A 288,358-nucleotide genomic window follows, 5' to 3' on the forward strand; every position below is an offset into this window, starting at 1 on the left:
ATATATACACGTGTATATATACACGTATATATATATATCAGGAGGTGAGATGATGGTTTTGGTGGGAATATCTAGCACAGAAATACTCTCAACTCAGTTTGTCTGATTTTTCAGTGAGAAAAAAAATCTACAAGAGAATTTATGTCAATATTTGGGATGAATTAAGATTTTTGGAATCACCAAGTGGCCATGATTCCTAGTGTGAATTAATGTACAAATACACACAAGCATATCTGTTAGATTGAATGTTAGAAGGATATTGGTATGTATTTTCATATGATATATGAAATTTACTCTTGTCATTGTGTCTAACTATATCAGTCAGCATTTTTATTTAGTGCAAGATTTGGAAAAAAAAAATAGTTCTTTCTTACATTTTCTTTGTTCCCTGGTTACTTATTATTCAGGTAGGGAAAGGTAAGAATGGTTCTTACAAAAATGTAATATTTTGTCCTGGTGAGACCGAAGTAAATTAAATCTGTTGTATGTCAGCAGATCTAGGTAATTAGTGATAAGAATCAATTTTTGTTGTTGTTGTTGTTTATTTCATCCTCTGTTAAGATAAAGCAGAGGCATTTGTCAGAAAAATAAATTTTACCTGTGAATGTATTAATGCCCCAAGAAGTAGCAGGGCCTCAAACTTTAAGTGAAACAGGAGTTGTGCTAATTAATTCCAAAAGAAGCACTTAATCATGTTGCTTTTGGTGGATTCATGGTACTGATAATGATTAGTTCTGAACATTAAGAATCATTATATATGATATAGAAATTCTTTCTTAAATATATACCTTGATAATCTACAGGTGAGTAAAAACTCATGCATACCTACTTTAACATAAAGTATCATGAATACTTGGAAAGTATGTGCTTCCAGTATAATAAAATGACAGTCAAATAAAGTGTATGGGTTTAGATGAATTTGAATGAAGTTTTTTAGGAATAGACCATGATTATCTGTAGTGTGAATGATCCATTCCATGGCATAATTTCAGAAATGATGGGAGATTTGTAATTTTTTCCCTGCATAATGGGCCTGAGTATGATGATCAGAGGTAGAAAGTTTAGCTGGAGGCCAGTGACTAGTAGTGTACCTCAGGAGTCAGTACTGGGTGTGATCTTCTTTAATATCCCCATTAACAGTCTAGATGATGAGCCAGAGTGCACCTGCAACAATTTTGCTGGTGACACACAGAGAAACCTTGATAGGTGGGAGAAATGGGGTGACAGGAACCTCATGAAGTTCAACAAGGGGAAGTGCAAGGTCCTATACCTGGAGAGGAACAAACCCAGTCACCAATGCATGCTGAAAGCCACCCAGATGGAAACTAGTTTGGCAGAAAAAAATCCTGGGGGTCCTGCTGGACACCATCCTGAAAAGAAGTCATCGATGGACCATTGATACAAAGAAAGCTAATGGTGCTTCAGTAAGAGTATTGTTGCCAGCAGGTCGTGGGAGGTGTTCCTTCCCTCTACTCACGACTTTTGAGGCCACATCTAGAGTGTTCATTCCAGTTCTGGACTCCTCAGTACAAGAGAGACATAGAGATAGTGGACATGAGGATGACTAAGGTACTGGAGCATGTCTTCTATAGAGAAAGGCTGAAAGAGCTGGGACTGTTCAGCCTGGAGAAGGGAATGGTCAGGGGCTATATTCTCAATGTACAGAAATTCCTCAAAAGAAGGTGCAAGGAGGACTGAGCAAGACTCCTTCTGGTGGTTTCCAGTGACAGGACCAAAGATAATTAAGGTTTCCCATAGTCTCTGTAAAAATTGTATCTGCCCTCCTACTGTCTACAAAGATCTTTCACCTGGACAATCAGAGAATCATACCTGAAGAGAAATTAAAGTAAACATTAATACTGGAGGACATCATTGTTCTCAAGCATAGGTTCTATCTTATTTATCTCAAAGTGAAATTTCCATTGTAGAACACAAATTAACTGGATTGAACCTTGTAAAATTAGGGCAAATTTACAGCAGTCTTCCATGAAAAATTTAGATCAGTCAGCATGCATTGTTGAATCAAAAACTTGAGGTGAAAAACTACTAAAACCTCCTGGGTAAACAAGTGGATGTGAGGGAAAAATAGAACAACACTTGACCAATTTAGTATCAGGAAATGAACAGCTATAACTTTTCTCTTCAGGCAGAACAGAAGCCCCTTAAAAATACTTGTATGCCTTCTTTTAGATTTTCCTTTCAGTATCTATGAGCTACTCTAGGGAGGAAAAAACCACTTAAATTTCCCTTTTAATTAATCAATAACATCTCCACTTCTTTTCTTTTTTTAGGTTGTTCTGACACTTAGGGAAAAATAACCTTTTAGTAGCAATTGTAAAGACCTGTCGTTCTGATGTGCAAGCTGCAGCTCATATAGCAGTGAAACACTGTCGAAATGGACCCTTTCTACAATGTAGCTGATCTTGATCTTACATGAGAAACAGTTTAAAAATATTTTCATAAATGCCTGGAAGTTATACTTCTTCAATGGTGTAGAAATCCAGGCACTGATTTCAAGGTCAGTTATAAAATAAGGGACTGACAGGGTCCAAAGGATAGTGGAGCCTCATGTGAAAAAAGTGCACACTGCTCTTTTTTTTTTTTTTTTCTTCTTTTTAAAGGTGACAAATTCACAGGATTGTAACACTTCACAGGGGTCTTGCTACAAAAGTTCCCATAAGCTATCCTTTTGTCATTGACAAATCTGTTCCTACCTACTCTGTGAATTCCATAGTTAATAGCTACTGAATTTGTATTTGTTTTCCTCAGCTTGTTTTGTTTCATCCTGGTCTTAATTAAGCAATGCTTCTTTAAGGGAGTGTCAGTGGGAAAGAACTTTTCTGCTTTTAAACTGCAACAAGTTTAGTATCTACTCTGTATAGTAATGACAAACTGGTTTCACTAAAGAACAAAAATGCAACAGCAGGGTGTGTGTTGTACAGATAAAAATGTAAAAGTTAAATGAAGATCTGGATTTCTGAAAGTTTAAAAGGTGTCCATGACATCAATTTAGTTTTCAGACTGAATGTATTTCTAAAGTCTTTTTAGCCAAAAGATAGACTTTTTTAATTTTATTTTATTTTATTTTTTACAGAATTCCTGTGGGATGAAAGTGAAGGCAGACAAGCTGTTTATGAGAAGAGAATGAAATCTTTATAGAAAAAGTAAAAGAAATTTTGCTATGAGTATAGAAACTGCTGGAGTTGAATTTTATGGAATGCCCTTTTTTTTTTTTTTTTCTTTTTCTTTTAAATGTGTTTCAGCTTCTAAATAACTATGCTGTGGCAGCATGGCATTTGACTGTCTTTTGGTTGCATGTGGCTGGAGGATATTAGTGATTCTGTGGAGAACAGAAAGGATTTCGGGTTTGGTTGGGGGCATTGTGCTCGTTGTATCTTTTCCATTTAAATTATATTTGTTTTGATGTAGTGTGATTTCCATGTGTTTTCTATAATCTACTGTTTTGCTTCATCCAGGTAGTCTTCCTCTTCAGACCTTACAGATTTTCATAAGAGATCTGAAATAACAAGAAATACTGGGAAGATATAAGGGAGCATGAACTTAAACACATTCTGAATACTTTAAAAATGAGGTTAAAAGACAGGGATCATATTCCTCATAAAGAAAATATAAACATATCCTTCCTATATTCTCAAGCAGTGACACATTTTTGAGCTGTTACTTATGGTATCTTTGCCTCAATATTAATGTATAATATTACTAAGGTTGAAAAAACCAGCAGTAATGCTCAAAATCTTGTGGATGAGAAAAGAGGGAACACATTTTGTGTATAAAGGTAGTTTAGTGTTAGTATAATAGGAATGTTAACCTAGATATAAATGGAGTCTACACTAAGAAACATTTCAATTATTGCACAAAAGGGATACTCCTATATTAAAAATTATCACTCATAATGAAGTTAAAATTGTTATTGTTTCTACCTTATTTCCTGATGGTATACACATCTTTCCCCTGGTCCTTAGGATTCTAAGATCTGTAGTTTTACTCTGGTTGTGGTGGGATGGGAATTTATGTTGGGCTGCCCATATGTGGATTTTTTATTTCCAGGGATGAATATGATAGTCACATTGATGGTTTCTTCTTCCCCACTTCAAGATTCACCTGGGACTATTTGTTATCTGTTTTCTAAAATGCTCTTATATCTTGGTTTGTTGTTTTGGTTTTTGTGGGGTTTTTTTCATTGGTCTGCAGCTTTATGTTACATTCGTGTTTCATATGCATGGTACCTGTTAATGCATGTTACCTACTACTTTGCTAACTTGGTTCCCGTAAGACCGGTTTTATCCAGCTGCAGGTCTGTATTTTGTTAACAGAAAGTGACAGCAGAGGTGAGTTGTTGTCTTATTACTCCACACTTGACCTCTTCTTGGCCTCAACCTGTGTCCCTGTCATGGTTTAATTCTTTAATTTATGTATACACATGGAAAGACAGGAGAGGTGTTGCATCTTGAGGAGTTACTGGACACCAAATATCGCTCAAGTTACGTCACTGTCACACTTGCATTGCTTATTGTAAGGCTTGTCCGACATTGTTTTAGGTGGTTCCTGCTGTGGTAATTTCTCTAATATGCAACTCAAATAATGGATCACAACAATTTAAAGGTATTTCCATTACAAGCCCCACCCCTGGTCTCTTTGAAGCAGACCATACGGTTTAACATTGCAATGAACTCCTCTCATCGTCCCTGCTCCATCTTGGACTTATCCACAGGCAGCAGTCCCTTAGGGGTGTACCTGCTTCAGTTGGAACCTTATCTATAAGCCACTATCTCTCCAGGGGTACACCTGCTGTGACACAGGCTTATCCACAGTCACAGTCGCTTAGAAGTGCACCTGTTCCAGCACGACCTTCTCCATGGACTATAATGCCTTCAGAGATATATCTGCTCCAGCATGGCCTTATCCACAGCCTTAGTCCCTACAGAAAAAAATGTCCTCATCCATGGCCACATACTTTAAAGTGCTCCAGCATGACCTCATACACAGCCACAGATGCTTTGTGGTGTACCTTCTCTGGTGTGGACTTATCTTTGGGCCACAATCTCTTCAGAGGTATACCTGCTGTAGCACAGAGCACGGCCAGAGACACTTAAGGATATACCTGCTCTGGTGTGGACTTATTCATGACCCTAGACACTTCAGGAGGTTCTGCTCCCGCATGGACTCCTGCACAACCCCTTTGACAGGAGAGTTCACACTGGAGTTCCATCTTGTCCATTACATCAGCACAGAAACAGCAGCAATACCCTGGACATCTGCCAGCCCAAGCACATTACCATCACTGTTATGAAAATGTTCCCAGGCACAGCAGAGTAATAATGTGATGATAAGCAGAACATGAGTACAGCAAGCAGGGAAAGCAAAAAACCAGCCACTGATGAGAACTAGGCTCCATCATACAGTAAGGAGAGCAAACCTTATGGTAAACACAAGATCCTGTCAATTAATAGTTAAGCAGCAATAGCAGCTATAAATTCGATCTGGCACTTTCTAATCAAGTCTGCCATTATCTCAAGCCCTTGGAGCATCACACTGGGTGCCAAAAATGATTGTTCTGGTTTGATTCCAGTTGGAAACTAAGCACTAGGCAGCCACTCGTTCCCTCCCTTCTCCAGTGGGATGGAGGAAGAGAATCAGAAAAGTAAAAGTGAGAAAAATCCTGAGTTGAGATAAAGTTAAATAGGTAGAACTATTGTTTGCAGATCAGGTGGGCAAAGCACAAGGAATTCATTCACCACTTCCCGTCGGCAGTCAGGTGTTCTGCCTTCTCCAAGAAAGCCGGGCTCCCTCACATGTAATGGTTACTTGGGAAGACAAATGCCAGCACTCTGAACATCCCCACTTCCTTCATCTTCTTCCAGCTTCCTATTGCTGAGCATGACATCATATGCCATAGGATATCCCTTTGGTCAGTTGGGGTCAGCTGTTCCGGCTGCATTCTTGACGCAGTTATTCACTGAATAACTTCTTTGATAGATTGAAATGAATAACCCTATCACTGTTTTCATACTCATGTCATAATTAAAGATTTCTGCAATTAAAAGATTTTGTAATGAAAAAGTTTTTATTAAGTACTTAGAAAGATTCAACTGCAAATGTTCTTTAAATTATATTTTATTACTTTTTCCATAAAACTGCCCAATAAAATTAACTCTGCTTCATAAAAGTTATTTAGATTTGTATTTAACCCGCTTCTTATCCTTCCCTGTATTTACTGATATTAAAAAAAAAAAAAAACAAAAGCCAAAAAAAAAATAATTTCCAAACTCAGAAAACAAGAAAAAAAAAAATTTGTTTGTTTGCTTTGGTATTTTTTCCTAGGAATAAATAGGATTCAAAGTGAAATTAATTTCTGATATTACATTTTAAATAAGATTTAGATTATTACAACATTTTATTTGAAAAGACAGATGCCAAATTATTTTTCCTGTGGAAAAAAAATCAAGGGCAAAATATGCTGTTTTCATATATACATATATCATCAGATATTGATACATATTTTGGTTCCTGGAGGGACATATACTTCTTAGCACAAGTATATTGAAGTCCCAGTTTTGCAGCAAGTTAATAGCAAACTTGTTTTGATAACTCATAAAGAGCTGACTGAAAAAACATGGCTCAAAGAGAGGTAATTACTAACATTTCTAGCATTATTAAGACTGTGAAGTCTGAAGAATAAATAATTTTGAATAGTTTTCTAATATTTAGACCAAAAAAAAGATATTTTTATTTCATCATCCTTCAGAATTATGTTTGCTTAGATGATTTTATGTCAATGTGAAACTCTAGCTAAAGATAAAATCTACTTTTAACTAAAAGTATTATTTTTTTCTACATCCTTTTAATCTTAAAGTATTATCAACTTGTTGAATGAATACCCTATCTTATTTATGTTTATTGATTTCCCCTTTTATAATATGCTGTGTGAAATCTTGTTATTTTCTACATTTTTAGTTCATGTGCACTTTAAAGTTTTCACTAGGTCAAAAAAACCCAAACCCAAAACCAAAACAACAACAAACCTAAAAAAGCACCAAAACCCCTAAGCAGCTATAAAACACTGACTTCAGAAAACATAAAAATGTCACGGTGCATTCAACCAATTATCAATCCGAATTGATCTTCTATAAAGTGTGGATTGTACGTTATGGTAAGTAGCATTGGCTATTTATTTCTAGTGGATCCCATGTTGCTCAGAAATTATGTTTGGCTTCATGAAATATTTCCAGAGTTTGTTTCCCACAGATGATTAGGCTACATTTAATTACATTAAATAATAATAATAATAATAATAATAATAATAATAATAATAATAATAATAGCACCCTGACATCTAGTGTTGACTTTAGTCGATGTAATACATACTGCATACATACAGATCAGGTGTCATCAAACCATTAAATCAGGCAGCCTTAGAGGTGCACAAATGGCATGAAGAAGAATGAGGTGTCTGTGCATGCATTAGTAATTTGCACCATTTCTTCTATTTATTTATTTGCTTTCTGTAAGAATTCCTAAATCACTAAAAAAAATTACTTTCACAACAAAACATGAAAGTGACAATGTTTCCTTCTGTTAAATATATGTTACTGTCTGTTTATTTCAGAATTAAAATGCCACTGTTGCAAGTGATAAGGCTCTGGTTTAAAAACCAAAATAATGTAAAATAATGTTAGAGTGCTACAGTTCATGAGCTACAAAACTGACTGGACATAAATAGAGGCACAAGGATTATTTTACTAGTTTTGTAACAGCATTATACTGTTTTCTGAGATTATAATATGTTTTCTGTAAGAAATTATACCCACACATAGGAGCATACAATTGAGTTAAGCTACTAAAGGCAAAACCTAAGAACAAAGAGGAAGAAAAAAAAGTATCTTTGACAGTTGATAAATCATGTATTAACTCTGTATTCCTCGTTCTTAACTCTAAACATTTTTTACTGAGCAAAAAGAAGGGGTAAACATGAAGCTGATCACTCCATCTTTTAAGCAGCAGTTACAGCTTGCAGCCCAGTGATCTACTGACCCACAGACATGCTGGCTGAAGCAGAAGCTGAAAGGGTTAAACACTAAGAGTGGCTCTTGGGCAGCAGCTGTTAGCAGTGGAGAGGAGTAGATGAATTTGTTCAGCAGTCAGTCTCAAATGCTTCTGTATTAATTGGACACACTATCTGCTAGCTCAGGAATGGCAATGAAGGACATGAAACATGAAAACATGATTACCCAATTCCTTGCAAGTATGATACTATAGCCTCCTTCCTCCTTCTGATGACTGCTAGTACTTAGAGAGAGGTGGGAAGAGGTGGCTCTTGATGATCCTGCTCTGGGAAGGATTTCCAAGGTAATGGATCTCTGCAACTTTCTTTTGGATCCCAGAAGTCATATACTTTTCCCCATGCTCAGCTCAGATTTAACAGAAATCGTATTCTCTGCTCGTGCTGCCCAAACAAGAGCTTTTAAGAGCCCCTTTTTACTAACACATATAGATCTGACAAGACTCCATAAAAAACACTGAATTATTTTTTTTTTATATGTATTTTTTTCCCCATTCCTGGGGTACCTTGTTAGAGGAATCTCTGGGTTTACTCATCCTATCTGGTGAAAGGGAGAGGTGCTAAATAATCAAAGGGCTGATTAAAGCTATGATTAATTTTTTTATAGAACTAATCCTTTTTTTTACCAGCAACTATTTTGAAACAACCCTATAAGAAAAGTATGTATGCGTGTATATACATGTTCCTGTATTTTCTGTCAAATTAGACTCTGAATTTATGAGTATCATTATGTATGTGTGTTTTTGGATCTTAGCCTGTACGCTTGCCATCCTCAACCTTAGACATCTTGAATATGTAGACATCATTTGAACTCATCCCATTGGCTCTTAGTTGCAGAAGTCATCACACATAATTCAAACATTTAGTAACAGTATGCATCAGATTAATTCCAATTTTCCAACACTCTTAACAGAAAAGTTCCATGGAAACCTTAGACAAAAATAAAGCTTTGCCTCTCTATTTTCTGGAGAGCCATTTAAAAGTATCTTTCTTTTAACTGATAGCATGAAAGATGGGTGCTGACTAAGGTGTACATGAAGTGTCTACATAAAGTGTCTACATGAAGTGTAGCAATACATGATGACAAACATTCTTTGCAGTGTTCTTGCTTCTAGTTGAATATATGCACCAGCTAAAGGCAGACTGGTGAAAGGCCAGTCACCTTCCAAAGGAATTCTGTAATTATTTTTAAATGTTCATATTTGCAAATTCTAAAGGCATATCAATAACTGTTTTTTTTTTCTTTCTTTTTTTAAAGAAAAAAACAACCAAAGATGAGCTTTTAAGGAAATATCCATAAAAGAGTGTTCAGATAATTGTTACAAGGTCCTTTGTCAGCCAAAATGTTTAGATGCTTATGGCTTTGTGCAATTAAGTGCATGTCTAGCCAGCACATGGCCCTTCTGAAAGTGAGTTATTCCCACCTGTCTCTGTACTGCTGTCTGCTCAACTGCTCTGGGCAGCTCAGTCCCACCCCATCTTTTGCTTATGGAGACTTCCAAAAAAACATTCAGTCTGACTAAAATAGTTTTTATAGCTTTATCTTTTTTTATACATAGAAGCATTATTCCACCTGTGTAACACCTTGCTCAAAAACCCTGAAGCAAAGGAAGATAATTTTGACAATTACTTTAATACGTGCGCTCAACAAAGTTACCTTCACTCTACAGTAGGATGCATCTCTTTCTTTTTTAATTTTCCAATTAATCTGAAGCAAGAGGTACTCATCATAGACACATAAACAATTTTGCAATAACATTTCAAAGCCCCCCAAACTTACAATTTTGTAAAATCTTACAATTGGGTATCTTCAGCTACTTTCTTTGTAGAATGCTCTACACTCTTAATACTGCTAAAGTACTAAGCGTGAGTGAAGTTAGGGACCAGAAACTTTAACAAAATCCATACTGAGATAATTTTATCTACAAATCTCTTTTCACCACAGCCTTTCTAAATTTCTCTCATTTTATTTTTCTCCTGTTCATCATAAGAGTGAATATAAATAGTAGTAGTGGTTTGCAACAGGAAGAAAAAACACAAAGCACTGAAAACAGAAGAAAGCAATTCAGCATAAAAGTTCAGTGTCACTGGCTCCATCATTAAAGTTGCAAAGTAATTTTCTACAATCTGCTGACCATGCCCTATCTTGTGAGGCATCAAATATTACCTTGGATATAATGTCCATCCCTTCTGGCAATTTCTGACTGCTTCCATTTTTAATTGCTACAGTCAGCTGTACAGAGGTATTATGTCATTTACCAAAACCTACTTGCTTGCCCCCTATACTGTGTGACTTTAATGAAGTGGATAAACTAATGGGTCTTGATTGCACTGACCATCCTCACCTGGGAGCCCATGTGTGGGTCCAGGATTTACATTAAACTTCTCAGACTTCCTAAATTTGACCTCAGTTAAGATTTAGGTGAGTGTGCTCAGACCTGTTGTATGGAAAAAGATTATCTTAAATTGTTTTCTGTATGTGTGTGTGAGTATATGTGTATGGAGAGCTAATTAAGAAGTAAACATTGTTTCTTTCAAGCAACATATTGCTTTATGTCAGACGCTTCCTTTCCTAACACAAAGTAATCCAGCAATGATAAAATGCATGCAAATATTAACTTTGGAATCCTTTAAATTGTTGCTTGTTGTTTTTACATACACAAAAAAGTTTTTGTTGTACTGTAAGTTTGTCTTGCAACAACAAACAAAATGTAGTATATCTTTTAATAAAACAAAAAGTCAGTCTGTAAGATACTGTGGGTTGTTTTTTTTTTGTTTTTTTTTCCAGAAGATAATCCAGGTATTGAATCAATAGCTCGTCAGGTTTGTAAAAACAACATGAAAAGTCCTTAAGACTAGAGTAGAACAAAATTGTTAGATTTTATAGGAATAATAAAGAAGGAAAAAATGCAAGCAATATGAGAGGTAAAAGAGATGTTGACCTATTTGTCCATGATGGTACATGACATACTTGACAGAAATGTGCCATGTAACTCCTTGAGAAAACATATATTGAAAAGTTAGGTGATCAAGATAAAAAATGCCTAGACAGTCTTTATTACCTGTTATTTCTAAAAGTTTTCATTACTTATGAGTAATAATCAGAGATGCATATTTCTTTATATTGCTTTGAATATCAGTGCTCAGTTGCTTTGAATAACATCTTAAGTATTAATTAATTTTAAAAATTATTTTATTGAAGTATAGCAACTTTTCCCAGTCACTACACAATCACAGATTTTTTTGGGTTGAAATGAACCTTTAGAGATAATTTACTGCAGTTCTTCTGCCATAGGCAGGGATATTTTCCACTAGGAGGAGTGCCCAAACCCACAGCCAAACAGACTTTAACTACTTCCAATAATGAGGCATCCACAACTTTTCTGGGAAACCTGTTCCAGTGTCTTATCATCCTCATTGTAAAAAAAAAAAAAGTAAAAAAAAAAAAATTCCTTCCTTGTGTGGAGTCTAAACCTATTCTATTTCAGTTTAAAACCATTGTCCTTTGTCCTGTCACTACAGGCTTTGGTAAAAAGTCTCTCTCCATCTCTCTGGTAAGCCTATGTACTGTGTATTGAAATAACTCCCCAAAGTCTTATATTTAGAGGACGAACATCCCAACTTTCCTTGTAGAAGAGGTCTTCTGTTACTATGATCATTTTTGTGGCCCTCCTTTAGACATGTTGTAAAAGGTCTGTCTTGCACTGGGTACTTCAGGGCTGGATGCAATGCTCCCAGTGGGGTCTCATGAGAGCAGAGGAGGGGGGCAGAATCACCTCCCTTAACCTGTTGATCGTGCTGGTTTTGATGCAGCTCAGGATATGGTTGGCTTTCCAGGCTGCAAATGCATATTGTTGGCTCATGCTTAATTTTTCATCGTCCAATATTCCCAAGTCATTCTCCATAAGGCTGCTCTCAATGCATTCTCCCATGGTCTATACTGATACTGGGGTTTACCACTACTCAGGATCAGGACCTTGCACTTTGCCTTGTTGCACTTCATGAGGTTCACATGTGACCCTTCCTGAAGCCTATGAAGGTCACGCTCTATTTTATATTTTCCCTGAAATATATCAACAGCATCAATCAACTTGATATCATTTGCTTAGGAAAGATCATATTTAACTATACAGTATACGAAAAATATAGTGGCAATTTCCCTTGACTGCACTTACCTAAATTTAATTTGAAAAACCATGCCTTGAGAGAACTTTCATATTCTTATATATATGTACTACAAATAACTCATACAAATCGGTAACTTCTATCTACATTTTAGATACTGGAACTGAAGAACCTTTCTGTCTTGTCTTGCAAAGAAAAAGGGGAGACAAAAAGGGGAAGGCACTGCTCATATATAAAGATGGGAGGGGATATCTGAGCTAACATATCTTGTTTCCTATCACCTAACTTAATATTAATTAAATAAAATGATGTTTCCGCTCATACATGCATATATATATATGTCAATGCTACACCATCTTTGATTTCAATATTAATCAAAGCAATGAAAAATTAGTGATGTGTTGATTTTTTTTTGTGGGGAAACCAAACCTATATTAAATGCTAGGGCTTGATTTGATTATTTTTCTCCATACTTATTCAAAATATTTAAACAATTGTGGTGTGGGGTGGTTTGAGTATCATATTTATTGGGGGTTAAAAATACTTTAATAATTAAAAATAATTTAAATAACTTTATAATATGCAAGATCTTATGAAGTTGGCACAATGACAAACATCCAGAACATTTAAAGTTTATAAATCAAAAGCAAAAATCTCAAAATATATTTTGATTCTAATTGGATCACAACTTAACTTAGAATTTTCTGAACACATTTTTGTAGCTGGATTTCCTTGTTTCATGAGTGTGAAGGCAATAATTCATGGGTCTATTGCAAAATGGAATTTAAAATAATAAATAATGAATACAGTGATTTTTATAGTAAGAATATTTGGCCAAGTAGCTGATGTGTTGCAAGAATACATACTGTCTGAAAAACAAAATCATTAGCAGATTTTTTTCATTTCTATTTATGCTGACTGAAGCAGCTGATCTCAGTAGAGATTTTTTCAAAGTTTAACAAAAGTTGTTAGCTCCCTTACATGCATAATGTTTTATCTAATAATAAGACAGATATATAAAGTTATCTAAAATGACTTCAATTCTCTGTCATAATAGATGTTGACAACTCATTTTACCCCAATCTCTTTGTTCAGATTCAACAAAATATGTTGATTAAACTGTGCATTCAATATTATCTGAAGCCAGTGATGCAAAAAACCAAACAGATAAACTTATCAATAACCTTTCAAAATATTGAGATTTATTAAAACAAACAAAAAACGCCACAAAAAACAGTGGAACTTTTAATTGTAGAATGGACTGAAACTTATGCATGATACATTGGAAGGCCTAAATGAACTATATTACAAAGGGATGCAGACTTAGAAAAAAATATTAGAAACAAATATAGATTACCAAAAATAAGGAATGTAAGTGCTGAAAAAAATCCTTTCTACTGACACTGTATTCCACCACCAAAAACTTAAAATATTAAAATTGCTTGCAATGTTGTAAACCCCCTGATTTATCTCCACATTCCACACACACACACCCCCGTGGATATAAATATTGATTATCTATGTCATACAGTGTTTTGTTATTATTTCTTGCAGACTGACAGTGGGCTCAGCACTCAGTTGCATGGAACCAGTGCCAGTGGTACTGAAAACCAGGGTAGTATACACACTCGTAAATGCAGCACAGTGATTGCAACACAAAAGCCTTGTTTTCCTCTAGAAAAATTTCTATGAAAATTCAAGTAGGTGTTAAAAACAGTTGGAGCTACTAGTTGGGTTTTTTTTAACAACTAGTAATTGCATTCTTTCGTGGATTGGGAAAATGTCAAACATGAATCAATAGAAAGCAAGTTAATTTTTCCTGACTTTTTGTAGAGCTTCCTGGAAGCTCTTGCAAGCCAGAATTCTAAAAATCCATACCAGGAGGGGCAGATAACAGCATTTAATTTAGAGACTCATTTAATGCTCAATATAACTATATCTAGCCTACTGTAACTAGAACGATTCTGAGTTCAAGCATGCTGTGTTGGGACCTATCTGGGTTCAAGCCCTCATCTTCTGCTTACTTTGATTTCAAGAAAATGGGAATTTGGATGATTGTTTTTTGAAGTTGGATGTGGATTTCTGCACAGTCAAACAAGCTCAGCAGTCAGCTCTGCAGGATCCCATGTAACTAAGAATCATCCCAGAAGATAAATGAAGAAGCAGCCTATAGAAAGACTGCAACAGTAAAAACTCAACATGGCAATATCTTCATTAATGTGCGATTTCCTTATCTACTATTTACTTTGAAAGAAATTGGACTTTCAGGTTACGATAAAATGTTTCTTATTGAAAACAATGAAGAATGCACGAATTCTGGCTTTGTTCCTCTATAGAGAATAACCTTTTAATACGTATTCAATAAGGTTCCATTGCTGTAGGTGATACTGTAAGAGTGAAATCAATAGGTCCTCACAGAAATTTAACTCTTTATTTACCTATCCAATTGTCTTCCACAAAGAATGTAGCATAAATAAAACTTCAGCAAGGCCTTTCCATATGACCATCAAGGAAATTTATTCTCTATTAGAAAAGTAGCTGAAAATAAGGAAAACTTCTATAGTGTAGCAAGCTATAAATTTTTCAAATATTTGTTAGATGTGAATTTTTATCAGTGTTATTTTATATTCAACACTCAATACAAGTAGGGTAGATGTATTTGTTTAAACAATTATAGTTTATAGTTACAAATTTAATTAAGCAGGATTATTTGCACAGCAGTTCATTTACATAATGTAATCTATTTTATACCAGTCCAAATTCCCTTGGTATAAAACAGAACAGAAAATTCATATTTTTATTATGATATTTTTGATCAGTTAATCAAGACAATGTTCCACTTACAAGAAAGCAAACAAATGCCCGTGCAAAACTAATTTTCTAGTGTAACATATATTTTTCTTTAAAGTTGAAAAGTTGCATTGGGATTAGCCTTGTCTCCAAAAATAAAAGTAATAATTAAAGACTTATGCCACTATACACACATTTATGCCACTCTGCCCCTACCTTCTGTGACATTGCTAACCTTCATTGCAAGTCTCCTCTGTAATAAATGCCCCCCATTGATAGCATCAGTGACTTCTTTTGACATCGCTCCTTGTTTTGCAAAACACATAAAGTAGATGCCGCACCTCAGCTAGAACGGTTGATGCTGGAATATCTGGAGATTATTTTGTCCAACACCACAGCTCAGATAAGGTCACCAAGAACTGGTTTCCCAGAACCATGGCTTTTGAATATCTCCAAGGATGGAGACTCCACAGTGTTCCCAGACAACCTATACCAGTACTTAGTCACTTTCACAGGTAAAATGTATTTCTTGATTTTCAGACAGAGCCTCCTGTGTTTCATTTTGTGTCCATTGTCTCTCGTTCTGTCACTGGGGACCACTAAGGAGAGCCTGGCTCCGTGCTCTTCATACCCTCCCATCCAATTAACCCTTTTCTTATCTATGCTGAACTATAAGTCCCAGCTCAATCAGCCTTTCCTCATATGAGAGATGATCCATTTCTTTAGCACAATAGCTCTTTGCTGGACTCTGTTCAGTAGCATCATGTCTCTCCTGTACTAGGGAACTCAGCGCAAGAAACAAATCTGAGAGTTTCTAACTTTTTGAATCCACATACCATGTTTCTACTACTGTCACTATTTTATGGTGTGATACATGTAATTACAGCATGGTTTACTGCCATAGAAATGTTTTCAGGTATACCCTGTCTTCAGACACTTTCTTACTCAATATAAGCTTATCGTAAGCATTCTTTATGAATTTAAAAACTTATGCTTCTGACTGAAGAGGTCACATGCCCCATAGGGGTTTACTTTGAAGGAAAATTTCACAGTTTGGCATTTCATGTAACAAATACCTTAATAATTTTGTGAAATGTAGTAAACAGACTTCTAACCTTATTGTTCTTTGCTATATGATATGTCTTCTCTTTGATTAGAATGTCAGAGAGATGGGGTTTTCAGCAGTAGAGTTCAGTTTTGTTATGTATATCTGATAGCAAACTTCCAAATTCCCAAAGTAAACATATTTGGGAGTTTTGTTTGTTCATTTTCCAGACTGCTACAAGCATGGCTAAGTCTTGCTACTGGTTGATGGCCTTGAGGAAACTTAGCATCCTAAGGACGGAAGAAATGCAAATATAGTGAGGGTATTATTTAGCCACACTTCTTAACTTTTAAACTCTCAACATTAAAAAATTTTGTATGGACATTAAAATGGGAATTTGAGTATCTTTCTTCCCTTTGCTTTCATAAGATGGCTTTTATCAACATGGTTGAATCAAGCTAATATTCTCTGCTACTGCAAATGAAGAAGCTCCATGCCTCTGTTTCTTCTTACAGTACTGCATTCACAGATATCTTGTCCCCCTCCTTTTTTGCTGGAACTGACATTTGCTTGACAATATAGGATTGTGAATCAGCTCACAAGCCTGTCAGAAAACTGCCTTCTGTTTCACTTGTTGGATTAACTTTCTGCCAAACTAGTAAACTGAAATTATGTAGTGTGTGATCAGGCGAGGAGGACAGAGGAGACACAAGTAAGAGCCCTGGGGAAGAGCAGGGTATAGCTCTTTCAGCTCAGCCCAACTCATGTAAATCCATCCTGGGTCCCATCATCTGCTTTTTTGCTTACAAAAAGAGATCATCTTTCAAATCTACTTTCCTGTCACTGTGGTCTGAGAACCCACTTCTTTCCTTAACTTCTCCTTTGCACAGGTAATTCATTGTTCTTTTTTTTGAGTTTGCTGTTCTGTAAATTATTTTCAATGGACTCTGACTGGTCTGTCTTTACTAGCACGTCTAGTAAAGATGCCATATACCCTGGCATAAACTCATCTTGTTGACAGCAGACTATATTTAGCTAGGATTTGACTACTTTTTTCCAGGATAATTTGTCAGTTTACGGCCAACAAGGATCTCAGAATAAAATGCAAAGCTCATCTAGATAGTTATAATTAAAAGTATTAATGAAATATGAGGAACTCAGTTTAGACTAAATTGCTACCTAACATTGTATAAAGATTCTGTCAGCTAACCTTTATGAGAAGGAATATAGACATTTTCTACTTTTGATACTACTAGAACTATTCTCTGACTATATGGTAATATTATACATTTCCCATTTATGCCTCACATTTACCTCTGAGTCTTAAACTTTCCAACCTTCCATCTATGTTAGACAAATGCAATAAATAACTACAAATTACAGCTTAAAACTACACTTCTTGGACCTCCAGAATGGTGTACATAAGGTAAATATGATCCTTTTTACTATGTTTATTACATTAAGAAGAGTGTTCCTGAAACACATAAGTATCCTGAAAATGATATTACAATTACAGAGGAGAACTGACTAATGTACACTTGTGAAAACTTTAAAAACAATTAAGAATAGAGGGGGCAATACAGTCAGGTTCAAATTTCAATCTTGTGCTCCATAGGCTGCAGAATCATACCTCATCCTACTCCAGGTATGTCAGCAAGTAGAAGGAAAAGTTGATAATGCATTTTCTGTCATTCAGTGTCTCAAAAGTTATCTAGTTGTTCCCTCAACATGTTAGAGCTACTCTTCACATTGCCACTTATATAATAAATCATTATGAAGAAAGTGCCAGACAAGCTACCATCTTGCTAAAATTCCTGGGTTTTAACACCTAAAAACATATCACTCTTCCATATTTGCCCACAGTATTTTTTTGCAGTGATATTAATTTTTCTCTTTGCACCAGGAGGACATTTAAATACATATTTTTGCAGAATAATTGTTTTCAGAAGTACCATGGATTAAGAGTGCTCAATCGTCTTTAGTTTCTGTATCTTAAAGCTTTTTTTATTCTTTTTTCAGGAACTGATTATAAGAAAAATAATATATACATATTGTACTGGTACAATTATTTATTGTACAGAAAACTCTGAAAGGAACAAAAGCAGAAAGATTGTCTTGATTGGAGTTTGAGCAAAATATGTTTTTAAAGGAAAGCCACTGGTCTTACCTTACAAAGCAAATGTTAAACTATGGAAGAAGAGTATGCACTTTGAATAATGAATAAGTCCGTAAATCTGTTCTCTGCCTAATAATTGCTTTCACGCCTTTTGGGATCTGAAGATAAATTAAGTTGTGATTTATGGCTGATACTTTGCATCTGCTGATATCCAAAACATTGGATCTGGTTTACATGCATAATAAAAAAATCTCAGAATAACTTAAATGGGATATTTTCATATGTATATTAGTTGGTATAATGAGTTTGAGAAAGCAAGGAAATCAGTCATGCAATTCTCTTTATTCTCATTTCCATTTTGTTAACAAGAAACAAAGCACATTGGTGGATACAATCTATTACTGCAATTTGAAAAGCATCATTTAGTACTTATGCTACAAAAATGTAATATTTATATAAATTGTGATGTATGAAGTTAGCCTCTAAAGCAGTGAGGAAGAATGAACTACAAGGGAATCGAGTTAAATAATCATTTTATAGCAACACATAAAACAACAGCCCCTTTAAAAAAATGGCAAATATTTTCAATTGAATGTGCTTGTATGAACATATGATTAGGCATTAAAACTTTTGGTCTCCCAGCTATAGATGTAGAAAGCAAGGATATTTTTGCCATACCAAATGGCATGAGTGTGCCAGTCTCGATTATATCAAGTGGAGTGATACAAGAATATTTAAGTTAGGAATTGCCCCAGTGCTCTAGAATTTACCTGACCTGGTTATGCACATTAGGAAAATAGTACTTGTTTAAGAGAAATTCACTTTAAAGGATGTAGGACTGGGCATGAAAAGCTTAATTATTTAAAAATGGAGCACTATATCATATCATTCTAGGCAATTATTGTAGAATTTTAACAAGAAAAAAGAGAAAAAAAGGAGAACATTCAATATTTCTGACATTGATGGGATGTAGTAAGGCAGGCAATAGGAAGTCCACTGCTGTTACAAAATAAATGTTACCATTTTCCAGCAAAGAAAGAAAACAGCAACTATGACAGTCAGGTAGCAAATATTCCATCTTTAGATTATTTGATTTTTTAATAAACTCCCATGTCTACAATGAACCAGATTATTAGTATATGGGTAGGCATAGCTGACTCGAAAGTGGGTATTTGCTATTTGGAACTACTTTTTATCTTCTCTTTGTCATTTGTTTAAATCTGATGAATCCAGGTCATTCTCAGATGCATTTCACTAGTCTTGGAATTCATCTTTAACTTCTTGTTCACTTGGTTTTCATTCTGGATATTGCCAAAAAGTCATCATGAATAGATGTACTTGCTGTCATATATACTTTTAAAAAGTGCACCAAGTATTTTTAGTAAAATGAGTGAAGCTCGCCAAAGAAAGAGATGAAAGATAAACACTAATCAAGTCATTGACCAACAGTGACCTAGTAGTGATAAGTACTCGCTCTTTGAAACTTTGTTTTCCTATTGTCATCTTTTTAAAAGCTAATTCAAGTCAGGTAGCTAGATGTAAAGAGAGTGTTTTTTACAACTAATATATCTGACAAAGTGCATTTTTTCTCAAAGTGACAATTTCGTTCAGTCAATAAGTAAGTTGGTGGTACCATTCATTTAAAATAATACATCGTACACAGGAAGACTTTGAGGATTTTTTCTTCAAGGTGTGTCTGAAAGAAAAATAGTTTAATATGAACAGAAAGCAAATGGTGAAATCCTTAGTTTAGAATTCAACCCAGGTCTCTAACCTCTGCCTGGAATGATGTATTTTCAGAAACTTCTCAAAGCATTCCACTTTACAGGTCTTCTCTGAACAAGAAATGGATGGCAAAGGGGAATCGTGCATTGCAGCTGCTATGGATGGTAGAACATTAAAAACAGTAGCAGAAGCTCGATCTATATTAGCCTGCAGAGAGATACAAAAGGAGTGGGCAAGTAAAGTGAAAATAGTGATGTTTTAGGCCTGAAACCTGTATAACGTATGTTTTAGGGATTTATTTTAGACAAGCTCATCTATTTAGTGTTATCTAATTTGATGAAAACCCATCTTCTCCACCAGGTAATCTTATAAAGTAAAGTTGCAAGTTATGGGAAATGTACTGTTCTGACATTATTTTAAAACATATCAGATCACCTTAAACTCTGCTTGCCTCAGGACCATCCCAGAGTACTCAGTAACTTACAGAGTATACAGAGATATCCCTCAGTTTAAGTAGCTGGGTGAAAGTAGTAGGCAACATTAAGAATTCATCATTAAACTGTATATTTCCTGCATAGATATCAGCCTTAAATGAACACGTGAGATATTTGTAATGGATTTTCTTCCTAAAATAACATATTTTTTTTTTACTTTTTAAAAATATTTTACATAAGAATATGTATACATTCAAAATATTTATAAAGGCAGACATATAAATCTAAACAGCATAACACGTGAATACAAATTATAATATCAGGATAAACTTGAGACATTTCAAATTATATTTCAAGCATTTGTGTTTTGGTTTTGGGGTGGTTTTTTAGTTCCATATTTTTCTGAATTATTTCAAGTTAATTACTTTGCCTGCTTTCAAATCTATCACCCCTCTTATCGTCTCTCCAAATAGTTGTTTCCTTCCACAAGTTTTTGATTATATATCTGTGCACAAATACTTCACTCTGCTGCTGCCAAAGGTACAGGTCCCCCATAACATGATTATGTTCCCTATGTACTCTGCATTCTTATTGTCTCTTAAGATGCTCAGATACTATCATCTTCTCCGGTAACTGAACGTAGTGCCAGGCATGAGAAATATTTATCCTTTGATGGTTACTAGAGCTATGGCTCTAGGAGTCTTTCTCCTGATGAAGAAGGAGTGGCAGGGACAATATGTGATGAACTGACTGCAACCACCAATACCCATCCTCCTGTGCACCTAGGGGGTGACATCATGAGTAAAGTTGAGCCTGGGAGAAAAGATTTGTTTTTTATTTCTCATTATGCTATTCTGTTTTGCTTGCTAAGAAATTGTTTTTCCCATCGTGGCAATTGGTGAACAATTTTCCACCATCTATTTCAAGCCACAAGCCTTTCATTATATTTTATCTCTCCTGCCCAGCTGAAGAGGGGGAGTGATAGAGGAGCTTTGGTGGGCATGTGACCTCCAGCCAGGGTAACTTAGCACAAATTATGACACCACAGAAATAGTCATCAACAGAGTAAAGTTCCAGTCTGTTTTAGGTAGAGATGAATGACATCCAAAATACATCTATTTTTGTCCTATGGTATATGTATGATCACAACATTTTAACACACGAATGCTCCAAAAATGCCACTGGACTATCTTTGGGAGTTACTCAACTATTTCCTGCATGTATCTTGAGTAATAGTTCACTCCAGTGACAGCACTCGTTAAACAGCATAATCAAACTAATAAGTTTTGCCTCTTCCATATTACTCAGTGCTCAAGCAATATTGAAACATACTCAGCATTCAAATATGACAAAGTATTTTCCAATTTCCTGTAGTATTGTAAGCATCACGAAGTTTCTGATGACATTCCCTAATTCTGAACACCTGGAATTAAAGCATCCCATAAATGAAAAAGTATTGTTTTAATGTAAGCAGCGATAATATATGGAGTAGCGTGCAGTCACTCTGATCTAAAGGGTCTGTAAACAGTGTAGACATACACCATTTGGTTACAATGCAAATGTACCCTCAGAAATACAGCTATAGATTCTTCTTATACAACATGAATAGCTTAAGAATTAATAGCAGTTTTTATATTAGCACAACTTATAATCTGAATAAAGTCCTTGAGGTACCTGTTTATGAAACTCCATATCTTAACTTTTTTTTTCTTTTTGTAAATGCAAAAGCTTTGAGCTTGAAACATAAATCAATATTTGCTTTGTTTTGTTTTCTACTATAGCAGATTGTGCTACCATTGGGAATTGCCCTTCACCTTTCCAAAGATTTTATTACAATATTTAATAAAGCTCTATGATGTATCTTCTTTATTATATTAATTCCTACAAGGAGTACTTTTGTACCCTGCAGTTCTTGTTTAGCGGTTTTGATCTGTGCCAGACTGGTTTCAGTAGATCAAAAGATTATAAATTGCTAACTCCTGAGTTGATTGAAACATAGAAGCACTATAAATCCTTGTGATAGATTTTCCTGCATCAAAATTAGGTCAGCTTTATTACTTACTTTAAGGTTGTTTCTTTTTGTATGAAATGGTATTGACAAAAGAGCAAGTTAGTTTACACAGCCTAGTAAAAAATCCTTATTTACTTCATCAAGCCCTAGTACTGGGCATGTTCATGATGTTTTATCAGTGTATTATGTCTATGTGATATCTTTTTTTCAGAAACTATCCTCTAGGCAAAGGCATTAATGCTAATTTAAATCATAGCGCAGTGATTATACATGTTAACATTAAACAGAGGTTTATAGGTATTTCTTTGAGGGGAAAGGTGGGGTAAAGTTCTGAAAGATTTTTCTGGCTGGAAAAAAAAAAAAAATATTTGTTAAATGTCTCTGTGGCCAGAATTATAGAATTGAACTTAGAGCATTTCCAGATAAATTTTTTTCAGTTCAATATTTACATTCATTTTAATACTGCTTATGAACCACTTTATCTCACAATAGGAAATGTGATATTACTAGTTTCTACCCATCTTTTCCCTCCAGCTGACCATTTGTCCCTGACCCTGCATTGCTCATGCAAATTTATCTGTATTCATGTTTAGAACTGAATAGAAAAATCATTCCCATTATAAATAAGCTGAAAATCCCTAGCTATATTTATAACAGAGCTTATGGATTTCAGCTAGGGCAAAAATAAATGTGTGGTGTGGAATCGGACACTGGTTGGCCCTACTTTATCACCGGAAAAAATGCCTACTGAATGATGACAAATGTAACATATCCAATTTGAGAGTTTAAAAGGAATATAATAAGTGGTTTCCATCATTTTTAATCATTATTATTGCTTCTATTTCTGCTCTGCTCTCAGTTTCCATTCTTCCCTTCCACATAGGACAGTTGGATTCCTCAGTTTTACCTTAACACGACTATTTCTTTTCTAGATCTTGTTGTAAGTAGCTGCAAAGCATCCATAGGCCTGGAAACAATTAATCCCCTTCTTAATTTATCATGCCATTGGTAGAGATCACAAAAAATTCAAATAATTTCTATAAATTAGAAGATTTTTATGATAAAGTTGTCTAAAAGAGTGAAAGTCTGGCTTTGAATTTATTAGAGACAATTCACGGTGCTACCATGTTTATCTTTAAAATAAACAGCTCATACTTCAAGATAAATCAGTGTTTACATTGTTACAACATGTAAACGTATTTTTATTTTTAAAGGAATCAATCTGAAATATAGAAATAGGTAGGGATAGAAATATATATGACATTTATTGAAGAAAACAAAATTGGTTAGTGTTAGAAGCCTTGTATTTCAGCATCAGTTCCTCCTCACAGCTTCATTCTGTGTATTAATCTGGTTTTGTAACTTTAATTTTCATTCCAGTTATAAAACTTGAGATTTCTATTAATAATTTCCTAATAAGAGTAAGATAACTTCTAATTATTTTTTCTTGTATAGTTTTCTCTTTTTTTTTTGCTTATCAGACATTTTATGTTCCTTTATTTCTTCTCCCCATACTGGCAGTGTTCCCCAGGGCTCAGTGTTGGTTCCAGTCCTGTTTAATATCTTCATTGATGACCTTGATGAGGGAATAGCATCCACCCTCAGCAAGTACACCGACAATACAAAGCTGGGAGGAGTGGCTGACACGCAGGAACACTGCGCTGCCATCCAGAGAGACCATTCATATCAGCACAGACTGGGGGATGACCTGCTGGAGAAGAGCTCTGTGGAGAAGGACCTGGGGGTCCTGGTAGATGACAGGTTGGCCATGAGCCAACAGTGTGCTCTGGTGGCTAAGAGAGCCAATGGGATCCTGGGGTGCATCCGGAGGAGTGTGGCCAGCAGGTCAAAGGAGGTGATCCTTCCCCGCTACTCTGCCTTGGTCAGGCCCCGCCTGGAGTATTGTGTCCAGTTCTGGGCTCCTTGGTTTAAAAAGGACCAGGATCTCTTGGAGAGAGTCCAGAGAAGGGCTACAAAGATGGTTAATTCCTGTCTGGACACCTGTCTGTGCAATATGAGCTAGGGAGCCTGCTTTGGCAGGGGGGTTGGACCCAATGATCTCCTGAGGTCCCTTCCAACCCCTACGATTCTATGATTCTGTGATTCTAAGGTGTCCATGGAGCTTTCCCTTCTTGCCACTAAACAATCCCAACTGCTGAAGACTGTCCTCCTATGTTCCAATCCCTTCAGCATCTTTGTTAGTTCCTTGCTACAATCTCTGCAATATGTCCATGTCTCTCTTGCACCAAGGAGCCAGAAATTAGCAGTAATTATAGGCACATAGTTCCAATCAAGCATTCTACTTAACTATTAATTCATCCCATGGCTCTTTTTCGAAGAACTCCAGCTAGATCTCTTTAAAGCTATCCAACACAGAAAGAGCTAGCTCTCAACATCCAGAGTCCCTTGGAACTGAGACCAGAAATCACTCCCTGTTTTTTTTCTGTTTAACAGTATTGACAAAACCATAAAGATTAGTTCATGAGATCACAGTGGGTGTAATTTACGGAGTGATTCTGGTATCCAGATTCAAGTCTTCGATGCTTTGGTTAAACACTCTGCATGCAGTAAGTTAAGACTGGAACTATCCATTCTATTACCAAAGAGTATAATATCATAATAATCAAATTTATACCATTTTTTTAATAAATGTTGTGTTCTCTTCTCCCTTCTCTTTGATTCTTGTTTTCTTAAATAGAAGACTACCCTAAGATGGGATCCTAACTTGGTCAATTTTGTGAGGTACATCTGTCTATACCTCCTTTCTCATACTATAAGGAGAAACATGCATGTATAAGGAGAAAGAATTTATTTTGATGACCTAATGTGTGCATTAAACACTTTTTTTTTTAATAGAGGAGCCCTAGTTGGATGCCAATGACTAACTAGCCATTAGCAATACAGCATGTTAAGAGCAGTCCAAGAGAGCACCTTTTGCTTAGGTTTCATCCAAAAGAAATTCTCTATGTTCTCTAAGACTGGTTTATGATATTTTACATATATAATAAGCAAAAATATTTGAGAATTTGCTTCAAAGGGTAATCTATGACCTGATCTAAAAAGCTAATAAACATTCACTACAAAAGCATCAGAAAGAACTTTAACCTCCTAATGCCAGGTTTTATTTGAACACAAACTAGGGTAATGAGAAAATTCAGTCCCATGTAATAAGACAATATGAAGATGAAACAGTTTATTAACAAATCTCTGTTCCGCCTACTGTGTCTGTCCTGCCATGCTGAATGTTTTATTCCAGTCTTTCTCTAAAACAACTTTTATTGGCTTTGTGGTTTTAATATAGTTTGCACAGTACAATCAAGTTTTTTTCAGGAAGAAACTTTTCTGTTTATATTCCTCACTGATCTTCTCAGTGTTGAAACTGCTATAAGTTCCTGCTGTACTGCTCTGTACCACCCTGCTGCTCTGCACCACCCTGAAGATACTTTACTTTCAGTGAAGGCATACCTTTCTGTTTGTTTTGCCAGCACTTCCACCTGACTCAGAAACAGGAAGACAAAGACGAAACCTTCCTCTCCCATGTCCATTCCCATCCTTTAAATAGAATAGAACATACATTTATAGTGAACAAAATAGAAAAAATTACTTCTATTACACCCCAAAAAGAAAAATAAAGATTTTTAGAAACCCATACCTCCACAGAGTAGGGTAAATACTTTTACTTTGTCCAAAAGAATCAACATTCCATTACAAGCATGTGTTGAAGTTCCTTATTCACTTGTATTGCAATAGGATTTCTCCATGCTTACTTTGCTCAGCTGGTGTTCAAGAACATAAATTGCCTTTAGGACACATCAGTAAGTTAGTTTACTAATTGTTATCGTTTGAAGCTTTTGTACAAAGCAAAATAAAACCAGAAGCAATAATAAAAAATAAACATACAATATGTATGAGGTATTCAAGTCACATCTAAGAGGTTTAATAATATAAATACTTTTACATGGGAGTTGTGCTGCTAACATGTCACGGATTCAGTGAAAACGTACCACATAATTTAGAGGCTAGAATGTTAAATTAAAGTCTATTCATGTAATATTTTTGACAGAGCAATATTTATCAGACAGGGCTTTTAAGAAAAAGCCCTATTGGAAAAAATATTGCATTGAATACTCTTCAAAAATAAGTATTTGTCTTTTTTTATTTTGTTTGTTCTTTTCATGGTCCATCCAATTTAACTTTTTTTTTTTGTTTTGCCTTCCCCACCTTTTTTTCCTCTCCCACCATTTTTTCATGCATGGTCATAATGGGTTCTCTAGACTACTGGTTTTGTCAGGATATCAGTCATGTGCCATGGTGAGGATTCAGCTGTGCTCAGAAATCCATTTTCAGTGGCTACTGGGATAGGTGTCTTCAGAGTAATGGTAGGAGGCATCCAAAACAAGAAATGTCATGAAGCTAAAAGAAATGGGATCCATTTATTGTGTCTTAAGCTTCAGTATGTGAAACCAAGACTCTATTTTGTGTTGTCTTGCCTTGCCTTCCTTTCCCTTCCCTTCCCCTTTTCCTATTTTTCCTGCCATTCCCAAAACACAGCAGAGAGCAAATCACTTTTTCTTTTAAAGAAGATTCAAAAAATATATATGAAAACAGTTTGAAATAACTGTCATTACATATATATTATAGAATATCTATAGACTTCACAGTTCTTTGAAAAACGTTTTAGTATAATCATAAATACCTGTGTGGAATATTCTGTTTTACCTTATGCCAGGGATCTAAGCTTCAAGCAGACATCCTAATGAGAGTGCGTGCTGTGACAATCTGCTGGGTAAGCTACTATATGCAGAGCAATTTCATTATTTTTAATATATGTGGTCTTCCTATAAATATTTGTTGTTTCCTTTTACTACTATTTCATCAAATTCAAGTAAAGATCCATGAAAAGGAAACTATGAAAATAAACACCTGAGTGATATAAACTCTTTGCATCTATAAGCCTTTTTTTTTTTAGCAAATTGAATTTTTGGTAAGCACCTGGGATATTTTTTTTTGTCCTTAGATTAGTAATGCCTTCTGCTAACCTAATGTGCAACAGCAAATTTTTTCTGTTCACTATTACTTAACTAAAAAAGTAAATATTTAAATTATTTTCTACATAAGGTATCTTTCCTGTGGAGTTCTTGAAGCCAAGGTGCTTCAAAACAACAAGAATCAAGACCTGAAAGGAAACAAAAATACCTATTCATACACACAGTTCCATTCTGCACATGATATACTTCAATGCTGGTACTTCCCACAAACAAGAGCAAATTATAATTCAGTAGCTGTAAAAGATCATAATTTTAATAAATAATGACTTGAATGCCTGCTTTAAACTAACAAATTAAGTTTCTCATGGCTTCATTGGCATATCTAGAAGAGATAGGGAAGAAAAAATATTGAAAGCCGGAATATCCCTACAGCATCAGAATTGAAGATTTTTTTTCTGTAGCCATAGAAGTTAGTGTTCCTCATACTTTCAGATTATTGCAGATTATTCCAGACAAGTATATTCTGCATTCAACACAGATAAAAATGAAGCCTACCTTCTCTACTACTGAAAAGGTAATACCTCTTCTTAATAACTCTGTAATCACAAATATTTTGCTGTAAATATTCTTATGACCACAAGAACAATTTCAGACACCTCAAGAACAGAAACGCATTTACTGATTGTTACAATTATTCACCTAAAGGGCTATTTGACCAATATTGTGTCATTGAGATGACTTTGCACATCTCCAAAACTAAAAATATTTATCTAATTGATTATATGTCTGACCGGAAGGTGAAGACTAGGACAATAATTACAAATATAGCATTAAATTAAGGGGAAAAAAAAAAAAAGGAAAAAAAAAAAAGAAAACCACACACACACACACAAACCAAACCCAAAACACCACACAAACCCCCCACCAAAACCATACAGCATTTTTTGGTAAGAGCCATCCAATTATGAATTTTAGAAACCAGCTTCATTGAGAATGACCCTGTAGTTGTGGTGGACAATAAACTGACCATGAGGGAGCAACGTACCCTTGTCACAAAGAAGGCCAATGGTATCCTAGGTGCATGAAAAATAGTGTGACCAGCAGGTCAAGGGAGATTCTCCTGCCCCTCTACTTTGCCCTGGTGAGGCCTCATCTACACTATTGTGTCCAGTTCCGGACTCCACAATTCAGGAGAGACAGGGAAATACTGGAGACACTCCAAAGAAAGGCTACAAGCATGATTAAGGGATCTTATGATGAAAGGCTGAGGGAGCTGGATCTGTTTAGCCAGGAGAAGAGAAAGCTGAGAGGAGATGAGATCTGACCGATGTGTAAAAATATGTGAAGGGTGGGTGTCAAGAATCATAGAATCATAGAATCATAGAATGAGGTCAGTCTCTTTCCACTGGTGCCAAGTGATAGGACAAGTGTGTTTGCTGTCCTTGAACTGTATAAGAATAAAATTCGTATAAGAATGAAAACCAAATTCAATGTACGGAGTTGTCAGGAGGTGATGATCATCATTACCATTCCCAAGCAACAGAGAGAGCAAAACCCAGGCACACACAAATATGTGCTAACACTCCAGTCTGTTATCTCAGTCTGCACCCAACTCATCCCCAGCTGGTGGGCAGTCCAGGAAAAGGACAGACATCACAAAGTACCAAGCGGCTCAAGGAAGAGTGGGAGATTCACACCACCACACAGGATGACATTGGAACGTTCTCCTGTGTGCTTAGACCCAACTGAAGTACACAGTTGCTACACACCAGGTTGTGTATCAAGGCCTAGGGGCACAGAAGCATGCTGCCTTACCAAAAATTCTAAGTATAAATTTACCACCTGATAATTTCTGTACAAAGCATTCCCTGTGTAATAAGTTAGATAAAACAGAGGAAATTCAAGTCTGTGGTTTAGATAAATCCAGACTAGTACAATTTAATTTGTATATAATAAACCCATAACTTCTTGTAACATCTGCACCACAACAGGATTTTATTTCATTGCCTACAATTAAAGCACCACAATTACAGGGAAAGTCAATATAAAAATGTATTGCACCTCATTATGATTTCCAAACTAAATTATGTCCCATATATTTAGTGTGGATACATGCATGCATGAATATATTTGTATTTACATATAAGTATAAACACAAACTACTTAACTGGAAGTGTTCAGCATTTTGCAAAACAGAAGAATATAAAAAAATATTTCATTGCAATTCACGTTAGAAATAAGGATGAGTATGCCTAGCAAATAAGCGTAAACACATTTAACAATTCTTCTGCCGTTTGAACCACAGAAATTACCTAGAAATGCTGAATGCATTTAATAAAAACGTTGCAAGTAAAGTGAAAAACATTTATTTATTTGTTTGTATTTTTTATTTCCCCAAGACAATTATGAATTTGTATCCAGAGAGGAACAGAAGTATTTAGATATATATGTACATAATTTGTTTTTGCAGAAACTTATTGCCTACCACAAACATTTTAGCTGTTTCTATGGTTAAAATGTCACAACAGAAGGAAGGTTGCACATTTAAATATGGAAAAAAAAAATATATTATTGTGCATTTGTGCATCTATGTGTTTTCCCTTTTTTTTCTGAAGAAATAATTTAATTTGCCAAAGAAGCTAAAAGTAAAACAAATGTAATTTACATTTAATGTTAAAATAAAAATAGGCATGGAAATAAAATACTAATGATCACTAAATCAAGTGAGGTACCATAGGGCTCTATCCTGATACCCGTTCTGTTTAATATTATTATCAAAGATCTGCAGGAACCAATAGAGTGTTTCTACTGAGACCACACTGGTAGATGACACCAAGCTGCTTCTGGAAGGATAAATGCAAAATCCAGCACCTGGAAGTGTACTATGATACAACGAGGGAAAAAAAAATAAATTCAATGATTTGATGAATTAACACTTTTCCTGCTGGAAAAGGCTAAATATTTCTAATTCAACACCACATGATGGCATGAGATCATAAATGCTGATTGTGGCTGTTTTAATAGGAAAAGTATCTTAATAGTAAAATAGTTAATATACAAATAAACTGATCTAAACATAGGTCACTAGCTGCTAGAAATAGATACGAACTTTTGTGATACAAAATGGCAAAGTTTAGCTCACATCAGTATTACAGAACACCTTAATGAGTTAGTAAATTATTTTTATTTTCCTTTGAATGCAGAAAAAATGTATAGAGAATGAAACTAAATACTCTATGTGTGTGTGTGTATTTTTTAATTATTTTTAAAAATCCGATTCAGAAGCAGGTTTTTTTTTAATCACAGACAATCTCAAATAACAAGTCTGTAATAAAGCAGGCCTTAAAATGATGTTTCTGAGGTCTGATAGTAGTACTCTAAGTACCAGTATATCCCATCTTCATTTACTCTCCCAATATTCTTTGTCAGGACAAAAGTTTGAATTCCAGAGAATTACCTACCAAAACTGGTGATAAAGCACAAATTTCAAGTTTCCTCTATGAAATGCATGGGTTTTATTTTCCTACCTGAAACAAGTAACAGGTTGTGGTGTTCCTGAAAACAACTTGAACAGAACAGCCTGATCTATGACAATATAACATTTCTGCAATACCACAAACCTCCTTTTTTGTTTTATGAGGAGGGAGAGGGAGAGGGAGAGGGAGAGGGAGAGGGAGAGGGAGAGGGAGAGGGAGAGGGAGAGGGAGAGGGAGAGGGAGAGGGAGAGGGAGAGGGAGAGGGAGAGGGAGAGGGAGAGGGAGAGGGAGAGGGAGAGGGAGAGGGAGAGGGAGAGGGAGAGGGAGAGGGAGAGGAGAGGAGAGGAGAGGAGAGGAGAGGAGAGGAGAGGAGAGGAGAGGTAGTTCTAAAGCTGAAGGTCTTTCATGTTCTGGAAGATCAGTCTCCTGAATTGAGAATATAACTTTCCTCAGACTTGAAAGATGAAGTGACACAGATACTACCAGAGATGAGCAACCCAAACATTACTAAAATGTGTAACTTTGTAGACCCCTAAGTACATCAGATTTAAATGATTGGAAAACCTAGTTTGGTTTCAAGTGTGCAGGTGGAATGTATCTACTTGTACCTTTCCTTTCAAATGAAATTGGGCAGATTGCATTTATCTAGGCTCCAAAAAACCTGGATGCCATTGCTTTTCTGGTTTAGTTTTCTTTAGTAGTTCTCAGTATACATGTTCATGTTTATGGATAGCTTGCCTTAAAGGACTTTTACTGCAGAAATACCTATCTACCAAGCTGATATAAAATGGTAATAGTCACTGATAGTAGTCACATTAAACATCACTGAATAATTAAACACTAATTGAATATCCTGTGTGTGTGACTAGGATTATGACTTTGTTTGCTGTTTTTCTGCCTGGCAAATAATATATTCAATTAAAAGTGCAGTTTTGAAGCAAAGTACTCAAAACCAACTAAACTGCAGTTAGTTATGTGATTAGATAGAACAAAGAAAATAATTCCTATGGTGCTGTTTTAAAACAAAACAAAACAAAACAAAACAAAAAACAGAACATAAAAGTATAGTTCAGATTTTAAGCTTTTGATATGCTACAGGCAGTCAGTGTGTTAAAAAACCCTAATGATTAGTGCTTCAAATTTTAATTCCATAAACCAAGAGTTATGGTGGTTTTTTTCTATGAGGCAGGCCCAATTTCCACTCTGGCTACAGATATTTAAGGTTTTTTGTTTGGTTGGTTGTTTTTTTGTGTATTAGAGTAGAATGCCGTAATTATTTGTGGGATAATGCTTTCTTCCTACTTTATTTGAATAAAAATAATTTTACTCCTAAACATGAGATTGATGCACTTAAAATTGAAAAAAAAAAACAAACCTCCATTACTCTGAATCATATCTAAAATATCACTATATTCTTTTTCCTCTCAGTTTAAAGAGGAGAACAAAAGCAGAAATAATTTTAGAGAAAGTAAAAGCTACTTTTTTCATTTCAGCTGTCTGAATAATTTTTGTCCTTAGCTTTAATTTATGGGATGACATTAGAAGCATTGATGTGTTAGAAGAAAAGATTGAAAACACTTTTCTTGAGACTAACATACATTTTCAACTGACATTTTGAAATATTCTGGTGAAGTAAACGTAAATGCAGTATGATATGAAAAAAGGTGTTCAATTTGCTTTTTACCTAAGGTACTTAAGTAATTCTTAGCTTCACTGTCTAATATGCTAGTCATTCTCTAGGATTTAAACTTTATGAGCTCAGTTAGTCAACCAAAGTTAAAATGAAACAAACAAACCAAAAAGGATAAATGACATTCGGGATTTTTAAAATTCTTTTCATATAACAACTGGCACTGTGACCTGATACCCATCATATTTGTATTGCCTCCAGACCCAAAGACTTTTCAGAATCTGACAGACTTACACAGTTTATTTATGTTTTCCCTCAGTGTAATTGGGCTCAACAATACATCTTCATCTTCAGACCTAGTTTGTTGTGTATTGGTTCCTCAGGAAAAAAAGAAAATCTTTTCTCCTTAGAGTGGTTTTTGTTTGTTATGCAGACTTTTATCGACTGTATATGAAAGATCATGTTTCTAATGCCTCATGTTGTAAGTCCCTAGTATTGAAAATCTATTTTATTTTCTTTTGATAGCATTATTTGTTATTTGCATTTAAAGGTTTGGGAAAATTCTAAGATATTTATTATCACTTTTTAAGTGATTTTAAAAACAGAATAATCTTTAGATTTCCTTTCTTTTATGAGGTTTAAAAAAAAACCCAAAACACACAACACCCCCCAAAAAACCAACCACCCAAACCCAGTTTCAAGTTAAATTAATCTCCAGGGTTTTTTAAAAAAATGTGTATATATATTCTCCCAAGCTTAGGAAGTTTAGACTTTTTTACATGTAAAATTTATGTTACTGCCAAACTGGGATGTGTGTTATATTTTTTCCATTAGATTTCTCTGTCTCATGTATGCCATTACTGAAAAGTAGGGTTTAAGATATATTGTCACTTCACTGAGTAATAACTCATCTTAGTGACTTTCAGTATGTCGAGACAAGAATAAAGCTTGCTAGAGCAAGAAGAGAGGCTGGAAATGGGCAATCCAAATGCGGAATAGTTCAGCTTCATTTATGTAAATGCACAGCCGAAAACATGTACAGGAAATCACTGATTCTTCAAACTTCATTTTTATAAACTTTTTATGTTTGTAATCATGAATATGTCTAAATATTTGCATGAAAATTATCTTCTGAATTTACAGTAGTAATTATGGTATGGTACTCTGGTATCTAAATGGCCATGTTTTACATAGCTGTATTTTACACTGTCACACAAAGATTTATTTTTTTTTTAAAATTAGAAATTATATCTGTTCATAACAAATATCAAAGACCGAATTTCAGTGACTTCTACTGGCTGTATGAACAATGTTACTATCTCAACTTTTCAGAAAAAAATAATTCATTGTTGTACTAGTTTCAGCTGAGAGAAAGTTAATTTTCTTCACAGTAGCTTGTATGGGGTTATGTTTTGCATTTGTGCTGAGAACAGTGCAAGTAAAACAAAGAATTTTTAGGTATTGTTTACAAAAATTTGTAGAGCCCCAAAGCCTTTTATGCTTCCCATTTTGCTGCATCATCAAGTACCTTGGGGGTGCACAAGAAGCTGGAAGGGGACACAGTCAGGACAGCTGACCCCAACTAACAAAAAGAATATCTCCTACCATATGACATTATGCTCGGCATTAAGGGGCTGGGAAAAAAAGGAGGTGGGGGACATGTTCAGAGTGATGCCATTTGTTTTCCCAAGTAACCATTACACATGATAGAGCAATAGAGCCCTGATGTTCTGGAGATGGCTGAATACCTTCCCATGGGAAGATTTAATTTCTTTTGTTGTTTTGCTAATACATGCAGCTTTTGCTTACCTATTAAATTGTCTTTATCTCAACCCATGGGTTTTTCTCACTTGCACTCTTCTGATTCTCTCCCTCATCGACTGCTGGGCTGTGAGCAAGCAGCTGCGTGGAGCCTAGCTAGCTGTTGGCCAATGTTAAACCATCACAACCATCAAGACAAAGCCGACATTTCTGATGAAAAGTTCAAAGGATTTCCGGAACAAAAAATATGCAAAATGCGAAAGATGGTTAGATACAGGACACCCTCTTAAAGCTGATGTAATTTAAAAGCACAGTGATAGCAAAACAAGAGGTTGAAAAGAGCTTTGTTCTCCACTATATAGAAAAATCACCTTGAGAATGAGTAGATGAGCTCTGCCCATTGTCTCTAGAGTGCCTCAGGGTTAAGGAAGCATTATCATGTCCATTTGTGGTTCCACTCTAATCTCCTCCAAAGAGTTTTGCTTATACCATGTTGATTAACCTTCAGAAAACCAGCAATGTTAATTACAAAAAATATAAACATATAAATGCTGAGAATTTGAACTACCATCACTCATGTTTTAAAAGCTACCAGTGTAAAAACACAGGATTCCTAAGACATATAGAATTGAGCCTAGTTTCAGATCAGGAAAAATCCCTTTTTAACCATTAAATTTGAGAGGAAAAAAAAAAAAAAAAAAGACTTCAAGCTCATACCTCCTTTATTGTCTTCCACTTTTCGTGTTTTAGCTTTATTGATCCCATTCTTTGGCACATAACTCACCCTATACATCCTGCCTAGAAACTACTTCCTCCTATCTTACTCTGTAAGAGGGTTCCTAGAGTTAGATCTAGCAATAAACACTAACAATCTACCTGATTCCTTCTGGCCACATCTGTCAGGTTTTTAGTTCAAAGTGATACTTTGGTTTCTAATGAAACCCTGACCTCCCCTACTTCCTGCATGTTGGCCCAGTTTGCAGTTTTGTTTTGGGTTGGGTTTTGTGGTTGCTGTTGTTAGTTTGGTTTGGGTTTTGTTGGTTTATTTGTTTGTCTGGGGTTTGAAGGGGGTGTGTTTGCTTATTTTGAGAGTGGTGGTGGGGGGTGGGATCGAGTGTTGTGCATTTCAGAAGAAAGTAAACTGGAATTTCTACTGCAGGTACGTACAGAAGGAAAAGCAACCAAGCTAAACCATGACACAAAGAAATCACATTGCCATGGAAAATTTTAGTGTTGAAAATTCAATAAAATTTCATCAGAAATAAAATCCAAGTATTTTACAAAGTATCGATGCTGAGACACCAGCTGCTTTATCTACTGATCCCCATTCAATGCTCCAGATAACTTGCTATTATAGAAACATTTTGCTTAGTTTTTTCCTCAGCTATTAGTAAAAAATAGTCACTGGAAAAGCAGAACTAATTAAGAGAAACCATAAAAGACTGAGAGATATTTTAATTACTGGAAATGCATGCAAAGACATAATGTAGGACTACTTTGTCTCATCTTGGGCACTTCTGGGGCTCAGGTTAAAGATACAAAAACAAAGGTTCCTATCCTGGTATGGCCATCAGATTAATGTCCATTACTGACTTTTCAGGTACGTGACAATGAAGTTGTAATAAAACGTCTGAGGGCAATCAAGAGAGAATTCATGAAAAACTACATGCGGAAGCAAAGTTGTATTGGATGCTGTCCTGTACAGCCTGTGGTAGATGTTCCTGATCTTGCAGGGGAGTAGGACTAGATGATCTCTAGAGGCCCCTTGCAACCCCTACCATTCTGTGATGTATTGAGTCTGGCTGAGATGGAGTTAATTTTCCCCACAGCAGCCCTCTCAGTGCTGTACTGTGTATAGGTAACTGGAAAAGTGTTGGTAACACACCAAGGTTTTGGCTACTGCTGAGCAGTGCTGGCACAGCACCAAGGCTATCTCTATAACATTTAGCTTAAAGAAGGAAGGTTAAAGAAGGGTTAAAGAAATAGTACCTCCCCTGATGAGTCACAGTGGTCAGCTGGAGACAAAAGATAAGGAAAAGGCTGAGGTTCTCAAGTTTTTTTGCCTCAGTCTTCATTGGCAACCTCTCTCTTCTCCACTATCAAGTTGATGGGCCACAAGAAAGAAAACAGGGAGACTCAAATCCTTATCAGCTTTTGTAATTCTACTATGATGACTTTCTATTCACTGATAATAGCCAGAAATTTAATGTAGATATATGTCCATATTTAAATGCCTGCAATTCAACTCTTGAAATGGGTTTTTCCTCTCATAACTTGTAATGTATACATCAAAATGAAATTAATTATGCCATGGGCAATCCAGACAGTTTGCTTAGATTCCTCTCCTCCTGTCATTCATGTTATGATTATGCTAGTAATAAGTCTACTGAGATAGAGACAGTCTTTCCTTTTATGTTTTTACAACAGTAAGCATATATGACTCCTGAGGGTGCAGACATAATCACAGAATAAATGACATGAGGAATTTTTTTCTAGGAATTATTTTCAATATATAATTTTGAAGCAATTCATTTTCTTATAAACATCTCTAAAGTTGTGTGGGAAGGAGGGTGGTATAGAAGGAGGTTTGAGGACCTTTTTACCAGTCATATTATCTTCCAGTTCAAAACTAAAAAACCCTCCAAGTTAATTATTGTCAAGTATTTTATTAAAAGATGAGAACATAAATATTTATATATGAAAAGGTTTAGTCTTAGATTAAAAAACATAAATTGTATCACTAATTATATTAGTGGACACATTTGGAAGTTAGCTGAAAACATATTCATGCAGGTCTAAGTAGTAACTAATTATTTATATTCATCACTTCAAATAAAATGTTAAGATTTTGGAGCTGGCATGTCAGGCATTCTTTCAAGCTTGCTATTAACACCTCAGAAGCAAATTATAGTATTTTCTACACTAAGTATGACAAATTAGGAAATTTTAAAATTAAGTTTAATAATAAAAGTGCTTTGTAATATTTCATATTTAATAAAAAATCCTATAATGTTAATCAGTGCTTTAGCTATCTAATGTCTATGTACTGAGTTTTATCGAGACCACTAGGACCCATTTTGTAGTGAATTGGAGAGCTGTAGACACCTTGAGGTGTTTAATTTTACTTGTTTTAGGAAGCACTGAATTGCCCTCTGTCACAGATGAAAAAAAAGCATAAATTGTGAAAATTAATAAGCTAAAAATAAATGGGGGTGGGAGGTTGGGGAGTGTGTAGAAGGCTGAATGTCCAGAACTGAATCTTCCAAACTCTTGAACAGAAGTCTCCTACTTGCTATTGACAGTGGGTAATTGTAAATTTTGCAACAACTGGATTACAAAATGCTGGCATGTCCTGAATCCTCCATAAAGAGATATGGGACAGAAACAGAAGCTGATAACCTGGTTATGTATTGTGCTTCTCCATATGCACTATTTAGATTGGGCAAGCCAGGTGTCACAACAAAAATTTTTTTGGGTTGTGCCAAAAAATAGGGTTTCTGTAAAGAAGAAATGATTTTGCAGAAAAGAAGGGGGTCTGGAAATAAGATTACAACCCTGGCTGGAGAAAAGTTCTGGGAAGTGAAGAAAGAGCCCAGAAATTAGACACAGAAAAGTGGCAACTGTGAGCAGCATCATAGCAAGAACTGATACTATTTTCTGTCCAACCTTCCCAGTCCAGCAGATACCCTCACGCTGGGAAACATAATGCTGTGGGCTAGTGAGTGAGCAAGCATATGAGCAAGTTTATGAGGTAATCAAGCAGTCTTAACTACTCCATTTTGATTGGGTTGCTATCCAGATCCACTACCTGCATCCACCATCCACATACCCGTTATCCAAATCCAATACTATTTATTATTGTTCCTCATATTAACAGCACTTTTAGGGTTCATTTCTGTGATTAGCATCTACAGGAGGATAGCATGCAAGAGCTATGAATAACGTCTCCAGGAACTTTGACTTCCACTTCCAATTTTAACTCCTCTGTTACAAGCACAGCAAGGACTCCGCTGATTAGACAGACCACAGCCAGTCATTTTTTGTGTCTTGCTTTTGACATCCTCTTGAAGTGACTACATTATCTATTTGTTTCATGAAACTATCTACAATAAAGACCTTATTAGTAACAGCTAATTTAGATCAAATCATTGGTCAGATTCACCTAAAAGTTATTTTTCTTGTTGTAAAAATTTAGTAACATCCAGTTTTATCTGTGAATCGATTAACTTCTTTTGCATAGTCCTTAAGTCCTTCAGTCAGTTTTAGCTTTCATTGCCAAAATAGTCATGTATCATCAACAAAATTTTTTCACCACATTTTCCAGTTCATTGATTAGCATAAATCACAACATTGAATAGGAATGTCAGTAATCTCCTGTTACCCTTCCTTCACTGTGAAAACTGATAATCTGTTCCTGTCTATCTCATGTATTTAATAAACGTGGTTATCATTAACTGAAGATTTATTTTTTATTTTTTCTTATGACAGATTAATGTTGATAAGGGACTCTTAGAAAGGCTGTTTACAAAGCAAATTACTCTTGTTTATATACTTGTACATTCCTTCAAAGAACTCCAATACTTTCTAAAACATTTCTTTCTAGAAGCCTGGGTTGACTCTTCCCATAATATTTTCTACTATGTCCACTAATACTATCTTCTGTTATAACATTTACAAAGTCAAGAAACCAAAATTGTTTGTTCATAATCCTCCATATTTCCTAGAGCCCTTTTTAAGTTATCATTGGCTCTTTCCTTTTGTAATGTTCCATTCCTACTGAAAAGCCTCCTAGTTAAGTTCCTTCAGAATTCTCCTAAACTGTTAGTAAATGTTAATAAGCATGCTAAACAAGATAGTTTGAGTACTATTAATCTACTTAACTATATGAAATATCCTCTGCTGGTATTCTCCTGCTAGTCAGTTTCTCTGCTTCTTCCTTCTTCCATAGTAACAGTGATGCAAAACAAAAGTTTAATGAATTTTTATTGAATCATAAAATAGGCATTCAGACTCTTTATGAAATCCTTGCTGTTTGTGTGATTAAAGCATTTTTATTTAGCATTATTTTAGTCTCATAGAACTTTTCTCTCACAGTCTTTTTTCTGTCATGTCTCATATCATGGAACTGGTTTGTTTATTCAGTTCTAGGCTCCTTTTACAATTTTGTGGGATTCTGAGGACAGAAAATTAATCTACAAAGCAATTTTTAAAATATCAGAAAGAAGACTGCAATCAGTCATCAACACATTTCTAGATACTTTATATTTCTTTTATACTTTTTATGTATTCAACGTCAAGACTCAATTTTATTATGTTTAAGATTTGATGCTATTAAAGAGGCATAGAGAAAAGTATTAGCAAAGTGAATGTTTGATATGTAAAGAAAGAGAAGATAATAAAAATACTTGAAGGAAAAAAATCTAAAAAGGAGACCTGGATGCTTTATGATTAAATTTTATGCTTTGACACTTTTCAATTCTTTGAAAGCTAGTGATAATTACTTCTTAGTCTGAGTAGCAGCTTAAATGAAACCAATCAAACCTAAATAGTCCAACTTTTGTATGTTAGTTAAATGTACTTTTATCTCTTAGAGCTAAAGTGGATAATGAAACTTGTTACTTAAGGGACTTATCAGTGAAAGTGGAAATTTTGATAGTTTTATGTTGCATGTCCAGGGTGTCACAATTACATATGATTAAAAATGTTGCTGCCATGGCCAAGAGGGAGCTATGAATTAATACTGCCTAAGGGAACAAAAATTGAGTTAATAAATATTCCTTTTTCACTTCTTTTCAATTAGAGATAAAAGTGAATTTCTTTTTCTGTTCCTAAGCATCTCAAAACACATTTTGAATTATCTAAGAAGAAATACAGATAATTTCTTAACTTTGTAGTCTGCTTAGATAAGAAAAATAGTTACTGTTAGATAATAATGAAAGATCCTGAGGGAGGCCGTAGGGTTAAACACCAATGATTGTGCAGAGCTTCTTTTTCAAGGCATGTAAGGTTCAAAGGATGTTTTAAGGAGATATATACGAAAACTTGATTGACAGGAACAGAATAACTTTTGGTGTAATTTGGCTGAAAAGAGGTGGTGGATTATGAAGTCGGAATAGCAGGCATCGATTAATGTGAACTGAATTAAGAAAAGTTGAACATTCTACAAGGTACAGCATGGACTTCAGACCACACCTGCAACTTTCTAAGCATATATACAAAGGTCCCTTTCCTAAAGACCTCTGGATGTAATAGACTGAGTTTAAAATGTGCAGATAAGAGAAAAAAAGTAAAAAGTAACTTCTGCTATATTACACTCAGAATACAGTGACAGGAAAAAGAAGAAAAAAAAAGGTAATCCTCAAGCTTAATTCAGGAAGATAATTACCACATTGTACTGCCTATAATACTGTTGGTCCTGAAATTAGACTCCTAAATCTTTATTTGTCATTCTAGGTAAAAATTTCTGCAGCCCTAAAGTATTATTTTAGAATGGCTCTGGATAATGAATATTAGACATTTAAATGTGTTATCTTTAATAAAAAAAACTTTAACATTTTTTAGATTCATTTTGTGTCTTGGTAGACTTCAGTGTCTTCACCATGCTGATAAGAATATATTAATGTTTTTGAAACATCTAACTTAGGCACTTGAAAGCCATCTGAAGTGATTAAAAGAGGAGCACAAAGTGGAAAACTTTAAGAAAATCTACCATTTTGATGACATGAGATATAGAAATCAAAAAAATCTATATTTCTCAGTAATTTTCATGTATGAAGGGAAACCAACCAACAAAACAAAAAAATGATGCTACTGAAACCAAGATAAAAGGGAAAGAATACACATTCTATATTAGTCGTAATGATAAAAGTTGGTACATATTAAAAAAACCCCAAACTCAATATTACGAATAATAGTGATATGCAGAGTTGGTGAAAAACTTCAATTTCAGGCTTGAAAAGATTTGTCATTTACCACGAATTGCTGAATGCACCAATGATAAACTGCTACTTTAGGGTGATTTTCAGTTCATTTTACCCAAGTTCCTTGTTAGGGAGCATAATATCAATATACAGTTTGATGTAGGTTTCAGCATTTGGCACATACTAAAGACAACATGGCACTGACCTGGTTTGGGCTGAGATAGAGTTAATTTTTGTTCCTAGTTGTTGGTATAATGCTGTGCTTTGCATTTAGTATGAGAATAACATTGATAATACACTAAGGTTTTTTTGGCGTTGCTAGGTGGTTTTAGTGTCTACACTAGGACAAGGATTTTTCAGCTTCTTAGGCCCTGCCAGGTGCACAAGGAGCTGGGAGAACACAGCCAGGACAGATGGCCCAGACTGGCTAAAGGGATATTCCCTACCATGTAATGTCATGCTCTGTATATAACTAGGGAAACTAGCTAGAAGGAGGATATGCTGTTCAAAACCAGACTGCATCGGGTTGTCTTTTGTTTCTTTTGCATGTCATGAGGAATTCTATTTGTGCATCACTTTATTATTATTTATTGTTATTATTATTTTCCTTTGCTATCCTACTAAACTCCATCTCAATCCATGAGGTTTTTTTTTCTCCTCTGCATCCTACTAAGTCTAGGAAGGTCTGAGTGAGTGGCTGTGTGGTGCTTAGTTACTGACTGTGGTTAAACTATGACAGACAGCTTAAACTAATATTAAAAAAAAAAGCAGGAATGGAAACTGGAATCAACATATTACCTCATATCTCTACTCATAGTAAATGCAACAGGAATCTGAGCTCTGTATGCTATTGCATCTCTGAAGTAAACCACATAACTTTATGTTGACTGCTAGAACAGTGTTACAAAAGCTGCCTGCAGGGATGGGTGAACTGGTGATTGTAGCAGTTATATAAGCTTTTCTTTTGTGCTACACGTGAAAGAGATAACTGAAGATTCAATCTTCTCTTTCCCATCTCATTATGAGGAGGGGAAGAGGTGATGTGTGTGTTTCTGGCCTTTGGACTCTCTTTCTCTTTCTCAGAAACACTTGAGAACAGGTATCTGCCTCCAGCCATAAAAGCTATTAAAAAATTACAAAAGCTCAGATCAGCAATAGCGTTTTTCAGTTCCGCCAGGGTTTGCAGCTTGAGAATTGCAAATATCTTGTGTCTGCCAGTGAGAAGCAGTGCCTTTGGGAAGACATTCTAAAAATCATACAGGGGCTATAGTCTGACATGCAGGTGAGGAAATAGAGACTTACAGTAAGAATTCTAAGGCACATTTTAGTATTTTTCAGAAGTGACCTAAGCATTTGGATGCCTGAACTCTATCTGTCAAAACTACTTTTCAAAGCACACAAATTTGTAACCCACTTAGAATGCCTCTGCATCAGCATTTTAGTTCAAATCAGGAGCACACTTTGAAGTAAACCTCACAGTTGCCTGAGGAGACTCACCATGTCCCCTGCCCCTTACTGTCCTTCATGTTGCAGACCACAAACTCACACACTCAAGACCCTACAGACCTACCCAGGCCTGCCTTGGCTTGAACCAGCTATGTCTTGCTACAACAGTCCTAGAGCTCAAGTGAGTGATGCCTCCCTGCTATAGCTGAAGGTCTGGGAATACTGTATGTGGTAAAACTCTTCCACTCCTCAGCTATCAGAGTAATAGACAATTACTCTCTACATTACGCTCTGTGTGATTTTCCAGCTTAATATGGGACCCAATGAGAAGAAAGCATAAAGTACAGTACCATGATGTACACAATGAAACTCATTCACTGTAAGCCTCCCCTCTGATTCTTAAAGGAAACTCTAACCATCAAGCTAAGGAGACAGAACACTGAAAGAGTGAGCATTGCACCATGGAAAAGAGACATATGACAGGGAGGATAGTAATATGTAACAGTTTTAACTGCATTATTGGGGGGTTGTTTTTGGTTTTTTATTAACTAGACACTATGGACTGTTAGTTAAAACATTAACTAGATGAGCAATACATTTCTGTTAAATAAAGAATATGGTCCCTTTTGACCATAGCAATGCCTGTGGAGAAACGTATTTTAGGGCCTCGACACTGTTTTGTGCCTTAAAATCCTTGTTACTCCTTATTTTAGACTTAGTGTTAGAATCTGATTCTTGGTATCACTTTGACACCAAATTAGGACCAAAGACAGCTGTATCTTTCTTTATACAAAAGTAATATCCAAAATATATCCCATCAACAGTTGTGAGACTTCATGGTAGCAAGCTCATTCTGTACTTCTTCTCAAAGGGGATTTATCTGAAAGGGAAGATTCCTATTAAAATACAGTCCTTGGCTGACCATTGACTAGCAAAGTTCTTCAAATCATCTATTATATACCAGGTCATGTTTTAGTTTCCCATCTATCCAGAATACCTGTCCATAAAACTTTCCCTACAGTTTTTTTCTGCAACTCAGATAGGTATGGCTTTTGCTTTTTGTTTGTTTTGGTAGGGATTTTTTTCCTTAGAACTTTATGTAACAAAATATTCAAATAAAAGCTTAGAAAGTAAAGAAGTAATTAAAAGTACCATATTTTATGACATCTAAGTCCTTTTCCTTTTCTTGGTTAGTCTAATTTATCTCAAATTTCTTTAAAGGTTATTAATTCACGTAGCCTGTAGTGGATGGCAGCAGGAGATACAAGTCTGTTAGAATGTCAATCACAATTTGAAAGAGGGACACATCCAGTAAGTGCCTATTTACCTAAGGTTAACTTGGTTTGTGTTTGGTTTGGGGTGAGTTTTATGAGTTTGGTTTTTTTGTTGTTGTTGTTGTTTCTTTATTTTTGTTTATTTAGGGGTTTTTTTTAAGGCTTGTTGACAGACATTAATTATTCCAGCAAGCTAGTTTAGGTAAGATTTTATTTAAACAGGTTGGAACATATTTCATAGTCTAAAACATATACACATGCAAAGCTACCACAGGGACACATTATGCATTTGCAAATAGAAAAGCAATCATCAGATTCACAGAATATCAGCACAAACTTGGCAGATTTTCTTCTTATTCCTGGCAGTGTTGAATATATTCCTTTTTTTTTTTTTTCCCTGTGTATACAAGGCACAAAGCCAATAAATACACCCACATATGGGGAATACTTGGTACAACCAGATGTTAAGAGATGAATTCTTCTAGTGTTGGCATCTGGGCCTGGGTCTGCTCCCTTGGCACATTCCCCTCTCTGACTCCTTGATTGGTTCTGCTGCTGGCTGATGTGACATCTGTTCAGCTGTCTGCAGACTTGGTAGAATGTTGCTGTGCTTCTTACTGGATGTCAGATTTCTTTGATACTTTCAGAAGGATGTAAAATTTGAATTTTATTACATTGTGTTGGTTAATAGGGCAAAGTATACATTTCCTAAATGATCCATATCAAGACACAAGGCCCTCATATACAAAAAAAAAAAACTTGATACCCATGTCTCTAGTACTTGTGAAATTGTAGAAACATGTTTATACACTGATATTTTCTTATTTAATTTGCATGTTTTCATGGTTTTGGTTGGGGTTTTTTTGGTTTTTAAATAAAAAGTTACCCATACCACATCTACTTTAAAGAAATGCACTCACTGCTCAGGCTGCATCTATACAATTCATCCCTTTAAAAGAGCACCACTTATGATCACTAATTCATTACTGAAATAATTACTTTATAAGCAAAATGGAATTATACTTAATGCTCTACTATTTGCTGGCATAGTTTAATAGTTGAATAATTCTAACAGTTAAAAAGAAGAAAGGAAAAAAGATCTGGGGTGGGAGAAGGATGTGATAATGCATTCAACAATTACAAGTATTTTGCTGATAAACTTATCTGTGATTAACAGCCTGTGATCCCTTCCTGTGAACATCAAAAGGTTTAGAATATGTGTGACATTTTTATAGGCTTGAAGTGCATGAGCAAATCAATATATATTGCTTCACATGTAGTAATATTAAATATTGTTTTTCTGTGAAAACTGAGCTGGATCATGACTTCTTTTGGCTCCTTCTTTCAAATGGCATGAGTTTGTATTTTTCTCAGACTGAAATCCTTTCATTATTTGAATGGGATTAACATCCCTTGCTCTTCACTTCACTCTACACCAGAGCCGCAAGACTACTTTTAGGAACCTTCCTCCCTTTGGAATTTGTGATCACTTGAAAGACGCAGTGACTCAGACCAGCTTCTTCAAAGCAAATATTGTTTAACTACACACAAGAGCAGAGCAATCAGAAAGAGAAAGGTTAAAAAAACATTTCTTACTAGAGCTCAGTAATTCCTTTAAGAGTTAGGTAGGTTTAATTTATGTCAAGTACTTGAAGTCCTGTGAGAATAGGTAATGTTTTCTTCTCATTGCTCTTTCTCAGTTGCAGAAATGAAATGTTTTGTTTCATTTTGTTTAATAAAGGAACTTCTTTTGCAGTTTCTTACCATTTATTTATGGGTTTTGGGGGGCTTTTTTAGTAAATCCGTGTCCTTGCAAAATCATTTTAATGCATTGTCTCTGTACTCTACTTCTTGTGTTATATTTTGAGACAGACAGTTATAAGCCAGACTGGTTCTTCTTCATTTTAAGGAGCACGTTCACAGCATGACTGTACTATCCACTTTCAGTTTTGTGCATAAATTCATTGAGCAGAAATAATGATCGTGTTTAACCTAGACCCAGAAACCTGTAGTGGCATGGAAAAAAACCCACCTGAACTATTGATGTGTACATTTTAAAAATTAGATAATTTTAGTAGCTGGACTGGAGAACAGATATCCCTTTTGAAAAGAGAAAAATGAAGATCAAAGTGGAAGTTAACTCAGAATAGAATACTAAAATTCTCAGAGGTTAACACTGTAGGCAGTCTGCTATAAACTCCTAGGATTATATTTATATTTATTTCCTGATGTCTTTCCAGAGTAATAAATATACAATAAGGGATAATTCTGTGAGTCTTTGGAAGAAGAGAGATATTGAAATAAATAGGGATATTGATACAAATATCTGAAGTACTGGTGTTAAAAGAATGGGCCCAGGCACTTTAGTTGTGCACAGAGAGAGGACATAGGGTCAATGGGCACAAACTGTAACATAGGAAGTTCTTAAAAATATCTTTACTCAGAGGATGACTGAGCACTGAAACAGGCTGCTCAGAGAGGTCATGGAGTTTCCTTCTCTGGAGATACTCAAAGCCTACCTGAACACCATTTGGTGCAACGTGTTTAGTTGTCCAGAGGTCCCTTCTAACCCCTACCATTCTATGATTCTGTGACTGTTAGTAATATTTTAGACTAGGTATCCCTGGACGTAACAACTGACAGATTTACCCACCTGAAACTAAAGAGACCAAATGAAACTAAAAAGCTGCATTATACTTGTCATTGATAAGCAATGAATGAACTAGTCATAGTAAATAGTTTTGTGTCAATTGATGATGATATGATCCTCTTGAATTTATAAATATTTCAAGCGTGGGACACAAGGGGAATTGGCCAGCCTCTTTTCGATGGTCTGTAGAGACAGGACAAGGGGCAATGGCTTCAAGATGGAGCATAGGAAGTTGCGCACCAACATGCGGAAGAATTTTTTCACAGTGAGGGTGACAGAGCACTGGAACAGGCTGCACAGGGGGGTTGTGGAGTCTCCTTCTCTGGAGATATTCAAGACCTGTCTAGACTCCTACCTGTGTGTTATGTCCTAGGGAACCTGCTTTGGCAGGGGTGTTGGACCCAATAATCTCTTGAGGTCCCTTGCAACCCCTATGATTCTATGATTCTATGACTCTGTGATTCTGTGAATTATATGTCAGGATTCTGATTTTCAAAGGAAGACTTTTGATGAATAGTGCCGTGTAGTCAACTTTCCTATGTTCCATGCAGTCTAATAGAGTCAAATCACAGGATAAATCCAGCTTAAATACTCATAACAACCAGATTTTAAATGTTACAGATTGAAAAAGGAATCACTGAGATGCTGTCACCCACTTGTCCATGTACACCCCCACCTTAGTGGGGTAGCTGCTTTAATCTGTGTAAACATGTAGCAAAATTTGTCCAAACAACTCAGTTTCCTAGCTGAATCATACCCTGGTGCAGAAAGCTAATATAAGGTCTAGTTCATCCTACATAAGCCATATTATGAGGGTTTAACTGATAATTGTTATAAAGACGGCATCTGCTGCATTTCACATTCAACATGCAGAGAACGTGGTAGCAAAGCTATTTATTTTTATTCTACTTACTCTATCATTACTTTACATTACATTAACTGCACACCATCCACCTTGCACACTTAATCAGGTATGGGTCCTCTAAACTCCTGCATCATTAACTACATACCAAAAAGTCATTATTATCTGATTGCTGTTCAGCAGACTTTGTGTGAAATGGATTGGTGGTCTCAGGCAAATGTCCACAACTCAAATAGTTAGTGCTGCAGTTGGTATTACTTTACTCCGTTATTGAAAGAGTAAGCGTATAGTGCATAGCGTGGTACATCACCCACTGAATTATACTGTGACTAAAGGTGGTCTCTGCAGCTAAACTTTATAAACACACATGAAAACTTTATAAAGCTAAATGAGGCAATATAGTTTGTTTGCAGCAATCTGTGTTTAAAAATGGGGATTTTCAGTGTGCATAGCTATCAATCCATTACCATAGGCTATAGACACTTCTACATAAGAGAATTAAATTAGGTGGAGACATAGATAAAATGTGTATGTTTTATTCTAAGGCTGAAAAATGCCAAAACTCAAAACAAGTCTTGCAATTTTATTAGTGGAATGCCACATCGCTTTGGGGACATGTAAGTAATAATAAAAACTGAGCAGAAAACGGAAAACCTAATCTCATCTGCAGTGAGCATCCTTCCATCTCCAGCTCCTTAAGTGCAGTAGTTGAATGAGTTACTGCTTGAATAATTCACTCACAGATCCAATTTCCATGGTCCTAGTTCAAATTTCTATAAAGAAAGTAAATGTGTATAATGCGTAAGTGAATTCGTACGGATTACTGGGACTATATCATGTATTTGCTAGAGCGCTACACAATTTGTTATCTGCAATAGAAAGAAAAGATTTTGTTCCTACAAAAACACAGAGTATGATCCTAAGGGTAGGAATTATGAAGTTTACTTGAGGTGTGCATTTCAGTAAAGGAAATCTTTCACTGTTAAATTTGGGTTAGAACTGGAAGCCTTTGCACATGTTGGTGAACCCAAATTCAGACTAGCACTTCAAGTATCAGTAGGACTATTCACATTGAAAGGTCATTACTCATTAAAATCTGGGTAAAAATAAAATCTGCAAGTCATACATTTAAGAACAAAATTAAAACAAAACCATCTAGATCATTCTCAACATTTTATGCTTAGGTTTGCAATCCATAGAAATTCAGCATGAAACAGAAAAAAAAATCCATATGAGTACACAGAAATCTTCAAAAACAGGGTCAAAATTCCTAAGAACAGTTGGTATTTAACAAATGATGTTATGTGGCATTCATACGATAGTATCATCAGAGGTAATGCTATGTTAGATATTAATGTCACATCAGCGCATAATCATAGTTCAATACGACATGATGATAACAGAAAAGAATTAGACATCTTTTTAAACATAATATATGCACAGTCCCCTCCTGTGCCTACAGATCTCATCTACCTGTACAATTGGCAATGTCAGATGTAGTGGCAAAGCTGTGAAGGAATCAGTCAGGAGTAAGATGATACCTTTTTTAAAATTTATCTACCTACCTATCAATTTATTTAATTATTTACTGCCTGATTCTTTATTCTGTAACTAAAAGAGGAAATAAAATATCTCTAAACAGAACAGTGTGACAGACTTATCTCCTTGGCAGAGAAATGTGCCCGAGAGAGTGCTGTAAACAAAGTTCACATATTTTAGAAAAATGTATTTTAATATAAGAACTATTAACAAAGGTTGGTTTTGTTCCTGAATATCTGGTACTTGTTATTTAAAATTCATAGAATTATAGTACATTCTCTCAGACTCCCCATTGTTCTCTGATAGACCAGGACACAGGCAACCATAGTGGTGTGGATGAGGACGGAAATATCATGATTTATTTTGTAGAGAGAATGCACCTTTTGTTCTTTCTATTATGCTTCTGTACAGTGTCATGCTAGACTTTTCACTGCATCATTGCAGCTAATTGCAGCTTCAATTTCTAGTTCGCATTATTGTGAAGCAGATTCAAGGCAGCACCTCTTGTAAAACTTCAAAATTGTGATAGAGATGTGACCTCTTATGTAAAGATAAGATGAAAATCTCAGCATGTGAAGGAAGTGCTAAATTTTTTTTTTGGAGCTGCTTGTATACTTCTCTGCTGTGTTCAGATATCTCATGATACAAAAAGAAATAAACCAGAAAGAACTACAAAGAAGATATTAAATGCAACATCAGAGAATGAAATTGTTTCTACTTGAAAAGAAGTACCTATGATGAATGTGGCAATTACTGTGAACAGACAAGGCAACAAATGAAGGACTTGGAGAATGGTGCAGATAGAAATTCATGACAGATGTTATGAGGATGCCAACAGACAGATTGCCAGACAAGTAAGTCAGAGAAGACACTGACAAATTTACTGCAAGGGATAACTTTTCAAAGAAGGTCAGGAAAGAAAAATGAGCTTATATAATGTAAATCTATAGCAACACTATACTTAGCATCTTTAACAATTATAAAGCAGTATAGAGAATGATAGAGGAAAGTTATCTCACAACACAAAACCCCCTGCATTTTGAAGGTGTTTCTTTATCCCAAATAATTGCCCCTTCTACTAAACTGTACCCTAACAAATTACTTCATTTTTACAGAACTACTAGAGGAGTCAGTACCTCAGACATGCATGAGAGGACATGGGAAGGACTCTCAGTATGGAGTTCAAAAAGTCCAGTGTGAAGCAACCTGAAACAAGCAGCAAATACATATAGAAAAGATGGTTTGGCATAAAGAACAACATAGGAAAAAAGTGTTTATGCATACTGTGGTTTGGCCCTTCTTGGCAGCTAAGCGCCATGCAGCTGCTTGCCTAGTATCCTCCAATGGAATGGGGGAGAGAATCAGAAGAGTTCAAGTGACAAAACCCCATGTGTTGAGATAAAGACAGTTTAATAGGCAAAAGCCACACACACAAGCAAAGTAAAAAAAGGAATTCATTCAGCACTTCCCATAGGCTGGCATGTATTCAGCCATGTCCAGGACAGCAGGGCTCCATCATGTGTAATGGTTACTTGGGATGACAAATAGCATCACTCCAAATGTGTACCTCACCTCCTTCTTCTCCTTCTTTATATGCTGAGCATGATGTCATATGGTATCAGATATCCCTTTGGGTCAGCTGAGGCCAGATGTCCTGTCTGTGTCCCCTTCCAGCTTCTTGTGGACACCTTGGTAGGGGTAGGGTGGTGTGAGAAGCAGAGAAGGCCTTGACTCTCTGTAAGCAACAACAAAGGCACCTCTCTATTATCAACACTGTTTTCAGCTCAAATGCAAAACACAGCCCCATAGTAGCTACTATGAAGGAAATTAACTATCCCAGCCAAAACATCACTTTTCACCTAAATGAGAAGAAAATACAGGTATGTTTTCTAAGCTTCTTGGAGTCAAAGATTACATTCTTGGATTAATTAATGCAAGTTTTATCTCTTAATTTTTCTGTCTCGCTCCACCTCTACATACATTCTACATACATTCTTATAATCTGTTATGTCATACATATGTCACCTGGTTAAAAGCAGTCCTGTGCTCAGAACTTCAGTTTGACTTGAATATATTCACATGAATATATAAATATATTAATTTCCTTCATGAGACTGGTCAACAAAACACTTCACCTCATGAAGATAGTCTCATTAATATTTGTGATTTATTTAGACATTATACAATTAAAGACTGAAATGTACTGCATCTAGATTAAGATCAAGAAGGAAATTATATAACTGATACTTATTAGCCAGTCATTGCTTTACTTTGCAATATTCATGTTTTACCATTTAACTTTTCAGTTCAGTTCTCATTTTGTATGAGTCATGTGTATTAATATCTTTATATAATTACATTTGCATTCATGTTCCATACATCTAAAGCATGAGAAGAATCCCAAGAAATCACTAAGTAAACAGAATACAGAAAGAGGAAAGAAGAAACGTAAAGCTAGAATATAATTTTTTGTTATTTGGTGCTTATTTACAAGCTTCAGCGAATTAAAAAACACCATTCCTACAAAAGCAGACTAAATAATATATTATTTTTCTTTCTGTCTAACAGTGCAGTGATGTCTAGGGATTTAATTAGTAATGTTCATATAGTCCTCAAAAAATAGGGAAACGTAATTTTGCATATAAGCAGTAAACCAGCATCTATATTTCCCTACACAAGGAGTAATCTGCTATTCTCTTGCAGCAAACAACTTCATTTGATTCCTAAAGGTATTACATGAAACGTGATTTTCCTGTAAATGTTTTATTAGGCCAGAGATAGTAATCCTTCTTGTAATATCTCAGACTGGAAGAGAATCAAAAGGATTGAGTCCAACTCCCTGGTCTTCGCAGGACTACCTAAAGCTAAACCATATGACTAAGAGCAGTGTCCTTGGTGTTTTTGTATTAACTCAATCTATCCAAGGATAATATTTTTTATATATATACTATTTTATGTTTGGAAAAGCATAATCTTTGCTGAAATAAAATTGAGAAATCTGACGAATTTATATTTCTGTTCTATTAACTGGTTTTGCAGAAAAGTTCTGCATTAATAAGTAGACCAAAAGCAGCATTGACTACCTGCTGGTTAAAATATTTAACACCTGCAACAAAATATGTTCAAAAATATGTCTAAACCCAGAACATTATTTTTAAGCAACTGTACTCAGGTCAAGCATTTTCATTATGTATTTACCGCAAGCACAGAACTTGCAATGATTTTTTCTTTTTTTTTTTTTTTAAGGTGTAGTAAAAATCAGCCAAAGACATTCAGATAATATTGCTAAATAAGGGAGAGCAAAAGAAAGTTCTGTTTTGAGCAGAAGTGATCTTGCAGGTATTAAAAACAAATATTTAGTTAGTAGATAAAATGTCAGTCTGGACAGAGAAGACAGGGAAAACACATTTCCCAGCTAAAACAAGCATAAAAGAAACAATTAGAAAATGTCATCATTGTCCTGTGCCTTTACAAAGCAAACGTGGGAAGATTTTTAATTATAGTCTTGATAAGTCAGTGCAATGAATGTGATTAAAATGAAACTATACCTGCCAGTGTAATATTTAGCAATTTTCAGTGAGAATCTCAAAGCAAATATCAAAGCAGGTCAAGAAATCAAGGAACAGTGTCTTCATTCTTGAAAAAGAAATGCTAACATACCGCCATTTCTTTGACTACTATCAATCTTCTATAATACAGATCCCTTTTTTTTAGCCGAAAGCTGCAGCTCAACAGTCTGTTTCTATATATTTTGATTTAGAATATTCCCCAGCAGCAGTCATACAGGCGCCAGATGATTCTTTTAAATGAACTGCCTCATTTCTCCTTCTGTATCTTGATGACAACATCCCTAAAACTGTGATATATATATATATATTTCTAAAGGTTTGAAATTATATTTAACTGTAGTCAGTTTGATCTTTGGTAGACATCATGATTTTTTGTTCAAGCCTGGAAACCATTCTCTTCTGACCAATCTATAGTGCTTATTCTTTTAATTACTATTCACAATATAATTTTTGAAATGAAAGACGGCAATCCACTTGAGAGCAATTTAAAGTAATACATTACAATATATACTTCCAGGATGACTTTTACTGATACCATGATACCACAGGATTTTTTTAAGGCTGGAACGCTTTTGCTATTAACTCACTAATGATGGTATAGAATAATAAAGCTCATGTGTTTAGACTGATCATCCTAATATTTCTCCAGAGCACTCTCTATTTCTTGTTTGGTTTATTTGTTTGTTGTTTTTTGATTTATTTTCAAAATATGAAAGCTCTCAAAAGCTTTACTTTGAATGTTCATTTGTATATGCTAACAGTGCTAATCCTGTTAAAAATAAACTTTTCAACTGCCCCTTAGAAATGTTAATGAAATTTTCTTCATCTAAAATCCTGAAATTGTCCAAAGATGTCCTTTTTTTTTTTCATCCTGCTGTGCCTCATTACAGTCTACAACTAGCGAGAATGCTTGAAATTAAATATTCACAATGACACACAAAGGTAACAACCTTTATCCAGATAATTACATCTATATAGTATCTGTTACAGTTTCTTGGTGTCTGAAAAGATCAGTGTCCATTAAGAAATGAGTTTGTAATGAGAATGAGAAATATTTATGTAACCAATTTTTTTAGCTAGTGGTTTCAAATTATTAGAGTAGCTGATCTAAAAGCTTAATTAACATTTTACAAAGAGCATTCTTTTCTCCTCCTATCTTTGTTACATCGATGCACAGGCATCTTCACACATGACTCATTATAGAGCTAAAATGTTATTTTGGATTTGTTTGAGACTTGATTCAGGAACACCAGTTCAGAACATATTTTAGGCATATACTTTATTGAAAAGTTTAGTAGTTATAAATTTCAAATCAGTTTAATCTGGTCTGCGTCTATCTCAACTCTAGGCACCACAAGTTGCATAGAATCACAGAATGGTTTGGGCCAGTCTATTGAAGGACTCTCAAAGGCCATCTAGTTCCAACACCCCTGCCATGGGCAGGGACACCCAACACTAGACCAGGCTGCCCAAAACCCCATCCAACCTGGCCTTCAACAAATTGAATGAGGAGGCAATTTCACTGGGCAACCTGTGCCAGTGCCTCACAACCCTCAGAGTCAAGAATTTTCTTCCTAATGTATAATCTAAATCTACTCTCTTTTATTTAAAATTCATTATCCCTTGTCCTATCACTAAAATCCCTAATAGAGAGTCCCTCTCCATCTTTCTTCTAGGTGCCCTTCTGGTAATAGAATGCTGCAATAAGGTCACACTGGCCTTCCTCAGGCTGAACAAGTTGAACTCTCTCAGCCCATCTTCAAAGGAGAGGTGCTCCAGCCCTCAGATCATCTTTGCAGCCCTTCTCTGGACTTGATCCAACAGCTCAATATCTTTCTTGTAAGGGGGATACCAGAGCTGGACACATTTCTCCATTTGGGGTCTCACCAGAGCAGGTTAGAGGGGTAGAATCACATCCTTTGACCTGCTGGTTATGCTGTTCTTGATGAAGCCCAGGGTATGGTTCACTTTCTCATCCACCAACACCCCAAGTCCTTCTCCTCAGGACTGCTCTCAATCCATTCTCTACCCAGCCTGTAGTTTTGCTGGGATTGCCCTGATCCATATGCAGAATCTTGAACTTGGCGTTGTTGAACTTTCTGGAGTTCTCTTGGGCCCACCTCTCCAGCCTGTCCAGGTCCCTCTGGATGGCATCCCTTTGCTTCAGTGTGCCTACTGCACCTCACATTTTGGTGTCATTGGCAAACTTACTGAAGATGCACTCAGTTTCCATCAAAGTACATGGTATAAGCAAACTAGCCACCTACTTGAATAGCTAGTAAAATTAAGAGAGGTGAAGCTATGGGGTATGTTCTATCCCCTGACATCGGAAAATGCATTCTGAAATGAGTGATGTCCTCTGGCACTGGGAGCCAGGGCAGTGTTAGAAGCTAGGGTAGCAGAACAGAAATGGATCTGCTGAGTAAAACAGTTGATACCGAGTTCCACCTGTCCAGAGGACATGTATTTCAGGGATCTTGTCAGTGAACAGCCTGAGCGGGAGTCAGGGACTGAATGTCTATCATCAGACGGAGCATCTTAGCTGTGTCTTAAATATGCAGCTTCCACCTTAATTTTACCCAGTAGGATTTTTAACTGCTCTAAAACCATACAGTGAAATTCGTCAGAGCTCGTTACATGGAGTTGATTGGGAGATTTTCTTCAGAAGTGCATCCTAATCTGAACTAGAACTTTAATGTGGATTTACTCAGGAAGCTAAACCCAGAAAGTGGGTTAACAGCATGGGCAAGCATTCCACAGCAGGACAGCACTGAAGAGCACATTTACTCAGGTTCACTTTTAAGCTGGATGAAAGTAATCAGCTGTAGAACATTATCACCTCTTGCCTTGGTCTGATCAGAATAACAATAAAACAATAATAATAATAAAAAAAAGTTATTGTTGGTATTTTCATAGGTATGAGTCTCCTTGAAGTGACAGCAGGTGCCTAAAAATTCAGCGGCAAATCATCTTGCTTTTCTAGTTTTTCTTTGCAGAGATGGAAAGTCAGAAATGATGGCAAAGCTTAAAAATTATCACATTTGAGAGGACGCTCTGAAAACTATAGACTACTACCAATATCCACTAACTTCTAGTACAGACAGTGCAGTGCAGTGTAGTGCCCAAACAGGCACTAGTTAAAAGTTTACAACTTCCAGTTTTATCTCCAGATTTAATAGTCATAGTTGTTAATCAAAAAGAATGGAGATCATTTTCCTTTACCATGTCATCACTTCTATAAGTCAAAAAAAGTATAAAAGCTCAGTAGATCTACACACACACTCTTCTATTCTCCAAAGATGACAATTTTGTCACATGAAATCAAGGAGACCTGACTTTCATAACCAATGTAAAAAAATCATATAGACTAACAAAATCAGAACAATATCCTTTATAGTATAAATTAAGTATAAGTAAATGACTGTGTTTTGAAATGTGTGTGTACTTCTATGCAATCTTCTCCATGTTAAATACTTGTTTGTATTTAATGCGGTAAGATGACTGCAAGGAAAAAAATCAAAATATTCTGTGGAATCTGGCTTTACAACATAGCTCAGAAAAACAGAACAGATTCTTTTGCAGCTATAACATGGAAGACAGCGTAAGGGTAGTCTGCACACGCTGGTACTGGCATAACAAGGCCTCTGAGGATGCAGATCTTTGCAATCACTATTTTATTAAATGTCAGAAAGTGTAAAGTTGAAGGCACACACTGAAGGCTCATGTAATGTAGCTTACCTTATACACATAACCTTCACAAAAACATCTTCGAAATCGGCTTGCTAAAAGATTTATGGTATCATGCAAGTTTTACGCCAGTGAGTGCACTAATGAGTTTCCCTGATGAATCCCACAGGACTCATCCAGCCTGGAAAATGCCAAAGTATAGAGCAGCACTTAAGCATCACAACTATAGGCTGGTTGATAGAAAAAGTTCTAGGGCATAGAAGATAAAATATTAAAATATATGAAAGTCTTAAGTTTAAAAGTTTAAAAACCTTTTACATTTTGCGGTATTTAACAAGCATTAAATTTCACAAAGTAGGGTCTTGGCAGTGGTATATATCTTACTTGTAATTCAGTTCTGTAAATTTCCACAATTATAAAAATGTTATATTTTTCTTGGTAAAGTAAATCATATTTCTAAAAGAACACAACTGAATTGCTATAAATATAATTCGATTTTTTTTTTAAGAAACTAAAGGAATTAGGGTCTTGCATTTTCACTGATGTTCAGTAGCAGTAGGGTGTCTACTAGAGGCTTATAAAATTCCCATCTATAATTATCAGGTTCATTGCTAAGAGACTGACAAAAAGAAGTTGTTTCAATTTAATTTGGATAAAAAAAAACTATAGTAGAAGAGACACAGATTAAACACAGTAATAATGAGATTTGATGAAGATGCAAAAGGTTTTATAATTGTTAAAAAGAAGTTCTTTTGTGACACTGAAATCAAGAAATACCATACCTAAATGGGGTCAAACAAAAAATGAAAAAGGAATTTCTACACACATAATATTGCTATAAGGATAAATATCATCCACAATACTTTCTGAAAGAAAGTATAAAAAAATAAAGATTCAGATGTTCTTTGAAAAAAGAAATTTTAAAAAATGTTTTTTAGATAAAACTTGGTATTACAATTTGGACACAGGCACTAACATTAACATCTTTTACTATAAAATACAGTTCTATGAACGGTTTCTCTAATTTTTCAATTAGTTGTTTATTGGGTTTTTTATACAATCATAGAATGGTTTGGGTTGCAGCGATCTCAAAGATCATCTGTCATGACCAAGGCCACACTCCACTGGACCAGGTTGCACTGCCAGGAAAGGGGCTTCCACAGCCTCTCTTTGCAACCTGTTCCAGTGCCTCACCATCCTCATCATAAAGAATTCTTCCTAATGTCTAATCTAAACCTAACTCCTTTCAGTTTGAACCCATTACCCCTTGTCCTATCATACTCTGTGATAAACAGTCCCTCTCCCACTTTCCTTTAGACCCACTTCAGATACTGGAAGACTGCTTTAAAGGTCTCTGTGAAGCTTTATTTCTCCAGGCTAACAAGCCCAACTCTCTGCCTGTCTTCGTAGGAAAGGTGCTCTAGCCCCCTGATCAACTTTGTGGCCTCCTCTGGACTTGCTCAAACAGTTCTGTGTCTTTTCTCTACTAGGAGCCCAGAGCTGGATGCAGTAATTCAGATGGAGCCTCACAAGAGCAGAGTAGAGGGGCAGAAAAACCTCCCTTGACCTGTTGGCCACGCTGCCCTTGATGCAGTCCAGGACACGGTTGGCCTTCTGAGCTGCTAGTGCACACTGCTGGCTCATGTTGAGCTTCTCATCGATCAGCACCCTGAAGTACTTCTCCTCAGGGCTTCTCTCAATCCATTCTCCACTCAGTCTGTGGTTGTGCTTGGGATTGCACTGACCCACATACAGGACCTTGCACTTGGCCTTGTTGAACTTCATGCAGTCTGCATGGGCCCAGCTTTCCAATCTGTCAAGGTCCCTCTGGATGGCATCCCTTCCCTGCAGCATATCAACCTCACCACACAGCTTGGTGTTATCAACAAACCTGCTGAGGTTGAACTCGATCCCACTGTCTACATTGCCAAAAAAATTGTTGAATTGTGCCAGTCCCAGTAAGGACACCAGAGGAGTTTTTTTGTGGGGTTGGTTATTTTTTTTTTTAAAAAAAAGCTATTTTCTTTTAAGAAAATTCTGATTTTTCTTCCTTTTGGAAAAAAAAATCCAAAACATATGCACAACCTATATAACTACTTATCAAACTACATCCCTGAGGTCTGTGTTAACAGAATTACAATGACGTGTGAGATCTACAAAAGACTACTGGGGGCCTATATAGTTAGTTTGTTTGAAAAATGCAAGTGAACCCTGCTCTTGAGACCACAAAATAAAAATAGATCTAGACTTTATTTGTAGGTGTTTCATCTTAAGACTTCTGCACATGCACGTTTAAATAATTCAGTCACTGTCAGGAAGTTTGTCAGGAACTTTGTGTCTGTCTGCTGACCATATGAGATCAGAGAAATGTACGTATCCTGGTGCCCATCCTATGGTCCAGGTGAGTGGCCTGAGTAGGAGACCTTTTACATCTATACTTATGAGTGGTAAATACTTCCAGCATATTGATCTTTTTTTAAGACTGAAAATTTAAGAGTGTTTCAAGACTGTTACAAAAACAAAATAAGGAATGAAACAAGAGTAATAATCAAGGGATGGCACAATTATATAGAACAGCTTGATTACACAGACAATTGCTTTCAATTTCATTAGTGCTAGACAAAAGTTAATTTTCATTAATTTATTTTTCATTTTGAATAAAGCATAGTTTGTTTTACACTTTCAAAGACACAGGTCTTTCTTGGACTGGCCTTAAATTCAGAGATTTTAAAAGACAAATATACCAAGTAAAGAAGGTGAATTCTCTTAACAAAATAGCTTGCATCTCAATGTAACTACAGTGATTTTTTTGATCTGTCAGTACTTTAAACAGGTAGTTCCTATACTAATAGACTAAAGCTGTGACTTAGTTTACTCTAAATTGCAGTGATATATTGCTAAGGTTATGATGATAACATAAATTGGTCTTGAAAAATCCCACTAGCCCTCTTCAGGGTTAATGAAAGGATTATTGAGTTTTATACTTGCATGGCTAGCTAAATACTCATGGCTATGCCATTCAAGAATAACTTCTGGTACTACCTTTGTGTGAACCTGGAGAGGGAGTACTATTATTCAGTTGAACTTGGGAAAGGGGTAGGGAAAGGCATTGTTTTAATGTTTACCTTTTCATCTCTTGCTAATCAAATTTATTAAATTGAAAGCAAATTAAATTAATTTTCCCCAAAAAGGTAAGTCTGTTTTACTGACAAAAGTGATTGGTGATTTATCTGTCTTTATCTCAACCCATAAGCTTTCTAATCCTATTTTCTCCTCTTGTTCTGTTGAAGAGTGGTAGTGATTGAGCACATGGATGTGTATTTGGGTGTTTACCAACTTTGACTCACCACACTGAAAAAATGGTGAGTTTCTGTTAAAAGGTCAGGAAAAGGAAGGTGGAAAACCTTTGTTTTAGCAGAGTTGGCATTGTAGAAAATCGAATGGCAATGCCATGTATGTAGCACGGGCTGACAAGGCGAGTGTCATCTCGGGTTTCAACGCAGTAGGCTTATCTAATCATCATAAATTCTTAAACAATATCAGCAATAGACAAAATTTGATAGGCAATAGAATTGCCAGGTTTTTCAGTTGGTTGGGGTTTTTGGGTTTTGGTTTGTTTTTTTTTTCCCCCCAGCTAATCAATAAGGTGCTAATTCTTTCTGAGTTTGCATAATCACAGGAAGGCTTGGCTTCAGCTACTTGCTGAATGGCTTTAACTTTCTGTTAGGAACATTTTCTCAATTTTTTCCTTTTCTTTCTTCTTCTCTGAAGAAGCATACAACTGATTACTTATGAAATGAAACTCTCTTTCTGGAGATCTCAAGAAGTTTATTTGCCCATGGGTAGACGGGGTGAAACAAGAATACAAAGACAATTCAAGAGAAAGTAACAGTATTTGGAACAGACAATCCTCAAGCTAGTCCATTGTATTGTGTTTGCATGGCAAGGGGACACAGGGGTGGCCTCTCTCAGAAGCTTCTAGAAACTTCCCCTATGTCCAATAGAGCCAATGTTAGCCACTTCCAAGATGGACCTGCTTCTGGCTCTGTATGTGCATGCGGCAAGGAAACAAAACTTGATGTGTAAAAATGCTCACAATACACTGTGGGGTATAGACACTTACATAAGTAAATTCTTTGCTAATTCAGGAACAGCTCAGGCAACATGATGCTGTTCTTGCTTCACTGATGTAGAAGCAGTAAGGAAGATATTTAATACTGGCTTGAATGTTGTTTTCATGCTGCTAAAAATAGGAAAGTTACATAAGCTTATTGCTTGCTTCACCATTTCTTTGCATCCAATCAAAAACACAACAGACATTTAAGTATTTAAATTCCTTACATAGCCATGGAAGACAGGCATGAGCCTTGAGGCTTTCAAGAGGAGATCCTATCTACCTAATTGAGTGAGATTCTCTGTGAGACTTCAGAATCACTTACTGATCCCAGCTGACCATATAATGAATAAGCACTTCACCTGAGACATCTAATAAAAAACCTAGATGAAGGAATATGGTTGAGCAGGAAATATGGTAAGTAATTAATGCTGGTTACCAAAATACAAAATTCCATTGTAAAACAAGTTAGTTGTGCTGCCCACAGTGCATGCTTTTTATCAAATGGCCTAATGTTCAGAGGACTTGCATGGAAAGCAGAACATCTAGATTTTACACCTTTTTCAACATGGGAGGAGACAGAGAAGAGTGCCCACACCTCAAGAAAATGACTCCTGGCTTTAGATTCCTTTCTGGGATTAAATTCCTTAAAATGTAATGTCTTGAGTTTCTTTACAGCTCATAAGAACATAATGACATATTAAAATGACATAGTTAAGTATAATCATCTACAATTTATGTCCCAATTTATCACGTCTAATGTGGTGGTTTGACCCTGGCTGGAGACCAGATGCCACCAAAGTAATTCTATCACTCCCCTTTTCAGCTGGAGAGGGGAGAAAATACATATTGAGAGGCTTAGGAGCTGAGATAAGGAAAGGGAGAAGTCATTCCACAATTAGCATCACAGGCAAAACAGACTCAACACAGAATAAAGGAAAGAAAACTCTCTAATTTCTTACACTACACTGCACACTCAGTGAAACCAGAGTCGGATAATGAGAAGTGCGGCCACATCTGAAAACACCTCAGTCACCCCTCCCTTCTTAGCTGACTTAGTTTTATTCGTGATTTCTCTCCCTTCTTCCCCCACATTGTGGCATGGGGAGGAGCACAGAATGGGGGAATGGGGGTTTTGGTCAGTTCCTCATGAGCTGTTTTCCTTCTTGGTCAGGGGGCATTCCTCACACCTTTCCCCTTCTCCCGTATGAGGTCCCACCCATGGAAGACATTCCTACACAAACTTCTCCAAAATGAGTCCTTTCCCACAGGGCTTCAGCTCTTCACCAGTTGCCTCACTGTGGGTCACTTCTATGGGGTGCAGTCATAAATCACAGAATGTCTCTCAGGCCCAGACTGCTCCAGTGTGGTCCTCCGTGGAGTCACCAGCACTCCCAGCCAACATGCTCTGGCACGGATATCTCTCTCTCGCTAATCTCTGTGTCTCTGTCTCTCTCCATGGGCTGCAAGTGCTGGCAGGGGCTTGCTCCAATGCAGCTCACAGTATCTTCTGTTTGTCTCCACCTGCTCCAGTGTGGGGCCTCTCCATAGGCTGCAGGTAGGGTCTTGTCCTTGTCCATGGGCTGTGGGGGACACCTGGTCCACCATGGTCTTCTCCACAAGAGACAGGGGAATATTTCTCTCCAGCATCTGAGGCACTTCCTCCCACCTCCGTCTTCACTGACATTAGTACCTGCAGAGTTTCTTACATCTCACTCCCTTCTCTGGTAGCAAGAAGCAACTGCTTGATTATTTTTTTTTTCTCTTAAATGCAAAGCTCGGAGGAGTGGCTGACACGCAGGAACACTGCGCTGCCATCCAGAGAGACCTGGACCGGCTGGAGAGCTGGGCAGTTAGAAACCAGATGAAGTTCAACAAAAGCAAGTGTAAAGTCTTGCACCTGGGAAGGAACAACCATTTGTACCTGTACAGGCTGGGGGATGACCTGCTGGAGAAGAGCTCAGTGGAGAAGGACCTGGGGGTCCTGGTAGATGACAAGGATGGCCATGAGCCAGCAGTGTGTCCTGGTGGCTAAGAGAGCCAATGGGATCCTGGGGTGCATCTGGAGGAGTATAGCCAGCAGGTCAAAGGAAGTGATCCTCCCCCTCTACTCTGCCCTGGTCAGGCCCCACCTGGAGTATTGTCACCAGTTCTGGGCTCCTTGGTTTAAAAAGGACAGGGATCTCCTTGAGAGAGTCCAAAGAAGGGCCACGAAGATGATTAGGTGCCTGGAACATCTCCCCTACGAGGATAGGCTGAGTAAGCTGGGACTCTTCAGCCTTGAGAAGAGAAGACTAAGGGGGGACCTAATTAAAGTTTATAATTATCTGAAGCAGGGGATGCAGGGGGAATCAGCCAGCCCCTTTTCAGTGGTCTGTGGGGATAGGACAAGGGGCAATGGCTGCAAGTTGGAGCACAGGAAGTTCCGCACCAACATGCGGAAGAACTTTTTCACAGTGAGGGTGACAGAGCCCTGGAATAGGCTGCCCAGGGAGGTGGTGGTGTCTCCATCTCTGGAGATATTCAAGACCCGTCTGGACGCCTATCTGAGTGATATGTCCTAGGGAGCTGCTTTGGCAGGGGGGTTGGACCCGATGATCTCTTGAGGTCCCTTCCAACCCCTACGATTCTATGATTCTATGAATTCACGGAGACACTATGATTGTTGCTGATTGGTTCAATCTTGGTCAACAATGAGTCTGGCCTTGAGTCAGCTGCTGTTTACTCTTTCAATTCTAGGAGAAGCTTCTAGATGCTTCTTGCAGAAGCCACTCCTTCAGCCTCCCCCCCATCCAACAGAAACCCTGCCACGTAAAACTACAACACCCCTCCATTTCCTCAGTCCATTACATGCTTAGTCCAGTAACTTCTGATTCAGGCACATAAACATTCCACAAAAATATGTATAACTTATTTGCTAGAAACCAAGGAAGTGTACAAGGATAGGAGCATTTCATTCTTCCTATTTTCCCCACTTTTCACTTAAGGAAAGTGAATGTTAATGGTCACTCACAGAAATAAGAAAAAAAATTCAGAGTAAATCTGGTTTCAATCACTGTGAGTTTTTGTATGCTTTCAACTGGACAATAAATTTTCAGGAAATATATTGAAGTCCTGAGAGAAAAGGACATGTGTTATATACTAGAATCATAGAATCTTAGAATGTGTTAGGTTGGAAGGGACCTTTAAAGGTCATCTAGTCCAACCATCCTGTAGTAAGCAGGGACACCATCACTACATCAGCTTGCTTAGAGCCCCATCAAGCCTTACCTTGAATATCTCCAGGGGTGGGGTCTCCACTACCTCTCTGGTAAATCTGTTCCAGTCATCTACCACCCTCATGTTGGGGAAGAATTTTCTTATATCCAACCTAAATCTACCCTTTTCAAATTTAATACCATTACCCCTCATCCTACTGTCTTCCCCAGCTGTCTTAAAGGCACCTTTCAGGTATTGGAAGGCTGTTATAAGGTCCCCCTGGAGCCTTCTCTTCTCCAGGCTTGAATAAGACCAACTGTTTCAGTCTATCTTCATAGGAGAGGTGCTCCAGCCCTTTGACAATTCTTGTTGCCCTCGTCTGGAAGTGCTCCAACAGGTCCATGTCATTCTTGTGTGGAGGAATCCAAAGTGGGACACAGGACTCAAGGTGAGGTCTCATCAGAGCAAAGTACAGGGGCAGAATCACCTCTCTCAATCTGCTGGCCACACTTCTTTGGATGCAGCCGAGGATGCATTTGACCTTCGGGGCCGCAGATGCACATTGGTGGCTCATGTCCAACTTCTCATCCACAAGTATTCCCAAGGGCCACATCATCCCTCAAAAAGACATAAGTACTACAAAGTTCCAAGTACTTGTAAAATATGTCTCAATAACATAAAGAATTTTATATCATTTTTATTAATAGGTGCATGACATCTTGTTATTGTGATAACGATATTTTTCCATCTTTTTCTTTTTTCCTTCTTTCTCTCATGGTACCGGACACGTTTGAGAAACCGATGGAGTTAAAACCTACAAGTGATAATAGACTCTAGAAATTCTCTATTTCTCAGCTTTCATTATTTCATCAACCTTGACAGAAAGAGTTCTTATTACAAATGTTTTTAAATTCAGTTGACACTGAAAAGCACTCATATGAAAAACAAAAAGAAATAAATAATGTTCTTTTCCAACATCACTATTCATAATATTTATTAAAATAAACTAACTATCAATGTGTTTTGAGGGAAAAAAATAATCTTTTTTTCATGTGAGTCCTTCAGCATAATACAGAACACACAAGTGAGATAGCATCAATATTTAAGGTCCACTGTATCAGTGAGTTGCATCCTCTGGAGATGCACATTCAAATACAGCTTCAGGTCACATAGATAATGAATTTGGTGGTTTCATTTTGATTCACAGTAAATACTGGACTTAAGTTAGAGACAACCCACACAGTTTTCCAGAAATAACAAAAGATTATCAGACAAGATTGAAGTAGATTGTTTAAACTGTAAAATAAACTTCACAGTATTACTTCAGGCATCTCATACCGTAGCATAACTTTTTTTCAGGAGTTACAGTGAAAGTGATAAATGTGTATATATACATATGTATTATAAATATTGTTCATCACACTTGTATGAACTGTAATATTTAATTTAGATATAGAAAAAATTCTGCAAAAGGCAGGCTTTTCTAAATATTCTATTGCTAAACATTTTCTCTCTGTAGCTGTCCTTAGCTGTCTATAATTACTGTCTCTCCTGATCTATAATTTCAGGTTGTGTTTTGTTTTTTGTTTTGGTGTTTGTTTTATATTACTTTTTAATAAGAAGAATTGGTGTTGTTGAAGAAAATCTTCTAACTTCTGTAATGCAGTGGGTCAACATGTAAACTTCATCATACTTTTCAATTATTATTATTGCTGCTAGAACACTTCATTCATTTCATGTATTTCCCACATTTGTCAAATACTACATTTGCATTTTCAGGTAATCAAGAACCAATTATTGAGAGTTTGTAAGTTGACAGGATTCTTTTTTTTTTTCATTTTCACTCCTGATCTCAAGCAGTTGCAATGATTTTGAATATAGTCAACAAATCCATAGCCTATGGCTCACAGTGAAAATATAGTGAAGAGCTTGCTACAGAGGCACTTAAAAATTAAAATAAGGTAAAAAAGAGTCTTGCATAAGATGAAGACAACAACAATACTCCTTATTCTTTTCCCCTCTTCAATATTGATGTAAGAAATCCCTCTGTCTCATGCTGAAAAGTGGCTAGTTGGTTATGGTTGATTATTGGGTTTGCTTTGTCTTTTTACTTACCTTGCTGCTGCTACTGCATCTAGCTAGTGTGATTCTTCAGACTTGCAAAAGGAGTATTTTATTAATGTGAAAAATACCTGTCATGGAAACTTACAGGCTTTAGCATCAGATGGTCAGTGTTATCATAAATATTTTTCAACTCCTAAGCCAAAATTGACTATAAGAATAAAGGTAGGAAAGAATTTTTTAAGACTGTCTTTACAATTTAATCTCTATATTTCTAATAAGCACAATCTATCTTAATTTTTCACTTGATCAATAGCATCAAGACAGCTATGCTGCAATATCATGCAGAAGACGGAGAGACAGACAGAGACTGCAGGAATTTAATAATTATCATTCAATTCCCTTCATTTGAACATCTGTTTTACAAAGAAGGGTGACCTTGGAGATTGTGCTTTATAAATTATCCAAACAATAAATTATTGTTATAATTATAATTGTATATTTTTTACATTTTATTAATATATTTATACAAAATTACATACAGCTGAATACTGTCTGGTCAATGCTGAACCTTTTAAACAGTTTATTTCCAAATTTTGTTCCCTGTTAGACTAAAATGGCATGAAATATCTGCTTAACAAAGTCTATGAGCAATCCAGATCTTAGAACGGTAGACTCATAGGATCGCAGAATCATACAATGTTTTGAGTTGGAAGGGACCTCAAAGATCATCTAGTTCCAACCCCTCTGCCATGGGCAGGGACATCCTTACTGGACCAGGTTGAACAAAGCATCATCCAGCCTGTCCTTAAACACTGCCAGGGATGAGGCTTCCACAACCTTTCTGGGCAACCTGTTCCAGTGCCTCACCACCCTCATCATAAAGAATTCTTCCTAATATCTAACCCAAACCTACCTTTTTTCAGTTTGAACCCATTATCCCTTGTCCTGTCACTGAACTCCCTGATGAACTGTCCCTCTACCACTTTGCTGTAGGACCCCTTTAAGCATTGGTAGCCTGCAATTTGGTCTTTCCAGATCCTTCTCTTCTCCAGGCTGAACAAGCCCAACTCTCTCAGCCTGTCCTCTTAAGAGAGATGCTCCAGACCCCTGATCACCTTTGTGGCCCTCTTTTGAACTCACTCAAACAGCTCTACATTTTTCCTTTACTGGGGACCCCATATCTGGACAAACACACCACAAAATATTGTTAGGATTACAAACTCCAAGCATGAAGATTGAGCAGATATCTATGCAGGTGATTTTCTTGTGCATGAGCTTGGTGGTAACCTAATTCAGATCATTCCATGAGATAATTCTTCACATCAGGAGTTAGCTTCCACAGCTAATATAACGGGCGTGGTTGAACAATTCCACGCCAAGCAAACATAAGATAATATTTGCCATTATTTTTATGAATTCAAGATATACTGTGAATGGAAATACACCTATGAAGCTAATAAATGTAACTTGGTCAGTAACATGATCTTCCCTTTTTAAAATCTTGAATCACCTATGGAAGGAAGATCTTGCCTTGTTGATGGGTTTTTTGGCAGGTTTGAAACATCTAGTTCTTCTCTCTGAGCCAATCTATCAAATTCAGAATTCTAAAATCCTTGTTAGTTCTCAACCATTTGATCTTTCTCGCACAAAATTCAGGTAAACCTTGGGACTAAAAAAAAAAAGAAAGAAAGAAAGAAATAGGGCAATTTATTTCTCTCTGTAGAACTTGTGCTGCCGTCTTAGACACTGTAATACTTCCAGTACAAGCTCTCTTTGTGGTTCTGTGCAATTTTTGGCTGAAATAATATAATGCGGTTACTTCTGAAGGTTTTGCAAAAGCTATAGAATTAAATGAATTTGGATATCTGTGAATGACATAAATAAGAATGAGAATTTGCCATTATTGAGCAATCAAGGGGAAAATATTAAAGTAGGGTGAGTATTGCTCTTGTAGCTGTCCTGGTTTTGGTCAGGATGGAGTTAACTTCAATTGTAACAGCGGATGGAATGCTGTGTATGAGAGTTAAAATGAAAGCAGTGCTGGTAACACCCTGATGTTTTTAGTTGCTGTCAGACAGTCAAGGACTTTCTCAGCTCTTCATGAGAAAGGAGGGGCGAAGCCAGGACAGGTAACCCAACTGACCAAAGAGAGTATTCCACGCCAATTGCGTCCTGCCCAGGATATTCATAAATATATGGGTATTTTAGGATGATCTGATAAAAATGACTGAACTATATATACTGATAGAATAGAAAACTACTACCTAAGAATATGTAGAACTGGTGCAAACCCTGTTCAGTGATCACTCTGTGTCCATATTTTCAAAGTGCAAGAATAAATTCTATCCCTGAAAAATTAATATTACAATAATATCATAAAAAAAAAAATAGAAGAAAATTATTCCATTTAATCCACAATTGCTATCTGGGTATAATCTTTCTAGCAAAATGGTGTTTCTTTTTCAGGCATCTTTCCTATAAAACTCAAAAAGAAACTATTAGGAGTTGGGTTTGTGCTTAATGTTGAACTCTAGCAGAGAACATCAGAGGAGTAAAATAAATGAATATACTAAAAGAAACATCAGACAGAACGATTCCTTCTATCTTCCAGCTATTTCATGTCAATAATAATATTAAATAAATAAATAAATGATAAGCAAATGCTGTTCAAGAGAGTTATTTACTGTACTGAATCTTGGAAAGGTGTGTAATACTCTGAGGGCAAGTACCTTTAACTGTTTGGAAATTTTACCTGAAAATGATTGAGTCTTGCCCTAGCTCACCTGCAAATTAGTTGTACCTCAAGGATGTTATACAAGGCAAATGAATTGGTTACTTCTTACATGCTCTGCAGTCTCAGTGACCTCTTTTCTTCCTGCACTTGAAACATTTTTAGTTTATGTCAGAGTCTCTAAAAGTTCCTATCTTTTTTTCACATATTCTTTTTGTTGTTTTCGTTGTTGTATCTTATTTTTATGCTATTCTATTCTATTTTATGATTCTGTTCTTTTTTGCACTATGCTGTACAGTCATTCTAACTCTCCTTTTTCTTGACATTTAATGCATTGCAACTAGCTCTTTCTTTCTCTTTATTACTTCTGGCATTTCGTTCCATATTCACATAGTATGCTGTTTGTTAGTTTGCTCATTTATTTCTTGCTCACAAAATAGTTCTAGAAAGAGGACACATATAACCTTCAGCATAATATTAATTTTCTTTTGAACACTTTACATTTCCCTTGTGTCTTCTCTCTCTCTTTCTGTTTTTTTCTTTAATTCTCTTCAATTTCCATCAATACTGTTCCCTGCTTCTTTTTTCTCCAACATATCTTCTGCTGTCTTCATAGACTTTTCTTACTGGTCTTTTCTTGCAGTTTTCATAACCAGACCACAAAATACTCCTGGAAAGGGATGCAAATGAATACAGGTAAATGAACATAAAATACATTTTTAATGCATAGGTAGATAATTGTAAGTAAAAATAATCAACAGTCTGTGCATGTAAGAGCCTAATAGATGTTGAAAGATGTATTTCATTCATCCTCTTTATTTTTCCTTTTCCTACACACATACCTTCTTTGGCCAGTTTAAATTGCTCAGTTCTGAAAATTAAATACCACATGCCTAACATTTTCAACAGGAAGTCTAGCTAATATTTCATAGAAAACAAACTACTAACAACCATTTTTCATCAGAGAAGCTGCAATTTTCTGATGCTGAAATGCTTTGTTACTGTGTCATTATACAGATTTAAATATTTCCCTAGGTCTGAATCTCAACTTTCAGACAGTTTCTTGAGTTGAACAGAGGCTCAGAGGATGAAGAATTTCATGTCATCTAACCACAGACACTCTGCATTTAATCGTATTAACCTGTACACTGTCTATATTAGCTCCTCACTCCCCACCTCTCTCTTGCATGCAGCGTTTTGGTCTTTCTTAAACTTGTTTTACCCAAGGGGGCATCACCTTGGATGCAGGCTCAACAGTATCCTGCTGGCAAAGCCTGGGCACCTGCACCCAGTACAACAGTTTGCTGTCTTTCAAGTTTTGAAAAAACTCTTAGGTACTTAGGTTACATTTAGATCTAGAGCAGACCAGGTTAATTCTTCCTTAAGTTTTTAATAAAAATTCTTCTGTGACCAAAGGACACAGGGTATTATTTACAATATGAAGTACCAAGGCATCTGAGAGTACATAATTTCTAGGAGGGAAACTGCTCAGTATTTTTGTTTTCCATGTTAATGGCTGATAACCCAGGAAATAACAGTTTAAATGAGGTTAAAAGGATTATGTCAGGTATTAGAAAAACAACAGGAAAACCACACTGGAATCCCACCACTTTTAGAAATAAAGAATATTGGAAAGCTTGAATAGATTGCCTGGAGAACCTGTGGAGTTTCTGTCACTCAAAGTCCTCAAGAACCAGTTTGACACATACCTGTCAGGCATGACATAGGCATAAATAATCCTGCCTTAGGCCAGAAGGATGGACTAGATGACCTCTTGAGATCCCTTTCAGCCTTCTCAATCTGTAATTAAATTCCCAGAGGTGTGCTCACACTGTCCTAACACACAGATTTTACTGAGTCCAGTTAATTAACTGTTGATGGGGCACAAGTTCTAAGACAGACTATACAAATGCACATTGCATGTCTTTTGCAGAAGCTGAGGCATCTTACAATCAAAAGCTATTTGACCAGAAGAAAAACAAACGTGAAAGCATTTCTTTCACATAATGAATATGGCATTCAACTGTGAGACAAAAAATACTGAAGCTATGCTACCTGATTTCTTACTGAGCCCCATCCCTTGGTCCCTGGTGACTGGCAAATGCAAAAATGTGGAGGCTACATCCAAAATTGTCAATTGGAGGGTTTGAAGGTGCATTCCAAGTATATACTTGTCTATGCAGTTAAATTGTTTAAGGTGGCCCTAGGGCAGTATCTGTCTGTGCAAGATAGCACTCTCCCAAACAACTCCTGAGTAAGGTTGTAGCTTGGGATCAGTCCCAAAACCAAATTTGAACATTATCCAGTCTGTAAGATCAAATCATTCATCCATTGTCTCAGCACTGAAAATTCTTGTTTCCTGCATAAATTATATAGCATCTGTTTTAAAATTAAATCAAAGCTCAGCCCAAAATAGGACTTGAAAAGAAACCACAGCACAAGAAAGAGTGTGTGGTATTATCTTCAAACATGCCTAATGATTAAAAAATTGTTCATTATTAAAATATAAAATTCTTTGGTATCTACATTTAAGCTTGGCTTTTGCTAAAACTGACCTATATAAGCAGTGGGGTCTCCAAGTCCTTTTTAAACTGAAATCGAAACTAGAAATTAAAAAACCAAATATGACAGTATCCACAAAGGAGCTGGTGTAGATGTGTTCTGAAGTTTCACTCCAACTCTTCTTATGGACAAAGGGGAACCTACCAGACACATGGAAACAATAATTCCTTGCCTGTGAAATTAATATTTTAACGGTTTAATAGTCATCATTATCTAACTAATATGGAAAAGCTTCGCTAATAATATGGCTACAGCTGCTATGCGAACAACATCCTAATATGTCCCCCTTTGCTACAGTGGCATGCTCACCGAGACAACAATCTTCTGAATCTCATAGTTAACACACCTGTATTTTTCCTTGAGCATGATAGATGGTGCAAGGTTGCAACAAGTCAGCAGCATCCTGAGGTTTTCCTAAGAGTATAATGTTCATAGTGGTGGTTTCTTCTGGTTATGCCAGCATTTATCATGCACTGTTCAGTTTTCAAACGCACATCATTTTATTTTCTTTTACCCATCTGCTTCCTTCATTTTGGTTCCCTGCTAAACTCTGAAAGCTGCACAACAGCCTCCCCAGTTTCAGCTGGCAGAAAGGACTACTATTTGTTATGAAGCGACTGCCTAGGGGGATCAGACATTTGCCATGTGTAGTTTTACCAGGCTTTCATTTACAACAGTCAAGCAGTAGACAATTGGTCACTAGGGAGCTTTTACAAGCTCAAACCAGCTCAGTCCAAGGGAAGACCAAAAAAGTAAAGTGAGACCCAACACTGTTAAGTAGGTGAAAGGTCTGGGGAATTATACCAGAAGTGCCTTTATATTCCATTTCAGATTTATGGCGCAGTTTCAGCTATTATTATTTTAAGATAGAGCATTAATTATTATTGAGGTAATTATTTTTGTTAGAGAATCGAGAACTCAATGACAATTTGATCTGTGAAGGAAAGTAGTATTCAAGAGGGTTATCATAAGGCTTTTCTGATTAAAAAGCATATCTCTGATGTGCCTTCATTCCTCTTGTTAAATCTCTTCCAATGTAGTGGACAGAAAACTGTGCAAGCTTCACTGGGCTTTGACCTGAAAAGAAAAAAAAGAAAAAAAAGAAAAAAAAAAAGAAATAAATAAAAACCAAGGTTCTAGGAATTTACTGAACTCAGATAGGAGTGGGGAGTTCTGACTTCTGTCCCCCAGTTTGGAATTCCATTCTTTTATTATTCTGCTGATTATTTAGTAGAAAATGCATAAGTACAGAACACAAACTGCTGTATAAAGGATGTAAAAACTACTGAACATTAGAAAACAGGTTGGATACTTTTCATTTTCTAAATCACTTCATCCTGATCTCCTGTGTCAGGTGTGTTCTGTATGCTTATCAGAGATAAAGGAAGTTAAAACTCTACAGAAAAGTCAGATACTAGTTTTTGTTCTTGAGACCAAGGTCTGTAAATTGACTTCTCTCTACTTTCCTTGCAACAGTCAAGGTTGTGACTTTCCCAGCTCATCTGGAGATTAGTTGCGCATCAGGAACATTACACAAGGCAGGTTTTTTGAGAAAGCTATCATCTGAGCTGGTTATGACTGTGATAGAGGTTTTGGTTTTTTTATAATAGCTAGTATGAGGCTATGTTTTGCACTTGTGCTGAAAACAGAGTCGATAATTTAGAGATGCTTTTATTACTGCTGAGTAGTACTTACACAGACAGAAGGACAGTTTGGAGGTGCACAAGAAGCTGGGAGGGGATACATCTGGGACAGCTGACCCAAACCGACCAAAGGGATATTCTATACCATATGACATCAAGTTTAGCATGTAAATCTGTGGGAAGAAGGATGAAGAGGGGAACATTTGGAGCGATTTGTTTTACCTAGAAACTGTTACGTGTGATGGAGCCCTGATTTCTAGGAGATGGCCAAATGTCTGCCGGCTGATGTTAATTAGTGAATGTTTGGCTTTAATTATGTGCATGGCTCTGGCTTTACCTGTTAAACTGTCTTTATCTAAATCCATGAGCTTCCTTACTTTTGCCTCTCTGATTCTCTCCTCCATCCCACTGGAGGTGGAGTGAATGAGCAGCTGTGTGGTGCTTAGTTGATGTGTGGGGTTAAACCACCACACTATTGGATGAAGTCCAGGCAAGAGCTAGGGAGTATTATAACATCTAAATAGTGACAAAGGTGAAGGCGCAAGTGCTTGAATTAATTTCCTGGATTTTATTTCCCTACCTGCACCAAACCTGCATCTCTTCCAGTGACTCATCTTAGTTTACCAGAGTGGGAATCAAATATTTTAGGTTATGTCAAAAGTGTATTTGTAGATACATGGAAAATATTTAGAAAGATTTTGGTCCTATTGTGTATGCCTAAATAGTTCCAATTTATTCTTTGGTGTTGGTTTTTTTTTTTTTTTTTTTTTTGGGGGGGGGGGGGGCATGTATTATTTTTATTTAGTAGCTATCTTTGAAAAAAATCACATAGTATTAAAGCCTGTATTTATTAGTAGAAGCTCCCCACTGTGATTGTCATAATATTTCATTAGACAACTGGTCTAAATATCTCAAAATTTTACATATCCTCTCTTCTAACATCCTTTGACCCAAGAGAAAACTTTAGATTTCAAGAGCAAGTCTGGTCTCTAAAATAGACATGTACATGTTTCTAAAATGCAAAATATGTAAACAATAAAACTAAAGAAATATTTAAAAAATTAATCAGAGTCAAACTTTTAATTAATGAGCTAAAGAAAGATCTTTTCAGCTTAAGGTTTCCTTTGGGGTGACATTTTATCTGTATATGTTCTCATTATGGAAGAAGTCTTACAGAATGTTTAAGTTCTTCAGTCTAATGCAAGATGTAAAACAAAGAATCATTTCACAATAATAACAAAAATAATTAAAGATAGGTAATATTTAATTCAAAACTATCCTGTATTTGTTACAGCTCTTAAGATCAGAAAATGCTGCCTCATACAGGCAGGATTTTGTGAGGCCCCATCTGGAGTAATGTGTCCAGATTCACAAGAAAGATGTGGAACTGTTGGAGAGGGTTCAGAGGAGGGCCACACAGATGATTAGAGGGCAGGAGCACCTCTCCTACAGAGAGAGCTGTGCTTGTTCAGCCTGGAGAAGAGAAGGCTGCGGGGGAACCTCATTGCAGCCTTTCAGTACCTGAAGGAGGATACAAACAGGAGGGGAATCAACTTTTTAAAAGGATAGGTAATGGCAGGACAAGGGGGGGATGGATTAAAGCTAAAGGAAGGAAGATTTAAATTATAAACTAGGGGGAAATTTTTTACAGAGAGAGTGGTTAGGTGCTGGAACAGGCTGCCCAGAGAGGTGGTGGATGCCCCGTCCCTGGAGGTGTTCAAGGTCAGTTTGGATGGGTCCCTGGTCAACCTTGTGTAGATCCAGGCCTGAGGTTGGTGGCCCTGGGGCAAGGGGGTTGGAACTGTGTGGTCCTTGGGGTCCCTTCCAACCCAGACCATTCTGTCATTCTATGATATACATTACATGCTGTATTGTGCAGATCAGACAGTATTTATTGAATAGTTTTTTGACTGCCAACATTAATTTATATAAGTGGTGAAGTATAGTATTGTTATAATACAAAATTTGCTTTTTTTTCACTTTACATAAAAATTAGGGTACTGCTTGATCTTTTTTTTAATAGAAATTAATCAAACAGAAATTTGATATAAATTAAACAAATAGTGAACAGAATACTACAGCTGAATATACTTTCTTTTTTTAAAAAAAAACAATGAAAAACTATGGACTGGATTTGTTTTTCTAAACAGAAGCATCCAAAGTCAGCTAAGTTGTGTTAGCATATCTTCACAGCACATAAACTTGATGCCCAATCTTCATAAAATCTACACATTCCTTAAAAAATAATTGGAAGACAGGTGTGATAATCTAAACTCATATACCATCATCCACACATGTTTAGTATCTAGGTTGAGCCTAGGAGATGCATGAGGCTGTTAATCTTCTCCAACTGCAGACATCTACATTTCATCAACTGAAAAACTAATTGACAACAGTTTAATCACCTGTTCTCCATTTAGAAGCATATATTTTAGACCCCTGCATCTAAATATATCCATCAAGAGTGTAATCTCACCCAAAGTGATTCCATTTTACTCAACTGAAGGATGCCTATAAGAAAAAAGGACAACAAAGTTAAACTAATAAACCAAATTGATCCAACGCTATTGACTTTTTAATGACACATTAGCATCTGTCCTCAACCTATTTCTTATCTTAGAGTCAACTAAACTAATATAGTCAATATAGATAATATCCATAGGTTGTGGTATTTTGCATTTTTGGTTTTGACATTCCATTTAAATACTATCGGAAACTGAAATATTCCAGACCAGAAATATACATATGTACGTTTTCTTCAATAACTGAGGGCTGTTCTGCAACTGCTGCACATGAGTAAATGTCAAACCATCTGAGGAAGCACTGCTGTAAGAAAGGCATTTCTTTTCTTCTTTTTTTTTAATTTTTTTTTTCTACCTTTTTTTTTTTCTTATGAAATTTTCTATTGGTAAAAAATACATTCCTGGTAATGAAACATGGAGCACTGCAGTGTATTCACGAGATGGAAGAGCTGAGCTCAGTCTTTGCTTCAGTGAATGTCTATTCAAGCAGAGCAGATCTTCATCAAAAACGGAGCTGGGAAATTTCCTCTGCTAGCAAATCCCCATGAAATGAAAGGTATGGTTACAAATATCTTCAGATAATGAAAGAAGATGACTCCAGGAATTTCATCTCCTGGTGAGTGTGCATCTCTTTTCCAAAGGTACTTAGAAAACTCTAATAATGTTACCTCAGCCTACACATTTTTCTCTCCCATTTTGTGCCTTCATCGTTTCCCTCCCTTCTCCTTTTCCATAACCCACCCCTGAATCTAAATGTGAATCTAAATACTTGAAAATATTTATGAGAATTATATAATTAAATTCACTGAAATTAATAAAGCATGAATTTCTTCTTCAATTTGAGTTCTTATTACATACATTTATTCCAGACATATCTTCATATTTGCATAAAATATTTTAACTGACTCTGCCTTACATGCTTTAACTCTTACATATTGACAAATACTTTCCAACACAGCAGTAAATTTTTTCTCTGAAAATCCAATGAGGAATTATGAATAAATATTGATATATTCACACTTGGCTGATAGCTAAAAACACTCTTTGGAAAATGGCACCAGAGGAAACATATCACTACTGACATCTTTATCACTGAATGGTGGTTCTTTGAATTCTATCTTTTTGCATCTCTGAACCTATTTTGTTGTTGGTGGCGGTGGTTTTAATTTGTTTTAACTTTAGATTACACAGTTTCTGGGGGAAAAAAATGATACTATTTTCCCATGTTATACTGCAATATGTGTGTCATTTTTCAGTAACAGACAGAACTTCTGTAAAAATAATACTTTAAAATGAGAAGGCATATAAAGTAGGAGCAGGAAAATGTTACCTTTATTCTCTAAATATTTTTAATTAAATTTATATAATTAGCAGAACATTCATAAAATATTGTATTCAGATCTGGCGGTTACTCAAAAAAAATGTTTAAAACCTAGGCACAATTTGTAAAAGAGGTACAAGAGTCTTACAAAGTCTGGATAATTATTTTAATTATCAAAACTTAAATGAGAATATGGTAGCTATTAATTTGGAAACAAGACTAAATATTTATAAAAGTGTTCTAAATGAAGTAGAATTATTTATTTCAGAGATTATATTTACTGTTTGGCCATTTTATAAAACAAATTAGATTAGCAGATCCTAATGATCCCATCTAGCTGTAATCCTATGTCACTTTTACATCTCCTTCAAACAATATAACAGTATATGTATTATTCAACTAGAAGTTACCTGTTACACACAATATCCTACAGCAAACAAGGATCTTCCATTAGCTAAAGCTATAAGGATAATTCACTTGGCACTGAAATTTACAGCACTTCCTGACTCAATGGTCAGATTCATTCCAGTCATGGACACTTGACTTCAGGTTTCATAAACACATTCAGTTGATTCACCTTAAACCTGGCATCAAAAGGATTCTGTTTCCATTTCATGAACTCAGATCAATTGAATAACTGCCTAGAGATGCCTCACTCTTCGCTGAGAGTACAGAAAATATACAGTATTTACAATTGGTTTAGCATAGGATGGGAATGGTTGGACTAGATGGTCTTCAAAGGTCTCTTCCAACCTTGTGATTCTGTGATTCTGTGATTCTGTGATTTGACTCATTAGACAAGAAATATAGGAAAAGAGGAGGAAACTCTACACTTAAATACTATTGCAAATTATTTTCTACAATGCTGTGATATAACAAATAGAAACAGCACGAAATGTGTATTTCGTAATATCTTCTAATATTATTTCAGCCATAGTGTTAAAACAGTTCCATGCTCATTAGTATCTAATAAATTACACACTACTAGCAGAAATCTACTGTCATTTAATCTTTGTTTTAGAACCCATATTGAAGTATGCAGGGAGGGTTAAAAATATTCTTTAATTAAGACTCAAACTTTCAGACTTATTTGTTATCAATAACAGAATGAGGAAGATTGAGTAGACTTGTAGAATTAATTAAACAATAGTGACCTTTTCTAAGACTTCTACTACTCATGAGGTAATACTGAATTCATAGGAATTGTCTGTAGAGTCCTATTGTTACTGAATTTTAAGCAATATTATAAACTTCCACTTCCAAGATTAGGATTTTACAATTTATTTTTTTTTTCATAAACCACCATTACATCTGCTTTTTCTAAATATACTCAAAATGTAAAGGCCTTATAGTTAATTGAAAGGGAACAGAGACCTGCACCTAGAATAGAAATTGAACTTTACAAAAGAGGCAGGTAATGTGTAGCATCACAACCCTCTTTGATGGACTGACTTCCTCCATATGAATCACAGAATCACAGAATTGCAAGCTTGGAAAAGACCTTCAAGATCATCAAGTCCAACTGTTCCTGTCCGATGCTAAATGATATCCCTAAGTACCTCATCGACCCTTTTTATTGAAAACACATCCAGGGATGGTAACTCAGCCACCTCCCTGGGCAGCCTGTTCCAGGCCCTGACAACTCTTTCAGTTATTTTTTTTCCTAATATCTAATCTGAACCTGCCCTGGCACAGCTTTGTGCCATTTCCCCTTGTTCTATCACCTGTCACTTAGCTGAAGAGACCATCTACAACCGCCCTTCAGGTAGTTGTAGGTGGTGATAAGGTCTCCCCTCAGCCTCTTCTTCTCCAGGCTAAACACCCCCAGCTCCCTCAGCCACTCCTCATATGATTTGCCCTCCAGCACATTCACCAGCCTGGTTGCCCTTCTCTGCACTTTCTTGAGGACCTCAATGTCCTTCTTATGGTGAGGAGCCCAGAACTGCACACAGTACTCGAGGTGTGGCCTCACCAGTGCCGAGTACAGGGGCACAATCACCTCCCTAGACCTACTGGTCACACTATTTTTGATACAAGTCAGGATACCATTGGCCTTCCTGGCCACCTGGGCACACTGCTGGATCATATTCAGCCTGCAGTCAAGCCACACCCCCAGGTCCTTCTCTTCCTGACAGCTCTCCAGCCAGTCTCCCCCAAGCCTGTAGTGCTGCATGGGTTTGTTATGTCCCATGTGCAGCAGTCTACACTTGGCCATGTTAAACTTCATCCCGTTGGTCTCACCCCATCGATCCAGTCTGTTCAGATCTCTAAATATCCAAAATTTTCAAAATACTTCAGACCTTTTCCTTTGGATTTTTTTTAAGTAATACAAGTTAAACCAAGAAAACAAATCTCCTAGGCAGGAGAGATACAATGAAAAGGTCTGAATACAAACCCACTGCCACTTAATGTTTTCTGCATTAAAATAAACATTTCAAGATTGTTTTTTAATCCAGAACTAAATTCTGTTAAAATCTGGTGTTATTTTTTTAAGAATAGCTATTTCTTTTTTTTGTAATCCCATTTGTCTCTATATTGTTACGTTATAAATTAAATAAATTAAATTACATGCAACAAGTAAGGGAAAATCCATAGAACAATGTGTTCTCAGATATACAATTTGCATGTTCTTACACCACCTGGCTTTGATAGAAGTAGGCATAGGATTAGGATTTTAAAAGTCTTAATTCTAGGATGTTTCTCGTTTTGTTGGGATGTTTTTTCCTCTTCTTTTACATCTCTCAAAGCTAATTTCAAGGAAATTTATTAAAATCTCTGAACTGTTTTAAATTTGGCCCATCGGGGTCATTTAGTTGGGGGCTGGGGGGTTGGAGTGGTTTGAGCTGAATACACCTGCCAACACAGCTGCATTTAGCAGATTCCCAGAAAAAAGTATCCTACCGGTTTGATCTATTTTGCTAATTCAAAAATCTTCTCATTTTTTACATGAAATGATTGTGATTTATCACAAATTATAATATTTTAATAAGTGAAAGGTGATGCACATGTCTGAACTAATTCGACAATGTATTTCATTATGATGAACTGCATACTTAGGGGTAATATATAAGGAGTGAAAATAGTTAGGTTGACAAATGGAAAACTTTTGGGAATGAAACTCTAAACCAAAATGAAATCTGAAAACAGGACAATTTGAACTTCTTACTGCTGAATCTAGTTAATTAAAATACAAGAGCACATAAAATCACAATCATTTTAGAATACTGAAGTGCATGATTAAAACCTAGTAAGCTGCTTGGGTTTTATGGATGAATTAATATAAATGACAAATCCAATGCATTTCTTTGCATGTAGGAAACAGAGTCACACTCAAAATAGTAGCAGAAAATAATGTCCAGTAGACAAAATTAATTCTCTAGTACAATTTAGGACTGTCAATTACGTATTCATTGTATACTATCAAAGTGAAGTAGTTGATAATAATGAAGGCATTTTGTCAGTAATCACTGTAATTTGTTTGCCCATCATTTGTTCAGTTTATCATACAAAATGACTTGTTTTGATTAGGTCTAATTAAAAATGCAACAGAGGAAGCAGCTTGCTTAACTTTCATTATTTATATAGTACACTCTGCTATTTCATTTCATTTAAGAAAACAGTACAAAAACTGTTGGATAATAGAATTTCTATGATTTTCTGATAAGTATAACAGCGATTGGAGACTGAACAGCAGTGGACAACAGTAAAATTGAACTATTTTTTCCATAACACACCAAATTGACAGCCTTGGGAAAGGCATATTAAAATTCTATTGAAGTTACATTTAATGTGCTGCAAAAAGATGATGGAATAAATAAAAAGAAGAATTTTGCTTGACTGGTTCATGATTAAATTTCTCCTTCATCATGAAAGATGTTAACAATTTCAACTAATTCATCAACAACAAAAGACAAGAAGGATCATAGAATCATAGAATGAGATAGATGGAAGGGACTCTGGAGGTCATCTTCTCCAACTCCCAGTTGAAACAAGAGCAAGTTGGATGAGGTTGCTCAGACTCACACAGGTTGAATATCTCAGAATGTCTCTGAACAGCTACTTCCAGTATTTGATCACTGTCACTGTAAAGAAATGTTTTCTTGGACCTAAACAGAATTTTCCATCTTCCAACTTGGTCCTATCATTATGTGTCTTCTAGAAAAGGTTGATCCATCTTCTCTGCATCTTTTGTGAGATAACTGTTGACAGCAATAAGGTCTCCCCTAGGCTTCTAATCTCAAAACTGAACAAACCCACACCTTTCTGCCTTTCCTCATATGCCATGTGATCCAGTCAACAACTCCAGTCCAGCTTAATAGCTTGTGCTGGATGACTGCATTTCAATAGTCTTCATGCTAGGGAGCCCAGAACTAGATGCAGTAGTCTAGATGTGGACTCATCAGTGGTAAACAAAGAGGAATGTTCAATACCTGCTGGCAACGTTCTTCTTAATACAATCCAAGATGCAGATGGTCTTCATCATTACCAGAGAATGCTGCTGACCTGTTCAACCTGTTGTCCAATAGGACCTCCAGCCAGTTTATGCAAAGACACCTCCTAGACAGTCAGCCTTTGGTCTGCATTTGTGCTTGGACAAATCTGTCCCCTGGTACAAGATTTCATTTGCCTTTGTTGGTCTTTGAGAAAGTCCTATTAGCTCATTTTCCTGGGGTGTTGAGGTTCTTCTGAAGAGTATCTGTTTTCTCTGATATTGACTATTCCTTCAAAAGTGGTGTCATCTGTAAACTAGCTGAAAGTGCACTCTCTCCTATAGAATCATAGAATGGTTAGAGTTGGAAGTGACCTTAAAGATCATAAAGTTCCAACTACCCTGCCATGGGCAGGGACATCTCTGGAGTGAGAATCACCATCATTATGGTCATTAAATGCACTGCAAAATACTGGTCCTAGCATCGATCTCCAATGAATATCATTTGTTACTAACTACCAGCTGATCTTTCCTCAAAAGTTTGCAAATGCTGAGTTGGGCAGTCCAACCAATTTTCCATGTACTTTATCACTTACATACAGAATTCACAGAATTGTAGAGGTTGGAAGAGACCTCCAGAGACCATTAAGTCCAGCCCCCCTGACAAAGCAGATTCCATAGGACAGGTGGCACAGGTAGGCATCCAGACAGGTCTTGAATGTCTCCAGAGAAAGAGACTCCACTACTCCCCTGGGCAGCCTGTTCCAGTGCTCTGTCACCCTCTGTGAAAAAGTTCTTCCCCATATTGGTGCATAACTTCCTATGCTCCAACTTGAGATCATTGCCCCTTGTCCTGTCTCCACAGACCACTGAAAGGAGGCTGGCTACTTCCCTCTGTCTCCTACACTTCAGATCTTTATAAATATTAATCAGATCCTCTCTCAGTCTTCTTTTTTCTAGGCTGAACAGTCCCAGTTCATTCAGCCTTTCCTCATAGGGATATGCTCCAGGCCCCTAATCATCTGATTAGAGGCCTGACCATATCTCACAAATCTGATGAAAGTAAACCTATGGGACTATCAAAGGCCATGCCGAAACCTAGGCCCAAAGCATCTATTGTATTTTGCTTTTCCACAGTATCCATGAAGGATGGGTGAAGTAGATGGATAGACCATAATTATAGGTGGATAGTAAGGTTCCAAAGATCATTTTGATGTAGACTATTCAGAGGGGAAAAAAAAAAAAAAAAAAGATACTTTTTTCCCCAGTGACTGACAATTTTTTCTTTCAGAAATAAAAGAAAAAAACAAGCAAAGAGCCAAAAAGTAAAACTAAATAAAAAACAAATGTCAGTAATGGTTGCCTTCCAACCTTAAGGCAAGCATAACATTTTTACAGAGAAGGCAAAATAAGGTTCACAGTTTTCTTGACATTGCTATAAATGCTGACACACAAAACAATGTTTATAAATAAGGCTTAAGCATTTGCAGAAGAAATTAAGGGAAAAAAATGAATTAAGTTGGAACTGTTGTGTGCTAGGTCAAAACTAATGTCAGTATATGCTATAGAGTGATTCATCAGGAAAATATTTGATCTTAAAGAGTAATAAAAAACCAGGCTATGTAAACAGAAAATAGAAGTAGGGTTTTTTCATATTTGAGTCAGAGCTCTTCACTGAACAATGAAATAATTCATTTACATTGTCAAAGTTAACAAGAGAGTTTTTAATTAAGATCTTCCAGATGCTTTTACAAATACTTTGTTTAAGACCTTAGTGTCTTGCTACACTGAATTTTCTTTTCAAAAAAGCAAATAAAGAAAAAACCCTACCTTAGTTCTGGAAAACAAATAACATACAATTCCCTTAGACTTAGATTCAGAACATAAACTTTAAAGGAGCGTTATGGATAATACACCTAGCACAACAAATTTAATGATCAAATAGAGCAACACCATCTCTAATTAGCTGTAGAAGTTTGAGATTAGTATATTTATCAACAAATCTTTTAAAATATATATAGCCATGTTAAATCATCAGATGCAAGATTAATAGCTCAGGTAAATAATATTCTGATGCTGGAAAAGGAGAAGATTTTTACCATAAACATTAGAAAATGTCATTGAAAATGACACAAAGTCATCATTGAAGAACACTTAGCAACAGCTTCCAGTATATCAGTGGTAGAAATGTTAAGTAGTAATAAAATCTTTCAAGTCTTGCTTTATACTCCAGGAGATTTAAATGCCTTCCTGGGCCAAATCAAATCCTCCATGCATCCCTTTGCTGGTATTTCAGCAACTCAGCTTTGAGTCAGCACCCCGTTTCAGGCAAATGCTCTTTTCCTCTCAACTTTCCATTGTTCATTTCTTTTGATAGCTCTCTGCTTGGTGGTGTTCTCATTCCCTTCCTACCCCTCAGTTGTTACTTCACACTTTTCCCAGATGGCAATGTTCCACTGGTTTTGTGAAAGGAGCCAGTTTCCTTTTTCCCAGAAGATCTCAAAAAGTCTCAGCAGACTCAGAAGCTGAAGCAAGGCAGATAAGCATTCCCTGTTCTCTACTGCCTCATCATAATCCTTTTCAAGAAAAACTGCAGTGAACAAATAAGTCATTTTACAATGCATCAAAATTAGTCTGAGTTATATCTGTAATTTAATTGCCTTTAGGCAGTGAATATAAGTGGCAGAATGATTCCTGTATTTTAGCTGAATGCTCTGATCATTGAGCTATTTGATAAAGGGAGGACACTATGATTTCATTAAAAATTACTCCTTTCAGTCTCCCCCTGCTGTAAAGATCAGAACTTCAAAGTGAAGCACTTCCTGTAACTAAAATGCTAGATTTTCATAGTCAATGTAACTTCTCTGTCATCTACAGTTTGACTAGCTGATACAGTGAGTTTAGGAAAAAAAGAGTTAGAAACTAGAAATTAATCACTAATTTTAACTCCATTACCATACCCACTATGTATTTTAGTCTCAGATTACAACAAACCATATATGCTTGTTTGAATGTCCAGATCTCGGGCCTGCAATACAAGAAAGATGTAGAACTGTTGGAGAGGGTTCAGAAGAGGGCCACAAAGATGATTAGAGGACTGGAGCACCTCTCCTATGAGGAGAGGCTGAGGGAGCTGGGCTTGTTCAGCCTGGAGAAGAGAAGGCTGCAGGGGGACCTCGTTGCAGCCTTCCAGTACCTGAAGGGAACATACAAACAGGATGGGAATCAACTTTTTCAAAGGGTAGACAATGGCAAGACAAGGGGGATTGGATTAAAGCTAAAGGAAGAAAGGTTTAAATTGGATATTAGGGGGAAGTTTTTTACAGAGATAGTGGTGAGATGCTGGAACAGGCTGCCCAGAGAGATGGTGGATGCCCCATCTCTGGAGATGTTCAAGGCCAGGTTGGATGGGGCCCCGGGCAACCTTGTGTAGATCCAGGCCTGGAGGTTGATGGCCCTGCCTGTGACAGGGGGGTTGGAACTGTGTGGTCCTTGCGGTCCCTTCCAACCCAGACCATTCTATGATTCTACGATTCTATGATTACTGTTCAGATTTAGGTGGACTAGCTCAGAAGATGAATCATATAGAAGAAAAACAGGCACATTAAGACTTTGTATAGACAAGATAGGATGACCTTATATAACAAATTTTAAAAGATTTTTAAAATTTTAATAGGTGATACTGGGCATAAGAATTCGTATTTGTAGTTGTCTGCTGTTTATTGTTAGTGCCCTAGTATTGATGAGATATAAACAATGCTACATTGTGTATTAAATCACTTTCTATTGTTCTTTTACATTCAAATCTCAACTGTTCACGAGTTTAACTGGTTGAATTTTATGACTATGTAGATTAAATATATGGTTTGGTGTGGGAAACTATGTAGATAAAAACTTTGTTTTAAAAAGGAAAAAATAGCAGGAAAGAAAGAAAGTTAATATAAAGCTGGTTTTTTTTTTTTTTCAGTAACACAGCTATTGCCAAGATGGTTTCATCTTTATCCTTTGATAGTGCAATTTTTAGTTAGTCAGTCCAGTACAAGAGGTAATACCCTGTCACAAAATAGGACGTTTGTTTACGTCTTATGTAATATTGAAGAGATAACCAAACTGTACAGAGCAAACAAGGAGAGGAAAAATAATAAGTTTGAAGGAACAAACCAAACACCAAAACTCTTGTCAAATACTCCAGAAGATTTCACAGGAAAGACTGAATGAAAGTTATAGACCCAAAAGAGTTTACTTCAATATCCTTTGTAGAGACAACACTTAAGGCAGTATCCTTTCAGAGGTGACTTACCAAGGAAATATAGCAAATGAGATGAATGAGGAACAGATTAAAAGAAAGCACTTTTATTTAACCTTAGTATAGGGTATTTATGGATTTTTTTTGTATCCTTCAGCTATTTCTTTTCTAAATATGTGCAGTAGTGTTGCCAATTCCAGATGATGTGAATAATCTAATTTGTATTTTCTCTTGACATGGATGGATAGTAGATGGCTTTAAGGTTAACTATAGCCAAGACAGTAGTTGCCTAAGCATATATGACTATAAACCACAGGCCTGAAAAACATGCCTCAATTCCCAATGTGTTCTACAGAGTTTTGAGTAGGTAAATATGGAAATCCGATATAAAGTTCTGTCAACCTGATGAAGAGGTGGTTTCTGCACCAGAGACATCATGGTAAGTAAGATGATGTCTTAGAGAATCTTGCTGATAAGGAAGGCATTTGACAGGCAGAAGATACTGGAGAGCTTGCATAATTCCCAAGGCAATGTCTTATATTAATTTAAGCAGAAGGTTCTACAAACATGTAGGCTAAGAACATGATTATGAGAAACAGATCTACCCTTGGTCAGGCGTTAGCACCCCTGTAACATCTCTTTTGTATGAACATGATAAGCTGTACAGCTACATGGAAGCATGGGAGTACTAAATTCCCCACTTAGAGTGAAAAGGAAGCTTCCCTACTCTTATTCCTGAAGAGACAGACAGGTCAAATTGTTAGTTTTCCCTTGGATAGAATCACTGTTCTATCTCACCCATGTGTTTCTGATAGAACTAAGGAGAAAGTTAAACTGTAAAAGAGCAGGGTTTTGGATTTCTTGGGCAACTGAGAAACTGCATCCTGTTTATTGTATTCCTGATTTCTTAAGACAGTTATCTCACCTCTTGAATTAGAAGTTAGGCTTGAAATTATAAACTGTTCTTTCAAGCTGTATCCACACCAAAGAGTTAATTTAAAATGACAATGCTTCTACAAACTGATGTGATAGGGTAAAGCCACAAAAGCCTTGCAAATATAAAAAAGGTAAATTTCAATTATTTAAATTTTGTTTTGTATATTTCATAGAGATGGATATTTGTTTTTTCCCTTCATTTTCAGTGCAACATAATCAGAATCCTGATGCATTAAATGATACATTCTAAACTAAATGCTCTATTAATTCTCCTATAGAAACAAATCGGTGTTCATTCCAAACATCACCTGCAGGAAGATTTAATATCCATTCTAATAACTTAACACAAAAGCAGCTATGCATATTCCCATTGACTTTCTGATGGTGATAGATTCATAAACACACACACACACATCAATGTTCTTGCTTAATATAATCTCAAATTATTGGTTTTGGAGGGGATGATTGAGGGGTGAACAATTGGCTTCTCCCCATCTCCTGAGAGTAGAATGTTTGAGGTCTCCAAATGTAAAACTACCACTTCATCCATACAGGAAATGAGAGGAAAAAAAAAGCTGTTTCTAATCCCATTGATACCTACATTCCTTCATTCCATGATGGTGTTGGATGACAATAGTTCAGTGCCTTTCACAGATTTTTAAAATATTTTTTTTAATATATACAGACATGAAGTCACATGGAAAAAAACAGCAATTATATAAAGGGTTATCAAACATGTAAATTCTGGAAAGTCCTATATTTTCTTGTGTAATAGCTAAACCCTACAGTAACCCAGACTGGATTTTGTATTGATAATCCTTCCTTCTTAATTAGCTGACTTTTAATGTCACACAGAGGCCACAGCAAGGTCCATCATTACTTTAGGCATTGTTTAAATATGTAATAAGAAAGAGGATATAAACAGAAAAAAAAAATCAATGAATGATAGGGCAGTAATGAATCATGGAAGTTAATTGTTTCTTCTGAGTTCTAGGCAGACTGGTTGGAATATGAGGTTTTTGTGATTGCAGGTATGAAGGTTAGGGGTTCACCTGCTGGGAAGCAGCTCTGCAGAAAAGGGTCTGGGAGTCCTGGAGGACAAAAAGTTATTCATGTTCCAGCAGTGTGTCTTTGTGGCCAAGATGGCCAATGGTATCCCAGGGTTCATTAAGAAGAGTGTAGACAATAGGTCAAAGGAGGTTATCCTTCTGCCCTAGTGAGGCCCCACCTGGATTACCATACTCAGTTTGGGCTCACCAGTTCAATAAAAGCAGGGAACTACTGGAGACAGTCCAGCAGAGGGCTGCAAAGATGATTAGGGGAAAGGAACATCTCTTTTATGAGGAAAGGCTGAGAGAGCTGGGTCTCTTTGACTTGGAGAAGACTGAGAGAGGATCTAATTAATACTTATAAACATCTAAAAGGAGGATGTCAAGATGATGGAGCCAGACCATTCTCAATGGTTCCCAGTGACAGGACAAGGAGCAACAGGCACAGACTGGAACACAGTGAGTTCCAACTGAACGTGAGAAAAAAAACTTCTTTACTCTATGACAGACCACTAGACCACTGGAACAGGCTTCCCAGAGATGCTGTGGAGTGTCCTTCTCTGGAGATATTCGAAAGTCACCTGGACACGATCCTGTGCAACCTGCTGTAAGTGATAATGCTTTAGCAGGTGGGTTGGGATAGGAGATCTCCAGAGGTCCCTTCCGACCCCTATGATTCTGTGACTTTAATTCAGCCTTACTTAGAAATACTAATTTTTCTTTTTTAAAAAAGAGTGAACTAATATAGCAGAATTTTAAATTATTTCTAGAAAGTGACAAAATACTTTATTTACCAAAGTTCTGCAAACCCTTAAATCTAGTTTAAAGCCTAGAACCCTTCTTCTTTTTGCATTTTCCTTTGTTATCCTGTCTTTCTCTTTTTATGTCTATTTTTGGAATAAGTGTGAATCATAATATTTATTCTGTTCTTCAAGAAGAGACCAGAAAGAAAGGTGCAACTCTACCTCTTTAAATAATTCACACTGACAAACTATTTTCAGCACATAGTCTCCTGGATACATCTTTGTGTCTTGGCTGTTTTCCCAAAGTACTTGGAACAGATGTTCCTGTTTGAAGTCTTTGTTATATGTATTTATTCAGGGCCATTTGTGACTTCAGTTGAATGGAGTCTGTGCTGTAAGAGATGCCCTTTACTACTTCTGAGCCTGTAGACAGTGCAAACAAATTCCTGCAGTAGTGAATAAGTAGTATTACCTGTGTTCAGGACAAGGTATCTTCCTCTGGTTCTACAACTTCTTTGCAAAAGATGTTTGAAGCCCAACTGTCATAACTTGATTTGAAGAGGGAAGAAAAAGTGCTGCAATAACTCATTACTAAACATTTTAAAAGGATCTTTGACCTGTCATGAATTGGGTAACATTATAGCTGGCTTGGTTACTTATTAGGTTATCTGCCATGCTCTGATTACAGCTGACCAAAGCTCAAAGGGTTCCTACAGGAAAATGGGAGAGAGACTGTTCATCAGGGAGTCTGTTGATATGACAAGGGGTAATGGCTTCAAGCTGAAAGATGGCAGGTTTAGATTAGATGTTAGGAAGAAAATCTTGAGCCTAAAAGTACATTTTTATTTATTAAATGACAAGAAAAGCAGGACTTATTTTCCTATATAATCATATATCTTAAATTCACAGTTTCAACACTTAAATTTTAATGTCTGTGCTGATAATTCAAATTTAAACAGATAAATAACACACCTAGTTTTATGAAGATCTGATAATTGCATATTAAGACTTACCAAAAAATGAAGCTCATTTATAATAATTATAACTCTGGGGATTGGTTATGTGGCATCCCTCTTGGATTCTTCACAATTGCTTAGTTCCATGGTCTCATTTGGAAATATGTACATTGATAGCTTTTTCTCTGAAGTACCTAACAAAAAAATTTATTTGCTTCAAGCATGTAAAAAAATGACTCCTTTTCTGTTAATAAGGCAGTAATACAAATTACTTCTTATCCTTGTTATCTACTTAATAAATCTATCTTTTTGGGTTTGTGGGGGTTTTTTTGTTTGTTTATTTGAGCATTTTCTCTAATTGCTTCAATATTTTATGTAGGTTTGCCTTAGTTCATCTGTTACCATTTCCCATATGAAATGCTAATTAACCTTCCCCTAATAATCCCTTTAGAAAATTCCCATTGTGGGTGCTCATGGATGGTAAAGGCTGGTTTATCATTCAACTCAATATAACTTTTTAATTTCATCCTTAATTTCATCTACCACCAAGGGAGACTTCAAATTAAAATTATTAAACTGCCTGTCAATTAACAGGAATGTTTGAATAATTTGTCTTGTACCCAAACTGATAGGTACATGCTCTGATTAGATGATTGTTCTTTATGCTAGACCGGTACATAATGTTGAAACAGTTTATTTGTATGTCAACACACTTTGAAATCTTGTCCATGACGGGTACATGTCCCAGTAAACATAGTGGTATTCAGCTTCCAATTTAGCTTCAGGGATGCAGGCTTCACTGCTACTTGGACTGAATGATCATATCCATGCTGGGAACTGGCAAGTACAGCCAGTAAAAAGTATAACTGATGAGAAATTATTTGTGTCAGGTAATAAATACAACTTATCTCATGCCTGTCCCCACTTATTATTTCCTGAAAGCATCTGGGTGACAAATTTATGGTAAGTGCTTATTGATAATATAATGTTTGGAAGGGAATAGTAAAGGTTCTGTACTTTCTCTATATAAAACATCTAGATGCAAGCCAATAGACTTTGAAATGCTCTTAAAAAATCAGAAAATAGAAGGCCAGTCACAGATGTTCCATACAGAAGAATTTTTCCTTTCTACCAAGCGTTTGGGACAGGGAAAGTTTTCAAAAATCATTATCTATTTTTGATGTCAGTCTTGCAAAGTTGATAATGTAGTTTCACTATAGCAATGTTTAACAATGTATTAAACATACACCTACTTCTAAGGGCAATTCACCAATTGCCATCATGGGCAAAACAGACTCAATTTAGGAAAAAAAAAATCCAATTTATTATCAAGCAAAACATACATACTGTGCAGGCTACAGTTCTTCATGACCTGCTCCGTCATGGATTCCCCATGGGGTTACAAGACTACACAGCAAACCTGCTCCAGCATGGGTTCCTCTTTCCACAGTGTCACAGGACCTGCCAAGATGTTGCTCCAGCACAGGTTTGTCAGGTGGTTACAACCTCCTTCAGGTGTCTCTTCCTGCTCCAGCATGGGGTCCTCCACAGGCTGCAGTGGAATCTCTGCTTCTCCATCATAGTCCATGGGTTGCAGGGGGTCAGCTTGCTTCAACATGGTCATCACCATGGGCTACAGAGGATTATCTTCTCCAGTGTCTAAAGCATGTCCTTCCCCTCCTTTTTCACTGGCTTTGATGTCTACAAAACTTCTCACACTTTCTTGCTACTATCTTTGACTGCAAAAGCCACTGGTCTTTATTTTGTGGTTTTGTTTTTTTTTTTTTTTTGCTTCTAGCAACTTCTCACAGAAAGCACCCCTGTAGCTCACCCACTACCAAAACCTTTTCATGCAAAGCGAAAACAGATTTTAAAAAAATTAGTTTTCAGATGCAGGTTACCACGTCTTAGGTGTAAGTTAGTGCTTGGCAAATAATACCTGGTTTCAATGCAATTAAACTCTGCATAAAAAACCACTGTAATGAGATGTTAACTTTTTTTTTCTTTTTTTTTTTTTCTGATATCATATTCAAAGTTATAGCTCTTCATTATTTGTACAATACATCTAGAGATTTTAATTGTGAAAGCAGATAAAAACCTCAGTCTTCCAGTGTCTCACAGTAGAAAAACATCCAAAAAGCAACCAAACTATTACCTTTATGCATGTCAGCATTCAGATTCATATATTAAAGATAGGGAAGACTTACTCTGCATTGGTCTTGTCAGAGAGAGAGACAAAGTGAAATGTCAGCTTATTGCAACATATGTGGGTAAAAAAGCTGGGAATTTGTTGACAGGTTTTGCTTAAAAGTATTTTTTAGCAGCATAACCACCCTTACTAATAACCTTTGAGCAGAGAAACATTTATTTGTCCATATGCTGATTCAGTTTCCTCTGTGTCACAGAGGAATTTAGGTTGAGGTAGCCATAAGAACAGAACCCACAACAAAAAATTTAAAATGCATCTCTCAATCATGATAAAGATAAGAAGGAGAAATAAATCTTTGGGTTTAAGCTTCTATTTTAGGACACATTTGCACATTCTGTACACGATACTCTCACATCTATGGAGGTTTCTGAAAAAGTCCAGTCTGGCTAGTTCCCCCACCACAGCTAGGGTACTACTCCAACTCTCTGGTGACCAGGTACTGGTTGATGCTGTGGAACACAGGAAATTGTTCCACAACAGTCTTGACTTCTTCATAGTTTCAGGCCTCTGTGTTCACCTGTTCTACCCAAAAGTCTTGTTTTTTTCACTATTTACTGTTTTCTAACTTAGATGATTTCCCTGTGACAGCAGTGGCCTTGTTTCTCACATCACACAGGCTGGTTGCTTTGACTTTGATGCACACAGCAGCAGGTCTTGTCCCTTGAGACTTTCAGTCCCCACACTGTCTCCAGCAGCTGGTAAGGACTCCCTCTTCTTTCCAACAACCAGTTCTTCCTGTGGCCTCACACTCAGCGACAGTGTCCCCCCCTCTGGCTCCCAGCCACTTCACATACTTGCTGGCTAGTCTGGTTTGCCCTCCACTAGCACTGACACGCTCACTTGAACACCTGCTTTTTCTCCAGTCACTGACACTTGGCTCTGACCCCTGCTCTGACTCCCTATGCTGGAACTTAGACCCCTGTACACGCATACATGCACACCACAGTCCATTACCCAGGAAAATAGCTAGAAATGGAGTCTAGTAAGAAGATAGGATGGCCTGCACTGATCAGGTGCAGAGCATATCCAGGTAAGTGTACACACTAGCCAATAGTTTACATGTAACCAGCTCTTTTTATACCCTTATCACTTCATTTCCCCATGCTTGTTCCTCACTAAATCACCTAGATCCATTCCCTTCCCATCCTTTGATTCCTCATATTCCCTACATGTCTCAAAGTAGGGAATCCCACTATATCCCCCACAAAGTAGGGAATCTGCAATCCCACTATATGTCCCATGTGCCTAGGTAGCAAACTCCCCTGCAGTCCAAAAGGTGCTCTTGTATTTACTCATCTTGATGGGTGTCACATCTGGACCATAGGTCTCAGGACATCCCATGACTGCTGCAGGAGGGGCCCAGACAGGACTTCCCTTCCTCTGAGTCCTTAACTTTTGTTCTTGACTGCATTTGTGCCCCCAAGATTCATTGGGCTTGTGTAGACAGGTCTCTGAAGGCTTAGGGAGCCTGTGCTGGGCTTGGGAGTAGCTCAAAATAATATTATTTGGGTTTCCCTTCCTGCTGTTCCTTCTCTATACTCCTTTGTGGTGTGCAGACGAGCTTTAATGACATAACATATCTGTTTGGGACTGACGCTGCCCACCCAAACTGAATGTAAAATTAGCCTAATAAAATTATATGTGGAATACAAGTTTCTTTTATAAACATCTTGTGAATAAACAGAAAGTTATATGTCAGACACCTGTTAACAATATGTAATCTCACTGACTATTCCTGTTGGCTCTAGATTTTATGTTTCTAAATATCACTATTTGTTTTGTGGGTTGGTTTTTTTGTTTTGTTTTTTTTTTTTTTTTTTGTTAGTTGGTTTTGATTTTGGTTTTGTTTGTCTGGGTTTGTTTTTTTAAAAAACAATTTCTACCTAGAGTTATTTCTCAGAAATCTTCAATTATGTTGTAATGAATTGTTCTTTAAATTTTAGGTTATGTCCCTTCTACGCAATATTTAAGTTACAAAGGTCAGGTAATTTGTCCAGGATCTGGAGGAACTCATAGGAGTAATTTAGAATGACAACAGCCACTTAGAATGCACCAAAATTGCAAGTATTGAGAAAGACAGGACTCCTAATAGAAGATAAATTATTCTGCATGGAAAACAGATATAAATAAAAGCTTTTTTTTTTTTTTTTTTTTTAAGAGAGATGAAGAGAGGCAGATCCCTTCTAAAGGTACTGACATGAAACCCTCTACAACTAACAGTATTTACATGAAACCCTACACAGTTCTTTTTTCTTCATTCCATCAACAGAATACATTTTATATTGGCTAAGTAGGTCTTGTCCATCCTGTTGTGAAACTGAGTGCCTATTTTCTGAGGACTCCTCTCCTTAGTTGCTTAAAGCCAAACCTGTCACTCCGATTCTTTTTTTCCCTTTTCCTTGTGAAGGAATTAATGGAACAGGAGATTATTAAAAGAGTGTATTGCACCTCCTTAAGGAGGAACTGCATGAAGATGTTATACCACTGTTGGATTTTTCTGTAGCTTACATTCTTGGATGACAGGAAGACCTGCCTTAGGCATCCTTCACAAAAAATGTAAAGTATATGTCCCATGTGCTACACCAGTTCAGAGCTAAGGAATAATAAAAATCCTAGAATTAAAAAAAACAGTTCTTGATACATTCACTCATTTAAACACCATCAGCTGTGAAACTATGTTGTTGAACCTCTTTTTGAAAGCAATCCTTTCCTTGCCTTGTTTTGCCTCAGAGTTGACAGTTTCCTAAGGAAAGCCAAGTGAGGGAATGAAGGCTTATGATGAACTGGCAGTATCTCACAGTCTTCACTAAGACTGAAAAAAAATTCATGCCAGGGTATTTTCCTTCTCAGTTTTAAATCCACCTAGGGTGTATTTTGTCTGTTTCCTCCTCATTGGCTGACATTTAAATTTTAGAATTGCAACATTTGTCACCTTCAGTTGGGAAAAAAAAAAAAATAAAAAGGGCTATTTCTTGCTAGGGGTCTTGTCTGAGGGCAGACAAGGAATGTCACACCTTTAGTCCGTATGATATTCTCAGGGCTTTGGCTACAACAGATTGGCAGTGTGACTTGATCTCTGAGGGACTGTTACAAGCTGAAAGCAGCTTAGGCCAAAGCAAGAACAGACAAATGCCAGTGACCCTGCCCTAACAGTTCAGCAAAGACTGGAGTCCTTTACTAGTAATGTCAAAAATCAGATACACTTAGCTGTATCTTTATTTTAAACTTGAATTGGTTAACTGTTCTGTAACAGTCTGAAAAGCGTTCCAGAAGGTGCTTTGCATTGCTCTGTGCTTGGTTTTTTTTTTCCTCCTCCAAGCTATGCTATGTGGTTTTCTGATATCAGAGTGCCCCCTCGGGCCATTAAGTATCAGTCTGGTGTCGGGCATTTTGATACAGAGATGCAAAGCATCCTTGCATTAGTAAACTTGCTAGAATAGAGAATTTGAGTACATGGGGAGATTTACTGAGAAATCTTTGGAGAAACACAGCTGAGTGAATTTTTGGCAAGCTTGACTCAGTTGCTCTGTACTGCTCACCTCCAAGCCAATTTTTTCAGTTGGAGAAACAGACCGTATGTGCCAGGATCAGTCAGGGAGCAAACCAATACATGGGCCATATGGATAATTGAGGGCTAAACTTGAATATGTGCTTAAACTGGAGTATGGTTTAGCTCTGGCTTGGTGAACTCTTGAGACTACCGTAGTCTCTGAGGTCTCGGATCCTTTGGGACCAAAAAGGTTTGTAGGGTACAAATTTGTTTTGATTTGGAATATTTTATGGTTCTGTTTGCTTGCAAGTATTCTAGATAATGTGTGACTACCTTATTAAGGACACCATAAACTTTTCAGCCTAAGCTGCTGGTTTTTTTCCCTGTACAGGTCTTTTAGACTAGCTTTCAGCAGCAGGGTGATCTTCAGGCTGTATGCCCAATATGCAGCACATTAATTATATGAACTGAAAAAGACCAACACATTTGGAGACCAAAAATATATTCAGAAGGAGTTATCGCTGTGAGTAAAAAATATCAATAAATTAAGGGCCATGAATATTCTAGAACTGCAGCAGTAGTTTGCAAAGCAAGATTTCTGGAAGCTGGGAAATACAGAGTAAAAGCAACAGAGAAAGCAATAGCAATCGGGAAAAGGAAAACAAATGGAGAATTAATACTGTGTAACACAAAATACTTTTCAGCAATAACAGCTGGTGACCAAATGAAGATGGCTGGGACTGGGAATTGCCTAACTCTGCCAAAAATAATTATTCCTGATTTTCCCTTTCTTTCTATCCAGTACACGCAGAAAATCAGACCTCCCAGATGAAATCAGTCAACCAGCTAAACAAGCCTGGTCTCTTTCTCAGTACAAATCCCCCAAATGAACAGTCAGCCTCTAACCTTCTGCTCTCCAATTACTGACCTCTTCCCCATTTTCCCTTTTCACCCCTTTTAACAATATCCCAAGCCTCACATACAGTTCAATTCTTGCTGTTGCTTTTGAAAACTGCTAGAAAACTTCTTTGTCTTTTTCCTCTGGGGCTTCTGGAGCTACTGCTGAAGTGTTACATTGCATTCAGCAGACCTAGAGGTAAATCTGCTTTTAGCTGCAAAGAGCACCAAAAAAGCTACTTGTTAACCTGCTCAGAATATTCCCTTTTTTGAGTGCAAGAGTCTACCAGATTTTCTCTTCTTTCTCTGACTGAATTCTGATACTGAAGGAATGGACATTTTTATGTGCATTTTCTTTTTCTTAGCTGTTTTTTAGTCTAGAGTTTTCCAATAATAAAATTCTGCCAATAATATAGCTCTGGTGGTAACCTTACTTGTCAATTTTACAGAGTTTATTGGCAGAGCAATCGGAAAAGCCTTTCAAAGCTCTGCTTTTACAACAAAGAGGTGAATCACAATACAGATTGAACACCCTCTAGGTTAACCTTTTTTTAGCTGTTACAGAGACAGTAGAAGCTCCTGTGATATGGCAAAAGTGCAATCATATTCTTCCTCTCAGTTTTTTTCATGGAAATTGACAGATTAAGCCCATATTCATTGCTTTTTTCTTTCTGTTGTGAGATTGATATTAAGAAAAATTGGCACCTCTTTATGTGTTTACAAAAATGCAGAGGTGGTTCCAGAGGAAGTAAGAAAAGGAGCTTTCTGCAGGCATCCGGTGAAGAGAAGGGTAGTTGCATTAAACGAAACAATAAGCACATACATTTTACATAATTTTATTTTTTGTGTTTGAAAAAGGTGCCACGTATAAAATGGAAAAAAAAAAAAGTCCAAATTACAATTAAGTATAGAAAAAAGAAAAGTATAAAGAGTGCCTAAACATGAGTGTGAGTAACCTTATTTAAGTCAGTAGGTTCCAGTCCTGGAAAAGGCAAAAGTTGTGTTCTTGTAAAAAAGAAAGAGGGAGGATGAGGAGGTCGACAAAGACTGAGTTACTCCTCTTTCATGAAAGAAAAGGTTTGGAAGTCTGATGTGAACTGAGAATCTGCTCTGGGTCTCCTCTGTGCTGGATGTGTGCTAATGCTAACACAGTGGCAAAAACCTGGGTCAGCGCAAACTTTTGGCTAAATTAGAAGTGTTTTGGTAAGCGTAGCTAGCAAAGAGCAGCTGAGCAGTATGAAGCTAGGATGAAGGAGAGCAGTGGCTGCCTGGGTCACACCCTGCAAGATTAGCTGTGTTCCAAATAAGGTCTGGTTACCCAGAAAGATTTAATAATACTGAACTATTAGCTAGATGCTCCTGCATGAGGAGGAAAACAATCTGCTTATCCAGTAATCACATTATTAAACTGAATACTGACAGTTATGCTATGGAAATAAAGTATTCTATGTTATGTGGTTTGTTTACCTTAATTTTCTCATTTCAGTGGAAGCAGTCTGTTTCTATGTTTAGAATAGTGTTTTTAAATTTTTATTATAATTAATTTATTTTATTTATAGTACAGTAGGAAAAGTGAAAGTAGTGCTTCCCTCTGACTAGACACCGTCATCAGGGGTTTTATTTCTCCTGCTGTATGCAACTGAACTTTTAATTTTGTTCGATATTTAAATCACATTAGTATGCCTAACAGGCTGAGTAAACAGGCAATGGATTCAATTTTCAAAATCTGATTGGATAGTGTTCATCTGGATGGATGTTTGCTCAAATTAAGTCCCCTGTAAATTAAATACTACATCCCATATTAAAAGCAAGTATCCCTAAAGCAGATGCCTTCTTTTCAGAAGTAGCTATGGGCTAAGTGAGGAACATTACAATTGTGACCTTCTGTACATGAACAAAAAAAAAAAAATCTAAATTTTACTTGCATTTCTCATTGCACAAAGAAATGAGCACTAGAATAGTTATTTATTTCTGCAATTTTGATCTGCAAAACTAAGAAATCGTTACGATTAGGTTACTTGCACAACGTCTCTCTGCTCTAAGCATATGCACAATATATATATTGAGAAGAACTTCCAGAAATCTCTTATGATATCCCTGTAAATGCCACAACCAGCAGTCAGCATAGTGTGCAATATTTCTAAGTTGTAAATGCCATTGAATTCCAAAGGTGATAACTTATTAAACATCACAGCACTCTGTGAAATAAAGAAATAAACTTTTAAACTTCACTTTTCAATGTTGAAAATTATATCTAAGTCAGATTGAATGAATGAAGTAATTAATTAATTAATTTTAAAATACTGTCAAACAGGCAGAATTAGAACTGTGCCCTGCCTCCTTTGCATTCTCTAATTTATATAAGACATATTGCACTTTCAGACTCCCTGTATTTTCAATCATTTTGAATTTTCTCTCATAAAAATTTTCATTTATCTGTTTTGCAATTCAATGTCTCCTGGGAGTGCCGAAAACATGAAAATACACATTTTAATATGAATCTATTAGTCTTACATTTTCTCATGTATGATTTTTCTCCAGGGTTACATTTCTCCACAATTAAAATGCATGCTTCATTGCATTCCTCAGTTTTTAGTAATTATAAATTCTGCTGAGTATTAACTGTTGCTAAGATATGCTCATATAGCAAATGCAGCCATGCCTAAACATAGAAAGGTGTAAGATATTGCTCAGATCCTCCCCAATATCCCATCTGAAGATAATAATGTTTTTCTGTGTATTGCTAAAGAATGTCATTGCCAGTTGTGGTTTCATAAATTTTACAGTCTGAGTGCATACATTCCTGCAAGCCTAAATAAAGACATTGTGTATATAAAACTTATACGTTTCTTCATTGTTTAATAAATGTACAGCTTAAGTTATTATCATTTCACTGGAGAGTTATGCCTAGACCTAAGTGCCTAGGTAGATTTTGTGAGATACTGCCTATCTATTAGGCCAGCAGCTTCCTTGCCTGTTTGCTTTGCTCTTTTGTACTAGGCTGACCTTTTCAGAAGGCAGATTGGTCCTCCATACATCTTGCATCTGTGAATCTGTTGTATTTGAATGTCATAGAAATGCAATTTTAATTCAATAGGATCAATTTTTTTTTTATTTCACTAAACAGATTGGCTCATGGTATTGTTATTGAAATAATATGTATATTTATTTTGACAATGGTATGCACACCATAAGTTTGTCAGGCTTACTTGCATTTTTCATGTCATTATTGAGTTTTTGTCTGCCAGTGTGAATAAAACAAGTGCAAGTATTACCATGTACAAAGTATTACATTGATGGATTTGAAAATAACAATGAATTTAGGTAAGAGATTTTGTTCATTTGGTTTTTGGTTTTTACTGTTAGATGGTGCAGTTGATCAGATTTTATTTTCTGTGAAAAACATTATGTCCATAATCATCCAATATTCTAACATTCTGCCATATGTCATATGATGGTTGTATTAATACATTGCCATAATAATTGTATAAATTAATTTCATGCTTCCACAAAGATAAGTAATATTTGTATAACAGGAGAGTCTGTTCCAAGAAGGGCTCAATGCCAGAATTACAGTGGGATTTAAAAGCCTAATCATGCACTGCAAACTGCATAGTTTCTGTCAAAATGTGTGTGGTTTTTCAGCACAAGGCAAGTGCCCACATAAGGTTTCTGAAGTTCCAAGATCAGCCTGCTACTACAGGTCCACTAATGAATACGAAGTAGAAGATTAGCTGTGATAAAAAGGAAGGTGTTACAACAAGTAAGGAAGAAAGGCAAATGAGTTACTTTTTAACTATGTCAGTGATGCTGAAAGAAATGACGATGATGTATTATAAGTATATATAATGCTGAACAAAAACACCCACAATCACTGGAACACTGCCCTTTAAAGTTAAAAGTTGGAAGACAGAAAACAAGAAATTTACTTCTGTAATACTCATGGGTAAAAGACAAAAGGAAATCGGTCCATTTTTCTTATTAATCTAGATGACGATTTTTTACCTCAGTCTAATCATGAAGTAGTTGAATTGTGAGAATTTCAATAGTCATAATTCTCATTAGAAGAATTACAGATTTGTCACTTGAAAGTTAAAACCAAACCATTTAGACCAGGACAATTTTTAATAGAAATTATGATTAGATGCAGTAAAACTCAGATGATCAAATTGGTGTCTTCTAATTTTCTTTAAGAAGAAAATTCTTTCAAAGTTAAGGACAATGAAGCTGGTGATGGGTCTGGAACAAAGTCTTATGAGGAACTGCTGAGGGAACTGGGACTGTTTAGCCTGGAGAAGGGAAGGCTCAGGGGAGACCTTACTGTTCTCTAGTGCTACCTGAAAGGAAGTTGTGGTGAGCTGGGAGTCAGCCTCTTCTTCATATAACTAGTGATAGGACAAGAGGGAATGGCTGCAAATTGCACAGGGGAAGGTTCAGGTTATAAATTAGGAGAAATGTCTTCTCAGAAAGTGGTTAGGCATTGGAATGGGTTGCCCAGGTAGGTGGTGGAGTCACCGTCTCTGAGGGTGTTTAAGGAAAGGTTGGATGAGGTATTTAGGGACATGGTTTAGTAAGTAATATAAGTGGTAGTGGGCGGTTAGACTAGGTTATCTTGGAGGTCTCTTGCAACCTTAATGATTCTACAATTCTATGATCCTATATTCAGCATCACATTCATGTATCACCAATACTACCAGTAAGTGGGACTGTGTCTGTTTACACAAGTGGAATCTGAGCAACTCAGTCAGAATTCTCTTTGGTTTTAAAAATTAATTCTGTGTGCTGGTATATTCTGTTTCTATTACTGCAAAAAAGATTCTACTATGACAGAAAAATATCATGCTCAATTTACATGAGTAAAGCCAATAATATAGTAGGCTAAGCTGATCTCTTTGATGTTTGTCTGTTTTAATGGCTAAAGCACACATACTATGCAAAGAAATGTGAGACTGTAACAACAAGTTGGGGATTAAGAGACCTAAAATAACAACATGCATTTTGCTGAATACTGTGTTATTAAGCCTTAAACATTCCCCAAAGGTAATATATTGTTTTAAAAGAGTTTTTAAAGGCATTTATAATATTCCCAGGGATAGAAATTAACTGTGAAACTGTGAAACTGTGTTTGTGTGCCACTCATTTGAACAGAAAATTGTAATGATTTCAAAATTATTTGTCATTTTAAAATCTGTGTACATATCAAAGCTGGATAAACAGTCCCATATATATGCATAAATTATTTTTTTATTTAAATTTGAATGATGTACACAATCTATGTATTTGATCACATTCATCTTTCCAGTTATATGCAATAAATTGCACATTTACTGTAAATACATAATGGAAAGATGCTTGGCTTCTGTGCCAGTTACAATTTTGAGTTTCCAATTCCAAGCTCTTATTGAACTGTGCATTGGTGGAATAGAGCATTCTTGACTTCATAATACAATTTATAAAATACAAAGTGACTTTGGGCAAAGTTGTTGTGTTTGGAAATTGTATTATTTTTGCTCACCTTGTAGCCTTATTTTTCTGTCGATGAACCTTAGATTGTAGGTGGTCTATCACTATAGATATCATGTTTGCAACCCACATGCCACTAACAGCCAGAACTAAGTCCATGACCTTTTTGATCTTCAGAACAGCTGAGCTCTCCCAAGACAATTGCATGCATTTCAAGTAGTTCATCTAATATAAACCCCAGTATTTTTTTTTCTTTTCCTGAGTGGATTTTACAAATGTGTATGATTTTTAACACCTGGAGAAATTTATTCAAATCCACAGAGTTCCTACTAGCTGTTTTATGAAACTCATTACATATCTTTAAGGTTTTCACTGATATCCTTAAAATATTATGATTTCAGCACTGATATTTCTTTCTGTTTCAGTAGTTAGCTTCCATTAAGTACTGAAATTATTTTGTAGGTCTTGCCTACTGTTTCTACTCATGTCTATTATCCTTAGAAATAAAAACCATCACAGATTAGTAGAAAGTGAACAAAACAGATGAATGAACAGGGCAAGTGCTGCATCAAGCATGTGGAAAGTGATAGTTCTATCTTTCAGAAAGAAACACTTTTTTTTTTTTTATTGAAGCACAATAGGTTGGAAAGATAAATTCTCAGGAAAATGTTACATATGATCAGTTTGCAGAAAGTTCAAGTAAACTATCTGACTTCAACAATGTTTCATTTCAAATACCAATGCAAAGTAATTTGCAAACTGTGTAATTATTGCACTTGGGACCAGGATTTAAAGTATTCAAGAGCACAGCTCAAATTGATCTTACTATTGTCATCAAACCCTTCCATAATTTCAGAAGAAAATGATAGAAATATAGATTAGTTTTGGAAATCTACTTTAAGCAAAAAATTAAACATGATTAATTTCTTTAATTATATCTCTGTTCATTTATGTATGGAAATACCTTTTATTCTGGAACAGAACTCATCCTCTATGAGATTTATCAGAGGAATACATAAAGTCTTGAAAAATATCCTTACTTCAAATGACTTTGAAGATGAATGTTGAAAATTACTACTTTTCCAGTAGTTACTTATCTTTGATACTAACCTTAAAGGGTTGTTGGGGTGGATTTCTTTACTTTGGAAGGGGGAAGGGGAGAGTGTGTTGGCTTTTACATACCTCATGGCTTTCTTTAAGACAAGGAAGGCTGTTAAATATATTACTTGCAAGGTGAGCTTTCATTTTGTCTCTCTCCTTTGCAGTTGTTCAGGTATATGCTCTGCTACCTCTTTAATATTCTGTTTGACTTTTCTTGGCAAGGACAAAGTTCCAGTTGTGTTGCAGGAAACCCTCCAGGGAAAACATAATCAACAAATCTGATGTAATCATTTAAGTGTTCTGCAGTGCAACAAACAACAAACCAAGATCCTGTTTCTCATTCACATTAGCACCACCTTTTATCTTACAAAATACAAACACATAATTTACTACCTAAAGCCATTTTTTACTGCCAGAATGGGCAAGAATGAGATACAATGATCTCAGTGTGCTTCAGTGCTAGTCTTCAGATTTCCTGTCTGGTAGTGAACAGCAAGAGCTTTATAAACATTAATAATGTTTAAATAGTCTCTGAGGCTGGTGACTTACTTTAAGAAAAAGAAAAATCTTCATTATGATGTAGGAATTTAGTAATACAAATGATTTATATCATTCTGGAAATTTTATACTATTTTTCTGTCCTTCCTATAAGACTAAAGCAAGCCAAGCACTTTATTCTTCTGCACACACAAAACTGAAAACTTCTGGTTGATTTATGATTATTAAAGCTTTTTCACTACTATAAAGCAGTCTATATCTAGAATTGGTTGCATTTTATCCAAAGGATAAATATTTTGATACTTTTCTGTGAGAAAAACACACAATTAAATAAAAACTATTGAAAATATTTAGAAGGTTTGCAACAAAATCTTCCCTCCACCTTACTCACCTACTTGTTTCAATGTATCTATTTCTGTGATCTAAATGTAGCATTATGAATAGTTATGGAAATCTTTCGAAGTTGTAGAACTTCCTAGTCACCTAGAAAAAAGTGTGGATATGCCAAGGGGAAAAGAAATGCTGATTTAAAATAAAAAGAATACATGAGTGACTGAAAAAAGCAAAATACTGTAATAAAGTTTCATGAGACTGACTCAAAGCTTGCTCAAGCCAATATAAAGAAGTTAGACATGCAGAAAGCTAGGCCAAAATTTGCTGATGCTTCTACTTTCCATTTCCAATTATGGGAAATCTAATTATTATCTAAAAATACCCATATTTGTTTCTAAGCAAGGACAAGTATATTACCACATTTCTGCTTTTCATGCAAGGAATTAAACACCCTCATAAGCCTATGATAACCATCATGTAAAGGATGAAAAAATAATAAAAAGTGTAATCATATTTGAAACATTATTCTAAGTGTTATTTATACAATATCTTATGCTTATATCGGAGAACAAATGTATGCAGATTAAAATATGCTGGTAAAATCATGCCCGTTATTTTTATTTAATCAATAGAATCAGTATTTGGTTTAGTGTCAGTTCATTTGCAATTCTTTCTCACACAGCTGCTCTTGTCACAAGCAAGAATCAACTGACTATACCACACACTTGTGTTAATTGTGACCATGAGTAAAACCATTCATAGTGAGAAAGAATGACAGCAAATGTCAGAGCCACAAAATTTTATAGAGGTTCATCAAACTTTGACACTTCTGCTTTATGCTTGTTGTTGAGTTAGGACAAAGGGAAAAGATCATGCTACAGACCTGAGCTGATCATAAGAAAACTGTTCACCTTTTCTGTAAGAATTATTTGAGAGAAGAAGATACAATATATTGAAACAAGATGGTTTAGCATTGACCCAAATTGATCTTCAAGGGCCCTACCTAAACAGTGGAGATATTTTATTTTAAGTGTGATTCTTCACAATTTTTCTTAATTAATAATGTTCATGTCATTAAGCTCATTAATTGCACTGGTATTTTGTTGTCCTATTTATATTTCTGAAGGTCAGAAATGTCATAAACCATCATAGATGCTGTGTGGTTTGGTGTATACGTATATAAATATATATAAGTGAACTTAATCTATCTGCATAGATACATGTATAAATGTATTATGCAAACGTGTACCACCTATCTATCTATCATTAAATAATAGCACAGTAAATTCACCAAAGAATATATTTTTGTAATGTAAACCTTTAACAAAGGGAAACATTCTTCAAGGAATAAATGAAACCTTTCAGAAAGTTTGAAACGTTGCTGTAAATCACCTTTCCCAAAGCAAGGTTGGTAGTTTATTCCTCAAAAACCATCAGGTTTTCCTCAACTGAATTTCAAGCATTGGAGGGGGATTTTGAAGGTATTTAGTATTTATAAGCAGAAATCTTAAAAATAAGGCCAATTCTAATAATAGTGACAATATTCTAATTGTATCCAATTTCATCATTCTTTCAGCTCTTCAAAATACTTCTTCCTGGAAAATTCAAAATGTAAGGAAATACATGATAGAAAGCATTGCTTGGTCTGATATAGCACCACACGTTCTTGTAATTAATCTCATGTTTTCAGGATAAAAAAAAAATTAAAAATCATGACATCTTATCAGTAAATGCATGTCTTTTTTGAGAGAACATTCAATATGCTACTGGAAGAAAAAAAAAAAAAGGAAGAAAGAAAAAAATAAGAAAGCATAACACCATTATCTGTATGTATGAGTAGAAGTCTTATCATGGTTTAACCCCAGCCAGAAACTACGCACCATGCAGCTCCTTGTTCATTTCCTTCCCCCAGAGGGATAGGGTAGAGAATGGAAAAACCAGAAGGTAAAACCACTAGTTGAGATAAAGACAGTTTAATAGGATGAAAAATGTTGATGCTCCCCCCAACTGGGCTGATGGAGCAATGACCCTGTTCAGTGGCCTCATACCAGATTTTAGCAAGAAGGCCCTCTGCCTTCACAGGGCTCCACTTGGCTGTCACTGTTCCTTATCAGATAAGGGCAGGATCCTGGTTATCAAGGTGGTTACTGAATGAGGGGCAGCCCCTTCAGTGACAGTGTCCAGATTATTTGTCAGATGAGGAAGTGTAATACTGAGGAAGTGTCATGTCCAGTTTGTCAGAAAGGCTGCTTTGAGATCAAGACTCTGCATGCCCTGCCAACTTTGAGAGGATGAAGGCCCTAGTCCAATGCCCCACAGATGCTTCTGGGATCAAACCCTTTGCGAGGCGCAACCCAGTCTACAAAACATTATCCTGCCTCTGCAGGTTCTGTTATCTTGCAGACAGATTGTTTGAAACAAACCACTCATCCCAGTTCCCATGAAATGTTATTTGGAACAGTACAGTATGTTATCAACATAACATACCATACTAAATCCAAATACAGCACTATACAGGCTGCTAGAAAGAAAATTAACTCTATCCTACCCAAAAGCAGGAAAATTCTATATTACAATGGTTGTATTATATCATTAACTACTAAAGTTAGTCTCCTTTTAATATCAATATATGACTGGATTTTATCATTTCAGTAACAGCTGGAAAACAGCTTCAAATATGTGATTAAAAAAGTTACAGCATTCCATCCTTCCCTACTACCCTTTAAAGGCAACCTTTCTTAAAAAAAAACCCCTATCAACATCAATAGTAAAAATTACTCTTTTGTACATCCACTTTCTAATAAAAACCCCTGATATTAGAAGGAAAGAAAAATTTTATTCATTTTCCCCCAAAATTTGAATTTATTTAATATTTGATTTGTTTTTATTGATTTTGAGTATATGGAGAGATGGGCATGTTGAGAATTTAATTTCCATATTCCTTATATGCTTTAACAAACTAGATTATGTTTATTCAAGTGCTACCTATTTCAAGAAGGCTATGGAAGTCTTCTAAAACTAATTCTAGAAGTCTTTGAAAACCTTTTATTTTTAACAAAGACAAGGGTTTTAAAGATTCATGCACTGTGGTCATTAACCTGTATTATTGACATTACAAGGGAGAGCTGGACAAACTTCAATTGAAAGCTGCAAACTCCCAATGGTTTGTTTTAATTATTCTTATTCGTTAGCTACTAGCTGAAAATTGTATTTAGTCTGATTCAAGCCTGCACATGATTCTTAAAACTTACCCTCTCTGGGACTTCAATAGGTACTCTAGTGACAGCAATAAAGCATAAATTACACTCAAGCTTTATTTTCAGCCTTTCTTTTTTTTGTTTTCCATAGTGATTTCTTCAGTGATCTGGCGTCTTTTTTTTGCAATTCCTTCTACTTCAAAGAATCTATCCAGTCCATTGAGTCCTGCAAGTAACAAGATCTGCTTGTTTACATAAATATATTTAAAAAGCCAAACAAACCACAATACAACATTTCTCATCATATAATCTGATACTAATTCAAGAAACCCTCATATATCCAGAAAGTGAGACAAATTGGTAGGTTGTTGCTCTTTCATTTTTCCCACTTTACCACGGAGTGGTAGAATCCTGCTCACCTAGCTTTTGAAGTGGGATGAAGTTACTGAAATTATAGGTTCTCATTGTCATTTGAGATTCCCTGGGTGGGAATCCAAAATATCTATGAGGCAGTAGAACATATGACCTAGTATCTATGGAAGACGATGTCACTGGTGAGGCAGGTAGAGACCACCTAGAATACTCTTGATCATCTGCGATAACATTAGATATCCATGTGTAAGCATGTCAATACCAAAATAGATTCCTATAAGGTAGCTGTTTATATCATAAGCTATTTTTCTTGTATAAATAAAAGGGGGAAATGGTGCTTTTTCATCAGAATGTTCCCACTTCATATATATAAACTTAAATCAATATGTAATCCCAAAATCCATTGTCAAGTATTGCTCATATTTTGAGGCTTCTAAGACTTGCTAGTTGACTTCCTCCTTAACACAAAAGTCTTCTGTGCAATACAGGCAGAGAACATTCCTCATACCTGAAGCTGGAACCCAGTTCAGTTGTCCTTAAAAATGACCAAGGATACTTCAAAGATGACATTTATAACTGAGGATTTATAGAAGACCCATGTGATTCTGGAGTAACAGCTGGAGGCCAGGTAGAGTATACCTTATAGCATCCCAAAGAGCATTAGACGTGTGCATGTGGGCATCTGAACTGAGGCTTGAGACATGCAAGCAAGTGATCTCAAAGCAGCTTTACAGTCAGCGGAGGTAATACCCACCCCGCTTCTCAGCAAAGTTCATGTGATGTATTTGAGGTGTCTTCTTTAAAGTAAGATAAATCCCTCCTTAAGAGCTGCTTAGTAGCATCAAAATCTTGCTGATCCTTTGAAATGCTAAGAATTAAAGTAAGGAAACATGTAGACAAGTATTTCATTTTTAAGCTCATAATGATTTAAATTAAGTTAAACAACTGCTTGAGGACATTTACTGGCTCATAAATAGACTGAATGGCTTATAGGATTAAGCCTTCAACAGAAAAAAAACCCAAGATTTCATCAAAGATAGGGAAAGAAAACCAACCCAGAAAGAAAACAGGAAAGGACAGAAGGTCAGTGTTTAGCTTCTTTGTCAACAAAACCCAAAAAAACCCAACAACACCCCCCCCCCCCCAAAAAAAAAAAAAGTGATCCATTTAGTGCTTTGCTAGGATTGACATTTGGCTTCATCTGACTTGACATTCAGTCCAGCCTTTTTGACATACTAATGCTTACGGAACCTGATCTAAACATTAAGTAAGGTTACTCTACAGCTGTTAGCCAGGAGAATGTCATTTTGGGGTAGAAACATTTCTTTTCACACTGAGATTTTTTGAAAGGTAGAGGTCAAGGGAATGCAATATGTTCTCATTTTATGTGCAAAAAGGTTTATAGTCATGTGTGATATTTTTTCTTATTGTTCCACTGGAAATTTATAGAACTTAATTAGTGAAAAATATGTGTCCAGACAGAGCAATGTAAAAATAACAGGAGTTCTACCTGGTCTCTTCAGTAACACAGCTGAATTTACTGGGAGGGTTTTTTGGTAGGTTAATTGGCAAAACTGAGAGACATGTTCCCTAATACATAGCACAGAAGCTATTAAAGAGTAATTTATACAGTAATTATATCTCCAGCTGTGACATAATCCTACTTTTTCCTACTTACCATACTTACTGGTATGATTGGCTAACCAAAGTAGTGTCATATACATTCCTATTACAGCTTCCTAATTTAGAGCTTCCATATTGGCATCAGCCCATGGGAAGGAAAAACAGAAAGAACAACAGAAGCAAGCTGCAACCATCCAAAATCAGTTCCACATCTGGTCTGGCAGTATTTTGAAACTCTGTCAAAATTAAAATGATGAAGTAGCATTAAAAATCTCTCTCGAGATATATGTCTATACTCTTCCACTGTAATTCACTTCAGTCTGCTACAAAGTACTTCTGTCATTCTTTATCATCACTATGAGCAAAACTATGTTGCCATGTGCACAGACTTTAGAAGGTTCTTTAAGGATTTGATCAAAGGAAGTTAGTAATCTTTACCTGTAACTGTCATTTACTGAAAGAATTCAAAAGGCTTTTAAATTTATGAAGATGATCACAGGAAGGGCTGGAACACCTCTCCTATGAAGAGACAGTTGGGCTTGTTCTACCTGGAAAAGATAAGGCTCCAGGGACACCTTATAGCGACCTTCCAGTACCTGAAGGGGCCTACAGGAAAGAGGGAGAGGGAACTGTTCATAAGGGCCTGTAATGATAGGACAAAGGGCAATGGCTTTAAAATAAAAGAGGGTTGATTTAGATTAGAAGTTAGGAAAAACATTCTTCACTATGAGTGTGGTGAAGCATTGAAACAGTTTGTCCAGAGAGTTTGTAGATGCCCCTTCCCTGGAAATGTCCAAAGCCAGGCTGGATGGGCCTTTGGGTAACCTGGTCCAGTGGAGGGTGTCCCTACCATGGCAGGGGGGTTGGAATTACATGAATGATCTTTGAGGTCCCTTCCAACACAAACCATTTCATGATTCCATTTATTGATTTATTTACTTATTTATTTATTCATTCATTTATACCTGATAAGCAATCCTGAAAACCTTACAACCTCCTGGAAACGAAATAATTTTATGCAACAATTTTAATTTAAAGTTACTCAGCAATGGAAGGAGAGCAACTTTTCTATTATTCATTTTCTGAAGCTACATAGTTATTGAATTTAGGTTGAATTAGTTAGTACATTTTGAAGTATTGAAAACACACAAAAAAGTAGAAAACTTGAAAAAAAAAAAAGAAACAATACCTGTTCAGAAATTTCATTTCCATAAATCCATAGTATTTCAAAGGGAAATAAGAGTTCTTTACATTAAATAGTATTCCTGTCTCTTATTTTGGCTGTAGAAATTCCTCAATAAAATACAACTTTAAATTGAAGTTTTTCTTCTACTCCTACTTCCTCTTACTCTCTCCTGATCTCTAAAGATCTAAACAAAGAAAAAAACCTATAAAATTTAATGAACAAGATATAAGAGATCTCTTTACAAAAATGATGGAAAATTCATCAGTCAATCATAAGGTTTAATATAAAAAAAATAAAAATGGTTGGTTAGTAGATCCTCCAAGGATGTCATTCTGTGGCATTTATGTATATATGGTACACAAATCCTGTACCTCCAGGATTTAACTCAGAGAATGCATACAAGTTGCAATACTCAGAAAGCTTAATGAATCAAAACCATCAGCATGTTCTTGTCATCAGCAATAGTCTTTTGATCAATCTGATCTTCCTTGCTACACTTTTTCCTGCTCACTTCTAAGCTTTAGTTTTGCTTATGTTGACTGTAAAGAAAAGAACATTCATTTGCTTTCCCTTTTAAAGTTGATTCTCTTTTTTTTTCTCCAAGTATTTTTCATAATAGAGAAAATCACAGCAGCACATTTCAAATTAGGAGTGAACTTAGTTCTGCCTTTGATACATTTCTTCCAGAGAAAAGCTTTCACATTTCAATTCTGCTTGGTAGGTTTTAGCACTGAGACTTAGAGCCCTTTCCTTAGTGTCATTGGCATATCTTCTTTTTTAGATCATATAGGATATAGGAAATCAAATCTGCCCCGAGTGTCCAGTTACACTTGACCTTCTGATGTGGATGTGAGGGGACAGCGATCACCTTCAAAGCATTCTATTTGGATATTGTCATTACATTTCTTATCCCAATCTCCCTTTGAGACTAGCAGTTTGATTACAGCCTTGTCTCAATTAGGCATATCTTTACAGCACTCATTTTAGAACTATTTTGTGAAAAGTAGTAAAAAGCCTTTTCTTCTTTTTTTTTTCTTCTTCCTCCCCCCCCCCCCCCCTTTATTTTCCATTTAGTTAAGGTGAGTTTGGATTAATAGCATTCTTTTGTCTGTAACTTGAGTGTTCAGTGTATTTGGCTTATCATGTTTAACTATTCCACTGGCTTAATTGTGAGAGTTTATGTGAAGTGTTTTAGACTATTGATGCTGTCACTCATGAGTCCCTTTTAGAGCTTGTGAAGAGAGGTGAACTTACTTGGAAATAAGTAAAAAAACCCACAAAAAAGCTGGGTCAAAAACATAAATACTCTTCCAGGCCTTTAAAATAGGATGAGTTGTGTGTGTTCTGCGAGTTAAAAGGCGGCCGGTAGAGATGACGGCATCGTTTTTCACTACGACAACTGCTCACGCAGCGCGGTCTCACGATGACCCCTGCCGGCTACTCCAGCAATGCCTACACAAGTGGCCGGCAACAACACGCTCCAGAGATGCGAACTCTTTTCAGGCTTCGTGCAACGCCCACGTACCTGAAAATGGTACAGAGTTTGGGAAATGGTCCATATTTGTTTGGGTTTTTTTGGTGTTTTAGTTTTTGGTTTGGTTTTTTGGGGGCTTTTTTTGAGTAACAAAAGGTGCAAAGTAGATTGGTCACAAAGGCAAAGCATGTCACTCCAACAAAATTTATAAAATGGTCTATGGATTTTGTCCTTGTCTGGACTTTGGACAAGTGCTTTGGGACAGAATTTTACAGGTTGTAAACTGAGTGGTGAATAATTATCTACATAGCACCTAAATACACATTAAAACTAAACCTAAATACTTGTAAAAACCACAATAGGGAATTGGAGATCTTCAATTATTCATCCTCCTTATTCCTGCTTTTGAGCCAAATTTGTTACAGAAAGTTTATTACTTCAATTATAACAAAAATGCTGTAAGTCAAAAAATGTTACAGTCTTATCCTTAATCGTAAACAGCTTTGAACATTCCCCTGAATCTGTTTCTGCCTGATACTTTAGCTTTAATGCTGAGTGAAACTACAGAAAGAGACAGCTGGAGTTTTAATTAGCTGATCCTGGAGATCTCATTTAAGGCTTTGAGGAATCTAATGCCCCTCTCTTCAGTTAGGGGAAAATCTGAGCAAAGCTCATTGCTGACCTTTTAAAAAAGAAATGAAAGAGAAAATTATACCCTCACCAACTTTTGTTAACTTTCTAGAAACTTTTAAAATTCACCCAAATTGAAGGGTTACATAGCTTTCAGGAGTCAATGTTCCATGGAAGAAAAGAGATTGAAATGGGTCACTGGATCTTAACCTATTACCAACAGAAAGGGTATCAACAGAAATTAATAAGGAAACTGGGAAATATTAGAATAATTCTTATGAAGCCAATGTTGTTAAGATCTTAATGACATTTTCTTTTCAGTTTAGTGAGCTGTTTCTATTTTTTCCATCTTCCCTATAGTTAAAAATACTTCTTTTCTCTTTTCTTTGCTACTCCTTTCATTTTCTACTTTTTTTTTTTTTTTTTTAAGTGGACTTTTTAAAGTGCTGAAATCTAAAACTATTACCTATGGAAAAGAAGGCCAAATGGAAATGGGTATTGATTCACTTTTCCCTAGTTTGACTCATGAAATAAACTCTGTGTGTGTGCATGTTTAAGTGAAATCAAGTCCTTCATGAGTAGCTTGCTATTGCCACAGTAGCTTGAACATATCTGCCAGTACAATGGTTATCATCTCCTGGTAAACAGAATGCTGCTGACTATGGAGAGATAAGGTAGCACCTGAATGAAGAAACATTACGGCAGTTCAGAAATATCAACTGAATAAAACTTGAAGTCCTTTGAAATAAAATAGGAAACAGTGTGTCAGGAGAACAGGAAAAGTTTGATGAATAGTTTCCAAGAAACCTGAGACTAAAAATTTTGTTCCTTCTTTTTTGATATGTGGTTTTCAGAAAACTTTGATTATGAAGTGCTTTGTGCTTTCTTAATACAAAGGAAAATAATTTCAAAACTAAGATCTTTTTGAAAGACCTCTTCTGAGATATAATTAGTAGCTGTGATTTTGTTATTTGTTACTACAAACTCAAGGTATTTTAATTATTTCTTTCATTTTACTTTTGTAGCACTTGCATGGTTCATGTTTGAGATTCAAGCTCTATGTTTTCATATAGAAATATTAAATTGTGTTGTTTAAGGATTTCTATGAAGCAATAAGCCCAACTGTACAGATGAGGCAAATTCAGTTTTGATTTAACCATTATCTGAATAGCTTACATTGCCTGGAATAAAAAAAAAAAAAAAAAAAACCAAACCAAAACAACAACTAAGATTTCTCCTAGTTAAACACTCTCTGTATTTAAACACTCTCCATGTTTTCCACCAAAGTTACAAGAAGATACATCATAAATAGCATAATCAATGGCCTTTAGTTAATGAGAAAGGGCTTATACCACAGGCAATTTCATGTTAATTTTGAAAAATCCAATCCCATTTCTTTAATAGTCAAGAATCTATGCCAATGAATAACTTCTTTCTTTTGAAAAATATAAATTAATTTCTTAGTCTTTTTAGAGAATCTTTATTAATCAGTGTAATTATCAAATTTTTAATCCATTCAAACTCTAAGCTAAATGTTACGATCTATTTTTAATCCATTACAGTAAAGAATTCTGAAATTCTATGTCTAGAAATCAAGAAACATACCCTATTTAGGCTCTTGGCTTAAGCAGTTCATCATACTTGATGTACAATTTCAGGAAGTTTTGTGAAGGTTCAAGCATGATTTCTGTTACCTCACCATTCTTCATAAAACCATTAAGGGCCAGTTCTAAAACTCATTCTGAAAATGAGTACAGATGGTTAGACATTGTTTGGAAAAGTGACAGGGAGCCTATTCAAGGGATGCATTTTTATTGTATTTGGTGTATAACAGCTCTGCTGAGAGTATTTTGGCATGAAAGGCATTTGGGGTGAAGGAAGGACAATCTTTGACTGAGAGGAACAAAGTCAATTGCCCCAAGACAAGTTTGTTATCATCATGCAGAGTATAACAGGATCCCACCAGGACTTCCCAGACTCTTCAATGAACAGATCACGTAATCAGTCTGTGCCTGGGGAATAACTTATGTTCTTCCATGAGTATGTACAGACAAAAGAATGGTAATGCAAGAATGTCTCTTTTGGGCATCTGAAATATGAGTCCAACTTTTTGACACAATCCCTTAGTGAGCTGCAGAGAAGAAAGAAGACTAACAGTTATTGGCTCTTGGCTGAGCTTTTCAAGCAGCTGCTTTGTTCTATTCAACTGTAGCTGACTGTTTGCCAATACATGTGAAAGTATTTGTCAGCAAGAATTAAGCACAAGAGTTTTCACATTCACCTTGTGATAGGGTAAACACAGAAAGGATTTTGAGAGTATATTGATGTTGGCTACAAGCTACCCCAGACTTGCAGACACACAGCTGGTACTGACTAAATGGCTGCTGTGTAAAGAGTTCAGTTTCTTTTCAAATCTTAATGTGTCTACTCTCAAGGTCCAGTTAAGGTGGTCCAATAATAGCATTTAAAATGTTCTAATTGTCCTACAGTGCCTCAAGGTTAATAACAGTATTAGCCTATTATGATGCTTTGCTTAGTACTGGCACATTATATACAAAATTCCTGCTGAGAAAAATAGTTTGAGAAGAGGAAATAATGTTTAGTTGTAACAAAACTGAAAGCACATGAAAACACAATTCATGCATTAATGCCAGGTAAATCAATACAGAAGAAACCTTGATCTATACAGTTCCATTAAATCACAGGAAAACTGGGGAAGAACTGTCTTCTAGATACACCTAAGGAGTGGGACTGCCAGCATGCAATCTTACTTTAGGCAAGTGTTTCATTTTATAATCAATTTACTTAGGTCTCTTTCTGTATAGTGGTTGCAACACTTAGTGGAAAATACTTTATTGCCAGACATTCTTTAGGAAAGATGGAGATATTGTCTAACATCCAGACACGATTCCAACCACACATGGACTGCTTCAGACTTTAATCCTTTGTTTCCTGTTATTCCAGGACTTTGCTTACCTGCAATGCTTCTGTCTCCATACCACTGAGCCTCGTCCCTTTCCTCTAGCACAAGAAGAAAATCTTCTATATCACCTTTCACTTGTGTGAGGCAGTTTTGAAAAGTTGCAATGGTGCAAATTCCAACACAGTCATTCTATACTTATGCATTGCTCAAATGGTTATCCATAATGGGAATCACAGAGAATGGAAACTTTAAATTCTTATGCAACTGATTTAGTATCAGAATCACAGAAACTTACATATGAGTCATTTATTCAACCCTGGAACAGTTGCAAACTGCACTACTGTGGTTATGTCTGTATCAGCAAACAATTCAGCCAAATCAAGATTGTTAAAGTGAAACAGCTAGTGCTAAGGACCTGACATGCACAGTGTATGTATTTCAAGCAAGCTAATTCTGACTCCAGAATGGTCTCCTGAGCTGAGCACCTGTTAGTAGCTGGTACTACTTTTAACTTTAGGAAGAAATCTACAATGCAAGCCATAGAAAAGCAAGCTTAGTGGGAATGACTGTAAGAATTTCCCCAGGAGTACACTGCTGTACACTAGCATACACTCATGCTATATTTATAATTTCCTACACTGCAAAGGTGGGTAACTATTAATTTCTGGAACTAGGTGGACATTATTCAATGACCTGGATTGACTGATGACTTATATGACACCTTTACTCAGTGTGATTACATGAGATGTCTAAATCAAGGCAAAAATCTGAATCACTTAGCCATTAAGGTAAACGTCCATAGTCTCTATGTAAGCAAGGAAAATAAATGTGTTTCTGAAGGATTTTATGGAGTTATCCAGTTGACCTAGATATGTTTTTGACTGATAAGAAACTCTTCTCTCTAATTATGCTTCTTTGATGCACAAGCCAGTCACTGGTTTTTTTCTTCAGACTACACTTTTTGACACCTGTAATATAGTAAATAGCAAATACATATTTTCCATAATTTAAGCTTTTGGGTTATTGAATATTTGTTTAATATTTATTTTTTAATCATCTTTAAACAAACAAACAAAAATAAGAAAGAAGAGTCAAATTAAGATAAAAGAGATGGGGATTTTTCCCTATTTAATCTTTCAATGCTGGTAGCTTTTTAACGTTCTACCTAAGTACAGTTTAGAAAAAAAACACAAAAAATTGTAAGCATAAAATTAAAATTATGCTCTTAAAGTAAAAATCATCTCACTTTTGATAACCAGCTAGCACAGCAAACATTTCTATGCGAAGACCTTTGTGACCATTTTTAAGGTTATACTACACAACTTCATGTGGGTCAGAAAATTAGTTCAGTGTGTTTATAATAAACACAATGCTAAGTTGACAAGAATCTAAAACCACATTATTTAATTATTATAAAATCTAATAATATATAATAAACTTACTTTAAATCAATTAATTCTCATTTAGTTATTACTGGATTGACATAGGGACATTTTGAATAACTGGATTAAGTTCTGAGAAATTAATTTTCTCATAAACTTTTGCGTATTCCTTAGAGATATGTTTGTTGAGCTTTCTCTTTTCTTGACTATGGAAAAGTTAAGTACCTTTAAATTGAGAAGATTTTTTTTAGAATCCTGTTTTATGAATGTAATCATAGTCTTTATCCTTATGAAGATGAGTACTCCTAAAGCATCTGATCTTTTTAAAACAGGATGACATTCATTTTTTTTTCAAAATATAAGTTGGCTTTCCTGTTTTACTGACTTGTATTTGAAGCACACTTGCTGTGCTTCAAGTTATTTCACCTGGCTTATTTTTCCTTTTCTTTATGTCCTTCCATTTTATAAAGGAAATAAAAAAGTCATCATCTACTTGGGGGATGCACATGCTTTGGTTTTCTGATCATTATGCATATTAGACTGATTCAAAATTTGGTACTTTTGAAATAAGCTCACGTCTTTCTTCTTGGCATAGTCCAGTCAGATTACCTTATCTGTAGTTTCTGCAGGCTGTCATTGCCTTGCGGATCTTTGAAAGAATTTTTATTGTGCCACATCAACACTTTTCAACACAGGAAAAATAATATTTCTAAGTTACTGCCAAAACTGTGTGTGTGTGCACATGCATCTGTCTAAAGGCAGAATTAGCAGAAATCTTTCCTAAATTCAAGCGATAAAAGTCACATAACTGCTGAGACTGAATGGATGCTTTTATTCTGTAGTGTAATTCATCCATTGCTGAGAGTACAGCTGCATGAAAACATCATTATTGAATAAATATACAATGAGTGTTCTGTTCTTCAACTTCTTTCTTGTCTCCCTTACTAAGAAGTAGATTTTCATGTTCCAACCTCATACCAGACTTGTTTAGTTTTTTGTGGTTTTGTTCTTAAGTTAATCTTTTGGCTTCCTTTATGATTTGCCTCTGCTTTTGCCTCTAGTGATCATCCCTGCTACGCCTGGACATTGTGTTTGTTCTGTGATGATGTCCCATGGACAACATCCTCTATTAAAACATTCTTCTCTACTCTTACTATCAATCACTAGTGCCTCTGGCTGGCTTCATTATTATGAAAAATTGTATTCCTATATCTTACTTTAACACCCTAGTTTGGTCTTATGATTACACATGAAGATGGGACATTAATATGTACTGTACATTTATTACACTTAAAATCTTGTTTGTGGACAGAGGATAGACATACCTTATATATAAAGCTAAGAATACAGTGTTAGAATATTTGGAACTGTAGCAGCTGTCTTCACCAGTTGTACTTGACTAATCTTGTGACTTTCTACAATAAGAAGCAAAAAGGTATGGATTTCGTGCACCTGGACTTCTGTAAGGCCTTTACCAGAATCCAACACAAGATTCTGACCACTAAATTAGAGAGATTTGAGGTTTGTAACAAATGGTGTCCTCTCAAGGGTTCTTACGGGTACCGTTACTACTTAGTATCTTCATCAATGTTAATAGAAGGTGGGATTGAGTGCAGCCTCAACAAGTTTGCAGATGACATCAAACTGAGTGGTACAGTTGACAGAATAGATGGAAGGGCTACAATCCAGAGGGATCCGAACAGGCTTGAATAGTGGGCCCATTTGAATCTCATGAAGTTCAACAAAGCCATGTACAGAATCCTATACCTAGGGCACGGTAATCTCCAGTATCAGTGCAGACTGGTGTATGAATGGGTTGAGAGGAGTTCTGTGCAGAAAGAATTGGTAATAATAGTGGATGAAAAATTGGACATGAGCCAGAAATGTGCGCTTGCAGCCCGGAAAACCCATTATAGCCTAAGCCAGCTGGTTAAGGGAAGTAATTTTCTTTCTCTACTCTTGTGAGACCTCTGATGAAGTACTATTACCAGCTCTAGGGTCCCTAGTATGAGAAAGACTTTGATCACTTGGAGAAGATCTAAAGAAGAGCTACAGCAATCATCAGGGGGCTGGAATCTATCTCCTATGAAGACAGGGTGAGAGAGTTGGAGTTTTTCAGCCTGGAGAAGAGAAGATTTGGAGAAAATCTTATTGAAGCCTTTCAATACATTAGAGGAGTTTTTAAGAAAGGAAGAATAAGTCTTTTTAGCAGGACTGTAGTAACAGGACAAAGGACAATAAACGGAGAGAGGGGAGGTTTAGATTGGATGTAAAGATGAAATTAATTCTTATGAAGGTGGTGAAACTTTAGGACATGTTTCCCAGAGAAGTTGTGGATGTCCCATCATTGGAAGTAGTTAAGTTCTAGTTGGATGGGTCTTTGACCAGCTTGATCTGTTGAAAGATCCCCCTGCCCATGGCAGGGGGGGGCTGGATAATATTTATAGGTGCCTTCCAACGTAAACCATTCCCTGATTCTACAACTTTATGAAAGAGAAAAAGAAGTGAGATGAAAAGCTGTTGCTCACCACCTCCCACAAGCAGAGTCAGAAGATCAGATTAGTCATTCGGCCATAATTTTAATTAACCAATAAGTTTTCAGAACTTTTCAGAAAATGGGACAATCTTAATAACAAAAATATTTCTTACTAATCCAATAGATAAACTAATTTTATCTCTGAAAATATTGTTGAAATGTGGTATCTCGAGTTATTGTGGAGAGGCTCTGATTGTAAGATAAAGGCTTTCTTTCCAAGTCTAATGTGTCTTTGAAACAAACTGTTCTCAGCAACTGAAGCAGTGGATCTTAAATCAACATGGATTTTTTTGATATTATAGAATGTGGGGAAAATGAACTGCAAATTGAATGATGCTTGAAGAATACTCTTGTGTTTATCTACCTTTTTTCTGTCAATGAAAGCTTTGAAAGAAAAAGGGATCAGTCTGTCAGTTGGTAAAGATTTTCCGTACATTTTTAACACATAAGACACCTTTGAATTTCAGCCTTCTCGTTCAATTTATGCTGGCACTCTCAGTTACACTTTTGCCTCTGAGAGAATATTTTCCTTGATGAATGACATCTGGTCTGTTCAAAAGAGCAAAACCTCATCTGAGAGTGAATAGTTATGAGACCAATCTACATGATAACTGTTGAGAAATCTAGGAATCTCGGTTTATCTAAAATAGTAGGTTTTAAATGAATTTGGAGGAAAATCACTATTTGATAGCATTGAAAATAATTAACTTTACAAATAAAATTATTGTATATCAAGTACATATTTTTTCCGAGTATTAACCATTTCATAGATTGCTTGTGCTCCTTTTTTTCAGGTTATGTGAGAGAATTTCTTAGTTTCCATTCACATTAAAATAACAACTTCTGTCCACTTGCAACACATTCAGTAATTTACATCTTTGCTCTTCAAGGAACCATCATCCAATTATTATCAACAAGAAGACTCAGATGGGAAAAAGTAAGTACCGAGTGGTTGGATCTGAAACTGATCCCCTTATTCTTCAGTGGTAATTGGGAATGTCTGCTTTCATTCATTTTAATTAGCATTCCCACAAGTGTACATTCCAGAATTCATTTTGTCATATGAAATGACAACAGGTCTTCATTATCTACAAAATTGCCATACATTGTACATAGGCACCTGCACTGTTTAGACATATTTTCAATAAACAGAAGTAATAGTAACCAAACACACACTAATTCATCTGGGGTGGCATATAAATGTCTATACCCGGCTGCATAATATTATTTAACACATCAGAGGTCCAGATGTGACTGTGAATCTGATAGAATCATAGAATATCCTGAGTTGGAAGGGACCCATAAGGATCATCGAGTCCAACTCCTGACTCCACACAGGGCCATCCAAGTCAGAGCAGGGGACTGAGTGCATCGTCCAGATGCTTTGTGAAGTCTGTCAAGCTCAGTGTTGTTGGAGAGACACTTTTATGTTGTAGTAACTGAAGCCCAAGTGGGAACTTCTGCAACTTGAAATGGCACTAGGTAACAGTAATGAGTCATATTTAGCAAATCCAAGGCAATACTTCAGACACTTTAGATCACTCCAAATGGTACTGGAGACTTTAGTGTTAGCAACTGAACTGAGCTTGAGATATCTAAATTACAGTTATAATCAGTGGATGCTTAAAATTCAATTATGTGCTCAAAAATTATGACATCTAAAAGCAATTAAGGTTTCCTCAAATGGATACTGAGATAGTATCAGGGATAGTATCAGTATAGAGATGGTTCAGATATTAAATTTAATATTCAGAGTGTAAAAAATAATTTTTAAAAAAGTCTGTAAATGTCATTCATACCTTATCTGGACAACAATTTACACTGCTTATGGATGTTCACTGATTCACAGAAAGGTGGGGATTGGAAGGGACCCCTGGATAACCTAGACCAACCCTCTGCTAAAGCAGGATCACCTACAGCAGGTTGCACAGGGTTATGTCTAGGCAAGTCTTGAATCTCTCCACAGAAGTAGACTACACAGCCTCCCTGGGCATCCTGTTTCAGCACTCAGTCACCCTCACAGTGAAGAAGTTTTTTTTCTCACATTCAGACAGAACTTTCTGTGTTCCAGTTCATGCCAATTGTCCCTTGTCCTATCACTGGGAACCATTGAAAAGAGTCTGGCGCCATCCTCTTGACATCCACTCTTTAGGTATTGATAAATACTAATCAGATCCCCTCTCACTCTTCTTTTCTCCAGGCTAAATAGACCCAGCATTCTCAGCCTATCCTCATACGAGAGATGCTCCTGCCCCCTAATCATCAAGAGTATGTACTAGAAGACATATGTGCTTAAACATTTGTGCACAACCTGTGTATTTGAAAGTCGAACTTTAGGGACCTCGAGAGATCATCGGGTCCAACCTCCAAGGCAAGTATTAAGTAATCAAAATACATATTTTAAACTTCATTTATTTGAAATCTATAATTTGTTTACTCATTTTTTACATATTTTTCCAATATCTAATAACTCTATAAAGTTCTTCACCTAGATTCTATTTGTTTTAATCATCTTGCATGAGATGTAATGCTTTGTTTGCAATTTTTACTGCATACAAAAGAAAATGAAGATGAATAATATAAAGTATTTTAATTACAGGGTTAGTATCTAGATTCTTCATGCAAAGAAAAATGTTTCTATAAGTTCCATAGGGATATATGGCACTTTTTTTCATGTCCCAGAGTAAAATTGTAGAATCACAGAATAGCTGAAGTTAGAAGAGACCTCTGGAGTACACCTGGTTCAACCCCCTAGCTCAAGCAGAGCCACCAAGACCTGGTTTCCTCAGACCATCTCCAGACAGACTATTTGATCACTCTCACAGTGATAAAAAGGTTCTTTATGTTCAAATGGATCATCCTCTTTTTAAGATTGTGGCCATTAGTTTGTTTCCTGTCACTGGTCACCACTGAAAAAATTCTCTCCTTCTTTACACTCTTCTTTCAAGTATTGATGAGGTCCCTCTGAGCCTTCTCTTCAGGCTAAATGGTGACAGCTCTTTCAGCCTTTACTCATATGTGAGATGTAGGACTTTCCATTACCTTTTGCTGAACAATGATGAGATTCCTACCAGCCTGTAAAGGTCGCGGTAATGTTAGACAGTAGTTTACAGTTATGATACATTTAGTATGGAAAACCTGTTTCATGTAATTCAGACTACAATATCTATGCATTAAGGTGTTATAATGATTAATAAATATTTATTTATTTTTTTAACAAAGTTCTCTAAAATTTTGGATATGGCTTTAATATTGGTGATTTTTTTAAAGAGGACATTGTTGTTTTCCCTTGTAAGTTATCTAGTAAGAGAAAATAATATTAAGAAATGATACAAGTGTTTTGACATAAAACCAATCAATTATAGTTTCGCCACTTCTCAGTATTGTAGCTGTAAGTACCTGTCTATAAAATCTTCATAAATCATTACCTATATTGCCAGTAGGTGAACAGAGGCATAAATAGTGAGTAAATAGCAAATACTCTATTAGATAACTGTGCAATTTAATAACTCAAAAGCAGAAGTTTGGAGACCAATAAAGGAATATTTTAGGCTCATTGAAAATGTTGAGGGATCCAGTCAGAAGACTGAAGAATATTGAGAACTCTTAGTGCACAACATGAAAGACATTAACCGATGGCATCTGTTATTGGCCATGTACTTACTATCTTGGATTACTTCAGGGTCAGCGAGACACAAGTGATAAGTTGGCTGGGGCAACTCAAAGCCAATAAATCACTGAGGCTAGGTAGCACTTATTCAACACTGCAAAATGAGTCTGAGGAAAACCTTCAGAATGGAAAACAACATTCTTGGAAAAGTCATTAAGTTGTGACTTAAATCCCAAAGCCTTGAGTGAAATAAGGCTGGTTTTGAATGTTTAATAGTGAGATGTTTGAACTAAAATTCATATGTTGTATTAGTAAATAATTTAAAGTATTTTGGAATCAAGTGAGAATAACAGAAACTGTACACAGATACAAAGCTTTCAATATTTATTCTTCAGACTATTAAGAAACTTCTAGATACAAGATCTGAGAGGAGTTTCCTACTGTATTAGGCTAAAGATAATTCTGCTTTACAGGGTAATGTGGTGTGGTGGATTAACATTGGCTGCTTGTCAGGTACCACCAAGTCACTCGCTCTTCCACAGCAGGCCAGGGGAAGAAAATGCAATGAAGAAACTACAGACAAGGAAATCCCTTACCAATTACTGTCAAAGGCTAAAGAAACTCAACCTGGGGAAGATTGATTTGCCAATTAAAAATAGAGTAAGGTAGAATCATAAAATCATAGAAAGCATTAGTTTGGAAGGGACCTTTAAAAGTCATCTTGTCCAATCTCCCTGCATTTACCTAGATCAGATTGTTCAGATAGCAAGCAATCAGATAGTAAGAAACAAAACCAGCTCCCCAGGTTCCCCCTTCTTCCCTGGCTTTACTCCTGACTTTTCTACCTCCTTCCACCTGTAGGAGGATGGGAAATGGGAATTGTAGTCACTTTGTGTCTAGTGCTGCTTCTTCATCGTGACTCTATTCATGCTCCAGCATGGAGTCCCTGCTGTGGAAAACCATTCTTCATGAACTTCTCAAATGTGGGTCCTTCCCATGGGCTGCAGTTCTCCAAGAATTGGTCCAGCACGGGTCCTTTCAGAAATGGACTGCTCAAGTGGGGGTGTCCTATGGATCACAGGTCCTGTAAGAAAACATGCTCCGGTGTGGGCTTCTCTCTTCATAGGCTGCAGCTTCTGCCAGGAGCCTGCTCTGTCACAGCTCTCCATGGGCTGCAGCTTCCTTCAGGACACATCCATCTGCTTCAGCATAGGGTCCTTCACAGACTGCAGGATGGATATCTGCTAGACCCATTGGTGGTCAATGGGTCTATGTCCAGGTGGAGGTCGGTGACAAGCGGTGTCCCCAGGGGTCTGTCTTGGGACCGGTGCTCTTTAACATCTTTATCAATGACATCGATGATGGAATTGAGTGCACCCTCAGCAAGTTTGTGGATGACACCAAGCTGAGTGGTGTGGTCGAGACCCTAGAAGGAAAGGAAGCCACCCAGAGGGATCTTGACAGGCTGGAAAGGTGGGTCAGGGTGAACCTAATGAGGTTCGACACTGCAAAGTGTAAGGTGTTGCACTTGGGCCGGAAGAATCCCAGACACAGATACAGACTGGGAGAAGAGCTTCTTGAGAGTAGCCCTGCTGAGAAGGACTTGGGGATTGTGGTGGACGAGAAATTTCACGAGCCAGCAGTGTGCACTTGCAGCTTGCAAGGCCAATGATATCCTGGGCTCCATTAGAAGAGGAGTGGCCAGGAGGGACAGGGAGGTGATTGTCCTTCTCTACTCTGCCCTCGTGAGGCACCATCTGGAGGACTGTGTCCAGATCTGGGGCCCCCAATATAAGAAAGATGTGGAACTGTTGGAGAGGGTTTAGAGGAGGCCACAAGGATGATTAGAGGGCTGGAGCACCTGCCCTACAAAGAGAGGCTGAGGGAGCTGGGCTTATTCAGCCTAGAGAAGAGAAGGCTGCAGGGGGACCTCATTACAGCCTTCCAGTACCTGAAGGGAGCTTATAAGCAGGAGGGGATTCAACTTTTTAGAAGGATAGACAATGGCAGGACAAGGGGGAATGAATTAAAGCTGAAGGAAGGTTTAGATTACATATTAGGGGGAAGTTTTTTACGGAGAGAGTGGTGGATGCCCCATCCCTGGAAGTGCTCAAGGCCAGGTTGGATGGGTCCCTGGGCAACCTTGTGTAGATCCAAGCCTGAAGTCGGTGTCCCTGCCCGTGGCAGGGAGGTTGGAGCTCTATGATCCTCGGGGTCCCTTCTAACCCATGCCATTCTATGATTCTATGATACACCATGGACTTTCATTGCATACAGGGAGATAAGCAGCTTTAGCGCAGTCTTCACCACAGGTTGCAGTGCAGTCTCTGCTCTAATGCCTGGAGCACATTTTTCCTTTCCTTCTTCACTGACCCTAGTTGTTTCTCATGTATTCTCACTCCTCTCTCCCAGCTGCTGATGCACAGTATTTTTTACCCTTTCTTTTATTTGTTATCATAGAGGCACCTTCAATATCTCTGAATGGCTCAGTTTTGGCCAATAGCAAGTCAATCTTACAGCTGGCTCGAACTGTTTCTGTCCAGCATAGTGGGAGGTTCCTGTATGTGCTCACAGAAGCCACTCCTGTGTTTCCTCTGCTACCAAACCCCTGCCAAATAAAGCAAATACAAATAGAAAGAAACTTATGTAAAATACAAGTTGGTCCATACCACTCCTAAGTCATTATATACTGAGCAAGTTCTGATCCCTATTACACACATATGGAAAAAGCCATAAACATTTCAGAGATATCAAAGATGACAAAAATCTTTCAATATAGGGGTTCAAGATTTATTTTTTTGAGAAGGTGCACACATATATATACACGTATACTCTTTATAATTCAAAGGTAAATGTATCTTATTCCATTGATTTTTGAAACAGATCAGTGGAGTAATTCACAGAGTGAAGATTTATCCTAAAAGATACGCTTTCTATCTTTAAGAAAAGAGAAATGTCTGTATCCTAAATTTCCCCAATAAGAGATGATTAAGAGAGATCCTTGAAAATACTTGGGATACATACATTTAATCCAAATACATTTAATACAAATAATGAATCCTAACAAATACATCTACACATATATACATCCACAGATATACTTACGGGTGCAGTGATAAAACCTGGCACTTAGTATGTAAAAAAACTTATTTACATTAACATTTTGACATCACAAAAGATAACATTTTAAAAGCTAATGTAGTTCTTTGGCTTTTTGTAGCAATGTTCTCATGGAGGAGGAGGGGGCTGAATGGGTGTCTTCTGCAAGAAGCAGCTAGAAGCTCTCTGCAGGCCCAACAGAGTAAACACCAGCTAACTCAAGCCCAGAGTCATTGTTGACCGAGCCAATCAGTGATTGTCAAAGTGCCTCTGTGAATCAAATTTAAGAAGAAAAAAACCCAAACACCCGAAACACTAGCAGCTGCTTTTTGCAGAAGGGAGTGAGAAGGTGTAAGAAACTGTGCAGATATCAAAATCAGTGAAGAAAGTGGGGAGAGGATGTGCTCCAGGAGTTGGAGAGAAAGATTCTCCTGCAGCCCATGGAGAAAACCTGGAGCCCATTGACGAGAACAGGGAGCAGAGATCTCACCTACAGCCCGTGGAGAGACCCCACACTGGAGCAGGTGGAGACAAACAGAAGACACTGTGACTTGCATTGGAGCAAGCCTCTGCCAGCACTTCAGCCCATGGAGAGAGACACAGACACATAGATAAGAGAGAGGGAGAGAAACCCACACCAGAGAAGGTTTTTTGGGTCAGTTCTGACTCCATGGAGGACCAGGCTGGAGCAGTCTGGGCCTGAGAGACTGAGAGACATTCTATGATTCTATGACTGCACCCCATAGCAGTGATCCACACTGGGGAAGCTGCTGAAGAGCTGAAGCCCTATGGGAAAGGACTCACACTGGAGAAGTTCATGGAGGACTGTCTCCTGTGGGTGGGATCTCATGGTGCAGCAGGGGAAGGGTGTGAGGAATGCACACCCCCCATTCCCCCATTCTTTCCCCTGTGCCATAATGTGGGGGAAAGAAGGGAGCAAAATCATGACTAAAGTATAAGTCTGCTAAGAAGAAAGTGTGGGGGGAAGTGCTTTAAGATCTTGTCACACTTCTCATTATCCAACTATGGTTTCACTGTGTGTAGTGTAGTGTAAAAAGAGTTTTCTTTCCTTTATTCTGTGTTGAGTCTGTTTTGCCCATAACACTAATTGCGGAATGATCTCTCCATCCTTATCTTGAATCATAAGCCTCTCAATATATATTTTCTCCCCTGTCTAGCTGAAAAGTTACTTTGGTGGCTTCTGGCCTCCAGTCAGGGTCAAACCACCATATGTAGTTAATATACTTAGTTTATATACTTAGATGTATTGTAGAGTAACCTTATCTGGATTGGAAATGTTTACAAAGCTCCTATAAAATCTCGAGATGAAATTATGAGCTTAGTAGAAACCTAAGAACAAGAAATTGAAAATCAAATAGCCTCAATAAAAGAAGAAATGCTTAAGTAACTTCACTGGAATTTTCAACTGGCATTACTGAATTGATGTGGAACAAAACCATCCAGAATTAGAAAGACTTAAACAGCATCCAGATTTCAGTAATCACTTTGCTTAATATTTACTACAAAAATTGTTGGGTGTCAGTTGATTGCTTCGTTGGTCATATGGTTTATTTTGTTGGGTTTTTTTCCATCATAAATGAGACAAATAAATGGTACCATCAAAATATCTTATTAAGTAAGACTTAAGAAAAGTCTTAGACTTAGGAAGGAAGAAACTGAATACTTCTTCATCCCAGGAATACAAATAAGCCTTTATAAATTCACTTAATTTTAAGAATGGTTCTGCCTCAACTTGATCAATAATTCAGCAGCACTTTAGAGATTTTGCTTTATGTTGCTTTGTTGTTTTGTTTGTGGTTTTTTCCCCCCACAGATTTTTGTGGTTTAAGAATTGTCTTAAAACAATTCTAGTTTCTATTTAAATAAGGTAATCAAATTCAGATTCCTTTCTGAGTTATGCACTGGCTGTCAGAGGATTAGTGCTTGACAGCTATGCATCATGGACAATATAGAAATTGATTGTGAGACTAGAAATTATTCTGTTCTGAATTAATTTAATATTTCCTAAAGGGAATTAATATAGCATTCTACAGAAGACTCAATAATATAACATATACAGTAAAAGAAATGAGAGTTTGAAGAAAATTGTACCTTCAGAGCCTTTACTTGTTATCACTGGTAATTCATCACTCTTATCTTTTCTGTTCTGAACATTCAAAGTACCTTAAATCTCCTTTTGCCTGTCAGACTTTAAGGTATTTCTGTTTAAATTATAAACATATCATCACAATAATGTGACAAAACAACATTTAAACTGAATAGTACAAAGATTTTCATTTTCTTTTATAACTTGACCTGGAATGTAATCTTATTGGATACATGAGGATTTTTTTTTTCATTCTAAAGCTTCTTTAGTTAAAAAAGTAAAATAAAACAAATATTTATGATTGTGTGGTGGATCTTTTTACCTGGACACCATTTTCATTGTGTTTGAAAAGCTCAGATATTTAGATGAAAAACTATTAATACCATTTGCATTCGATTTTGAAAAGGAGACAAGTGCTTCAGTTCCAACAATTTTTATCAGAGGAAAAAAATAGAACTGAGTAGAAAATGATTTTACTGTCCGAGAAAGCTTTTTGAGATTTCAATTACTCAATTATTTTTTATTCAAGGTTTTATAAAAAGAAAAATAATAAAAATTGAGAGGAGGGAGAAAGAATGTTTCTTGACAATTTCCTGTTCTCAGGGAAGGTGAAAAGTTTAAATTCAATAACTATTTTTCACCTAATTGATCTTAATCTGATCACAGCTAATAAATATGTCTACTTGTTACCTGTTCTGACAGTTTTCATTCAGCTGTTCCTCCTCACACTATAATGGATGTTCATTGGTTCAAGATATACTAGCTCCACAATCCACTTACCATGACTGTCTACATATCTATAATAAAATATATGTGTGTATATATATATTCTTCCTCAGCATCAAAAAACCTACATTCAAATCCTTATTCCAAACCTTGCAGAAAGGAGCTAAATTTGTGTTCCTCCCTACTGCTCAACCGTGCTATCACACCTTTTACATACAGTTATCTCGCTGAAAAATTATAACTAGAAAATATACAGAGAAAGTAGGAGTCTAACGGAACTGCACACTCATAAGAGGATCAGGGTTCTATAGGTTCTGTCTTGGCTTCTGTCTAGATCTACATCTCAGGCTTTCCAATGGGGAGCTGCCAGAAATCCTGAACCTGGCCCACACTGGAGAGATGTCAGAATAAAGTATTTCATCTACACTTTTTTTCTGTGTAATTACTGATCAACTTCTGATATATTTATTTTCTCTGTGTGCTTGATATTTGTCCATCAGGAGACTGTGATTTTTCCCATTGCATTCTACTCAAAATTGTTCATAGTGGGGGAAAAAGTTGGGTGAGAATTCTTCTTTTGGATGGCTGTGGCATATTTTGTGAAGATTTTTGTATTTTGGCAAGGCTCTAAAGTCATGGTTATTACTAAGATTCAATATAAATTTTCTTACTTATTCTGAGACTTTAAAATTCCCTCTCAAAATGGTTTCAGTATTTTCTTAAGATTCATGGTTCTGGAAAAGCAATGGCATGCATCATGCCTTTATGATTAGTATTGTTTAATGTATTAGATTTGTATTTCCATTTTGAGATGATAAATTAAAAAAAACAACCTCATGATGTAAATATTTAACCAAGACATTTTCAATTAAAGACATCAAAAATTTACAGGCTTTACTTTTTCCTGTTTAGAGTAACTTCAAATTGCCTTATATTTTCACCCATATACTTCGTTTAACATAGTATCGCACAGAGGTCTCTGCAAATTGTAATTTCTGCAGTCATGATCTTCTCTAGCTCTGCAAAACAATGAGAGGTCTGCTTCCTCCCTGTTTTTTTCTTTTTCATTCCTAGACAAGCACTGACCATATATCAGTTTCTCAAAGGGAGAAAAAGTAAAATGGTGAAAGTTTGCCTAGCCCCACACTTCTCAGTAGGCTGCTTACAGGATCAATTGAAACTGGCTTTTGTTCAAACTGCATATTAGAATTTTGTGAGACAGCAGTTCATTCACCTCTAATTTGAGACCTAACTAAAACTGAAGCTAAGATTAGAACTTAAATCGAACAAGCAGAAACTTCAAATGCAAGGTTCTTGCCTGGGAGGGATGCGTAATGTTAAGATATCTATAATCATCTTTGAGGACCGAAATTTAGCTAGAAGAAAGATCTTTCACAGATGACTGCAAAGTAATCATACTTCAGAAGAAAAAATGACCATCTGCTTGCTGGTTTTATGTAGTTTTTATTACTAAACATTGATTCTAAACATCTTCAGAATCTTTAACAATAATGTTGAAAGTTTGCAAGTGTTTAGCAGTTAAGAACGATTGACAACATTGTCAACCTTAGGAAATATTGACAATTGTGCTGTATTTCTGAATATTTAGAAGAAAATACTTTCCATATTTTATCAGTTGGAGGGGTTTTATTTCAAATTTCATTGTCTAATATTCTTGTTTACTATTTTCAGAGGATTTTTTCACATTCGCATAATGTAGATCTATGAATTTACAGTTAAACAGCCTTATACTTGTAAAACCAGGCACCTCTTTGGAAGGAGGAAAAAAGCTCATAAAGTGTGGAATGAACTTTATCTTGGAGGCTTTCTCATTTAATTGATGCAATCTGACCTTGCCATTAGTCTTGCTAGAGGCAAGCTATTTCTGTCTGCATTACTTTTCATTATTACTTTCATGTAGAAACTCAGTACCTGCTGCTCCATATAAATGTGTGACAGAGCTAAAGAATATATCCTGGAAAGTCATTCAACTCCTATCTACTCTTACACTTTCAAAGTTAATTCACACAAGTTTATACCATAGTGCCATATATCAATGTCTGTTGTATCAACAGAAATTTGGAATACCAAACTTGTGATCGTGATCTGAGATATTGCAGGAAATTTATATTCCCTATTTAGTTATCTAGAGTCCAGGTGTCATCACCTTAGATATAAATCAATCTTATCCTGTAACAGTTACTTTGTGGCTCTGCCTGAGCTTATTATTAATTTACTGTGTTCTTTTTTGGTACAGACTGAAGGAGACAATCAAATGATATATCACATAAACAATTAAAAACTATCCTTGTGGTGTTAAGCTACTGAAATGATGAAGAACCTCTACAGAATGTAACTGTCCTTGAATTACTTTCATTGTTAAACATCAGACAATATGAAAAATTTTATTCTGATTCAGTCATTTAAAATAGTATCTGCAGAGCTCTGTCAGATGCTTATTTATCTTTATTATAGTCTGGTTACTTGGTTAGACACAGGGCTCATAACAAATACAATGATGGTACATGGCTTAAATTAACAACATTTATATGGCTCATTTTCCCCAAAGATAAATGCAAGAGACTGAAAAAGTACATAGACAATACCATTAATAAAACTTTTCCGAATATTGAAGCAAATATCTGCCAATCCTAATTTTAATAATTAATTAAAGATGTAATTTGACAAATATTCTCAACTGCTTTTTTGGCAGATTGCTGAAAATAATTTTTAAGTGTTAAAATCTGTTCATGCAGTACAGTTATAGAATCATACCATAGTTTGAATTAGAAGAGACATCAATGACTATCTAGTTCCAAGCCTTCTGCCATGGGCAGGGACACGCTCCACTAGACCAAGTTACCCAAAGCCCCATCCAATTTGACCTTCAACACTGCCAGGGAAGGGAAATCCTTAATTTCTCTGATCAATACATTCCAGTGTCTCACTACCCTCACAGTGAAGAATTTCTTCCTAATATGTAATATAAATTTACCCTCCTTCAGTTGAAAGTAATTGCTGCTTGTCCTATGACTACATGCCCTGATAAAGAGTCCATCTTCAGCTTTTCTGTAGGCCCCCTTCAGGTACTGGAAGGCTGCTATGGGTTTATAAAGTTATTATACAGCCCCGGTCCCAGTGCAAATCCTTGCAGAACACCGCTTGTCACCCTCTTCCATCTGGACATCAAGTCATTGACCACCACCTTCTGGATGCGACCATCCAGCCAATTCCTTATCCACTGAACAGTCCACCCATGAAATCCACATATCGCCAACTTAGAGAGAAGGATGTTGTGGGGGACTGTGTCGAAGGCCTTGAAGAAATCCAGATAGATGACATCCATAGCTCTTCCCTTGTTCATTGATGCAGTTACTCCATTGTAGAAAGCCACTAGATTGGTCAGGCAGGACTTGCCCCTAGTACAGTCATGCTGGCTGTCTTTAATCACCTCCCTGTCCTTTATGTGCCTCAGCATAGCTTCTAGGAGGATCTGTTCCATGATCTTCCTAGGTACAGAGGTGAGATTGACCAGTCTATAGTTCCCTGGGTCTTCCTTTTTACTTTGTCTTTAAAATGGGGGCTGTGTTTCCCCTTTGCCAGCCAGTAGGAACTTCACCAGACTGACACAGCTTCTCAAAGATGGTGGAGAGTGGCTTAGCCACTTCATCAGCCAATTCCCTCAAGACCCACAGATGCATCTTGTCAGGTCCCATGAACACCTTCGTGTTCCTTAGATGTTGTCAAACCTGATCTTCTCCTACAGTGGGCTGTTCTTCATTCTCCCAGTCCCTGTCTTTGCCTTCTGTGACCTGGGCAACATGTGAAGACTGAGGCAAAAAATTCATTGAGTACGTCAGCCATTCTCCATACCCCAGGTAGCTAGGTCACCTGTTTCCTTCTGGAGAGGGTCCACATTTTCCCTAGTCTTCCTTTAATCACTGACACACCTATAGAAGGTTTTCTTGTTGCCCTTGATGTCCCTGGCAAGATTAATACTTTCAGGGTTTTAATTTTCCAAACTTGAACCCTGGTTGCTTGCACAATTTATCTTTTTGTGTTTAGATTGTCCAGGAGCTCCTTGTTCACCCTTGCAGGCCTCTCAGAATTTTTGCCTGACATAGTCTTTGCTGGTGTCCATTGCCCCTTAGCCTAGAGGAGGTGATCTTTGAATACTAGTCACCATTCCTGGACCACTCTTCCCTCCAGGACCCTTATGGTCACTGCATGTCCTGGTTCTGTCCAGGACAGAGTTAACTTCCCCAAGCAACCAGAACAGGTGAGCTGAGTTGGCCCAGGGCTTTTTTCCACACCGTGTAACATGGGGCTTGTCCAAGAGGGGTGTCAGTGTGCAGTCAGGCATCTGGTTAGTGGTGTCATTGGTGTAGTGCTCAGTCTTATGCTCTGGTCGAGTTGGTCAAGTGCTCAATGTTATCACTCTGTGTGTGTGTATGAATTCTGCCCCAGGCTCTGCTACTGTTCCCCTTTTGTGGTGTTATCAGTGAACTGTATTTATCCCAATCCACTGGGGCTCTGTCTGTTTCTCCTCTGGTCAAGGGGTATATAAGCTGTCTGGGGGTGAATCACTACATTGCAGCAAAGGCTGCCCTTGAGTTTCACATTCCCCACCAGCCCCTCCTTGGTAGTGAGAACTAGGTCCAGCATGGCACATCTCATCAGCAATGGGAGCAATGGGAGAAAGAAAATATAAGTGATACATTTCAGGAACTTTCCAGATTGGTTATGCCCTGGTCTGTTTTCCCTCCAACAGGGGGGATTGAAAGTGATTGAAGTCCCCCCATGGTGTTTGAATTCTCCCATGCTGGGACTTGTGAACTTGACGCTGCTCCTATCAGTCTATTGAGGGCCTCATCCACTGAGTCTTCATAGTTAGGTTGCCTGTAGTGGGCACCCACTATAATGTCCTTTGTCCTGTCCTTCCTTTAATCCTTATCCATGAATTCTCAGTCACCTCTTAATCCAACCTCACATGGAGCCCCACGCACTCCTCCTATCTGTATTGTTCCAAATACCATTTTGTGGGAACTGGGATGAGTAGTTTGTCTCAAACAATCTGTCTTGCAAGATAACAAAACCTTCAGAGGCAGGATAACTTTTTGTGGACTGGGTCTTGCCTTGCAAAGGGTTTGATCCTACAAGCATCTGTGGGGCATTGGACTAGGGCCTCCATCCTCCCAAGGTCAGAGTCTTGATCCCAAAGCAGCTTCTCTGACAAACTGGACATTATTCTTCCTCATTTGATAAACCATCTGGACACCGTCCTTGCAAGGGCAGCCTCTCATTCTGTGACCACCCTGATAACCAGGATCCAGTCCTTATCTGATAAGGAACAGTGACAGGCAAGTGGGGGCCTTGTGAAAATCCAGTGTGAGGCCACTAAATGGTGTCATTGCTCCATCAACCCAGTTGGGGGATCAAATGACCACTTGGGACCCCCCTTCCCCACCAACTCATTTCCAGAACACTCTGCAGCTCAGCACTGAGTCTGTGCAAGTTATGTTCAGCTTCCCTGCAGGGTGGGGCCAGGGAGCATAAAAGATGCAGATTTGAGACATCTGGCATGAGCCTGCCATCCAAGGACCACAACTTTATAATGATCTTCATTGAATCCCTGGGTGGTGATATCTTCTTATGTTTTTTCTTTTACTCTTTCTCAACCTCTCTCTCAGTTTCCAACCTCCTTCTTGGCACACAATAGTAACAGCATTTTCAGTTTTGCTAAATTCTACTAGCTGTAATCTGTCACTCCAAATCTACACTGTAGTGCAGGGGTTTTTTTTGCAAGCTTTATAATTCTACTGGCTTTTAAGTAGAGTCGTGCTTTGCTTGAAGCTCCTGGTTAATTGCTGTTACTCCTGAGTCCCAAACAGGTGATTGCAGAAGCTAGTATCACTGGTGTGGTTGTTAAAAGAGACTAGCTAAGAGAGGGTTAACCTGGCCCCTGGGGCAGGTAGCAAAGGTTAACTCTGCATGTACCCATCTGCTCAGATGGGACAGACAGGTCTGAATCTGTCTGATTCGCTCACCTGGTGGGATGTGACACTATCCCAACACTCAAGTCATAGGAGCCATTGAAGTAGTAATGTGAATTATGATGTCTATTCTTTCTAATATGTACCCTGATCACTAACTTAAGGAATCATTTTCACCCTCTGTCTCTCTGGCTTAATAAATAATGCATGAAAAGACAAACAGCTTAAAAGACAGACAGATAGAGAATTTTAAAAAAAATAATAAATCCTCTACCCCAGGCAAGTTCTCCAAGTATTCATTTTTTGTATAAAAATAAGGGAAGGTAATAAAAACGGCGCTTGATGGAACCATTATCACCTTCTTGGACTATATTTGCAGGGAGTTTGTTCATTTTTGTTCTTTTGGCAGCTGGGACTAGAAATGTTCTGTTTGTAAATCTTGCTAGGATTTAACTCTGAATTAATCACCTTAGCTCATGGCATTATCAGAATGCAGGCTGTTCTATATCTCCTAAGCTGCAGACATTTAGAGCTTGCTGTAAAGAACTTCATATAGCTTCACATTTAGGTACAATATGAGAAAAGCTATCATGAGAAGACCTTAAGGTTGTTGGCATTTGGTTCCTGACTTCCTTTGCAGATCTGGTTACCTAGGTTTTCTGCAATTTAAAGCCATAATTTGAAATAAATGAAAAAGGTGGTGAAGATCATAGTAAACTTTAACTTTTTAATTTCTCATTATTTAAAATATACAAATTCATTATATTATAATTAGTTTATTATTCAGCTTTTATCTACGTGGTCTATGTTAAATATTTTCCCCCTAACTTTCATAACTCTTGCCTGCATTTTTTCTAACTATAGATTCTGAAGAAATCAAAGTAAACCTATACATTAAGGAATGTCTAATTCAGTACAAATTATGCAAATTATGCAAATTTTAGAAACTCCCAAAAGAAATGCCTTCAAAATTAACAAAAACTCTTGAACAAAATAATTTCTAGGTTCCTGTTTAAAAGTAGATGACAGCTAATCTTGTTAGTTATACATGGCAGCAGTCAGATCACATCAAGAGTAGTCTTGTGTTCTCTGTGTGCCCAGACAAATTGAATGTTGGAAGTGTGAGGAAAACAGAGACATGGATCATCATATATTCTTCTGGATTTGTGAAGTCTGCTATTTGTAAGCAGCTTTCAAGGTTACTGCCTTTATGATGAGTTATATATGTATACTGCTGTGAATTTAACAGTGTTAAATTTATTTTCTGTGGTTATTTCTTTGCTGCGTTCACTATCTTTTTTAGGCATCTGATTGTATTTATTTGGTATGAATTATATTTCTGTGCACAATATTTCTTGCTTTTTCAGCTTCTTAGCTTGCAACTAGGAATATGTTGCTGCCTTCATATGTTCAATTATTTTATTTATAAACATACATGTTTTTCTCCCACTGATTTCCTATCTGTATATACATAGCCACATGTAAGTGCTACAATACACAGTAGCAATTGAAAATGATTTAGACAGCAATGACTGCCATTAAATATTTATATTTAAAGACATTTCTTGAACAGCTTCAGTTCAGATGTCGGATGGTTTCTTTTAAGTTTAGTATAAAATAATTCTGATACTATAACAAGTTATTATTTAAATAATAATTGTTTAATATAAACCATAGAAATCTTTATTCGGATTCAAAACACCATGTCAGAGAAGTGGTAAAACACAGAAAGGGAGATTAACTGTCTTGAACTTGAGCAGCCAGCCCCAAATGTCATAGAAGCCTTTGGGAATGATTTTAAATTTTGCTTGTGAAAAACGTGTTTTACAATTCCTTTTACTACTTTCAGATTTGGAATTAGTCAGAAAAAGGAAAAAACAATTGCTACACAATTGAAAGTCAGAAGGGCTGAAATGGAACTTAGACTGGCCAGTTTTGTAAAAGATAATAAAAAGTCCTTCTATAGGTATATTAACAGTAAAAGGAGGGTCAAGGAGAATCTCCAGCCCTTATTGGATGCAGGGGGAACATTAGTGACAAGGGATGAGGACAAGGCTGAAGTACTTAATTCCTTCTTTACCTCAGTCTTTAATAGTAAAGTAGGATACTCCCTGAGTATTCATCCTCCTGAGCTGGCTGACAGGGAGGGAAAGCAAAACAAAGCTCCCATTATTCCAGTGAAAATGATTATTGACCTACTTGGCCAGTTAGATACCCACAAGTAAATGGGGCCAGATGGGACCCACCTAAGGGTACTGAGGGAGTTGGCAGATATGCTAAGCAAACTCCTTTCTCTGATCTACCATCAATCCTGGTAGACTGGGGAAATCCCACTAGACTGAAGGCTGGCAGATGTGACTCCCATATACAAGAAGGGTTGGAGTAAGATCTGAGGAACTACAGACCTGTCAGTCTGACCTCAGTCCTGGGGAAGATCATGGAGACAGTCATCTTGGGAGCTATCATGCAGCACATGTGTGATGGCCAGGGGATCAGGCCTAGCCAACATGGCTTTACAAAAGGTAGATCCTGTCAAACTAGCCTTCTATGACAAGGTGACCCCCTTAATGGACAAGGGGAAGGCTGTGGATGTGATCTACCTGGACTTCAGTAAAGCCTTTGACACAGTTTCTCATAGCATTCTGACTGAGAAACTGGCTGCCACTGGCCTTGACAGGTGGACCCTCAGCTGGGTTAAAAACTGGCTGGATGGACGGGCCAAAAGGGTACAGGTTTGGGGGAGACTGGCTGGAGGGCTGTCAGGAAAAGAAGAACCTGGGGGGTGTTGGTTGACTGCCAACTGAATATGAGCCATCAGTGTGCTTGGGCAGCCAAGAAGGCCAATGGCATCTTTGCTTGTATCAAAAACAGTGTGGCCAGTAGGTGTAGGGCCGTGATTGTGTCCCTGTACTCGGCACTGGTGAGGCCACACCTTGAGTACTGTGTGCAGTTCTGGGCTCCCCACCATAAAAAGGACACTGAGGTCCTCGAGCGAGTGCAGAGAAGGGCAACCAGGCTGGTGAAGGGGCTGGAAGGTAAATCCTATAAGGAGTGGCTGAGGGAGCTGGGGCTGTTTAACTTGGAGAATAGGAGGCTGAGGGGAGACCTTATCACCACCTACAACTACCTGAAGGGAGGTTGTAGAGAGATGGGAGGTGGTCTCTTCAGCCAAGTGACAGGTGATAGGACAAGAGGAAATGGAACAAAGCTGCACCAGGGCAGGTTTAGATTAGAATTTAGGAAAAAAAATAATTACTGAAAGAGTTGTCAGGGTCTGGAACAGTCTGCCCAGGGAGGTGGTTGAGTCACCATCCCTGGATGTGTTTAAAAAAATGGTAGATGGGGTACTTAGGGATATGGTTTAGCATAGAACAGGAACAGTTGGACCTGATGATCTTAAAGGTCTTTTCCAACCTTGTGATTCTGTACAGGTAGTGTTTTCTATTGGTCATCAAGGTATATTTGAGACATAGGGTCATTTACCAAAATTAGGGTTTTTTTAGAATTTTTGACACTCCCGCTTTTTTATTGCAGATATTGTAGCAGATTCATCTGCTTTGCATAATGCTGTGGCTACCAAAGAAGTAAAATAATGTAAAATATTAAAAATAGTCCTTAAAAGGAATACTTTCCCTGACTTTTACATATATGGTATTTTCGTCTTCTTCTGATGTTTGCTAAGCATCTGACACTGAATGCCTTCATACCTTTAATGACACCCAGGTATTTTTGGATCTTGTCTAGAAACTAGGTCAAAGTAGTATGTGTAATGTGCATGCCACCACTCAGGCATGTTCATAATTTTCAGAAACATTAGTAGTAACAGCAAATAAATTTCAGAGAGAACACTGCAAAATATTCCTCAAATGTAATTTTGATATTCCATTAGATTACTTCCATGAGTATTGTAGAAGCTTGCTTCACTCCCCACACTTGTGTGCAAAGAGTTGAACCTGCTGTTCAGAGGACATATATGAGGACAGACCATTCTGCTGTGTGGGTGAAGCACAACTGAGTTGAGTGGTAGTCCTACTAGGGAGTTCTTCACAGTGGCCCAGGCTACTCAGAGCTGCTGAGTGTTGTCTGTCTGGTGCCTGTAGGGATGATACAGATACTCCATTGCTGTGAGGTTTGATACTGGGAGCAGAAAGGAAATAAAATTTCACTGTGGGGCCTCTTGCACCTTCAACAGCCTGTGTGGATCAGTTTGGCATGGCTTGTACAGGACTGAAACCATTGTCTGTCTGGGTCAGCTCTTTTCAGGGAGAGGATGAGATGAATTCAGATATCACCTCATCTAGGTGTGTCTCTCTTCATATAGTGGTCTGAGTGCTGTTCTGGGAGGTAAATGTCTGTATCATGATGGTCTGGTAACCACACTCTGAATTTGGTCAGCCAAAACTGGAGGTGAAGATTCACTACCAGAGTTGGTGTACAGACTGCTTTGAGACTGGTTTATCACGGACCTCCACAATGGACTCTAAACCCAGCTCAACTGCCTAAACTGGAGGTTTAGACCTGAGATATCTGCCGAACCAAACAATTCCACCTCAAATGCAGGATTTTTTCATGTTAATGATGTTTTCCATTTTTGTTGCTTCAGCTTCTGCTGCGCTGGCTGGCTACAGGAAAACTGTTTGTCTGAGAACCCCCAGAACATCTGGGGAGCTGGTCTGGTTTTGTTCAGCAAAAGCAAAGAAAGAGATATTGGCAGTATTGCGGAGAGAGTTATCATAGGCTGTTTCTCCTGCATGAACACCCCTATCATGGCTGAAGGTAATGTGAAGGACAGAAGAGTCCTATCATCTTCAGACCATACTGCATAAAAAAAACAGGTTCTGTGTAGTGTATCCTATGTCCCAAAGGAAGGGTAAAATACATGGATTTAAATTGGACTACTTTGCTACTGCCTTTCTGGTGTATTTTTTTGCCAAGGACAGTGGATATATAAAAAAACCCCATCTTTATACTTTGATATTTTGATCTAGGGTCATGTAAGTGCCCCACTTTAACTAACTTTCTGCATTTATGTATTTAGGGTTAGAGCTGGAATTTTCTGTTGAATAAATTTCTTGCAGAGACCTGAAAGAATTTCTTTGATGACTTTCTGACTTTATGCCTTATGCATTCTGACACAGATAACTCACACATGCAAGACCAGCCTAGTGCCTCGTGCATCTTTTTCAGAACAACCTCCATACTCCTCAGGAATGCTCTCTCTAGACCAGGGTAAGATTCACATCATTCTAACCTAACACATTTGTAACCCAATTTCTCCTGTAACTTTAGCAGGAGATTTATTTATTTTTTAAAAGGTCTTTCGTTCTCCATTTCCCTTTCCCCTTCTACTCCCCTTTCATTTTCTTTTTCCCTTCCCTTCTTTCTGATTTTTTGTTTGTTTTGGAGGTTTTTTGTTTTAATTTTCCCCTTTTCTTTCCGCAGTGCTTCCCTAACCAGATATGTGTGTAGCTATCAGAAGCTCCTCAAGAACCTTACACCCCTATGGATAATTTTCAAACAATATTTTAAAGTTTTTTCTAGCACTGTCCACAGAATTAAAAATACCTACTAAAACCCAACACCTAAATGCTAACCCTAATTATCCATTCTTTATCACAAATTTGTGATCCAGCATTTTATTTCAGAAGTCTCTTTCTTTTTTAATTCATCTGTCTCTGTGTTGAAGCAGATAGAAATGCAAGGAAGAATAAACTAAATCAGTCATTTCAGGTATACTGATGAAATTTGTATGTCAGACATTTGGAAAAATCTATACATATCCACTTAACCATGATTTTCTCTGAAAAAGAGTTTGCGTTTATCAGAAGAATAACAAAGTAACTCAGCTTCTTAAACATAGGGGTCTACTGCCATTTATATGTCTTGTGGTATCCAAGATTTCTCCATAATGTTGATAGACATAAGACAGGAACTGTGAGAAACTTGCACATTTTCAGCTGGCAGTTGGGTGGATACCAGCTAAAACAGCACTATATACTTGTGTTAGATAATATAATTGCTAAGCCTACCACAGTGGAGAGGATATTCACACTGCAGCCCATGGAGGACCCCCGATGGAGCAGATAAATACACCCTGAAGGAACTGGAGACATCGTCCCAGAGCAGTTTTATCTTGACAGGAACTGTTGTGCTTTGGAGAGGACCTGTGTTAGAGCAATTCCTAAAGGACTTCAGCCTGTGGAAGGACCTACATTGGAGTGGGGGAAAAGTATGAGGAGTAGCACTGGAATCCAAGAATAAATTCAAAAGACTACCAATAGATATCCTCAACAGAAACAGTTTTCATAGTCCTATATATGTCTGAGCCATCTTTCTGTAGCCATTCTTATTCACAAAACCACTAATGTTTTTGTGGATGCAAAAAGTTATTTTCCCCATTTAGCACTGAAAAATAAGGTATGACAATGTTGCATAAAGATGTCTTTACAAACCTAACACTTTCACTTATCTCTTCCCTCACCCTTCTGAATCCCATGCTCCTTGCTAACAGCTAAAATACACTGGAAAGTTATTGACCTGCCAGACATTCCCATTAATCTTCACCCTTACCTTCTTTGCTCCACTCTACCAGGAACTAATACAGTGTTTTCAGCATCACACTGCAGAATGGAATTACCAAGTCCAGGCTGTGTGAGGTGCCCAGAACATTGCAGCACAGAGCTTCACATAAGTTAAATTAGTTCATATATGACACATAATAAGATAAATTCCTGGTAAAATAAATTAACCAAGCCAGAGCTCCAGACCAGTGGACTGAATGATATCCAGTAACTGATGTAACTCCTTCAAATCTTGTATTTGTTTCACTGTACTCTGCTGTATCTACTTCTCCATATTACTATGGTATAGAGATGTCTATTAAAAATAATAAATCTGATGAACTATCTGGATAAAGGTAAAAAAAGTAATCACAGTTGACTAAAAGATTCTTTTATTTCTAGAAGAACTACAAAGAAGCATAGCTGAGTGAAAATGGGACTATAATAGATATTTTGTTTGAGTTGGAGCAAGTCCAGAGGAGGGTCAACCACAAAGATGATCAGAGGGCTGGATCCCTATGAATCCCCTATGAAGATGGGCTGAGAGAGGTGAGGTTGTTCAGCTCGGAGAAGATTCTAGGTCATCTTTATAGCAGCCTTCCAGTACCTAAAAGGGGACTACAAGAAAGCTGGAAATGAACTTTTTACAAGGGCATGTAGTGAGAGGAGGTAAACTGAAGGAGGGCAAATTTTGATTAGATGTTATGAAAAAATTCTTTACTGTGAGGGTGGTGCAGCACTGGAACAGGTTGCCACAGAAGGTGTGGATACCCCTCATTGTAAGTGTTCAAGGCCAGACTGGATGAGGTTTTGGGTAACCTGGTCTAGTGGAGAATGTCCCTGCCCAATGGCAGAGGGATTGGAACCGGATGATCTTTAAGATTCTTTACAACCCAAACCATTCTATGATTCTATGATTTTGATGTCACCTAAAATGTTCTTTCATAACTAACCTGTATTATAAAAAATTACTCACTGTCTTAATTATAATGATAAAGTTTTGATCAGTGGGGTGTAAATTTTATACAATTAGCCTCTGAAAACAAATAGCATGCTTGCTAATTCCCTGTGATCATGTATTTAAGGAGTATTTCCAAATGTTTACAAGGGCATTTACTCTCACTACCTGTGACAACTTAAGAAAGAAGCTGTATCTAATCACTTCTGCTGCTTCTTTCTTCTCCACAACTTCTAAATCACTTTTATTCTGAAACAATATGGTTTATCAAATTGACTTGATCCTTAGAGGTGATGCATAGTTGATGGTCTGTATCAATACATGCAGCTATGATTGTGCTGTCAAAAAGATATTTTTCATTTTAAGTACTCCTTTAAAATATGTGCTGGGATGTGTCCAGGGAAGAGAATGAAGGATCTAGAGAACAAGTATTATGACAACAGGTTGAGGGAACTGAGGGAAACTGGGGTTCTGGAGAAATGGATGCTGAGGGGAGACCTTATCGCTCTCTATAGTTACCTCAAAGGAGGTGGTAGCTAGGTGGGTGTTGGTCTCTTCTCCCAAGTAACAATCAATAGAACAAGAGGAAATGGTCTCAAGTTGTGCCAAGGGAGATTTGGATTGGATATTAGAAACACTGCCTTCAAAAAATTATCAATCATTGGAACAGGCTGTCCAGTGAAGTGGTGGAGCCACCATACCTGGCAGTATTTAAAAAGTGAGTAGATTTGGCTCTTAGGGACATGGTTTAGTGACATACTTGACAGTGTTAGTTTGATGGTTAGACCTGACGATCTTAAATACCCTTTCCAACCTAGATGTTTCTATGGTTCTATAATAATTTCATTAGCTAGAAGACTGAGACTTTGTATATGGCTATTGATCAAATGACTTCTTAAACAATTAAATTCATTATTTCTATCAAATTAAATATAAGAGTATTTCAGTAAGTTGCTGTAACACCTGCAGCTCTGTCAGAATGGCTGTCATTCATACACTTTTTATCATATCTGGATTTTTAACTTGATTTTTTCCCATGATGAATTCCATAAACATTCATTATATCATTATTATGTTATAAACGGTACAAAAAAATCAATCCATAGACAACTTAATGCTAGCAGTGCACTTACACACTTCTCCCCTGAAATATAACAGTTCCTCAAAAAATATACAAATTAACCTTTAGAGAAACTACTATAGTAAATTCTGAACTTAGACATGTATTTTTTGTTTAACTGTTAAAGATCAGGAATGTATATTTTCAAATCATAGAATCACAACATATTGTTCCATCCATTTCTAAATTCTAGGGATCACTTTAGACTCATCAAAACTGGGCCTTTGTGAACAGATTTTGATAGACAGAAAACATCCATCTCCTCAAGTTAAAGTGATTTATTTATTCATTTTTAAACTATTTAGGCACAGACACAGATTTTGCACTTTTTCACTCAGGGCCTTTGAGGCATAAACAAAGATAAGACTAATCCAAGAGTGCGATGTTTATTTTGTAAATATGTTGAAGTGCTACACATAAGTCTGTTGCTACAAAATTTTAGTTTATTTATTTACTACATTCAGAACCAAGAAAAATTTTGGATAGTTATTTGCCTTTTATCTGTATATTCAGGCTATAAGAAATGAAATATAGTCCAAGCAACCAGTCAACTAGTAATATAATAAAAAAATATTTTCTTGGGTATAATAAAGTAATTGTATTTTCTTCAACATAGCAATTATAAGGGTTTTTTTATAATGATAATAGCTCTTTCATAAATAAATGTCTATGCAGCATGTTGAACTTTGTAAGCCATCCCATTGTGTAGTTTTAATAAAACTTCCTTACTGTTCCTAAGCATCTAGTACTACATTGTACTGCAAAAATGTTAATTGAAAAAATACAGCACACTGAACATGAGAAAATTCCTCATCCACACACATATTTAATACTTGACTAAGTAAGGGTAAGATTTAGTAAATGTCAAAAATGGCTCCAGCCTTTTTACAGTACACCGCAATACAAAGTTTGAGTAGTTTTATAGTTTCTCATTTTCTGATGGCATATCATTAAATTCTTGCAATAAGAGAATATTTTATTTCCATTAGTGAACTCCAACTTTTGAACATCTTTATACATTGCCAAATTTTGAGCTAATATAAATGCTTTTATCTACTAAATGTTAACTTTTGATCACATGTATTTCTTTTTTATGTCAATTCAACTATAGACTCCTGTGCAGTAGCTACCCCTGGTGAGGAACATGTCTTACACTGTGCATACCGAATATTCTGCATTTTGTATAGTCTGGTTATTTTGATTTATTTAACTTTTACAAATAAGCTTTGACATTACAAATATGATATTTTCATTCATGTATGAAAACAATCCTATACCACATCGTTTCACATCTGTTTAGCTGAAATTATGTGTATACATTTTAATTGAGATGGTATTTCTAGTTGTGATGTTTTAAACATTTAAGATGTGATTCATTTACTATACAATACTGCTCAAGCATAAACATTTTTCATCCATGTGCTTTAACCTTTATGACATTCCTTTTTATTTAGTACCAGTCATAAAACCTTTTTATTCAAAGTTCACTTCTCTTAAAGAAAAAGACCAATCTCTATTTGCTTGGGAGATTGCTTATGGTCATATATTTCACTGTAAAAATATGGGGTTTATGGTAGGATTTGCTACACTAGGACCAAGAAAGTATTATTTTCCCTTTGATTTTATTATAGTTTTTATGTAGATTTGAGATGTTACAGAGTGGCAGAACATGGTGAGAAGAAGGGTTGAGGAAATGAAGCATTCAGTATGATTTGCTAATCTGTGAACTGACTGATATTTGTTCCTGGTAAGTGCAGTGTAGTGATAATTATAATTGCACAAGTTCCATTCTACACCAAAAAAAAAAAATAGCACAGGGAAAGTTCTGAATTGTAGAATTGTTTGTAGAGCTGAAATATATTAGTATTTTGATATCTTAAACTACTTCACTGATTGCCTTATGATAATTACTATTATACCCATTAACTATATTCTAAATATAAATAAGGAAAAAATCAGCATATGAATAAAAGGCAAATAAAATCTATGGAAGTAATTATTACATCTATAGAAGTAATTATTGAAAATAAATGTATGTGCAAAAAAATATTTTTCCTTATTGTTTAGTGTGATAAAGTGTTTTATTTTTGAAGAACAGGAAGATTACATGCTGATTATACACAACATTTAAGGGTCAATTAGTTTTAAATCATTTAAGTTACATACAGTACCGTTTAGATTTTCACTTGCTGAAAACCAGTCCTTTTCCTTAACAAAATCTCTCTCTTAGGTAAAACAAATTTAGATGAAATGGGGAAAAAAATTAGGAAGAGTCCAAGACTCTTGAATAATTCACATTTCTCTAACTGGGGCATAATTTAAATGTTCCTCAGCCTGTTTACCACAGCCCAGATTCAGCAATAAAAACAAATCTTGGTGAAGGTTATGGACCAGTACATGGCAGTAGTCTAATCTTGGTATCATTTGCATATCTACTTATAAACTTTATAGGCTTCAAACACCCCTAGTCTGTTTCAAGTTTTTTGACATTTGAATAATCCTTTGCTGGGTCTAACCATTGTTAGGTTAATTCTAATTTCTATTCACTTAAAAGAGTATTTATAACCTACTCATCAAACAATCTGTCCAGCTTTTGGATTTACAAGCAGAAGTATTTTATAATGATTTTAAATTGCAGAAGGTGTGGTAAATTTAATCTTTTAAAGAGGTATTGTGTGTTTACTGAAGTTTGTACTGGAGGCAATTCCCCTGAAAGACTGTTCTGGCACTGCAGAAATAACTTTTTTTTTTTCTTTTTTTTTCTTTTCCACATGGGATGTCATTTGCTACTTAGAGCCATTTTGGTGTACCACACCTAACAAGTCCTCTGCCACTGCAGGACTGCTGAGCATTATGATACACGGATCTCCTTTAACCTGGCGCACAGGGAACAGACTCATAGCTATCAAAATATTTTAGACCTGCTAAAAGTTTCTTCTCTCAAGGCTACTTGAATGAGATATATATGAAGTAAAACTGAATACTTTTTTTCTGTCATTTAACTCTCTAATATTGAACATTCTGGCAAATAAACTAAAAAGCTGTCAAAAAAGGCTATGATCAGTTATATCTGTGTCCTGGAGTACTTCTATTAGGGAAGTGCACAGATACCACAGTGTGCAGATGATTTATTTATGAGTTCTTTTTAATCTAAAATGCACATGATTTGCACTTCATTTATGCCTGGTGCAGTTGGCATATATCTGGAAATTCCAAAATCAGTTAGGGAGATCAGAAAGCATAAAACATTGTGGCTTTACCAAACGCTGAAGCTTTGGATTCTCATTTACATTTTACTAAAAAACAGATTAGCACATGATAGACAGACACACATGTCATGAAAACAAACACTTAGAAAATTAGCTCTAAAAAAATATTTAATGTCATCACTTCACTGTGTAGAGTCATTGCGAGATTTTCTTCACTTGAACTTGGAAGCTCTAGGTAGTTTTAGTAATGACAGTTATCACATTCTGACACCTGAGGATGCCACTGTTTTCCTTAGAAACTTTTTCCCTCTTTAATTTTAGCTTCTAGACAGACTTGCTTTGGCTTTGCAAATACATACCTGTATTTATTTTGCATCTGTTCTTTAATAAATTCCTCTGAATGGGATATGAAACAAGAAACAATGGAAAAATAAAACCAGAAATAAAAATTAAGTAGTTGTTCCCCGGTGAAGAAGAAGTAGGAATTTATTTCCCTGAAATGTCATTTACGTCTAAAATTAAAAGGGTTCAAAAGTAAATTAAATATTCACTGATTCAAGGAAAAGTAAAAGATTCATGTCTGTAGCCTATTAACTACAGAACCACTGAAGCTTGATAGATTATGTAAATATACCAATATTTTGAAATGAAAGCCAGCTACTCCCCAATCCACCATAGTATTTCAAAGGTCTTTTCCAACCTTGTGATTCTGAGAATTTGTGACACAAAAAAATGATATCTTAGTAGGAAGGCATTTTGTCTTAACAATTACAGAGCACAGTTCAGATGAGAGAACCAGTGTGGTTCTACTTCCTTGGTTGGGCGGAAAGAAAAGAGGTAGTGTCAAATTTCCTCTATGTTTTGTTCAGAATTGTTGACTGATGAACGAAAAAGCACAACAAAACCTTACAAAGTTTCTGTTCCCTTTGGAAAGACTTTCACCTCTGTTACTATCTCATAATCCTGAAAGAGTGCAAAGACTTTGATGCATCTGATTCCCAAATTTTTCTCCCATGCACGACAAGATCTAGCTTCAACATGCTGTATCAATAACAAAGTGAGGAACTGACAGAGTTTGCATGACCTAGAGAAGAAAAAGAGAAGGATAAGAAGCAAGAAGACCACACTGGTATTAAAATGTGTTACGCTGTCTAAATACTGCACATCTTTAAGTAGAAAATTAACAGCAAATGCTGAAGGTTTATGGAACTGAAATACTGGTATTTGAAAGACTGGGAAATACATAATTTAGTTCTGGCAGTCAACTGGAAAATTCGTTTTCTTTGGAACAGAAGGTGCATATATCTTTAATGAGAAATGCTTTATAAAGGATATTAATGTATACAAATCTGATTTCTAGGTGATAAACACCCTAGTGAGATAAACTAGAACCTACGAAAATAAGAAAATAAGAATTAATATTGGACAATGATGCTGGTAACAGGTTTCTGTTTCTTTTCATGGATGTGAAAACCATGCAAACACTCTCCTCCCCAAAAAAAACCTACCAACCCCCCCCTAAAAATATTTTATAAAGTTATTTTCCATCTTCAAAACTCCTATGCTTTTGAAAGTTGATAAACCTGTAAAGTTTTCTCATTTTAACATTTTAACACAGAAAATCCAAGCAAATTCAAATTAGTGTTTTAAAACTAAAAAAAAACCCAAAAAACCAAACCAACAATGAAAAGCAAATTTCATGGAGAACTCAAAAGAAATGCTTGAGGGTCATTTTAATAAGAAGTGCAGAGCATACCTCTCAGTATGGTAATTAAAATCAATGAGTGTCCATAACTATGCTTGAAGATGTGAAGAAGGTTAAAACTAATTTCAAATATCACAAAAAGTTCTTTCTTTAATGATTGGAGAGATGCCTTTGTAGATAGTGCTTTGCAAACTGATACCAAGAAACAACAGGTTCAAAGGAAAAAAATTCTGTAAAAAAAGTGTAATTTTTATGCTCAGAGAGAATGGAAACATTTGCCTGTTCAAATATAGCTTTGTGTAGCTGGCATTAAAATATCATCAGCTCTCTAAGCTTCTGAACCCATTTCTGCTAAAATGAATGAGAATGTTTCTATTTGACATAGAAAGCTGGGATCAGGCTCTACTTTGCCTGTTGCAGCAGGTGATGCAATTATAAAAGCCAATTTAGATATTAGCTTTCTGGATTGAAAAGAATTGTGTTTGGGGACACAGAACTATTTGACAAGTCTTATCTGCAACATGGACAGGTTTGCCTGAGAGATTAAGGGCTTTTGGCCTTCTGTGTTTATGCTTCTGACATACAGCAAGTAAGAATGTTATGTACTGCATGCTGTGTTCGTCATCACTATAGAGAATGCCCAGACATGATTACACTTAAGAAATACTGAGAAATTTTAAAATATTCAACCCAGGCTCTCTATTGCTAGATTTAGTTTAAGAATTCTTGTTTGGGTTAAAAAGCAGATAACAATATAAATTATGGATAACAATAAGAAGTTAAATTCGGTTGATTGATAAAATAAAAACTAGTTTTAATCCCACTACTCCTTTCTATAACCATTTAAATCAAGAAACATCTTGAAATCTTACACTAATCATTAGTAGCCTACTCTTTATTTCATGTCTGCACTCCCTACATCTGGAAGAACTGAGTACGTATCTGATACTATATTTGAATTTAAAAGAACTACTCAGTGCATTCAAATTTTGTTTTCTGCAGAAAGTCTAAATCATTTTCCCTTTGTTTGCTATCTATATCAAAAGCATAACAAAATGCATTTCTGCTCCAAGCAATCAGAGTACAGAGGAGCTCCTGAAAAAATTACATCTACCAACTCCAATCATAACAATATGTTTTGCTGTTTTTTATTTTAGTTGACCTTATAGTCAATGCAGGTAGAAGGGATTTCCATGTGGATCTAATTCCACCTTGTGCATCATTTGAGCTGTTTACTATATTCAAGGCAATTACAGCTGTGCAAACCCAGTGACGGCATTAGGGGGCACAGGTGCAAACAGGGGACTAATTTGGCCTGAAAAACCTGTATTATTGGTGATAAGTGATGAGATGGACAGGGGCCAGCTTGATTCTCAAATCACAGGCTGAGTATGCAAAGCTGAGAAGAATATCCAAATGTTTACTTAAAAGGGAGAATATGGGATTAACCCCCCCCCCAAAACCAACAAAAACAACTTCAAAGACGATAAACATGTATTCCCAGTGAATTTCTTCCATTTTCTTCCTTTCACAGAGTCACTTTCTAAATGTACTTTTTTCTTTTCAGTGTAGTTAGCAGCAAATTTTGCTATGAATGAATGACACATTCAAGAATTTTTCCTTTTAATTATTTTTCCTTGTAAATTTAGCATTAAAATGTAAAGCATCTCTACATTAAAAAAGTCTTTGTCTCAAATCCTTACCTATTTCTGTTAATGACATTGTTCAAATATTTTTTTAAGCAGTTTCTAAATCATGGGGCTGGCTGAAATAATATACAAGGCAGTAATTATATTTGAATGAAGACAATTCCTCTGAAATTCAGTTAAAATTTTGCAAATATGATTAGCATAGGCTAAATTAATTTCGAATCCACATTTATCTTATCTCAGGTCACTTAATTGAGATTGCCATAAATTAAAACAATATTATAAAGAGTAAATTTTAGAGATAAGTGATTATCAGCTGTAGCCTCAAAGGAAAATACAACACTTAATTCACCAAAGCAGTTCTGCAAATGTGGTTCTGAAAAGAATTACTAGTCTGTCACATGCTTTCTGGCACAATATAACTCCTATATCATAATATTTTTTCCAGTAACATAAGTGGTGTTAGCAGGTATGTCATCATTAAGCTAATAAAATAAATTCTATGGTACCAGAGTAATGAAAAGTGATGAAGCAATCCTTCCTTACAGTGCAGTAATATGCCCAGATAATTTCATAAGTTGATGCTGTGTATGCTATGCTCCTATCAAAAGTATAATTTATGCATATTGGAGTATGGTATCACCTATATCCAATCACCTATGTCCAACTTACTAATTGTATTAGACTTTCTGTTTGAAGGAGGAACAGAGAAACCATGTTTCTTATGAATCTTTGACAGCTTATTCTTTGAGGTTCTCAAGTATAAACAAATACTTTAAAAAATATAGAGATGAAAGACAAAAACAACCCTCACTTTGGAGCTCCTACCTAGAGTAGTTCCCAGGTGGTTAAAGTAATAATTAAAGTAATAAAATGAACTGAAGAGGTGGGATATTCAGTGGATACATCCTGGATGATTCGGGTTCTGATGTTACTTTGTGCTGAGGGTTACACTGAAACCAAGGTCTAAAAAAGTAATTTCCAGTTCCATTACAGAGGTGAAAGTTCCATTATATCATTAGAAACAAACAAAAATGGTTTCAATTTCTGATCCAGGGTCCAGTGAGGTCAGTTAAATGGTTATCGTTCACTTCAATGTCTACTGTATCAGAATGGTAAGTGATACATATATCTGAAATCTGAATTATATATTTAAAAAAAAAAAATCCAAACATGATAATGAACTAAAATATCAATCAGTTCTGCTACTTAGTATGTTCCTTCACTCTTACCCCCTTGTGATCCAGGAAAGATAATGTCATTAATTTCAAGACTGTATGAATAAACAAAGAATCTACTGGACTCACAATCTGATATTATTTGACAGTTTTAAGCATATAGAACTATTGTTTCTGAGTTGATCTCTCTCTCTGTCTCTTTCCTTATTAGCCACCAATTATTCTAAAGGAACAACCCAAAATAAGGGGGTTTGGCCCCTTTATTCATAATAAATGTACTGATTAGCTTACTGAATTTGGTGATATTTCTAATGTGCCTATTCTTCTTATAAGTGTAATGATCACAATCGATCCATGGTCAATAGCAATTAACAAGGCTGGTAGATTACTCAGATAAAAGAGAACATATAGTAAAGAACCCTCTTTATTGAGAGGTAGTTTGACTTATGTCTTCTTGTGATGTGAAGTTTTTATTTTTTCATCATATTGGATATTTTCTAAATACAAAGCTAATTTTAGAACTCAATTTTTAAGATCTTGCAGCTTATTGGTAGCAGTAAAAATATCTATTTAATTACTTATTTTCAAATACCACAGTTTTGACAAATACAGTTTTCCTTCATTCAAGACTATAAAGAAGTTAAGTTTCTACTTGTATATGAGGGAGAAAAATTTCACTTTGTATTTCAAAGACGAGGAAAGAACTATAATAGAAAAGGAGATAACTGTTGATACTTTAGCTCCAGCTGCAAAGCTTCAAAAAGGGAATATTATGTATGTACTACAGAGCAATGCACATATTTGTTTTATTAAAAACTTCTAAAAGAAAAATACAACTGCTTCTTTCCAATTTCAGAGCAGGAGAAGTTTTTCTTTGTTTTTATACTGTAATCTTTCCTATTGTAATTTTTCTACTTCAAGAATGTACTGTTTTCTCAATTCTGATCTATTTTGCTTAATTAGGAAAGATATGTGCGAACTTCATTATAGTTAGGAGATGTTATTAATCTAACATTTACCCCTCCTCAGTTAAAAAAACCCCAAAAAACCAGAGGTGAAAAACATAGCCAGAATTTTCCAGTATTTATTAGAAGAATATGGACTTGGGAAAAGGACAGAAAAACTAGAAGAAAAAATAAGCAAAGATGTGTGTATTTACAATGTAAGGGAAAAACATAGAAGAGTTGCCAAGAGAGTCAGATGTAGATGAATAATGAAAAAAATTACATAAAACTAACTAAAAATTTATGATGTTTTAGTAAGAAAAAAGGTAAAATAGCTTCAAGATACTCAAATGATAACCTGAGAGTATCCAGCACTTGACATCCTGTACAATACCAGAAATCTTTAGATATATTTCAGTTGCCTTAAATATGAAGAATTATTTTTTGTTAATTTCTTTGCTTTAAATTCAAAGAATAGAGGAAATTGCAATGTTGCGGAAACTATTTTTACATAACATCTCATATTGATGGTTAAAATAGTTGTTTTTTGGGTAAGACAGCTCAAAAGGAGAACAGGAGAAAGTATGTAAACTGACATCTTTAGAACTGTTTAACAACAAAATATTCAGTACTTTCAGCTGATCTCTCTACAGGAAATAAGAAGGTCCAACTCACACTACAGTTCTGGTAATCATCTATGACCTTTTTGACAATCTGTCTAGAAAGTCTATTACTGAAGAATTTCTGTTGATATGACAACACTGACTCACTGATGCCTCTAGGGTATCTTTGATTGAATTTTATTTACTCCTTCGTATTCCTTTTACTACCTTCCCTTTGCTAAGCTGGTAATTTCACACGGCCATTCATGTTAGTATTCCCCTTCAAAGACAGCAGGGTCAATTGTGATTATGGTTACAGGCTTACTAAACTAACATCTTGAAAAACAATTTTATATTCATTTCATCTACCTGAGATATCATTTAGTAGAATATCAGTTTTCCTAACTAAGGAAAAGGTCAGTAATAATCACATACCTGTTCACTGGACAAATAAACTAGATGTCAATTCCTTGGATTTATAACATGTTTAATTTTGTTTAAACTTTGCTGCACTAGACAAAGCCCTCGTAAATCTACTGAACAGTTTACTAACAGAATTTTAAAGATGAAATATGATTTTTTTTGCATTTTCTTTCCTTGCTTCTATAAATGAAATATGATTACTCTGTGAAAGGAATAGTCTGACAGATAAGTTATGCAATTTTTTTTTTCAGCTTGCAAATGCAAAATAATAATGCTGCACTTTTGGTTCTCAGTTTCTCTAAGGACTGGAGTAAAGATTCTAGGTCTACAAGTTCTGAGAACTAAGAGCTTTACTGCTATATAGACAGACACCTAGTCAGATAACAGGGACTAGGTCAAAGGTGTTTCACTGGTTCTCTTTTTAAAGATTAATTCATGAGCAATAAATCAATATTATCTTATAACTTTTTTCTGACTTATAAATAATAAAAAAATCCATATATGAAACCATGGATAGAGGTGCCAGAGGTCGTTGTGAGATGCTTTATTGCACAGGGAAGATCCAAATACATATCTCACTAGCATTTTCATAAGTACAGTCCCACATAATGGAAAGTACCTTAAATTTATCTCCGCCATATAGGACCTATGACTTGGTGAATCAATGGTCATGAAATACTGAATGTATCAAGCAATTCCACTGAATGCATGACAAAGAATTCCCACTGATGTCTGAAATGACAGTCTGCACAAGAAAGTATTTTTTTTTGCCCATTATTTCATTTGATTTAATAGGTGCTTTCAACTGCTATCATACATATTTTAAAAGAAAGCTTAAATGCCAACAAAAATATTTCCTTAGCATACAAGCTGTTTGACTTTAGGATATACGAGTCTGTTATCACATTATGAGTTATGGCCCATTAAAACACTAAAGCTCTTTCTGTGTGCAGTCTAAGACTTTGAAATAGAAGGTTTATGGCAGATTCTTACCTGCATGTGAATCTAGGTGGGGTTTTTTATACAATAGTATAGCAAATACTATTGTAGAAAACAAAATAACTAATATCTTCAATCAACAAGAAGCCTTTTGGAGCTTCCCCCCCCCCCCCTTCTTTTCCTTTCCTATGGTATAAGGTTATAGTCTATATTACTCTGTTCCTTCTAATGATTATAGAGTAGTCCATAAAGAGAAATCTGTCCATTCAGTACCAGCTGAAGTGGAAACATTTGAATCTTATACCAGAAAGGAATACAAATGCTGAATCAAATTAACAGTTCTATGTGCTCAACGACTGTGTCTAATCTTTTATGACAGCTGGTACCTGACAGTGAGTTATTTAACCTAGTCTCTGCTTCACTAGCTGTTCAATAAGCCTTTTCATGGAACTGAGATTTGCTGAGTAATACAGTTCTTCTATCTTGGCTTCTTATTCTACAGTAGAATTGAGTTGAAACTATTTCTGTTTCTATCAGTGCCATACAGATTTGAAAAGAAATAATTGTGTTGTGGTTGAAATACTTGTAGAAGGTCACCTGTAGGGTAAAAATAAGTTTAGGCAGCCAAGCCTCCTACAATGCAATCATACACATCACAAGCAAGGGGAAAAGTGAAGGGAGAAAAAAAAAAAAAGCAGCAAAGAAAAGGGAATAAAAAAGCTTCATCTCTCTAAGTCACAGTGATGGGAATTGCAAAAGAGTAGATACTATAGATACAAGTGCAAAGACAGACTATCCTGAGGGGTTAGAGAAGAAAGGCCTAAATATAAAGTGTCTAAATATGTGCTCTGGTTTTGAAAAAAGTTCAGCTCCTACTGAAGTTAGTAAAAGCTATGAAGTTGCTCAACATTTTAAAAAATCAGCCTTTTTTTTTCCTGTTAATTCTAAATACCAAAGTGTCTATTGCATTTACACCCTGTAGTATAGACAGATCAGAAAAGATACAACAATTTTCCTTATTTTCACATGGCAGAAGTAGTGGTAACAAGAGAAGCAGAAACATACAGTGGCGCTCATGAGTAAATTTTAAAGAATCTCAGAATCTGAAATGTGAGACACCAGGTTGAAAACTAATTTTCAAAGACATCTCTTTGAGGCATGTGTAACTGCCATTGGCTAACCAGCCACAGAGACTTAACAGTGAGACTGAACTACAATGCAATTTTTCCCAATGTTACTGGGAAAGTGTTTAAAATAATTGCTAGGTAAATTTTGATATTTTCAGTTAATCTCATAATTGTTTCACTTTAGAGATTATTCCTTTATTATTGGCTAATGCTACAGCATTATTAAGAAGGTGTAAATATTATGTTCACAAGCTTAATTTGCACACTTATAGTGTTTACAATATTAATTTTGAGTATCTTCAATAATAATTTTAATAATTTATATTTATGTGCATAGCTACATATAGGAGCTAGCACTATAAAGTGGGAGAGGATAGAAAAGGTAATCAACCTTTAAGATGCTGGGAAACCTGAGCTGCACAGCGTCAGATGAGCTTCCAGTCATGGAACACCATACTATCCTGCTCATGGAAGTGTTTGCTCATTTTCATCAGATGAGTCATTATCCGGTTTTCTTAAAATCAATGGTCTTCTTACCTTCCAATGAGGAACAGTAGGAATACATGGAAAATTTCCAGAATTAATGTATTAAGTTTCTTATGATGAAATAAAAGATGGGGTTTATTTAGTGATTGTCTTTCCATTTTATGCAAAGTAAGAAAGAATTTTGCCAGTCACATTTTAGAAGTAGAAATATTCATCTAAAAAGAAGTACAGGTAAAAAAATTCTCCTGATATCAGAAGTGCATTCACAGAGTAGAAGGTTACAAAGCTAAATACTAGGGAAAATAGAGACACTTCTTCACTTTTCAAAAAATAACAAAAATAAAAGAAAAAGTTACTTTAACTGAAAATACTGTTCAGGAGATCAGAGATTTCTGCATCAGTCTGAATTCCAAAGATGAATGGACATTCATCTGAAATGCAATGGTCATTCTAGTTAGATCTAAGTTAGATTCCTATCAACACTTTATACAGGGCAAAACTTCTTCTCTGTCTTCTATTTCAGTTTCTACATTTCAAAGTTATATTTTGACCCAGAAGATATACAACAAGTCTAGCTGTGACAAATGCACGTCTGTTTCTGATTAGAAGAACACTGATGATGAAATGAGGTTAACATCAGAATAATGATATCTTAGGCTGTAAATATTTAATATTGTATGAGATTCATTCTTCATTTTAGCTTGACTTTTGCCTTGATGTGAAACCGTGTCAAATTCCTCTACAACTTTGAACAAAGCATTTTTGTGATTAATTTTCTTTCTGAAGAAAGAAGCAGTACATTTGAAGGCTGTCTCTACAACATTTCTTCAACCCTTGACAGGTAGGCTGGAAGGGGACACAGCCAACACAGCTGACCCAAACTGACCAAGGGAATATTCCTTCCATATGATGTCTGGCAGTAAGAAACTGAGAGAATGGGGGAGGAATTGGGGGCATTCATTATTTACAAGGTTTGTTTTTCAGGACAACTGCTACATGTACTGAAACCATCCTTTCTGGGAAGAGGCCAGATATCACCTGCTGATGAGAAGCAGAAAATGAATCTTTTGTTTCTCTTTTGCTTCCATATGCAGCCTTTTGGTTTTTTTAAACTGCCTTTCTCTTGACCTATAAGGTTTTTGGGAGTTTTCCATCTATTTTTCTCCCCTCCCCATCCTGCTGAAGTGGGAAGTAATAGAGCAGCTTGGTAGACACCTGGCGTCCAGCCAAGTTTAACCCATCACAATAATTAACCACAATCCAGTCTGAAGAAAGTGACCTTTTGGTTTCTCATGGCCTTATGATAATAAAAAACTGTGTTTCACTCATAGATGCTTTGGTTTGTACTTTTTTTCTGAGAATACTCAGCTACCAAACTGACTTTTACCCTCAGTTTCCTGCTAAAATTAAAACAAAACACACACACCCCCCAAAAAAAAAAACCCTCCACACAAAACAAATACCCACACAAACATATGAAAGTATTTCCAATTTCTAGTTTATGGCCTTTTATTCATGACCACTGAAACACAAGTATCTATAAATCACAAAAAAGTCACACACATTTGAAGAAAAGCTAAAATCATAAGAATGGACAAAACTATAAAAAACTTTCAAATATTTTTATTTACCTATCTTTATGCAATATGTCTTTCTGGGAGTAATAAAATAAAAATAATTCTTAAAATGAGAAACTGCAGTATAATGATTAAAATTGCATTTATTAAAGTCATATAATTATTGATTTTTAAAATATTTTTAATAGAACTCTTATCTTACCATAGGTTATATGAAAATGACTTGTAAAACTATACCAATATCTAGTTCAGTCCTTGCATTGCTTATTCTGAGTCACTGAAATTGCTTTATATGCAGTGGATCATGCAAAAAAGATCCTTTATTTCAAAATTCAGCTAAGTACATATTTAAATTTAACCATGGTTATACATGGTTAAGTATGGTTGCACATTTTCAAGAACATTTTTTAAGAATTTTCTTGAACTTTTGTGAACACTTAAAACTGAATTCAGATATATAGCAGATAATAGCAATACAACCTGCAGTGAATTTGATGGACAAAATAACTCAGGTATGCTCTCGTGATTATTTGTATACAAGCTTCAGGCCCATGAAAATGACTTCTGTCATCTTGATAAATTTGGCATCTTGTCTACAGAAAAAATGAAAACCAGTAAGTAGCTCATTGAGTGTTAGATTATATCCAAACATGAGCAAACACCTCGAGGAAGTGAAAATGTTATGATACTAAGGCAGAAACTTTCATGATAAAGATAAATATTTGATAGAAAAAATATCTCTTTGCCTTTTTAATGTTAGAAAAGATATATCAGGAGATAATACAGAGATTTTCAAAAGCTTTTGACTCATTGCATGAAATTACACAAATGATGAGAGGGATTATACTGCAAAGTAGCCCACATTTACTCAATCATGTAATTTACTGAGTATACAATAATTAGCACAAAATCATTAGAAAGGTTTAAAGATCTTTTTTCCATGCTCCTTAATCCAGGATAGAAAAAAGAAAGAAGCTCTATGCATATGCGGATTTAAGTTAGAAACCAACAACCTAAAGTTAAATCTCATTTGGACTGACTGGAATCTTGTAAATGTCAACAGGGACAAATGCAAAGTCCTGCCCTAGAGAAGGAACACATCCTTGCAGCAAAGCAGTCAGGGGATTGCCTGGCTAGGAAGCAGCCTTATGGAAAAGGCCTTGGAGGGACAATGGCTCAATGTGAGCCAGAAGTTTGCTAAGGCAGCAAGAAAGGTCACCATCCTTCCAGGCTCTATGAACAGAAACATGACTAGTCAATCAAGGGAAGTGATCATTCACCTTGCTACTCAGCCTTCATCAGATCCTTTCTAGATGTTATACTGTGTTACGGGTTGCCCAATACAAGATAGACATCTACAAACTGGAGCAAGTTCAGCAGAAGCGAAGATGATTAGAGCTGGAACACTTGTCCTATGAGGGAGGGCAGAAGTATGGGGCAGGTTCCAGCTAGGAGAAGAGGGACCCTCTGAAGGTGACCTTGCAGCAGCCTCCACAGTTCCACAAGGTTGTTCTTAAGAAGACAAGAGTCAGGTTCTTCACAGCAGCGCTAGGCAAGAGGATGAGTGATGACAGCAATAAAGTGAAACAAGAGTGCCAAATATAAAACCAAACCTTTAACTATGCAGGCAGTGAAACAGTGGAGCAGGTTGCCCAGAGGAATTCTGAACTATCCATATTTGGAAGTTCTCAAGGTCTGATTGGAAACAACCCTTAGCCACCTGCCTGATCTCATAACTGACCGTTTTGAGCAGAAGTTTTTACTAAAGACCCCCTGATGGACCCTCATGAACTTGAATAATATTATTCCAAGATTTCAAGCCAAAGAACTAATCTGATTTTTGTCCAGGATTAGAAAATGATAGCATATAAGGCAAACTAATAATCCATTAAATTTGTCTTCTATAACTAAAGAAATATATCAGTGATTCATGCACAAAACTATCTATGTGCAATATAATGAGGTTCACTGAATATGTTTTCTTTAAATAAACATTGAAAAAAATCAAATGTTTGTTCAAAATTTTGAATATCTTCCTTTTTTTCCCTTGGCAGTAAGAGGACTCCCCACTGTTTCTTTGGCAACAATTGACAGTAGAGTTGGGTGTGAATTAGATTTTCTGTTTCATCTAAAAAAACCCAAACCAACCAAACAAAAAACCCCAAACCACTAAATTTGATCAAAACAAAACTCTACAGAGGCACAGTTTCTGCATTCAGAAATGGCACTGAGGTCTTCATTAAGGAAAGGTTTTTAACTCCTATAGTGATATTGAAAAGTGAACAATATGTATTAAAGGGAATACTAAGAATAGTGAAATTCAAATGTCATGTAAGAACACGGTCCAAAACTTTGCCTCAGGAGTATTCCATTCAACACTGGTCCGATATTGAGATAATACAACAGAAGTTTTCCTACTACCATGAAATAAACAAAGAAATAGCTTAAACTGTGAATGCTAACAGATGGCAGATAATTATGTATGTGTGAGAGAAGGAATGCCCAAACTTCTGAATTCTGAAGCAGAAACATCATACTTGCTAGCTGAAATGACTACAGTCTGGCTACAGTGTTGGTACCACTTGTATTAAAAAATAATGGTATGTGCTGAATGACCAACTGGGCAGGTGACGACATATTTTATTTCTGTACATTGACTATTTAGAGAAGAAAAAGCTGAGGTTTGGGGCCAAGTAAGAAGGATTCCCACAAAAAAAAAGAAGTAGTAGACTTTAATGGTTTAGCCCCAGCAGTCAGCTGGGAACCAGGCAGCCATTCACTCACCACTCCCCTGGCAGTATGCGGAGGGAAATGGGAAGATAAAGGAACACCTGGTGGGTTAAGACAGCTTACTGTGACAGCACAGAGGTAAGGAAACAGCAACAACAACATTTAGTATATATGCAACAGCTAATAACATTGACATCACATCATACCCAATACACCTTTCACAGAACCACAGAATTGCTAAGTTGAAAAAGACCTTTAAGATCATTGAGTCCAACCACTGGCATTGGCATTTGGGGAAGGCATGGATTAAAAGCAGGTATAGTTGGTAAAGTGGAAAATATCACTCAGCAGATGCGGAAAATCCCTGTGGAGTAAAAACTGGCAGTGTAGAGGCAAGGACAAAGGCCTCCCTTTTCCACACTAAGTAGTTATCTCCATGTTATTTACAAAAGGTTCAGCTTTTGAGGTTTTGTACGGCTTCAACAGAAAGAGTAGTCCTCACTCCTGCCTTCATTTCCCTCAGGTATGTTTGAAATCCTTTCCACTGAAATAACCATTCAACTCAGGTCCTCTGTCTCCTGGACAGTCACTTAAGCAACTGGAAGATGAAACAATAAGCTTGACGAAAGAAGGAGGGGAGAGTAGTGGTCTTGGAAATCACCAAGGAAGGGTAGAGAAAGTCCTTTTTATTGAGCAGTATCACTTGTTCCTCTGCAGCTGAATTTTACACAAAAAATGTCTCTGTTATAGTCTTCTTTTTGTGATTGAGGTGTACCTTGTTGGGTGAGTGTGTATACTTGATTATGGTCTCAACAGAACATGAACATATTGATACCTTATTTTTAAAATCCTAACCCACTAAAGGATACAACAGGTAACAGCACACTCAGTCCTGCTGAAATGTCAACATCTCTAGGATAACACTGAAAAAAAGATACAGCAGCTCCTTACACTGAAAGCATTTAGGCATTTGGGGGAGGGCAGCTGCTACTCAGTGTTTTGTTTTGTTTTGCTTTCTCTTTTGTTCATTTATTTAATTTGTTTTGTGAACTATTTTGTGAACTGTTTTGTTTGCTCTGCACACGTAAGTGTAAGATAAATGGCACTTTGCATGCTTATGTGGGATTTTTGGACGTCTCCCTAAATGACTTTTCTTTCTAGAAGACACACAATGCAACATACAACTTAATTTCTGTGGAACAAGTCTCCAATTGTACTGCTAGGATTATAAAGCTGCAGCTACATGCTGTGTTGCTCAGCTCCTGGAGATCCTTTACAATACATGGTGAAAAACACCCAGTTCATTGTCTTCTTTATCCAACATAGTTTCAAACTCTCATTTCCCAGGATGGAGGAAGAACAGGAAGACAATGTTTTCCCTTTCTGTACAATCTGTTCAGAGTATAAAAATTAGAAAATAATCAATGCTTACTAGACCTGTGATAATATGATTTAGTAGCTAAAGCCTTTCAAGCATGCACTGGGAAGAAGAGATATTAAGTTTTGATGACTATATCCAGGGCTTTGATATTAAGTAGTCACTGAATAAGATAAATACACAATATTTGGTATCAAATAAAAAAGTCCAGGCTTCTCATTAAAAAGAAAAACTATTATGTTCTAATCATATTAACTTTTTCTTGCTCTATGGATTGGAAAATCTGAAATTATTTTCAGTAAACCTATAATCTGATGGGTAGGACATGTTTTTGCCTTTTTGGAGAGGGAATGGAAAGGAAGATATGCAGCTCCCTTCCCCCATACATAAAAGGGAAATGATTATGGATAAAAATGGTTTAAAATGGGTTTCTCCTATAGTCATATTTCAAAAGAAACCAATAATATTACTGTATTGTTCAAACAAATATTTTATATGCTGGAGTGTATGAATTCAAGAGTTCAATGGGATTGATATATCAAGCAAGTCCAACTTTTTTTTTGTCAGCTGATCATCCTTAGGTATGATGAAAGAATCAGACTGCAGATAAACTATGAATAATTACCTCTATGACTTTTAAGACAGAGTTATCACAAAATAGAAATCCCTTATATTTTCTGTACTGGAATGTTTCTGAAGATAGATGGGATTGACTTGGATTTCAAAACTGTGGTTCTAGACACGTATGTCTATATTCTACATGGGTCATTCCTTAGGTGTTTAAATAACTCATCTGGATCTGACCTGAAGTGGTTTGTCCAAGGCAAAACGGCAAGCTAGTGCCAGAGTTTGGATTACAGTTTAGAAATTGCTGATCACCTGCCTCATGATCAATCCATCAAATGAGGCTGAATAGAAAAACGCATCTCCAGCTGTTACAGAACACATGCTGTTGTAAGAATTAAAAGGAACCAGCTGTCTATAGCCCCTGAGAAATTTGAATAGACCCACATTTTTCCACACAATCATGCTGTAATTACATGTCACCCCAGGTGTTCTCAATATGATTACTCCCTATAAAACTATAAGTGAGGCACGAGACAACCCATACAGCTGCAGGAAAAATAATGAAGCAGCAGGGTTTCTTCATTTCTGCATGTGCTGGTTTGGTGCTGTTTATATAGCCAATCTGTTCCCTGGGACTGCTGAGAGAGCCCTTATGGTCCCAGGCATCCAGGGACCACAGATGCTGACCTATAGTAAGTGGAACATGGAATCAAGCTGCTTTTTTTGACAAAGATATCTATCATATATTTACTTTGAAAGCCGTTCTGAAAGTTACAAAACCTTTAAGAGAAGAACATGCCAAGACGAGACAATTGGAAGACAGAGGGACTAGGATTTTTATTATTTCCAGTAATTTCAAAGACATCACCTTTTTTTAATCTACACAAAGAAGCATGTACACTTTAAAAGCCTATTGTATGCCTCTATATTCAAACTTGTTCACAGGAGGTTTTGAACTGTCATATTCTGCTTCCCAAAAAGGTATCCTAAGGCCTAAATGGCTAGATATTTTACAGTTTCATATTATTTTATTTGTGTTTGGTTTGGTGTTTTTTGGGGGGTTTTGTTTGTTTGTTTTTAGAATTATCATTCTAACAAGAAAGCAAGGGGTTAATTTGAAAAAGAAAAAAAAAAGGGTGGGAGCATATTTGCATGTTTCTAAGGAAAGACTTGTTTTTAAAATGATGCTAAATCCCTTTAAACAACAAGCAGCTATTTCCAAAGTAGTAACAGTGAACCAGAGACTACATATACTCCAACTTGGTACTTACTTTCTGTTGCCAAATTTAAATAGAGACACTGAAGAACTACTGATGATTAGTTGTGGATTATGGTCAAAGTAACCCATGATGACCAAAGACTCAGTAGGCAATGTGCTAATATTGCTCAGGAGTTGTAATTCAGAAAAGGTTCTCATATGTGGTAACTATACAATGCACTGTGCTTTTTGGTAGAAGGAAAAGCATGATTCATTCCCTTTCTAAAACTTTTTAAGGACATGGATGCAGACTTTGTCAGAAAATGCAGCATAGGCAGTCTATGAGAGATGAAGGCAGCAAAGTCAGCATTCAGTGCTTTCCTGCATTTTTTTTTTAATGAGTCAGCCATTTTACTGAAGAAACTTTCAGTGTAAACTGAGGAGAAGCCTTCACAAATTTCCGGCAAAACATGAGCAGTTCCTTGAAATCCTAAGAACGTAGTATATACATAGATCTGCAATCATGTATAATAACCAGGTTTCTGATTCTGGGACAATTTTTCACAACATATGTGACACACCTGAAGGGTTCTAAGTCCAGTCCTACTTCCTAGCCCAAACTTCTTTTCAAAGAATCACAGAATCACAGAATTGTAATGGTTGGAAGGGACCTCAAGAGATCATCAGGTCTAATCCCCCTGCCAAAGCAGGTTCCCTAGGACAGGTCACACAGGTAGGCTTCCAGACAAGTCTTGAATATCTCCAGAGAAGGAGACTCCACAGCCCCCCAGGCAACCTGTTCCAGTGCTCTGTCACCCTCACTGTGAAAAAGTTCTTCCCCATATTGGTGCAGAACTTTCTATGCTCCAACTTGAAACCATTGCCCCTTGTCCTGTCTCCACAAATCATTGAAAAGAGGCTGGCTATTTTCCCGTGTCCCATACTTACGGTATTTATAAACATTAATAAGGTCCCCTCTTAGCCTTCTTTTCTCAAGGCTTAACAGCCCCAGTTATTTCAGCCTTTCCTTTAATAATCTTCATAGCCCTTCATTTGATTCTCTCTAGGAGATCCCTGTCTTTTTTATACTAGGGAGCCCAGAACTGGACACAATACTCCAGGTAGGGCCTGACCAGGGCAGAGTAGAGGGGGAGGATCACGTCCTTTGACCTGCTGGCCACAGTCCTTTTGATGCATCCCAGGACCCAATAGGTCCTCTTAGCCACCGAGGCACACTGCTGGCTTACGGCCAACCTGACATCACCCAGAATAATAGAATCATAGAATGGCATGGATTGGAAGGGACCCCGAGGATCATAAAGCTCCAACCTCCCTACCACAGGCAGGGACACCAACCTCCATGCCTGGATCTACACAAGGTTGACCAGGGCCCCATCCAACCTGGCCTTGAACACCTCCAGGGACGGGGAATCTGCTGCTTCTCTGGGCAGCCTGTTCCAGCACCTCACCATTCTCTCTGCAAAAAACTCCCCCCTAATATCCAATTTAAACTTTCCTTCCTTTAGCTTTAATCCATTCCCCCTTGTCCTGCCATTGTCTATCCTTTTAAAAAGTTGATTCCCCTCTTGTTTGTATGCTCCCTTCAGGTACTGGAAAGCTGCAATGAGGTCCCCCTGCAGCCTTCTCTTCTCTAGGATGAACAAGCCCAGCTCCCTCAGCCTCTCTTTGTAGGGCAGGTGCTCCAGCCCTCTAATCATCTTTGTGGCCCTCCTCTGAACCCTTTCCAATAGTTTTACATCTTTCTTGCATTGCAGGCCCCAGACCTGGACACAGTACTCCAGATGGAGCCTCCTGAGGGCAGAGTAGTGAGGGACAATCACTTCCCTGTCCCTGCTAGCCACCCCTCTCCTGATGGAGCCCAGGATACCATTGGCCTTGCGAGCTACAAGAGCACACTGCTGGCTCATGTTAAGGTTCTCATCTACCAGAATCCCCAAGTCCTTCTCAGCAGGGCTACTCTCAAGAAGCTCTTCTCCCAGTCTGTATCTGTGTCTGGGATTCTTCCGGCCCAAGTGCAACACCTTACACTTGGCAGTGTTGAACCTCATTAGGTTCCCTTGGGCCCATCTTTCCAGCCTGTCAAGATCCCTCTGGATGACTTCCTTTCCTTCTGGGGTGTCTACCACACCACTCAGCTTGGTGTCATCCGCAAACTTGCTGAGGGTGCACTCAATCCCATCATCGATGTCATTGATAAAGATGTTCAAGAGCACCGGTCCCAAGACAGACCCCTGGGGGACCCCACTTGTCACCGGCCTCCACCTGGACATAGACCCATTGACCACCACCCTTTGGCTATGGTCTGTTAACCAGTTTCTTATCCACTGGATGGTCCACCCATCATATCCACATCTCTCCAATTTAGAGATAAGGATGTGGTGGGGCACTGTGTCAAAGGCCTTGCACAAGTCCAAGTAGATGACATCGGTCGCCTTCCCTTTATCTACCAATGCTGTCACTCCACCATAGAAGGTCACCAGATTGGTAAGGCACGACCTTCCCTTGGTGAAGCCATGCTGGCTGTCCCGGATCACATGCTCTTCCCTCATGTGCTCCAACATGTCGTCCAGGAGGATCTGTTCCATCGTCTTCCCAGGCACAGAGGTGAGGCTCACCGGCCTGTAATTCCCTGGGTCTTCCTTGCTCCCTTTCTTATAAATGGGAGTGACATGACCTTTTTTCCAGTCCCCAGGGACCTCTCCTGACAGCCACAACTTTTCAAATATGATTGAGAGCGGCTTGGCAACCACATCAGCAGCTCCTTCAGGACCCTGGGATGCATGCCATCCGGCCCCATAGACTTGTAGATATTCAGTCTCAGGAGGCAGTCTCAGACTTGTTCTGCCCTTATAGTGGAGGGGGATTTACTCCCCCAGTTCCCACCTAGAGGTCCAGGAATGCAAGGTTCTGCGACTTGAGAATTATGAGAATCCTGGCTGCCATAGAAGACTGAGGCAAAGAATTCATTCAGTACATCAGCCTTCTCCACATCAGTTGCAGCCAATTCTCCGTTCTTATTTACCAAGGGGGGTACGTTCTCTTTGGCCTGTCTCTTCTCGCCAAGTTCAGTTCCATCTGCACCTTGGCTTTCCTGATCCTGTCTCTGCAAGTCCGAACAGCATCCCTGTATTCTTTCCAGGCAACACACCCTTGTTTCCAGAGCTTGTATTTGCCTTTCTTTTCCCTCAGTTTGGCCAGCAGATCCTTGCCTAGCCATGCTGGTCTCCTGCCCCTCCGGCCCACCTTCTTATTCGGAGGGACACAGAGCTCTTGAGCTCTCAGAAAGGCATCCTTAATGAGTAGCCAACTTTCCTCAACATTTCTGTCTCTAAGGACCACCTCCCAGGAGATCTTGGCCAACAAGTCCTTAAACAGCCTAAAGTTTTGTCTCCTAAAGTTCAGGGTCCTGATGCCACTCTTTGCCCGGCCCACATTCCTTGAGATCACAAACTCAACCAGGGCATGGTCACTGCAGCCCCAGCTGTCTCCAACCTTAACACCTTTAATGGTCTCCCCCACATTGGTGAGCACCAGGTCCAGCAATGCATCACCTCTGGTCGGTCTGTCCAAAACCTGAACTAGAAAGTTGTCATCGATAGACTCCAGGATGAGTGCCTGTGACCATGATGCCTCCTGCAGCTGAAGGAAGAAAGCCTCATCAGTAGTCTCACTTTGATCAGGTGGCGAGTAGTAGACCCCAGGTCCATTACAACAGAACTCCTCTCCAACAGGTCATCCCCCAGCCTGTACTGATACAAGTGGTTGTTCCTTCCCAGGTGCAGGATTCTACAATTCCTTTTACTAAACCTCATTTTGTTTCTCACTACACAGCTCTCCAGTCTGTCCAGGTCTTGCTGAATGGCAGCGCAGTGTTCCTGCATGTCAGCCACTCCTCCCAGCTTTGTATCATCGGCGTACTTGCTGAGGGTGGATGCTATTCCCTCATCAAGGTCATTGATGAAGATGTTAAACAAGACCAGACCCAGCACCGACACCTGGGGAACACCACTAGTCACAGGTCTCTAGCCAGACTCTGTTCAGTATCTCCACCTCTCAGCATCTCCTGTTACCAGCACACCAGCCTCATTCATCAGGGGACCCACATTATTCCTAGTTGTCCTTTTACTATTCATATACCTAAAAACCCCTTTTTATTATCCCTTATGTCCCTTGCCAGTTTCATTCCCAGGTCGGCTTTAGCCTTCCTAGTCACGTCCCTACAGGCCCTGACAACATTCCTATATTCTTCCCAAGTGCTCCGACCCTCTTTCCACTATTCATAGACCTTCTGCTTCCCTTTGAGTTTACTCAGGAGCTCCCTGCTCATCCACATAGGTCTTCTGCCACCCCTTCCTGATTTCTTACTCAAAGGGATGCACCAATCCTGGGCTTGGAAGAAACACTGTTTAAATGCTACCCTTACCTTCTAACAGCATAGCCCATGAGACAGCTCCTATTAAGTCACGGAAGAGATCAAAGTTTTCTCTTCTAAAGTTCAGGGTCCCGATCCCACTTGTCACCAGGCCCACATTACTCAAGATCACAAACTCAGACAGGGCATGGTCTCCGCAGCCCAGGCTGTCTCCAATCTTGACACCTTTAATGATCTCTCCCACATTGGTGAGCACCAGGTCCAGCAATGCCTCTGATCAGTCTGTCCAATACCTGAACCTGAAAGTTGCCATCTATAGACTCCAAGAGTCTCCTGGATCGCTTGGAGCTCACTGTGTGGTTTCTATGGCAGATATCTGGGTGGTTAAAGTCCCCGATCACAATGAGTGATGAGCTGCTCCTGCAGCTGAAGGAGGAAGGCCTTGTCAGTAGTCTCTCCTTGATCAGGTGGTCTGTAGCAGACCCCTATCACCAGCTGTCCTTTATGAGTCCCATCCTTAATTCTAACCCACAGGCTCTCAACCTGCTCCTGACCCCTTCTCAGAGGGAGCTCCTCACAGTCTATCCATTTTTTAACATAGAAGGCAACTCCACCACCCTTCCTACCTAGCCTATCCCTTCTAAAAAGGCAATACCCTTCTACAGGGGTATTCCAGCTGTGGGAATCATCCCACCATGTTTCCATGATTGCAACAAGATCATAATTTTCCAGTGACATGACGCTTTCCAATTCCTCCTGCTTATTACCCATGCTGTGCGCATTCGTGTAAAGACACTTCAGCTTTTCTACCATTAGATGTCAAAAAAGAATATGAACTGTTAAAAACTTTTATTCCAGGGAGGAAATCCTAAAGTACAGGTGTGAGGATGTAAATAAGTATATGATAAACTGCTGATTTTTGCTATCTTGACATACTCTTAGACCTCTTTGTGATATTGAATTTACTGACATGCATTTTTCTTGGGGCACAGTGAGAACCAGGTGCCAAAGGGCAAATCCCATTGAGTTTGTTGAGACAGCACCTAGCAGCAAGGGCCTAAACACCCCAGGCAAAGGCAGGGCAAAAAGAGGCACCAGGGTAGCACCAAGTGTTGGGCACCTCCATGAGGATGGGGACAGGATGAGATTGGACTGGAACTTGGGCCCATCTCAGTGGGGCCATGGTTATGGGGAGCTGGAGATCAGCCATGCTGCCATGTCACTGGGGTAGTCCTTACAGCCCTGAGGGGTTGAAATGTAGTCATGGAATGTAGGGAGGGCAGGGGTAGTCCTGTGGAAGCTGGGCAGGGCTGTTGGTGTCCTCAGAGCCTACTGTGAAGCTCAATGACCATATTCCTCTTTTTGACTTTATTTTGTTACAATGATCAACGCTAATTAGTATTTTTTATTATTTATTTTGGACCTGGAAGAGTTAATAGAGATAAAATGCAAAAGAAACACTTTGCTTTTAGTTACATAAATGGAATTTCAGTAATAAAAATGGACGAATGCAGTAATGTAAATTATATGAAGAGGATATTTTCCTAAGCTTTTTTGAAAGTTTTCAAGTACAGCTAAGAAATTATTAGAGTTTGCATCAAAACAGTTTAAAAGGTTGACACTTAAGGGTTTTTTGTGTCAGCACAGCTTCTTAAAGAAATTACTCACCACACGGTCATTTTCTATTTGTAGGAAATATCAGTAGGGGATTTATTTTTTTTATCCTTTTAGCTTAGAGCAGTAGGATTATAAAACTCCTGATTCTGAATTTACAGGAAATATTTTTCAACATTTTAGAGACCTGGGTGGCAGTATTTGAAGTATCACTGATATGCACCATATAAATAATTGCAGTAGGTGCCTTAACTTTGAAATTGATGCAAGTAATAAAAATTACTATCCTTTTAAATATAGGTTATTAAACTTTTGAAACCCTTTCCTTTGCAAATCATTTTTATTTTTACATTAACATAAACTATGGAATGGCATCACAGTTTGAAATATTTTAAAGCCTTCTTAATTTAGCACAGAGATTAAAAAGCAAGCTGAATCACTACAATAGATAGCTTCTACTGGAAGAAATACTGTATTCATAATTAGTTTCTGACCATATATACTAGACATTTCTGCTTACATAATGAGTTGCTCACTATATTTTATTATGTGGACTACAAATGGTATGAATTATATTTGATTTTGTAGGGAAAATTCTCCAGGAAAAAAAAAAAAAGTATTTTGCCATTTGAAAAGGTTTTCATAAACTTGGAAATCATGTTGGAACTGATTTATCATACACTGTTCAACCTCTATTCAAATTAACACCTATGGACCTCCTATCAACAAGCACTTCCTTTAATTTCTCTCTATATTTGTACAGTACATGATAATACATCTATTTCCAAATTACTATTTATCCAATCATTTTTAAAAATTAAGAGTAAGAAAGATTTTTTCTCTAATCTTTAGAGTGAATGAGATTAAAAAAATAAGACACTCTGTAAAAATGAGTACATTTAGATTTCTTTTTTAAGCCTTTCCTTAATATAAGAGTTTTAAATCTTAGGTGTTGTGTGCTCTTACTTCTACTGTCAATAATAAGTACATAACTTCTTGAAAAAAAATGCCTTTCTGGTTTGCTAAGTCATTCTATTCCTATTTATTAGAAAATGTTCTGAAAATTAGTGAACATCCAGACCTTTTCTTGGCTGGCTACCTCCTGTTTAGATTTACAAAAGGATAATGAAGGAATCTCTTGTTCATGTGTAGATTATAATGTTGCTTATATAGCAATTTCAGCATACCTGTGTGCCAAACTCCTATGTTACTCAATCCTGATTAACAATACTATTTTGGTATAATACTGCATCAGTATTATATTCAGAATATTGCTGTTATAAACAGAGTATGTTTTACTAGTATCATCCATAGCAACAAAATATTTGATTTCACACTTAACATTTTCCATTCACTATGCTTTTACTTACAAATGTGTGAAACATGCATTGAATTAGACTTTAAAACATCTTTATTTTCAATTAAATTTTTGAAATTTTACCACTTATTGGAATCTATTTTTCATGCATGAAATAGCATCTCCTTGAACTTTATTTCATATCCTTTTCCTGATTTTTTATAACTTTATATCTGTCTAGATCCTGTGGTCCAAGATATCTTTCTTATCTTTTTGTTCTAAATGTTTGTGTTTCAGTACCTTACAGATACATTTCCATTTCATTGAAAACTAAAAAACAAGCATTGAATGTCTTCTCTCTCTGCAGGTACATACTACAGATTTGAAAAAATAAATACACTAACATCCTGGCCAACCATAAGAAGATTGTTCTTATTGAATCTATTCCATTTCTGTGACTGAGAAGTTTTTAAACTCAAGTAATGAAAATATCTGACTTATCTGACTTGCAACTGAAGCTATGCACAATACTTTATATGCAAAGATTTACATTTTGTAGAGGAAAATGCTAAGTGTATTGGACTGAATATTATCCAAGAGTTTTTAGTACTAAAAGGCATTTTGAATATGAAACAGGTGCCATGATTCAAAGTCTGAATGTACAACGTTATGTCAAGAAAACTCAGTTGGTATCCAAAACAGTCCTTTGAGCCTTCGGTGTGATGTCTCATTCATTTCTTGTTACAGAAAAAAGCCAATTTTTTCTTTTGAATTATACTGTTTTCTTTCCTTTCTTTCCTCAAGGTATTGGTCAGGTAAAGTACCAAGTAGTTGGGAAAACTTAACTCCATTGGGCAAATAAATTTAGGGAATTCAGTTGAGTCCTGGGCCTTTTAAAGCCAGCAAAGACGTACAAAGCTCTTTCTTCCATGTTTAGTCTCCACATCTTATTGGATTTGCAATTGTACAGCAGCAGAAGCAGGCAAAACAGCCTGTAGAGCTGCTAGTTATTACTCATTATACGTTAAAGGGATCAAAATAAATGTAGAGAAAAGCAAGATGACATAAAGTGAGGGTTTGTCACTTGTGACAAGAACAGCAGAAGTGCGTTTTGCATATCAGTGCATATTTATGAATGTTTAAGGGCCATAAATAAGATACAGCTTTTTTTTTCTAATAAAATATGTTCCTATAGAAAAATATTCCTAATACAAATAAGGAAGTATTAATTGCATTGTGAAAGGAACTAATGAAATTTGCATATGAAAGCTAACATGGTAACAGATGTAGGGGAAGGCTTTGAAAATAATGCATGGGACATTTTAAGAAAAGTAATGACGAGCATATCAAAAAGGCCTGTACTGACCTAACAAAACAAAACCAAACAACCCCCCTCCAAAAAGATAAAAAGGGAATATTAATTTTCTATATATATTAATGAAGGGGAAAAATTAAATAAGGAAGTGGGGAATAAAGACTTATTTAAAGATAATATTCATCCAGGAGGAATGAGCATAAATTAGCTATGAAGTATTTGAAGCCTGTAATTGGGCTGTTTTCTGACCTACATTAACATGGGTCCTGAAAAACCTTTCAATGTTTTCTTGTCATCACTAGTTTTAACTGGTTAACCTTAAGCTGAATAAATTAGCTAATTATTAAAGAGTTCGGTACTAGTTACTCAACAGTCAAGGGTTTCTCTTCCTATCCCAAATTTCCAAAATAGTTTTAAGATAAACTGAAATATATACTGTGAATTTTTAGAATGCAAATACAACTGCTAGGATAAACGATGTACCAGTGGAACAAGGAGGGAAACCTTACTCTGCAAGTGTTATAATTCTGACTTGGGCATATAGTGTGTGGGTGCAGGAGTGTATTGTGGAGATCAATGTGGAAATATAGATGGAAAGAAAGAAGAAAACCTAATGTTGTGTTAAAGCAGGAGTTGCTTGAGGCAACAGCAGAACCTGTTCTGTTTCCTGGGTGGGGGTGGAGAGGGGGAGAAGAAGGAAAGGGGATAAAAAAAGAGAAGAATTTTGTCTCATGCATCGAATTTAGAATCATAGAATATCCTGAATTGGAAGGGACTCCTAAGTCCAACTCCTGGCTCCACACAGGGCCAGCCAAGTCAGAGCATGTGACTGACTGCATCATCCAGACGCTTCCTGAACTCAGTCAAGCTCAGTGTTGTGACCTCTTCCCTGGGGAGCCTGTTCCAGTGCCCAACCATTCTTTCAGTAAAGAACCTCTTCCTAATATCCAGTCTAAACCTCCCCTGTCTCAGCTTCATACTGTGCCCTTGGGTTCTATCACTGACCACCAAAAAGAGGAGATCAGTGCCTGCTCCTTTGCTCCCCCTCGTCAGGAAGCCATAGACCCCGATGAGGTCTCCCCTCAGCCTCCTCTTCTCCAGGCTGTACAAACCAAGACTTCAGCCTTTCCTCGTAAGACTTCCCCTCCAGACCCTTCACCACCCTTGTTGCCCTCCTTTGAACACTTTGCAGTATTTTTTTGTCCCTCTTGTACTGTGGTGTCCAAAACAGCACAGTACTCAAGGTGAGGCCATATCCATACAGTGTAGAGCAGGAAAATCTACCTGAACCGTCTGGCTATGCCATGCTTGATGCACCCCAGGATATGGTTGTTCCTCCTAGCTGCCTGGGCGCACTGCTGGCTCGTGTTTAACTTCCTGTAGACCAAGACTCCCAAATCCCTGGTGTCATCTGGTGTCTGATCCCCCCAGTCTGTTTGTGTAGCCAAGGTTGTCCCTTCCCAAGTGCAGAATCCAGCACTTGTCCTTGTTAAACTTCATAGTGTTTCGTGATAATTCAATAACAGGTCCAGGTCTCCAGCAATCTCTCTAGGCTTTCCCTCATAAGCTGTTTCTCTTCACTTCTCCTCTCCTTTTCAAGACATCAACAACCGCCTTCCATTCAACATTTTTCTATAATGGTATGAATGTCATTCAATCTAATGTTTATATTGCTTTACTCCAAAGGCACAGGTCTCATCAAGACCTTTAGAAATGAATCAAATTTTGCCTGAAAGCTACAAGGTTACTAGGAAGCTGAATGAAGAGCAACCAGGAAAAAAAGCAACCTACTAAGTGTTAATGTCCAGACAGGCTACTGCAAGTGAGACAACAAAAGTACTGGACTTTTGAAATTACAGAATGAAAATTCTTTCCAGCAAACTCGTTGTTTTGTTATGAACTCCAACAAAACCATATGGGACAATCTAAATACAATGCTCAATAGAAACAATTAAGAGTTCAAGCAAAAAGAAAGATTTTCCAGTAGATTATTTGACTAAGATTATTAAGAAAACAATGAATGTAAACCGCAAAATGTATGTACTATAACTTCTAACATAACAACAAAGATTTTTTTTAAAAAAACAACGGTTTTTTTCATTCACAATTGCAGCTTGCTTTCTTGTTGGTGACACCTGCCTTATAGTGACATTCTGTTGGCTTCCTGTCAGCAAAAGACTGCTTTTCTGACCTATCTGTTGCCTACAGATTGTGTGAACCTCAGTCTACATCTAAATTACATATCGTCACTAAGAATGAACCAAAACCAGATTATGTTATCTAAAAGAGATGAACATGCAGACGATTATGGCAGAAATTACTTATTGTCCATCTCTTTTTTCCATTTGAAAAACAACAAAAGCAAAAGAAGTCCCCAAAGCTCCATGGATTTATGTCTCAAAAGGGAGCCAGAGCATGCTTTCATTAATGTCCCGTAAAGATAATTAGAATAAGCATCAGTTGGTACTAGAAAAATTAGTCTGGGCAGTGAAAAGGAATGTGCAGAGTGAGACCATCTAGTCCCTTAAATTAGCTGTTTAGGGACTATTCAATATAGAAGAAATAACAAACAACAAGGAAAGTGATAAATTAAACACACAGATACACAAACCTGAGGAGCAGGTGATAACAGAGACAATAACAAAGATTGGAACTATTCACCTGCTGATGGATGGGCCATTAACAAAACACTTCGACATAGCCTTGAAGGGAGTTGACCTGAACTTTGTAACTGATAAGAAAGGGTAAAGACGACTAGCATGAATATTATCAAATACTTCAGGGCTCCTTGTGGGACTTTATGACACTTATTATGGGCTACCAGAAGGGGCTTTGTGGAACCCTCCAAAATGTGTTGTGGGGTTTTTAAGGGGAGGAGCAGAGGCCTTAAAGGCAAATCAGGGCAAATCAGGGTGGAACAAAAGATTAGATGAATGCTATTGTCACCAAATAGATCCTGCCCTTGTAGCTCACTGAAGGTTGAATGAGAAAAAAAAAAAAACAAACAACCCCACAACAAAAAAACCACCACATGGTGTGTTTGCTAGCTCAGTGTTATACTACTAATCTGTAAAAACTGCTAAGCCAGCAAACATCTGAGAACTACAGGTATATTTTAAGAACTCTTAAGCAATAGACAATTTTATTTTCTAGAACAAAGCTGCATAACACATATTGACCATGTTACTGTGTGGTGTAAAGTTTTAATAATAGGGCTCTCCTTACTGCTTGAAGTTTTCCTTCATTGAATCTGAGGTTGATATGCAAATGTGTCTGTTCTCACTTTATACACTAGCTAGAACAATGTTCTGTCAGTTACTGACATAATTCCCTGTCTCATTATGTATTCATATGTAGGTCATCCCTACCATGATACGAAATCTAGTTGTATTTTTGACCTATGAGTCAAGACCCGCAGGACAGCAGAACTGCATGTGACCTAATCCTTTTAATAAACTTTACATGGTTAATGAATAGAACTAAATATATTTAAGCCCTTCAAGCTTTCTCAAAGCTGTAATGAGTTGGTTAATGCAGTGATCTGAAACAGCCTTTGCCACAAAAATATATTGTTTTGATTTAAAATGGGAATAACAATTTAAAATAAGTTCCAATACAATGAAATCTTTACTGCATATCTGCCCCACTTGAACATTTATACAGGTCAAACTTAATTGAAGATTTCAGGTGTGGAAGTCTGGTTTCAGCTAAGCTTTGAGTCCAGCACTAGGAATTGTGTCCCTTTATAAAGTTAATGATTTTTTTTTCTGTTTCCACCTGTGACTGGAACTTGATCAAACTAGTTTGACAGCTCAGCAGGAGGGCAGGGGTAGACTTCAAAGCATTTAGTTTTCTGCATTGTCTCAGGTATTTGCTGGAACAGCTGCTGTCAACTCATTGTCTGTATATGCTGCATATGCTGTCAACTTCTGCTTGAGTTAACCCCTTAGATTCATCAATTAAACAAAACCAAATAACTAACAGATGGAATATATAATATGAATGAATTATTATACAGTTCTGCTTCCTTTAGTCTTTCTGTACTGAAAAAAGTATGAAGTTTTAATAATACATAATCTTCTTGCTTATGTCATGTTTTTTGACTTATAATTGCACTTTTTTTCTTTATGTGGTATTCAAGCTAGGAAGAGAAAAGGAATCAGAAAGTAAATAAAAATCTATAGTACATAAATGAACAATCTTTTATTACAGTTACATTTTTTTGTTTGTTTGTTTTATGCTTTGATAGTCAGATCATCCAAGTTCAAGAGGATCGGGTCAGGTCAACACTTGAATGAAAATCCTCCAAGCTGAGGTGAAAACTATGAAATAGATGTGAAAGGTGAATTATAAAACCAGTATCTGTGCTGAAGGGCACATCAGCAGAATAATAAAATGATCTGAAGGGAATGCATCCTCCTCATCACGCACATTATTTATCCAGTGGCTTGCTCTATTACTTTAAGAAATACTGAAGTGATGTGAAAAAAAAAGTCCTGTAGCATAAATTTTCATTGCTGAAATGAAGTCCTGCTGAGGTGGCTAGAGGTCATGCATTGCTGGAGATGTTTTGAAAGAAATTTCCATGAAGAGCAACTAGACACAATGATTCTAATCAGGTATTATATCCCTGAACTATCCTCTCTCAGAAGTTTTTCTTTGCATGGTGAAAACTGTTGTGGAGTAATTTCCTCAAAGTCTTACTATCCCTGCAAGAGCATTTCAGCAGGGGAAATAGGGGATTGAATGAGAAAGTGCTTGCACCATCCCTGCAGGCTTCTGAAGCAAACAGTTTTGTGTAGAAGATTTTGGTAGTCCTCCTGATACTTAGTGGAGTCTCAACTCTTTTATTTGGTTTTACATAATATAAGTATTATGAATATATTAGTAAGAGATTTGTAACATCTAAAGATGATGGTTTTCAGGATTAGACTATTTTCTGTTTCTGAAATTCTTAATCTTTACATTTTTCATAAGTTTACTTCTAGTTTAGCATGCCATAAGCACAGAAATGAGTCTCTCTGTATATATTGTATATATATAATTTTATATATATATATAAAATTCTGAAATTATATTTTAGGAAAAAATGTTTAATATCCTTTCTTACATCCACAAATCTTGTCAAATGCAATCTATTTCGTTTTCCAAATGCAGAAGCATCATCCAATAAATAATAAATCATGTCATATACTCATCATTTTCACTTGTCTGGCTCTTTCCACTCTATCAAAATTCACCAATAAGGAAAAGATAACAGAGACTAAAGTAGAATAGCTTTCAATAAGTAAGCTTAAACTCTTACAAATTAATTTATTTTGTAACTTTGTCAGAAGTATATGTTAAACCTTAGATGGAATTAATTCCATAGGCAAATAATAGATCCAGACAAGGTTTTGGTTTTGTGGGTTTTTTTTCTATGCTTCTATAAAGCTGAGGCACCAAACCTTCAAACCTTCATTTCATTCACTCAGTGGTTTTGCTTCCTTTTTTTTTTTTTCTTTTTTTTTTCCCCTAACTGTTCTTTCATGGATTCAGAGATGGGAAATAAAACCAAAAAGTTTTAGAAAGATTTGGTTTTACATTAGAAGTCATCATGGAGAGAATTGATTGGATTAGAGTTACTTAAGTTAGACTACAGAAAAATAGTTCTAGACCATATTTTTAACATTATAAATATTTATGACAACTATATTTCTATTTTTAATTAATACCTGTGACTACTCTGATTTGTATTTTTTCTACATTCTGAATTTTTATTATAATACTGATATACTAGTTTTTTAATGAAAAGACCAATGACTGACCAGGCACTTCATCCATACAGTAGACTACATGCTCTGTTTTGGCAGTACTAATGTAATTTGTTTATAAAATTCTCTTCTCTTCCACTCCTACAGTTAAGTTGTGTCTAAAGAGCAGTTCAAAATCCAGTGGAAGTGCTCAGAGATACTACTACAGCTGTGACTGTAGTGTCATTAATTTTTTAACCTAGTTTTGGTGACTCCTGTTCAGGGCCTGAGAAGTGAATAAGAACAGGAATGTATTTCAGTGGCATATCTTTCAACTCAGAGTTCCAGCCAATTTTATCATTTTGGATTCTCAAGTTTTGTTCTTTTTTGTTTGCTTTACTCCCTGAAGTTTATAAATAATAAAACTGGAAAAGAGCAATTTATTATTTGTAGAATGTGTCATGGACCACAGCCTGTCAGCAGTGTTCTTGGTTGAGTCTGCTTTGTCTCTGAAGTTTCCTCTCGTTAGTATTGGCACTTCAGTGTTTTTCAGGTTGTTGCTTTTGATTTAAAATTGTGTTGTACAAGATGGAAATTAGTTATCTTAGCCTGTTTTTTTCCGTCATAACCAACTTCATGAGCAAACTACAGTTAAACGTGTCTACATTTGGATGTGTAAGACAAGATCTTATCAACTAACTTCAGATAGTTAAAGTCTATTTAATCTTAGACCACACAGGCCAGTAGACCTCTGTTAGTCATCTACTCTATGTACAACACAGGTAAGAACTTTCTGTACTTCTAACCTACAAACAGATTAACTTCTCTGTTGATTTTACATGTAGTGAGTATACCTTTGAGTTCTGCTCTTTTCTCAATCATTTACTTATCTAAAACAGAGGGTAGTTTTGAATGCAGCCAATATACTAAAAGCTGCTTTAGTGGACTAAAATATTTCCCTTTTAAAGAAAACAATGAAAGAACAAAGTCTTATGGGTGACCTTTCTGTTCGTACTCCAAGATGTGAAGTAGTTCTATGTTGATGGAGAGGTGGTATTACTTACATACTATCCTTAAACTTGAAGGAAGAAAATAATATTTTAATCTTTTAATTCCCAAAATTTCAGGAAATACACTTTAAAAATACAGAGTAATACACTTTAAAAAAGCAAACAAAGAAAATCTCCTTAGGTTAAAAATGACAAGAACAAACTGGATACTTGTTTTTAATCATCAAATACTAAAAAAAATAAAAATAAAAAAAAGCATTACACTGAGTCACTATTTCTGAGAAATCTACTTGGATAAAGAGAAGAGGATGCCAGAGAAGGTATAGCCTTTCATATTAGAAATGTGGATCAGAAGTATTTCTCACATTTCACTTCTTAAATTGAAAAGCTAGGCACTAAGAGATAACGACAAGTTATACAAGCTTAAATCTTCTAAAGTCTTGTCACAGGAGACCACTATTATGTCTGTGATTAAAACCACTTGGCAATTTCAAACAACTTGGAAACAACCCCCAACCAGATGTGGGATGTGATTCATTGTGTTATATCTCTGCTGCCAATGGTGATGGCATTTTTTATGCACATTTAGAAATACTAAAAGTTCCTGTCTCTTCAATAAATTACATGAGTCAGACAATGCATTATTTTGACGTAGTGACATTTACTGTGAGCTGACCATATTCTTATTAAAACAGAGGAGCATTCTAAGACTTCTGAAAAAAGGAATATGTTAGGGAGAAAATCCAGCCCCTTAGACTGCCAGAAAACTAGAATAAATATGCACAGTTAAGTTCTTTAGTAAAGAAAAATTAGAAGTTTTTGGGAAGTTGGCAGAGGGAAAAAAAATATTTCCGGAATACTCTAATCTTAAAGCAATTTAGCATGGGAGATAGGTGAGGGACAAACAGTAGATCCATATATGAATATTTCACCTATATAAGTATACTGGCCTTCAGCAGGAACAGAACTGCACACAGGAAAGAGCTAGCAGGTTCCAAACTACTCTGGTTTTGTTTGCCATTTCATGATCTAAGTTCTTTAATATCAAGGGTGTAGTTTTTTTATAGGCTTTAAGTTAATCTTGTAGTTAATGATTTGTTGATTTCTAGCTAATTATCCAAAATGTTCAAATACATAATTCAAAATAAGTAGTCCTGACTCACCAATATTTAAATATTTAATTAACAGGGAAGTTGTTTCCTATTTATGATTCTTTGCCATCTAAAGATAATTTTGCTATAATTTGTAGGAGTATTGTTCTCTAAAAATAAGAAATTAATAAAATTGACGTAGGGTTTTGTGATATTTACATTTTAAAAACCTGAACATTAAAAATATAGTATATAGAAAGGGAATTTTTCAGAAATAGCAGAATACACAATGCATTCGTTCATGAACCGTATTCATCCATGCAAAAACTGCATAAGCTAGTATTGAAAGCCTGAGGGTAGAAACTCTGAGGTGAATACAGATCAAAGACAGCACAACCCATTTTTTTGCATGCCTGAAGATTATTTGTGATAATAATAAAGCTAAGCAAGCCTGATATGACAAAGTAAAAGTTGTATTTATTTGTAAAAATCTCCCTGAGGAAATGTAAGAGCTGAGATTTTAAATTTGCTAAGGTATCTGCATAGGAACTAGATATCTATTCAGTATATTCAACAGTAGAGTAGAAAGCCATGGATTAAGGCTGGCAGTGTTTGAATGAAAACTTTTTTCTCCCACACAGAAAAAGGAAATGTTTATATTATGTCCTATGACAAAGACAAGTTGCAGAGACCAGTTACTTTTGAAAAAATATCATGCACTGACAAAATAATCATTCATGTCAATCAGCATGAGTAGCAGTTTTGTCTTAACACATGGACCTGCTCTTCCAAAGCCCCAGCTACTGTACTTGAATGTTTGTCTGCCATCAGCAGGTAATAGATACTAAACAGGTTTCATATATTGCACACATGATGTTGAGTTATTCTGTACACATTCGGCGCCACAAAAAATTGACGGACTGATTGAACACATAGGCTCTTTGGGCTACATCTCTATTAATATATCAAACAGACCTGGGGAACTTTACCAGCATCAGAATGCAGAGCTGTAAGGTCAAACATTTCAAGGCTCAATATAATCTAAATACAACAGTTATCACGGTGTTCTCAAAAAATCACATAATAGTTAAGGATTGAAGGTTGCTTATGCATCTTGTTAATAGGGATCCCTTCAATTTAATAGGTATCCATTGAATTTAATCACTTGTCAGTAAGACATCAACTTTTAGCCTCCACTGGTTGTACTTTTGACTTAATTCAGTTACCCTCACACTGATGTTTTGTGCCATCTGAAATGATCCAGGGTGCCTAAGAAAAATTACACAGGGATTAGAGATATAGAATCATAGATTCACCGAATCATAAAATTCTTCGGGTTGGTAGGGACCTCAGAGAACATTTAATTCTACCCCTCTAGATCAGGTTGCCCAAAGCCTCATCCAACCTGGCCTTAAACACTGCCTGGGATGGTGCTTTCACAACTTCTCTGGGAAACCTGTTCCAGTGCCTCATCACCCTCATAATAAAGAACTTCTTCCTACTGTTTAATATAAACCTGCTCTCTTTCAGCTTGAAGCCATTACCCCTTTTCCTATCACTGCACTCCCTAATGAATAGGATCTATTAATTCCCTAATGAATAGATCATATTGTTGCACCATCTCAGCTCACATATGCAACTCCCCTTGGGGCATGAAAGTGTGTATTTTAGCAAAGAAAAAGAAATAGAGAGTAACATCATGAGTCCAATCTACCTCAATAATGTTAAGGTTCTCTTAAATAATTGCATTAGTTGTTGCTTACACCTAAAAACCAATAAATGTTTACAGGTGAAACACATGTCAACATGTTTTATTTTCTGATTACAAGATTTCAAAAGCTTCTGTGTATTATCTTTCACTTGCATTATCACCTTCAAATTTTATGAAAAGAGAAAAAAAATCAACTGCAACAACAGATAGAATTAAAAACATGATTTAATAAATAGTATAGGAATATTTTGTCAGAAATATTTATTTCCATCAATGTTGCCAATGAAACAATTTATCTGTAAGTGACTGACATTTATACAAAAATGTCGTTCAACTGTTTTGAAGCAATGGAAAAGAACATGCTAATGTGTAAGCAAATAAATTGCTTCTATAACAGATTAGACCTCTAATTGTAAATGTTAGAAGCTGCTGATATAGTTAAAGAAAAATCTAGAAAATATTACAGTATATCTAAATACTTTAAATGGTACTATGCTTTGTGGACCACATTATTCCCAGCTGTACAAGCTGGAAAAAATGCCTATACAGTATTGTGTATCCCTTGCTGAAATGAGCTGTCAAGCACACATCAGGGGACAGCAGATGTTAAAGACCACTGTGCTTCAAATGTCAAAGAAATTCAACCTTTGCTACAGTTTGAAACCATCTGTTGACACCCAAGTAGGATACTGCATGCCAACTAAGTTAGATTTCTACTTTTAGATTAAGATTGGTCTCTGTTCTGTCCTCACTTACTTCCTGTAAATCTCAGGTTTAATTTAAGCAAGGTCTACTACAAGTTGCCCTTTGTCATCCTAAAGTCAAGTGAATCTTGTGGAGATTTCTTCAGATGAAAGAAGGAAAATAAACTAAAAACAATGCACAAACAAATGTTTAAACTTCATGTATTAATTCTACTTGAAAAGAAAACCTTAGGGAAAATACACTAACATAAGGTAGGGACAAATGTGGATAATACTAACTGACAATAAATGCTGAAAGAAATTTTATTGAGAGAAAAATATCTAACTTATATTTGACAAATATCTATAATTTTGATTATTGACCACAATAAAAATACTTCTAGTCACTATGCATTAATATGCATAAAATGAAAAAATATAGATGGTTACATAGATTTCAATGTTAAATTCATGTAAGTATCGACTGCTAGGTATTAAAATATGTGCAAAGTATAACAAACTTCAGGCACACAGATGTCAAGGTCATGCTGCAGCAAATGCAAAATCTGATTGCTAAATTATGCATCCAGTGCCCAGAGAGTTGCATTCAAATCTGTATTTGGAAGAGTTTCCAAAATAGCCACTGAACTCAAATGTGTCTGAATAATATTGTGCTGAGAATTCCAAAGCAGTCAAAACATACATAGAAGAAAGAAGGAATAAAATCTAAACCCAAACCAAAACAAAATAAATTATTGAATGAAAAAAATAAAACAAAAAACGAAAACAAAAACCCACAACAAAAAACAACCCCCTCTCAGTTGTCTTATGTTTACAATTAATTAAATGAAAAGAAATTAAATAGTGATTTCACTTCATAAACTATTTTATCTTAAAAACATGCAAATATATATAACCATATATTTCCACTATTCATACTTATTTGAAGGACAAAAATCCACAACATTTCTTTTTAAACTGGCAGATTAGATGAGATTGTGGATTTATATCAGATTCTTAACAAAGTAAAACTAAATCAAACCAACCAACCAAAAAAAAACCCCAAACAAAAAAAACCCGGAAGCTGTTTTCTTATTATGAATTTCCGTGATATGTGATGATACACGCAGTGAAGAATCCTAGGTAATATGACACAGAAAACAGTAGTAACAAGGATGAGTAAAATACATTGTGTTACTAGAAATAAGTGAAATCACGGTCTGTGTGGGACATTACATGGCTTCAGAAGCAGAATTGTTTCTGGAGTCTGCAAGGCTAATAAAATTTAAATCTCTATGTAGCCTGCTGAATATTTAGAAAAAAGTTTGCACATAAAGACTTATACCATAGAATCATAGAATATGGTAGGTTGGAAGGAACCTTTAAGGTCATCTAGTCTAAACTCCCTGCAGTAAGCAGGGACATCTTCACTAGACAGAGGTTCCTCAGAGCTTCATCAAGACTGACCTTGAATATCTCCAAGGATGGGGGATCCACTAAGTCTCTCATCAACCTCTTCCAGCCATTTACCACCCTCATATTGAAGATTTTTTTCCTAATATCCAGCCCAAATATGCCCTTTTTCACTTTAAAATCAGTACACTTTGTCCTATTACTACATGCCCTTGTGAACAGTTCTTCCTCAGCTTTCTTATAGGCACCTTTCAGGTATTGGAAGGCCACTATAAGGTTGCCTCAGAGCCTGCTCTTCTCCAACCTAAACAAGCCCAACTCTTTCAGCCTGTCTTCATAGGAGAGGCACTCCAGCCCTTTGAATATTCTTGTGGCCCTCCTTCAGACACACTCCAACATGTCCATTTGGTTATTATGTTGAGGGCTCCAAAGTTGGACAAAGAACACCAGGTGAGGTCTCACCAGAGCAAAGTAGAGGGGCAGAATCACTTCTGGATCTGCTGACCACACTTCTTTTGATGCAGCCCAGGATGTGATTGGCCTTCTGGGCTGCAGATGCACATTGGTGGCTCATAGCCAGCTTCTCATCCACAAGTACTCCCAAATCCTTTTCCTCAGGGCTGTTTTCTAGCACATCATCTCCTAACCTGTGTGGATAATGGGGATTGTCCTGACCCAGGTTGAACCCTGCTCTTGGCTTTGTTTAACCTCATGAGGTTCACCTGGGCCCACTTCTCCAACCTTTCCAGGTCCTTCTGGATGGCATTCTATCCTTCCAGCACATTAACCTCACCACCTAGCTTGGTGTCATCCGCAAATGTGCTGAGGGTGTACTCAATCCCACTGTCAATATCATTAATAAATATATTAAACAGCACTGGTCCCAGTACAGGTCCTTGAGGAACTCTGCTTGTCACAGTCCTCCATCTGGACTTCAAGGCCACCACTCTCAGGATGCAACCATCCAGCCAATTCCATAACAACTGAACAGTCTTCCCATCAAAAACACATCTGCAACTTAGAGAAAACGATGTTTTGGAGAAATATGTTTGTGTAGGCCTTAGGAAGGTAATTTATTTACACAGTCATGTATTAGACTTGTCCATACTGAAGTTTTAGGTACTTCTTTCTAGCCAAACGGTTAGGCCTGAGAAATACCTTTGTACCTCACAGCTACAAGTAAAGTATGTAAAAGAATGATGCCAAATAAGGTACTATTTTTTATGTACTACATAGATTGGGATTGGTTTGTTCGTAAGAAAGTGAAATACATACTTTGCACAGAATTTCAAAGACAGATAGGTATACTCATTTACCTGAGAATACTTCACAGACCAGAGACTTGTTTTCTAATAGTGGTGTCCAGGCCTAAACACTGAGGAAAGAAGGTCATCAATATGACTCGGTCATTCTGAGCTGGAGAAGAGAAGGCTTCAGGGGCACCTTATAATTTCACAGAATCACAGAATCACAAGGTTGGAAAAGACCTTTGAAGATCAAGTCCAACCATTCCCATCCTAAGCTAAACCATATCCCTAAGTACCTCATCTACACTTTTTTTGAACACATCCAGGAAAGGTGACTGAACCACATCCCTGGGCAGCCTGTACAAGCCCCTGACAACTCTTTCAGATTATTTTTTTTCTAATATCCAATCTAAACCTGCCCTGGTACAGCTTCTTGCCATTTACTCTTGTCCTATCTCCTGTCACCTGGCTGAAGAGACCAATGCTCACCTCTCTACAATCTCCCTTCAGGTAGTTGTAGGTGGTGATAAGGTCTCCCCTCAGCCTCCTCTTCTCCAGGCTAAACATCCCCAGCTCCCTCAGCCACTCCTCATAGGATTTACCCTCCAGCCCCTTCACCAGCCTGGTTGCCCTTCTCTCGAGACCCCAATGTCCTTCTTATGGTGGGGAGCCCAGAACTGCACACAGTACTTGAGGTGTGGCCTCACCAATGCCAAGTACAGGGGCCAGTCTGAGTTCCAGTTCAGCTTTAGCCTTTCTGACTTTCTCCCTACATGATCTCGCTAAATTCCTACAGTCATCCCAAGACACCTGCCCCTTCTTCCAAAGCTCATATTTTTCCCTCTTTTCCCAAAGATCTTCCTGGATACCTGAAAGGTGCCTACAGGAAATCTGGGGAAGAACTGTTCACAATGGCATGGAGAATAGGATGAGGGGTAAAGGTTTTAAACTAGAAAAGGGTAGATTTAAGTTGGACATTGGGAAAAAGTTCTTCAGTATGAGGGCAGTAGATGACTGGAACATCTTGCCCAGAGAGGTAGTGGAGGCCCCATCCCTGGAGATATTCAAGGTCAGTCTTGATGGGGCTCTGAGCGACCCAATCTAGTAAAGATGTCCATTCTCACTGCAGGGGGTCGGATTAGATCACCTTTAAAGGTACAACCTAATGCATTCTATGAATCTATTCTTGACCCACAAACACTAAAAAACCACATTAAAACTGGATATTGTCATTAAAAACATGTATTTATAAAGTTGCACCATTTTCCCTGAAACTTCAAATTAGAGTTACTACAAACCAGAATTGATATTTGCATATTAATTTTTTTCTAGTCAAAATTTGACAGTGGGAAGTTATCAAACTGCATAATATTTATCCACAAAATTTGTGAAGCTAATTATTGTTTCTCTCACAATTGCTCATTATCAACTTATTCTAATACGAGTCTTACAAAAGTCATCAGCAGACAGGCCCTTAGAGCAGCTTTTTCAAATTAGAATACATTCTATATAGCAACTAGTTCACCTCCATAATGAAATATTATCTGTCATATGTTTAGAATTGCAGTGAGGGTGTATTGGTGATACATTGGTATATTCCTGCTAGCATTTGCGAAAGGAAGCCTTGAAAAAAGGCACATTAGCCTTTATTTCTTGAGGACATTTGAGAAGCTGTATAAACTCTTTCCTGTCAATCAGACATTCATTTCATCTTGGCATAGGATCAATTTTCTGGTTAGACATAGTGACTATGCTGGTCTACTTGGGGATTTGAGAAGATTGATTCACTTCTTAAAGTGCTTTAGGCATAGTGATTTCTTACACTTTCCTATCCATGCTGAGTAGGTCAGGAGTTTCTAAGTTGACACAACTTAATGCATTGCATGGATTAATCTTCTGTTGGCTCTAACGTATAAGCACATATGTACAAATCAAAATAACTTTTGGAATTGCTTATCAGTTTTGGGTTTGTTTTTTTTTTTTTTAAATTGTGAATTGAATGCATGCTACATATTCCTGCAATAAGCATTCCATGGAAATAATATATAAAATAGCATTTAAATGAAATCTGATTGAATTTCCAGTCTACTAAGTTTAATCAAATGAAATGACAAAATTTTCACATGAATAAAGTAACAAAATTTTTAAATGAGCTGATTCTACTTTTACTTTGATGTTTCCTAATTTGAGGACAATATTAATATCAATGTTCATACTATTTTTATTATCATAACATCTCACTATGTCCAAATAAACTTGTTCCTTTTCAATTAAAAAGACAACCAACAAACCAACCAAAAAAACCTTGTACCAACACCTGTGTCTGCCCTTTCACATTGAGTCATTCAAGAACAATGAACAGCAGGTTCCTTAGGAGAAATCTTGTAAGTTGTCCCAGCTAGAAAACTGGGAACAAATTGCAAATTGCTAGAACTTAGAAGATCTGCTTCTTCAGATTTGGAGTATATGAGCTCCACCCTCTTGATATTCCAAGGACATCTGGTTAATGGAATGAAGTAGTTTGTCAGTGGGGGTTACATATTGCTGCTTAATTTTACACAGCTGTGTATGTTTTTAAACATTTGTGCATATAAACTTATATATGAACATATTTATAACATAAAGTCGTGAGATTTGCTTTGCAAGATACACAAAATGACTCAGATATTATAAAATCTCATAATTTAAAGTTTCTCTGGAGAATGGAATGTCATAGAACATGGATGTTTAGAGATTATTAACCCTATATACCAAAAACTGGGGATAAGGGGAGAAAAACAACCTCTCCCCTTCTTATTTGCCGGTTGAATTAGAGAATGGATAGATATGAGTCTTAAGGTAGAGACCAGCAGCAGAGCAAAGGGAACTGATGTCATTTTCCCAGGTGGAATTATTTTAGATTAAATAAATGACCTGTATTTTACAAAATCATTTTAGATCTTGCCCAAATGAGTAAATTAATAAAACAATAGCTTGATTAAACTAAGTTCTTTACATCTGATCTTCTTATTTGGTCAGGACATTATTCAAGTGCTGATTTAAAAACAAAAATAAAAAAAACCCCACCCTTTTCTATTTTGAATCTCACTTCCTCTTCATGATGGTCTCATCTAGCTTTGTGTTTTCCTGAATCAGAATCCTTTACTCTGACATTCCCTTAAAGGACCAGTTGAGATCAATGTGCCTTTGGGTAGAATAGTTTATACACAGATGCTTCAGATGTGAATACGCTAGGGAGATTGGGAGATATATAGCTCCAAACATATACCATACAGTCCAATAATGTAGATCTCCCAAAGCAAACACTAGCACTCAAGAAGATGAATTGAATTTTGAAGAAGATACTCTCTGGTGGATTTTATTACTTCCCCCCCCCAAAAAAAATAACAAAACAAAACAACAAAAAAGCAAACAAAGCAAAAAGTTTCTTCCAGAGCAATTTAAATTATTCTGCTTTACACACAACACCACTTTAAAGAAATCTAGCAAGAAAAAAAACAACTATGAGAATATGCTTTTACTGTATGTTTTCAAAACTGAAGTTTTTAGAAAGACGATTTTTGAAATATTCTTTTCTTTGAAAATTTCTTTTTTGAATTTTTCTACTGATGGTTCATTATTTTGTACCTACAAATCATGTACAAAATTGTTCTTCAGCCAACTATGTAAGAACAGTCACACAGGTATTTATGTTGTAGTAAATGAATGCCACCCGTTTACCTGCATAAGTTTTAACCTACATCTAATAGCTGAATGAATAAACCAGAAGTGGAATATGGAAAATGACTTTTCATATCCAAAACAACTGAATGAGAAGGGAAAAAAAAAAAGCAAGGTTTTAGCTGCATTGTGCTTGTAGTCAGATCTCAAATAAGAAATTCTAAATACCAACAATTCAATAAATACATGTAATTCTATTTATTAATATATTAATCTTCAGGGATCTTGTCTTGCTGTAAGACTTTTTTTTTTCCCCAAGTAAATTACATTGGCAGAAAATGGGAAAAAATATAGATACATGCTTTCTTGCTATGTTTTAACTGTCAGAAAGTAATATTTAGGTTGACAGCATTTTATTAGCTCTTCCACAGAAGGTAGCATACCATATTTTGTCAGGTACATTAGCTTTAGTGTTATTTTGCTGTACTTAACATTTTATTTCAATCCATTTCTTGGTTTTCTTAAATAACAGGCTTCCAAGATGACAATATTATTAATAAATATACAATGCAGAGCACTCGCAATAATTTTCTCAAAAATTAATAATAGATTGGATGGAAAACACTGCTTTTTATCACAGAAATGATTCATCCTTTCACAGTTACTCTAAATATTTGTAATTTTAGGACTGTATTATTTTGAAGAAATGGATTGAAAAACAGCTAAAGAAAAGCATGTTTTCTATGTAGTTACGGAAAAATACAGTGCTCTAATTCCTAATATTAAAAGAATAAAAAAAGCTCCCTTTTACATATTATATATTGTGAATATATGACTTTTATTTTTTTATGTGGTGCACCATTTTGTGTGGTTTTGGAGATTTACAAGCATATCAATGTAATAATATAGACTAAGATGGATTTAATGGAAACTGTTCTTTCAAGAGTATTCAACTTAGATCTTCATTCACACTTAGATGACAATATTTTCAGTGTGATTTTGTTGGTTTTTGGTGTTTTTTTTTTCTTTATCATCTACCTGTATTAATTTCTTTTTAAATATTTTAATTATCCATACATACATGTTTGACAGCTGGGTGAATATGAGCCATTAGTATGGAGAGATGGCCAAGGTGGCCAACCGCATCCTAGTTTCTTCAGAAATAGTGTGGGCAGCAGGACAAGGGCCGTGTCATACCAATGTACTCAGCACTGGTGAGGCTGCACCTAGAATACTGTGTGTAGTTTTGAGCCCTTCATACAAGACAAATATTGTGGCACTGGAGGGTGTCCAAAGAAAGGAAACAAAGGCATTGAACACCTTAGAGAGCAAGACAGATGAGGAGTAGTTGAGGGAGCTAGGATTGTTTAGTCTGGAGATGAGGAGTCTGAGGGGAGACCTTATCACTCTCTACAACTACCTAGAAAGACATTGTAGCCAGGTGGGTGTTGGTCTCTTCTCCCAAGTAGCAACCAATATGAGGAAAGGGTCTCAAGCTGTACCTGTGGAGGTTTGGACTGAATATTAGGAAAAAACTTCTTCACTGAAAGGGCAGTCAACCATTGGAACAGGGAAGTGGTTAAGTCACCAACCCTGGATATATTTAAAAGATGTGTAGATGTTGTGCTTAGGGACGTGGTTTAGTGGTTGGAAATGGCAGGGCTAGGTTAATGGCTGGATATGATGATTTAAAGGTCTTTTCCAACTAAAACGATTCTATGATTCTCTGATTTTGTCTTTGTGCTGTTCATTGAAGACCTCTTTCTATTTTTTTTTTTTAATTCAGTGGGAGACAATCTTATTCTTTTGCAGACTAGGCTCTTCTCAGTGATGGCCAGTGATAGGACAATGGGTGCAAGTTGGAGCATACATAAGTCCATGTGAATATAAGGAGAAACCTTTTCACTGTGAGGGTGACAGAGCACTGGGATAGACTGCCCAGATGGGTAGTGGGGTCTCCTCTTTGGAGTCATTCAAAACTTCCCTGGATGCTTTCTTGTGTGATTTAGTCTAGGTGATTCTGGTCTAGCAGGGGGGTTGGACTAGATGATGTTTCAAGGTCCCTTCCAACTGCTAATGTTCTGTGATTCTGTGATTCTGTAACTACATGTGTTACTCAGCATGTATTTGAAAAAACAAAAAAATAAGGGCTCTTGTCTTTAACGAAGTAGAACATTTTAGCTGAGATTCGGTAACTTTTATAAGATTTAAGTAAAAAGTACTGTAAGGAGATCCTATCAATCACATATTTATTATATGATTAATACAGTAAGAAATTTAGGTTTGGTGTACAAGGATTTTTTCATGGTTTAGTTTTACTCTTTTAGAAGATTACAATAATGTATATATGCCACAGGTGATGTTCTACATTTCATTCTGATTTGAACAGATGGTTAAAATTTAAATAATATAATATATGAGGCAGTAAAAATATTTCAGTGACAAATTTGATTTCAAATACAGTGCAGTATATTTGCTCTCCACCTTAGACCAAATAATCAAATATTGAATACCCATTTCAGGTGTGCTATTTCTTGGTATTATGAATTGTGAGAGAGAAAATAACCTGTTTAGAATGAATTCTGAGCCTATTGCCTTAGAACTGCAAAGTAGTGGCTGGTTTTCTGTTAGGGAAGGAAACATATTAAATTGTGGATTCTGGTAGGAATGGAGAAGGGAAACCTGTTCTCATTTTTAAAGCCTTAAATATGAAATAATTGATGGGAAGGGAAGCAATACCATAGAGAATTACTCAATTCTTCTTTCTTGGGTGGGGATTATCCCAAGGAGGTCCCTAGAAAATATTCTTAAATGTGTTTTCTTCTGCAAAGAAATGTCTCTCCTTTGTGAGTATTCAATAGTTTTATTAGTAGCTCACTGAACGTTCTGAATACCATTAATCTGGTATTGATTCATGTCCTCCCCTAGGGAAATTCATGGCAATAAGTGAATTTGATTGAAAATAGAATTTGCAGGAGAGGATTGAGAAGTATGGAGAGAGAATAGGGGGAAAGAAGCAGAAGAAAAAGCGAAATGAGAATGTAGAAAAAGTCAGCTGGAGAAGAAGAGGAGAAAAGAGAGCAGTCTGAGGGAATGGCAAGGAGAAAATATTGCTTACATTTATTTTTAAACTAGCAGTGTTGATCAGGAAGAATTATTTCTTTTACTTTATTTTATAAGAATTTCATACACTTGTACATAAGAAACTGTAATTCCATTTGGGTTTACTTGTGACATTAACAAATCATTTGAGCAGAGTTCTCAAGGTTTATTATTATGTCACCAATCTCCTCAGGGAAATTACTTATACTGTATGTGCAGTTTCGAGTACATAATTCTTTATATTTATCAAATTATATGGCACTCTATAGTACACTTCATAACTTAAAGTCATTCATTAACTATAGGAGGCACATATACTGTTTTAAGAAAATGTGCATATTGCTTTAACAGTGTGTTTCTTATTGTAATCCCTTAAAGGGTCTTAATATGCTTGTAAATAATTTTATGATAAGATAATGTAAGGATATTTTTTCATCTCACAATTATTTTTGTAATAAGTATTTATGACAAAACCGTGACTTAATTTTTCTTTATATTATTCTAATAACTTTAAAAAAATCTTGATGTTTCTATGTATGAGATGATATCCTAGTTGGAACCACCAACAGTCTATTTTTTGTGTGTGCCATTTTTGAACTGCATTGGAGCCATAAGAAAGTTCACTTGACAGCTATTTTTCTTCTCTTCCTTTCCTTTCCTTTCCTTTCCTTTCCTTTCCTTTCCTTTCCTTTCCTTTCCTTTCCTTTCCTTTCCTTTCCTTTCCTTTCCTTTCCTTTCCTTTCCTTTCCTTTCCTTTCCTTTCCTTTCCTTTCCTTTCCTTTCCTTTCCTTTCCTTTCCTTTCCTTTCCTTTCCTTTCCTTTCCTTTCCTTTCCTTTCCTTTCCTTTCCTTTCCTTTCCTTTCCTTTCCTTTCCTTTCCTTTCCTTTCCTTTCCTTTCCTTTCCTCATGATCTCAGCTGTGTCTGAAATCCTGCAGTCCTGGTTGGAAACAGACATCTGAGTATCTTACATGTACTTTATGAGAAAGTTCAGATATTCTGGGTAAGATCGTTTCACACTAAAATAAGTGTAATTACTCATTAACAGATAATTCAAACTTTCTTTATAATCTTTAGATAGAAAGAGAAAATTATTAGGTACAATTAATTTTATAGTGAAACAAATGTCAAAAATAGACCATGCAACCTCAGGTATAGATGTTGCATTATTCTTCATGAAAATTTTGTCATATGAAAATCTCACATTTTAGCCAAATAGAATTTAATAGACAGATGGATGCTTAATCTATATTATATAATACTATATTCTGTTTGAATTATCGCTAAAAGTGAATGCAAAATAGGTTAATTCATGGGAATCACTTGACAGTCTCTCTCTGGTTCCCATTAAATGTGTTTTTAACTGTCAGTTAACATCATAATAACTGACATATTATTTTCACAATCTCACAAAAGTTACAGGGTTTTTTTTTTTTCCCTGGAATATTTCTTATCTGTCAGAAACACTTTGTGATATGTAAATTAACCAGTGCTTGGGAAATAATGCAGTCTTTCAAGATTAAAAAGTATTAATTTTGGACTCTTTCTTGTGTTACTTTCACCAAATACTTATTTCCTTTTCTATATCAAGGACTACAGCAACTAATCATGAGAAAAATAACTCAGATTAAATGATTTAATAACCAGCCCACACTAGTTTATTACATATGCAAGCACCTCTTACTAGTCCAGAGAGTCTTCTTGATGGAAAGTCATGTGTTACCACCCCAGTGAAAAGACTGGTCTTGTCCCAGTCTTCTTACAGGGGTGTATCTTTCATCAGTTAGAAGTTGCAGTATTTCCATTTCACTTCTAAAATGGTTTCTACCAGTTCAATTTAATCCTTATTGCAAAGGAATGAACAGAGTTTGAAGAAAAGTTAAAACATTTCAAAGGATGTTGTTGGTTGGGATTTTTTCAAATTACTGCAAGTGTTCACATCTTTTCTTCTGTACTTAGTCTTCTCATCATCCCATTTACATGTTCAACTAATGCAGTGAGGGGAATACTTCCTGAAAACTGCAACAGAGATTTTACGTATTTGAGAGCACAAGATGCTCCACCGCTTCATCAGCTTTTATGACTGTTCTTATGGAAAGACTGAACAGAATGATCGACCAAAACCAGAGAATGGTTGATATGTGGATGCCCCCTTTTCTTTTTTCTTTCTATTTTTTTTTAATTAGGACTCCATGCTGTTATTGTTTTAATGACATAACTAAAATTACTTTAGTGTAAAAATTATGCAATGACATAAAATGTAAGTAATGTAAAACTGTGTCCCATTCATGTACTAATTATAGCTCAGTAATGCTTTTAAACAATAGCGATCCATAGCTTCTTTTTCATCTCAAATACAACTAATTTATTCAAAAACGACATTAAACATAGCTGTCATTGCATAAAGTCTCAATTTCAATTCTCACAGTTCCATCACTCAAACCTAATGGAAAAAGTCCAAAGTCAGAATTTCTTCACTAATTGTTGTTACTGAAAGAAATTATACGTGTGAATCAACCCAACAAAAGCTTTTTCTGGATGCTTGAATTAAAACAGTTTAAAAAAGAAAGTTATATTCTGTACTGCCATCTATGACACTGGTATTTGCAGTTAGTGATAATCTGCAAATTCCTGCTAATTTGTCAAACGGTTATTAAAGAATATAGGGTCTGATTTTTTTTTACGTTATCCTGCTTTTTTTTATCTTTGTTCTGCTTCATAAACCCATTTATTTTCTTTGGTATTTGCATGATATTGCTGAGATAATGCCATGTATCTAAGATAAAATTTAGTAGTGTATACTGTCAGAATGCAACAGGATTTTTATTATCTAATATAGAATGCAAAAGCCTGTTTCTGTGAATAAATATATATCCCCCTCTGTGATAAGGAACAAGGTCACTGTTAGAATATACTATACTGATAGAATAATTAACTATCACAGTAAAATCCAACAAAAAGTAAAATATCAGAACTGGAAAGCCAATTAACTTAAATATAATAAACCTGGTCTGCAAATGTAGGCATACATTAGCATTTTGAAAATTACAGAGATAATAAAAATATAGCAAATATAATTCCCAACAGCAAAAACAATCCTATTTTTATTTGATAATTATATTTTAACTACTGGGAATAAAATAATATTCTTGGAGGAAAACAGACTTTCAGCAAGTTCTAATGCATTTTAATTTTTTAGATTTTTTTTTCATTTCAATGTGGGATAGCAACAATGTTACTCCTTCACTAAAATAGAATAAAGACATAGACTCAGACTTTTTTGGTAGATCAGCATTTTTGCCTTTTCTAAAGTTGTAAAGAAAGATTTAAATTATAATCTCTATGTCAAATTCCACTGAGAGTAGGAGAACCAGATCTGAATTTGTTAGCTAGTATAAATTAGGATATATGACATCTCCAGTGACAATGCCAAACCTGAGGCTATGTCCAAACCAAATTCCACGGAAAGAAAAAATAGTAATTTTCTCTAATATACTAATTGTGCAGTGAAAATTTTATGGGAATAAATAGAGAAAATTCAGGAATGTCTTTACATAGGTAATTTTTTAGTGTTCTAAAATAATCTCCTACCTCATAGATTAAGTTTTTAGATTGAAAGGCATGGGTCTCAAAATAAATCAAGACAACCACTCATTTTCATACGATTGCATAAACAAAAATAAAAATAATACCCCCCCAAAAAAAAAATCTCCCAGCAACTATAAAACTACTTTCTGTTTTGAGGTTTCTATCTGCCTGCATATAATTGAGTCAAGGAAAACTTTAATTTTCCAAGAACTAGAACGTAATTGAGGTGGCATTCTGTCACCTTTTCTCTAATTCATAAGCATGCTGACGTTTTCATGCAGATGGCAGCATATCTTAAATATATGCAGCTGAATGAAGTGAGAAAAAAACTTAGTATTTTTCAGTATGATTGCTTTTAGCAAAATACAAGTTTCATTTTACTAAAGAAAACATCCTTTCTAGGATCCTTCACAGATTTAATGGTGGATGGAAGACCTAAGGGACTAATTGTCCTTATTCCTGAGCCATAAGAAGCATCATTTTCAAAGTGGCACATGCGGTCTTGGTCACATTATTGTTACATATTCCTCATTCAGAATAAAACAGTGTCCCTGCCTATGACAGACATTTTGTTAAGGAATAAAGTATAGCCTTTTGTCATCCTTGGACTCAGCTGTCTTAATTATCTGATCTAAGGACCATGAAAAGAAAATGCAAACAGATTTGTTCTTTTGTCAGTTGTATTGAGTGACAGCTGACTCATGCCATGTAACAGGCTCATGACCTTGGTGGTGTCCATTGAAAGTCTGAAGGTGAGACATAGTACTTCAGAAGACTGTCTCTCAGTCCCCACATATAAGAGATGGAGATTTGGTTGTTGATGGCCATTTCTATATGTGGATCCATGGGAAGATTTCTGAGTATATGTCTTTAATGTCATAACTGTGATTTCATTTTACCTCTTTACTACTTTGGTTCCAAGGGAAACTATATTGAAAAATAATACTGCCTTAATAAGGAAGTATCACTTAAACCAAAATGTAGTCATTTTACTGCATTTTCTAGGAGATTAATATGATCCAACCTAGTTTTCCCTTTTCCTGAAAAAACGTAACTATTGTTAAATTTTGTATGTGTGAGCTGTGAAGAGTAATAGTTCTAGGCAAATAAACTGTAGTAGAAAATCTTAGACTATAGAATTCTTAGGAAATAGTGGGTGAGTGTTATGGATCATGCCAAGAGGATGCCATAACCTACATCTCCAGTCAGCTTTCTTGTAGAGGCAGAGAGACATACTAGAATCACAGTAATGGGGTATTTGAGTGATGTTTGAGCACAGGTGTAGAATGGGTGGATTAATCTCTGAAAAGAATAAAGTACTTCGAAGAGATAAGTGCTGGGTGGGAGAAGCTAACAAGCCAAAAGCCTTAATCTCAAACTGTGGGCAATCAAACAGCAGTAAGTGATGCAAGTTCCCTGCACCTTACAGAAAGGAATTTCTGTTGCAGTAACAAAGAATTTGTAAAAGCAGCCACTCATATTTTTTAAAAATCATGTGTCCAAGATAATTTTCTTTTATCTTAAGACACAGATAGTTTGTTTTCAAGAGGTGGAACTTTGTTGTTGCCAAGCATCAAATACACTAGGGAACGAAAGCAGGATTGTAACTTTCAAAAAAAGATCCTGTTTGCAATTTGTGTTTCTATAACTACTCCTAAATTTCCATGGTCTTCATTTTAATAACACGAACAATGTTTTGGTTTTGACCTCAAGTATTAAAACATATCTAACATTTATATTGTTCTTGAGCATTTAAACTGGGACAGCCCCTATGAATGTCTGTATATACATGCTGTTATATATGCTCTTATATTCAATAAAGTGACTTTGTTACCATCTTGTACTTCCCTTCCAAATACATTTTTCAGTTTTAGATTCAAGAAACCCCAGTATTATGTCCTTTTAGTATTCCCCCCCCCCCCCTCCAATTATCAGAACGACTTAGTAATCTTCTATGGTATAGCAACTATTTCTATCACCATACAACTGCCTTGCTTGTCTGTAACAAATAAATCAATAGCCATCATTAAATGGTCAGAGCTTTATCTGACCTTTCTTTGACTCACTGGGCACTAAAATTATTTGTCTACTCAGTTTTGCTTATATAAAATGCCAATGCTTAAAGCTTGAACTAAGCATCTCTTTGAAACTAGAAGACCTTTCTCAGCAGAAAATTGCCAATATTATTGAAAGCTGCTCATAAATGAAAAAATCAAGAATTTACAGCGACAACATTCCTTGAAGAAATTGATTTTTAATGCACTATGACAAAAAATTGCACTACGACAAACAATAGAAGTATGAATCTATGGATAATGCTCCATATCTAGAGCACATTGGAGTAAGTTGATTAAAAGTATAAGCATTGATGTTGCTCCACTCTCTGGATAACCTCAGTAGATGACAAGTGATCTCACAAATGTACTATTAGTCTTAATATATTTTCAAGAATATACCGGGGTTTAAGTTGGCAATAAAAAAAAATAAAGCCTACTTTTCTGCTTGTATTTTATTTAGCCTGCTACAAACCAAATTAGAAATTATAAGAAGGATGAGACCTTATGAAAATCAATTGAAGACAGAACTGGAAGGAACCACTTTAATGGTGTTTATATAGCGTACTATGACTATACACAAAGTATACAGAATAGTACACTCTGAGTTTGAGTAGTCTGAGTTTTCCTTCACTTAAAATCCTTGATGTAGGGGAGTACAGGATGGAATTTTTCCCTGCCCACCCAGCACCTCTCTCATTCCCCATCCTCAGGATAGGAGGAGAAAAACTAGATGAAAAGCCAACATGGCTTAACTAAGGGCAAATCGTGCCTGACAAAATTTGGTGGCCTTCTGTGATGGGTTGCAACACTGGTGGATAAGGGAAAAGTGACAGACCTGGACTTGTGCAAAGCATTTGACACTGTCACACATTACATCCTTGTCTCTAAATTGGAGAGACATTGATTTTAAGAATGGACCACTCGATGGATCTTTAAGGTCTTTTCAAACCCAAACTATTCTATGATTCTTTTTTAAAAGACTGCAGTTGGCTGCTAATTCAGTTATCATCCTGAAAATTTCAGTAGAGTGCCTCAGCTAACAAGCTGATGGAGTGCAAGAAGGGTGACCTGCAGGGAACCATGAGTTTGCCAATACCCTTCCTTGGGTGAATGATGCTAAATAGTTTACTCACCATCGCCATCTTTGGATGGTCTGCTGCTGAGCAATACCATGCCCTACCATTTATCTGTGGTGTTTTGTCTGGTCTCATCCATAAGACATCATTGTATTGATCCTGTCAAAGCAATGATGGAAAATAACATTCACCAGGAAACATTGCATGTGATTTTGCAAAAATTACATGCTACTCTAACTTCATGGGAAGCAATAGCAACTGCAAAAGCTGAGTATGGCAATAAATCACTGCTGGGGAAACTGGCAGTAAAGTTGATTTGCTTGTTCTCAGAAACAGTGAAGCAGTTGTGTTTGTCTTTGGAATATTTGTAAAAGCACTTAAAGGGGATTTTTTTGTTATTTTTTCCCTTTAACTGTTCAAGTTGTCCTATTACAACTTTATTGGGAAAAAACTGCAAAAAATTTGTGAGTCTCACAAAATAATAAATCATGGGAGGAGGGTAACAGTTATCACTAAAAAGATCTTCTGCTGAAGGGCTGAAACTACGTAGTAAAAAAAAGGAATTAAAGCTTTCTTTGTGTCTTATCAGCTACAGTGCATCACCCCTGTCACACCAAACTTTTCAACTTTATTTTGTAGCAGAGTTGTATGGGGGGTTCTTTTTTTTTTTTTCCATTCTTCAAGAAGAAAAGTAGACTTTGTTATATCCCCTGAGTTGCTGTCCTGTACAAGAGACTTTCTGGAATAATGTTTATTTCATTTGAAATATTAAGTATGGCCTTAAAGAACATCTTTCCCACATGCTGACCTTTCCTCTCCCATACTCCAAAGATCAAAACCACTACATTTCCAACTTAATGTTTTTCTAGAGACTGATTACAGTTGATCTGATGGTTCTTTCAGTGACGAAAATTATTGTCTACACACATTTATAAATTCTCTCCTCTCCTGCAGCCTAGATGGTGAGACAACTTGAGAGTTCTATAATAGTTTAAAATACTTTTATTTGTTGGGAAAACTACTGAGTACCTGCACTGTCCTGTAAAAGAGCTGAACCATAGGAATAGTTAACACATAACAGAAAATGTGTTGCCACAGGAAAAGAAAAAAAGAAGAAAAGGGGGGAAAAAAATAAAAATGAGAAGCCTTGCCTAGGGGAACAAGGCAATGAGTCTCAGCTCTACAGATGATTTGACAAGTGAACAAAATGAACCAAAACTTTAGAAACTTCTCATATCACTGCACAGCCATCTGATACTTACAGAACAAGATATTTTGTACGGCTGTGTCTACTCTCCATTTTTTTCCCCCTTTGGACTTTCTATTCTTTTTTATTATTATTCTAAAAAATAACCAAATCTGTAAAATAGGACCACAGCTTGAAAGATAAAGAATGTCTTGTGACAAAATTCTTAGGTCTTCCTACTCTGACAGCAGACTTAATTCACTTTCTAATAGTGTTCTCTGTGCCAACTGGGTGCTACTCTTCCATCCATATATTTTGCATTTGACTATCTGATGCCAATTACATATGGTATAATATAACACAACCACACAAAATTTTTCTTCTTTTTTTTCTTTTTTTTTTTTGGGGGGGGGGGGGAGGGGACACCATTTAGGAAAGGAATTAAAATAAACAAGTATTAAGAAGCAGGGAGAACAATGTTTTACAATATATAACTTTTCAGTATACTTTAAACCTGCATATCTATGTCAACTAGAAATACTCATCCTAATATTTCAGATTTTATTTCTGCACCTTTTCAATGCACTATAATGAACTGCAGAATTCGCAGTTTCACACATACAGTAGTTACTCTAACATTCACTCCATTAGTGTCTGCCAGATTCATTTTGGATTTGAAGCCTCCTATCTAAATTGACACCAACTATCCAATTGCAGTACCCTTTGCATTCCTGATGTGTCATACTGCATTACATTTTCTGTGTCACCACCCATCGTGTTATATTGTGTCATGTAGAAAAACCAATGTGAGTTGACATTACACAAGATGATGCGATCTAAGAGATTTAAAACTATGTAATGCACTGAAGCAGAAAGGTGACACACTGCAACCAAGGTGTAAATACCCACTTCCTCCATAGCATCAGCTATTTGATAAAATCAGATATGTTGGATAATATGTAGAACTTGAGACAATGAGTTCTGATCAATTTTACTGTACTACATAAAAACTAAACTCCAGGAATATCGCAGATTTAACTTAGGCATACAAAAGCAAGGACAATTAAATGAAAAGTTTTTACTTTTAATTTGATAAGCGTGTTTTCCACTTATATAATCTGTTATACTAACAATTTGGACACTACAGAAGAGTGAGTTATGCGTCAAAACGTCCAACAAAGAGTAAGTATCACTAGAAAGTGAAAAAACGTAAATGTAATAAAACACTTAGGGAGATGTAGTGGCAATAGCTAATGCATATATATGAAATATATATGAAAATACTAGAACAGGTCCAAGAATAATATTTTTTTCTCAGTGACCGTTAATATGCAATTCCTGTTACTTTAAATATCTTCTCTTATTGTCAGAGGCAATAGATCTGTCTTCAATTTTACATATTTCATCTTGCCATATGAGTTTTAAGCTAACATTCATCAAATACAGTTTTATGTGATAAATGGAGGTCTCTAAGTTAGGAGTAGTTCAAGTTTCCTGTGTTGTATGATTAGAAAGAAAATTGTTAAGGAGTTACAAAATCCAGAAGCACAAGAGAGATGAGGTTGCTACAGCCCCATGCCCCCGAAACGTTCCCTGTAGGCACATGTGATATATGCATATAAATGGCCAGGCACAGAGATCAGCAGAGGCAGACACACTCAACACTTGCATAAACACAAATAGTGCCAATGGTCTTATTCTGCTCTCCTCTCTGGCTGAGCAGGTTGAAGACACATTATCAGGAAATACATATATGCATACACACATATCATATATATCTGTGCACAAGTAAAGTGTAGAACCCCCTAGCAACTGGGCTCAGATCCTCAGGATGCCCAGTAGCAGCCCAGGGCATTGTTGGATTTCTGGGTTGCAAGCACACACTCCTGGCTCATGTCCAAAATTTCATTCACCAGTATCCCCAGATTTCCAGGAATACTCTAATGCATTCATCCTGCAGTCTGTACTGACACTGGAGATTATCCCAATCCAATAGCAGGACATGGCCTTGTTGAATTTCACAAGGTTCACATGGGTCCATTCCTGAAGCCTGTCAAGGTCCCTCTGAATGACATCCTTTTCCTCTTGTGTATCACCTGCCCTACTTACCCTGGTACCTTCTACAAACTTGTTAATGGTATATCACTGATGAAGATATTGAACAATATTGGTACTTGCACAGACACTTGAGGAACACCACTTATGATTGCTTTACACTTGGACATTGAGTCATTGTCTGCAACATTTTGGATGTGTTCATCCAGACAATTCCTTATCCATTTAATAGCCCATCACTAAACGCCACATCTCCAATTTAGTGACAAAAAATCTGTGGGAGAACATATTAAAGGCCTTACAGAAGTCCAAGTAGATAACATCTGTACCTGTTCCTTTGTCCACTGATGCAGTTACTCTGTCATAGAAGGCCACTTGGTGCACCCTGCCTTCAGTTCCTAACCTAATATCCCATAGTAGACCTTAAACAATCCCGAAATGTTCTTTCTTTGCATGTGGTAAAGAGTTTCATAACTCTAGACAGTGACCTTCCTCAGTCCAGAAGGTGCCGTGAGAGCTTCTCCCAGTGACTGATGATATGTGATACCTCGACCACAAGACTGGGAGACAGAGAGAAAAGGCCAGCGTCTTTTCAGTTGTCTGTGGGAACAGGACAAGGGGCAATGGCCTCAAGTTTGAGCACAGGAAGTTCCTCACCAATATGCAGAAGAACTTACTCATAGTAAGGATGACAGAGCACTGGAACAGGCGGCCCAGGGACTTGTGGAGTCTCCTTCTCTGGAGATATTCAAGACCTGTCTGGACGCCTGCCTGTGCAACCTGTCCTGGGGAATCTGCTTTGGCAGGGGGGTTGGACTCGAAGATCTCCAGAGGTCCCTTCCAATCCCTACAATTCTGTGAATGAGTGAGATTCTCCAAGGACTAGGGGGGGGCTTCTTTCTAAATAGTGATGCTGGAGTTTGTCCACTTGCCACTGTGCCTCCATGCTCCTTTTATGTATTGGGAGATGTGCCTTTTATGTGTTGATTGTATGCATGGTCTGTGCTACTCCTGTGTTTGGCCTGGTAACCAGACAATGGATTCTCCATGTTATGCCATCTGCCATTGTTCCTTTGTGCTCTTTTTTTGTTGGAAGATAACTTTACTACCATGTAACCTAACCAAAGTTATGATTCACATTTCATTAATAAATAAGTGCTTAAAATAAAAAACAAAATAAGATCTTTGAGTTTATTGTGGATTAAGCATATATACCGTGGAAGTTTAGATTCTGTCATCCTGTTACTATTCCAGAAAGCCTTTTACATTCATAATCTGGTGGATCTGTTGCCTTTCTGATGGTCCCATTGAAACCCAGAGCTGATATAATGTAGTGTACTCTGATTAGTTACTGTTACCTTTTCTTCAAAGATTCACTTAAGATAATTCTTTACATAATTCTTATTTTTTTTATTAGGGTGAATCTTTGTCCCTTCTTCAAAATTCACCAATTCTTAATGCATTTAAATCTATTGGCTGGTGCAGCAGTTAACTATTCCATCATTGTCGATTACTCTCTAGAATTATTCACTTAATTCTTTGTCATAGTAATTTAAGTATTTGATGAGTGAGGTTGATTGCAAATTCAAAGCAATTTAAACACTTCAGCACTTTGGTATTTTATGTCTTTTTGAATTTTTATGATACCTCAGACACAAAGCTGGATGTAGTCTATTACTTCATAACAAATGCATCATAATATGAATTGATTGAATGCAGTAGGTTGCATTATATCAAGATATCCTTGAAAAGATACATCACAACTTTGTACTTGGTTCTGTGCCACATTTCCATGAGTTACACCTAGACTGAAGTTAATTCATTGCTAGTTACACTAACATACACAGGCTGTGTTATACACAGGAATTGAGGCAGAGAAGGAAAAATTCAAACCTCGCACTAGAAATTGCACTCAGTCTTTAGGGCTTGATGAAGCAACTACCTTTCCAAGCTGAGCTTTTCTTGTTGTCCAACATTGCTGCCAGACCAAATTAAGAAATGAAATTAAGTGTCTGAAATTCAAGATTTAAGTTTCTTTTCAAAAGAAATATTAAAGATATACCAAACCTAAAGCAGCTAGGCTTCTGACTTAGATTTCTTAAGAAGGTGCCTGAAGTTAGGTGTGAATATTCTTTCATACAAGCCCATACATAAATTAAAAAAGCAAGAGCGCTTGTAAGAAAAATGATTTATCATCTTTGACATTACCTTCTTTCTGTTCACTGGTTAGTTTCCATACCCAGTAAAATACTGCAGTCTCTTCCTCCATCATCCCTTTGCACTGTTTGGAAAAATGTGTCCTTGTTTTGTCACTTCCTTACAGTACAGCCTGGAGGCAAGATGGAAAGGTCCAGAAAACATTATATGTCCAAAAAGGTTTTATTATATCCTTACATGGGATACTGTATTAAAGACATAACAGAGCAAATAATTAAACTCATAGTAGTACCTCTTCACAGATTATGGGAAAATGCTTGTGTAGACTAGGATAACAGAACATATATATAAATTTAAATGTTATTTTGAAGAGAATACTCAGTTTCTTAAAAGGAACTGGCAGATAAGGATGAAGAAAATTCACTATTTTTAGCACAAAATTCATTATACTACAAACAGTGAGGAAGAAATTAAAATACATCCACTATGAAGTTACATTATATTTTGAGATAAGCAACTGTTCATAGAATGGCCAATGGCACTATCAGTAGTATAAAGAGATTAATCTTAAATGAAAATAAATGTCTTACCCTACAAACCCTACAAAGCCCACATTTTACCTCCCAACACCATGTTCCGTTCCAAGACTCCCAAGGGGAAAATTTTAAATCAACAGGATCATAGCTACTGTCTACTATTTTTTTATTTCTAATTATTTCTTAAATATAGGAGTTGAACTTCATATTTATAATATTACTTAAACTGTTAGTTAGCCACAAGTTTCATTACTTGAAATTAAAATTTCAATGAACACTGCCTAGTAAATATTGACCTGTCCATAGATCATTACCAAGTGGTCAGATACTTTGTAAAGATCAGCAGCATTTTAGAATGTTCAAGAAGAAGGAGGGAAGGGGTGGGGGGGAAGTTTAATATAATATTTGTCAGTAAGTGAAAGGTTTTTTTCTGGAACATAAATGTAAATGGCAATAAATTTAGGATCACCATCATCATTCTAATGATCATTCTGGTACAGTAACTTTAAGAAATTAATGGATGTTTGCTTCAGTATGTATTTTGTGAGCTACTTATTTTATATGCACAGGTGCGAAGATTGCTGAAACAGTTTCTTGGAAATATTACTGGGCTAAGCCTGAAAATTCTGTATTTGTATTTACATGATTAATGCATCAGATGGATGGTATTGTTTGTTCTGAATTGACTATGTTATATTTTTGCAAAAAAGGTATGGATGGGCAGCAAACCAGAAAGCAGCAACTTACGATTTCTTACCTACTGGTCAGATAAAGCTCTTTGAAAGGAACGTGGAAAGCTATCCCTGATACCAGCTGAGCATGCCCCGGTGTAACAAGCTTCTGTATTTCAATGTGAGAAGAGACTGACAAAAGAGAACCAGACAATAGGTCCTCCGCTATGAGTGGCAAAATAAGGAGATAAGGACAAGAAACAAATACGTAGGCAAAATTCTAAATTAATGCACAGAAAGAGATATGAAAATTATTTTTTTTTCCCTAGAGACAAAGTTAGAAATTTTCCTACCGTTTTGCAAGCTGCTGAGTTTGAAGTCTGATAGTAGCCCTTGAGAAAGAGATCCACCTTACTGAAATACAGGAGGTTTACTTACAGAAAATCTGCATAATTTCTGTGATTGGGTTTGTTGGGCTCTTCTGTATTTAATCGTTGTTTTGGGTTTTTTTAAAAAAATTATTATAGTCTGTAACTTTTAAGAAAAGACGGAGTTCTAGATTTACTTATCTTAAAGAAGTAGGAGACTGAGGGGTGACCTCATTACTGTCTACAACTTCCACATGAGTATGAATGAAGAGAAGGGGCTGATACCTTATTTCTAATATCCAGCAATAGGGTGAGAGAGAATGTCTTAAAGTTGTTTCGGGATAATTTCAGATGTGCTATTAGGAAACAATTCTTCACCAAGTGAGTAGTCAAGCATTGAAACAAGGTTCCTAGGGAAATGGTTATGGTCCCAAGCTTGTCAGTGTTCAAGATGTGTTTGGGCAGTGCTCTTAGCTACATGGGTTAAGTTTTATGCTGCCTCATGTTAAATCAAGAGTTGTATTCCCTTCCAACTCAAGATATTCTTACTTTATTGAGAAGTTTACCTCAGGTATACTATAATGATGTAACGAACTTAAGGTCCTCTCATAGTTTTTCCTTAACATATATACATGTATAAAATAATGATTTATTATCTTCATGCAGCAATAAAAGTGGCTAAATAAAACTTTCTGAGTGATAAATGTTGTCATATTATTGTTATATGCCTATATCCAGGATGGTATCAAGGCTCCAGAAGAGGCAGAAAAAAATTCATTCTGATAAACAAATACCAGGTGAATTTGCTCACTTTTCGGAGTACTTCTGATTCTCTCTATGAATTTCAACAGTATCTTTCCTGGAGCAATTCTGGGCAATTGATTCTTCAAGGAATTCTACAGAAAAATAATCACTGCAATGAATCTGAATTTCTACATGTTCTGACAGAGAATTTCTTGTCTGAAGCAAAGGAGGAAGCAACTTCCTCCTTTAACACTTTCCCACTTTTCTGGTTTAAACTCTGCAATCATTGCAAGAAAAAGCTGTGCAAAAAGACTTAAAAAGCAAAATAAAATGTCCTCCAACCCCTGACACATAACCTAGAGAAATGCTGGTCAAAGTATAGGTGTTTTCCATTTCATGGCAAGTAGTGGCATTACAAAATGTGTTTTAATTTGACAGTGGAATACTAATTTCTGTTGAATCCTGTATGAAATGGAAGTTTCATTTTAGTAATGCTTTGGTTTTTTTAAATTTTTTAATCTCATGTTATATTAGTAATAGAAATACATAAGCAAAATATCTTTGAACAGATTTATTTTATGTTCCCATTTTCAAATGCATATTAATGCATAAAACATTACTCCTAATGCCATGGTAGTTAAAACTGCTTTACTATTGCCACATTCATGAAAAGAAATTACTATTTAATACTGGGAATATGTATAAAATAGTAAATTAGTTTTGCTAGTTAAATTATAATTAATCTCAAAAAAATAAAAACCACCCCACATTTGAGCAAGTGTTGATCAATATAGAGAACTGTATAGGTGACCAACTTGAATCAAAGTCTGAAGCCCAAGATTCACTGGTGTATATTCAGGGCCAACAGTCTATTATTTATGTAGCTAAAATTCCTTGCCATTCAGGTTACTTCTACTGTGGGGAATACACAAAATAATTTGAATTTTAATAATGCAGAGGGGTTCATAATTATACCTCTCTTCAAGATACAACAAGATTTGATATTAGGAAGATTCTCTATTCCAAATGAAATGGCATAACCAGTAAACTAGATATAGGCTTCTTCTCGCCAATCGCTCCTCATGGTCCAAGATTCTCATTTAACAATTAAGTGTGCTTCTACATAGTATTTTAGATTAAATTAATCTATTCTATTCTATTCTAATCTGGACCCTAACTTTAGGAATCTAGTAAACCAGAGAAGTCAGAATTACACTTTTGAAAGGCTCCTTTAATCTATAGTGAAGAGAGAGCCCTCCAGAGGATGATGCATTCCATCTTCAATATAAATCACTGCATGACGGCTTTCTGGCAATGATTCTTCCCTTGTGGCAATAATACTTCTTTCCCTGAGCTCCTGACTCTTGTGCCTCGGTTGGAAATTAATCTGGGACTAAGTGCCTTTGCTATTTTGGATATCATCCTGGAAATACGGAAGGCCTGGAAGGTTAGGTGTCACCATGCCTGAGCACTGAGCTGAATAGCTATACTCTTCAGCGTGAAAAGATATTGTTTGAATATTCTTCTTAGCCTAGAATCTTTTCCTTTTCTTGTCCCCCAACGTGTCCAAAGAAATCATCATGTTCTACATCTTTCCACAGTGCTGTAAATGCCTAAATTGCAGGGTTGTAGACTCAGTTTCTTTTTGAATTAGACTTCTCAAGCAAATTTTAATAGGCTACTGTTTCACACAGGGATCCCGATCAAGGTAGAATGACTAGTTTAGGGAAACAAGAAACTGCAGGCTATTACAGGCCCACATTTCCTTCCAAGACAAGTAATACTAAGAAGCTTAGATGAAATGTCCTAAATGTGATCTGCATGAAGAAATCAGTAAAATCTTTCAGTTTTATTCTTTTTTACTTGTTCTGGGTCTTTTTCTTTCTTCCCACATCCTCCCTCCTAGAAAAATTGCATAACAATTATTTTTTTTTCTAAAGACAAATGGAAAAATGATGTCTTCACATGGTATAAATTTTATTCCACACTCTCTTCCAGTTACCTTTTGAAACTTGCTGTTATTAAAAGAAAAACGTGTGTTGTGTTTGTTTTGTAGGTTTTTTAATGACTTTCAATTGAAATTTGCTTGACAACATTTTCTTACCGCTTTTCATGCTTATGCTATTAATTTAATAAAAAGAATGTGTTGCCATTCACTTAGAAGAAAATGTCAAAGAAAGGAAGTGCTACTAGAAAATATTTCTCAAAAAGAAGCCAGTCCTGAGAAGTAAAAAGCAAAACTAAGAAAGATGACAAGTTACTAAAAAACAGGAACACTATAAGGCATATGAAATAATAGAGAAACATTGCAAGAATAATTTTTCCTACATCTTGTCTTCATGATCTCAGAAGGCACGTTTTTGAAATATTGCATGTCATGCATCATTTAAGTAAAACTTTGCTTAAATAGACAAGAGCTAACTCACACAGGGGTTTGATAGTCAATTTTTTTTCTAAATTATTCATGTGGGAAATTTTTTAATGTGTATCACTAATGTGAGCTGTAAGCATGTAATTGATGAAATCCTGCTTAAAGACCCTCAGGAAGGTGATTTAAAATGGCAATTTGTTAAAATAATGTCTATTAGCTCGGATTTTCCCATGCTCCTACCAGTTAACACAGCATGTTCATTTATCATTGAACTCAGATTATCTCACTCAAACTATGACCTAACCTTATCAAAGTTACTTCAAATTACCACCTGTTAAACTGACTGTGTGCTGTAGTAGAAACATCTTATTAACTATGGGTCATTGTGACTGCATTTCAAGTGTGAAATGATTCTTGAGGTAACTTATAATTTCAAACTATATTCCAAAGATAGATTTCAAGGTTTATATATTTTTCTGTTAAAAATTTAATGTTATGTATTTTATTGACAAAAAATCTTTTATATCCATGGAAAAATAAAGGATTTTTTTCTTTCTTGCAAATACACATGAAGTTTGAAGCAGACATACCATCTTTCTCACATTGTAATGTAAATAGTCATTTAGGGATATTTGCCAATTACAAAATTAAGTGTTCAAAAAATCTCCTAAATCATACTTTACTACCCATTACAAAAACTGTGTACTAATGGACCAACAAAGGAAGGACCTTTAACCTATATGGTTTTCTATCCTATGGGAGAATCACTCCCTATCAGAGCTTGAAATATTAACTAAAATACTGATTTATGCAGCTATGGTTGATCCAAAACTTGTTAAGTAAATACACATACATGTCACAGCTAGGCAGATGTCTTCGATACACCATGGCACTAAACATTTTATTCAGACTACAAAATAAGTCCCTAGATTTTTTTCTCTTTACAGGTAACCAGAAGTCTAGAAGGCAGGCTAACTCTGTGGAAACAGTATCCCAAAAAGTAAGGAAATCTGCAGAAGCCAAAATCCACTACTTCTCCTACTACATAGCAATGGAACACAATGGCCTTCAACGCAGATAAGTAACATTAAGTGTATGTTTATGTCAATAGAACTTTAAACTGTGACAAGTAATTTGGGATTCTAGACACAGTTTTAAAGGAAGGATGGTTTTGAAAACATCCAATCATTATCTCTAAATATTTCATCACGAAATCCAGTTTCATCATGAATGTAAGTATCTCCTTTTATAAAGATTCACTGTCTCTTTACATATCATGAAAGGTCGCAATACCTGTCTATTTGCACATCCTAAAATGAAAGTCTTCCTTAAATTTGTCCAACACTGGCCCAAAAAAAGAAAATATTTCCTAATAGGTCAATGTCATTTGATGTTCTATTTTAATTTTGTCACATTTTTTTTCATATTCATTTCCTTCTGTTCTTGTTACTGTACTGAATAGCAAAACACAGATCTACCTGTCAATCTCCCCACTCTAAATAACTGATTATGTGTGACCCTTACTTATTCCCATAGGTTTATAAATTCCAAGTTCTATTTCTCATACAAAGTATATTATGGATGGAAAGATTTAGGGATATTTTTGGTCTATTGTATGTGCACATTAATGGAATATGAATGCAGTATTGTGCAGGTTTCTAAAGTTGAAGATGATTCTTGTGGAATATTCAGTGCAATGTAAAATTAAGAGCCTGTCTCTATTTTGCTGTGAAACGTATTTGCCAATTACAATCTGACATTTATCTGTTCAATGCATTGATTCATCTTGACTGTGAAATACGTAATTATGTAGGAGTAAATCAAAATTTAAATTATGCAAAGAAACAGTCCATCATCAGTAGAAGGTTCTCATCAATCCCATTACCACTCTCAGTTCCATGAAACCACTGGAGCCTTGAGAATATGATTCTCACACAGCCTTATCAAGCATTGCTAGTACTAATAGGATAATAGATCCTTATGAAATTGCAGTTTTACAGGGTCCTACACTAACATCTTCCAGGAAAAAGTATTTCTGGAAACTGAAAAGAAACAAACTAAAAATTATTTTCAATAGAGCATGAGTCCTGTTTGCTACCTGGAAGTATTGAGCAACATTGCTAAAATATCGGATGATAATGGAAACTTTGAGGGTTTGTTTTGTTTTTTGTTTTTTAACGAGAGCAAAATGAAGAAATGTTATCTTTTTTTTTGTCATAGACAAAATAATTTTATTTTTTTCCTTCAATTTCCTTAGTTTGAAGCTAGAAGAAAGAAGGATCTACTGAAACAGAGAAGTTGATGGATTACTCTATAAACTGCCACTGTCATCACACCTCAAATGGTTGTTACACCAGCTGATGACATGTACAATTGCAAGTATGGTTGATATCACAGTGTTCTTGATACACCTCTATATAACGGATGAGGAGAGTCTATGCAATTGCCACATAGTTTTATTCCACCTGGCAATTAAACTATACCAAGGAAGTATACCCATTAAGCACATTCTGGATTCCTTATGTAACTTAGGCTACAATGGGATTTTTAACATAATTATTTTAGAAATATGGTCAAATGAATGAACAAAAGCCCTTTTCTTCCCTTTTCTTTGCTGCCTTCAGGTTCTATTACATAATCTCAGGGGATGTGCATAGGTGTGAGTGTGTGTGTGGACAACATTGTCCTTTTACTGTGTTCCAAAGGTAAGGAATGCATAGTTTTGTTCACTGAAATCACCCATCATGCTGTGTTGTTATATCAATTCTGTGCAGCAAATGTGTTTGCTGCAATGAAGAAAAAAGTACTATTAGCACTGTAAAAACAACAGCTAGCAATATTATAGTTACAGTAACATTGATTTCAAAAATACATTGAAAAATTCTTTGATGTATTGGATTACAGAAAAAGAAAAACCCAAAACAACAAACAACTGACCAAGAGATCTCCAAGAAAATTACCAAGAAAATTATATATTGCTGAACATTTTGTATGCCTCCATTCTCAATGCAAAGCTTCTGTTAGCTCAATGTATTGGGTGGAAAATTACTTTTATTATCTTTTTAAAACAGGAGAATCAGATATAGAAACATTTTTGTCAGACAAGTCTATGTTAGACTGCTACCGTTAGTCTGAACTTCACTGGATTATTTTAAATGATTGTTGGTATTGAAAAATTATACATTAAAAAATAGCAGCACAATGTTTACAGAAATTTCTTATTGCTTAACATAACTGGATTTAGATGCATTCTTATGATAGCAATACTATTTACTTGATTACTCTGTCCATGCTTAACATAAACCTGCTGTAATGGGAAAGAATGTCTTGTTTTAAGAAAAGCAAAAATGCGCTTTATTAAAAAGTTAAAAAAAAAGTCTTTCTTAATCTGTCACTGAACTGGTCATATAATACCTGCATTATTTCAGAGTTGGATTGTGATTCTACAGCATCTATTATGTAAGAATTTCCTGATTTGAATATTTTCTAGTGAAGTTTCTAATATAAAATCTGTTAAAAATCCTGGTTTAGGAGAAAGGAAAGTCACTTTTTCTTTAATTTTTATTTGGGCTATGTCTTCGTGTCAAAACCTGTCTTCTATTATGTACATTTTGTTACATACTTGATAAAATAAGAATAGTAAAAAAATAAGTATGGAATGAGAATCTCTCTTTGCATTAAATATTTTTCATTCCATACAACAGAAGATAAGATTTCCTAGGCAATTTGGACATAACATCTAAGATTCACCTCCAGACTGTAAATACTTCAATTTGGAAGTGTCTAATGTAGGTGTTTGTTTCTGAAGGAAGGATTCAATTTGATTGCCTTAAATGGTACCACTTTTATGGAACAGATATTGTTTCAAAGGATTAAAGGATTTCACTGACAGTCACCTGTGTCCTCAAAAAAGCTTTTTGTAGCTCCTATGATGTGTCTGCTGGGTTTGTGTGCCTTATTCAAATCCTGATAGACAGTTAAGGTAACTGAGTCAATCCCTAAATTGGAGACAATATGGACTGAACTGGTTTCCTCCTTGAATGTTTCAGTGTAAGGCTGAACAAACTACACCAGAAGCACTTGAAGAAAGTACTCTGTGACTTCACTGAAGGTGACTCCAGTAGCATCTTTTATCAAGGATTCCCAATAATTTATGTTATTAAAACCTGCTGATATTTTGTACTTAACTAAATTTTAATTGCTTTAGCAAACTGGAACAGCTTCAAAGGACACCTACCCCAAGGCATTGATTTACAGTATAGAATGAATGGATTTAAGTCCCTGAGATAATCAAGCAGAAAAAGGAATGCATTCCAATCACCAAAGATGTCAAGGGAACTTTTTAACAGCTGGATTATGAACTATTTTTGATGCTGTCAGAATGGATTCTAACCCCCCACCCTCCTGCCTCTGCCAAAACAAACAAAAAAAGAAATCCATTATTGTTTGAAAACGCACCTGACCACATCCAGCAGTTGGTCCACATTGACACAAACTCCATCCCTATTTTTTCTAGTTCTCTTTACAGTATTTTTGACCCTATGTGAAAGTTAGAAAATATATGAAATTAGTGACCCTAAAAGTATTTCTTTTTATGATAATTTATTTATTGATTTTTCATTCTGTGAAAAAGGTTTATATCTCTAAAGGTTTATATTCCTTAATAAAAATTAGCATTTCAGCCACTGTGGAATATACATCTACTGGAAAGCCTGGATACAAAACAGGTGCGAATACAAAAATAAATGTCTCAGGTTTTTTTTAGGATAATAGTATCTCATTTTTTTAACATACCTAACCACAAAAAAAAAAAATAATTCTATGCCTAGCCTTTTGATGGTCTCATTCATTATTAAAAGGAGTTAAATTATGAAAAGTTTTATTAAACAAAATGAAGATACTAATAGAAATATATTAAAAATGTTAATGTTATAGATTTTCCCAAAGCTTTCATTCAAACGGAGTTGTATTTTTAGCATGCATTACACTGCATCTTCTTAAAAGTTAACTACTTGCCTCTAAAAATTCTGACTGAACTTACAATAATGTCTCTGACAAAGTATTTAAAAATCTTAAAAATCAAACATTTAGAGCATTTTATATTTTTATTACAGGACCAACTGAAATATATGGACATTAAAAATATTTTAGTGCAGTTTCATGTACTTCATATACACTTATAGCTACTGAGATCCAAAGCTTGAAGTGAAGTGCGAAAACCCAGTAATAACTGATTTTTAGATTTAAGAAATAAGAAAGTAAAGCTTACTTAAAGAAATAGATAATAGATACAGTATAAGAGTAGATATAGTCTTTCTGCTTTGCATCTTTAGAAAACTTCAAGAAGAGAAAGTAAAGAGTACTGAAGTGAAAAATTGCATAGCTGAGTAGGAATACAATCAGACCTTTAATAATGTGATAAAATTTTAGATGACCTATCTAGATTAAAAGACCAGATCTTTAGGAGTGGTGGTGTTCTTTCCTTGAAGTTGAGTGGGTTTTGTCATTAAGCTGATGGAAATCATGCTCAAGAAAGAGTTACAGAAGCGGGCCACATGTTGTGTTTTTCCTTGTCTAAGGATCATAAAAACTGTCAGGTTTCCCCTGAAGAAAGATTTTGGTTTCTGCAAGTTATGAATAGGTCATCAGAAATTATTTTTACATAACTTAATAATTGATATAAAATTCTGTGGTTTGTAATGAAGATGCAACCAGTATAGACCAAGGAAATAAGATGTTTCCACTGTCCATTTAGCCCTTTCCTAGTTATACTGAACTTCTATATGAAGATAAACAGACGGAGTGTAGAAATGACACTACCATGTTTGGTTTCTATAGATAGTTTCCTCTTTGTATTTTCTCTGTGCTGTTCTAAAAAAAAAAAAAATTAAAAAAATCCCAAAACACCACAAAACCAAGCGAAACCAAAATATAAAACCAGTAGTTTTTCTTGAAAAAAAGTAGTTTTTCTGTTTTTCTTGACCTTGATAGTTTAAGGTACAGGTCCCTCGGCCATGGCTATAATGACTGTCATTATCTTAACAGCTTTTTTTTTCAGTAAAGTCAGATTCTGCCCTTTTATTCTGCAATGAATTATTTTATTTTAGAGATATAACAACAAAGCAGAGGCCCAGACAGTGGCATCAATGCACTTTGCAGATAAATATGCTTGTTATTGTTGCCTTTCTTAGATGCCCTCTCTTTTGCCAAACTGAAACAAATTTGTTTGTATTTTTCTGAAATTTGCTGATTGTCACAGCTGTTTAGTGTAACAAATGATCATTGTAGCTAATTGGGGTGAGTTATGTCCAAGTGTCTGATACGTGAATTTATAATCTCCAGGGTACTAGTTATTGTATATCCTTGAGCAGAACCCTCAGGCTTACATTGGAAAAAAATTTTCTTTAACTACACTGGGTTTTTGAAAATTTTCAGTGCATTAAACCTGGTCATGGTGTATGAAAAAGGATTGATGGCAGAGGTGGAACTCATATTTCAGTCATCAGAAGTAAGCATTTAAGACAGAGACAAAAAGGTAGGATTTTTTTTTTAACTTTTTTTTTATATATATATATGCCTTTCTCAGGTGTCTACTTCCTGTGTGACATATTGACACAGTGATGGTAAGCACATCTAATGACAATGACTGACCATGAGACAGAGTAGGATTGAATGGGGTCACCTTGTGGGAGATGCATAGAACAAAACCACAGAAGGGGGTTTTCTGTTTTCTTCTCTGTTAAGACAGCATTGCCAAAATAGAGTGGCACAGCTCCTCTATTTCTTCACTGGCTTTTGTATATTACAGATATAATCTTTCTGACAGGCTGGCTGGTACAAAAATTCACAGAGCAGGAAAGATACCTCTTCTAGTCTGCATGAGCTGAATATGTGGAGAAATAAAAGGCAGGAATTAGTTCTGTGAACCTTGCACTCAGTGCTTCAGTCTGGAAGCTCTGCTGTGTGTTTGAGCACAGGGATATTAGTTTACTTTTCCACCAGGTGTATGTTTAGCTTGTTTTTACAGCGATTTGAAAATATACAGAAAAACACAGAGCTGGTGTAATTCGTAATAACTGCCTGAGATGACTGGTTTATACCTGCTGAGTATAAATCCCATAGGATGCTTTCATAAACACTGGCTTCAGAATATTGCGAAGATGAATAAATTTTAGAATTTTAAATGCCCTTTTTTTTTAATTCTGATTATTTCTCAGCTTTTTAGATAGAAGTGGTATGACTAAACTTTAAAAAAAAAAAAAAAAAGAAAAGAAAAAAGTTTAATTATGCAATATAGATATGTTAATTTCCTGAAGAGTAAATTTAATTTCTGGATCTCTTTTGCAGAATTCATAGTACCTAGCAGACTATGTAGAGGATATCTGCACTGACTGCTAAGAACAATTGGACATTATACAGATTGCAAGAATAGTAATGTGGGATTCACAGCCACAGACCTCTGATTTTGGATCATTCTCAAATCCCACAGTCCTGAACCAGATTTTTAAAATTTCAAAAGTTTGTTCTTAATTTTTCTGATACTACAGTGAAGCAAAGGAAGAGGTACCTAGGAAAGGTGCCTAAAAAGGCATTAAGTCCTAGCAAAGATATTAGTTAAGCAACATTAAATCTGCAGCACTTGAAAAACCACAAGTCATCCTATCTAAAATGTCATAATATTGTACATGCTGAATATCTGAGTGTTGACATATGAGCTTTCTAAAGGCACATCTCAAACTGCGCTCCTCTCATCAGTTAAATGCTATCTCCATGGTGCATGTCCATACAGACATAGTAAAATAGGACCCACCATACACAAGTTATTTAGGATTTTAGTGATTTTTCAAATGCTGGCTGAATAGAGGAGCCAATAGAGGACGCAATAAAAGAAGATTAAAAAAAAAACAAAACAACTATGTAATGGAAAGTACATTTACCTGGAAGACTGATGGATCGATCAATTGATCTCTCTCGATAAATAGGTATAGATATCTATATATATATGTGACTGTACATATCCATATATATATGTAGAAAGAGAGAGACATTCTTTTTTCAGAATTGATCATTTCAGTGTATTTTTGGTAAATTCTGTGAAAAAAAATGGGAAATAAATTTATTTATAAGTGCATAATTGTTTTAGATAATGGACATTGAACTCAAGTCTTCTTCTCACTGCAGTAGTCACCTCAAGTTCTGCATTTTAGGATGAGTTGTGTCAGCCTGCTTTAGTTAATGAACTTATTTATAAGTAGAAGTAAAATTGAAGTTATATAACCACAGAAAGTTTGGAGAAGATAATGTACTCTTACCTCCTGAGTGAACCAGGCCTAAGACAGTCCCTAAGACTGGACTGATTTTTCTTATGTTGATTTCTTTTAGGTACCTATAAATGGATTTCAAGATGAAAATTAGGACCTCAAAAATGATCAAAGGGCTGAAGCACTTCTCCTATGAAGACAGGCTGACAGTCTTATTCAGCTTGGAGAAGAGAAGGCTGCTGGCGTACCTTTATAGCCAGCCTTCCAGTAACTGAAAGGTGCCTACAAGAAATCCAGGGAAGAACTGTTCATGAGGCCATGTAGCAATAGGATGAGGAGTAATGGTTTTAAACTAGAAAAGGGTAGATTTAGGTTGGGTATTAGGAAAAAGTTCTTCAATATGAGGGTGGTAAATCACAGGTTGCCCAAAGAGGTAGTGGAAGCCGCATCCCTGGAGATATTCAATATCAGGTTTGATGGGGCTCTGAGCAACCTGACCTGGTAAAGATGTCCCTACTTACTGCAGGGAGGGTTGGACTAGATGACCTCTAAAGTTCCCTTCCAACCCCACACATTCTACGATTCTGTGAATCTGTGATTCTATAATTTTATGATTCCCATTATCTTTCCAGGAACTGAGCTAAGGTTGACTGTTCTACAGTGTCCCTGTTCCTTTTTCTTGCTCTTCCTGAAGACAAGCATGCCTTGTATCCTTTTTTTGGTGTCAGACACCTAATCCAATCAACAGAATAGTTCACAAACCATGATTTCTTTCAGCATCTTCAAATAAGATTTTATTTGGTGTTTCATAAGTAATTTCAGCCTTTCAAATGTAAATAGAGAACAAGAACAGACACATATTTAAGGATGAATAGGTTAATATTTTCCCATTTATAAATCCTCATTGTTCATTTATCATTAGTTTCTCAGAATATTATTCTATGTACTGTGCTTTCAAAGTATACAGTATATGTTTCATGTGACATTTTAAATCAAATGAAGTTCAATAAAAGCAAGTGTAGAGTCTTGCACCTGGGAAGGAATAACTGCTTGAATCAGTACAGGAGGGGGATGACCTGTTGGAGAGCAGCTCTATGGAGAAGGATCTGGGGTCCTGGTAGATGACAGGTTGCCCATGAGCCAGCAGCGTGCCCTGGTGGCTAAGAGAGCCATTGGGATCCTGGGGTGCATCAGGACGAGTGTGGCCAGCAGGTCAAAGGAGGTGATCCTCCCCCTCTACTCTGCCCTGGTCAGGCCCCACCTGGACTATTGTGTCCAGTTCTTGGCTCCCTGGTATAAAAAAGACAGGGATCTCCTTGAGAGAGTCCAGAAGAGGGCTACAAAGATGATTAAGGGCCCAGAGCATCTCCCCATGAGGAAAGGCTGAGTGAGCTGGGACTGTTCAGCCTAGAGAAAAGAAGACTGAGGGGGGACCTTATTAATGTCTATAAATATCTGAAATATGGAATACAGGTGGAAATGGCCAGCCCCTTTTCAGTGGTCTGTGGAAACAGGGCAAGGAGCAATGACTGCAAGTTGGAGCACAGGAAGTTCCGCATCAACATGTGGAAGAACTTTTTCACAGTGAGGGTGACAGAGCCCTGGAATAGGCTGCCCAGGGAGGTGGTGGTGTCTCCATTTCTGGAGATATTCAAGACCCGTCTGGATTCCTATCTGTGAAATATGAGCTAGGGAGCTGCTTTGGCAAGGGGGTTGATTCTGTGATTAGGAGTCAGTTGATGATCATTAAGGCCCCTTCCAACCCTAATCATTCTATGAAAAATCTATGTATACTTAAAAACATATAAATACATTTGGGAGAACAGGAATTATATATACACATTCATGTGTCCATACAAGCATATTTACATAATGAAAATGAAAAAGGGGAAGTACTAGAGTCAACAAAATGCAGAGCAGGGGTAAACTATTCCCTGGATATTATTTTAATTTATTTGATAAGACAAAATTGTGCTTAGTTAATTAACATTTTGTTATTTTCTTTGTTAAATAGACAGAAAGGCTGAGTATGTTTCCCTGGAGGGAACATAATCACAAACTGAGAAAAAGTTTTCTTTTTTTTAAGAAATAAAACAAGATGTTAAATGGCAGCCCCAAATAGGAAGTCATGACCGCTGGCAGTACACTGTCACTCACCTTCCCCTAGTGAATTAATTTGCCATAAACATTAGAAATATCATCCTTCATGTCAGAACCAAAACCATTAGATTTGTATCCAGAGGACGGAAGGGAATTTCAGAGGTATCTAGAAGCTTTTATACTTTGGTAATCTCATTATTCAGCAACAGAATACCTTGGATTCTAACTTGGCATTTAAACCAATGGGTACCTGTCTATTAAATTTATATCCCCAATGCAGTGGTTCAAAACACCAGCTGATGAAAAAAGAAATAAAAAAGGAAGAGACAGGATTTTCTTACAGAGAGAAAGATAGTATTTCATTATGGAGAGTTGGAAAACTATACAGGCATATGATTTACTTGTAGAAAGAGAGAGCATGCTGCTTTTAGATGGGGAATGGAGAGGGAGAAGGTTTTTTTTTTGTTTGTCTTTTTTTATATACATATTTCAGTAAGATCCATTCCTTATATTTAAACAAAACATGTATGCTGGAGAAAAATAGTAAGTCCAAGAGATAAATAAATGTATATAAAACTACCTAATGAAAATTTGAGCGAGTGGACTTTGAAACTCAAATATGAACTTTGAAATTCTTTCATATTTGATGGTGCCCTGAATCTATTTTTAACAAAAGATAAAGTGCTTTTGCTAAAATTTGCACTACAGTTTAGTTTTAATTACATTCTCATCTTCTTTTCCTCAGTTTCAGTATAATCTTTTTGGATACTGTGCTGGACAGCTGCTCCATTAAAAAAGTAAAAAAAATTCTTAACTGAGTTAGTTTAAAATGGAACAGGATTTTTCCAGATATCAATAGTAAGACAATGAAATTTAATCTCTTTTTTTTAAATAACCAAAACATATCTGACATTTATTTCACTAACTAACTTTCCTATAAGGATAAAAGAAGTTAGAGAGCAGTATTTAAACACAGAAAACCAAGTTGTTTAATCAGGATGAGAATAACATTTGGCAACCTGTTGCTGTGCTATACAAAATATAAGACCATAAATTTTAACATACCTGACTAGGCAGGAAGGATGTGATAGGTTGACCCTGGTTGGACATCGGGTGCCCACCAAAGCTGCTCTATCACTCCCCCTCCTCAACTGGACAGGGGAGAGAAAATGTACTGAGAGGCCCATGATTTATGATAAGGACAGAAAGAGATCACTCATCAGTTATTACCGTGGGCAAAACACACTCGATTTAGAAAAAAAAAATCTAATTTATTACCAAGTAAAATATAATAAAGCAGTGAGAAAGAAAATCAAATCTTAAACACCCTCCCCTCACCCCTCCCTTCTTCCCAGGCTCAATTTTACTTTCAAATTCTCTAGCTTCTCCGTCCCAGTAGCACAGGGGAATGGAGAATGGGAGTTGAGGTTGGTTCATTGCACATTGTCCCTGCTACTCCTTCCTCCTCAGGTGGAGGACTCCTCACACTCTTTCCCTGCTCCAGCATGGCATCCCACTTACGAAAGACAGAACATGAGTCCCTCAGTTCTTCATGAACTGCTGCATCATAGGTCTCTTCCATAGGGTGAAGACTTTCAACAACAGGCTGCTCCAGCATGGTACAGAGTATGCCTCATTAATGTGAATGTACAATGAAAATAATTAAAATAAAACCTTGTCACCCTTAAAAGAGATGCTTAGTCTTATGGAGTGACAATAGTAATTTTAGTTCCAAAAAAGAAGGTTAAAGCCACACTTGATATGCAATTCAACTCCAGATTTAGGTATTCATGTTTTCTGGATACAATTTTGTTTTCTCTGTGTGTGCTATTTATTTAATTTTTCATTACACTCAGGGAAGAACTAGATTTGCTGCCAACAGAGTTTATCTTATTTGAAATCACTCGTACTTGATGTGAACCAAGTATGTAAAAAAAATTCTAACACCAAACCTTAGAACTAAATTCTGTGATACAACATGCTGCAGTCTTTTTCTTCCGTTTCTTCAGAAAGTGTCCACTTTGAATTCTAAACTGTAAATAGAATCAGAGAATAGCTGAGATAGGAAGGCATCTCTAGAAATAGTGCAGTCCTGCTGAGCGTAGGGGGTCAGGTTGCTCAGAAATACGTTCAGTTGCATTTTAAATATCCCCAAGGATGAAGACTAATGTCTTCTGACAACCTGTTCCAGTGTCAGACAACTGCTACTATAAAATGTTTGGTTTGTTTTGGTTTGGGGTTTTTTTTATGATATGGTGTGGTGTGATACAATGGTATGCTTTTTGGTAGGAATTAAGGGAATTGTGTTCATGTAAGACCACTGAGTGAATTGTATTTCATACCAAATACATACCATACCTTGAGAGAAAGGAGATAAGAATGAGAGAAAAGCACGTCTCAGAAACTTGCAGAGTTGAGTATGATGCATTCTGAATATGTGTTACTTCAAATGGTATTCAGAGTCTTAGCAGTCTGAGACAACATCCTGCTAAGCAGTTTCTAGTGCCTTGAAAAAAATGAAGCTTGATGAACATTAGCATTATTCAGAGCTGTATGCATGGGAGTCTGTGATGACTAAGCAGCAGTCATCAGGCATCACCTATTTACATTTCAGGTCCTTCTCCCTCAGCACTGAACTCAAGACGTGAAAAATAGGTAGCTAAATGTCCCCGAACAGTATATGGGAGGAGACAGGCATTTCAGAAGGGTGAGCTGATTTATGGTGAACTTTTTAGATATAATCAATAGTGAATACCGAGTGCAGGGGGAAATCCAAGTTCCTGCTGTTGTCTGGGGGCTACAACCCAAAAATGAGGCTTCAAGAAAAATTTGATTTTGTTCAAGATTCTCCATTCAGAACAAACCCTTGCAGAAGTGAATTCTACAAATTTCCTCTGCAAGACTATTTTCCAAATTATCCCAAGAAAGAAAAGGATCATATTTTATTGCAGAACACTCATGACAGAAATGGGAATTGTAGACCTAATTTTATTTAAAATTCAGGTATTTTACAAGTATTCTCTGAACACAATTTTATTGAGTATCCTGGAAAATCACTTACGCCCTTTCCTTCTCTTGATGCTTCTGTAAAACAAGAAAAGGTCTTGTAGGGATAAGCAGGACTATAAAACCATACTATTATAAGGTGGATTAACACTCCTCCAGCTATTTTAACCTCTTATGAAGTAACTTTCTTGAAGTAGAGTGAGAATAGTCTCGTCATCAGATCAGGCATTTGGGATCTTTGCCATTATTATGGCTTTGTTGTGCTTATACAATTAATGACTACATCAGTCTTAATAACTGAATTGGATTAGGGTTCACTCTAGTCTAGGCCTGGAAATGCTTGTGCCTACAAAATTAACTTCCTTATCTCTCATAATGCAATGGTTGCATTCAAGCTGCACTGCTGTCAATAAAGCTGCACTTTTTCTAAGTTTGCCTTAGCAAAAAAGTGCCAGCAAGCATTGAACAAATATTTCAGCACTATGGAGAAGTACATGCCAGTGCTGAATCCCATATCCTTGTCTTGTTTAGTTTACTATTGTAAACATAAACTTCAGGGCTTAGTCAGAAGCTAGTAGTCTTCTTTCTCAATAATAAGACTAAGAATAATAAGCAGCATAGATGCAGGTATTTAAAGACACTATTATATCAGTAGGCAGGTTTTAAAGAATGAATTAGAGGTACTGCTTAGGGACTAAGGGTAAGTTTTTTCCAGATTGCAAATTTGAATTTTGTCCTTCAATTCCACCTATCCTATTTGAATGTGCCTTTTTTATTCTTTAAATAGTTTTACATTTTCTTTAAGTTATCAACAGAATCTAAGTCCAGGGTGCTGCAGACTTCAGGAGACCTTGACTATAATCCCTATTGGATCCAGGATTCATTGCCTTGCTCAAGGCTTTTGCATGGCTGCCAGAGATCACATCATTTTCTACTAATCTCTTAGGGGTGCTCAAAGGATTAATTAGTTAATGTGTTGTGAAGCCCTTTGAAGATGAAAAGTGCTAAGAATTATAAGGAAAATGTTGGGGAGAGGGACTGGGGTTTGATGGGTAGCTGAAATACAGCTTAAAAATCTCCCATTTGTTATTAAGAAAAGAGCCTTAATACTCTCTGAACTATCTATGATCTGCTTTTCAAAACAGTAAGAAAATCTTTAAAACATCAACCTACCCTCTTTCAACCTGGTGAAGGTTACACGTGTTTCCCTTCTGTTCTTTCCCTTTAATTAATTGTGATAAATACTATGGAACTCTCTGTTCAAAGGATTTCAGCTGCCTAACTGTTACCTTGTTGTAAATATAAAACAGTGTACACTTGAATGACTTTCTGACAGCTTACAAAAAGGAGAAAAGAATTGGCAATGTGTCCCAGGAGTGAATGGAAAAAGCTTTGAAAGCACTACCATTGCAGCTGGAGCCACTTCAGTGGTGTTTCTCTTTATGCCTGAAGTTTGTTGCATCAAAAGAACTTAAAACTCACTATTGCCCCTCCACAGACATCTTCTTTTGCAATGGATGGGGCCATAGTATTGAACAAGTTAAATTTTGAAGTTTAGCAGCTGGATTGTGGGTAAAATTTTTGGGGAAAAAGAAGGGAGTTTAAAACTGCTTCTGCTTTGTTCAAATGCTCGAGTTATGAGCTCATACTTCTATCTTGTACATGACTGCCCTGGGTAATATCAAAGGTGCCCTTGGCCCAGAGTTTTGACTCTAACTGTGATTGACAAAAGACTTTTGGGGAAAATGTGTTGTGAACACATAAACTCTAGTCTGAATTTTCTGCATACATTAAAGAAGAGAGGGCCTAAACAGTTTTAATTTTCTGCTTATAATGCAAAGTCAGAATGAAATATGCTTTCTACTTCTATTGAGAGCTAATTGCATCCTGCTTTTCCTGGCTCAGATTTTTCTGGAGACTCTAGCACATATAAAGTCAACCTATGTATCACAAATTAGGATGTAAATGTAAAAAACTAAAAAAAAAAATAAAACAAAACTAAACAAAACAATACCACCTATTAGAGGTTCATTTACGTGGCCCCTAGCTACTACCACTTTATGAAAGTTATTATAGTGAAAATAGAGATAGAATCTGGACCCAAATAATAGTTTGGGGAAAAAAATAAAGAAAAAGAAAGAAAAAGGAAGAAATTAAAAGATATAGATATTTTATCCCAGTAATAAGCCAGTTCTACAAGATAACTTTTTTGTTAAATTTCACAAATGAACTTCAAAATAGGCATTCTTCCTTTTCTGTCTTTACTGTCTGTTCATACACTTTCATTCCTTTCAAATTTAACAGAGAAACCAAACCAAAATGGAAAAGCAGGAACTTTCAATATTCCTATACATCATAAACATGCACATTTATGTAGCGTGGGGTTTTTTGTTGGTTTTTAATATGACTAAAAGCAGGCAAAAAATCCCTATCCTGTCAGTATTACTAAAAATACTTTGAATTATCACTTCTAATTTGTTCACAAGAGACAAGAAGAAGACTATCGCATCACAGACTGCCTAAGTGATAAATGCATTGGGTTTTTAATTGGGTTACTTCTAACACTGCTACCAAAATCACATCGATAAAATAGTGGTATGTTTGAGCTAGTGAGCTGATCTTCATGAAAAATAAAGCTGCCCCAAAGAAATGTTGACCAGATGATTAAGTTAGCTTTACAAATACATGCCATCACATGGGGTGACCATACTCTACATTTTAGAGTAATTTTAGACCCTCAGTTAAGCAAATCTATTAAACTTCCACTACAGGAAAAAAAAACTATAAAAACAACAACTCAGCAGTTCTTAAACTATTACATGTCCTCCAAGGTGTTAATTTGTTTTTGTCCTGTGGATTTAATTGGTATTTTGAAAAACCTCAGCAATTATTGTCCATAGATGGGGTGGGGTTTTTTTGCATTTTAGTTTTGCAAAGTTTGTCACATTTTATTTCATCATTTATAATTACATTAAACAGAAGACGTTTGCTTTGTTCTAAACCCATAGAACAAATGCAAGGATAATCATATAAAACAAGGCAGTCACAGTGTTATATTTTCAACCAGCAGAATAATGTAGGTTCTGAAATAAATTCATTTAGACCATTTGTGAAAATTTTATAAAATGAATATTAATTTTAGAATGGAAATACGAGGTCAACAAAATACTTGCTTGACCTGAGTGACTTTTCTCCAGGACTGATCAGTAGCATAGGATATGAGAGCAAGTACATAGCAATAGTTCCTATGAGTTTGTTGTTCAGGCACTTTTCACACAATAGATGGTATAAACTGTCCTGATTTTTTTTTTCTTCAATGAATTTACTTAGCTCCTTTTTGACCCTCTAACAGTGTTATCAAAAGTAACTTCTTAACAGGGTGTTGTAAGAGGCAGTACACCTTTCTAGTAGTTTTTCATCTCTCAGATGTTATGAATCTCCACAGCCTGCCCAAACTTTCATAAAGAAATCTAAGATCATAGAATCATAGAATGGTTAGGGCTGGAAGGGACATTAAAGAACATCAACTTCCAACCCCCCTGCCATAGGGTCACCTCTTACTAGACCAGGCTGCTCAAGGCCTCATCCAACCTGGCTTTGAACACCTCCAAGGAGGGGGCATCCACCACCTTCCTGGACAACCTGTTCCAGTGCCTCACCACACTTTTAAATCTAGAGAGGCTATCAAGAGTACTTAACCGTGGCATCATAGTAATTCAAACTTCTTGATCTGAATAGAACAGTTCAAATGATACACAGTTTTAGATGTTACACATTGTTCCCACATAAAAACAAACAATAACACAGTAAGTGTGTCGTGTCCCCCCCCCAAAAAAAAATCCCCACAATGTCAGATCATGAGCTCTAGCACTTGCCCATGAACTATCATACCACTTGATGATTAGCTTGATCCCATAAGTGGTTCTGTCTCAGACTAACTGGTATTTTCTACCTCAGATAATGTATGTCGAGGATAATATATGCTGAGAAGCAGTCCTGTGTTTGGTGTGACCTCCACTGTTACAGGGGTAAATGGAATTCATGTGTGTAAATGTAGATACCTACAAGCCTTACAGGCTGTAAGATTTGGTCCCAGAGTCCAAGAATATCCCCACCCAAATACAGAAATAGCCAGTGAGGCCATTTTAAGTGAAAAATTCTATGCAAAATTGTGAGACATGCATTAAAAAAAAAACCCATAAACAAAACCCACAGAACTGAAACAAAGAATATGTAAGGGAAAACGTGTTGTTAAGAAAGACCTTTCTCATTAAGAATCACCAATATGCCCAAATATTAAATGCATTAAAAGCAACTATACAATTTTTTTTTCCCCACTTCTTTTTCCCTGGGTCTATATGGTCAGTACAGATAATAATGGTAAACAAAGGCTTACAACCCACTGAGCAGTATGGCCTATTCCTGTCAAACATTTTACCTTGATGTCATGAACCCTGCCTATTAACCCTAACTTGATCGCTGCCTTCCCAAATCTTTTCCTGTCTAATTACGTGCCAAGGTCAAGTATTTCTCAAAGGGTAAGTTCTATTAGTAGAGTCACATTAATTTCCTATATGATATAGAAATTTTGGGAAATAGAATGTTATACCGTAATGTAATGTAGCATATATCGTCCACTACACTAATTACACAGGTCTGTGTGAATACTGCCGCAGATACGATTTATGCGTTCTGCATCCCTACATTGTTTCAAAACCTGTTTTTATCCACAACAGCTTGTGCTGTTTGAAAGCAGGAGTGGTCTATTTGAGCAAATACTATACATGTAGTCTAGCTGAATCACTGTATGCACTAAAGCTACTGTAATCCCAAGTCCGATATTAATTGATTTCTTTAATGATTGCTAAAATGTTAGCCGATATTCTAGGTCATTGCCTTCATAAATTTAATACAAAGTTATTTCATCTAAATCAAATGTAGTTTATCTCCGATAAAAATCTTTTTTTCATTTGATTAAAACTTTGCTAACACATTTTAGTTTTTTACCTTAATATTGTCACAGGCTCTGGAAAGATATTTGGGAGAATTGATTGAACATTTCTGAGTTTAATGCAATTTTTTTAAGACTCCAACTTTGGGAAAGCATTTTGCTCTTGAGTTGACAGCTTTATTCGAACCCTAAGGCATCTGTGATAATTAATAACTGTGTCAGATCAGTTCATCCTAAGCAGATGTGATATGCAGGACTTTTTTCCTTATCTCCCCTGTTTTCTACCTTGGTTAGTGACCTTTATTAAATTATGTTTCAAGCCAGGAATTCATGACATTCAGATTCCATAGGGCAAGATGAGAATGCCATTATCTCAGCTCGTAGAGGAAGCTGCATTATTCTGACTGTATCTAACTCAGAGACTTTTTTGTTTGTATTTTAATGCAGATACAAATGGAACAACCTTTAAGAACAAATCAGGGTAAGTTATTCCTGTGTGATTCAACTTTATTTCTCCTTTATTTTTCATTTATTTTTCCGTCTGATGTTTACAAAATATTTTTATCTGCTCAAGTGTTGCATACTGATTTGCTTCGACTTCAAAAATATTGTTTTTAAAAAAAAAGTTCTCATTTATGTTCATTTACTGTGTAATTTAGAAACTCTTTGTTTAAGAAATGTATTTTTTTGTGATGTTATGCATGGATATATATGCATCAATGTTTCATACCTTTTCCTTGCCCCATATGAAATGTTGTAAGAGTAACACTGAGTATCAGGGATCAACTTTTGATTTATATAAGTGGCCTGCTTTGTTTTGTGTCTTTAAGATGAAATAAGGGAGAAAGTAATGATTTGCCACAAAATGGTACCAAGATATATTTTGCTATAAAAGAGCAAACTAACCCACCTAACCCACCAAAAGCCTACCTAATTTTGGTATGTTTACCTTGTTGAAGAGCCAAATACACACCAAGCCACCTTCTCACTCCTCAACCTCAACAAGACAGGGGCATAAAAATAAAATGGAAAAGCTTGTGGGTCAAGATAAAGTCAGGGTGATCACTTATCAGTAGCCGTCACAGATAAAAGAGACTTCAATTGTGTTGGTCTCCACAAAGAAACATACAATCATATAATTATAGAGTGGCTTTGGTTGAAAAAGACCCTCAAAGACCATTTAATCCAACACTGCCACCCCAACACAGGAGGAACATTTTCCACTAGGACAGATTGCTCAAACCTGGGATCCCAGAGCTGGATGCAGTACTTCAGGTGAGGTCTCACAAGAGAAGAGTAAAGGGGGAGAATCACCTCCCTTGACCTACTTGGTCAAGATTCTTTTTTTTGTAGCCTTGGATACAATTGGCTTTCTGGGTTCCAAGCGCACATTGCCGGCTCGTGTCCAATTTTTCATTCACCAAAATTCCAAAGTCATTCTCCCCAGGACTGCTCTCAATCCATTCATCCACCAGTCTGTGCTGATACTGGAGATTACTTTGACCCCAATGAAGGACTCTGTACTTGGCCTTGTTGAACTTCATGAGGTCCACATGAGCCCACTATTCAAGCCTGTCCAGATACCTCTGCATTGCATCCCTTCCCTCCCTCTGTTCTATCAACTGTACCACTCAGCTTGGTGTCATCCGCAAACCTTTTGAGGGGTGCACTCAATCCCACCTTCTGTTAACATTGATGAAGATATTAAGTAATGGTACCCATAAGAATCCTTGAGATGACACCATTTATTACAGCATTCTACTTGAACATTGAGCCATTGACTATAACTCTTTTGATACAGCCATGTAGCCAGTTCCTTATCCATCTAACAGTCCACCCTTCAAACTCGTATCTCCCATTTAGAGCCTGGAATGTTGTCTGGGACTAAGTCAAAGGTCTTACAGAAGTCCGGGTTCATGATGTCTGTAGCTCTTCCTTTGTCTACTGATATAATCATTGCATCATAGAAGGCCACTAGATTAATCAAGTTTGATTTACTCTTGGTGAAACTATATTGGCTGTCTCTAACTAGCTCTCTGTCATCCATATACCTTCATATATCTTCCAGGAGAGTTTGTTCCATCATCTTGCATGGAATTGAATGTGACTGGTAAGAAGTTACCAGGATTCTCCTTTTTAGTCTTTTTAAAATTTGTTGCGATATTTCTGTTTTGCAGTCACTGGGGGTTTGTCCTAACTGCCAAATATGCCCATCTGCAAATACAATGGAGAACAGCTTGTAAAATACATCATCCAACATTGTAGAACATATTGAACATTGTGGAAAATTATACTGTGTCATGGTTTTACCCCAACTGGCATCTAAGTACTTCAAAGCCACTTGCTCACTTCCCCCATAGTCAAATAGGGGATAGAATTAAAAGAGGGAACGTGAAAGTAATTGTGGGTTGAGATAAAGACAGTTTAATAAAGCAAAAAACAAAGCAAAGAACTCATTAACCACTTCCCATGGGCAGGCAGGTGTTCAGCCATCTCCAGGACAGCAGGGTTCAATCACGTGTAAGTTATTTGGGAAGACAAGCACCATCACTCTAAATGCAACCACCCCCATTCCCGCTGCCCTTTCTCTTCCTCATTTCCCTTATAAGATGAGCATGAGCTCATGTGATATGGAATGTCTCTTTGGTCAATTGAGGTCAGGTGTTCTGTCTGAGTCTTCCCAGTTTTTTGTGCAGCCCCAGCCTACACACTATCACGTCAGTGTGAAAAACAGAAAAGGCCTTGACACTGTGCAAGCAATGCTCAACAACAACAAAACCATCTCCATATAACAAAGCTATCTCTAGATTATGATAGAACCAGAGAATCATAGAATGGCAAGGGTTGGAAGGGACCCCAAGGATCATAGAGCTCCAACCCCCCTACCACAGGTAGGGACACAAACCTCCAGGCCTGGATCTACACAAGATTGCCCAGGGCCCCATCCAACCTGGCCTTGAACACTTCCAGGGATGGGACATCCACCACCTCTCTGGGCAGCCTGTTCCAGCACTTCACCATTCTCTCTGTAAAAAACTTCCACCTAATATCTAATTTAAACCTTCCTTCCTTTAGTTTTAATCCATTCCCCCTTGTCCTGCCATTGTCTATCCTTTTAGAAAGTTGATTCCACTCCTGTTTGTATGTTCCCTTCAGGTACTGGAAGGCTGCAATGAGGTCCCCCTGCAGCCTTCTCTTCTCTAGGCTGAACAAACCCAGCTCCCCCAGCTTCTCTTTGTAGAAGAGATGCTCCAGCCCTGTAATCATCTTTGTGGCCCTGCTCTAAACCCTTTCCACATCTTTCTTATATTGGGGGCCCCAGATCTGGACACAGTACTCCAGATGAGGTCTCATGAGGGCAGAGTAGAGAGGGACAATCACCTCCCTGTCCCTGCTGGCCACCCCTCTTCTGATGGACCCCAGGACACCATTGGCCCTACGAGCTGCAAGAGCACACTGCTGGCTCATGTTAATTTTCTCATCCACCAGAACCCCCACGTCCTTCTCAGCAAGGCTACTCTCAAAGGAGTCTTCTCCTAGTCTGTATCTACATCTGGGATTCCTCCAGCCCAAGTGCAACACCTTACACTTTTCTGTGTTGAACCTCATTAGGTTCCCCCGGGCCCATCTTTCAAGTTTGTCAAGATCCCTCTGGATGGCTTCCTTTCCTTCTGTTGTGTCAATCACACCACTCAGCTTGGTGTCACCTGCATGCTTGCTGAGGGTGCACTCAATTCCATCTTTCATGTCATTGATAAAGATTTTAAAGGGTACCGGTCCCAAGACAGACTCCTGGGGGACACCGCTTGTAATCAGCCTGCACCTGGATAGAAAGCCATTGACCACCACACTTTGTCTGCATCAGATTCTTATCCACTGGATGGACCACCCATCAAATACACAGGTCTCCAATTCAGAGATATGGGTGTGGTGGGGGATCATTGGCCGATGTACAATCCCTTCTTGTTGTTCTTAACATCACTTGCCAAATTCAGTTCCACCTGCGCCTTGGCTTTCCTCATCCCTTCTCTGCAAGTCCAGACAGCATCCCTGTATTCCTTCCAGGTGACATAACCTTGTTTCCACAGTTTATACTTGCCTTTCTTTTCCCTCAGTATGACCACCAGATCCTTGCCTAGCTATGCTGGTTTCCTGCTCCTTCTGTCCACTTTCTTATTTTGAGGGAGAGAGAGATCTTGAGCTCTCAGAAAGGCATCCTTAAAGAGTAGCCAGCTTCTCTCAACATTTCTGCCTCTAAGGACCACAGTCAAAAATGTCATCAGCGCAAATCCAAAACATAAAACCATAGCTACTATGAAGAAAATACACCCTATCTCAGCTGAAACAAGGACATACTGTAATGCCAAGATGATTTTTGTGCTGCCACTTGCTCTTCATATATTTTCCTAGTCCAGCATGAGTCCTTTGCACAGAGTATAGTATTTCAGGCACAGGCTGCTCCAGAATAAGTCCCATAGACTACAGCACAGAGAGAAAACTGTCTCCTCCATGGGCTCACCTCCAGACGCCATAGTTACTTCTAGGTAACCTACTGCTTGGGCTCCTATGCATGGGCCACCATTCCTGCCAGAAGCCAGCTGCAGTGTGGGCTGTCCAGGAGCTCACAGTTTCAATTCTACCTACTGTAGTGTGGGATCCTCCACAGGCTGCAGTGATATAACTGCTCCACTATGATTCTTCATGAGTGTCAGTGTAATAACATTTCACCATGATCTTTGCTGCAGGCTGCAGGGGTGTCTTTGCTCCAGCACTTCCCGTCATTCTCTACTGACTTTGGACTGTTTCTTTTCAAATGCTATTTTCCTCACTCCTCACTTTCTGGAGTATTATTTCTGTTCTTAAAAACCTGTTCCACAAGGTACCACCACCTTGGCTGCTGGGTTTACTTGTGTCCTGTGGTGAGTCCTTTGGAGCTGTTCGGAAAAAGCTGTGTATAGCATGAGGCAACCCCTGGTCTTCATATCCCCATCACCCTCCAATATGTCTACATACTTGTATATACACCCTTATAATATTTAAAATTATCAGTTTTAGGGGAGTAAAATCAATATTTTTGAGTTGTCAAGCACTGCTATCTTTTATAAAAAGCCATCACTTTCTTGTAATTTCCAGGAATTAGTATCTTAACTTTTTGTGTTCGGGATTTAATTACTGCCCTAAGTATGTCTGTACTATTTACTAACTTCCATCTTATTTTGCTAAATCATTGAGGGATCATGTTTATTTACCCTTATGACCAGGGATGCCATTAATCATGTTTATGTGATTCAAAAACAGAAAAGAAAGAACAAGATAAAAAGCAAAAAGCAAAAAAAAAAAAAAAAAAAAAAAAAAGTAGGACAAGGATATTACCGAAAAGCCATGTAGTGAAGATTGATGAGAAGTAAGAGTTAGAAATGTATTTGTAACTGTTTTTTAACAAGTTTATTCCATACTTCAGATTCTTATTTGTTTGGTTGGTTTGCTTTATTTTTGTTTTCCTTCCAAAATAATGGAGTTACAGGCAGAATGCGGAGGTTTTTATGCTTAATAGCATGTAGCACACCGTAGTGTGCAAACACATTAGGGTCCCCCCAGTCAGTTCTCCATCCTTCTAAGCCTGCATAAATGATTAGAATTAACTATTACAGAGCATTCTAAGCACTGAAGACTGCACTTGATCTCCTCAACAGATATGGAGAATCTGTTGCTGGAAGAAATAAGTCCACACTATGCAGACTCAAAAAAAGAGTTGCTACACAGGAATCCCATATTAACCTGAGGTGGTACATTTCTGAAGGCTGGAGCCATAAACCGCTTTTACCCTTTGCATGAACATCTATAGTAGTTTTGTATCTTTAGGTAATGGTTTCTTTATTTTTTCCCCTGGAAGAGGACTGGATAGATCTTTGAGAGAAAATGAATAACACCATAGTGAAATTTTCCTTTAGTCTTTGTTGGAGAGAAGATAGATATGTTTAATCACAGTTAAGGCTGAAACACCAGTGTAGTTTGCTTAGATTAGATTGAAGGAGTAGGCAACCTGTTTTACTCGGTTTGTGAATATATAATTACTTCATAAATTTTTAAAAGGTACAGCTGTAGTAGCTGTCTTCACTTTTAACTGAAATCTGTGCACTCCTATGTTTGGACTGTTTTCCCTCTCTATCACAATTATTTGAAGAGGCTACATTATTAACAAAAAATTATGAGTATCCCATGCCTTGTCAGCGTGCCTAAACAGAAATTACTTTTTATCTCCTTATCTTGTATGAGGTTGGATTTTTGAAGTTGTAATTATTTTCCAGATTTCATTTTTCCTTATCTATGGATTCTTCCAAAGTTAGTAGAACATTATTAGTTCTTTTCCTCTCCATAAATTATGTGTGGTTGTCTTTCTGATTTTTAACATGTCAAGCAATGTGACATTGAACATGTATGGAAGATGAACTGAAATGGATAGCTTAGCAAGTTATCTGGTTTCTCTGTTTTCTGATAATTTGCTTTTTTTTTTTTTTTTCAACTGTCCCAAGTCATATTTAGTTCATTTCTTTGGCTTGTAAAGCTCAAGGTTAAAGCAATGTGAAGAACAGTGATAGAAAGCCAATACACAGTAATTTATCTCACTCTACTTGTTTGTAGCCCTTTGTGTTTTAAAAAATAGTAATCAAACCTCCTTGAAAATTGCAGAATAAAAACTGTAACAAAAGATACCATTAATAGTTGAATGAAGCTGGGGGGGGGGTTCAATGAGATGTCTGAAGAAATAAAGACATGGGAAAAATAAATATTTGTGTTACTAAAAGAGAAGGTGAAGCTTGTGCAGGAGTTTCCAGAGATTTCATTCTGCTTCACTTTGTAATACCTATAGTTTCAGCTCTTCGGAAAAAATTATACCATTGCTACTTTTCTTAGTATTTCTTAAGAAGAATAAAGAAGTTGCACATCAGAAAGACTCTAAAAGGATATGAATAAAGTGGAAGAAAGGGAAAAAAATAAAATCTGAGTTAAAATCTGAGGTATTAGCATAGCCTTACAGTGCAAGAGTGCATTAAAAAAATCTGTTTAAGTTCATTACTTGGAAATTAATTTATAGTACTTAAATAATCATCTGGTCTATGAATTTGATTTAGTTACATAAAACTCTCATGCCAATTTAAACAGGACCTACTGATCAATCAACCTCACCTCTGTGACCAGTGACATCATGCAACAGACATGTCAAAGAATATGTATGACACAGAGGTAGAGAGAGCCAATCCCGCTTCAGAAAGGGCAAATTGTGCCTAAATAATCTAATAGGCTAAAATGGGTTGTCTGCATCAGTAGATACAGATACAGCTGTGGGTTCCGTATTATACTTTGCAGGACAAAACAAATATCATGCACTATGACAGACAGGATTGCATATAAAGTTGTCTCTGTTCATGTAACAGAATTTAGCCCAGTCTGCATAGTATGTATGTGTGCTGAAATCATCTAAATTTTTACAGTTTTTGTGACCTGAAGAATCTCAGGTATTTTCTGTGACATTTTCAAAACTAATGCTACAGATAATCTTAGATACAGAAGCAAGCATTTTAGTATTTTACACAGATTGGACTGTTGGCTATGGTAGGATATTGTTCTTTTCCCTTCTTTCCCAGAAGAGCTAGTGTATCTTGCACAGTGGCTGCACTCAATTCAGAAAACAATGAGAAATTCAGATTTCTGTTGAGACTTGAAAGAGATGAAATATGACTTACATAACTACTTTTTTTTCTTCCCCCCCTCTCCACATTGCAAATACTCGCAATTTCAGTATCATTTTGAAATATATAGTGCCAACTATCTACTCTGCAGATTTCATGGTGGGGTGGGACTTTAAGTTTGTTATATCCTTAAGTGATAATGAAAAGTATGAACTTAGAAAATATACTATTCTCTTTATTTCATAAAATTAATCATTTTTACTACTGGGAGGGGATGACTGAGCTCATACTTGGAAGTAGTAAATTTTTTATTCACTTCCCAGTAGGAGAATGGCATCTTAGCCCAATCACTTTAGATGTGTCCATGTCAACCCTATAGTTAAAAAATGAACCCTGGGGAAAGCAAATCTATCACCAGCCTCCGTATCCTACTGTGAAAGCACTGATGACTATATAATTGAGGTGACTTTGGCAAAAAGCCTATGCAATTTTTTCTTAGCTAAGACAGTCTGCTGATCCATGTGGGATTGTTCTGAGACTTTGTGATAAGTCAAAAAGATAGTTGGGTTTTGCTTGCTTTTTTTTTTAATTTTTTTTTTTTTGAAAGAAAGAGACTAGAAATATTCTATTAATAGAACAGTAGGGAATACTAGATGGACCTAATCTGTAACCAAATATTTAACTATTTAAAATATAATTAATTCAAATCCCTACATTCTTGTTTTATTAAACTTGCCTATAGCAAAGAAGTAACACAAAAGCTGAAATGGATGACAGAGAGCTGGGAAATGTTACTGCAATGCCTCAGGTGAATGTTAGACATACTGAAAGAAAAGTAGCCTCTTGTGATTAGGTCAGCTGTTAAAGCTCTGAATGTTTGCTTGTTACTATGACTAGGTTTTTTGTTTTGTTTTATTTCCTGCAGAAAATCACGCTTTTTTGGTGACTGATTAGAGTACTGAAAAGTCAACTCATGGAAGTGTCCCTTGTTTTTCTTTTGAGCTGAATAAACATGCCTTATATACGTCTATTACTCTGATAATAATTTTCTAACCTCCATAATTTTTTCATTGTTTCAGTTTTTGTGCAATAATAGTTGAGGGCTTGTTTTATTTGGATTTTTTTTTTTAATTCTGATTTTTACAGTTGGAGTTTATTAAAGATCTTTTAGTCCCTTTATATATCTCATTATGATTTGAGAACATCAACAGGAATATGACACATATCACTGGCACATCAGATGGTGGGCATTAATGACATGTTTATTCAGCTGTTTTAACTGGTGGAAAGATTCTACTTTCCAAGGACCCAATCTTTCCTCTGATATTTTTCATGTCTTACATTAACTAAAAGTTCTAAGCAATGGAATTGGCCTAAAAATAATTTCCCCTGAATAGAAAAGAAAAATACGAAATCCTACTTTTTCTGAAGTCTGTCCATTGGAGACTATTTGTCCTGAGATCCAGGAAGACTATAAGAATGAGAAAAGGACAGACTATCTCTGGGGACAATAGTAGTATTGTATATACTGGCAGAAGATTACATTTTAAATAAAATCATACCACTAGGGAACTATAGAAACATAGAATGAAATATAGACCAAACATACAACAAAAGTAAGCAATTTGGAGCTCAAGTTATAGCTGTTAAGTGGAATAAATTGCAAGATTTAGTAAAGAAAATGGACACCTAAGAGTTACCTGATCCTAATCAAGGCTCATAGGGTGAATAGAGGAAAGGACATACAATAATGGCAAAATCTGCAGGCATACAGAACAGAAAGACACATAAAGTCAATATGGTCTTTATGCAGCTTCTAAGAGCTCACAGAAAGTGCTTAAAATAGTGGTGTTTGAAAGTCACCTATCTTAAAATCATTGATGTCTTTCTACAGAAGATTATCCAGTCTGAAAGACAGCTCAGAATTCACTGACCAGGAGAGGTGATGATGGTGAGAACACACTCTTATACTTTCAGTCAATGTCACTTTGCGGCAATGGTCACTGAGCAGTAGTAACTCGTTTTGAACACCTTTCCTACACACAGCTGTGCTTTTATTCATTCTCATTAGCCCAAAGACCAGAAATATCCTCATTGAAAAGGTGTCTAAATTTATTAGTAGACTGAAATCCAGAAAAGGTTTTATGAGAGTAACCTCTGGTTTATATATCCCATTAATATCCAGCTAGAAAAAGAAAACAAAAAACAAACCTAGTGAGCTACTTAACCGTATCAGTGGATAAGCTCTTTGATAAAAAATACAGAAATGTAACTCAAGGCAACCAGTAAATTTTAAAGTTAAAAAACTCACAACTGCATTGCTTTGAGCGGTAAAGGCTGGGACACCTGGAGGAAGAACACATTTTTCATTTTGTTGTCAATTTAAGTGCAAAAACCCTGATCTGGATGCATCCTATTAGCTTCTGGTGTTTTGTTTTCACATTACATTATTTTTCACCTTTTTTTTCTGTTTGAAAATAGATGACTGGTGATGACAGTGGTTAGAAGATCCTGTGAACTATATAGAGTTTTTCACACACAAGTTATTTTATTCACAGTTTAAAAATAAATACTTGTTAAGATTTACAAGTAATGGAAATTAATATAATTACATTGTAGTAATCAACAGAGTTTTACCCTTAAAATTGCATCTGACAAATATTTTTGACACCATGTAAAGTAATACTGTTGCAGTAACTATTTGGCTGTTCTTGTATTTCACGTTAGGTTACCTATAACTGTGTCTGTCTTATCTTGCTGCCTCTGACCTTATTTTCCTTTTTCCAGGAAATCAGTTGTATTCTTTTACTAACATACTTCTTTATACTCTGTGTATATCACTATATCTGGGAGAGTGAAACATAGTTACAGAAGTATATGGTTAAATAGCCACTTCTTATTTTATAGAAAAAACATGAAGGCAAAAATTTGTACTGTCATGAGAAGTATGGAACTGAAGAATATACAAAAATAATGATATCAAAACTACATTGCAAACATTCCCAGTGGTTGGAAAGATGTTCCCATGTGTCAAAAAGCATGGTTTTCTACATACTTAAAGCTTTTCCAAATATATTAACTCAATACTGGAAACAGTATTAAATTTCTGAGAATTAAGCTGAACTTCATATTAAAAGGTTACAATTTTTCTAATTGCTTTCAGAACTATTTGATGACATATCATGTCATGAAGGCATGGTTAATATAATTGGGAGATCTGTGAAGAGGAACTCAAACACTGATTCTCTAGTTTCAGGTCACAGTCAATGAACGGATATGAACCTCACCTTATGAACTTCAACAAGGCCAAGCGCAAGATCCTGCACCCGAGATGAGGTAAATCCCAGTATCAGCACAGACTGGGGGATGAGCAGATTGAAAGCAGTCCTGGGAAGAAGGATTTGAGAATACTGGTGGATGAAAAATTGGACATGAGCCAGTGATGTGCACTTGCAGCCCAGAAAACCAACTGTATCCTGGACTATATCAAAAGAAGTGTCACCTTCTTTTAATGGAATCACCTCAATGGAGGTGATTCTGCTCCTCAGCTCTCATGAGGCCCCACCTGGAGTATTGCATCCAGCGCAAGAAAGACATGGACCTGTTATGTGTCTATAGGAGGACCTCAGAAAAAAACAGAAGGATGGGACATCTATTCTGTGAGAAAAGGCTCCAGAGACATGTGATTGTAGTCTTTTGTTACTTAAGGGGGGTCTTATTATAGAGAGGGAGAGAGACTTTTTTTGTCAAAGCCTGTAGTGACAAGACAAGAGACAACGATTTTATATTGAAAGAGGATAGGTTTAGACAGGGTGCAAAGAAGAAATCTTTAATGATGAGGATGATGAGACAGTGAAACAGGTTTCCGAGAACAAACTGTGGATGCCTCATCTTGGAAATAGTCAGTCAGGTTGGATGTGGATTTGGGCAATCTACCCTAGTGGAGGCTGTACCTCTTCATGGCAGGGAGGCTGTTGTAAAAGATTCCTTCCAACCCAAGACATTCTACTATTATATTATATCATCATATCATATATAATATAATAGAAATATATATAGAAAGAAAATCCCGTACTAGTAAAATGCCTGGACTCGTCAGTAAAAAATTTAGAAAGTAATTTTTTTACAAAGTAAGTAGAAATAATTAATTAAGAAGAGGATAAAAATAGAAGCAGTAATATATCTGAGGTAGTCATATAGGGCAGACTTAAACACAGAATGGAGACTGTAATATGTAGGTGCCCAAATACAGGTACCCTCATGTAAAGTATGTGCTTGAACTCTGAAAGTATATCAGACACCTATTCAATTCAGCTGCCTAACCACAGCTGCTTGCTACTCTCTCAGATATTCCTAGGGTATTTGAGACATCCACACATGCATCTCAGAGCACAACTTCGCATATATGATACGAGCAATCAGATTAGCATGCTGATAGCACCGAAGATCCACACAAGAACCTGTAAAACTCAGAAGTATCTCTCAGAGCTATGGAAGACCTTTTTTTGATCACTTTCCATTTTTCTAAATGTTTTCTGTTTGACATTTAGTCAACATTAGTCTTCATTATATCACCAAGTGTTGACACCAAATCAAATCTGCTGCAGTGGATGTGTCCCTTAAGAAAAAATATGACGCCATTAAATTGTTCTATTGTTCCTGAAGGTGAACATAAATTCCATAAAAACAGGGAATATAACAACTGTTTGTTCAATTTGAGATAAGTTTGTACTTGTATCTTTTTCATATTGATGTCATTTCACTATAATAATGAAAATAAAACATAAACATAACAAGTGTTAGATATCTGTCAGTTCAAAGCACTGACATCCCACCAGAATCATTACTTGTATTTCTTTGGGATAATATTTTAAAATGACCTAAGGCAAATAAGAATAGGAAGAGTGTGGGACAGCATCCTTTATTCCTAGTGCTGGAATTTAAGTATCAGAATTAGAAATGGTCTTTATTTGTTGCTTGTAATATTGTCTGAATAAATATTACTTCCTAAAAGCAGATAAAAATGAAATGCTCATAATGGGGTTTTTCATTAGAACACAACAAATTACAGACTTGTTCAGCAAATATTTGATACATTACCCAAATTCCAGTTGCTTTCTAAGTTACGTTTTCACTGTCTCTTAAAGTGATATTGTTGATGTAACACTGAGGATACAGAGGAGATTTAGAGCCAAAATGGAGATGCCAAAAAACTTACATAAGAAGTGTCTCAAAATACTTGACACAGTCACTCCTTAGAATCCTGATAAAAAAGTACCCAGTCAACCTCCACCTGTGGATGACAAGATTGAATTTTGCATAAGGTTGTTTTGATTGCTTCTTATATATCACATTACATAGTATACTTCTGGTTTTATACCAAGATCAAAATATTAGGTTTTGAGATAAGACCATATATATTATATATTTTATTTTTATTATATATGTATATTTATTATATATTATAAACATTATATAATTTTATATATATTTTAATAGTCTTTATCTATTTCAAAAGTAAAGAAAATCAAAGCAAAATTTTTGTTTACATGTCCCATTTTAAAAGTAACAAGTCTATGAATTTTGACTATTATATAAATAGAAATGAAGAAGTATGATTAAGGTACTTAACAAAATTTGGGTTTGCTTGCAAATTTAGCATGTCACTATTAATACCAAAATTATTTCTTCTGTCTGTTCCCTGGATAGTTACCTACATGAAATACTCTAGAACGCTTTTTGAAAATATATGTTTTTAAAGGTGGACAGAAAATATGAAATTAATTAATATGGACTGCAATGGGTTTGTTTCCCACACCCTTATTTAAGATTGGTGAATATATATCTACCTAAATATGCAATGCAGTTGTTTAGCTCATGGCTAGTAGTCTACATGCTGTCTAGTTGGATAAAAGTAGAAATACCTAACTTGAAAGAATAATTCATATACATTTGATTTTTTTTGTTTTTTCTCCATACTTCAAAATAAATAGAGAAACAGATGTATTAAAGTGCTGATTTGGGTTGGGGTTTTTTTTTGGGGGGGGTGGTGGTGGGTTTTTTTGTTTTCGAAACACACAGTTCTGGGAAATATTTTAGAGAGGGTGGGACATTTTCCTACCCTAGCAATATCTCCATTTTCATTCCTTGTCATGTTTCTGTGTACAGAGATATTCTGGAAACACTGATAAATAACACAGGCCTCTCTATACCACTGTGATCCAGGATTTACAGCATATCATTCCGTTAAATCGCCCATCATCATCACCATCATCCATTTCTAATCTGTGTACCATTTCTACAGGGAACCAAAATAATACATTCACTTAAATTTTATGATTTTTTGGCATGATAGATAAAATAAACTAACTGAAAAGGAAATAAAGGAAACTACCACAAAGACAGAGAAATGCCAATAAGCAATTTGTTTGCATCTAACACTGTCAAAAATTACTCTACATAAAAATAAAACCTACTATTTCATTCTAATTGTCACCGAAATGTTTCTGGAAACTGTCATACATTTAGACACAATGTAGTAATTTTGAAATACATGAATTACTGGTGTTTGTATTCATATTATATTTATTAGAAGGGGGTTGCTTGGCGTCTATTTTTTTCAGAGTAAGAAGGTTTTTTTGTTTGTTTTTTCCTCTTGAAAATAAAAACAATATCTTCCTGCTGTGTGCCAATACAAACAACATGTTTCTTTTTTTCAAACTCTAAGCTCAAAAAAGAATCAAAAGAGAGAGCTATGCAGAAAGCATGGTATACAATATTCTTAAAGACCATCTACAGCTTGACAAAAGTTTTTGATAAGAATTATATTTCGAATCGATTTTGACTATTTCTTTCCATTATCATCGTCTTTTTATTCTAAAGATATTTGAATAAACATAGGGTTCATTTCTAAAGAGCTTTCTCTCTTGTACTATTATATCCCCAGCTAGTCATAATCATTTGTCTGTAGCATTACAACTGGCTGAGGAGTAAATGGCTTTGATGTCACAGCACAGGTTATTACTTAAGTTGATGTACCAGCATTGAGAACTGTTAAATAGAAAAAAAAAAATATTTGCTTTCATGAAAAAGTTCTTACCATTTGAAATTCAATTGGAAGATGTACAAAGACATAGCAAAAGTTAAAAACAGTGAGTTCTTTTTCTCTGGAGCACTTCTTTGTGCTTGCTTATAAGGAGACTGAAATGTATTTCTCCTCTGCTCCTCCATTTCTTAAAAAAAAAAAACAAAACAGAAAAAAAACACAACAAAAACCAAACAAACAATTAAAACCAACACAAGAAAATTCATCTTTTTCTCTCAGAAATTCTGAGAGAATTATCATCTGATATATTTTGCTCTCATAGCTGAACGTGGGCTAAAACATTTATTTCTCTTCACACACCAAGAAACTCACTGAACCAAAAATAATAAATAAAACAACAACCCCAAAACAGGCCAACAAACTTTTAAATCTCATGGATGCAACTCTCTGAGGTCAGAAAAACAACTTTTTTTTTTTGAGAAGTGAGGGCAAATGCAGAGATCCAAAGAGAGCACTTAAAATATTGCTCCACACAGGACCAGACAAGTCAGAGCATGTGACTGAGGGCATTGTCCAGATGCCTCTTGAACTCAATAAAGCTTGATCCTGTGACCACTTCCCTTTTCCTGTTCTAGTACCCAACCATCCTCAGTAAAGAATTCTACCTAATATCCAATCTGAACCTCCCCTGTCTCAGCTTCTACCATTTCCTCAGGTTCTATCACTGACCACCAAAAAGAAGAGATTTGCACCTGCCCCTTCTATTTTTGTGCTTTTTTTTAAATGTCAGCTTGACAAATTTTCTGCAGAAGTCTACTTCATCTCCACGCTCCACTTAAATCCATTTTTATTCACCTGTCACTGAATATAAAGTCATATAGAAGAGTAAAATATATCTCCATGATCATGATAACTATCATAATTTTTTTCTCCTGGAAAATAATTATATTTAATCCAGATAATATAAGATTTTTTTTACTTACTTCTATTGCCATCTTTTTGTATTTGTGGACACTGATGTGTCTATTGGTTTGTAATGATATATCAATTTTATGTAGATTTGCAGTATTTCCATTTTACTATGTCTTTGCCTTTATAGAGTAATGCATTTATTTTGGAAAAGGATGTTTGATTCTGGGAAAGGATAATCTATATAAAATACCACAAAAGCATCCAGAATCTTAAAGAGAAAACAAAGAAAGAAAGAAACAAAAACACCCCACCAACAAAAATATCCCAAATATACCCCGAGCAAAAAGCCACAACTAAAAACACCCCAAATTACATGTATATTGAGAAATGGCCAGAACTAAAGGAACAATGTAAATATGACAGTGAAATAGTGAAATAGAGGCAATTCTGTCTTTGAAAGAAACACTCTAAGATAAAGAGACAACAGAGAATATTCTCCAGTGAAAAAAAAAAGCATAGTTTTGTGATGGTGTTCAGCAACAGACAGATTAAACAACTAGGACTGTAGCTTAATCATAACTTAATAACTGAATAACTTAATTACAAATCTTTTTCTATTTCCAAGCACAAGCAAGTTGAATAGACACAATTCAGTTATCAACTTGCTCTGAAACCTGTCAGCTGGAAACTTCCTACTGCTTTCTGCAGTCAAGAATAGCATGAAGAAAAATGAAGACTTTAATGAAAAATTCTTCAAATGTAGGTTTAACTAAACTCCTCTGACTCTATTCAAATATACTGTGAATTCAGTTGTTTCAAGTTATTATTTTCAAATACAATTTAAATTCTGACACATATAAGAAATAGCATGGCTTTTATAAAAAAGATAGGATTACTGTAATTTTAAGAACAAATAGATTATTTACATTTTCTAACAGAACAAAGTGGACTTCATAAAATCCATGGGCCACCCTCCTGGATGAGGGGATTGAGTGAACAATCAGTAGGTTTGCATTTGACACTAAATTGGGTGGGAGTGTTCATCTGCTTGAGGGTAGGAAGGTTCTGAAAAAGGTTGGATCAGTAGGCTGAGGCCAATTGTATGAGTTTTAACAAAGCCAAGTGCTAGGTCCTGCACTTTGGTCACAACAACCCCAGAACAACTCTACAGGCTTAGGGAAGAGTGGCTGGAAAGCTGCCTGGCAGAAAAGGACCTGGGGGTATTGGTTGATAGCTGGCTATGTTTAATGCATTGGAATTACTAGTACTAGCTTTGGGAAATGCTTTTGTACGCTGCTGCCAACTGTTTCCACTCTCTGTTGACAATGGTGTATGTTGTATTTAGACAAGTGGAAAAAGTTTCTGGGTTTTGTCTAGAAACAACAGAACTCATATCTTCCACTGCCTTTGCCAGCTCTGACAGTATTTAACAGTTTAACACATACTCATTTAGGCTCAGAAATTCCACAGGTCTCTTGCTTTTAGTGAGAATTAAAACTGTATCATGGATACAGACAGAAGTCTTTGAAGGTCATTAATTCCCTTACTGTAGCTCCGTTTGCTTATTCTTTTACTGTTTGTCAACTATAAGGCTGCGTGTGTAACACTGTATCCAGTTAGGCTCCCCAGTATAAGAAAGATAATGAGATATTGGATCAAATTCAGTAAAAGAATCAGTAGTATGGTTAAGGGGCTGGAGAACATGACATTCAGGAATAATCTATGGGAGCAGGATTGTTTCACTATGAAGAAAAGGTTAAAGACAAACCTAATTTCAGTCTTCATCCAGTGAATGGGAAGTTATATACCGAATAGAGCCAGACTGTTCTCACAAGTGCTAAGTGAAAGCACAAGAGGAATCCAGACACCATAAGAGAAATTCAAATTAGATTTTACACTTCCGCCCCCCTCATTGTGAGAGACCAAATATTGTAGTTTCCATCTTTGGAGATATTTGAAACTCAGCTGGACAGATTGAGGTATCTGTTAGATATCAATCTTCAAAACTGGGGAGCTTTTTTCCTTTTTTTTTCTTTTTTTTTTCTTTTTTTCTTTTTTCTTTTTTCTTTTTTTCTTTTTTCTTTTTTCTTTTTTCTTTTTTCTTTTCCTTTTTCCTTTTCCTTTTTCTACTATTTTTCTTCTTTTTCTTTGTCTTCTGTTATAATTACTTTAAAGAATAAATCCTCAGTTCACTGACCATTCTCTCAGCTATTTAAAAGATCCTGTTAAGCAATCTACTACTCAAATGCAGTGATTTTCTTTGCTAAGAGCTTAAATATGCAGAACCTCTTACAACAGAAATATGCTTATTAAACCATCAAAAATGGTACATTTAAATAACATACTTTCACTTATACAAGTAATTGTTAAGACATATGTGAATCCACAAATTTTTCTGCCATGTCCTTTCAACATTATTTTATATGGAGTCTTATTATGACTGTTTAAATTTCTAAAATTAGGATTTTGCAAAAACTTTTCATGTTTTGGACAGAATGCTTTCACATTCCCTACCCACTATCCACTCCCACTCCTATTTATTTCAATAGTCACCGCATTATGATTATACATTATCACAAGCCTTATCAGAGAAAATAATTACATTTGTGAAATTCATTAGAGATTGAGCTTTCAGATAACAAGAACCTTTAACATTCATGAACTACAATAATTGCACCAGATTATCTTCTATAGTTAAAACTAAAGGAAGGAAGGTTTAGATTAGTTATTAGGGGGAACATTTTTTACAGGGAGAGTGGTGAGGTGCTGGAACAGGCTGCCCAGAGAAGTAGTAGATTCCCCATCCCTGGTAGTGTTCAAGGCCAGGTTGGATGGGGCCCTGGGCAACCTTGTGTAGATCCAGGCCTAGAGGTTGGAATCACTGCCTGTGGCAAGGGGGTTGGAGCTCTATGACCCATGCCATTCTATGATTCTATGATTCTTCAGGCCTTCAAATTTTCTGTATTCAGATTTGCAGGTCTGTAAGCAGCAGATAGTGAAAGTTCTATTGCTTTTATTTTCAAATTAGTCTTAATTTACATAACTGTAAATGATATCATACAACCTCCCCTTAATTAATCTTCAGCATCTCAGATGCCTTATAATTACAACAAAACAATTTATATTTGAATGTATATACGAATATGACAATTAAAGTTAGCTTTATGTCTGCGTTAAATACATATGACAGTAAAAAATTACCCAAAAGTATCAAATCAAGTGTATCAATTATGACAAATTTGGAAATGTTTATATGTAAATTAGAAATGTTTGTATGTAACGAAGCTTCATCTGTAATTTTTCGGGTAGTAATTAAATACTGAAATATTTCACTAAACAAAATAAAAATATTCGATGTTCTTCACTAGTTTTACATCTGATAGATCAGTAGCTGGGCAGATAGGTTACATTTGATCAGGATCCCCAAAGTAACATTCATCATCTAGAATGTGCTTCGTTTTTAAGGTTTTATCCTGCTTGTCACACACTTGTCAGCTGCACAGAAATGGACAAAAGAAGTCAAGACACAATGTAAAAGGAAGTGGAATTGTAAATGAGGAATGTTTATTGTGAGTACATGTACACTGAAATGCCAAACATTTTGGAAATTTTATATTTAGGTGGAAATGTTTCAGTGAGAAGAAAAGAAATGTTTAAAAAATAATGTGGTTTATTTTGCTTTAGTATGTGCAATGAATGAGTCTGGAAGAAAGTTAATTGCTTACTGGATCTTGATCAGAGCATTGGCAGTTTTGTTTGGTAAACTTTAGTAGCTCAACTTGTACTCACTCAAACTGCACTGAATGGTCAGCTGATAAAATAGAGATATGGGGTCATGTCTCCTGGGTTTATTTATGCTTGCTTAGCAATTCACCACATGACATGGGAACAGAAAGATCCACAAGTGCATTAGACATTGTGACTTTCTGATGAAGAATCTCTGAGTATGTTGGCCTTAAACACTTAAAAATATCAAAACATTTTCATAGTTATAAAAATCCTGACATCAGTGGTCCTATCCTACTAGCAAATGGACTGTTAAAGACACCTTTTACTAGTAGAAAAACACTAAGCTCTCTAACTTTAAATGCTTGAATAGTCCCAAAGATTGCCTTGACACAGATGTCAGAACAGATTATTGTGAAAGTCACATTACTATTTTCTTAAGGCTACAAGTATGTTTTGACTCTGTCTAAAGTTTTGATGCTTATATCTTTACTAACTTTTCTCTCAACACCATAATTTTCCAACAGTAGGTTCATGCTTTCAGAAAATAGAAAATTTTAAGTCTTGTTCAGTATGTGTAGTTTAGTTCCCATTTTCTTCTAAGCTACTGATGTGCATTCTTTTTCTCTAATAATTGCTGATATTTTTAATATGCAAAAGAAAAAAAATCCCTAAAAATTCACTGCTTACTTGTTTATTAAATTTATAAAATTAAGTGGGTTATTAATTTTATCAGATTGATGCAATGAGACTACATAATTTCTACTACAATCAGTAACGAAGTTGTCTATATGTGACACAGTAAAAAAAAAATTGGTAACACAGGTAGATGATCGGAAAAAAATTGTTGCAGTTTCCTAGCTGTTTCAGAAATACAAATGTTTTATGAGTTGACAGGAGAAACAAAAAAGGAAAATAAAGTGCTTGTTTTAAACTCAAAATTCACAGAGTTCTAACAGGAAATTCCATGATCACAATCAGTAGATTTATGAAAAAATACTTGAATATCTGTGTAAAGAAGAATAGGATGGTCTGGGCCCCAAGATATTATTTCCAGAAAATATAACAATGACAATGACAGTAACAACAACAACAACAACAACAACAACAATTAATAATAATTCATTATTATTATTATTATTATTATTATTATTATTATTATTATTATTATTATTATTATTATTATTATTATTATTATTATTATTATTATTATTATTATTTAAATCACACTTGAATCACTATCTAATCTCTGAAATATGAGCACAGAAGAAAGTAAATATTACATCCGATGATTCGGGTAAATTAATATTTTTCTTGAATGGAAAATCAGAAATTATGACTGTTTTTAAAAAAGGATTTTTTTTCTACCTACAGACTTATTTCACACCTAAAAAAGATTAACAAGTTAACTATCCTCCTATAGTAGAAATCAGTGATGTTGTGATATTTAATAACAGCTGCATTGGTTTTGTATCAAAAGTACATTTGAACTACTCAATGAAAGTGTGTATTTTTCAAAATGAATAAAATAATAAAAAAACCCACTTCTAAGACATGATAATTTTTGTTCTTGCATTTGCAACTATGTGTTTCACAGTGAGAAACAGTATGCACTTCAGTGTTATCTTACAGTTGCATGGAAGTGCACTCTTCAATGCAGGAAATGCTGCCTTTCAGAGCCACTTCTCTTCCTCCTCCTGCTTGCTCTTCATTATGTGAGTGGGAATACTGTTTCTAATAAACACACAGAAGTGCTACTCCTAATCAGGGGTCTGATCTCTGACCATTTAAGTTAACAAATGCTTTCCTCCATATTAATTTGAAATAACTTCACCATGGTTCTGGGTTTGTTTTTGTGGACTGGTTGTATTCTGGGGTTTTTTGGTGTTTTTTTTGGTTTTTTTTTTTTTTGGGGGGGGGGGGCAGGGATAGGTTTTTTGTTTGGTTTTGTTCATGTTTTTGGGATGGGAGGCATTTTTCTAATGTGGAGTCCACAAACTTTAAATGGCCTGTTTTTTCCTGTGATTTTATCTCACAGTGTTTTCTTTCTCGCTAACAACTTCATTTATAAATTTTCCAGAAGTTGATGAGAATCATTGAACACATGATTCTAGTTCGTTAAATCCTAACAAACATTACATGGTGTGACACTAGTATTTGGCTTTGTTTTTTTACTTCTATCAAAATCCATCTTGATTTATAATCTCTGAGACTGTACAACATGTTGTTGCATTAAAGATTAAAGAATTTTGGCAGGAAATAACCTCCCTTGCATTCCACCTTCTCCTCAGATATCAGAGGGACTGAGGGCCATTGGGCTTAGATTTTGGGTTATACCAAATTCAGCCCTGTAAATCCAGTTGCATTCAATGTATTGAACCATCACGATTACGGATGCACTAATAGTACAAGACACCTTCAGACTACTCAAGTTCAATGGACTAACATGGACATACTTAGGGAATTTGGTCTTAGCTGGTGAGAACTCTTACATCTAGATTAATGTATGGTGCAGTTTACTGAAGCAACAAAAGTACAGGTTCTCTTGGATGGCCAGTGATAAAGACACCGTCTCCAAAGCACATGAAAGTATCAAGAATATAAATAATATAGCTAACTGCAAATGAAACAACTCCATAGAGATGCCAGGTTTGCTGGGAAGGCACTTGGTATAGTGTCCCTAGAGAGAAGAGAGGTTCAGCCTGGTGACTGATCCCAGAAATAGGTGATGCCCTCATGACTTTTCTGCAATTGTATCTTCCCTAACATCTCTTTCTCTTAAGCCATTTTTATATGTTTTACCTCCAGTAATTATCCCACACATGCTTAAGCTTAAGCAAATATCTAAAGACCAGTTAAATTTTTTTTCTGGACTTCATGGTTCATAAATGGTATAAACAAATGTATATAATTAATATTTGCTACCATAGGCACGAACACTGTCACTGTCAGCAACTAACCCATGTGTTCTTTAATTCCATTTAAATGGAATTTACATTTAAATTGAATTCATATTTATGGAAATGTAATTTACATTAAATGGAATTTACATTTAAATGTAAAACATCTACTTGTGAGAGAAAATACGAAACTGAAACTAAATGCTGTTTTTCTCTGGGCACTCCTTTTCTTGAGAACATGTATACTGAGGTCAAGTACAAGGAACTCTCTTGTAGCTAATGGGACTTTACTACGGAGAGATTATTCTGAAGTGAAGAAGCCTCACTCTAAGTGTGGTCATTAATACATAGGCACTATTATTATTATTATCATCATCACCATCACTTTACCATCAATTCAAAATTAAATGATGCAGCAAATGACTGGTGAATAGGTGAAAAAATAGCAATTCCTCCTCCTCTCTTTGCAGTGAAATAATGCATTCAACAAATAAATTCTTACTTGTGTTAAAAGTGAAACAAATTTTCATATATTCGTCCTTAATTATTTTGAAACTGTGCTAATTAAAGCATCAGTCAAGCTGCTCCCTGAGTGCAGTTAGGCTCTTAGGAAGTGAACATGTATTCACATTGTGGAGAAGGTGTATTCTCAGGTGGGCTTTGCATCCCTGGTTCCCAGGCAGACTAGGCAACCTAGATCCAGTGGACTTTACCACAGCCCATCCTTTTGTCATACAGTGAGAACTGCAAGTCTCATTCTGAACAGAAGGTGCTTCAGGTTTCACTTAAGATAATTTTGAGAGTCCAGCCAATACTTTGCATTCAAAATCAGTTTGTGACTGTTCTGCATAGTAAAGAAAACCATGGAAGTGGAAGAAAGGTCTCTAGTCTTTCTGACACCAAGGTTCTTTCCATATTTAAAAGAATAATTTTAAATTACAGGTCTTTGGACCACATTTTTAAATAGAACAAGTTAATTATATTTATAATTCAGACACAATGATAATTATTTAGAAGTAACTGACTATACATATTTGAAACACTTATGGCTTCCTGGACATAATCGTTAGTTCTGAAACTAGTTCTGAAACCTGGAGAGGGGCTGTTTGTATTATACAATGATAGGACGAGGGGTAATAGCTTTAAACTTAAAGAGTGTAGATTTAGATTAAATATAAGGAAAAGATTCTTTACTGTGAGGATGGTGAGACACTAGAACAGATTGCCCAGAGAAGCTGTGGATGCCCCTTCCTTGGGAGCATTCAAGGCCTGTGTTTGCTCTTGGGAATTCCCTGACTCATGTTAGGAACTTGCATTTGGCCTTGTTGAGCTTCATGCAGTTCTCACAGGCCCACATCTTGAGCCTATCAAGCTCTCTCTTGACAATATTCCTTCCCTCCAGCACGTCAACTGTACCATACAGCTTGGTGTCACTAGCAAACTTGTTTAGGGTGCACTCAATCCCACTGTTCAGGTTACTGACAAATATGTTAAACAACACTGGTCCCAATTCCTTTCCATGAGGAACACCACTTGTCACGGGCCAGTGTTAAGAACATTAGTAACATAGCAATGAGTTTCTACATGGAAGTGTTAAGGCTAGAGAAATCAATCTGTTTGGGGTTTGGATGGGGGTTTTTGTTTGTTTGTTTGTTTTTTCTCCAGATAAGAAAATCACTTGGGCGGAGTATGGATTGAGAACAGACCGGCTGAGAAGGACCTGAGTGTATTGGTTGATGAGAAGCTCTACATGAGCTGGCAATGCCTGCTTACATCCCAGAAAGCCAACTGTATCCTGGGTTTCATCAAAAGACACATGATCAGCAATTTGAGGTGGGTTTAGTTTTGATACTAGGGAAAAAAATCTTCACCAAAAGGGTTATCAATTACTGTAACAATGATTGCCCAGGTAAGCAGTTGAATCCTTGGAGGTATTAAGAGACATGTAGTTGGTGATGCTCAGGGACATGGTTTAGGGATTGGACTTGGCAGTATTAGTTTGGACTTGATGATCTTAAAGGTCTTTTCCAAACAAAACAATTTTGTGATCCTCCCAGCCTACTTCACTCTTGTATTGCATCTGTATCTGGGATATCCAGTACAAGGCAGGCATGGAACTGTTGGTGCAAGTTGAGAGGAAGGCCACCAAGTTATCAGAGGGCTGGAGAACCTCTTCTGGGAAGACAGGATGAGAGAATTTGGTTTGTTCATCGGAGAAAAGAAGAGTCTAGAGACATCTCATTGCAGTCTTTCAGTACTTAAAGGAGGCTTATAAGAAAGATGGCGTATGGAGATGGAATTTTTTTTTAACACATTCATACGGTAGTTTGGGAATTTATTTCTTAGGGATGGAAATGAAAAGAAACAGATAACCTCAGCAGATAATTGTGGTTCTTTTATGAGATATTATTCAGCTATTTACTATGTTCTTTTGTAGATAGCCTGACTCCACCTCATAGACAAATGTAAATTATTTCCTTATCAGTGTATCATAGAGCAGTTCTCTTCTGCATGATAGAAAGGGTAGAAATTTCCCTCTGAAAAAGGAAATGTAACTTGATTTATTATTTTTCACATTTTAGGATTGCTTTAGGTGCAATGCTCCAAGTAGGTTTACAGTAAGTCAGTGTTTCCTTTGTTAATTTTATGAGACACCATTGTCGATCCAAATTCCTCACAGGAAGGTGAACATTAATAAAAGCAGAAAATTAGATATGTTTATATGAGTTTCTGTGCAGGAAAAATGGTTAAACCAATTTTATTTTTTAAATGACATTACAGCACTAGAACACTTTTTCCTGTCAGTATGTTTGTGGCACGTTATTTACTGCTTTGATAGATTGCAACCTTGCACAGTCTTCTAGGAGACTACAAGATAAATTTCAAAATGGTCAGTAGGAAACAGATCTGCCAATCTCATTAATTTAAGGCTGTGTATTTATTGGCAGTGGTCAGGTGCTATTATAGTCAGTCTTGCCTTTATAAAAATGAAAGACTAAATTCTTCTTCCTGTTGCACTAATGTTTATTTCTGTTGTGGTTTACTCCCAGCAGGTAACAAAGTACTACACAGCTGCTCAATACCCCCTTTGCCTCAAAGGGGATGGGGAGGAAAATGGAAAAATATCTTGTGGGTTGAGATAAAGACAGTTAACAGGATAAAAAAGGAAGGGAATAATAATAGTAATGATAACAATAATAATAAGAGAAGTGATGCAAAAATGCAACTGCTCATTGCATGCCAAAAAAAGCCATTTGATTGTCCAGTCCGTTTCTGAGCAGTGAATCTGTTTCCTAGCTAGCATCCGTTCTCTCTGGAGCATCACATTCTATGGATGGGAATATCTCTTTGGCCAGTCTGGGTCAGCTGTCCTGGCTGTGCTCTCCCAGCTCCCTCTGCACCTGGCTGGGCATGAGAAGCTGACAAGTCCTTGATTTAGTGCAGACACTACAGCTACCTAGAGGCAACTAAAATCACCAATATGTTAGCAACACTATTTTCATCCTAAATCTAAAACACAGCACTATACCATCTGATAGAGGGAAAAGCTAATCTCAGCCAAAACCAAGACTGTTTTCAAAAAGGAGTTCTGACTGCATATCAATATTGTTAAAAGTAAAACACATCCAGGTTTCTTCTCTTTTGAGAAAATATTACCCTTGGTGAAGATTTTCCATTCAGGATTAGAAATACTTCTTTTCTTTAAAATGGAAAATAATTAGAATATATTCAAGCTATTGCCCTGGCCCACTAGGACAGTTAGATCTAGTTTTCTTTGAGACTTCTGCTGTCATCCAACCTATGTGAAGACCAGTATCATCTGGCTGGTATCAGAAATAGCGTGGGCAGCAGGATGAGAGAAGTGATTGCCCCACTGTACTTGGCACTGACGAGGCTGCACCTTGAATACTGTGTTCAGTTTGGGGCCCCTCACTACAAGAAAGACATGGAGGTGATGGAGTAGGTCCAAAGAAGGGCCATGAAGCTGGTGAAGGATCTAGAGTACAGCTCTTAAAAGAAGTGGCTGAAGGAACTGGATTTGTTAGCCTGGAAAAGAGGGGCATTATTGCTCCTTACAGTTCCCCAAAAGGAGGTTGTAGTAAGGTGGATGTTGATCTCTTATTCCAACAAGTGATAGGGCAATAGGAAATGAAGTTAAGTTGCACCGAGGGAGGTTTAGAGTTTATATTAGGAAAAACTTCATCAACAAAAGGGTTATCAAACATTGGAATAGGCTGCAACAGTGGTTGATTCACTATCTCTGGAGGGATTTAGAAGACGTGTAGATGTGATGCTTATGGATTAACAGTTGGACTTGATGATCTGAAAGGTCTTTTCCAACCTAAATGATTCTGTGATATCATAGGGATTATTTTCAGTCTAATGGTTAACTAACCAGATTAGTTTTGCTACCTTTGATAGAAAAATAATTCATTACAAACACAAACATAATTCAAACTTTATTAGAAAATACTGTCTTTTGCTCTGTAAATACATGGTGTCACATATAGGGTAAAGTCTGATGTGTGGCTGAGGGAGTTACTCCTGTTGAGTCACAAAGTTCAGAAAGGACCCCCCCTTGCTTTCTAAACATCTCAAGAGCGGATCTTAGGTGCAGCTAGGTATAGTCCTAGTCCCAGACTTGGTCAACAGTTTATGTCTGAAGAATTTTATATATATAAACACATATCAGAGTCAACGTATGCTTGCCAGAACATCCAGAGACTGAGACAATTTTGCGAAGTTGAAACAGACAGAAATTTTATTAAAGCAATAGATATAAAGCATTTGGGATTGCCATTGATATATGCACATACTGCAATATCACTAATATACGACTATGACTATGTTTATAATTATAATACTAGCAAAACTTTGCCCCAGGTATTCTCACTAAAAGGGTGAAATTGCTTACCAAGGTGTCCCTGTCTTTGGTGGAGGAGGAGCACAGCCTATCAGCATCCTTTTTGGGGTCTTCAATTTCTTCTCTCTACCCCAGGGGGTAGCTTCCTCAACACCCTTTATACACTAATCTTAGATGTGCCCTCCCAGGGGTGACATTTAAAATTATTTAGGTGAAGAGTTGAGTACTGTAGTCATATATGTTTAGCATGTACTCAGCTCATTAGCATATTTAGGGTTGTCAAATTTAATATTCATTTTGCAATTAATGAAACAGAAGGCCTCACTCTGTGCACCATGACCTTCAAAATTCTGTGTAGAAACCATCTATTTGTTTATTCCACAATCTCTAGCCAAAACAGGGCTATGTTAATTCTCTTCTGCTCCATCTCATATCAATCTTGTGGATCTCCATCCACTATGTATGAGAGATAAGTGGACATCTGTGTTCTTAACCTCTTAGGTGCAATTCTCTCACATGGACTGCAGGCAGAGTAAACACAGAAACTGATGTCTAAATATTGTCTGATAAAGAAAGGATTATAAAATATTTTCCATGAAAGAGATGTGGGGTTTTTCTCTTTCCTTATAGTAAAGGTTAGTTGCAAATGTGGCATCTCCACAAAGAATTAGTAATAATTATTCAAATTTTTACTGGAACATTAGAAACCTAATGTCATTGGCATAGCAGCTGTAAAAAGAATCAAAAAAAGGCTACAGCTTTAAATGTTATCAAGTTATGGCATCAGTAGTTACTATAGTGTGTATATGTGTGTGTTTCTCACAGAGAAGATGAGGATGATAAACAAGTATAATCGCAGATGATTTTGCCTGAAAATTCTTTGACATTAAAACTGCAAGTGCATATCTGTACTGCAGTTTTGTCTGTCTTTCCCCCATACTCCCAGCTATGCTATGGTTTATTCATTTCTTTTAAATTTACTTCAATATTTATTTTAAATGTCATGACTTCTTCCCATCTCTTCTAAAAATAACTTGATAAATGAGAATCATGCTGGAAGGAACTGATAAGGTCATAATTATTTTCTTTGCTTTTTCAGTGACATATAGTGCAATATTTTGTAGCTGGGGAAAGCTTGAGTGTAGCCTAATGAGGTTCATTATTAATAGAACTGCCTGGTTATGATACAAACAAAAGGATTTTTTTCCATCTTTGCATTGTTATTCCTGTGTTTTTCAGCATGTTATCATTTAGAACAGGATGAAAAAGAAAGAAAAAGTAAAAGCAGCAAAATCAGATACTGTGGTATCACAACTAAGGCAATATTAAGACAAACCTGTGCATTATCACAAGAAGATAGGAGCTGCTGTCATAGGTGATACTCATTCTCTGTCATCAACACTGATCATTTTCCTTCATCTTAAAAGGAGTGCCATTATCATGCCAGAGCATTACATACAGTGTAAGTCTCTATTTTTCTTGGATTGTATTATAGTTTTGTTTAAGATCGTTTTATGAAGACTAGCTTTTAAAATAGATAATAGATATTGGACTTCTTTTATGGCATGGATTGGTTGGTCTTCTTCCAAAAAATCTTCAAATAATTATTCACACTTTTTGATTTCTATATACAACTTCCTTCTGAGTAGTGTTCACTTAATGATCACTTAATGAGGCTAGAGATGGTCAAACAATGACATAGCACAGGTAACTAGTTTCTGATCGTCATATTAAAATTTAGAAAACAATAAAGAAGAATCAGATTTTGCTAAAGGCATTTTATTTTTAGCTGTATTTCAAACTAAGGACCTAGCAATCACTCTGAAAGTGAACCTTTCCTAAACTTAAAATATCATTCAATACTCTTCTCCAGCACCAAAAGTTAGAAAAAGATTCTTTGTATCCCTTCAGCAATGTAACAATCACATAGAATGTTAGAAACCAGATTTTACCTTTGATCAACAGAAATAACTCAAAGCTACATCTGAATAATCTTTGAAATAGCATAAGGGACTTCTAGTGAATGTCATGGGAAAGAACAAATGAAGAAGATGAAGATCTATTGCAGCAACTGGCATGCATGTGATTAGAAAGACAACAGTGAAAATAAAAAGAATTAAGGAATCCAAACAACTTGGAGCGAGAGAAAATGAATGAATGGACAAAGATCAATAATGTCAAATGCATCTGAGCTGTCAAGCACCAGCAAAGATTTGATTGATTCAGAACCTGAACTAATTAAAGTGTCATTGGTCACCTATAGACCTCTTGTTCAAATACTGTGTAGATTTCTAAAACAAGCCTTGATCTTTGGAAGCAATAAATAGATGGTACTGTGATTCAATTAGATTAGTACTCATCTGTCTAAAAGACTTTATTTTTCCTGTGCAGGTAGGCTTATAGCAAGATTTCAGCTTTATTGCTAATCACCATTAATAGCTTTCTATTCTTTTCACACCACTGAAATTCTATTAACAACATAAATATACCAAAATAAGGTATTCCAACACTAAAGGATTTAGAAATCCTGACATTTTTCTCAGGCTATGCTTTTGCCATATACTTTTCAGCACAGCTTTATATACTTATTCTTTATAATTGTATCTTGTATTGCTAAAATTACATTTAAATTAATTATTTGCTATTGTACTGTTTTGACAGAGCTGTCTCTTTTTTTCATAGATGTGTTGTTTTCCTTAACAGTCATTTTCCTTTCCTTTTGGACCTTTCCTGATGGTCAAATGTTTTCTTACTTCTTTACCTTTTTGACTTGAGCCAAATCGAACATAATGTTCATTAAGTTCATGTCTCACTACATTCTTACTGACATGAGTTAGAGGTAACATTCACCTCTTTACATTCTTGCTTTATTTATCAGTATGTTGAGTTACAATTTCCCTTTCAGATCATTCCTGAAATTGATGTCAAGGTTGCTTGAAAACTCATTTCAAATTAAATGGTAGAGGTTTGCTAAGCTGCACAAGGGATTTAGTTCCCTTCATTTTATTTAAGTTCTGCTATTGGCCAGAGGTCTAGGAAGACTAATTAACCTCAAACCTATTAGTTTTAAGGATGGAAATACTTGCTTTAAGATAAATAAATAATCTAATGCATAAATTTAAAATTGTATTATAAAGTTTTTCATTATTTTTGCTTTTTACATAATCTGGAGTAAAACGGTCAAGTTCAAGGTGAGTCTTTTGGTTGGCTACTATTAGAGTTTCACAGGGATTGAGTGATTTTTGTGCACAAAAATCAAGGTGAACAAAGTGTTTCTTTAATGATTTAAAATAGTTTATCTTTCTTTCACTTGTATTGGTTTTGTTATATTTATGACTACTCTTAGTTCAGTTATAACATACTTGACTACAAGTTTTGCTCATACAATACATCAGCCACCACAAATACATTTTCTCTCAAGTACATCTCATTGTAACGTAAAGGCCAAAAAATTACTCCACATTAAAGTAAAACATCTGATTCTAACAAATTATTAAAAAACCCAAAACACAAACAAAAAACCTCTGAATAGAATTCTTTCTCTACGTTAGTTTTGGAAGAGAAGTTAAAAATCACTATAGTGTGCTTAGAAGGGAGCCACATTGTGTTAGTTGAGAGAAAGTACTTAAGAACATAAGTATTTTTGACAAGGCTCTTGAAGAGCATTCATTAGTACACGTCAGTCTCCTCTATACACTCAGTATTCAGAGCACAAGCATCTACTCTGAGCATCCCACATACACAGCTAGTGATATTGTCATATGTGAAGCTCATTTGTCAGATAAAAGAAGGATTCTTACTTAAGTTTTCAGAGAGAGAATGGTGAGATAATGCTTCATTTATTTAATCTCAGTATTAGTTTTAGTGATAAGTGAATTACAGAGCACTTTTACAGTGATGCCACTTCAAGCAGTGTTCAAAAATACGTACTAATAACAATAAGAATACTAAGAAATCAAATATATCATTTGCAGGATCAAAGTTCCAGGTTGTATGTTTAAGCATAACCAGACACATGGCTTGAATTGAACTCACTTTTATGCCTTGAATGCATCCAAGTTTACCTGCCCAAATTCAGATGTTTATAGCATAATACCAGCATCATAGCTACTCAGTCTAGGTTACATATATAGTCATTGGAGGGAAATAGGATCATTTGCAATGCGATTCAGCTTATTCTTAGAGTGGGTGTTTTAAAAAGGCAGTGTGAATCACACTGGGAAATTGCCTATATTTCTGCATTCATGAGGAAAGGAACCTAGATGTGTAGAACATTCTAATAGTTAAATAAGAAGAATCCCGCTCAAAACAACAATCAATGAACTGCAATATCACTGTCTTGGTTTTTTTTTTCTTTCAGTTTTCTTTCCTAACTTCCTCTTCTCAGTGTTATGAATTTTGTGTCTGGGTGCCTTTGCTTGTTTTGCCTAACTCTTGTTATTAGATGGGGTTTCATTTCCAAGCAATTCTTCTACCTACAGTATAAAATATATTGAGTCACTATTGTACAACATGCAACTTAAATTTATAAAGTTTATTTTTCTGAAGATTCTATTCTAAAACATTAAGTTGCATGCATTCGTGAAGTTTTTTCCTTAAGTCCCAACTCACCTTTATTAACAAAACATTTATCGACAAGATAAAAATATGTTACATTTGAAGTCCATGAAGATTTTTATCCTGACGTTTAAAATCCTTTAAGATGTTTAAAAGGATGTTTAAAATGGAAAACATGATAAAAAATAAACTGAATCATCAGTTCAGCTATATTGAGAATTGTGCAGTTTAAAATTGTTTCTGGAATCAGGGCTGTAAAAATATTGTACTATATTCTTTCAGAAGAAGGAAGATTTAAATGTGACATCCAGAATTTTATATGCAACTCTATTACATATTCTGAATGTTTATAACAACTAAGTTGACTGGCATGTGTTTTCTTTGAGAATATAGTGATAAAATACATTTTGATACATACTTCCAGCAGAGCCCTTAATTACTATAGGAAAAAGTATCTGCTCCAAAACTGATATACAACTTGTGACCTCTCATACCAATGTCCATGGTATTATATATTTAGTTTTATCTATTTTTTTTCTGCTATGCTTTATATTCCTAATGAATATGACCTTTGCTTTCATAGCATTAACAAAATAAAATAACTTTTTCTGAAAAATATCCTAACCAAAACTAATGCAAAACACCTCAAAAACTAGGTTCACATTACTGTATTAATTAAAAAACAATCTGGGTTGCTTTATTAATGTACATTTTCCTTCAAGTTTTATTTGATTGCATTTTTGTTGCTTGGGGTTTTTTTGTTGTTGGTAGTGATGGTTGGTTGGTTGGTTTGTTTTTAAAACAAGTTTTAGGTATAAACATGTTTCCTATTTGGCAAAAAAAAGAAAAAGCTGCAATTTGATGTGTTTTCTATGGCTGCAGAGATTAAAAGGCCTTATTATGACATCAAACTTGTAAAGATCAGAGAGAGGTTTTCCTGTTCATGATATTTTCTATTCTCAATCCTTAAGGCTCTTTTATCTAATAAGCAGTATTTTGAGAACAAGACAGATTTTAATTACATATTGTAACATGATCTAACATAAGATCTAACATTACATCTACCTTTGAGGAGGTACCATATTAACATCTTTTAAAGAGACTTCTTGATAGCCAGACAAGCTGAGGTGGTTCTATTGTCATACACATTTAACAAGCAGTATACTGGCCCTGAGAAATACAAATGCAATGACATAAGATAATTGAGTTTACTTTTCTATCTTGCTTAGATTTTTTATTATATTTTTGAGATAAAATTTTGTTAGAAACTTTAATCAGGTACTCAAGACTTATGAGTCTTTGTTAATAATTACCAGAGCCATGTACTTCCTCTTGGTTCTCAGTGTTCTACACAAATAAAGAATTAAGATTTAATTTTTTTTTTAATATATATTTGCACCTTGCCTACACTGGAAGATAACCATGTGAGTTTAACAGTCCTTGAAAGATTGGCAGTCTTTTAGCAACTCCAAAAATAATTACTTGAATTAAAATAACTGAGATTCCCACCTCCCAGCATGCAAATATGTGAAGCTGAAAATAAGGATTTTATTTGCTTGACTAAATTTAGTTGCCTAATGCCAGGAGAGATGGTAAGATACCTTAGGGTATCTCGCATGCTTTACAACCAATGCTCCAGAAAAGCACAGATCTCTTTAACATCACATATAATATCTGCAAATTACAGATGTCTTGGATACCGTAAGTACCTCAGCTGCTAATAGGTACCTTTGGATAGACTATTGAATTACTACAGGAAGTATCCTGAGTAAGTAACAAAAAAATGTAGAATTCCTGTTATACTAATACAAAGTGTGAGAAAACCCAGCACACCTTCACTGTGTTTCCCTACATTTATATGAAAGTAAGTTACCTGAAAGTAGTCTAAAATCTGTTATTTCATGTGTAAGGACTTCATTATGCTGATGAAAAGTTGCCAATTTTATATGAAAGTAAATAGAGCAAGACACGTAAAATGTTTGCACCATATCTGTGAGAGTCTTTGAAGATTTTTGCTGCCGTATGTTCCGTTTATGAAAGAAATTATTTGCCACTCAGCTGAAAAAATCACAGTAGAATAACAGTGAGATGTGCATTTTGTCCATTGAGCTTCGGCTATTAAAAGAACATGGCCATTTGCAGAAAACAGTTTTCTGCCTATCACCTAGTGCAACTTATAAAAGAAACTAGTTTTCTTGAATTTTCTTGACCTCTCTTTTTCTTTCCCCTTTTTATTGTCCTGCCTCTGTTAAACTTTCTGTGCTGAAAAAATGACAAAGGCACATCTGAAGAAAAACTGCGAACCTGACAGTTGGATAGAAATGGACACAGAGGCAAAAATTGCCTTTGTAAATATGCCTGATTTTTTAGTATAAAAGATTCTGCCTGTTGTTTGACAAATTTAATTTTTTCTGTCCTTCTGCATTAAACTTCCTCTTTGTTATGTTAACACTGGACAATTTTGAAATGCATTAAGACATAAAAATTGGAAGCACTTAGCCATTGCTATGTTATAAAACTTTCTTCTGAACTCTAAGCAGTAATTAATGCCCAAAGGATAATAATGGGATTTAAGTCAGTTTGAGACAAATGAACAATAGCTTCATCTGATAAAATATTTTAAGGGAGTGGATAGAATTTAGAAAGAGTTAATAAACTCCTTATCAGAAAAAGTAAAGAAAAAATATTTAAACATTTAGGTTTTGATCTTGAAAACCCCATTCAGCTGCTGTTTCAATAGATGACATGGGGATGGGAGTGAATTTTGTTGGTTTGTGGGTTTTTTAAAACATGATTTTTTCTCAGGGAAGTGCAAGATCTGTTATGGTTCATATATAGAAATGTGTTGTTTAATTAGAAGAAGCAAATGAGTGTTTTTCTCTTGCCTATTCCTCACCGAACCATCACTGAATGAAGGAGAGATGAATCTCATTTAACATTGGTCATCCAACAGATAGCATCTAATTTAAGCTTGATGTCAATAGTGATTTGTCCATTCCTAAGTAAGATGTCAGACATAATCAAGATGAACCGTCTTTGCAAGTTCTGACTTTTCTTCACAAACTAGAGAGAGAAAATGAACTTAGACTAGATACTAAAGATAAATGATAAAACGTAGATTAAAATGAGCCCCACTGCAGCAGAAAACCTTCTTATATACTTTGAGGCATTCCATCCCATTTTCATTTTGTACCTAATTATACTACATCACATTAAAGCAATGTGTTTCCCACAAGGATACAACTTTTTTCTTTTTTTTTTTTTAAGGCATAGGTGATGCTATCCATCTTTAATAAACACTCCCCATCCTTCCAGGTTGTGCAGCATAAAAGAGCATCACATTTTTTACTGTATCTAATTAAAACTGAAACCACTAAAGAAACAGAAAAATAAAATCCACAAACCCTTCTACCTTTTGGGAGGTTAGCTTCCCATCTACAAGCTATTTAGTATACGGAAGGTAAATGATTGATGAAAGAAACAAAATAAAATAAAATCCCTCTGGAAAAGAGAATGTACAAGAGTAGGTTTATAAAGATGGACTAAGAAGGAAAACTATACATAGGCACTTTTTTGAATGTAAAGCTTCTGATCTCCATGGTCTGTTTTTTGGTTGCTTGGTTGGTTTTTTGCGGGTTGTTTTTTTAATTTGTTTTTATTTTATTTTATTTTATTTTTTATTTTATTTTATTTTATTTATTTTATTTGCTAGTGACCCTTCAGTTTAAACTTGAGATATGGATGGACTATTTGGTGGATAAGGAATTTATTGGCTTTTTCACATCCAGAGAGCAGTGGTCAATGGCTCCATGTCTGGATGGGGATCAGTGATGAATGGTGTTCCTTAGGGGTCTGTACTGGGGCCAGTATTGTTTAATAACCTCATCAAGGACATTGGGACTGAGTGCACCCTCATCAAATTCACAGATGACACCAATCGGAGTGGTGTGGTTGACATGCCTGGCAGACAAGATATCATTCAAAGGAACCCGGACATACTCAAGAAGTTGGCCAATGTGAACATCATGAGGTTCAACAAGGCAAGTGCGAGATTCTGCACATGGGTTGGGGTAGATCCTGCTATCAATACAGGCTGGGGGACAAACAGATTGAGATAAACCCTGCCATGAAAGACCTGGGGTGTTGGTGGACGAAAAGCTCAACCTGAGTTTGGTAATGTACACACACTTGCAGCCTAGAAGACTAACTGTATCCTGGTTTGTATCAAAACCAGCATGAACAGAAGGGGAGGTGATTCTGCCCCCTCTGCTCTGGTGAGATCCCACCTGGGGTAAACTTCACCAAAAGGGTTGTCAACCATTGGAACAGGCTGCCCAGAGGGGTGGTTGAGTCACCATCCCTGGAGGTATTTAAAAGATGTGTAGATGTAGTGTTTAGGGACATGGTTTAGTGGCTGGACAAGGCAGTATTAGGTTAAATGTTGGACTGGATAATTTTAAAGACTGCATATTGAATTCCTTGACAACTTTTTTAATCCTTCAGCATAACTTGCAAAGTCACCTGTACTAGCATCGAAGTGTGGGGATTCTGCTGAAGACAACTGTACATCATGAAAAGAACTGAGAATTCAAATGTTGGAAAAAAATATGATGTTATTGCATGTAACACATAAGTTTGTATGTAACACCTAAGTTACCCTATCTCTACCAAACCTCTTTAACTGATCCATTTATTTCCATTTCCATCAAATCTAGCTCTGATTATTGCGTTATGACTATAAAGTTCGTTATGTTTCTGCAATAAATTTCTGAGATGATGGAAAGATTTGCTATTAACTTTAATTTTATTTATTCATTGCATACTTTAGAAGAGTTAATATATTTGTGAGATGTTTTCCATAAAATAAGCAGTAAAATTACAAGAAATCTGCTGTAACATATATTGATCCTGTCAAATTAACATGCAGTGCTGGATGCACAAAGTGAATGATTGTCATATTTGAACTCATTTGAAAAGATAATGATGTTTACAATTCCAGCTAAAGAAGAAAACCTGTAGGGTATTGGCTATCTGACCCACAGTGCTTTAAGTTGTGATTAAAATATGTGCACCACTAAAATGGCTATCGAAACTTTTTTGTCATTGATTTCATGTTTCTACTGTCTGAAAAATTCAGGATGTTTTTACTACATCATTCCACTATTTTGCAGAAAAAGAGATCCTAGGATTTTTTCTGAATTTTTCAGAACTTCATTACATATTATATACATACCACATAAACCAATAAAATATTTGCTAATAAAAATTATGCTTCACCTTCCTTATTAAGTACACACGATATATATATATATATCCAGGTATTTTGATATTATGACAGACATGGTTCAACTTACTCTATTAAGCTTACTGAGAATTGCCCAGACAGAATTAATTTAATTTAATAATGTAAAGATGATTGCAAGTTACATAACCAGAAACTGGTGAGCCTAATCTATGCTAAGAACTTGAAGATGCAACTGGTAAGAGTCTTGTCACACCATATAGCATACTCAAATAAAGGAGCTGGGATCCTAAACTACTTTTTCTCAGTATCATTACTTGCCACAGAGATTCTAATTTATTTTCTCACTTGAAATAAAAGTATCTTGTAGATTAATGATTACAAGGAAGGAGAGAAAAGAATGAAAGGAAAAACATACGGAAAAACAAAACAAAACAAAACCCTAAAACCAAGGAGAAGTTTGTTGAAATATAAACCACTTTTTTTCAATGGCTACCTACTAGTCACATTGTAATAAAAGGTGATGCTTAAGTTTTACTGTGTATGAGTTTCATTTGAGTTTCATTACTGTCACGCCTTTCCTTTTAAATTGATTTCTTTATTACTTGCTATGATATTTAAAATCACAGGATATCTAAGGCCAGAATTTAGTCCTAATTTACCTTGAAAGAAGGAATCCAAATACTCTGAGTCACTGGTATTAATTAGATCCCATTGCACTTAAGATTTTTTTTTCTTATTTTCCTCTTTACACAAACATGCACGAATACACACTCTGATCTATCTAAAGGGAAATGATTAGGTCACTGTTCTAGACATGACAAAAGGTTATATACTTCTTCAAAAAATTGAATCTATCTATTACCTGATTTTATTCAGTGTTCACTGAACTACCAAAAAAACCGCTGAAGTTCTTTTAAGGAAGGGGAAAAGGAAAAAAAAAAAACCAACAAAACAAATGCAAACCTCATGGGTTGGGATAAGGATAGTTTACAAGGAGAGCAGAGAAAGAAATAACAATAATACGACTTTTATAGCAAAACTATATGAAACTGGCAATACACAATGCAGTTTCTCACCAAACCTCATAACTCAGTCTGTACAGCTCCCAGTTGTGCCAAAACTGGACTGTCCCCAAAAACCTGCATGTCCTGGAGCCACACGCTTCTCCCCCAAAAAGCTCCCCTTTATGTTGAGCATGACATAATTTGTATGGAATACCCTCTTTGGCCAGTTTAGGTTACCTGTCCTCTCCCAGTTTCCTGGGTGTCCCCACTCCTTCTCGTTAGGAGGGAAATATGAACAACTGAAAAGTCCTTGACTACTTGGCAACAACTAAAACCATCAGTGAGTTATCAGCACTGTTCTCACCCTAACTCCCAAGCACCATTATACCAGCTGCTAGAAAGAAAATTAACTCTATCCTAGCTGAAGCCAAGACAGTGATAATGAGGCTGCAAAACGCAGTGCAAAAGCAATCAAAAGAGACTTGAGTCTTGTGACGAATACTGAGGGAACCTGGAGCAGAGCTTTTCTTTTTTTCCTTTTATTTTTTTTTTTTGCCTTATTTTATTTTTAAATCTATCCTCTTTTAGTTTTAAGCTATACCCTTAGATGCCCTTGTAAGCAGCCCCTCTCCTGCTTTCTTGTAGGATTCTTTCAGGTATGGGAAAGCTGCTCTAAGTTCTCCCTGGAGCCCTCTATTCTCAGCCTGTCTTCATAGAAGTGCTCCAACCCTTGTATCATATTTGTTGCCCTCCTCTGGACTCACTCCAACAGCTCAATGTCTGTCTTGTACTGAGAACCCCAGAGCTGAACACAATACTCTAGATGTCGTCTATCTCATGAGAGTAGAGTAAAGGTGAAGAATCACCTCTACTCCATATGCAGATCATGCTGCTTTTTGTGCAGATCAGGATACGATTAGTTTTCTGAGCTGCAAGTGCACATTGTTCAGTTTTATCTTTCAGATTTATATTAGATATAAGGAAAAAAAAAATCAGTGTGGGAGTCGTAAGGCACTGGAAAAAGTTGCCTAGAGAATTTGTAGGTGCTCCCTCCCTGGAAGTGTTCAAGGCCAAGTGGATAGGGCTTTGGGCAATCTGGTCTAGTGGAGATTGTCTCTGCTGTGGCAGAGTAGTTGGTACTAGATGAACTTTGAGGTTCCTTCCAAGTCAAATTATTCTATGATTCTATATACACCTAGCTCAATTTGTCTCTATTAATCTTTTAACTCATGAAAAAAAGCGCAAGAAAATACTTTTGTTATGCGGGTGTTACTAAATGCATAGGCAGGTGTTGTTTCAATCATCTTAAACAGTGTGCATTTAGCATGAGATCAGAAGATGACAGAAACCTTCTAACAATCACTAATTGCTATCACATATGGAGAAAAAACCAAACCAAACCAAACAAACAAAAAAAACCCAAAGATGTTAGCCTGGAACTGTCATTAAAAAGGCCATTTGTGGCTTTTGTTGATAATTTGACATATAGAATTAAGTAATTAAAACAACACCACCTCAGGAGTGGAGGGAAACACACACACACAGTTGCCCAATGCTGTGCAGAGGAGTAAACCCAAGGCACAACCACTGTCCATTACACTGCCCAACACTGTTTCTGATACAAAGCTATCCCTTGTATCAGAAATCCCTTTTCATCAGAAATATCTATTGTCTAGTGCTGGACTAGATGTGAAGCATTATCAGAACTGTATCCATATTGCAATTTATATAAAATTTATGTTTTCTTTTATTTATAAGCTATTTTCAATTTTTTTTCAGCTCTTATGCTCATTTTTCTTCTGCAGCAAAGCAGACAGATTTTTTAAAAAATTAAAAATTCAGAAACAAAAGATTTTAAAACGCATAGTCTAAAAGAATAATAAAGATAGTATATCTCAAAAGAACCCCCAAATGAACTACAAATCAACAAACAACTCTAAATCTAGTGTTGTTGTTTCATAACCTTCAACAGGTTATTGCTCTGGAAGACTGGTTAAGTTAGATGCCAGTGATTTTCTTGTCTTTCATAATAAATACAACGCCATACCTCTGTAACAAAGGCAGTGAGGAAGATGCATCCCCTTGACTGCGCTAACTCAGAGATGTTATTTTTCATACCTTTGGAGCTTCCTTTGGGAAATACTTTGTCACTTAACAGAAGTTCATGGATCATTGCGTTGCCTGAGGAATAATCCGATTGAATTGTACATTAAAATTACTGTATTACTATATTGCCTTGCTATAGATTCAATAGGATTCTTAAGATTAGACAATGATTAGAATTTCAAATCAAACATTTTGAGGCAGTTGAGTAATTCTAATTTTGATCCCAAAAATAAACTGATAATGAATCTGATGAAATACATCTCACCACAGTGTACTGGCATTGGAGAGAAATGAACTTGAACACATGTGAAGAATTTGAGGTGACATTTTCATTATCTGGTAGTTAATGTGTTTCCTCCAATCCAAACTAAAACAAAGTTATAGAAATACCTGATTTGCATTCACTGTCAACAAGCAGAGAAATGCAGTCTATTCATGGAGTCAAATGTTCAACAGATATACAGATCTCAAGCCCACAATTCACCTTCCTTTAAGAAAGGTTGTTTTTTTATTTAGACTGCAAATCTGGTTTAAATTCTTTTTAATATGAAGAACTGGTTTTTTTAGCTTTTTTTCAATGTTAAGAAAAATACTTTTGAGATTCAAAAAACTTAATCATTACTAATAATTCTGCTGTGTCTAAATCTTTCAGAAGGAAACTTGCTAAGATTCCAGAAAGTAGGAAAGTAGTATGTGCCACACCACTAGCTGTATCACTTTTGCTTTATCTACGCTATATCCACCTCAAGACTGATCATATATATGTTGATTTTTTTTAACTAGTAGGTTGAGCTAATTGCTTTATACCATTTCATGCACCTTTATAATGTGTTTTTGTAAAAACAAAATTGGAGTTTCCAGTTTATTTCTGTAAAATACAGTAGTAAACAGGCACTTAAATGGTGAAATATACTCAAATACCTGGTTAAGTTTGCTGAAGTTTAGTACAGTAGTATCTGAGCATAAGTACAAATACATCCAAACTAAGTAACACCTGGCAAAGAATTTGATGGCCCCACCAAAACGTGTCAGAGTGTATGCAGAAGTTTAGTAGTATAAACGATCATAACAGTCCTTAAATGCCTAAGTCTTTATCTTATTTTCCTTTTAGAGTGCTAGTGCAGCGTAGCATAAATTTGTTTGTTAGCATAGTATAATCTAAGTAGTCTGAAAAAAAAATTACCATTCCTATCTTTTTTGTATGATATCATTTAAATGAAGGAAAAATTTGTTGCATTTTAACCATTATGAATCTAATTAGAGAGGGTCTTCCTGAGAGAGTAATTTTCAACAGAAAATAAAGAGCAAGAACTATTTTTGTTACTTCATAGGTATACTCCAAAACAGGCATACATCATGCAAGTTATGTTAAACTGTTGAAAATAATCTTACTACATACCATTCCTGTTCCAGTGGCTGGAAGTTAAAGACCCTCGCTTGCTACAATAGCTGATGCTGAGACCCCACTAGGTCCAGTAGCTTACAGCACAGGACAGAACATGGCACCCAATTCCATTCTCACACAGGTTTTACCAGTAGCTGGCACTGAGTCCTTGTAGCAGACATACATGGGGCACCGAAAAGGTGTTTATGACAGCCCATCAACTAGTGTGAATAGTGTTTGTTTGCTGTTATTATCTTCATATATGGTTTGTCAAGTCTGTATCTCTCTATATTTTGTTTCTTGTTTCCCCCTTTTCCCCTAGTTTCCCAACTGACAAGATCCCTGATCAGATAACCTATCTGGAATAAACAAGCATTCTCACACTGCCCTCACAAATTACTGACTGACCAAGCTTGGTTCTCATCTTTGTCTCTCCTATACTCCTATCATTTGTTGATCAGGTTTGTGTCTCTGTTTGTTCTTCTTTGTTTATGGCTTCCTCCTTTTCCTATCTTTTGTTTGCTTGCTTGTTTGTTTTTCTACATTGAAAATGTCCTTGACCAGATGCTCTTAAAAGAGCAGACACTCTCTTTCCACATACTCTTTGCAAAGACACCTGCCAAAGGGAGATGATCTTGATCAAAATCTATCAGCTTTTGACATCATCTGAAGAGGGATTTTGCAGACCTACAGTAGTGGAAAAGACTGGAAGGAGAAAAGGGAGAAGAATTGTTGTCAGAAAGAAAGCAACAAAATTCTTGTTTGGTGCTTGAGTGGAGGTCATGGCTGTCAAGGTCTCTGGCTCTCACTGTAAACAGCCATCACAGTTGCGTTTCCTACTGAATATGTTTGGGGGTTGTTTTTGTTTTTTTTTTTTACAGCACAAGATAGAAGCTAAAGTCCATTCACATACAATCAGCATAGAACTGAATATTGTTCTACTGTTTTATTTAAATAATTATTTGGATAAGTATTAAAGTAAGAATTGAGGGGGGAGTTTTTGTCTGGTTTTGTTGTGTGTGGTGGTCATGCAGAATTATTTTCTTTCATAAATTTTGATATTGCTGAGGTTGTAAAGAGAGAAATGTCAGAAGAAGTAAGGTTTTAGTGTGATTTCGAGCAGTGTAGAATAAAAGTACTTCTCAAAGACTCCTACTTCTCGGAGTTACTTGCAGGAAATTTCGTAACACATACTGTTACTGTTTTCCCCATGCCACAGCAAGCTCACAAGGAGTAAACAATGAGAGAGAATGAGAGAGAGAGAAGCCCTGTACCTAGAGCATTTGCTTAACTCTTGTTGACCAACACTTTCATTCAATAAACAGATATAAGTGAGCAGGCAAGTTTTACAGTTCTTACTTTTCTCATTCCTACACTCTATCTTTTATTCTCTTGAGATTAGGGACAATGAGAGAATGAATTGAAGTAAGAAACATGATAAGAATTTAGTAGGTGTTTCTAAAACCCCAATAGTCTGAAGACCCTCCTGGTTTATATCCTGTCTCATTGCATTGAAATTTGGCATTGGCTTGGCTCCTCTATAGATTGAGAAAGGATGTAAGAAAAGGTTCTTCATACCCTTGACTTGTGATAAATGTAAAAACTTAAACCTTGAGCAAACATATTTCCTGCAGGGATGCTAAAAGGGTTTTTTTTTTATTTACAGAGTCTGGAAGGTAGCAAAGTCTCTGATAGTATTGACAGCTGTACATTTTATATCTACTTCTGTGTTCCTGTTCCTGTTTTCCACTTCCAAAGTTAATGCCAAGGACAGATTACAGAGAATACTTATTTGCCTTGACTAAAGGACTTCTTTTTAAAAGCCAAATAATTTGTATCAACAGCTAAACTGCTCATACTAGAAAAATATTTCTGCTAGTTATTTTCTTGTGCCACATAAGACCATTGAGAAAGGCTGAATCAAGGCCACCAAAATCTATTTCATTTTTGACCTTTATATTCTTGAGGCTACTGTGATTTTCATCCATCTATAGAATTTATAGGGTTACATTGTACATACATGATTCTGGAAAAGACTGGAGAAATGAAGAATGGTTTTCTTCAAATGGGATAGCTTTTGCAATTACAAAACAAAGTACATTATATCAGATAGGAGAAATTGTACCTCTATTTTTAGTAGCTTATACAGACTTGCATTACTGTTAGAATTTTCTGTCTTGCTGAAATACTAGAATCCTTGGCCTTTTTGAAGCATGACTTTTACTGTTCAACTATAGCAATTATATTACAACATTAATGGTATGAAACTAATTCAAAACATTTAGCATCATACGTAATACTGTTTTCATAACAGAGGTATTTAAAGTTAATACATGTCTGCGTTTCTTTTAATTGTCAGGCAACAAACATTGTACACTCATAAAAGATCTGAGAGGTAGTACAGAGCTTAATTTGATGTTTTAACATGCTATGAAAACATAGTCCTTAAGGATTCTGTCATAATTGCAGTTCATTTCTAATGTCAGCTAATTCAATTTGTGTGCAATTTTAGGGTTTTTATGAGAAACGATAGCAAGACAATTATAAAATGCATAAAGAGAAAGTAAGAGAAGGAAAAAGAAACTATAGTATTAATTCTCTATTTTTATGTTTAAACAGCAATACTGACTAAAAGTCTATGAAATAAAAATAAACGTTGTACAATTTATACTCACTTTTAGATGTCTTAAGATAACAATGAATTTATTCTAAAATGTATTTTAATGAGTAAAACCATCTAGACACTTTCAAATACATCCAGTACATTATCCTTTTAATATAGCTGAAAAAGCACTTGAACTTGAGCACACGCTCTTCAGATGTATGGCTTAATTTTAATAATTGCTTACAGTTAAATGAAACTGTGATGAATGTAATGTGGCCTGAATGTGTTCTGTAAAAATTTGTTTCTGTTCATTTAGTTTTCGTCAGACTGCTATAAGCTTCAGACAAAAAAAAAATAAAAGAAAGAAAGGGGAGGAGGGAGGAATGGACAAAAAAAGGACAAGAAATCGTTGCACTTTCAGGTATATAGTCTGGTGCTTATCTGCACTTCAGATGACCCCACACAACTCTTCAGGTGAACTATACCCTTAATAACCTTTTCCAAAATAAAAGAAAATAGAAACAGAATTAACAGAGCTACTAAGAAAGAAAGGAAGCATACTGTAGCAAAGTAGCTACAAAGAAAATATTAAAGAGAAGGTCTTGGTAGAAAATTGCACTTTATTGCCATAAATAAATTCATTCTATATACACTGCTGCTTAGCCATGTGCTTCTCTCAGGTAATCTCGTCGTTACTTGCAGGAAATTTGGTAAAACATACTGTTTCTAAAGTACATGTAGAACATAGATAATATGTTGTAATATTGCTACTGCAAATGCCCTAAGACTTTCCATATAAGTCATATGGTTTGCTATTTTCTTTTTTTTCTTTTTTTTTTTTTTTTTTTGGAGGGGGTGAGGGAGAAGAAAATAGATACATGCATTGTCCCAATTTCCTCCATCTAGTCAACTGTGATTCTGCACTTTAAATTTATTGAAAGTAGTTGTATAAATAGTAAGGATCTGGGGATAAAGTTTATTTAACAATCTTCTACATCTTGATTCATGTATCATCTGGAAAGGCCCACTTTTCTAAGGACAAAGTTCCAAAATTCCATGCCTTAGTGAAAAATAGTCATGTTTGTGAAACTGCAAGGTGAGGATTGACAGAAGAATCAGAGCTATATGGTTAAGCATGGGATAACTCATTATTATAGAATCATAGAATTGCTGACTTCAGTTATATTAGAACGTGTTCTCAAAGGTCTGCCTTATAAAGACTGAGCAACAGATGACCGTTATTTCAATGAGTTTACCTAAAATTGCCCTTCTTGCTTTCGATTCTCTCCTGAGGTAAGCAGATGAATCTAGAGTACTTCACATGAAGATGGTTTAATTCAGTCTTTACTTTCTGTGCTGCTACGGTGAATTATAATAGTCGAACTTGAAAATGAGGGACATTGTGAAAGTAAAAGCTGTTACGGCCAGGGTCTCTTTTGAGGTAACTGGACAAAGTACAGTGTCTTATCCCAGTTCTTGTGTATGGTCTAGCTTCTTTTTTTTTTTTTTTTTTTTGACAAAAATACTCATATTTATAGATGGAAACAATGCAGATGTTTATGCCTTAACTAATCCTTTATAATTATTGTAAAGAATTCAACACTTCTAAGGAGAATTTAATTTGATTTCTTGTAGACCATAATATTAAATAAATAATTTTAGTTAAATAATTTTAGTTAAATAAATATCCCTAGGACTACTGAAGAATGTGGAGTACTTTTAAACTCCTGTTTTGAGTTGATAGAGATTCCTGACTATGTTCCTAAAATATGTATCCAGGCTCACAGGAAAGACAAGTTACAAAGACTGAGTCTCTTAGCAACTCACATTTCTAGCTGTATCTGAGCACCATTAGTTTGCTGAGCTGCTTTGAGCATCTACTTAGGTCATTATTTATGTACTTTTTTTTTTTTAAATTTCACAAATAATTTATTATATTGCCCTAGCAGCTATAATCTGCTACTCCACAAAGGCAGAAAGACTGCTTAGTATTTCTAAAGAAATTCACATTAAACTCCAGGATAATTCACTGTCTCAAAAGCAGCCAAACTGCTGCATGGATACTAACCATGAAAGAGGCAACTTCACTCGCAAATTGAGTAAATGACCATGTTATGTGTTGGGGTTTTTCATGTCATAGATATGGCTCTGGCTCAGCAAACTCTTGAGGAATTTAGATGGGATCCACTTCTTAACTCTAGATACTTGGAATGCACACATACATCTGAGTTAGGCACTGCAGGCTATCTTTATAATCAGTTAACCATTACTATCAAGGGATTGATATGGATACATTTAGGGAGTGATTCTTTTAATCCTCAAGTAGCTGCCTGAAATAGGGTACACTAATAGCTCCCCAGAAGTATTTTTTTCTTTCTATTGATCATAAGCAGAGACTAGGATGACTAGTTCAGTTACACAGAAGAATAAAGTTAGGGGAGAAAAGCTGACAAATTTGCACACCTGGTGCTTTGGGAACTTTAACGGACTGCTGACTAAGTAGTATAAAATGTGTAGTCGACATCAGGGGATGAATAACCAGAAAACTCTGTGAGAGTCCCCAAAGGGAGAGAAAGGAAATTTGAGGATTACTTTCAATTGCTTTTTAAATGATTGCAGGCAACTTTGTATTTAGTTTTGCCAGGTTTTTGGTTGGGGATTTTTGTTGGTTTGTGGTTTTGTTGTTTGTTATTTTTTTTCAACTAATCAATAAGGTGATAATTGTCTCTGTGTTTTGCATAATCACAGGAAGGCTTGGCTTCAGCTACTTGCGAACAATAAATGACTTTAACTTTCTGTTAGGAACATTTTCTCAATTTTTTTTCTTTTTTTTCTTCTTCCCTGAAGAATCATACAATTGATGACTTATGAAATGTAAGTCTCTTCTTGGAGATCTCAAGAAGTTTTTTTGCCCCTGAGTAGATGGGGTGACATCAAGAATACAAATAAAATTCAAGAGAAAGTAACAGTATTTGGAACAGACAATCCTCAAGCTAGTCCACTGTATTGGGTTTGTATGGCAAAGGGATACAGGGGTGTCTTCTGTCTGAAGCTTCTAGAAACTTCCCCTATGTCCAATAGAGCCAGCCACTTCCAAGACGGACCTGCTTCTGGCTAAGGCCAAGTAAATTAGTGATAGTGATAGTGCCTCTGGGACAACAGAGGTTAAGGGAAAAAAACAAACAAACAAAAAAAAAAAAAACCCAAACCAAAACAGCAGGAGCTATTGCAGCTAGAGAAACCAGTAAGAGTATGTGAGAACGATGACAGCAAGTGAAGGAGGAGAAGGAGATGCGCTGGTTGTTGGAACGGAGATTTCCCTGAAGCCACTAGAGAAGATCATGGTGAGGTAGGCCATCCCCCTACAGCCCACGAAGATTAACTGTGGAGCAGGTATCCATCTGCAGCCCAAGAAGGACCCCATACTGGAGCAGCTGGAGACACAGAAAAGAGGTTGTGACCCTGTGAGAAGCCTACATTGGAGCAGGGTCCTAGAAGGAGCTGGATCCTATGGAGAGAGAACCCCATTCTGGGCTGGTTTGCTATGGGGACTTGTGACCCTGTCAGGGACCTATGTTGGAGTAGTCTGTCTCTATCGTACTGCACACTATGGAAATGTAGCACATCGGAGCAGTTTGTGAAGAACTGCAGCCCATGGGAAGGACTCATGTTGGAGTAGTTTGTGGAGTATGGTGTCCCATGAGATGGATCCCAAGCTGGACCAAGGGAAGGGTGTGAGGAGTCCTCCCAAGAAGGAAGGAACATTAGAGACGTAATGAACTGACTGCAACCTCCACTCCCTGCTGCCCTGTGCCCCTCATGTGGAGGAGGTAGAGAAATCAGGAGTGAAGTTGAGCCCAGGAAAAAAGGAGGGAAAGGAGGGAAGCTGTTTTACAATTCAATTTTGTCATTGCTCTACTCTTATTTGATTGGTAATTAATTAATTTTCCTGAGTTAAATCTGTTTTGCCTGTGATGGCAATTGGTGAATGATCTGTCCCTGACCTTATCTTGACCCATGATCTTTTGGTGTATTTTCTTTGCCCTGTCCAGTTGAGGAAGGGAAGTGATAGAACAGGTCTGCTGGGCACCTGGCCTCCAACCAGGGCCAACCCAGCACAGTCCATGCAAATGTATTTACAATGTCTGTTCTTACAACATACAGCTGCCCCTTCCTGGTGACTGGTGAAGAACCAATGGGTTTTGAACAGGAGGCAACATAGTGTCAGGGTGCCATGTGAACTGGCAGATCCTTAAAGAACAGAAAGCTGCCAGCCATGGCCCATCACACCACCACAGCCAGAAGAAGAGCACCAAAGGGGAAGCCCCTCCCACAGGCATTGGGACCTACATAGGTCCAGGGTTGAGCTAAGGACGTGGGTTCATGAGTGGGTGCCAGACAGCAGGGCCATGTCCAGGAAGGGTAGATATGTAGGGAGCTGAAGACCACCCTTGCTGTGGCATCCCTAGGGCAGGGGTTGACAACCCCAGGGTATATGAGAGGGTGGTCCTCACGGGTCCTATGGGTCAGCCATCCTTGACACTGTGGGTTCAAACCTCATTTCTGGTTTGTCTTGTGTGTTTCTCAGATGTGCACAAAGAAAATGGAAACAGGAAGTTAGCATTTATCAGCAAAGATATATTTACATTTTGAGGTTTCTATTGGCTAAAATGAAGAAGTTATTAAACTAGCAGTGAGGATATTTGATAAACTATGAAGAAGATAAATATGTAACAATTATGGGTTTGTTCCTTTGAACAGCCTGTAAAAGTTTAGCACTGTGTAGTAAATTAACAAAGCCACAATGAGTAGGAAAATAGGATGAATATTAAGCTGATAAGCTTTTGTAAAGACCATCTGCAGTAGCGTCACAAAACCATTTTCTAACATGTAAACCAAACAGTGTTCTTGCAGTCACAGAAACTGCTGATGCAATACTAACATGAGAAAAGCAGTGAATCAGAACAAAAGCCTGTGATAATAACAAGGAAAAATAAAGCTGTATACAAGTATTTCAGTAAGCTGCAAATAAGAGACAGCCAAGCAACCTCAAAGCATATTGCAGAAGGGAGGAAAACTCAATAGAAAAAAGAAGGTATCAGAAATACACTAAAACTTACTATCATTGTAAGATAAATTACTGAGATTATCTAAATAAGTAAAATTTGCTGTAAAATAATTTAGAATACTTGTTTTTACACAAAACAAAATAAATTTGTATGAAGAGTGACCAAGATTTACTTTTTTAAAGTGAGTAGTGTCAGCTTTGTATACCTACTCCTGTTCTTATTATGCAGTTCTATAGTATTCCAGGATACACTCTCTGGTGGGAGAAAGGTTTGTACTAAACCCTAAGTTTAATGCTTGAGTAAAATTCAAAACAGGATTCAGACACCCAAAGTGAAATTTAAATTAAAAATAGCAATCTAAGTCCAGAACACATGATTTCAAGAGATGTATCCTCTACTAATAGTGGAGAGGCATACATTCTGTAGCCTGTCTGGTGTTTCGACAGTAAATAAGAGAGTAAATAAGAGAAACAGGAACAGTTGTTTGTGCCTCCTTTTTAATCCTATAGGTTTTCAAATAGAGCAAGGCTCTTTTACCTTCATGTAGGACTGTGTGTATTCTCCTTTTGCTCCACACTATAAAATGCCAACAAAATTTTTAAGAAAAAGAACTAGACTAGAAAAACACCTGCCTATGGCTGGGCTCAGCAGGGCTGCGGAGAACTGCCCAGTATGGTATCACTGGTGCAGGGAATGGTGGCCCCAGGGAGATGCAATGGGCTCCTTTGTCCAAGTGCATGGTGAGGAGATGAGGGGATGGGCTTCATCACAGAAGCGGTAAGGCTTGTTACTGCCCTCCAAGCACTCTCTCACAGTGCAGTATGCCCTCACAGCTTACAAAGATCTTGTAAGGGATCTGCTGAGGAGGCATGTAGTTGCTGTGGGTTGCCAGTGGACTGGCCACACAGGCCACACATACACCGCACAGAGGCACATCAAGTACAGCTGCCTGGGAAAATGACATGGTATGGAAGTCTTAAGATCATGGGGCATGGTAACCCCCTCTTTTGGAGGCTGAAGGGACCTGGCCACCCTTCATAGGCTCCAGAGGCTGGAGAGTATTGAAAGGGGCTAGGCGAGTGTTGGCACTATAGAGACATCAGAGTCAAGGTAGGAGTGGGTATAATGAAATAATAAAGGTAAGTTCTTTTGGCTTATAATAGGTTTCTTGTGTGATTATTAGCTGCTCAGTGCATTCGGTTTATTAATAACAGCAAACACAAAAACCTTTGCCTCTTCAACTGAAATTTAGCATGACCTTAAGTATACTGGTGGACATGTCCATTGGTTCTAAAAGTGGTGAAAAATTATAGAAGGAATGGATTCATATTCTAGCTACACTTATCAAACCCAAATACTATTTTTTTTGCAATAGAAAAAAAAAAAAATCCTTCAACCCAACGGCTGTGAGATGACAATTTTTCAAAGTATTTTCTTACCTTCCATAGAATTTTTGACAAAATGGTTTCCAATAGCACTCCTTTGTCTATGATGGAATATTATGAGGACTGGAAGAGTTAATCATGATACAAGACATGGAGGAAGTTTCAGAAAGAAACTGTGTGTGTTTTGGTTTCATTTGTTTTGGTTTTTATTTGATTGTTGGGGGCCTTTTTAAGTTAACAACAGAACATATTGTTGTATGCATTTACCTTAGACAGAAGTCATCAAATTGTTTCTCTCCAGAGTTCCAGTATTTAATTTTATGCTATCTAAGTTCTTCGGAACCTCATCAGAATAAAGAATTACTAATAATTAGTCCAAAAAGTGCTCTAAGAATAAATTATTACAAGTTGGGAAACACCATGATAGAAGTTATAAATACCTGAATAAGCAGAATGCTGGACAGTTTTATAATTAACAGAATAGAATAGGGTCCTCTAGAGATATAAGAAAAGGTGAAATGAACTCAATGTTATTTATTAAAGAGAAAATTCAGAGAAGAGAGTATATAGTGATTTTAGCATCTTTTCCAGACACTTTCAAGTTTCCTATTGAATATCATGTATATATTAATATTTTTTAAAAAAATCAAAAATCCTACCATTTTACAAGATAGTCTACAAATTTTTTGATTTGTTGAACTATTTAATGCTTACTTTTTACAAGACAATCAAGACAAAACACTCCAAAAGGACTTCTTAATATATGTTAGGATTTACCTGAAGTTCTCTAATAATTATAGTGATACAGATCTAGAGTGATCTCTAGACAAATGTATATGTAATTAATGCTAAATTCTGATCAAAGTCAGTTTGTTGGTTTTGGGTTTTTCAATAAATAGCTGTGAATGTTTCTAGTGAAAATATAATTTGTGGATGAACTGCTACTCACAGATGTCTAAGTAAGTATTATGAGGAATTTTTAGTTTAAAATAATTAATCAATGAATCTATATTATTATAATAAATTTTAAAAGCATTATATATGACAAGTGTCTTGCCAGGACTACGGGATACATAGCTACACATCTACAGGTAAATTAGTCAGTGCCACAAAACTTTTCCATACCCTAGAAGTGAAGTCATCTAAATTGATAGAAAGATGAATCTCAGATTTAGGGTCTATGTTAGCTAATATTTGCTCAAAGTGTGCACACAATTTGAGAATTAGCATGGGAGAACTGGAGAATTTAATAATACAAACATGGATTAGCTGTCCTTAGTCACTGGAAATTATCCCAAGATGATTTAATTTATAATTTTAAAGGTGGCTCCAGAGTTCTGCTGTAGCTGAGGAGTCAGAAAACAGTCCTTGACTATTTGGATAGACCTCTGTTTTTAGACAGAAAGGAAAAAGAAATAAGAAATGGGTTGTTCAGTTATACAAGGCAAGACACGTGGTGGTATTACTGTCAGTGTGGCTTTACAGGAAAATAACTGAGTTCATTGGATTTGTACCAGACAGTATTCACCAAATCACAGGAAAATATTTTTAGGAGTGGTCCTTAAGGGTACAGTGATCTAATAGCCAATTCAGTCCAAAATGTGGAGTCAAACTTCAACTCTTCACTAACTGTAAGGTTATTCTGAGGACATCAGCATCTGACCTTCTTCATCTTAAGTTATGCAGGTCTTAATGGATATTTCCATAACCCTTAGAACAGCCATTGCATTGTACATTGCAGTTAACTGACCTTTAGACTGTTTAATAATAATTTAGTGATGGCACCACGAAGCTAAGTAGGTGCTCACTAATTTTGCTTCCATGATTCCAAGATCAATGCATGCTTCTAGCAATATCTAGGATTAGCAGGCAAATTAATACACAAATACAAAATGCTGAAAACACGCAATCCAGGTAATTTTGAATCACTTGTGACACCTAAACTGGAAGTTCTCAACATTTCTAAGTCAAAAAGTCAAAGCAAGAAAAGATGATGGTGAGCCAAAGCTTTATTTAGAAAATCAGAAATGTAGAACCACTTTATTTTATCTGGAGGGTCTTTTCAATTCTGTCAATCTGCTTTTGCAGATGAATTAACTAGCCAGTTGGCTATCAGATGTGGAAGTGGGAATCTTCATTTCTCTCATTAAAATAATTAGGTTCTGCATAAAATAATTAAATATACATTGTTCCAGAGAACAACAAGAGACATCAAGAAATTCTAACCAAATGGTCTGGGCTGTTACCTGTCATGGGGCAAAACTTCCTCCCAAGTGGAATTCTAGTAAGTATTTAATTCATAAATTTTAGATTTTCATTAATACGTGAAATAAAAAAATGTACCTTCCCCTTTTTAAATCAAGGTTGTACAGAACACAACATCTTTTTTTTTTGTCCTGGTGACTATTTAATTAATATCAAAGTGGAACAGCTTTTCCCAAAATCAATTGACATTATTTAAAGCTTAACAGTGTTAGAAGATGCACGTTTTATTTCTCTCAGGTAAAAAGGAAATTGAATTTGGGTTTTATCTCCCAGGTGCTAGGAACTGAGAAAGATGTTACTCTAATATCTTCTATCTGAGATTAATATGTAGTTTTTCTACCTGAGTCTAAAAGAGGTTTCAGGACTAAGAGTACTACAAGGAGGTAATTTGGTCAGTTCCTGCCTAGCTCAGGTGTTGCTCAGCATTTTAAGGTCTCCTTCCTATTATGTTTCTGATTTATCAACCGATAGATGGAGTTGGCATGTTGTCTTACTGGGTACATGGATATTCTCACAAGTTCCAAAGTAATTCCCCCACTGGATGAAGTTATAGTACGGGTTCATCATTATTCCATTACCATTTCATATTCATTGTGTTACTAGTTTACTAGATAGTAGGCATTCTGTTTTTCAGTTCTAGTCCAATATTTGAAGAACCTTGTGTTTGGGGAAGAGAGTTCAGCTCTTTAATGAGATAATATGACACATTAAATGTCTTTGTATTGGTTCTGTGGTTAGACACCATGTGGTCTCATAATTGTGAAGAGGATGAAGAGTTGGTCTTATATCAGAAGCAGGACAACTTTTATTGGAACACGGAGCCTGGTAAGGTGGGAGACTTGTCCTAATTACAGGAATTTCAAAGTTTTATGTAGAGTTGAAATAGGAGAGCGTCTATGAATCTTTAGCATAAATGTATTGTTATAAATGTATTGTATTATAAATGTATTAAATTATTTTTTCACTTGACTCATCCATGAGACTGAGTCAAGTTTCACAAAAAAGTGTCAGAGGAAAAGTGGATAATCATAAAAATAAAGTCAAAGTAAGAAGAAGCTCTACATTTAATGTTTTAGTTCATCATTGATCCTGGCTCCCTGACTGTTCCCTCAGTTCCTTCCTCTGGTAGCTACAGTGAACATATAATGTAAATCCCAGAGAGCAGCTGACCCCATAAGGTATGTGAAGCAGCCTGACAGAGGGAGTAATGGAAAAAATAGATAAATTTCCATCCTTGTGATGTTAAATGATAAAAAAACCGCACCAAAACCCAAACCCACAAACAAAAAAACCCCAACCAAGCAAACAACCAGTCTCCCCCCCAAAAAAAAAACCCCAAACAACTAAAGCAAACCAAAACAAACAACTAAACCAAACCAAAAACCCCAAACCCAAACCGTTTTGCATTGTTTAGTGATACCTGGAATGCAAAGCTTATTTACCCAGACATTGACTTTCCACATTCCATGTAGATCAACACACCTTAAGTGCCAAAATGTTAGATCATCACAGAAGATTTGGGTTTGTTTTTTGGTTGGGTTTTTTAATAATTAATTAATTAATTAATTAATTTTGAAGGGTCCTATTAGTTCTCCTTTCTGCTATTTCAATTCTGTTAAAATAAATGTGTAGTTGATATCCAAGAAAGTCGATGAATTTAAAACATTCTCATGTTTTCTGCCTGCATCCTAAATGCCACACATTTATTTAACTAGGACAACAGAGTGGACATTTCCAGAACAAATACAGTTGTTCACACAAGAATATCTACACTCTCAGAAAGAGAGGTCCTCTTTGGAGATTTGTGTGAATTAAAAATGTCTGTACAAATATTATTTTCCAACTGAAACAAAGATTACATTCTGCATAATCAAATCAGGATTGGCATTTTGCAAAAATATTGCTAGTCTTTCTTATTTCAATTTGCTTCTTCACAAAAGCAAGCAACTCTGATCTGAACAAGCACCAAGGAAGTGTTGGCAAGGGCAGAATGATAATTTCTACTAAGCAAACTTCCACATCATGATGTATTCCCATTAAATCAGCATATTTGGCAAGTGAGAATAGTTTCATATATTTGAACTGTATGTTTTGTCAATCGGTGACATTATTGAACTCATTTCCTAGCAGATCCTATGGGAGTGAAAATATAGCCTGTAGGTGAAGAGGTCATAAAAGGAAAGGGAAGGATGTGCTGGTTTTGACTAGGATGGAGTTAATTTTCTTCATAGTAGCTGGTATAGGGCTGTGTTTTGGATTTGTGCTGGAAAAAGTATTGATAATGTAGAAATGTCTCTACTGTTGCTGAGAGTACTTACACAGAGCCAAGGCCTTTTCTGCTTCTGACACCAAAGGGAGGGGAAGGGTGAAAAAAGGGATGATCACCTGTAGGCAGCTGGATGGTCAGTACATTTATCTGTCCATGCTCTATGCTCTATCAGTCTGTCATATCTTCTTACTAACCTCCCTTCTAACTCTTTCCAGGGTGTGTGGCTCCCTTCTGTGAGCACATAAGGAGGAGAGAGTGCTATACTGGAGGGCTCTCGTTTCCATGCTGCCAGCAAATGGAGTGAGTGCTAGTGTGCACATGAGTGTATTCTGAAGGACAGCTCTGGGTGTGATAGTGACTATGTTTCCCTAAGGGTGAGAGTACAGGGGATCATCTGTGGGGTCAGTGCACTCCCAAACAGCTTGTTCATGTATGCATGTGCACATGTCTGTCTGCGTGTGTGTGTAGCTTCAAGATCTTGTATGTCCACATACCAAAAACTGGGGAGATTGGGATCCAGTGGCCAGCTACTGGGTGGACATACTGTCTGAACACAGCCACTAGAGAGATCCACCTTGTACATATGTATATATATTCTCACTACTGAACCTCCTTCTTCATCAGCCAGCAAGAGGAGCAGGATGAGCCTGTTGGTGCTGTCTGGTTTTCCATGGGTATTCTGAATGTTTGTAACCTGTGTGGCTGGTCCTGTATATATATGGGGTGTATATTTGTTCTCTACTGAGAATACCTCTTTAGCCTTGCTGATGGTCAGACCTGTGGGCATGGAGTGGTAGCCTGACTCAGGCGGTTGAATTCTGCACAATATATTTTCCTCTTACAAAGAAAAACATTTGAACTTAATCTCTTGAGCCTGTGGCAAGGTGTCTCAAATGATCTACTATAGTATCCCCCTCCAGTTGAGCACAAAATGCATTTTGGCATGCGATATTACACATGTGCCTGACAGATGCCTAGGAATCAGTAAACAGATCTACACAGAAATACATGTTTTATCATACCCATCCTTGTAGCAATAGAAGGCAACAGTATTCTGGGCTGCATTAAGAGCACTGACAGGAGTTTGAGGGAGGTTATCCTTCCTCTCTATTCAGTTATGGCGAGACCACACCTATAGCACTGGGTAAGAGATGGACTTATTGGAATGAGTCCAGTGAAGGGATAAATAATAACTAAGGGACTAGAGAATCTTCCATATGAAGAAACACTAAGCAAGGAAGGACTTCTAGACCTGAACAAGACCGAGGGAGATCTTGTCAACATGTTCCTTTTTTAAGAGGAAATCTTGAAGTATTTAACTTCTGATGGGAAAAACTTCCACAGTTTGTTCTGTAAGCCCTAACTTCTTTCACAGTGTGAGACACTGAAGATACAGTAAATTTGATAACGATAATTTCCCTCCATCTTAATTCTATCAGTAATGTCATTAGTATTTCTGTATAATTGCACTGTTTAAAAAGAAAAAAAAAGGAAAATTGTTTGAAATATATTGCAAGTCCAGACAAGGGCAACCAGGCTGGTGAAGGGGCTGGAGGGCAAATCATATGAGGAATGGCTGAGGGAGCTGGGGATGTTTAACCTGGAGAAGAGGAGGCTGAGGGGAGACCTTGTCACCACCTACAACTACCTGAAGGGAGGTTGTAGAGAGGTGGGTGATGGTCTCTTCAGCCAGGTGACAGGAGATAGGACAAGGGGAAATGGCATGAAGCTGCACCAGGGCAGGTTTAGATAGGATATTATAAAAAAACTTTTTACTGAAATAGTTGTCAGGGGCTGGTACAGGCTGTCCAGGGAGGTGGTTGAGTCACCTTCCCTGGATGTGTTCAAAAAAAGGGTAGATGAGGTACTTAGGGATATGGTTTAGCATAGGATGGGAATGGTTGGACATGATGATCTTCAAAGGTCTCTTCCAACCTTGTGATTCTGTGATTCTGTGAAATTATAATGGCAAATTTTCGAAAATGTGTCTACTGCTTTTTATATTCATAATACATTTGTGCACTGACAAAAAGGAATAAAGAATGAAAAAATACATCCATACTAACAGTTCTGAACTTTCCATATACAGGGAATGTAGTATGCCAGGGATCACATCGGAAAATCACCCATTCAAAAGGGCATTTTCACATAGTTTACTTGTTATTACATTTGAACAATAAATTGTTGGCTAAATATACCGTCACATTCTGGAATCTTTTAACAAATAACTGTAGAAATTGGGTGACTAAGAAGCCATATATTTCTTAGTTTGGGCTCTTTGTTTTTGGTTTTGGTTTTGGTTTTGTTGTTCTTATTGGGTTTTAGGGTTTTTTCTGCTTTATCCTGCAACCTTTTTTGCTCTGTCTGCATTCCACTGGCTGATACACAGATAAGTCATGTTTTAAGTGATACACAGGAATTCTTCTATCTACAATAAATTATGTAATTCTCACTTTGAAAGGTCAGTCCAATAACAAAGTACGGTTTTCCTATGGGAAATATTTATTTTGATTCTCCCAAGCTTAAAATTTGGGAAAGAGGTCCAACCATAATCCATGAACTATTCCCAAATATTTTTTCCTTTCTTTAGAAGTCTAGTCATTAAACATCAAAATTATCTCGTCATGAATGCATGGACTAATTAAAATACTTTCTGAAATGACAATAGATAGACTGGAGGTTTTCCCCCTTTGCCCCTGCAACGCAGTGTAATAGTAGACGACTAATTTTCAAGAAAAAACAACCACCAAACTGTGAAGAAACCAGAAATGGTAAATAAGATGAAACTGAAATACTTATCCATGTTAATGATGTGATTATCAAAGTCATTTTTTCAAGTTCTATTGAAGGTACAATTTTAACTAATCTACTTTCAACTATGTTATTGAAAACAGTGGAAAATTATACTATAATATGAAGATTAATTCTCTTATGCATTTCAGTTTATACACTGTCTTATTCCATTAACTTCAGAAAGGAAACTTGTTACTAGTGGAAGATATCTGATGGTACTTGATACAAAGGGAAAAAATCAATTACCAATTTAAGGAAAAAAAAGTATCCAAATCTGTATGTTCAGCATTTTCATTAAGATTTAACCATAAACAATATAAAATAAAGATGATACAATTTCCCTGAAACACAGAGGAAAGCAACATATTCTATACAGGTTTTACTTAATTAAATTCTGGGTCCGGATTAAAATTTAAAGAGTCTAATTTATTCCTTAAAAAAGTAAGTCATTTCCAAGCAGAAGATATCTTTCTATCCTTAGCTTAGCTTTATGTTTTGATGCAATGTTTCCTAGCAGTGGATGGAATAAATATTTTTTATTGCTTTGTATCAGATCCTATGAAGATATTTTTAGGACTGGACATAAGGTTTTAGTCAGAAGGGAAATCTATAGTCATTATGTTTTCTTCAGTTCAGACATAAATTAATCAGGAAAGTCGTAGTTGAACTTGATTTCAACTAAGGAATTAGCTGGTCTGCTGTAGCAATGTATAAGCCATTTTCAGGTACCATTCGGCCTCAACATACTCTCTCACCAAGACTGCTGCTTCTCTTTTTCCCCAAATTATAATTTTTCTTTTTTTTCATTGAGATCTTGAAGAAGCCACATGGAAAGAATAAGCACCTAAATATCTCTGCTGTAGATTTCTTCCTTTATTCTCAGGATGATTTCCCAGCAAATTAAATTCAGATTTCTGTCTCAACGAATGATCAAAAACATAATATATGGCAGACAGAGTGTAAAAATCCCACTTTCAGAATCAGTGAAATAAGACATACTCAAGACTAGCAAGAGGTGTAATATACTGCCTCTCCATCCACCTCTTATGAACAGACGTTTATATTTCAGTGTAAAAGAAAGTTCTCCCATGTAACCATTAATTCAGTTGATGGATAAACCCCTTTGGTTTATATACATGTTGCATTTGATTCTGTATCCTCTTGCCTTTCTATCTCAAAAGCAGTTAAAGAATACTATAGATTCTGGACATCTGCAAAGATTTTATATATCTTTTCTCTAGGAAAACTTCCAGCACAGTCATCTAAACCACAGGATATAACTGAGAGCTTACACTTCCACTTTCTATTTTATACTGCAAACTGCAGTAAACCAAAGATCTGTGAAGTTCAAAATGCTGCATTTTTCTATAAAGTTATTGTGTTTTCATGCTTCTATATAAATGGTAAAAATAATTCTGTGGTACTCTGGAATTTCACCCCAAAGGAAAATGTGTTTCAAAGCAGGCCGATGATCTAAACAAGAGCTTCTTAAAAGCAGATTTCCTCTTCCATGACTACCAAGAGTCTGAAACAGCATGTCTTAAGATATGTTGATGTGTAAGAGAACACACAGAAGGAGGTGAGAGATGGAGGGGAAAAGAGGATCTTATCTTCATTCTGATCAGAGAATTTTGATTGAAGAATTTTGACCAACATAGTGAATGCAAATGGAATGAGCTGTGCCTCCATTTGGGACATTGTGTAGTGCATCTGCCTTGCTGCTAGTGAGATTTCCATCTTATAAGGGAAAGACAGTCCACCCATCACAGCAGCATTCAATTGTAAAGAACAAGCTATAGGCCTGCAGACCTTACTTCTCATATCAGGTAGTAAAACTGAATTGAGGAAAGTTTAATAGCGTTTTGATACCACGAGTTAGTGTCTTCTGCAATATGTAGTACAAATTATTTTACTTTAAATATACCACTCTAACTCGTTCAAGTAAGGGTTGCTGTATTGCAGACTGTATAGAGGGTATGACAGATTGCTTTTACAAAGAAAATTAATACTCCTTTTATTAAATTTATAGGAGGACCTGATTGTCCTTCACTGGCATTTTTGCCTAAGTAGTCCAACTACTACAGTTGAAGAGAGTTGTTTTCTGAACAGGTAAGCATGGGAAAGCAGTAAGATTGCAACGTCATACCTGTTTAGAGTTATGGGAGGACTTCAATGTGGTTCTAGAAGGAGAATTCAGTGAGATTCTCCTATGGTTTTGCATGCTTCACAGAACACAGTATTGACTTTTCTGTGCTCTAAACTGATGACTACAAAGGACAGTCAGAAAATCTCAATCCTGAAATTCACGTCCCTCAATAGCCATGGACCCCCATGATCCAGATCCCAACAAATGCACTGACTGCCAGGTTTTCATAAACTGACTTTTTTTTTTTTGAGATTAAATGCTCAGTTCTTGATCTCTGACTAACCGTTTTGATTTTTCAGGATTAACAAAAATATTAAGCACGATAAGGTGCAGAACAGTGAGAAAAAAGGACAACTTTTGTATTGCAAAAATATTCAAAGTTTGTTACTGTGAAATCCACTCTTCTCGTCTTTATTTCTTTCTCCTCATAAAGAAGTTAGATTTGTATAGTATCAAATTTCTAGGGTATTCTTAAAACTAAGCTGTTTAAGACCACAAAAAAGAACCTGAGCAACAGATACTTCTATTACACCTCATTTTCATAATGTTCTTCATTACCTCACAATGTTTTGGCAGAAGATCATAAACTTATCACTTGTTCCTCAAATACTGAATATTATACATTAGATACATGAAATTAGAATTATGAAAAAAAATGTTTCCATAACATTAATGAATGTATTGTTTACTGCCCCAACAAATACTGTAGATCTGTCAGCAAAATCTGTCCAAGAGCTGAAATAGAAATTCTTTCACCTACACTGAAATATTTGCTGTTTACATTAAATACTGGTATCGCTTCAGATCTAGGTAGTAGAGATGAGTTTTCACTCTAATCAAGAAAAAGCAGGTAAATGTAGGGACAGTGGAACTGCCTTTTCTAATCTTCCAGGTAATAAAAGTTAAATAACCTTCTACTGGGATAATCACCTTCTACTAAGAGGCAGTCTCAGTATGGAAAAAGCCAAGATTTCTGCCCAGTATCAGCACTACCTAAAAAGTTGAAGTAATTACAATTTTAATTTATCAAAATGTCACCCAAAATTGGGAGAAGTTCTGTAGTTTAATTATGTTCCTGTTATTTTACTGTGAGGATTTTTTCCATTAATATGTGAGTCAGTGGTAAAATTACTTTGAAGATGGTACACATAATATGCAGCCTATTTAACACACAAAGTTAATGAAAACCTCCCCAGACTGAAAATTCTGAACTTTATAGTGATATTAATCAAGGGGGAAAATAATAATTTGTGGGACATTATTCATTACAAAATATAAAGATGTAAATGTAGGGACATATAGGTCATGTCTCTTAAAGGTGAGTTTCAAATTTGTGTGCATGGACACCATGAAATTATTTAAGTTTAGAATGAAAACCACTACAGCTGAGCTGAAGAATTTAGATTGTTTAGATTAGTTTTGCAGTCATTCAACCAGTCATGGTTACTTCCAACAATGTATTCATGTAGCATATGTTTTCTGCCAATTGAAGAAAACAAAATAAACAGCACCTTTTGATATAGCACCTTCACCAATATGAATGCAATTCCTAGTTAAGATACTGCGGCAGAAGAATGGGAAAGATCTTTGTAAAAAAATTAATCACTGGACACTGCCCATTTACCAGCTGGAGATAACCAACCTCCAGATCAGTCATTCATGTAAAGTAGTATATTAAATACCACGTAAGGTTCCAAATATTTAGACTCAACATGGTTCTTACTGTGTCCCAAAAAATAAAAGACCCCTGTTATTCATTTTTTTAACACCACTACAGAAAAAATCCACCAAATTTCACATTGAAAAATGGATTTCGTAATGGGTTGCAAAAGAAAAAAAAAACACAACCAAACAAAAAACCCACAACAAAAACAAACTACAAAACAGCTGATAAGAACATGAAAGACTAGAAGAGAAAACTGTTAAAAAATCTGTCTCTATCTAGATTCAGTTTGGGATTTAGTGATTTTCTGGTTCATCACTCTATAGCATTTCTTTCTGTTGTTAAAAGTGTCTCTCCTTTAACTATTATGAAAGTCTGCATGGTTTAGACACCTGACTAATAAAAAGTTGAATACAGATATAAAAATTTCTTCCCATATTAGGAAGAAATTATTTACTGTGAGAGTGGTGAGACACTGGAACAGCCTGCCTAGAGGATTTGTGAATGTCCCCATGCTGGAAACATTCAAGGCCAAGTTGGATGGGGCTTTGTGAAACCTGACCAGTTTGAAGATGTCCCTGCCCATGTCAGTGGGATTGAAACTAAATGATCTTTAGGGTACCTTCCAACACAAATCATTCTATGAATCTATGATGTGAAGGTGGAAACTCCTAGTCCAACTCCTGATATGCATTGTAAATGCAGATGTACAGTGAATACAGTATTTTTATGGACTAACTAGGTAGCCTGTCTTGGAGGATTCTTTCTCCTTCAAATAATATTCTTCATGAAGTTCTCAGGCAGTCTGTAGGCTGTTCTGTTTGGAATCTAGTCATTCAGGATTTTAGCACTTTCTTCCTCTAGCTTGCAATCACTCAGAAACAAAAATCTGAACTGCTTCAGTAGACAGAGTTCAGAAATTGAGCATATGATTCTGGAATTAATTTGATAGCATCTGCTTTAAGCCTGAAGTTAATAGTTAAGTTTCCCCTCAGGACAGTATTTTTCTGTAGGGAAGAATGACACAGGTTTTAGGCTTAAATAATCGAGAAGACATTAATTTACCATCTTCCAGGAGGCTGTCTTACTGACTAGCTACCTTCTTTTTCAGGAATCATATTTTAAGCTGATTTCAGTACTGCAGAGTCTGTTCCTGACCATAAAGCTATCTTGTTTACCTTTTATATATTTTGAATATAAGACAGACCAGACATAAAATTCCTTTCCTACCACCTTTTCCCTGACTAAGCACAAAGCTTCATTTTTTCTCATCAAGTAAGAAATTTTCATATGTAAACATATACACATAGATTCAACACATGTGTGTTTTTGAAAGCTCTTGGTGGTGTCTTATTGGATAAGATACTGTCTTTAAGTACTGGAGTCTGAAATGTGAGACCTACTAAAATGCCTAAGTGGTCTTTTCTTAAACTTTTGAAGTGATCATCAACTTGTACTGATTGAAAAAGGGAATCTGAAGTAAAACGATTATCGT

This window comes from Gallinula chloropus, assembly GCF_964237585.1.
Source record: "Gallinula chloropus genome assembly, chromosome: 1".
In the NCBI taxonomy this organism is placed as follows: Eukaryota; Metazoa; Chordata; class Aves; order Gruiformes; family Rallidae; genus Gallinula; species Gallinula chloropus.